The 267,139-nt window shown below is 47.1% G+C and overlaps 1 protein-coding gene across 1 annotated transcript; it reads left to right on the top strand.

The window, feature by feature from the left end:
* The first annotated feature begins 55,607 nt into the window (after positions 1-55,607).
* MYO1D (myosin ID) lies at positions 55,608-264,740 on the top strand. The gene is made up of 22 exons (XM_056863329.1): positions 55,608-55,702; positions 99,288-99,496; positions 100,515-100,608; positions 102,103-102,268; positions 103,662-103,715; positions 107,579-107,674; positions 108,859-108,975; positions 111,072-111,275; positions 112,068-112,213; positions 112,299-112,413; positions 113,856-114,026; positions 124,761-124,831; positions 125,970-126,044; positions 126,191-126,323; positions 130,179-130,345; positions 132,005-132,212; positions 150,701-150,924; positions 152,077-152,221; positions 152,835-152,939; positions 173,908-174,021; positions 185,437-185,591; positions 264,584-264,740. The coding sequence occupies exons 1-22, from the start codon at positions 55,608-55,610 to the stop codon at positions 264,738-264,740; spliced, it is 3,021 nt and encodes a 1,006-aa protein (XP_056719307.1).
* The last annotated feature ends 2,399 nt before the right edge of the window (positions 264,741-267,139 follow it).

Genomic DNA, 267,139 nt, shown 5'->3' with positions numbered 1-267,139 from the left:
GCAAGGAACAAAGGAGGCCTCAAAGAGGTCGTTGAAAAGCAGGAGGAGGGGGGGGAGAAACCCACCTGCGGGGACAGGAAGGGGGGTCAATCACGGCTACTTCCGGCCTCCTCGGCGGCTCCTCAGCGACTGAGGAGCGGCAACGACGGAGAACTTGGGGGGGAGCGCAGTTGGCTCCACCTCCCGCTTTGCCCGCTGTCCAATCAGTCTTCCCCTTCATCCCTGAAACCACGCCTCCTCGGCGAGGCCCCCTCGCGCCTTCTTCGTCCCTCTCCTTCGAGCCGCCAATTAGAGGAGAGTGGGCGGGGCCGGAAAGGTAGCCCGTCCTCTCCCGCCCCCGTTCTCCTGGGATGACTTCATAGATGCAAATCAAAGCTCCTTCCCAGCCAATCCCGCCTCTTTCCCCGCCCCTCCGCTCTTTGTGGTTGGCTCGCAGGGTTCCCGTGGATTCCCTGAAGCGACCCGGGCTGCTTTCCCAGTAGAGAGAGGGGGCGGGGCGAGGGGCGGAGCTGTGACCCGGCTTGGTGTCGGGAGGGTTCTTAAGGGCCGGGTTGCGGGAATGAATGGGGCACAAAGCGAATCCGCAGTCGGCCCAGTGCAATAGTCAGAGTGTGGGACGATCAGGTTGCCAACCTCCAGGTGGTGGCTGGAGATCTCCTGGGATTACAACTGATCTCCAGGCTGCAGAGACAGGGCTGTTTTAACAGCATCATAGGTCCCCTGGGCAAAGCAGTGCACTGGGGCCCCTACCCACACAACCAACCACTCACAGGAATAAAAATGTAAATGGTTGATAAAATTAAAGATATACTGATTGGTGCTTCCATAATGAACAAGTGCTCTCTTACATTATACTTCAGTATTTATACTTAATCCAAACCCAAATTAACATTAATAATGTTCATTATCTTTAGTAAAACATGCTGAATATGCATTTTCCAATAACAAATATTTATAGTTTAGTATAGTATTTATTTATTCATTGACAGCTGTGAGGGTTCCAGACCTCTCTGTGCAAATCCCATAAAATCACTTGTTCAGCCAGGCATATAGAAACAAGGTTCTTTTATTGGAAACTACAGAAGATACTGTCCACACACTGATAAAAGTTGCAAGTAAGCCAGTCTGCTAAACTACAGAATTATATCCCCTACAGAGGAGCAAAAGGTCACACCTATGTTATGGGAAGCTACAAGATAGATGGGCACGGTACAGACATCAATCGTCCCCAGAGAGCTAGTTAGGGTTATCTACTTTCCAAGGCCGGAATTGGCAAGAGGGAGTGAACCAAAGCGCAGCCGGGGAAACACAGCAGGGGAGGCATTCGTGAGACATACCAGCCAGGGCTTGACAGATATGGTGCCTGAGATCAGGGAAGGCCAAATGGTCTGAACTGCTTTTACGAGTTCAGTTGGGAGGGGGGAATTGGGATAACGGCACACAAAGACACACAGACCCTCACAACAGCAAGTCACAACATACATAGATTAGCATGGGGCCCCTATGCTTGTGGGGCCCCTGGGCAACTGCCCTGGCCCTGGACAGAGATCAGTTCACCTGGAGAAAATGGTCACTTTGGAAGGTGGGCTCTTGGCATGGGGAAAACGCAGGGAGAGAGTGAAGTCACATCTAATGGTTGGAAAAGACATGCGTAATGAAAACACAAAACCCCAAAGTAGTCGCAGGGGTGATCACTACGGAACAGCCTGTGCATAAAAGGCCACACACTCTCTGCTTTGACCCTGGCAAGTATTTGGATGGGAGACCTCCTCAAACGTGGCACTAAGAACTGAATCTGGGATGATCACAGTGCAGGCCAGACTTTGGGTCATCACATTTATGTTCCGGTTGAAACTGCAATATCAAAAAAGGGGCTAATAACCCTGATACTAACACATTCATTGACAGCGTCCTGGCTAATGGCACTCGATAAGAAGTTGGGTTATTATGGGCTTTCCTGTCAAGTTCTTCTGACAATGACCTACGAGAAGGCAAAGGAGCTTCTTAAGAATAGTAGCTGAGGTAGAGAGGCAACACGACCTAAATAAGATTCTGAATCCTCTCTTTAGAAAGGATCTGCTGATCAGGAACAGGACCGTGTTATATCTGTCCAATATTACACATCCTGAATATCACAGAGCCTTTATGCTTCTTCGGCATAACGCCCTGCCTTCCAAGTTCATAGATGGGATATATAATAAAAGCCCATTAGAAGCACATAGATGCATATTTACAATCTAATTGATAGTGAACTAAGAAACTATACTTAATTATATAAAATACTATTAGGATTAGAATTTTTATACAAAAGAGTACATAAATTTATAATAAGATGGAGGGGGGTGAAGGGGAAGTTTCAATTTTTATTTAAAGACAAAATGTACTTTCAACAATATTATATTTTCTTTTTTTCGCTTTGTTGATGATTTTTATCAATTGTTGAAATGTTTGAATATAATATTATGGAAAATAAAAACTGTTTAAAAAAAAGAAGCATGTAGGATGCTCTTGAAACCACCAAACACATGCTATTTGAGTATAAATTATATAATCATATCCACACAGGTTCATTGATTCCATTATTAGTGGACTGCCCCAGATCTCTGAGAAAACAACGTCTAGCACTCCTCCTATCAGACACAATAGCTAACATCTGCTAGAATGGCCAGATTTGCTTGGTTAGCAATGAAAATAAAGCAAAGATCGCTTAAGGCTATACAGTAATCAAGGAAATTGAGAATGAGTAGTATTATTTCTGATAGACTTATTTTACCAAACTTTTGCTATTATTAAGCATTCAAATTTTAATAATATACAGCTTTCGTTCTTTGATATTAATTAGCTATGCACCTCTGCGCTTTTTTACATTTTAAGCATTTGAATTTTAATTGTATTTTGTACTTTTTTTACTCTATATTATTCAGTAATGTAAACTCAATTTGTTTGATGGTCTATGACTGCAAATAAAATGATTGATTGATTGATTGATTGACCTCCAAGGAACACCGGGGGCATGATGTGAAGGCAGGCAGTGGCAAACCACCTCTGAACGTCTCTTGCCTTGAAAACCCTATGGGGTCACCATAAGTCAGCTGTGACTTGATGGCCAAAAAAAAAAAGTTGTACGAAAGGTGAGCCTTGGTATGTTCAATGTTCCTAAATAACACTGGGAGAGCCAGCGTGGTATAGAGGTTAAGAGCGGCAGATTCTAATCTGGAGAACCAGGTTCAATTCCCCACTCCTCCACATGAAGCCTGTTAGGTGACCTTGGGCCAGTCACAGTTCTCTCAGAACTCTCTCAGCCCATGCAGAGGCCAGCAATGGCAAACCACCTCTGAACGTCTCCTGCCATGAAAACTCTACGGAGTCGCCACAAGTCATTTGTGATTTGACAGCACTTTCCACCACCAAATAACACTGGACTACTTTGCAGTGCTGTCAACCATAGATCGTCCCCACTAGCAGTCTGAACAATCATCCACATGATAAAGTTTTTTTAAAACATTCCTAGCAACACACTTCCTATGCAGCTTACAGCAGTAATAATTTACAATCAATCATTAAACACATCAAATTATTACAACTATTTATTTCCTATACTTACATCCTGCACTTTCCAGAATCTGCCCAAGGCCAACAGTTGTGGCAATCACTTTCAAACCAGGCACCAGCAGAAAAACAAACCCAAACTTAAATCTGGGTAAATAAAAAAGTCTTCACTGGGCACCTCAAGGTAGTCAAGCCAGGTGACTGGCTGTAAGGAGAAAGTTCTACAGCTGAGGTGCCGTCACTGAAAAGGCCCTGGTGGCCACCAGAGGTTACCACAACCAGCTCTCGCTCTCTCCCCAAATGCAGTGGATTGGGGATTAAATGGAGTGGGGCTCAGTGGCCAAGCACAAGGTTCCCATACAGAAGGTTCAGCCCCTGCAGGGTATCTCCAGCTGAAAGTGTTGGGAAGAACCTTTTCCTGCCTGAGACCCTGAATTAGAGCTGAGCATTGCAACTGCTGCTTCTCCTGCTTCTTCCTCCTTCTCCCTCAATGGATGGGATTCTGTATTGCTTCCTGATTCTGTACTGCTTCTAAGTGACGTCCCTTGCCTTCTTCTAAGTGACAGCCCTTCAAATACTTAGAGAGCCTCCTCTTCTCCAGACTGAACATTCCCAAGTCCCTCAGCCCTTCCTCGTAGGGCTTGGTCTTCAGGCCCCTGATCATCCTCGTCTCTCTCCTCTGCACCCGCTCCATCCTATCCACATCCTTTTTGAAGTGAGGCCTCCAAAATTGTACACAGTACTCTAGGTGCAGGCTGACCAATGCGGTGTACAGCGGGACTATGACATCTTGTGATTTGGATGTTGATACGCCCCAAGACTGCATTAGCTGTATCTCAAAAGGAATAGTGGAACACTGGAAAAGGTGCAGAAAAGGAAGACCACCATGATCAAGGGGTTGGGGCATCTACCCTAAGAGGAAGGGCTAAGAAGTCTTGGGCATTTTGGTTTACAGAAAAGACAAAGGGGGCAAAAAGTAGAGTGAAGCATAAATGTATGCCTAGGGTAGAGAAAGTAAGCTTTCTTTCTCTCCCATCATGCTATAACTCTGTGACACCCAATGAAGTTGACGGTCTGGAGATTCAGAACAGAAAAAAGTAAGTACACACTACTTATGCAGTTAATTTATGGAACTCACTGCTGCAAAAAGTCATGATGGCCAAGGTAGGGGCTGTGACTCAGTGGCAAAGCATCTATTTGACATGCAGAAAATCGCAGGTTCAATCCCCAACATCTCAAGTGGCAGGTAACGTGAAAGACCTCCTGCTGAGACCCTGGAGCATCATCGCCAGTCAGAGTAGATCAGACTAACCTTGACAGACCAATAGCCTGACACTGTAACACAATTTTGTGTGTTCACTAACACACCTGTCAAGGTGTAACTGATTCACAATGACCCCAACCATGGAGCATTCAAGGCAAGAGATGAGGTGGTTTGCCATTCACTCCTTCCATGTAGCAACTCTGGTTTTCCTTGGTGGTCTCCCACCCAAGTATTGACCATGGCTGACCCTGCTTAGCTCCCAAGTCCTGACTAGCTCAGACCGAACTAGCCTGTTTGAGCTGCTTTAAAGGGGGATTAGATAACATCATTACAGGTCTATCAATGGTCTATGAATGGTCATTAGCTGTGATGGCTAAGCAGAACCTCCAAATTCAAAGTTAGTCTACCTGAATACCAAGCAGAGTATCCAAGTGGAATATAATGGATGTCCCAGATACTACAGCTCCAATGTAGTACTTCAAGGACCTGAGCACATTGAACGTTGCTGTTCTGTGAATGGATGACTCATCTCTCACTGGACTCCAGCTATGACAAGAATTTAAAGATTTGGTGCTTAGACTTGCTAAATGTTGCCAGGCGATACAAGCTAGGAATGGTCTTGATTTCCTTCCAAACCGGCACAGTTGTTTCTAATTAACAGGCAATTTCCTTTGCCCTCCAACCAAACTATGCTTGAGAAGGATGCTTTTTGCATACTTAGAAAAATGAGTGAGGAGGAGGGGAATTAGCAACGGATAAAATAACTGGAGGATCCAGTATAAATGCACCAAAATTTACATATATGATGTCAGATAGGGCTTCTGACAGCTCCGTCCTCAAACAAGATGGTTTCCTCGCAAACAAAATGGAGTTCTCCGTGCACTCCTTCCCCCGTTTTGCACACGAGCTCTGGCCAGAGATTTACAATTGTATTGGGACCCGCCCGTGTAAATCTTCGATCTGATATCGGGTCCCGCGCACAAAGCCAAGAGCTCGGCCATCTCCTCCACTGATTGTTCATAATTGTTTCTGTTTCAGTTTTACTTAAGTCGTTACCAGCAGGAAACGACTACATTTTCTCTTTGTTCCTGTAACCCTATTGTATCAGCCCTATAAAAGTATCCTCACTCCCCCTGTCATGTATTCCAGCCTTGCACGTCTCCTTACTGAAATCACTGACTTTCGGAATAAAATCTTGAATCGCTGCTCTGCCTGGATTTGAGTTCTATTGCCTGAAATGCCGTGCATTTGCTGAAGCCTGACATATGAGTCCATATTCTAACACTTAGAACCAATGATGCAGAAGTGTTTAATAATGATTATTATTAATAATAAATACATTATATTTGGTTACTAGAATGTAACGTAAAATGTTAATGATGAATAGAGAAAATTAAGAAAATCCTCCAGATACTCCCACCATACACAAACACATCAAGTTAGAATTTGGCAATGTCTGTCCAGAACTTAGTGGCAGGATACACATAGCAGGTACTGGGTTCCCTGTTCTCTCCACTTTTAAGTCCTGTAAACTCACTGTTGTGAGCCAGCATGGTGTAGTGGTTAAGAACAGCGGACTGTAATCTGGCCCCTCCACATGAAGCCTGCTGGGTGACCTTGGGTCAGTCACAGTTCTCTCAGAACTCTCTCATTCTACATGGAGGCCAGCAATGGCCAGCCACCTCTGAACTTCTCTTGCCTTGAAACCGTATGTGGTCGCCATAAGTCAGCTGTGACTTGACAGCACTTTCCACCACCACCAACTCACTGAGGCATGGGGGGCCAGCATGGTGTAGTGGTTAAGTGTGGTGGTTTGGAGCGGTGGACTCTGATCTGGAGAACCAGGTTTCATTCCCCCCTCTCCACATGAGCGGCAGATACCAATCTGGTCAACTGTATTGATTTCCCCACTCCTTCATATGAAGCCAGCTGGGTGACCTTGGGCTAGTCACACTCTCAGCCCCACCTACCTCACAGGGTGTCTGTTGTGGGAAGGGGAAGGGAAGGTTATTGTAAGCCGGTTTGATTCTTCATTAAGTGGTAGAGAAAGTCAGCATACAAAAGCCAACTCTTCTTCTTCTTCTTCTTCCATCACAGTTAGCTCAGTCTCTGCTAGAGGCCAGACTTGTTGCTGTGTGCATGGGAAGTGCTCGACCTGGGACCATTAAGCATTCCTTCTCAAAACACAGCAACTCAGCATGATGGGTATTTTAACAGGAATTCTGTTGATTCAGGTAACAAGCAGGCAACTTGCAAACAATACAACCACTCAACAGTTACTGAGAAACAGAAGAAAATAAAAGAACTCTGTGTCAAAGGTTGGCTCAAGGATTTGGGGCACCCTAGGCAAGGGTGGGGAAGTCACCCACCCTCCTCGCCCCTCTAGGGTTGCTAGCCTGCAGGTGGGGCCTGGAGAGCTCCCTCTAGTACAGTTGATCGTCAGGCAGTAGAAATCAGTTCCCCTGGAGGAAATGGCTGCTTTGGAGGGTGGGGCTCTACAGCATTGTACCCTACTGAGGCCCCTCCCCAAACCCTGCCCTCCCCAGGCTTCACCCCCCAAATCTCCAGGTATTTCCCAACCTGAAGCTGGCAACCCTACATCCCTCTGTGGGGACGCAGGAGTGCCTGCCCTCCTCATCCCTCTGTGCTCGGGGGAGAAAGCAGAAAGGAGGAAGATGGCCTTCCCCCACAATGGAGGGGTGGAGAAGACTCCTGCCAGAACACCCACTGGGGGCCCAATGCTGGAGGCAGGACAGTGACACCACTGGTAAATGGGGGCCCCTCACCTCTGGCTCCCTAGGTGTTCACCTAAGTCTTCTTAGTGGATGGGCCAGCCCTGCATGCATCACATAATTGTCCAATTGGTTACCCTTTCCAAAGTCTTTGCTACAGGAATATACCTACTTGTGCTGACACATGGGTCTGTGTGAATGAGGCCTTCTATACCAACGGGTCCAGTTTCACTGAGGCAATGTACAAGGAAGAATCATAGAATCGTAGAGTTGGAAGGGACTACCAGGGTCATCTAGTCCAACCCTTTGCACAATGCAGGAAATTCACAACTACCTCCCCCCACCACACCCCCAGTGACCCTACTCCATGCACAGAAGATGGAGGAAAAAACCCTCCAGGATCCCTGGCTAATCTGGCCTGGAGGAAAATTCCTTCCTGATCCTAAAGTGGTGATCAGCATTACCCGGGGCGTGTAAGAAAGGGCCACGAGAGCCGAGCACCGACACAACTTCCTGCTCTCCCTTTCATGATCTGCCTAAGTTCACAGAATCAGCATTGCTGTGAGATGGCCATCTAGCCTCTGCTTAAAAACCTCCAAAGAACCTTCTGTCAACTCCCCAATGCTAAAGGAACTGAGGGTTTAGGTTTTACATCTGGATTGAGGGGAATGAGGGTTTAGGGGAATGACACACACAGACTGAGACAGTAACAAAGGGTTTTGTTTCTAAATATTGTCGAAGGCTTTCACGGTCAGAGTTCATTGGTTCTTGTAGGTTATCCGGGCTGTGTAACCGTGGTCTTGGAATTTTCTTTCCTGACGTTTCGCCAGCAGCTGTGGCGGGCATCTTCAGAGGAGTAACACTACTCTGAAGATGCCTGCCACAGTTGCTGGCGAAACGTCAGGAAAGAAAATTCCAAGACCACGGTTTTGTTTCTGTTTTTTGATAGGCTCCTTGGCAAGTTTGGAAAAAGCACTTGAGACCTGGAACAGGGATATACTGGTTTTTATCCAGGGGAATAACAATGCACAATGCATTCAAGTAATCACAATTAACCAAGTGTACAAAAATAGCACCAGATTCTAAGAAGGCCCACAATAAAATGTTCCTAGTCCTAATTCTCACCCACGCTTGTGCAACCTATATTACTTGGAGTCTCAAGGGCTGACTCCTTAGAGGAGGAATCTCCCCCAGAGACCAGCATGGCCAGATGCCCTGTTCCTAGTGCTTATCTTTCTGGAAAGGTTGCCTGGTACTGGTTTCTGTTGGACGCCAAACTCTCCATCCTTGGTGACTCTTTCTGCCAAGTGTTCCCCACTTCTCACAGATCCAGGAGTAACAGATCTTTGAAGCCTTAAATAGTCTGGGGCAGTCAGGATGTGCATTTGTTCCACAAACATTGGGAGGGAGGGAAGCAGCCCCCTCCCACTGCAGCTCTATTTCTGGTTGTTGTGGGAGTGGCTCTGATGGTCCCACCAAGGTCCCCTAGACCACATGCCACAGGGACACACATTACTTGGGGGAGGTTAATGGCTTAGCACATCTTTAAATCGAAACATTCTTTTCTCTTAATTTGTTCTTTGAGGAGGAACATATTTTAGCCTCCATCAGTTTAATGTTTGTGGGATTGGATGCAAGACATAATTCCAATATTATAGAAGTGTGGTCTGAGGCTCCCATGGAATCCATTTCCCAGTCAAATGCATATAGAGTGGATGACCCTGAAAGGGCTGTAATGTATGTTTGGTAGAAACATAATGGCCTGCATCCTACCACTCTGCTCAGTAAAACTGGAAATGTTCCTCCAGCCTAAAATGACTTCGTCCAACTTCCTCCGAAGGAAGTTCCAATTAAGTTGGAGGAAGCCCCCTTCGGCTGCAGGAAAGTTTCCAGTTTTACTGAGCACAATGGGAGGTAGTGTTGCCAATCTGCAAATGGGGCCTCCCAGAATTACAACTGGTCTCCAGATTGCAGGGATCTAGGGTTATACCTGGAATTTAGGAAATTCCTGGAGATTTTGGGTGTGAGGTTTGTGGAGGGGACGGAGCTCAGCAGGATATAATGCCATAGAGGCTCTACCCTCCATACCTCCAGAAATTTTCCAACCCAGAGTTGGCAACCTCAGCCTCACCTTGGGAACAGGGTACTTGGTACTTTCCTAAAAGGTGAGGTGCTCCGTACTCGCCCAAATCAAGTGAGCCTCTAATAGCACAGGAAAAACACCATTTTGTTTTTCTAGGTAGGGATGCCAGCCTCCAGGTGGGATCCCCAGACAACAGAGTACAGGTCCCCTGGAAAAAATGGATGCTTTGGAGGGTGGACTCTATGGCCTTTTGTGGGGGTTGGAAAAACTTGAGACAGCCTTTTACCCCACTGAGGTCCCTGTCCTCCCCCGGCTTCATCCCTAAACCTGGATTTGGCAACCTTACCCACCCATCTCCTGCTGGTGGCTGGGCGGGGGGGGGGGCTGGCAATCGTACTTCTAGGTGAGGCACCTGCTCCACTCAGAGGCCTCTTCACCAGCTATCCATGGACCTAAAGGGGCACCAGCAGTGGGGCTCTGGGCTAAAAGAAGGAGCTTTACTGCAGCCACAGACCCCAGGTCGAAGTGCACGGCAGTAATGGGTGGGCTTCAGTCACATCAGCGGCCCTAAATAATTTGAATGCAGCAGGGGATGACCCCTGAAGGCACATCTAGATTTCAAACGTTGTCTTATTTCTTCTTCCCCCACCCCAAGTACATGATAGAAGTTTAAGGGTAGATGACTCAGCAGTGTCAAACATGCAGCAGTTGCCCAGATCGGAAACAATTCAAAATATTACTTGTTGGTGATGTAGTTTGCTCGGGGTTGCCATTCTCCAGGTGAGTACAAAAGCTCGTGCCAAATACGTTGAAGAATACACCAAAAAAAATTGCACTAATGGCTAAATGGTAACTGAACAAACTATGCTTATAACAATAATTACGGTATGTAAATATATAACCAAACCACGATTGCGTGTATTAATTTTGTCAAAACATGTAATATATATACTCTCAGAGAATCACAATTGCTATATGGAAGGTTACAACAAATAAGTGTATCAAAATTACACCAACAACCACATGGCAGAATTCTTGCAAATTGCAAATGACATTGACAAAGTCCCAAAGTGTACAAATGGTAACCCAATGGGTTCCAGTGCTGTACAACCCTCCTGAATTAGGAGAAGAAGCACATAGAAAAGATCAGGGTGAGACCAACAAACAAAGAGAAGGGGTTCTGGTAAAAGTCCTTTTTCACCAAGGGTTCTTCGGTCCTGGCCCTAATCTTCTACTCAAAACTAGCATGGGTATACAAACACACCGTATTCCATCATAAAACATAACAACCAACCATACTCATGAAAAATAGGTCCTACCACATCACTGAAGTGAAGAATCCAATAACAGTCACTCTGATCGGACAGCGTAATAGCCTGTCTCAAGGAGTGTAACCTCCAAGTCCACCTTATATCCACTGATTGAATGCAGGTGTGTATTCAGTGGGGGCTCTTATAGATTACTCAGGGGCCCCATGGCGCATAGTGGTAAGCTGCAGTACTGCAGTCCAAGCTCTGCTCATGACCTGAAATCGATCCCGACGGAAGTTAGTACCCAGCTTGCTGTGGATAAAGGGAAGATGACTGGGGAAGGCACTGGCAAACCACCCCGTAAACAAAGTCTGCCTAGTAAACGTCGGGATGTGAAGTCACCCCATGGGTCAGGAATGATCTGGTTCTTGCACAAGGGACCTTTACCTTTAATAGATTACTCAAAGAAAACAAGTTAGATATAAAGTAGAGTTGAGGCCTTTGGGTGCCAGGATATTAAACAAAAATATGAACCCGGCTTCCTGTTGTAACAGGATCTTATCCACATTTTGCTTACAAATTGTCTATGCTGCAACTGCCACACTATGAAGAACTGAAGATCAGAGTTGGAATGTTTCAACTGACTGAAGTGCTGAACCAGTGGGGCTTCCATAACCCCATTCCGGATCCCGCACCAATGTTCACCTATATGATGTTTAACAGGTTGGGAAGTTTTGCCTACATAAAGAAGGTTGTATGAGCAACATATAACATATATTACATTCTTGCTATTACAAGTACTGAGCCGACAGATCTCAAAAGAAAAACCAGACTTCTCACATTTAAATTCTTAAAAGGCATCACCAGAAATTCGAACATTCCAAAGCAACTGGAAAAGGCAGTCAGAAATTTGTCCCCCTCCCGGATTCTGACTCTGTAGTAAGCTTCGACTAAGTCCAATTTAGTGAAAATGTGTCCCTCTTTCAACTGTCCCAAGAGATCAGAAATGAGGGGAATGGGATAAGCATTCGTTTGAGTAACAGCGTTGAGTTTTCAAAAGTCAATACATAAACGCAAATCTCCTGTTTTCTTATGCACAAAGAACTCCGGTGCTGAATAGGGCGCGGTGGAGGGTCAGATAAAACCGCGAGCCAAGTTCTTGTCTAAGAATTCACGGAGCACTGTCCATTCCGCAGGACTCATTGGATAGATTTTACTCTTTGGCAGTTTTTCATCCCCCACCACTTCAATAGCACAGTCCGTTCGCCGGTGGGGGGGGGGGTAATACATCACACTCTTGCACATTAAACACGTCTGCAAAGTCCTGATAGTTGAGTGGCAATTGGGTCAGACGGGAGGTGTCCGAAGCCAGGGGAGGAGTTGTTTTGACTACTGTTTTAACAGCCACTTCATATCGGTGTAATTCACATAATGGGCTATTGAACGTTAAAGTCCCAGCTTCCCAGTCTATGGTGGGACTGTGCCCTTTGAGCCAATTTGCTCCCAACACCACAGCATATCGAACGTTGGGCACAATAGTAAAGTTGATTTGTTCCCAGTGGTGGCCAATTCCCATCGCTACTCCGTCAGTACGATGGTCTACTGGCTCTCCCCTGAAATCACTGCCATCCATTTGAGCAAATTGAACAGGTGCCGGCAAAGGGACTGATTTCACCTGGAGCGCCTTAAAGGTGGTTTCGTTAATTAACGAGCGGGCACATCCAGAGTCTATTAAGGCTTTAACTTGTAACTGAGGACCTTTTCTATAATGTCGTAATATCACATCTACATATACAGTCTCTTCTACGTCACTCACCATGAAAGGAGCCTTGGTTTTCGCAGGAACACCTGCGGAGGTCTGCGGTATCGCTCCTTCTACCGCAGACCCTGTCCATTTTTTGGCTGTTCGCTGGGGGATTCCAAGATAAGGGCTGGGAAGTTCCAGTGGTCGCTTTCCTCTGAAGAAGCGGGGCTACTCTCCCCAGGAGTAGTAATTGTAATCCTGGACCCCGACGGGTCTGCTGGCGAAAAGTCCATTGGCACTTCTCCAGCGTTCAGAGCTGGGGGGGCTTGTTGTCTTGGGGCGATACTTCGCTCGGCTGCGGTGCCTCTCCCCCGAGTGCATCCTCTTCCGCGGGGTGTCCCTTCTGGCTGGGAAGTGGGATTCGGCAGTCCCGGACGTGACGGGCAAGTGGCAGCGAAGTGACCCATGGCGCTGCAAACGAGGCAGGCTCCCCTTTGAAATCGCAACGCTCGTTCCTGCGGTGGTGGAGCCGGCCTCCACGGGGCTGCTGAAGTGGCGGGCTTGGGAGGGTTTCTCTGGGCTCCCCCCTCCTTGGCCTGCCGTCGGGCGAGGGAAATGAATTGACAGCGGCTTTCCACTTCATCCGCCAGTAAAATCCACTCTTCCAAGGTAGCTGGGTCTCGCTGCATGTATGCCCAGTTCAGAATTTCTGGATGTAAAGCTGCTCTGAAGTAATGCACCCGGGTAGCTTCCGTCCAATCCACTATTTTATTGGCGAGCCTTTGGAATTCATCCGCAAACTCTCGAACTGAAGAGGACACTTGGCGAAGTTGTAGGAGGGCCACCTTGGCCTTCTCTCCCTGAAACGGATCCTCAAAACGTTTCCTTAACGCTCACATGAATTCATTAAGCTACCATATGGAGCGGGCCCGGGTATCAAACTGGAGGACCATCCATTCTGCAGCCTTTCCAGCCAAAAGTGAGGAAACAAAACGTACTCAGCTGTCTTCCGTGGGGAAGGTATGCCCCTGTTCTCTCATGTAGCTATCCACTTGGTGTAGAAAACAAGGCAACGCATCCGCGGAGCCATCAAATGTCACTCGCAAACGGGGTTGCTTCCACTGCACGACTGGGACCATGGGGGGGTGCCGGTGGTAGTCCAGGGAGCAGCTGCCCCGGCTGTTGCGGCAGGGCCAGCTGTCCCAGCTGTCCTGGCTGTCCTGGCAGTTGCGGCGGGGCCGGCTTTCCCTGCTGTTGCGGTGGATGCTGACCGGGCGGTTGTTGGCCTGGGGCCGGCGTAGGTGCCACTTGAGCTTGCTGTAGGTGACCGTACTCACGCATCAATAAGTCCATTTGGTCCTGCATCTGGGCCATACGTTCCAACAGTCCTCGGTTTTGAAACAGCAAGGTATGGATTTCTTCCTCGCCCCCCCCCCCCAGTCTATCGGACTTGGCTGACTCAGTAGTTCGTATTCCAGTCGCCCTCATCCGCATACCAGGCCTCCTCCTCCCCATGTTCCTGGACATCAGGAGCAAAGGTGAGCCGCTGTCTGCAAGCTACTTCCCTGGGTAGCCCGGGTTCCGGGGAGCCGAAAGAAAATGAGGGGAGAGACCAATCCAGTCCCCCGCCAACTTTTGACCGCGCTCCAGTTCCCGCTGTTGCTCGCGCCCGAGCAGCAGCCTCATCCGCCAACAGTTGCTCCTTCGCCCGCCTCTGGTCAGCGAGCGCTCGGTCCACCTCGAGTTTGGCGCCCGCTGCTGCCGTCACAATTGGTTCGGCCACTTGTTCCAAGAGCAGTAGGATTTTCTTATGTTGGCCCAACAGCGGTTGGACCTGTGGGGCAAGATCCGCAGAAGAAGGACCAAACTCAGGGTTTAGTACCTTCTCAACATCAGCTGCCGTTGCCATGGTTGGCGGCAAGCCCTTGAGGGCCAGGACCGTCCGGGCGGCAACACTCTGTACATCCCAGCGGCATAAGGTGGGATCCGGAACAGTTTGCAGAACATTTTCCTCCCGAGCCCCCGCCATTCGGGAACGGGACCCAAGCCCCTGGATTGGGGCCACCGACTCTGGTTGTGTCCCACAGAGCGTAAGCTCAGCCAATAACCGAGTTAGCAGAGTAAGATCCTCTTGCACCAACCAGGTCTCCTCCAGTAAAGAATCCAGACCCAAAAGGTCGTCGCGGGCACGTAGATCAGCGTCCTGGGTCCTCCAGGGGGTCGTCTCTGTCAGGCGACGCCACTGATCCGTTACCAGGCTAACCAGCTGGGTGGCCTCCGCGCCGGTTCGCAGCATCTCCTCCAAGATGGCATGCAGCAAATCAGGGTCCTCGGGGAGTTCGTCCTGTGCCCCAAGCTGAGGTGACGAGTGCCCAGGCGAACCCTCCAGGGCTCCAGCCAAGGGCAACAAGTTAGAATAGGCAGGACTAGTGTCCTAATGTAAGCTCCAGCCCTGCAGTAAACCCATAAACAGAATCCAGCAGACGGCAAGTCCACGAAAGCAGTTTTATTGGTTATCCTTGACAGGTTTCAGAAGCCATATTCAGAAGGACACTAGTAAGGGGCTAAGGCAAGGCACATGGCATATATGGAAGAGCAAAAGGAGATAACTGGTAACCAAGGCAACCCCCCTCCCAGAGGCAGGAAAGAGTTCTTGGCGATTCTTGGCGATTCCCACAGAGAGGGAATCTGTGCAAACTAAACACAGGGCATGGACTAGCCTTGAACAGAACAGCACAACAGCACCTGGAAACAACTCAACTGAATCACCACATAGCATCCTGACAGCCGGTCCCGTCCTGCAAATGGACAAGATCAACAACTGCCTGTACACGTGCCTTCTCTGTGGTGGCCCCTGCCCTGTGGAATGGCCTGCCTGAGGAGGTTAGGAAGGATCCCCCACTCCTGGCATTCTGCCAACAATGTAAAACCGAACTGTTCAGGAGAGCATCTTTATGAAGGTAATAGGGCTATGAATGTGGGGTGGCACAGCCTGGTCTTGTCAGATTTCAGAAACTAAGTAGGGTCAGTACGTGGAGGGGGGCCACCAAGGAAGACTCTGCAGAGGAAGGCAATGGCGAGCCACCTCTGCTTCTCACTAGCCTTGAAAGCCATAAGTCGACTGCGACTGGGTTTTACTTATGTATGTATGTATTAGGGCTATACTATAATCGAATGGTTCAGGAAGGAGTTTGTAAAGGGAAAGGGACTTTGAGTTTACAAATTTCACTGTTAAAAATCCCAGCCCCCTGGCTTTGGTGCCTTTAATAATGGGCAGAATTCTTTCACCCCACCTCACCCTCTCTCCTGGAATAGAATAGTTTTTTTAAAAGGTATGTGACTCTGAGCATGTACAGAGTACCTTTCTTTTGTGCAGGGAGCTGTTCTTTCTCTAACTACTGGCTTCTGAGTGTTCCATGAAATCTGGTGCCTTGCCTCACAGTGGCCCCACAGGGGCTGGACTGCTTGCTGGTGGGGCAGGCATGATTCTCAGTGGGAGAGGCCGCCTGAGATCTGCCCTGCCTCAGCCTGGCTGCTCCGTGCAGCAGTGGGCCAGGAGAACCTCCATGGACTGTACCCTGCAGAATAGCACTAGGCACATCGCTGCAGGTTTCTATGTAGTAGCGCAGTGCGTGTGCATTTACATTCCCATGGCATGCACGTAGAAGGTACTACAAAGGCAGCCTCCCCTGCATGACACACTAATGTCAAAAACTGCTGCCTTCGGCATCCCTCAATTTGGGACTACATCGATGTTAGGCTAATTTCTAGCCCCAAAAGCAATCCTTGTCCAATCTCTCTTTCTGAAGGGCTCCCAAGGAAGAGATAAATTAACACATTGCTGCTTTTGATACTTAGGAAGTTCTCCTAAATGTTTGCCTATGGTGTCCAAGTATGGCTTTGCTTCTAGTCCTAACTGTCCTCTCTTATCAGGGCCAGTCCCTGTTTTCTGGTCTCTCCCTGCTAAATCATCCTATATTTTTGTATTGTTAAAAACAAAAATCCTCTAGGTGTGCCCCCTTTGGGCATTTTCTTACTATGTTGCTGGGGTGGCCATTTCTCAGGTTCTTAACCTTCCTGCCCCTCCCTTGGTCTCTACAACAATTCTCTGAAAAGTATTATCATAGTTGCTACTTGTCTGGAGTGCACATGCATATAAATGCATACCCATGACCTGTAAAGCATGACATAGGGCATAGTTTGCTCTTTTGCACACTGTTCCTCCTGAGTTCCTCAGTTGAACAACCTAGGAAATGATGTTATGCTAACATATCTTCAGCCAAAAGTACACACACATTTTGCTTGTAAATTGTTGCCGGGACAGGGTATTGTGGGGAAATCTGTACAGAATACATCAGATGAAGAAGACCCTGAAGTGGTGCATAACAGTATGGGGCGCTCAGCTTAAGCGTTGATCCTTAATCGGAGAGCGGGGGCAAGTCTGTGAGGACTGGCCCTATTTTCATCTGTGAACTGTTGGCGAGCTCTCACTCACTGCAGGGGGAGCAACTGTCCTTTTTTTCTGAGAGAGCCTCTTAAGATCGATCTCTCTCGGCTAAATATACCCGGTTCCTTCAGCCTTTCCTTGTGCAGCCACAAACTCTCTTCTCTGGGCAGTTTGCCGCTGGCTTCTTCGGATCCCCGTGCAACCAGAGCCGAATTGCTGAGATGAGCGGAGCAGCTGAACAGCCCGGCAGATACAGCTGTGCTGTAAACTTTACCGTTCGCAAGTTTCACTTCCCAAATAGCACAAGCATGTGCTAGAAATAGCCTGTATACCGACTCCCCCACAGGAGAAGCACAGTTCCCCTTGCTGGTTCTCAACTGGGAAACGGTTTGGCCTGTTGGGATCCAGAGGCTCCTGAGGAAGCGGTAGCCCTCTTTTGTGGTGCACCTAAAAAACAAAACCTTTGTGGCGGGTGGGGGGAGAGACGATTTTGAGGACTGTCAGCCCTTGACCCAAAGAACCAGAAATCACCACAGAGACAATTAGATTCCAAGCAGATGGCTTTTACTGGTCAAATAGGCAATACAGTGCATTGAGAATAAGATGACAGCTATGAGTTGTCTTGCTCGTTAGTTGGAAATATAAGGCATAGAAACGGCGGGAGATTATAAAGCATAAACAGAGCATTATTTCCCAGGAATGGCGTTCCCAGGCTTTGGTATGTGGAGCCGTCCTTGAAGTCTGGACGGTTCAGCAAAGGAACGAAAGGAAACATCTAAACCGAGATAACAGCCTGACATCCTGCTCCCCTTAAGGCCCCCTCCCATCCGGCAAGGGGGCTGGTCTGTCTGGGTAGGTATTGTGAGAGGCGTTGACGAGTTTGGGGGCGGAGACATCCCGTGCGCGAACCCATTCGTCATAGGCAGGGGGGAAGTGTTTCCAGCGGATCAGGTATTGCAAGGCCCCATGGTGTATGCGGGAATCCAGGATTTTGGAGACTTCGAAATGTTCTTCCCCCCCCCACCATTATGGGCTGTTCAGGAGGCGGCTCCGGGTGCCATTGCGGGGAAGCAACATGGGGTTTTAGAAGGCTGACATGGAAAACGGGGTGCACACGCCTCAGGGTTTTGGGGAGAGACAGTTCCACCGTGACAGGATTTATGATGCGAATGATGGGAAATGGGCCAATGTACTTAGCATTGAGCTTATGGCACGGACGGGTGGAACGTAAGTTCTTGGTGGAAAGGTATACCAGGTTACCCACTTGCAGGTCCCCACCGGGGGAACGATGCTTGTCAGCCTGCGCCTTGTATTTGCGCTTGGCTCGGTCAAGGTTGCTAACCAGCCAGGGCCATGTGGTGCGGAGGGTGTGTGCCCAAGAGGCAATGTCGGCATCCCCCTCCCCCTCCAAACCTTCTATTGGGGTGATAGGACCGAAGTCCTGTCCATACACCGCATAAAACGGGCTGAAACCAGTGGACTGATGTATTATTGTAAGCATATTCCGCAAAAGGCAACAGTTCTACCCAGTCATCTTGGTGGTAATTGACATAACAGCGCAAATAACATTCAAGTACAGCATTAACACGTTCGGTTTGACCATCCGTTTGGGGATGGTATGCACTAGACAATCCCTGCTCCACCCCCACCAATTTGAGAAAAGCTTTCCAAAACTTAGCAACGAAACTACTTCCGCGGTCGCAGATTATCTTGCGCGGAAACGAATGTAGTCTAAAGACATGTGACACGAAGAGGCGGGCCAACTTCTGAGCGGAGGGGATCCCCGCACATGGAACCAAATGTATTTGCTTAGAAAATAAGTCAGTGATAACCCATAATACAGTTTTCCCCCCGCTGAGAGGGAGATCCGTCATAAAATCCATAGCAATCACTTCCCAGGGTTTGCTGGGTATTTCAAGTGGTTGCAGTAGTCCTGGGGGCTTGCCTTGAGATCGTTTGACTGTGGCGCAAACAGGACAGCTGCGAATAAAAGAGTCAATGTCAGAACGCATTCCCCCCCACCAAAATTGTCTGCGCAACAGGTGAAGGGTCTTTAGGAACCCAAAGTGTCCAGCTGTCTTTACTTCATGAGCCAAGTGTAAGACGTCTTTTCGGAGCGCTTTGGGCACATACAATTTCGAGTCTTTGTACCAAGAGCCTCCTTGTTCGATTACACCAGGAGGCAGGGTTTGATCAGAGTGTTCCATAAGGCATTGTTCCCAAAGGGACTTTAAGAAAGATTCGGAGATGGGAACCCCCCCCCCCTTGTTTACAGTGGCAGTAGGAGCAGTTAGGGGGGTTGACGAGGGGGAAGCGCTTACGTGCGGCGGTGCGCAGACTGCAGGCGGCTGGGCGGCCGGTAGGGTTGGAGGAGTTTGCACGCTGGTGACTGTGTGCTTTCGCTGGGGCAGCGTTTGGGATCGAGTTTGTACAGCCAGTACGGGCAGGGTTTCTCTTTGTGCGGGCGTAAATAAAGAGTTTGTTGGCCGATCGAGTTTCGCCGGGTATTGAGGCAACCGGGAGAGAGCATCTGCGAGAACGTTTTGTTTTCCTGGGACATGCTTCAGGACAAAACGAAACTGAGCAAAGAATTCCGCCCAACGCTGTTGTTTCGCGGATAACTTATGGGTTCCTGTGAGGGCGGCTAGATTCTTGTGATCGGTCCAAATTTCGAAGGGGACTTTAGACCCTTCCAGGAATTGTCGCCATAGAGGAAGTGCATGGTGAACAGCTGAGGCTTCTTTCTCCCAAATAGGCCAGTTCAATTGGGAGTGCGCAAATTTCTTAGAGAAGTAAGCGCAGGGGTGAAGGAGACCATCTGGTCCTCTTTGGAGTAGGGCCCCTCCCATAGCTACGTCGGAGGCATCGACTTGTACAATGAACATTCGATTAGGGTCTGGGTGCCGTAGCACAGGTTCCGATGTGAAAAGGCGTTTGAGGGCTACAAAGGCGGTCTGGCATTGATCAGTCCACAGTATCTTAGCGGAGGGCAATGTGGCAGAGTTTTCTTTACCTTTGGTTTTCAGAAGGTCGGTGATGGGCAGTGCTATTTGGGCGAAGTTAGGGATAAATCTGCGGTAGAAATTAGCAAAGCCCAGAAACTGTTGTACTTGCTTGCGGTTGGAGGGAGGTGTCCAATCGAGGACGGAACGGACCTTGGCCGGGTCCATGCTAAGGCCATGGTGGGAGATTATATATCCCAAGAAAGTTATTTTGCTCTGGTGAAATTCGCATTTAGCCAGTTTTGCAAAGAGTTGGTGGTTGCGTAGGCGGTGTAGAACTTCTCGGACCAATGCGACGTGCTCGTCCATGGTTTTTGAATAAATAAGAATGTCATCCAAATAAACTACCACCCCGCGGTACAGTAAATCATGAAGGATTTCGTTGATGAGTTGCATGAAGACCCCCGGGGCCCCTTTTAACCCGAAGGGCATCACAAGGAATTCAAACATTCCAAAACAGCTAGAGAAGGCAGTGAGGGGAAGTTCTGCGCACCGATCCCTTGGTAGCCAAAATCTCTTTTACCGGATCAACAGCTACAGGAAAGATACTGTTGCGCTATGCAGCCGGCACCGTGAAGAGGGTCTCCATGGAACTTGTTCGCCAAAAACACAAGGAGAAAAGCGTCCAAAAACCCCAGCCCAAGGCACCACCCCCCAATCCACGGAAACCTGCACGTCCACCCCCGGATCGCGAAACCCGATTCCAAAGAGGTGCCTGCCTCACTTGTGGGGAACTGGGCCACTTTGCAGCAGTCTGCCCATACCGCCCTGAACCCTTTCGTCCCAGCACGACAGCCCGAGCTAGAGGACGACCGCAACGCAGAGGCACGCGGCCACCCACAGCGCAGCGCCGGGAAGACCCACACCCTCTGCACTTCACGCTGGAGACTCATCCATCCTTCCTACATCGAATGACCCCGCCGGGTCCCGGATTACAAGTGCCCCATTGGGGGACAACTTTCCCTCTTCTGACGAAGAGAACCCATGGAATTCTCCAGCTTTAAACCTGGAATCCCCCCTTGATTTGTCAAAAAACGGCTCCGGTCTGTGGTGAGTGGAGCGTCTCCACAGACCTCTGCAGATTCTCCTGCTAAACCGAAATTTTTGTATGGCGTTGTGGCTGTTTCTCCTGACGGGAAGAAAACAAAGAGACCAGCCCTTGGGGCTATGATTTTAAGGAGCAGAAGAGCCCAAGGGCATAGTTAGTTAATCCTTTCCTCTAGTTCAGTGTTGGCTTCTGTACAACTTTCCGTTCTAGGTGCAAAGGTCTGATCAGATTTAATGTCTGTCTATATACCACCTTCATTCTGGCTCTGGTTTATCATCAGAAAACCTGAGCTGACTGTCTAAAGAGGGGCTGCACCCTGTTCAAAATGTGCCTCCCGGTGAGCTTTAAAAAATTGTCTGCGAGGCAGGGAGAGAAAATGCAACATATATTCATAGATCTTTTATTTTTACTAAGCATCATAGTGGTAATGAAACATTAGCAGGTTTTATCATGCAACATAAACCTATAGTCTAAACCCACAGATGAGAAGTTTAAAAACCCTGAAAAAGCTTCCATTTTCTTTTCTGAGGACAGGTTCTTACTTCCGGCTTGAGGCAAGGCAAACCAAGGCAGGTAGGCTGATCACCCCATACGTACGCACACATGCAATAAGTAAAAGTATTCTTGGACATTGTCAGGCAGTCCAGTTCCAGGCCGAGAACCCAAGCTAATGGTAGAATAGCTCTCTGCCTCTGCAATAGTCCTGCCTTTTCAAAAGGTGGTCTAGGCCAAATGTCTACCCACTCCCTTCCTGTGGAACAGTGGAAGGATTTATCTTTTCCCCCTCGTCCTCTTGTTCCTTAAATCATTAAGGTTTGGAGTCGTGCGGTCTTCAATATTTGGCTGAACAGAGCCATCTAGCGGCCATTTCCCACCACCATGTGAACAAGGTTGACTTGGGCATGGCATAGTCCTAGATTTCACAGAATGCTTAAAAGAGCCCTTAGAGAGACATATGCTAGATATAGATGCAATTCTGAGGCAGTTTTGCTGGCAGACCTGAAAAACTTAAAATCACAATACAAGCTGCTCATTAAACACAAAAAGAGGTCAGCCACCGTCTTAGCCTGGGAACAGATCAGGCAGGCAGCTAAACTTAAAAATTCCACACTATTCTGGCGACTAATCTCAGTAGGTTCAAGGCCCACCTCGCCACCTGATTGCACTATTTTACCAGTCACGTGGGGAAATTATTTTAAGGCCCTATATAAGAATAATGACCACAATGACAATCATGCTGAGAGCATTAGAAATCTTCCAGAATGGCCAGCGGTGGAGACCTCAGAGATAAGGAAGCTCATTGAATCCCTGAAATTAGGGAAAGCCCCAGGTATTGATCAGATCCCCGCAGATTTACTGAAAAGGAATCTGGAATGATGGGCCCCGGTGCTGGCATCCCTCTTCAATGCAATTGACAAAACTGGCAGGATTCCAAACGATTGGGGGGGTGGCAATTATCGTCCCTATTTATAAAAAGGGTAACAGGGAAGACCCTTCCAATTACAGACCAATTATGGTACTTACTTAGTACCATAAGCAAGCTCTACGCCAAGCATCTCCAGTGGAAACTTAGAGATTGTCTGGAACAAGGGAATTACTTAGCACAAGAGCAGGCAGGTTTCAGAGAAGGACGCTCTACGATAGATCATTGCGTGTTGCTAGACCATCTTATTGCGAAGTATGGGGCCAAATCTGCTGTCTCACTGTATGCAGCTTTTATTGATTTGAAATCGGCGTTTGACTCAATCCCAAGATCCATTCTCTGGGAAAAGCTAAGAGCTTCTACGATAGACAGACGGCTTCTGTTCCTGATTCAAGCCCTATATGAAAGAACCACAATACGGGTAAGATGTAGCCATCAAGGGCAGCTTACCGACCCCATTATAACAAGGAAGGGGGTCAAACAGGGCTGCATACTAGCGCCACTATTGTTCAATTTTTACATCAATGATATGGTAGCATGTTTAAACAAGCAAGAGCTGCACCCCCCAAAACTGGCAGACAGGTACATTCTTCTGTTACTATTTGCGGATGATGCCGTTCTTCTTTCTAGAACTCCTATTGGCATCAGGAGGGCATTATGCCTGCTTGCAATCTATTGCACTGATAATCAACTCGAGGTTAATCACTCAAAAACTAAAATAATGGTCTTTGCCAATAAGCCAAAACTTCCCTCCTGGAGTCTGAATGGGATTAAGATAGAGCAGGTACACTGCTATAAATACCTGGGTGTGGTCTTTCAGGCAACAGGTTTAAGGAATTCTCACATAGCCCATGTCTCCGCCAATGCCCAAAAAAGTGCCGCAGCTATATTAAAAAAATTTTGGACTACGGGAGGACGCTCGGTTATAGCTGCTGTTAAGTTATATAAAGCCAAAACCCTTTCCCAAATGTAATATGGGGGGCCGCTTACTAACACAGCAAATTACTCCAGGTTGGAGAAGATCCAATCCAAATTTCTGAGAGCTGTACTACAAGTCCCTCCCAGTGTCTCCAATGCTGCAATTCGAATGGAGACAGGGGAAGTAACGATTGAAGCAAGGATATGGATTGTCTCGATTTCTTATTGGCTCAAAATAGCTTCACTTCCCAAAGGACTTGTTAACCTAATTTTGTATGACACTTTTGTTTCCCCCTGGTTGAGAAATCTGATGAATAAACTAGGCTACTATGGTCTCTCACAACATCTGCTCCTATCAATGGACTATCCACAGGCCAGAGCCCTGATCAGGCAAAGAGTTCTGGATGTGGAAAGACAGCATGACCTAAGTAGAATCAAAAACATGTGCTACAATTGCAGCACCCTTACCAACGTGGTCCCAATGTCTTACCTTTCCCACTTAGATAGTCCAGACTACAGAAGGGCCTTCACCCTGATGCGTTGTAACGCACTCCCTTCAGCCGTTTTGGAAGGGATACAAAAAGATACCATATGCAGGACGATTATGCCCCTGCTCTGATGGGAGTACTGAGACCCTTGAGCACGTAGTGTTCGAATGCAAAATCTATAACAAGATACGAGAAGCCGTTCTTTCTGTATTATCGGGCCTCCCAGGGCGATCCAGAGCTTTTAGTCTTTCTAACATGCTCTCAGACAAGGATATGGAGATAACTTTTAAAGTGGCCAAATTTGGGTGGCAAGCTGTGAGGATTAGGCGTGCATGGGTCAAATTTAATGGTTGAGCGATTTTAGATTTATATTTATGCTAATTCCAATTATGTAATATTTTAAAATTATGCGCTTAACGTCTTTTATGAGTGAGAGATTTTAAGGGATTGTAAGAAGTTATAGGGGCTCGCACTTGATACTCTTTTATATGTGTTATGTTATGTATGTACATCTGGTATGTTTTTATGCTGGTCTTGGACCGTATTAAACTCTTTTCAGTTTCACAGAATGTGAAAAGCAAAAAAGGGAGCGGATGGATGCTGTGTTTTCAGCCCTCCGCCCCCTGAGGCATGGCATCCCGCAGTGCAGCATCCCTGATCATCTCTTGCTTATCCTTATTTTTACAGCACTCTTTCCCCCCTTTGTAACCTGCTTTCTGCATTACGGTATGTCATGCCTTAGACATGGTTTGTTTAGATTTCTGCATAGTTTTCCAGTTCTGTAATCCTAGCCCTATTGCACTAGTTTATTGGATGCCTTGTGCTGTCTGAATCCATTGTTTTTAGATTTTGTAATCTGCCTTGAGTCTTAGTGGCCATTTATGCAGAGGTATTTACTTCGCAGTCCCTGCTGAACTACTTCGAGGCTACCTTTGCATTATTAATGATTTTACCGACGACCTTCAGACATGACTTTGCTGTGGCCTTGTTCTTCCCCGCAGTTCTAGGATCCTGTTTTAGAACGAATTTAAATACTGCTTCGAGGAAAGAGCAACACAAATTCACCCCATTTCCATGCATCTCTCTTAATTTCGGGTTTCTCTCCCCTCAGCCATTTTCACTTATGCCTCCCACGTGTCTATCCTTCCCATCCAATCCCTTCCCTCAAAGCAAAGCTCAAAAGAGGGAGTTAAGCCTTCATGAATTGTGCAGGAATACACCAAAGAGAGGCTGCAAAGGTTGAAGGCAGCTCCCAGCAGGGAGCTGTTCAAGAAAGGTAGGGAGGAATACCCAGCAAAAGCACAGGCAGTCCCTTTAAGAGCTGACCCACCCCCTCCAAGTAAAGTGCAACAAGGCTGTGTTTTCAGGGGGAAGGACTCAGAAGCTCTGTGATATACTGGGGATGTCTAATTAATCACAAGGTATCCCTGGAATTGGGGGAGGGGGAGCTCTCATGCATATGATGTTTGAGAATTCGGAGCAGAATCTCAAGAAATGTTAACTTTGTGACCGTTAAGACCATCACAATTTATAATATACCAAGATCTTTTAAAATGGGAAGAGAATAAATGTGCCCTGAAGGATTTTGATGAGGTTAAAGACCATTTAACATGGCTTCAATATTACCAAGTACAATCTGTATACATCCAAGATATGAAAAAGGAATTTCTTAAAGAAAAATCAATTCTACAACAGACACTTTTGGATAATACTGATCATCTAATCTCTAGGATGTACAAGCTTTTATTGTTGCTACATACAGAACAAGAAAGAATCAAGCCAACCATGATTACATGGGCACAAACAATTGGTCATTCTATTTCCTTGAAAAGTTGGGGAAGACTTTGGTCAAGAGACATTAAAAAGATTCTTTCCCAATCGATAAGGGAAAATATCTATAAAATGATTTACAGATGGTACTTGACACCGAAAAAATTGTCTGCAATGTACAGTACAATGTCACCAAATTGTTGGAAATGTCAGGATAAAGTTGGCTCTTTTCACCATGTTTGGTGGCTTTGTGATAAAGCTAAAAACTTTTGGGATATGATATACAACGAGCTAAGGTTAATTCTACAACAAAATATCCCCAAACCTCAGAGATGATGTTGTTAAGCATTATACCAGACTATATTATAACACAATGAACCTTTTTACTCTATGCCACCACAGCTGCGAGAATGGTCTATGCCACTAAATGGAAAATGACTGAAATACCGGACAAAACTGATTGGATTCATAAAATGTTTGAACTAGCAGAAATGGCAAAATTGACTGAGTTAGTAAATCAAAAAGATGAATTTGTTAAGGAGTGGGAGGCGTGGATTGTTTATTGTAAAAATGAACTTAATGTGCAAAATGTTAAAGGTTATAACTTAGACTAATTCAACTTGTTATAAGTTAATTTTCTTGTTTTTTTCTTTCTTTCCTTTTTTAATAACTGTCGAAGCTCTTATAAAAATTATATAAAGAATTAGAAAATAATTGCTAAGAGGATTACAAAGATAAGTTAGAGATAGAAGAAGGAAGAGGGGAAGTCAAAGTAGGGGAAGATGATTGTTATATATATGTTAAATTTAACTGAGAATTAGAAAAGATTGAAAGGCAATGTTAATTGATTATATAAATTGTATGAAAAAACAATAATTTTTTTTAAAAAAAAGAGAATTCGGAGCAGAAAACTGTGCAGCAAACCAAACACAAATTTCCCCTGCACAAATGACCAGTGAGAAAGGCAAGCTATAAATGAATAAAGGAAAAAAAAACCTTAAAAAATATCCAAAGGAGAAGATGGTACGATATCTCTTCTGGCAACAGTGGCCAGGGCTGAACAGCTGTCATAGCAAAATTCTTCAGAATGTATGGTCTTATTCTTCTGCCAATCCCATCAATGAATGTGATGAACAATTCTCTCTTCACTGTCCAGGATCTTTCAAAAGACTTAGAAACTATCAGCACATGTCTTTTCCTCTATAACTTGAGGGTTCATTCTTAAGCAACAGAAGGTCCTAAAGTAATTCCCAAAGATCCAGCTATGGTTTATAGCCATTCCCCCAGGGCTTATGAAACACTGGGTGGTTCTGGAGTAGAATGCCGACTTCTGTCATTCGGGGGGGGGGGGGCTTAATTGGATAGAGTCATCCCCTTTACTATCCCTTACAGAAGGTACACGCTGTCCTGGATAGTCCCAGGCTAGCCTGATCTCATCAGATCTCAGAAGCAAAGAAGGCCCTGGCTAATATTTGGTTGGGAGACCTCCAAGGAATACCAGGGTTGTGCCGTGGAGCCAGGCAATGGGAAGCCACCTCTGAACGTCTCTTGCCCTATGGGGTCACCAGAAGTCAGCTGTGGCAATTTGCTTCTGGCAGGGGGGCAATTCTGCTCTGGCAAGCAGCTGTTATACAGATTCTAAATCAGGGATCCTCAACCTTTTTGAGCTTGTAAATGTATTAAGAACACCTTTGGAATTAGGGTTGCCAGGTCCAGAGGGGGATCTACTGTGAAACTAATGAAGCTTAAGCTTCAGGGCCCCTAATCCCGGAGGGGCCCCCTGAAGGAACTTTTTTTAATGAGTGAATTTCTCAACAAAATCGATTTGAGTTTTTTAGCGATAGAATCATAAGCCAATGGGTTGAAGTACTTAATATTGACTTTAGAATATGCTCTAATACCCATTTCATGTGGCCTGAAAATGTCCCTGGAAAAGGTCAAATTTCAAAATTTTCTTGGGGGCTTGCAGCGCCCGAACCCCCAGCTGTAAGGGCTCACTGAGCTCGCCAGAATCTATTCACAGCTTACATTTGGGCAGCTGGATCCTCAAATTCTTTGTTGGCACACAACTTAATAGTTCTGTAGTTTTATTTCATCACTGTATGGCCCATTTTCAAGGACTCCACCCCGCCATTTGGGCCCTGAGGTCCTTGCAAGGGCAGCAAGGCCCTTTGGACCTTGTTGGATGTTGCCCTATTGTTGCTGGTTGCGAAGGGGGCCCCATAACAGTTCAAGCTTCAGGGCCCCAAAAATGTAGGTCCACCACTGGCCAGGTCCCTCTCCGCCACTGGCGGGAGGTTTTTGGGGTGGAGCCTGATGAGGGTGGGGTTTGGGGAGGGGACTTCAATACCATAGAGTCCAATTGCCAAAGCGGCCATTTTCTAGTACCTGGAGGTTGGCAACCCTAAGCAGGTTAATTTGGTGGCCTCCCTTTTTACTTAAGGCCCAGCTGGTGAAAGAAGATAGAAGCCGCCAAGGACCCCACATGCTCAGAGATGCACCTTCACCCCAGAGAGCACCAGCCTACTGGAGTCTCACCCTTCCCTAGGGTTGCCAATCTCCAGGTACTAGCTGGAGATAGATCCAGCTGATAGAGATCAGTTCCCCTGCAGAAAATGGCCAGTGGCGAAGAGGGACCTGGCAACCCTATCCTTCCCACCTCAGCATCCTTTGCATGGCCTCCTGGGTAAAGCATCTATGTAGAAAATCATCAGCACCAAAACCTCAGCCCAGCACCAGTGGAGCAACAGAAAGCGGCCACAGACTGACAGGAAGGCGGCTGAGAAAGCTGACCGCCCAGTACAGGGGCTCAGTCCCCACCCCACCTTCAGCCAGGCAGAATATTCTTTAGAAAATGTAATAAGATTGCTGTAAGTGTTGTTACAGGTCCTGTTAATTATTACTATTGCTGCTGTTATTGTTAGAGAGCCAGCGCAGACTAGGATCCGGGAGACCCAAGTTCAAACCTCCACTTGTACCACGGAGTCTCACTGCGAGACCTTGAGCCAGTCACACACCCTCAGCCTACCTCACAGGGCTGCTGTGAGGATAAAAACAGAGGAGAAAGATGGAAGCTGCGTTGGGTCCTCATTGGAGAGAAAGGCGGGGTGTAAATAAAGTAAATAATTATTATTGCTACCATTATTGCCTTTCTACTGTTGCTAAAATTATTGTATAGTTGTTTTGGCTCAGACCCACCCCCCCTTTCTTCTTGGTAGGTTAACCCCTTTGCATCATTTCCCAGCAGCTCCTAGATTAAGGAAATGGCAGGTCAGGTTGGGCCCACGGAGCTCTCCACCTCGGATTGTGTCTCGTTGGGGCAGAGTCGACCTTCAACTGACCAGGAAGGCTCCCATTAGGCAGCTGTGCTTCAGGGCCATTGGCAGAGTGGCACAAGCAGAGCCCAGGTGCCCTTGCGGAGCTGCCTGGCAGCACCACTGGGGCTGTGGCGACTGTCACACTCGGGTGCCCGTCTAGCTGTGGGCCACTCAGACCAAGGGCACCGAGGGTTACATCCGTATTCACCTGGGCCCAGCCGTTGCCTCTCGGTGGCCTGACCTCTCTCCCGGCACTCTGTGGAGGTGTGATGTTGTTTGGGGCTTCACGGAGGCTACTCAGGGCCAGCCCTCATCTTCCTTCCCCATCTGCTCAGTACTACTCAGAAACTCCCCTAATAAGCAGGCCTCGCACCCTACACAGATTGTGGTGATCTTGCCTCACTCCGCCAAGTCTGCCATCAAGAAAGGCACCGGAGAAGAGTATTGGACTCACCCAACAAGTTGGCCTAAGTTTCCAGTAGTTCATGGCCATCTCTCACATTCTCATGGCCTTCCACAAACTATACAAAACAACTGTTAAAGAGGGCTTTTCTGCACAGGTAATAGGGCTGCACTACAAAAATGGTTTTAAATGGGTAGGGACTGTGGTCTACACTGCTGTGTTCAGCTTATTGTAAGTAGGATCGTGTTCATGTAATTTCTGTATCACTTAATGTGTCATGCTATGCTTCACTTCTTTCTGGTGGTTCCAGATTTCTAAAATCCTAATGCATTGGTCACTGAATACCCCATTTTTTGTGATTGTACTGACTCACTCTGTGTAATCTGCCTTGAGTCCCTGTGAGAAAGGTGGACTATAAATAATGTAAATAAAACAAACACTTGAAGTCACTCCATTTGTGGTGTTCAAGAATCATCTTCTCCCAGGGGTATAATGAGGTAATCTTAGACTCTAGGCTTTATAGTCATCCAAGGGCCCGCTTAGTGATTCTAGTGTCTGCTTCAAATGTAAAGTTGCAGCTTACTTTTGGAGAGCCCCTCTTCCCATCTCATGAGCCAGGGCCCTGGACTTTGGTCCCAAGGTGCAGCTCCCTCAGTGCCTGGCCTTCTTAATAATCTCAAATTAATCCCAACAGCCAGCTCATGAAGCTAATATCATAAGTATACCTTTATTACAAAAAAGAAAAAGAAGAATCTGCTTGCATTTACCAAGATTTGAAAGCAGCTTTGCACAGCTGCACTGATTTTTCTTCATGTGACATCTTCTCATTTGTTTAGAGATGTCTTTCCAGTTATGCCTTCTTGCTGGAAAGTCGAGCTTTTGGTGGAAGCAGAGAATGGTATCGTGTTGCCACTGGTTGTCCTGGAAGTCTCAAGATGACATTCTTGAAACAAGGCAGTTTTTGCAGGGAGTGAGCGATTCCTACCCACCAACAACATTTTCTTCCTTTTGGGGTACCTGTCATGAAAGCCCATGAATTAGCAATTATTACAAATAAGCCAGAGGGCAGAACCATTTTTATCAAGTCATCTCTGCATCAACAGGGAACATATGTTACCATTCCCAGTTCTCTTATAACTAGAAAAACAGCTTCCCTTGCTATCCCCACAATGATGTCTATAGTCTTAGCTAGGTGGTCTTTCTGGAAATGAAAATGAAGTATGCAGTTGACTTTGTAGGGGGAAGGATACATGCACAGTGTAAAAAAAAAAAAAACCCTGAGAGGCCCGTCTCTGCGCAAGTGCAGAAAACTCTACCTGTTTAAAGGCATTCTGGTTAGAATACCATGAGTTCATAGTTCCTCATATCATTTCTGTACCCAGAATGTCAAGTAGGTGTCTGCTGTTCCTATTTTTCAGAAAAGCACTGAGGAAAAGGAACACCTTATCTGGGATCTTTAATTAAATTAATGACTGTAACAACAAAGATTCAGATCATACCCAAGAGTTCACCCACAGAAACAGGGCCGGCCCTCCCCGCATCTCTTGACTCATGTTCTCACCATTTTCCATCAGCAAGTTCCAAAGATTACTCTGCTGTGAGGGAAGCCTTTTCAACAGCAACCCTTACTATGGTTCCTGTTGCAGTAATCAGGAGAGCAACTGCTGAAGAACCATTTTCCTGAATGCTCTAAACTTGAGAGCTAAGAAGAACCAGAAGCCGTGGCCATCCATGCCTAGCTCCCAAAAAGACACTTCAGTCTCCAGAACCTACAGGGACCCCAACATTCTGGGCTTCCTTAGATGCCTACAGTCCAGTAATGATGTGTGTGTGTAAAGTGCCATCAAGTCGCAGCCGACTTATGGTGACCCCTTTTGGGGTTTTCATGGCAAGAGACTAACAGAGGTGGTTTGCCAGTGCCTTCCTCTGCACAGCAACCTTGGTATTCCTTGGTGGTCTCCCATCCAAATACTAACCAGGGCTGACCCTGCTTAGCTTCTGAGATCTGACGAGATCAGGCTAGCCTGGGCCATCCGGGTCAGGGCCCAGTAATGATAAGACAACAAAATTCCGCACCTTCTGTTACTAGTAGTTCACAACTGAAATGCATGTTTTTGTTTGTAAAAACAGGTTGTCTAAGGTTCCACTATAGGGTTGCCAGCTTCCAGGTACTAGCTGGGTTCTCTGGCTATTAAAACTGATCTCCATCCAATAGAGATCTCCATCCAATAGAGATCAGTTCCCCTTGAGAAAATGGCCACTTTGGCAATTGGACTCTATGGCATTGAAGTCCCTCCCCTCCCCAAACCCTGCCCTCCTCAGGCTCTGCCCCAAAAACCTCCCACCGATGGCAAAGAGGGACCTGGCAACCCTATTCCACTAGCTGATAGGACGGGGAGGGAAATCCCTTCACAGTCTAAGTACAGTGATCAGATTCATGGACCCACACCAAATATGAACCATCTTAGGTTCCCACAGCTGCAATTCTATGTGCATGTTCTTGCACACTTGCCCTTCCAAAAGCAAGTCACACCGAGTTCAAGTACACGAGCACAGGATCCAGGCACACAGCCAGAAATGTTATGGTAAGGGTCATGAACATACTGTGGAATGTCGGCCTGCCAGGTTCCCCTTTGCCCTAAGCTCCAAGCCCCACTGGGCCATGTGATGTCATATTGAATAGCTGTATCAATAACAGCACTGCCACACACCGCTAGTATAGATAAGGTTGCCAACCTCCCGCCGGTACTAGCTGGAGATCTCCTGCTATTAGAACTGATCGCCAGCCGATAGAGATCAGTTCACCTGGAGAAAATGGCCACTTTGGTGATTGGACTCTATGGCATTGAAGTCCCTCCTCTCCCCAAACCACGCCCCTCCTCAGGCTCCACCCCAAAAACCTCCCGCCGGTGGTGAACAGGGATTTGGCAACCCTAGAAGTATGGCATATTATCAACTATTTCAGGAAAAGTGATTTGCTTTTGATTAGAGTTGCCAACCTGCTAATACAATTGATCTCTAGATGACCAAGATCAGTTCCGGGGGGGGGGGGGAAGCTGCTTTGGAGGGTGGACTGTATAACATTATACCCTTCCGACCCCAAACCCCTCCTTTCTTAGGCTCCACCCCTCAAATCTCCAGGTACTTCCCAACTCATAGCTGGCAACCCTACTTCATACCAGGAGTCCTTTGTTGATTTCAATTAGCATATCTACATTCCTCTCTCAGGAGATGTTGATGTGCATAATACTGTGGGGTAGGATTCAAAACTGCTTTGGGGAAGTTAGGCGAAAATAGCAGTCAGCACATTAACTACCAAAATTGGAGGTTCCTAGATTACACCTGCCTGCAGGTCCCTCCCTCTGACTTAAAAAATATGCAGAGTGTTTGCAGCCTCAATACTGAGAATTATTCTTGCCACAGATTTAGGTGCTCCTAAGTCCTGATTTTTCCTGTAGTGAGAGATAATGGGTATTATACCCCCTCAGCCCTTCCATTTCTGTTTTGAAAGGCTCTTGAGTTGAAACCAGCCAACTCCCTTATTTACAAGAGCTGGGGTCCATTGGGCGATTCTGGCATCTGAAACTTGCCCATCCTGGATCTTTCCTGACCTGGCAGTGGCCCCTCTCCTGAACTGCGTTACCTGGCCACTGAAACAATATGTGTCGCCACCGTTCCAGACATGCAGCAAGCCCCAGACGCTAAGGGAAAGGCTCAGGCACCATCCCGCGAAACAGGCACTAAGGATCCATGGGCAGGACGGCCCCTCCGAGTGAACCAGAGGGAATCCATTTTCCTGCAATCCCGTACCAGTGTCCAGCAGATGCCATTTCGCAAGGAACAACTAGACAAATCGCACCTCAGGCAACTAGGAAGTGACTCACCCCGGACGCAGCTACTCGTGTAGCTCACCCCGGACGCAGCTACTCCCCCGACTTGCTGGTCAAGCCCCAGGAATCCCCACTCCCCCTCTTCCTTACTAGCCGCATGGAACCCCGGACGTCCCCGCTACTGGATCAGGTTCCCTCTTCAAAGGGAAACTGCCACATGGGCAAACGTCTCTGTACTCTTACCTTTATTTCTTAGACACTGACTGTGTGTTGTGTACGTGTTATTGGATTGCTTGTGCACATATCTTAAAGTAAACTTCTTTAAAAAACCCATTGCTTCCGCCTCTTGTTTTGAATCTTGGAACGGACTCCCATAAACAAAGGTTAGATCCTTGCCGGTTATTGATTTGCTAATTTCCCATATAATTATTCATAACCGAGCATTTTGGCTAACACTATACCCCCTCAGCCCTTCCTTTTCTGTTTTGAAAGGCAATTCAATTTTATTAATGTTTTAGTCACAGACCTTAACAATGTTCAGATTAAAACCATACAAAATGTATAACCCACAACACCCAGAGTTACATGAATAAATTTTTTAAAATGTTAGACAGCCACCTATATACATATTGATTACTGAATTGAATGTTATAGTTCTCCTAAATTATTCTTTCTGTGTCAACTTCAGGGTCTAATTTTCAACAAATTTCTTCCTTAGCTTAGAAGCTAACATGATATAAAAGGCCACACTAAGCGTGATCTTTGAATTAACGTCTGCCATTAAAAATCTAACTCTGCCCTCAACTTTGTCTAATACATCTGGGATATGCTGGGTTAATTTAAAACGAATTGAGTTGTAAAATGGGCAACTAAACAAAATATGTGGGAGATCCTCTATTGAACCTGAGGAGCAGGGACATAGCCTTAGGTTATGAGGAATTTTTTTATATCTACCATGGGTGAATGCTGAAGGCATCATTTGAAATCGTGCTGTAGTAAATGCTCTCCTTAACCCTGGGTCCGAGAGTTCCATTAAATAATTTGAAAAGAACTTATTCGATTTGAATAACGGATACCATGGGGAGAACCTGGACTTTTGTATTAGTGTGAGCTCTTGACCCAAAGAACCAGAAATCACCACAGAGACATTTAGAATCCAAGCAGATGGCTTTTACTGGTCAAATAGGCAATACAGTGCACAGAAGATAAAATGACAGCTATGAGTGTCTTGCTAGCTAGTTGGCAATATAAGGCTTGAAAACAGCGGGAGATTACAAAGCATCACCAAAGCCTAAACAGAGCACACTTTCCCAGGCTTTGGTATGTGGAGCTGTCCTTGAGGTCTGGACGGTTCAGCAAAGGAACAGAGGCAACATAGAAACTGAGATAACAGCCTGACATCCTGCTCCCCTTAAGGCCCCCTCCCATTCTGCAAGGGGGCTGGTCTGTCTGGGTAGGCAATGTGAAAGGCGTTGACGAGTTTGGGGGCGGAGACATCCCGTGCGCGAACCCATTCGTCATAGGCAGGGGGGAAGTGTTTCCAGCGGACCAAGTATTGCAAGACTCCATGGTGTATGCGGGAATCCAGGATTTTAGAGACTTCGAAATGTTCTTCCCCCCCCCCACCATTATGGGCTGTTTAGGAGGCGGCTCCGGGTGCCATTGCGGGGAAGCAACATGGGGCTTTAGAAGGCTGATATGGAAAACGGGGTGCACACGCCTCAGGGTTTTGGGGAGAGACAGTTCCACCGTGACAGGATTTATGATGCGAATGATGGGAAATGGGCCAATGTACTTAGCATTGAGCTTATGGCACGGACGGGTGGAACGCAGGTTCTTGGTGGAAAGGTATACCAGGTTACCCACTTGCGGGTCCCCCCTGGGGGAACGATGCTTGTCGGCCTGCGCCTTGTATTTGCGCTTGGCTCGGTCAAGGTTGCTAACCAGCCAGGGCCATGTGGTACGGAGGGTGTGTGCCCAAGAGGCAATGTCGGCATCCCCCTCCCCCTCCAAACCTTCTATCGGGGTGATAGGACCGAAGTCCTGTCCATACACCGCATAAAACGGGCTGAAGCCTGTGGACTGATGTACAGCATTATTGTAAGCATATTCTGCAAAAGGCAACAGTTCCAACCAGTCATCTTGGTGGTAGTTGACATAACAGCGCAAATAACATTCAAGTACAGCATTGACACGTTCGGTTTGACCATCCGTTTGGGGATGGTATGCACTAGACAACCCCTGTTCCACCCCCACCAATTTGAGAAAAGCTTTCCAAAACTTAGCAACAAAACTACTTCCGCGGTCGCAGATTATTTTGCGCGGAAACGAATGTAGTCTAAAGACATGTGACACAAAGAGGCGGGCCAACTTCTGAGCGGAGGGGATCCCCGCACATGGAACCAAATGTATTTGCTTAGAAAATAAGTCAGTGATAACCCATAATACAGTTTTTCCCCCGCTGAGAGGGAGATCCGTCATAAAATCCATAGCAATCACTTCCCAGGGTTTGCTGGGTATTTCAGGTGGTTGCAGTAGGCCTGGGGGCTTGCCTTGAGAACGTTTCACTGTGGCGCAAACAGGACAGCTGCGAATAAAAGAGTCAATGTCAGAACGCATTCCCCCCCACCAAAATTGTCTGCGCAACAGGTGAAGGGTTTTCAGGAACCCAAAGTGTCCAGCTGTCTTTACTCCATGAGCCAAGTGTAAAACGTCTTTTCGGAGCGCTTTGGGCACATACAATTTCGAGTCTTTGTACCAAGAGCCTCCTTGTTCGATTACACCAGGAGGCAGGGTTTGATCTGAGCGTTCCATAAGGCATTGTTCCCGAAGGGACTTTAAGAAGGATTCGGAGATGGGCCCCCCCCCTTGGTCATAGTGGCATCAGGAGCAGTCATGGGGGTTGACGAGGGGGAAGCGCTTACTTGCGGTGGTGTGCAGACTGCAGGCGGCAGGGCGGCTGGTGGAGCTGGAGGAGCGGGAGCGTCGGCCATCATGAGTTTCGGTTGCGGAGGCGGCTGGGCAGCCGGTAGGGCTGGAGGAGCTTGCGCTCCGGTTATTGCGTGCTTCCGTTGCGGCAGCGTCTGGGATCGAGTTTGTACAGCTAGTACAGGCAGGGCTTCTCTTTGTGCGGGTGTAAATAAAGAGTTTGTTGGCCGATCGAGTTTCGCCGGGTATTGAGGTAACCGGGAGAGAGCATCTGCGAGAACGTTTTGTTTCCCAGGGACATGCTTCAGGACACAACGAAACTGAGCAAAGAATTCTGCCCAACGCTGCTGTTTTGCGGACAATTTATGGGACCCCGTGAGGGCAGCTAGATTTTTGTGATCGGTCCAAACTTCAAAGGGGACTTTAGACCCCTCTAGGAATTGTCGCCATAGAGTAAGTGATGGTGAACGGCCGATGCCTCTTTCTCCCAAATGGGCCAGTTCAATTGGGAGTGCGCAAACTTCTTCGAGAAGTAAGCGCAAGGGTGAAGGAGACCATCCGGTCCTTTTTGAAGAAGAGCCCCTCCCATAGCCACGTCGGAGGCATCGACTTGCACAATGAACATTCGATTCGGGTCTGGGTGCCGTAGCACGGGTTCCGAAGTGAAGAGGCGTTTGAGAGCTACAAAAGCGGTTTGGCATTGATCAGTCCACAGTATTTTAACGGAGGGTAAAGTAGCCGAGTTTTCTTTACCCTTGGTTTTCAGCAGGTCGGTAATGGGTAGCGCCACTTGGGCGAAGTTAGGGATGAACCCGCGATAGAAATTAGCAAAACCTAGAAACTGTTGCACTTGTTTGCGGTTGGTAGGAGGGGTCCAATCGAGAACGGATTGGACCTTGGTAGGGTCCATGCTAAGGCCATGGTGGGAGATTATGTATCCTAAGAACGTTATTTTGCTCTGATGAAATTCGCATTTAGCCAACTTTGCAAAGAGTTGGTGATTGCGCAGGCGCTGCAGAACTTCTCGGACCAGAACTACATGCTCATCCATGGTTTTTGAATAAATAAGAATGTCATCCAAATAAACCACCACCCCGCGATACAGCAAATCGTGGAGGATTTCGTTGATGAGTTGCATGAAGACCCCCGGGGCCCCTTTCAACCCGAAAGGCATCACGAGGAATTCAAACATTCCAAAACAGCTAGAGAAGGCAGTGAGGGGCTCGTCTCCTTCGCGGATGCGGACCCGGTAGTAGGCTTCTACTAAGTCCAACTTGGAGAATATACGACCCTCCTGCAACTGCCCCAAAATATCTGATATTAGTGGTATAGGATAGGCGTTGGCTTGAGTAACTGCATTGAGTTTTCTGAAGTCAATGCATAGGCGAAGGTCGCCCTCCTTTTTTCGGACGAAAAATGCAGGGGCTGAGTTTGGGGCAGTCGATGGGCGAATGAACCCTCTGGCAAGGTTTTTGTCCAAAAAGTCTCGTAGTACAGTGCGCTCGGAAGCGCTCATAGGGTAAATTTTACTCTTGGTTAGTGTGCAGTCCTTTACCACTTCAATTGCACAGTCAGTGGCCCGGTGGGGGGGTAAGGCATCACATTCTTTAATGTTGAAGACATCAGCAAAGTCCTGGTATACATCAGGGAGGGATGGCGGTGATGGGACTTCGGAGATTAATGCCGAAGCGGGTGGAGACAGCACCGCAACTTGCTGTCAGTGCTGGTCGCATTTGGGGTTGGCAAAGGAGATCGTGTTCGTGTCCCAGTCTATACTGGGACTATGACCTTTAATCCAGTTAATTCCCAGGACCACTTCAAATCGGATAGGGGCTATGGTAAAGTCTATTTGCTCCCAGTGGGAGCCAATTCCCATCGCCACCCCTATAGTGCGATGAGCAACTGGGCCCCCTTTGAAATGGCTCCCATCCATTTGGGCAAAATGGACGGGGGCTGGTAAAGCCTCGGACTTGACTTTGAGTGCTGCAAATGTGGCTTCATTGATGAGAGTGCGAGCGCAACCGGAGTCAATAAGTGCCTTGACAGGCAGTTGGGGACCCCCTTTATAGTGTTGTAACACTGCGTCCACATACACCGTACTTTCTACTTCTTTCACCTTCGTCGGTTTCGTAGGTTTTACAGGAGAAACTGCGGGGGTCTGCGGGGACGTTCCATTCACCGCAGACTGTGACCGGTTATTAGACAGGTCAAGAGGCGAGTCCAGGTTTAGCACTGGGGTATCCTGGAGATGATCCCTGTCCGAAGATGGAGAATTGTCCCCCACTGGGGCACTTATAATCCGAGACCCGGAGGGGTCTGTAGAAACAGGAAGATCGGGAGAGTCTCTGAACAGAAGTGCAGAGGGTGTGAACCGACCTGGCGTTGTACTGCGGGCGGTCGCAGCGCCTCCGCGTTGAGACCTTCCCCGGTTTTGTGAAAGGTCAGGAAGCGAGTCCAGGGTTAACGCTGGGGTATCCCAGGAAAGATCCCTGTCCGAAGACGAAGAATTGTCCCCCACTGGGGCACTTGTAATCCAGGACCCGGAGGGGTCTGCGGAAGTAGAAAGTGCAGAGGGTGTGGGCCAACCCGGTGCTGTACTGCGGGTGGCCGCGGTGCCTCTGCATTGAGGTCGTCCCCGACCTGGCGTTATACTGCGGACGGCCGCGGCGCCTCCGCGTTGAGACCTTCCCCGGTTTTGCGAGAGGTCAGGAAGCGAGTCCAGGGTTAATGCTAGGGTATCCCAGGAAGGATCCCTGTCCGAAGACGGAGAATTGTCCCCCAATGGGGCACTTGTAATCCAGGACCCGGAGGGGTCTGCAGAAGTAGGAAGTGCAGAGGGTGTGGGTCGTCCCGGTGCTGTACTGCGGGTGGCCGCGGTGCCTCTGCGTTGAGGTCGTCCCCGAGCTCGGGGCAATGCATTCGGTCGAGGGAGTTCCAGGCGTTGAGGACATGCTGAAACAAAGTGGTTCATCGCGCCCCAAATGAGGCAAGCTCCCCTTTGGAATCGGGATTCGCGATCTCGAGGGGGCCGTGCTGATCTCTGCGGGCAGGGAACGGAGACTTCGGGGGGAGGCTTTTGGTCTCCCCTCACCTTGGGTCGCTGACAAGGTAGTATCTCTGCCGAGTCGGCAAAAGAGATCTTCAGTTTGGGTGGTCTCCATGGAACTGGAGGTAGTACGGGTGCTGGTGTAGATCCAAGCAACGGGACCCCTGGACTTCCTGGGGGTGGCAGGACGGGAGCTCTGGGGTCCCCTGGCGCCACAGGCACTGCTAGAGTTACTGGCAACATGGGCGTTCCGCCCAGAGGTGCCGCAGGTTGCTGCGGTTGAGCCTGATCCGGAGACCCTGGTTGTGGAGCTGGGGCCGAGCCATCCGGGTCGGCTTGTATCTGCTGCAAGCAGTCGTTGTCGTGAAGCAAAACGTGCATTTGACCCTGCAAGTGGGCCACCCGGTCTATGTGTTCCCGATTGTGCTGTCGGAGAAAAAACATATCCTTGCCCGCATCACCTAAGCGACGGGGCTGGCTGATTCGGAAGTTTGCAGTCCAGAGAGTTTCCTCATAGTGCAAGTCCTCTTTGGTTCCCTTACGATCCGCTAAAACTTGATCCGTTTCAAGTTTGGTGGTCAGGGTCGTGGTCACTAGTGGCAGAGCTTCCTGCTCCCATGCCGACATAGAGCCGGCTTGATCCGGAAGATCCAGTTGCGGCAGGACCTGAACCGCTAAGGTCGCTGCATTGACACCAAAGACGGGGGTTGACAGCTTAGCAATCCCGGCCATTGAAGCGGTGGTCGAGGTCATTCCGTGGAGGAGCGCAACCATCCGTTTTGCCAGTACTTTTAACCCGGCTCCGCACAACCGGGCCAGTTGAGCATCCTCCACTAGACAATCTGACACTAGGAGGTCGTGGCGGGCGCTGGCCTCCACGCTACGCCCTTACAAGTCCAGTCAGGCGGCTACGTTCCACTTCTGCCCGATGAACGTAGTCTAGGGCTTCCCCAAAGGAAGGTATCAAGGAGGAGACCCTTCCAGAGCTCCTGCTCCGGGGAACAGATCCACCGGGACCGGGCTCACTCGGAGAGCTCTGTCGTAGCTCCCATCCGAGCGGCAGGCGAGCCACACGGGGCTCCAGCCTGACTGATGAAAAGGGTGATGAAGGAGATAGCTGTCATAATATGAGCTCTTGACCCAAAGAACCAGAAATCACCACAGAGACATTTAGAATCCAAGCAGATGGCTTTTACTGGTCAAATAGGCAACACAGTGCACAGAAGATAAAATGACAGCTATGAGTGTCTTGCTAGCTAGTTGGCAATATAAGGCTTGAAAACAGCGGGAGATTACAAAGCATCACCAAAGCCTAAACAGAGCACACTTTCCCAGGCTTTGGTATGTGGAGCTGTCCTTGAGGTCTGGACGGTTCAGCAAAGGAACAGAGGCAACATAGAAACTGAGATAACAGCCTGACAATTAGGCACATATCATTATCAGTTTCTTTGTCAGCAATCAATTTTTTTTTGTTATCTTTTGGGTCCCATGTGTTTAAGATTTCTAGCAAAGGCAAATTATACAATTGTAGGCTGGGTATAAGGACCTTATCCTTTGAAAAGAACACATAGCTATAACATACCAATTTTGAGTTAGTCGATTTTCTCAGTTTTAGGTAGAAAAGTAAGATTCTTACATGGGCTCTCATGGCAACTGGCGGCAAGCCTGCCTCCACTCTAAGGAATGCTGCAGGCACCCCTTGAGGCAAACCCAAGATCTTCCTAATAAAACTATTTTGGATTTTCTCCAAATCGTGCAATATTTTCGGGTTTTGCCCCCAGATCTCAATTCCATATAACAACTGTGGTATTACTTTCCCCACAAAAGCTTTAATTGCTGGGGCAACCATACAGCCTCCTCTGGAATAGTAGAATTTTAAACTGGCACCCATAGTCCGGCATGCTGACAGAATAGCAGATTTACATTTGCCATGACAATGTGGGTTGGAAAATTATGCCTAAGTATTTAAAAAGCTGGTCCTGTTCTACTTTTTGGTTTGCTATTGTCTGTCAGGCCTCAGCAACACGTTGCGTTTCTTGCAAAGGAACTTCACTCCAGACGTTGCAGCGAGTTAAAAGTTTATTTCAGAAAGACAGCGAATTCAGCAGGTCATAGAGACTTAAGGCTAGAATACCCTATATATGTACCGATATTTCCTCATGTCTGTAAATACAATGGGGTTGATTAGGTTTTAGAAACAAAGAAACAATACAGAAGTTAACTACCGGTAAAGACTTAAGACAACGCATACAGGAAATAAACGAGTGCGTTAACTGGCTGATCTTCCCGAGCTCCCGGCATTGTCCTGCGGGACCCGGTATCAGATCAGCGATTACTCGGGCGGGTTTCCATTGAGGTGCAGATCTTGGGCAGGAGACCAGATGCAAACGAGGAGGAATGGAGTGCACAAAAAACTCCATTTTGTCCGTGGGGGGAACCATCTTGTTTCTTATCCAGGGCTGGCAGAGAGCCTATCTGACATCTCGCCTCCTCAAAGACCCCCTCCACGGGTTCCCAGGTTTGTCGGGACAACTCCGGTGGAATTCAGCAATCAGGAAGGGGGCGTTCACGTGCACCACGGAAACCCATTCATCATGGCTAGAGTTCAGGTGCTTCCAGTGTACAAGGTATTCCAGCTGACCCCCGGTAGTCTGGAATCCAGGACCTTAGAAATTTCAAAATGCTGTTCCCCCTGAACCATGATAGGGGTTGCAGCCGGAGGTTTGGGATGCCACTCGGGGGTCGGAAAAAACAGTTTTAAAAGACTGATGTAGAATACCGGGTGTACCCCCTGCAAAGTTTTAGGGAGGTCTAGTTCAGCAGTGACCTCATTAATGACCCGGGATATGGAAAACAGACCCACATATTTCTGGCACAATTTCTTTCACGGGCGCAATGACTTCAAATTCTTTGTGGAGAGGCAGACCTTCTCCCCGACCTTAAGTTCCCATTGGGGCGCCCTGTGCTTGTCTGCCTGAGCCTTGTACCTTTCCTTAGCCTGGTCCAATTGCTTTACTAACCAGGGCCAAGTATTTCTCACAGTGTTAGACCAAGCCGAAACTTCTGGGGGGTCCCCTCCCAGCGGGAGAGGGACCACCCCCAAAGGGTCGAATTCCATACCATAGACGGCTTTGAACGGGCTCAAACCAGTGGCGGAGTGTACAGAATTATTATAGGCATACTCTGCTAATGGTAGTAGGTCGACCCAATTATCCTGATGGTAGTTGGTAAAATGCAAATAACACTCGATCACAGCATTGACCCTTTCCGTCTGTCCATCCGTCTGTGGGTGATAAGCAGATGATAAACCTTGGTCTACTCCCACCAGTCCTAAAAATGCTTTCCAAAATTTGGAAATAAATACCGAGCCCCTGTCACTCACGATCTTCCGGGGCAAGCCGTGTAGGCGGAAGACCTGTTGCACAAACAACGAGTCAATTTGTGGGCGGAGGGCATTCCTTCGCATGGAATGAGGTGAACTTGTTTAGAGAACAGATCAGTGATCACCCACAGTACAGACTTCCCCTGGCTCGGATGGAGGCTAGTGACGAAATCCATGCCGATCACTCGCCAGGGTGCCTCCGGAGTCTCTAGGGGTTTTAACAATCCGGGAGACTTTCCCATCAGGCGTTTATTAGTGGCACACGCTGGGCAGGACCTTATAAAACCATCGATGTCCTGGCACATCCCGGCCACCAGAAACGACGTCTTACTAGATGCAAAGTTTTTACAAAGCCGAAATGCACCCCCGTCCTGGAGCTGTGCCCCCACTCTAGTACCTCTCGGTGCAGTTTCTGGGGAACATAGGTTTTTCCCTCCGGGATACCATTCTCCCCCTCCCCCAGGGGTTTATCCCCTCGCTCCTCCTGAAGAGCTTCCTCCCACCTAGCATGGATGGCCGTGGGAAGATCCCCTGGAATCGCCAGGGAGTGGGAGGTAGAGACTGCCTCCCCTTGTGGGAGGTCCGGGGCAGTAGTTGGAGCCACCACACGGGCTTGGGCTCGGGTCAGAACTCCTGCGCTTGCCCCCTCCGGGTCCAAGCCAAGGTGTTCCGGGGTAAAAAGGGACCCTACCGGCCGCTCGACTCTACAGTCGTCTTGCGGCATGCGGGAGAGGCCATCCGCCAGTCTATTTTCCCTCCCGGGGACATGCTTAATTGTGAAGCAGAACTTTGAGAAGAAGTCCGCCCACCTAAGCTGTTTGGCCGAAAGTTTCCTCTGGCCCAAGATGGCTTTCAGGTTATGGTGGTCTGTCCAGACTTTGAACGGTTCTACGGCCCCCTCCAGGAACTGGCACCATATCGTGAGGGCGTGTTTAATCGCCATGGCCTCTTCCTCACCAATCAGCCAGTTCAGCTCGGGCCCGGAGAATTTTTTAGAAAAGTAAGCGCAGGGCCGGCGCATCCGTGAGCGTCCCTTTGAAGGAGCGCTTCCCCCATGGCCTTATCTGAAGCATCTACCTGGAGGGTGAACGGGCGAGAACAGTCAGGGTGGGCCAGAACGGGTTCTGAGGTGAAGCGGCTTTTCAGTAAGTCAAACGCCGCCTGACAGCGGTCGTCCCACGCCACCTGATAGTTTGCAGCAGTAGCCGCCTGTCCCTTCCCCTTAGTTTTAAGGAGGTCCGTAATGGGGAGGGCTATCTTGGCAAAGTCGGGAACGAAATTACGGTAAAAGTTTGCGAAGCCCAGAAACTGTTGGACTTGCTTGCGAGTCCTGGGGGGTTCCCAATCCCGGACCGCCTGAACCTTCTCGGGGTCCATGATCAACCCCTTGGGGGACACGACATACCCGAGGAAGGACAGTTGGTCCTGATTGAACGCACACTTGGACAACTTTGCATACAAGTGGCGTTCTCACAATCGGCGCAGTACCTCCCTTACCAACTCCCGGTGTTCTTCCGGGTCCCTGGAATAAATTAGGATATCATCGAGATAAACAATTACACCCTTAAACAATAAATCATGCAATATTTCATTGATCAGTTGCATGAAGCACGACGGAGCTCCAGACATCCCGAACGGCATCACCATAAATTCAAACAGTCCATAACAACATGAGAAGGCTGTTTTCGCCTCATCCCCCTCCTTTATCCAGACCTGGTAATAGGCTTCGGCCAGGTCTAGTTTTGAGAACACCCTGCCTTCTTGGAGTTGACTGAGAAGGTCAGGGATGAAGGGAATGGGGTAAGCGTTTGTTTCAGTAACAGCGTTAAGCCCTCTATAGTCCACACACAACCTGAGGTCCGAAGTTCCCTTCTTCTTCACGAAGAAGCAGGGTGACGAAAACGCGGCCTTGGACGATTGTATGAACCCCCGGGCCAAGTTCTTATCAAGGAACTCCCGCAATACAGTCTTTTCTTGGGGGCTCATGGGGTAGACCCGGGCTTTGGAGGGTTTAATGTTTTTGGTCAACTCGATGGCACAGTCCGTAGTGTGGTGAGGGGGTAGTAAATCACAGTCCTTCCCCTCAAAAACATCCGCGAAATCGCTATACTCCGGGGGCAGTGATGTGGGTTCCGCCGCCGCGGCACTCTCCCCCCTCCCTCGGGCATGTCTTCCCTGCAGTGTTGTTCGCATTGGGGGGAATCAAACACCACCTGGCGCTGCATCCAGTCGATGCTCGGATTATGTCCCGTCAGCCACTGGGTAAGTGATCCTAGGAGCTATCATAAGGCTGATCTGTTCCCAGTGATCTCCCACCCCCAACACCACCAGGCAGGAACGCAAATGGAGAGGACCCCCTTGCAGATCACTCCAATCCATTTGATGGAAACGCAGGGGCTGGTCTAACTCTAGAGCCCCCACCTGCAAGCGGTTAAACACCTTCTGGTCTATCAAAGTCTGGGAGCATCCAGAGTCCAGTATTGCTACTACCGCAACGGGATCCCCTCCCCGGGGATTCCGTAACACAACGGGTACTAGGAGAGTGTTTCCCTGGTCACTCATCCAGATTGGAACCAGATTGGTCTTTTTTAAGGTAGCCTTCCGTGCCAGTTCGTTCACAGAAAGCCCTCTTCGTTTTTTGCCGGTGACGAGTCCCTGGAACAGCAGCGATGGTTGCAAGGAGCAGGTGCCGGGTCAGCACGCAGAGCAGTCGTCCCGGGCTGGATGGTCAGCCCCTCCACTTTCCTCTGGACCGGGATCCATGTCGCTCTGCAAGCAGCCGGTTCCGTAGATCCATTGGGACATTTCACTGCAAAGTGTCCCAGTTTTCCGCAGCGCAGGCAGGCTCCGTCCTTGAAGCGGTACGCTCTTTCTTCCGAGAAACTACCCCGGTTCCCTTCGTCGCGGTGGGACTCAGTCACGGCACCCCCCTTAAAAGGACCTCGGGGGTTTCTTTCGTGGGACGATCCTTAGAAAACTGGAGCATCATCTTTCGGGTCTCTACCTGCGCCGCCAGGCGGATCCATTCTTCGATCGTCTCCCGGTCGCCCAGGGTCAAACAGCCATGCAACACTTCCCAACGCAGTCCCTCGTGGAAGTGTTGGACCTTGGTGGCTTCGCTCCACTCTCGTATTTTGCAAGAGAGGGATTGAAACTCTTGGGCATACTCCATTACAGAGTGGGCCCCCCGTTTTAACCTGCGCATGATGATCTTGGCCCTCTCTCCCCAGTGAGGGTCTTCAAAACGGCGTTGCAAGGCTGCCAAAAACGCACTCAGCGAGCGCAGGATCCCGGGTTTGGATTCAGTCGCTGTTACAGCCCACTCTACCGCCTCCTTCTCCAGCAGGCCGATGGCGTACTGGACCCGGGCTTCTTCTGAAGGAAAAGTTTCTCCCTGGTCTTTCATGAAGCCGGACAGCTGGAGCAAGAAGTGGGGCAGCTGGACGCAGGACCCGTCAAAAGAGACCTTCAGGTCCCGGGTCACAGACCGCTTGGGCGGAACCGGTGGGGGTGTCTCCGTGCCGAAGGGCGATTGAAGTCCTCTCACTGCCCCAGCAGCGCCGTCATGTCCCTCTGCAGACTTCTCAGTTGCGCCTGGAGAACCTGGTTTTGAAGGGTCAGGGCGCAGTTCTGCTCCCGCAGCAGGGCTTCCTCCTCTCTGGGGTAGGGAGCAGGGGTGTCTGGAGCGTGGATGGCTGAGGAGCCATCCCACCGGTCCACCGTCCTTGGCTCGGCTCTTCTCCCTCTTCATAAAGGTCAATCAGTGGTCCCCGATGCAGACGGTCGAGGCCGGGGTCCGTTGCTGGCCGCCGGACAACCCTCCTGTCAGTCTCCTCCATACCCCTTAATTCAGCGTGCGTTGGTAGGGAGGTCCATGCCGGCTCTCTGGTAGACACAAGCGGGTGCCGTCTTGGGGCTGCTTCTTCCCGGCTTTCCCCATGGAAAGGGGTCATTACCTGCCGATCTCCCTGGCAGAGCAGCTCGTACGTCCGGCATGGTTTGTCGGATCGAGTAGACATCTTCTTCAGGCACAAACGAAAAAAGATGGATTCTAGCCTACTGTCAGGCCTCAGCAACACGTTGCGTTTCTTGCAAAGGAACTTCACTCCAGACGTTGCAGCTAGTTAAAAGTTTATTTCAGAAAGACAGCGAATTCAGCAGGTCAGAGAGACTTAAGGCTAGAATACAGACATGGGGAGATATCGGTACATATATAGGATAAATACAATGGGGTTGATTAGGTTTTAGAAACAAAGAAACAATACAGAAGTTAACTACCGGTAAAGACTTAAGACAATGCATACAGGAAATAAACGCGTGCGTTAACTGGCTGATCTTCCCAGGCTCCCGGCATTGTCTTGCGGGACCGGGTATCAGATCAGTGATTACTCGGGTGGGTCTGCATTGAGGTGCAGATATGGGCAGGAGACCGGGGGCAAACGGGGAGGAATGGAGTGCACAAAAATCTCCATTTTGTCCGTGGGGGGAACCATCTTGTTTCTTATCAGAGCCTATCTGACATTGTCCAATTGTGACCAATCCTACGATTGCCAAAAACAACTATTTTAGTTTTGTTGTAGTTAATCTTTAGGGATTCCCTGTTGCAGTATTCAACCAGCGTTTCCAGCCTTTCCTTTAGCCCAGTTTTCATGAGGGCCAAAATAGCCATATCATAAGGTTGTTATTTTCCTTCCAGCCAGAATGGGGGAGAAATGTGTTAACTCATTCATCTTTTGTACTATATCATTAATATAAAAATTGAAGAGGAGAGGAGCTAGCAGGCAACCCTGTTTCACTCCTTTCGTTAGGGGAATCGGTTCCATTAAACTTCCAGTTCCTTCCACTCTGACTCTAGCTGTGAGGTCTGTATGCAATTCCCTTATCAATCTAAAAAGCCTCTGGTCAATAGAGGTATCAGCCAACTTCTGCCAAAGCCTATTTCGGTCGATTGAATCGAAAGCTGAGGTCAACAAAGGCTACAAAAAGTTGGCATTTTAATTTGACCGAGTATTTTTCAATCAGAGCTTTAAGAACTAGACAATGATCAGTTGTGCTATGTTCCTTATGGAAACCGGCTTGTTCCTGGTTAAGGTGGTTTACCTGGTCTGCCCAATCTACCAACTTATTTAACAGGTGGCGAGTATATAGCTTAGAAGCAACATCTAAGAGGCTGATAGGTCGATAATTGGCAGGGTCTGAGTTTTCCCCTTTCTTAAAGATAGGGACGATGATGCTTTGTTTCCATCTGGCTGGCATCACGCATAGATTGTTAATTGTTGTAAAAGAGCTGCTAACACTGAAGCCCACCAATGGATATTCAATTTAAATAAATCTGGAGGGATATAATCTTCTCCCGGGGCTTTCCCCCCCCCCCCCAACTAGCCCCTAAAATGGAAAATGGAAATTAAGGCGCATGCCAGCCTCCAGGTAGTGGCTGGAGATCTGCTATTACATCTGATCTCCAGGTGACAGAGATCAGTTCACCTGGAGAAAATGGCTGCTTTGGAAGGTGGACTATGGCATTGTACCTTGCTGAAGTCCATCCCTTCCCCCAACCCCTGCCCTCCCCAGACCCCACCCGCAAGTCTCCAGGTATTTCCCAACCTGGAGCTATCCATCACTCACCATCCTGGTAGAAAGGAAAGGGCCATCTGGGGAAACAATGGGGGACTTGCCTCTTCTGGCCACACAACTGAACAAAACATGCCACTAAGTTCCTCCAGCAAACAAGACAAGGAAACCCTTCTTTGATGCTTACCCACTGAGGATACTGGTGATGTGAGCCAGGTAGCCAACTTTCTTCTTCTTTTTGTGCAATTGGATGCGGCAGCAAATTAGTGAAGAAAGTGGCTTGTGCAGGTGAAGGGGAATGGAGGAAGATTTCATCCTGGCTGTTCAGGGGAGAAAAAGGAAGCTGTTAGCAGGGTGTTGGCAAAGCATAGGTATTTATTCACACACACTTTGTATCCTCCTTTTTCCTGCTATCTAGACTATTTCATCCAGACCATGGGCATGCATTGCCCCTCTGGAGAAAAATAAATTACTTAACTCTCCTCACATGCTTTGTTCCTATTCAAGAGGAAACCACTAACTGCCCCAGAGCAAGCTTAGGGTTGCCATATCTGGGCTCAGAAATACCTGGAGATTCAGGGGTGGAATCTAGGATGGTAGGACAGGATATAATGTCATATAGTCCACCTTCCAAAGCAGCTATTTTCTCCAGAAGTGGAATGAAAGTTTTAAATAAATAAACTATCTCTGTAGTCTGGAGGTCAGCTGTAATTCCAGCCTCCACCTGGCAATTGGCAACACCAAGAAAGCTACATCACCAACACATAATATTTTGAATTGTTTCCAATCTGGGCAGCTGCTGCATTTCATGTTAGACACTGCTGAGTCATCTACCTTAAACGTCTATCATGTACTTGGGGCGGGGGAAGAAGAGATAAAACAACATTTGAAATCTAGATGTGCCTTCAGGACAGACAGCTTTATATTAGCATAAAGTTCCTTTCTCCAGATTTTTCTACCAGCGATATAGACAGAAAACATTTTATTATTCCAGTAGGCCAAAATCAGAATTGCTGGCTCTTCAGGTAGGGTTGCCAGGTCCCTCTTCACCACCGGCAGGAGGTTTTTGGGGCAGAGCCTGAGGAGGGCAGGGACTTAAATGCCATAAAGTCCAATGGCCAAAGAAGCCATTTTTCTCCAGGGTAACTGATCCCTATCGGCTGGAGATCAGTTGGAATAGCGGGAGATCTCCAGCTAGTACCTGGAGGTTGGCAACCCTAACTTCAGGCCATGTGCCTTTAAGTGTTGCATAGCCAGTAGATGCTATAGAAACATTCACCTGCTATGTTTTTTAAAGGAAAGAACAGTTAGAGCTATAGCTTTGGGTTGGGTGGGTCAGTCAACAATCCTCCTGAAGAGGAATGCATCCTTCATCTACCCTTGCAGAATACAACAAACAGTTTGAGAACTGTACATCTATGCTGATAATATCAAAGTAGGGAGGGAGATAGCATTTTATTCCAGGTTGCCTCTGGAATTAGTATTTTAGAGGCTCTATCCCTGTACGTTTAAACAGCAGACCTATAGGAGACCAAGACTTTCCAGGAAAGAAAATATGACCACAAATAAAAGTTCACTTAAACTTCTATCAAGGAGCAAGATCACTAGAAGAAAGCTGCAATCCTAGCATCATAAGTCACTTCACAGCAGTACAGCTTATTTTGGTTCTTTAGCCCAACAGTACCCAGACTTTCCTTAGTGTCCTATTTAATGTGACTTCTCCTTAGAGACCCAAATCAGAATGATCTATGCTATTAAAATCACTCATAGTTTGAGCTCTTTACAACTATAAGGAAACTTGGTACAGCAACCTTCAATAGTTACTATTAAAGAAACAAAACTCACATTCTTAAGACACTTCCATAAGAAGGCAGCTAAAATATAGTCTCCACTCAACTCACAAGGCTGAGAAAACTAGTAATGCCTCTACAGGCCAGGGGAAGAAGCTTATATAGCAGGTGTGTTTCCTTCCAGCTTCATTGGCTGCGGCAGGTGCAAAATCACAGCACTCACCTTCAATGATCGGGTGAAATCAGAAAGAGGCCAGGGGCCTACAGATGGCGGTCCCAATCCTGCTAAAAGTCATATCCCCGTGCCTAATAACCCCTATCACTGAAACTGCCTTTTCCCAGCGCAGTCACATTTATTTGTGTTATTCATAGTCCACCTTTCTCACCCAGTCTCAAGACGGAGCACGTCACACCACAAGCTGACATTTTCATTGGATTATCATGTACTCTAACCTCAGGTCTCTTTCCTGGAGAGTCCTGGATACTTAGGGTTGCCAGGTCCCCCCTGGCCACCGGTGGGGGATGGGAGGGAGGATTGCCAGATCCAGGTTGGGAAACTCCTGGGGGTTTATGGATGGAGCCTGGGGAGAACAGGGACCGCCGTGGGATGCAATGCCATAGAGTTCCCCTCCAGGGAACTGATCTCTGTAGTCTGCAGATAAATTGTAGTTCCTGCCTGGAGTCTGGCATCCCTATGGATGCTGAGGTGAATACCTGATATGACCTGAATGTGCACCTTTCCACACTGACAGTGGAATCCTGTGGCCCCGGTCTACTGATGGGAGAGTTAAAGGATTTCAATGAGTCCCCTACACTGGTACATCTTGGAGACAGACTTGCACTGGGGACTCTGAGCTGGCTTAAAGCCTCGGCTACACCAGTGTAACACTAATGCTGACACACTTCTATTGACAAGGGAGCCCAAACTGGGTAGTGCTGTAATTTGGCATGGGAGGAGCAGGACTTAGCCAAGATCCTAAGCTCTGGCAGACCTCAGCCTCACCACTGACAGCATCCTGCAGGCCGAAAAGGTGGTGCAAATTAAAATACTGGCATTGAACAGAACAGAGAGACACATACACACATTACTGCTTCTGTAACTCTCAAGATGGAGCATAGGATTCTGCCAAGTTATGCAGCCAGCCATGTCTCACTGAGGGTGCATCCTCACACTGCTGGATATTGTGGGATCCTTTGGCTCTTACATCTGCTCACCTCCTGGGGTTGTCTCAAATCCAGTTGTGAATTATCACCAAAGCACGGTGATTGTACAATATTCAATTGTGGGTGGGCACAGTCCACACAGAGCAATGCCACCCACAATCCACCCTTCCTCATCCTTTCTAGAGGTATCCTGCTGATTCTCACCGCTCCACTGGTTTTCTGCTCAGGCCACTAAATATTTTAGTAGCAAGCACACTAATTCCCTGGCCTTGGATATGATGCTTCTGGCATTATCCTATGATTGGCCGATTGCATTCTAAGTCTGCTTGCCCGAGCCTTGGAGAAGGCGACCCGTCACAACTGGGGGCAGGCAGCAGGTGCATGCATGATAAAAAGTCAGCCTGGGACACAGAGATGTGAGTCTGCTTAAAGCAGAGTAGCTTGGCATGTGTCAGCGAGGGCACCCAGTCGGACCCGGGATGAGCAAGCTCTGTGTTCTCCCTCCCCCCGCCCCGTTTCGTGAGAAAGTTCCCTTCAGTTTGGGAGGAGGGGTCGAAGGCTGGAGACAGTAACACTTCCACTTCAAAGCCTTCCTATTGTAAATCAACTATCTGTTCTCAAGGTGTCAATTCTGCCAGAACCCTGGCACCTCTAGAAGCTTGAAAGAAACCTAATGTTTTGCATTTCAAAGATTACGTGTAGCCAATTCTACTGTGTGTTCTCTATATAGTTAGCTTGTATCCTTCCCATCGGCATTCTAACCTTAAGTTTGTATAGAGCTACTGACCCGTTTGCTTTCTTAATAAAACTTTTAAAAAACTCTCTGCAACGTCTGGAGTGGAGTTTACTATTGCTGTAATGCAACGTGGTTCTGAACTCTGACAGCATGTAATCCAGGGAGAGCCCAGTCATGGCTGAGATCCCCTTTGAAAGCATCAGTCGTGACTAGACGTGCATTCGCATTCTATCTGTGCTCCAGTCTTTTAATAAAGGTTTACTTCTAAGGAGCAAATTCCAGTGGATGCAGCACTGTGCATAAACTGGAATATAAAAAAAAGTTGTGCCCTTTTAAGAGAGACTGAATTGGATGTTATTTATTTCCACACCACACACAAAAAAACCTTCAGCTACCCTTTCCCACACTGTAAGCCTCTGTTAAAGGGGCAGGGCATTTCCCTCCAGGCCAGCTGGCAACCCTGCTTAGTCCCTTTTACAACAGCAGCACTGGTGTCTGTCGCTAACAATGTTATCATATTTTTTTGTGTCAGATTTTGGGGGGGTGTCCGGGCCCAGGGTCACAGGGATTGCAAAAAGAGCTCGAGACAGTAAAAGTGAGCCCAACCCTCCTCGAGTACCAGTTCTACAGAGGGGGGTGCAGAAGGGTTGCTCATCTCCAGGTGGTTAGCAAACAAAGAAACAGCTACAAACTGCAAAACAATACAAGTTTGTATTAAACAACAAATAATCATGCACCGTACATATGGTACAACATATGTTGGCCAATGCATAAGCAGCGTTGAGCCCCTGAGGAAGGCTGACATAAGCCGAAACAGAAAGTGAACCGGACTTCTGTAGCATTGACTTATTCCCTTACCTCTTGAAGAGAAAAGTTGCTCTCAAGCCCAGGACTGTAAATATTCCCTGCGGTGGCTTCAATTGTATACAGAATTTACTTGGCTGGACATTGTCCATGTTTGTTGTACCACATGTATGGTGCATGATCATTTGTGGGAAGGGCAGGCATGAAGGAGCTAGAAAAGATTTTGAAGTGTAAGGATGTGACTCTGGCCACCAAGATTAATTAATGAATTAATTAATGAATTAATTAAGATTAATTCATGCCATTGTATTCCCTATTACTATGTATGGGTGTGAAAGCTGGACAGTGAAGAAAGCTGATAGGAAGAAAATAGATTCCTTTGAAATGTGGTGTTGGAGGAGAGTGTTATGGATACCGTGGACTGCCAAAAAGAACAAATCAGTGGGTTATAGATCAAATGAAGCCTGAACTGACCCTAGAAGCTAAAATGACTAAACTGAGGCTGTCGTATTTTGGTCACGTCATGAGACGACAAGAGTCAATGGAAAAGACCGTCATGATAGGAAAAGTTGAAGGCAGCAGGAAAAGAGGGAGACCCAACAAGAGATGGATGGACTCAATAAAGGAAGCCACGGCCTTCAATTTGCAAGATCTGAGCAAGGCTGTCAAAGATAGGACATTTTGGAGGACTTTCATTCATAGGGTCGCCATGAGTCGGAAGCGACTTGACGGCACTTAACACACACACACACACACAAACTTGTATTGTTTTGCAGTTTGAAGCTGTTTCTTTGTTTGCTGACCAACTGACAGCTCGCTCATTTGTGTGTGCCCACACCTCCAGGCGGTGGCTGGAGATCTCTCGGGATTTCAACTGATCTCCAGGTTGCAGAGATCAATGTCCCTGGAGAAAGCGATGGCTTCGGATGTCATTATGCCGCACTGAAGTCCCTCCCCGGGCTCCACACAACCCCCCCCCCCCCAGATCTCCAGGGATTCCCGAACCCAGGCAGGGCTGCCCACTTCCGCTTAGAACGTTCCTGGAGCCCTGGGACCGGGGCGCGGGACAGGGGGCGTTCGCGGAGGGGGCCGAGCTCGGCACGGGTGCGACGCCGCCCATCCCGCGGAGCACCGCGCCGGGCCGCCTCCTGCCGCCCCAGACCCTCCCGGGTCCGCCCGGGTCCGCATCGCCTGCTCGGGCCGGCAGCGGCTCCGCAGGGTCTCGGGCAGGAGGCCTTGTGTGAGCGCCGGCCCTTCCCGGAGAAGCAGCCCTGATCCTCCCGGGGAGCTCCAGGCCCCGCCAGGAGGTTGGCAACCGCGAGCAATGAGCGTCCAACGCAGGCTGCGCCTGTGCGTGGCGCCAGGGGGCGCTGCGGGGCCGGGCGTGGAGGGGCGGGGCGGGGCCCGGCGGTGGGCGTGTCCCTCCCCTCGCGGCCCCGGCCCCTCGTGTCCCTCCCCTCGCGGCCCCGGCCCCTCGCGGGAGGGGAGGGACACGCCCACCGCCGGGCCCCGCCCCGCCCCGGCGTGACGCGCTCCGCCCGCGAGCTGCCTCCCAGGTGAGTGGGCGGGGCCGCGCCTTCGCTGGGGAGGGAGGGACACGCCCACCGCCGGGCCCCGCCCCCGGGCGTGACGCGCTCCGTCCGCGAGTTGCCTCCCAGGCGAGTGGGCGGGACCTGGGCGGGGCGCCTCGCGCTCCCCGCGCCCTCGCAGGGGAGGGAGGGACACGCCCACCTTCGGGCCCCGCCCCCGGGCGTGACGCGCTCCGTCCGCGAGTTGCCTCCCAGGCGAGTGGGCGGGGCCTGGGCGGGGCGCCTCGCGCTCCCCGCGCCCTCGCAGGGGAGGGAGGGACACGCCCACCTTCGGGCCCCGCCCTTCCCGGGCGTGACGCGCTCCGTCCGCAAGCTGCCACCCAGCTGAGTGGGCGGGGCCTGGGCGGGGCGCCTCCGCGCTCCCCGCGCCCTCGCAGGGAAGGGAGGGACACGCCCACCGCCGGGCCCCGCCCTTCCCGGGCGTGACGCGCTCCGTCCGCGAGAGGCCTCCCAGCTGAGTGGGCGGGGCCTGGGCGGGGCGCCTCCGCGCTCCCCGCGCCCTCGCAGGGGAGGGAGGGACACGCCCACCGCCGGGCCCCGCCCTTCCCGGGCGTGACGCGCTCCGTCCGCGAGAGGCCTCCCAGCTGAGTGGGCGGGGCCTGGGCGGGGCGCCTCCGCGCTCCCCGCGCCCTCGCAGGGGAGGGAGGGACACGCCCACCGCCGGGCCCCGCCCTTCCCGGGCGTGACGCGCTCCGTCCGCGAGAGGCCTCCCAGCTGAGTGGGCGGGGCCTGGGCGGGGCGCCTCCGCGCTCCCCGCGCCCTCGCAGGGGAGGGAGGGACACGCCCACCGCCGGGCCCCGCCCTTCCCGGGCGTGACGCGCTCCGTCCGCGAGAGGCCTCCCAGCTGAGTGGGCGGGGCCTGGGCGGGGCGCCTCCGCGCTCCCCGCGCCCTCGCAGGGGAGGGAGGGACACGCCCACCGCCGGGCCCCGCCCTTCCCGGGCGTGACGCGCTCCGTCCGCGAGAGGCCTCCCAGCTGAGTGGGCGGGGCCTGGGCGGGGCGCCTCCGCGCTCCCCGCGCCCTCGCAGGGGAGGGAGGGACACGCCCACCGCCGGGCCCCGCCCTTCCCGGGCGTGACGCGCTCCGTCCGCGAGAGGCCTCCCAGCTGAGTGGGCGGGGCCTGGGCGGGGCGCCTCCGCGCTCCCCGCGCCCTCGCAGGGAGGGAGGGACACGCCCACCGCCGGGCCCCGCCCCGCCCGGGCGTGACGCGCTCCGCCCGCGAGCTGCCTCCCAGGTGAGTGGGCGGGGCGTGGGCGGGGCCTGGGCGGCGGGGCGCCTCCGCGCTCCCCGGCCGCGCTCACTGCGCCCTCGGTACCCGGTCCGCCCGGCCATGGCGGAGCAGGAGAGCCTGGAGTTCGGCAAGGCGGACTTCGTGCTGCTGGACTCCGTCTCCATGCCGGACTTCATGGCCAACCTGAGGCTCAGGTAGCGGGGCGGGGGTCCCCAGCGCCGGCGGGGGGGTAATTCGGGGGGTGGGGGCTCCAGGCCCCTCCTGGAGGTTGGCACCCCAGCGGTGGTGGGGTCTTTTGGGGAGGTGGAATGGGTCCTGGAGGGGAGGGCAGGGACAGGTGCTTCCTCGGCCCGAGGGTGGGGGTGGGCGTGTCTCTTTCTGCCCCTTCTGTTGGGGGAGGGAGTGGTGGGGAAGAGCGCTTTTCTTGGGGGGGGGGTGGGATGCCCGTGCAGCAGCCCCCTCCTCCTTTCCGCAGCTCGGGCGAGATCTGCCAGAAAAGAGCGTGTCGTCTGTGAACTGGTAGACTGTCTCTGAATGTGGAGGCTCCGCTCTTGGTTAGCACCGCTCATTTCCATTCCCCTTGGCCGTTTAAGCAAATAAACTCAGCCGTGCCGTCTGGGAGCACAGTTGCCAAAGGAGGTCTGTGCAGTTTTTTTTGGGGGGGGGGAACGCAAAAGAGAACAAACTGCGGAGTCTTTCCGTGTTCCTGCCGTCAACTTTTCTCAGGATTTTCTGCCCGCTTGGGGTAGGCTTCTAGCCATCAGGGGCTGGGGCTCTGAGGACGAAAGTTTGTGCAGGCGGACCAGGAAAATGCATAGGTGTGTCATTGTGGTCTGCTGTGTATGTGTGTACATTACAATTGTGTACCTCTTTGCCCTTCCAGATTTACTTTCTTGAAAAGATGCTCTGCTTCTCTCCCTCCCTTCCCCTGTTTAGCCAGGATTCGTTCTGTATCAGTCTTCTTTGCGTGTGGTTGCAGTCTGTGTTTTGTTGGTATCTTATTGTCAATGGTGTTACTACCTGGAAAACATGCTGGTTTCTTGGTTCTCGTAGGTTATCCGGGCTGTGTGACCGTGGTCTTGGTATTTTCTTTCCTGACCGTTTCGCCAGCAGCTGTGGCAGGCATCTTCAGAGGAGGAACACTGAAGGACAGGGTCTCTGTGTCGAGTGTGTAGGAAGATATAATCAGAAAGGGGTTGGGTTTGAGCTGAGTACTGTCCTGCACATTACTTCTGCAGGACAGTACTCAGCTCAAACCCAACCCCTTTCTGACTATATCTTCCTACACACTTGACACTGGGAGACCCTGTCCTTCAGTGTTCCTCCTCTGAAGATGCCTGCCACAGCTGCTGGCGAGACGTCAGGAAAGAAAATTCCAAGACCACGGTCACACAGCCCGGATAACCTACAAGAACCAATGAACTCTGACCGTGAAAGCCTTCGACAATATGCTGGTTTCTGTTAAGAAGTAACTTCAATTGTAAATGTTCTGAATTGATTAGGCTGTATTTTTGATTTTGGTTGATTTTACTTTTTAACAGTTGTTTAACAGTTGTTTAACTGAGTGCTTTGGCAGATAGTTGGCATATAACAACAACAACAACAAAAAGATTAAATAAATAGCTGTTAATATGTTTGTCCAGAAGGATTTCTGTTGGTCTTTTATCAAAGCAAACAGGAAGCCCCTGCTGAGTCTTACTAAAGGTCTGCCTAATCCAGCGTATGCTTCCCAGTGGTGGTTGGCCTGGTACGCTTGGAAGCTGGAAGGGCACGCAGGCAAGAGGCAGTTTACCGCTGTAGTTCTCTTTCCCCAACAGCTGGGATCCAGTGATGGATTATCTTGATACTCAAATACAAATCCAACGCCTCTGTGACTGACATAATGCCTTTTTTACTAAGCGACAGGGACCCCAAGGCTACATTGTCAGTGGCAAGATTTGTTTCAGTCCTTATATCCCTCCAACACTAGATATATGCTGCTCAAGATCAATTGATCAAGGAGCTTCTAAGGGATAAAAGGAAAGGAAAGGATACTCAATAACTTAATAAAAAATTGGGCCACTGTGGGCTCTCTCATCAGCTCCTCTTATCAATGACTCATGATGCGGCCAAAGAACTTATTAAGACTAGAGTTTTTGAGGTAGAGAGGCAGCACGATCTGAATAAGATTCAGAATCCCCTCTTTAGAAAGGACCTGCTTATTAGGAACACCACTAGGCCTTATCTGTCAGATATTACAAATCTGGAATATCGTAGGGCTTTTATGCTCCTTTGATATAATGCTCTTCCCTCTTTCTCGAAGGGATATATAATAAAAAGCCAATGGATGCATGAAAATGCATAGGTAACCAGGACGCATTAGAAAACACTGAACACGTCCTATTTGAGTGCACGTTATATGATCATATACGCTCAGGCCCTCTGATTCCCTTGTTAGTGGATTGTCCCAGACCTCTCAGAAAACATCGTCTAGAGCTCCTTTTGTCAGACGCAATACCAAATGTATCTGTTAGTATGGCTAGATTTGCCTGGTTGGCAACTAAAATAAGACAAAATGCACTTCAGGCTCTAGAATAACCAATCTGTGATTAGAATCTCTACTGTTTTATGTATACTTTGGAGGATTTTATCCCTTCATTCCAGTTTTTAATCTCCTCTGCATCTTTATCTTTTGTATTAGCAGTTCATAACTATTTATGTATATGTTTAATTACAATTATTTGGGATATTTGATGGTCTATGACTACAAATAAAGTCTGTTGTTGTTGATCCTCAATAACCTCTGATAGACCTACGCATCAGGAATTTGTCTAAACTTTAAGAGAGCACCTAGGACTTGCTCTGCTGGGTCATGCCAAAGGTCCAGCATTCTTTCCCTACCCCCTGCCTTCCGTACCCAAACACCTGCTTGGAATATGTCAGAGGCATTTCAGGACTTAGGAGCAGCGTTGATGGTTTTCTGATTGTACCATTTCAATGCCTGTCAACTATGAAATTGTTATTGGACACCTTGTATTTAAAGTCTGTTTTGCATTATGTGCAGTTGTGTTGGGTAGAGGGCTTGTTAACTTTATAATTTTTTGCCGTCAAGTCACAGTTGACTTATGGCGAACCCCCGCTGGGGCTTTCAAGGCAAGAGACGTTGGGAGGTCAGGGCAAAAGACTTACAGAGGTGGTTTGCCATTGCCTGCCTCCGCGTCACACCCCTGGTATTCCTTGGAGGTCTCCCATCCAACTACTAGCCAGGATCAGGGCTGGGAGTGTGTGACTGGCCCAAGGTCACCCAGCAAGCTTCCATGGTGTGAGTGGGAATTTGAACCTGGGTTTCCCAGGTCCTCATCCAACACTGTAACCACTACACCATGCTAGCTTTCTGCTTTTTAACTAGTGCTTCCCTTTAAACATGTTTTTCCGGTCCCTTTGCACCCTTTACTTCATGGGTAGCCAATCTTTTCTTTAATGACAGCTATAGATGAGTAATGAAAAATACAGTGCCTCAAGCTACTTCTCCCAATGCTCCCCCCCCCCCCCCCCGGCACATTACCAAGTTTTGTCTTGTCCTAGAATCAGAACGTGGGCTAGGGAGATCACCAAAAGTGAAGCAATCAGCTATGCAGCGCAGAGAAAAAGTTAAAGCCTAGAGCAGATCTTTTTGTGATCTTTACTTGGCTTGGGGATGCCCAAGTGATTCTGCAGCAACCTGTGAGCTAACGGTAGCTCACAGGTTATCTGTTGGAGATCCCTGTTTTACCTTGTACAGAATACTTCACTGAATACCTCTGGATTGTAATAATGTTGGTTGATGTGGCAGCTAAGCAACATTATGGATCCCTAGCCGCGGACCCTTGCGGGCACCACCCACTCATACAGTCCAGACCACAAAATATTTTACAAGTAGAGAGCAGGTATGCTGCACAAATGTGGTAAGATACCTACAGAGCACAAGATGCTGATTAAGGGACCTTAAAAACACCGTCTGCGAGATGATTCCTCCATTCCTTTTTTACAAAACAACTGGCCTGATAAAGAGTTTTGTAAAACTCAGAAACTCGTATGTTGTGTTGTCTATTTTAGTTGGCCTTAATAAAACATGTCTTTTGTTTTGCGGTCCTCTTTGAACCAGTGTTGCTGCCTCTTCTTTTTTGAATGAGACATCCTGTTGTTGCTGACTGGAACAAGTGGACAAAGTCTCAGACTGAAGGAGACAGCAGTAAAACAAAAAAATCAGTTCAGCTGTGCTAAGTAGACGCTTACAAATGCTTTAAGGTTTGTTACAGGGATCGTTCTGCCCCTGAGTCACCCCACTAGGATTGCTCAGCATCTCTCACAGTAAAAGCGAAATAAGAGCTAGGCAGCTCTGTTTAGCTGACCGATTATTTCACCTTTATGGTGCATTGCTATGGCGTCTAAAGCCTGGGAATATCTTTCCATCCTGCAAAGACACATAGTTGAGTGAATCGAACTACCTGGTTTGCCTTGCTTGTCAGCAGTGCGAAAGAGGCGTGATAGCGGCAGGTTCCACTGATCTGAGAAACAGCAGCATCAATCATGATGAGCAACTGCCCCTTTCCTCTATCACTGCCATGCGTTGTTGCAGCCATGGTGTAGTGTTACACCCAGGTGAACTATCCCTTTATAAGGAGCGGAATAGTAACTGAACTTCTTGAAGCAAGTACAGGTGAAATCCTTGTTTTCAGTCTGTCATTCTGTCCCTCAAGTTCACTTTGCTAAAGCATATTATATTTATAAAATGGATCTGCCTGATCCAGAGTATATTTTCTTCAAATGAAGTCCCATTTATTGGGGCAGAGCATGCCTCCAAGGAAGGATGCTGAGGATTGCTAAGTGGGCTCGCAGCTGGTACTTTCTCAAAGAGGAAATCAAGGAATATGGACCGTTTTCTTTTTGTTCTTCATTTTGTATCTGAGTCTGTTGAATTCAGCTGGTCTGTATCCTCTAGGTTTCTGAACCTGTTCCTGGTTCCAAAGCAGAACACCTGGGTCAGTGCCTGTTCTGGTGATGTTTGTTGCAAAATGCAACCCCAGGGGGGATGGGTGGCCTGTGGTGGGAGACAGAATGTGAGTGTCTGTATAGGAACCAGGGGTGCCAGCACACATGAGACTGCCAGTAGGATTTACCTTTGTATTTATATGCAAGCTGAGCCCCTTTCCGTGATCACCTCCGCATAGCTGTTAGATGCTTGACTTGATTGCCGTGCCAAGCATCTTTGCCACCTGTGCAGTAGCTGTTTGTACTGCAGGGTGATGCCCTGATGATGCCTTGGTCAATAAGTTGTACGTGTTACCGCTCTGTTGCAGCTGCTTTTGCAATAGTGTGGTTCCCCATCTAAACATTGTCATAAGAACATAAGAAAAGCCATGCTGGATCAGACCAAGGTCCGTCAAGTCCAGCAGACTGTTCACATAGTGTCCAACCAGGAGATGAACAGTTGGTTTTTATATGCCGACTTTCTCTACCACTTAAGGGAGACTCAAACCGGCTTACAATCACCTTCCCTTCCCCTCCCCACAACAGACATCCTGTGAGGTAGGTGGGGCTGAGAGAGCTCTAAGAGAGCTGAGACTAGCCCAAGGTCACCCAGCTTTATGTGGAGGAGTGGGGAAACAAATCCAGTTCACCAGATTAGCGTCCGCCACTCATGTGGAGGAGTGGGAAATCAAGCCTGGTTCTCCCGATTAGAGTCCACCACTCCAAACCACCGCTCTTACCTACTACACTATGCTGGCTCTCCCAGGTGCCTCTAGGAAGTCCACAGACAAGACGACTGCAGCAGCATTGTCCTGCCTGTGTTCCCCAGCGCCTAATATAATAGGCACGTTCCTCTGATCCTGGAGAGAATTGGTATGCATCATGGCTGGTATTCATTTTGACTAGCAGCCATGGATAGCCCTCTCCTCCATGAACATGTCCATTTCCCTCTTAAAGCCTTCCAAATTGGCAGCCATCACCACATCCTGGGGCAGGGAGTTAATTTAACTATGCATTTTATGAAGAAATACTTCCTTTTATCTGTTTTGAATCTCTCACCCTCCAGCTTCGGCAGATGACCCCACGTTCTAGTATTATGAGAGAGGGAGAAATGCTTCTCCCTGTCCACTCCATATCATGCATAATTTTATAGACCTCTATATCATATCTCCCCTTAACAGTCACCTGGGAAGAGGCGCGTATCTCCCAGAGTCATGGTTGGGATTGTTAAAATGGCCTGTGTGTCAAGGACAGAATCACTTGCAGTTTCCCCTTCTTTGCACCTGCACAGTCCGATGCAACTTTTAAATGACCACAGTTGATACCTTTCCTGCTTTTTGCACCTGTGTAGTGCAAATTACAATAATGAATTACAGTAATTAATAGAGAATTGCAATTATCTCTTGTATTGGCACAGAGCTGATCACAAGATCAGCAAATCGGAGCTCATCTGTGACTGAGAGTCCGTTGAAAACCAGCTTTTTGTGGTCTGCTGGCAATGAAACTACGATTCCCATAAGGCAGTGCAAGAATATGTGCAAGTTGATACGGATCAGGACAATTTAGCAGACATTGATGGTGGCTGAATGATGCCACCATAAGGCACACGAAGACATCCTAATTAGAAAGTATTGTCTCTAAAAAGTTTTATTAACAATGTGCCGTTTCAGAACTGGTGGTGGCAAATGTAATAGGATGGAAGGCAGTTGTAGCAAAGCAATTAAGTGCATATTTGCAGTTATCTTTTTTCTGCAGTTGAACAGTCTAATGTTTGGCCCCACTGATCACTTCCTCTGAGCAGGGCACAAACTACACCAGTGGAGGATTGAGAACCCCTGACTGAAATCTACTGGGCGAATTTGGTTCTCGCTAGGTTTGTGATGCTTATACGTCCTAAGATGTGTATTTGGAAGCAAGCGCTGTTGATATCCGTGCAGCAGACTTGGATGTAAATGTAAGGAGACTTCTATCCTAATTCAGCGAAGGGAATTCTGCTGCCTTGGGTTGAAAGGTGTGAGCGGTTGTGCGGGATCCTTCGGCTCTCTGTTTTCTCTTGCCTCAGAATCTGTGCCTTCTGCCATGCTTGGAACGGGCCTCCCTCTCTTTGCAAAGTGTCCCTGAAAGTCCTTGTATTTCACTAGCCTTCTCAGGGTCACCAGAGTAACCATAAAGGGCCATCTGACACAAAGCGTGTCTGGACTTGGCTGGTGCCTGGATGGGAGTTCATCCAGGAATCGTTTGTGCACTGCTGTGAACTCTTCGGGAGCATCGGATACACGGCCCACTGTCCTCCTGCCCCTTTTATTTGTTGGCTTCATTCCTGTCCTGCCCTTTCTGCCCAGGGGGGACCCAAAGCAATTTACATTCCTCCATTTTCTCTTCACCACAGCAACCCTGTGAAGTGGGTTAGGCTGAGAGAGTGTGACTGGCCCAGCAGGCTTCCAAAGCAGAGTGGAGATTCGAACTGGGAATCCTGGATCCTATTCCGACACTGGAATCACTACACCACACAGGCTTTCAGCATGTCCTTTGTGTAGTGGTTAAGAGCACTGGTTTGGAGTGGTGGAGTCCGATCAGGAGAACCGGGTTGGTTTCCCCACTCCTACACATAAGGCCAGCTGGGTGACCTTGGGCTAGTCACAGCTCTCTTAGAGCTCTCTCAGCCTCACCTACCTCACAGGGTGTCTGTTGTGGGGAGGGGAAGGGAAGGTGATTGTAAGCTGGTTTGAGTCTCCCTTAAGTGGTAGAGAAAGTCGGCATATAAAAACCAACTGTTCATCTCCTGGTTGGACACTATGTGAACAGTCTGCTGGACTTGACGGACCTTGGTCTGATCCAGCATGGCTTTTCTTATGTTCTTATGACAATGTTTAGATGGGGAACCATCTAAACTGTAAGCCGGTTTGATTCTTCCTTAAGTGGTAGAGAAAGTGGGCATATAAAAACAAGCTCTTCATCTTCTTCTCTGCATCCATGTCAGGTCTCCTCTGGCACCATACCTGGCACGGCTTCAGTGCCAAATAAACGTTAAGAAGTAGCATCTGTTTGAAATTCTACTTCCTTGTGTGCTGTTTGTATTGAACTGTGAACTCTGAGCTGTTAGATAAAATGGCCAAGCTTGTTGTGTTCTTTGCTGTTGTATCCTCTTTGCAGCCTGGTGGTGGTGGTGGGTGGTATGCTGGTGGTCAGTGGCTCTCAAAATGTAGAGCACCTGTCTGGAGGTGTGTCTTAAGTTCCAGGCGGGTGTTGGATCCTGAAGCAGTTGGTGTGTTCCTTCCTCACTAGCAGATAAATGTAACACTTAAACATTCTTAATTATTTTTTCCTAATTAAATATTTCAGTTCAAGTATTTGTTGCCGTAGGGATATGAAATTAACATGGGAGTGCTTTTAAGTTTTTTCTATGTAAGATTTGCTTACTATAAGACAAAAGAAATCATGCTATTTTTTGGGCATCAGAAAACGTTTGGATTTATAGTCTTTGGAAAACCAGCTCACTGAATTAAACACATTCATTTGCTTCCATGTTTCATTTGGGGTTACCACACTTGTATTCCCAGCGATGTATTAAGAGTTTGAAAATGTTATAAAAAATACTGTTCGCTCTTTCTATGTATTCCCACCAATGTATTAAGAGTTTGAAAACGTTATAAAAAATACTGTTCGCACTTTGTTTGGCCCCTTTAGCTGTGAAGACGTCTTCCAGCCATTTATAAGCAGTGGTATCCAAAAACCCTTTTAAAGCGATTTTTTTAATAACATTTTCAAACTCTTAATACATCGCTGGGAATACAAAGTGCGGTAACCCCCTTCATTTCCACTGCAAGAGAAGTTTTGCCTGCTTAATTCTGAATCTTGAACTGCTGTTAAAGATATAGGATCTGGGGCTAGTGGGGATGTAGTAACAACTATATCTTGTACTCACCTGCAGTGTTATTGCCAGGGAAGATGGATGGCAGGGGCAATCTGCCCATCAGGGGTGCTGGTCCACTCTTACTGATCTTCTTAGGACCTCTGCTAAGCATACAAAGAAGCCAGAGAGTTAGTTCCCTGGAACAACGCAGTACAACCTCTACGACTCAGAGGCATTTCCTTCTTTGTGGGTATTATGCTTCAGTCTGTGTACTCTTTGTGGATGTGGATTTCTTGAGCTTTCTGTTTCCTTGGAACCTTTTCAAATAGTTCTAACTAAAAAAGGAGTTCTTACTTGGTGGTTCTTGCTACATTTTGACAAGATCTTGCTTTCGTTTCAAGGTAAGATAGGAATGGTGCTTTTGGAATACTGTTCATATGGGTAGTCTTGCTCTTAGCAGTACAACCAGTGTTTGCAAAAGGAGTTAACTTGGTGTCTCATAATGTTGAGTACTTCCTTGTAGGATATTTTGAAGATGTACTCTTTCCGCAGGCGCTGTGATATATTAAATAACGGTATCCTGCTTTTCTCCCCAAAGGGATCCAGAGCAGCTCAAAAAAGGCAATATGCTCACACACACACGCTCCTGCTGAAAAGTTACTGGCTGTGGTTTGGGCTCATCCGTAGGCTTGCCCCCACTCTTGCCCAAGGACTTGTGCCTCTGGCCACGCACAAGCGTTACAGGTACCTGCGACAGGAAGAAGAGAAGAACACAGCTGAAACGGTGGGCAGCTTGCTATAGATGTGCCCCCCCCCCAGCAATTCCCCTTCTTGAGCTGAACAGTGTCTGTACGTTCATGACGTGGAAAGGAGGAAGGCAACTGGCTCATAGTCCCGCAGTGATCTAGCTAGCCCAGTACTTGTCTCATGTAGTTCTCAGGGTAGGGCAGACCTAAGCTCTCAATAAATACCATGAGGCTAAGGCAGCATAAGACCAAATGTTTATGCTGTGTTGAGCAGAGCTGTGTTGTGGCACAAATTCTGAATTCTGTGACCTGTTGGGGCTGCACAGACAGAGGAAACTTGCCCATATTTGCTCATCCCCCTCCCCCTATTCTTTTCCCTGCTTGTCCTGTGGAAGGGACAAAAACTAGGACGGACATACTGTAAATCCTAGTCGAGCCTTTGCTGTCCTCCTGTCGTTGCTTTTGGGATGTTTCCAGGCACTGCCCTGCTTTTGGAAAACATGAAATCTGAACTTCTCAGGGTAGTAAAAGTGGCACAAAATACCAAGTCTTATGCTTTTGCTGTACTTGTGCAAAATTATAGGCTGCATATTCTCTTGGTTTTGAGACCCAAGGGAATGTGTTCGAGAACTGTAACTATAGCTTAAAAGTGCATGCGTAATCAGTGTAGAAATAAAAAATTGGAAATATAAAAGAAAGCGAATGCAGAATGTATAAATTCTTGCATTTGGGATTTGCCTATAAATAGTGACAAAATTACTAAAGAGGTGTGAGTATGCTGGATATAATTAAGAATAAAATGCATAGAACAGGGTTCTTGTTGTTTACTTTAGTGCCAGGGTCCCCAACATGGTGCCTGCTGACACCTTTTCTGGCACCCGCCGTGTTTTTCGGGAGTGGGGGGGGGGCAGGTTCGGCTTTCACCCAGCAAGGCTTCTGATTGACTACTGGAGATCTGATTAGCTGTGCAGATTTTCTTAAATGTTGCTTTGGCGGCAGCTACACCGTGTTACTGAAGTTCAGCTGTGGTCATCATTTTATGGCTGGCTCTGCCTCCTGCAGCAACCATTTTGTGCCCCCCCCATGCTGTTTCAGAATTCCACAGGTGCCCATAGGCTCAAAAACTTTGGGGACCCCTCCCTCAGTGTATCTTACATGAAAATTGTATTCTTTTTCCTCCAAAGTTTCGGAAATATTCTGCTGCTTTTATGACCAGGTAAAGTATTAGAGGAGAAAAATGCATATGCTGCTGATATATTTTTTTAAACTGGTTGTAAGCTTATCCTTGGAACAGTAGCTTATTAAACATCTTCTGAAAACTGCTTTGTACTGATGAGGGAAACGACTTCTGTAGCATGGAGGGAATTTTGCTTTCTTTTTGCCAATGAAAAGCCAAACTCACCACAAGAATGTTCCTGTAACCCCTTGTAATTCAAAACATGTTACTTCCATTTCAAAAGCATGAGCAAATTAGACAGGGAGACTCTCTAAAATCAGCTTACTGGTTAAACAAACAATTTGTGGATGGCATGCTAGAGAAAGAAGCAAGAATGTGAAAACGTCTCCCTATGCAGGGTGAATGGAACACCAACGTTCCCAAGTGTCCTGTGCTTACCTTAGTTTGAGCTGTCTGTAATAACACTTTGGTTGTAATTTAAACAAAAGAGGTTGAGTTGGAGATAGGAGTGCTAAGTGACATTTGGGGTGGTGGTGGTGGTGGAATCAGGGACTGTTCCCACTTAACAGCCTGAGACTTCATTTAACTCAGAAGCAGACAGCCACTTACCAACTAGTAAGAATTACCTGCAGGCAACCAAGCAGAATTTGTAACATCTGCTTTGTAATTTGAAGATGTTGTGTGTACTCAGCCCAGTGAATATCGTGGGTATGTATTTGGAGGCAAGTTGGTAAAAAAATTGTGCCGCTGATGCAGATTTGTGCAAGCCAGTATTGTGTAGTGATTGGAGTGTTGGACTAGGATTTGGGAGACCTGGGTTCGAGTGCCCACTCTGCCACTCGGCAGCTGTCTGAGTGACCTCCGTCTAGCCGCATACTCTCAAGCCTGACCTTGGGGTTGTTGCAAGCGTCGGATGGAGGACAGGAGGATGAAGTAAGCTGCTTTGAGTCCCTTTTGGGGAGAACAGCAGGTACACGGGAAGTATATAAGTCAGTCAGTAATTTGTTTGCAAGGCTGATTTAACGAAAGATGTAGGGGCTATGGATTGTTTAGGGATGCATAAGCTATTGTGGGGCTATTTTTGCTATAAAGTGAAAAGACCAGTTGGTTGAGATACATGTAGCTTTGTCTGGCTAGTTGAGGTTTTAAAAAAAATTAAATTGCATTTCTCAGATTGTTCACTGGCAAGTAGGTTTGCCAAACTCCAGGTGGGGCCTGGAAACCTCCTGGAATTACAAGTGATCTCCAGACTACAGAAATCTTCTTCACTCGCTTCACTTTCCTGCATCTCTCTCCTTTCTGTGTGCGCAAGGAGAGGCAGAAGACGAATGCAGTCTATGTGTGTACATACTAGCAGCATTTCCTTTCAAGAGACAGCAAAAATGGGGGCTCTGTAGGAATTTGAGACCCAACAGATGGAGGTTCAACAGTCCACCAGAAGGACCCCCTTTGGATTAAAGGGACCCACTGAGCTACAAAATAGCGGTTTCCCTTTTGCCTGTAGTTAAGAACTAAAATGGCCTGAAAACCATCACTATTCTTGGGCCACAAAAAACCCTTGTGTTTTCTATGACCTTCCCATTCTGCTGTATTTGTCCCTCACAACTACCTTTTGGGGTGTGGTCATGTATTGCTCCTGTTTTATATGTGGTACGGTAACTAGGTACTACAAAGTTCTGTTGCATTTGAGAAAATTATCATAAAGTAATAAACACTTTGAATTATGGTTCCCTTTCTGTGCATTGGTTTCATAGATAAGGTTTATTGGTGCTAGCTTTGCTTTGATATCAGGGGTTTCTTTGCAGTGCTGATAACTGCTAAAGGCTGTGTTGGTCAGTTCTGGAGGTGTAAAATTTCCAGTATATTTGAAGCTACAGGGAAAACCCCCAATGATTCGCCCCCCATTTTTTGGTGGGAGAAACAGAAATTGTAGGGGGGGGGTTGAAATGCATGCAATGCATTTCCTATCAAACCTACTCTTTATTTACTGATTTAACAACATAAAGTGCATCATTTATCATATGAAAGCATATGAAATTGTACTGTTTGGCATATAGATGACCCAGGAAACTACAGGCCAGTCAGTTTGACTTCTGTCCCAGGGAAGATACTGGAGCAGATATTAAAGAGATCAATCTGTGAGTATCTGAAAGACAACTCGGTGATCCGAGGAAGTCAGCACGGATTTCTCCCAGACAGGTCCTGCCAGACCAACCTCGTTTCCTTTTTTGATTGAGTGACGAGCTTACTGGATTGAGGGAAGGCGGTTGATGTTGTTTACGTGGATTTCAGCAAGGTTTTTGACATGGTTCCCCATGATGTTATGATGGGTACACTAGAGGACTGTAGATTGGACCATAAGATAGTTAAGTGGATAGGGAACTGGTTGTAGAACCACACTCAAAGAGTAGTTGTCAATGGCATTTCCTCTGAATGGAGGGAGGTGTCCAGTGGGGTGCCACAGGGTTCGGTTCTGGGCCTGGTACTTTTCAATATTTTTATAAATTATCTGGATGAGGGTGCGGAGGGACTGCTCATTAAATTTGTAGGACACCAAATTGGGAGGAGCAGCAAACACCCCAGAAGATAGAGATTGAATTCAACGAGATCGGAACACACTGGAGAAGTGGGCGGGTGAGAACAAGATGCAATTCAACAAGGATAAGGGCTAAGTTCTACATCTGGGTAACAAAAATGAGGGACATGGATACTGGATGGGGGATACACTTCTGGGTTGCAGTGTGTATGAACAAGATCTTGGGGTACTAGTGGACTGTAAGTTAAATATGAGCAGCCAGTATGATGCAGCGACAAAAAAAGCTAAAGCGATCTTGGGGTGCATCAGCAGAGGCATAACATCCAAATCGCAAGATGTCATAGTTCTGCTGTACATTGCATTGGTCAGGCTGCACCTGGAGTACTGTGTGCTGTTCTGGAGGCCCCACTTCAAAAAGGATGTGGACAGAATGGAGCAGGTGCAGAGGAGAGCGAAGAGGATGATCAGGGGCCTGGAGACCAAGCCCTGCGAGGAAAGGCTGAGGGAGTTGGGAATGTTTTGTCTGGAGAAGAGGAGGTTGAGGGGGGGGCACATGATTGCTCTGTTTAAGTATTGAAGGGCTGTCACTTAGAGGAGGGCAGGGAGCTGTACCTGTCAGCAAGAGAGGACAGGACTCACAATAATGGGTTTAAATTGTGGGAGGAAAGATACTGGCTGGATATTAGGAAAAAGCTTTTTACAGTAAGAGTTGTTCGACAATGGAATCAGCTACCTAGGGAGGTGGTGAGCTCCCCCTCACTGGCAGTCTTTAAGCAGAAGCCGGACAAGCACTTGTCAGGGATGCTCTAGTCTAGGCAGATCCTGCATTAAGCAGGGAATTGGACTAGATGGCCTGTATGGCCCTTTGCAGCTCTATGATTCTATATTTATGGAATTAAAAATATAAATTTCTTTATTTTCCACAAGAAAATTGCAAATATGCCCAATACTTGAGAAAGAGTTGCAGAGTGCTGTGCCCTATGCCACTAACGGCACGTGTATTTTTAATTTTTGCCATTAGACAGGAAAAATTAAAATTGAAGGTAAAAAACCGATTCTGTAGTAAATAAAAGGAAGTATATTATTTGGACAGTCAAATAGTCACAATAGGTAGGACTTCAGCATGTCTGGATATTAAATTAAGTGTGCATTTAATCTGTCCAGTAGAAAAGCTCTGAAAAGACTTGGAGAAGTCAACAGATAAATATCAGAGGGAACTTTCACCTTTTCTAAAAGAGTAAATATTTCCTAGGAGTTTTTTTCAGTGTTCCCCCAGTGTTCCTGAGCAAAAAAATCAATTCAAAAGAATACTGTATTCCACCCACGGCAACCATCAGTGAAGTGTCGGGGATTTGGGCAATGTGAGCATGCTAATGTGCTAATCTGTCCTTGATCAAAACAACTTGGCTACTTTGGCCTTTCAGTCATCTCTGTGGGTGAGGCATATGAAGAATAATGCATTGCAACAGTTCCCAAGACACATTTCTTCTATTAGTGTCAATGGTTTTCACAAAAGTGTTTTGCAGATGTGCAGGGAGAGCTACAGTTCCTGCGAAGCAGTCAGGAATGCACATGCTCCAGTTGATACAGATCTGGACAGTTCAGCAGGAATGGACAGACCGTGAGTCATGGTGCCATAAGGTACACAGAACCTGGGCAGTAAGCCTTATCTCAAAATACCAGTGCTGTTCCTTAGGAAGCTATTAGATAGATCTACATGTTACCTTAACAAATGTTTTCCTAGCCTCTTCTGAACCTTGTAATATCCTTGAAATCCCTGCAGGGTTGCCATAAGTCAGCTGTGACTTGGCGGTACTTTCCGCCTTCACCAATATTAATGTGGGCAGTTGAAGAAGATGTATTCCAGATAGAAGCAGCAGGGGGTTGCTTAGCTGGTTTTCAAACTATCAATTCTCCCCAGTGTCTTTCCCCCAACAAAGCTTATTTCTGTACTCCCAAGTTGGCTAACAGGAAAATGGAGGCAGGGGCAATGAAAGAAGGTGCAGGACAGAACTGTGGAGAGGCGAAGCACTTTCTTCTCTGTGGTGTGTGTCAACTCCAAGTACTTTCTGCCTCACATTAGTAATGCAAAGTAAACCTGCTTGGAGAATGCTCATTTCCTTGTATGAACAGGCCGAAGTAAACTGGAGAGTGGAATGAGTTAAGAACTAGTGATAGGGTTGGCAGTTAGTGTTGCCAACTGCCTGGAGAGAAAATTCACCTTGAGTCCAAGTGAGAAAGGCGGACTATAAATAACATAACTAAAAACGACCCGTTCCTCTAATGGAGCCTTAATAAGATGTTATTTACATTCATAGCATTAAAAGCTTCAGCTGCTCATTTCTGTGTGTTAAACCTTTATTGAAGGGGCAGGACATCTTGCTGCAGGGGTGTTGGTAACCCAGTAGTAAGTAACTGAAAATACATTTCGCCTTGAAGGAAGAATAAAGCATAGCTGCATGAAATATCTCCCTGGCTAATTACTTAGGAATGTATAACAGCAGACTTATTTCCGGATTTCTGTATCACTGCCTGGCAGGTATTTTGGATGCTGTCTAATATGAGCGCCGTGTATTTAATGCCGTTCCAGTGTACTGTTTACCTTTCTGGCATCAATTGAATTGCAAGTCAAACATTCCAGCCACTAGAACGAGGCATCCACAGTATAGAGGGATCATCAGTCTCTGTAATGCTGACTCAATTATTGTTTTCAAGGGAACCTTGTTCCAGAAGGGGGCTAATTCTGGTTGACATCTCTAGACTGTGCTGTCCTTGGAAGCTGGCAACATTTGGATTCACTTTCTTTGTCTTCGGTATGAATGACACTGAAACAGTTTCTGCTCAGCTTGGTTACTAATGTCTTTCTCCCTGGTTGCTCAACTTGGTTCCTGCCCTTAAGCTCTCGTTCTACGTGAAACGCAGCCCACGCCTGGAAACCGCGTAAAAGAATTAATGAGGTCATCTTATTTGAGGCTCAGGTATCAAGAGATTGATGTCATAGAAAATTCTACTCTTTAAGTATGCTGACTTCATTCAAACGAAGTATTAAACTTTTTTGGTGGTTGGGTATGGGAGATTAGGGGGCAGAATATTATATCGTGCCAGCTGTGTTGCCTGGTTCCTATATAATTTAAGAGCACCTGTAGCACATCTGCTGTGCTAAGAGCTTGGAGAAGGTGGCCCAATAAGAGAAAAGCTCATGGTCCATATCAGGACTCCCCAGCATGGTGCCCATGGGCACTGTGGTGCCAGCCAACACCTTTCCTGGTGCCTGCCAAGTAGGGTTGCCAACCTCGATGTGGCACCTGGAGCTCTCTCGCTATTACAATTGATCTCCAGAGGACCAAGATCAGTTCCCCTGGAGAAGATGGCCGCCTTGGAAGGTGGACTCTATGACATTGTACCCTGCTGAGGTCCCTGCCCTCCCCAAATCTCGCCCTCTCCAGGCTCCACCCCCAGAATATCCAGGTGCTTCCCAACCCAGAGCTGGCCACTGTGCTGCCGAGTGCTTTTGGAAAGTGGGTGGAGCCAGGTGCGGCCTTTGCCCAGAGGGCTTTCTGTATGACCACTGGAGAGCTGATTGGCTGTGTGCATTAAAAAAAATCCTGAATAAAACACTGCTTTGGCTGCAGCCGCACAGCACGAGGATCTTTGCTTGGGTGACTGAAGATAAGCTCTGTGTATGCTGGAAAATATTTTTAAACAATATATTCATTTTAAAAGGCATCTTGTTAAACAGAGCTGCTGCCTGAAATGTTGAAGTGTTACTATTAGAGTTATGCATGAGCTCCCTCCTTGACATTTTGTTGTTGGCTCTGCCTCCTGTTGCAGCCGTTTTGTGGCTGCGCCCACCGCTCTCCCCCAGATTTCCAAAGGTGCCCACAGGCTCAAAAAGGTTGGGGACCCCTGTGTCATCTAGTCCAGCATCCTGTTTCTAACAGTGGGTAGCCAGATACTGCTAGAAGGCTCACAAACTGGAGATGAGGATCCTCCGCCATTATGGTTTTACAGTCTTCCTCTTTCTCTGTCAACAGTACTTAGGTTAGGTTACTGATTCCCATAATTGTAGATGGCCCCAAAGCTGAGATAGGAGGAATTGCCCACGTTTACTAAGCATGTTTCTGACAAACCAAAAATAGAGCCTTTAAGAGATCAGTTGGTAAAAAGCAAATAGTCCTGCAGAATTTTAAGTAAGCCTCCAGAGTACACCAATATCAGAGGGAGTTTGCTGCGCTCTTCTTCCTCAGATCCCATACCGACATATTGTTGCCCATCAGGTGCTTAATACACCCCTTCTTCTCCACTCTCCATTTTGTTTTAAGTATTTGTACCAGGGACTGCAGCAGCCTCCAGGTGGACCCAGGATCTCCTGGAATTACATTCCAGACTGCAGAGATCAGTTTCCCTGGATAAAATGGCTGCTTTGGTGGTGTAAACTCTAGTCCCGTGATAATCCCATAAACAGACTCAGCAGGCAGATGTCCTACAAAAAGTTGATTTATTAGGAAAGTTCAATGGATAACAGAAGCCAGGAATCAAGAGGATACTAGTGAGAATCAATTGTACAGTGCATGGCATAAATAGGTAATCAAAAGAGAGATAGCCCAGGGAACCATGGTAACCCCCCTCCCAAGAGCGACTACCAGAGGTTCCCACGAAGGGAGTCAAAACACTTAGGAAAAGGAATAACACATTGGCCTTGGCTGGCATCAGGCTCACCCACAACATACCATTCTCAGGCGATGCCTGACATTCTGCCCCCCCCCAAAGGCCCCCTTCACCCCCCAGAAGTGGGTTTCTGTGGATAGGCGGCGTGGAATTCTCGAACCAGCCGGGGGGCGGAGACATCGTTAGCACGCACCCATTCATCTTGAGCAGGACTGAAATGTTTCCAACAAACCAAATATTGAAGGGTACCACGGTGGATACAGGAGTCCAGGATTTTGGATACTTCAAAATGCTTCTCCCCCCCCCCCCCACCATTTCAGGCACCTCAGGAGGTGGCTCGGGGTGCCACTGAGGGGAGGGAATGTGTCGTTTAAGGAGACTGATGTGGAACACCGGGTTAACTCTCCTCAGGGATTTGGGCAGGGAGAGTTCCATTGTCACTGCATTGATAACCCTGGAAATGGGAAAGGGCCCCACATATTTGGCACTGAGCTTTCCGCACGGGCAGGTGGACCGTAGGTTCTCGGTGGAGAGATATACCAGATCTCCCACCTTGCAATCCCACCCCGGTGATCGGTGCTTGTCAGCCTGAGCCTTGTATTTAAGTTTGGCTCGTTCCAGATTTTTAATCAGCCATGGCCAGGTTGTTTGAATTGTATGAGACCATTCGGCTACATCAGCTCCACCCTCCTCCCCTGAAACATCAATATAACCAGTGGGACCAAACTCTTTACCATACACAACTTGAAAAGGGCTGAGCCCTGTAGACTGGTGCACAGCATTATTGTAAGCATATTCGGCAAAAGTTAGTAGGTCTACCCAATCATCCTGATGGTAATCCATCCGTTTGGGGATGGTAAGCACTCGATAGTCCCTGCTCCATCCCCACCAATTTCAAAAAGGCTTTCCAAAACTTAGCCACATAGACACTCCCGCGGTCGCTCACCACCTTGCGCGGGAAGGAATGATATTTGAAAACCTGTGACACAAAGAGGCGGGCCAACCGTGGGGCGGAGGAAATACCTGCGCAAGGTATGAGATGGACTTGTTTTGAAAATAGATCAGTGACAACCCAAAGTACAGTCTTCCCCTGCTGAGAGGGAGATCAGTCATGAAATCCATTGCAATTACTTCCCATGGACCTGCAGGGGTTTCCAAGGGCTGCAATAGTCCGGGAGGTTTTCCCTGGGAACGTTTAGCGGAAGCACAAACTGGACAACTACGGATGAAAGAGTCTACGTCTGAACGCATGCCCGACGACCAAAGCTGTCTACGCAATAAATGCAATGTTTTGATAAATCCGAAATGCCTCGCGGTTTTAGCTCCATGAACCAGTTCCAACACCTCCCTGCGTAAACCTTTAGGTACATGCAGTTTAGCATCCTTGTACCAAAATTCCCCGTGCTTGGTTAATTTAGGCGGGAGGGTCTGGGAAGAGAGTTCTGCGTGATAGTTTTGGAGGAGGGCTTCCCTGAAGGACTTTGACAATCCCTCCACTCCCTGCACCTCGGGAGTAGCGCCTGTAGATTTTGCAGGCGCAGGCGGAGGGGGCAGAGCAGGTGGCTCGGCCGGGCGCTGCTCAGCAGGCTTCTCTGGCGCTGACGGAGGGAGCGGAGCAGGCGGCTCGGCTGAACTCTGCCCTTCCTCCCTCGCGGAAGGTGGTTGCTGTAGGGCTTGGGTTTGAGAACAAGTCTGTACAGCAGGGGTGGGGAACCTTTTTCCTGCCAAGGGCCATTTGCACATTTATAACATCATTCGGGGGCCATAACCAGGTGTAGATCTCCCGGCGGGGGGGGGGGAGTCTAGGGTTGCCAGGTCTCCAGCCCCACCTGGAGGTTACTAGGGTAAGAGATTACCTGTGCTGAATCAAGTAGAAGACTAAGATAATTAGCAGCACGTAGGCTCCATGAAATCAGGGATAGAAAGGGCTAGAATAGCAATCAGCTGGTAATTATTGGTGCAGTAAAATAATCAGTAAATGAAAAATCAAAGGTCAAGGAAGCCACCCTGCGTAATATTAAGCACACCAAAGAATCAATTTAAATAGTATATTAGTTGTCATATACAATATTCCAAACAGTATACAAATTGCCACACTGGACACACTAGACACTAAAACTGTTAATGTGTATATTAATAATCATATACAAAAAATCATATACAAAGTAGATGTGCAAATGATATGCAATATGTGAAAAAAAGGCTCAACCAAGGAAAAAAACTGTTAGATTCATAGTATAGCTTAATAATAAATGAAGACTGTTAGCTTCACAGAACAGTGATAAACAAGCTTACAACAAACTATATAAATGTTTCAAGATTTAGCCACCAGAAAGTTTTCAAAAATAAGCTAAGCAGGTACTTGGAAGGGAGACCACCAAGGAAGTCTCTGCAGAGGAAGGCAATGGCAAACCAGCTCTGCTTCTCACTTGCCTTGAAAGCCCCTTGCTGGGGTCACCATAAATCGGTTGTGACTTGACAACACTAACATAAGTATGTACACCGTCAAAGAACTGAGGATCATTATAAGGTTGTAGCTTTTGTGAAGAGGCGGGAGGGCAGCCAGCGGTGGGCCCGAGCAAACGAGGCTCCAGGGGGGCGCAGCCCGCAGTCGATCCACAAGGAAGGAAGGAAAACAGAGAAAGGAAAAGGGAGGGAGGGAGAAAGAGAGAGAAAGGGAGAAAGAAATGGAGGGAGGGGAGAAAGAAAGAAAAGTACGGAGGGAGACAGACAAAGAGACAGAAAAAGAGGGGGAGAGAGGGGAGAGAGGAGAGTGACAGAAAAAGAGGAAGAAAAGAAAGAAAAGCCTTCCCCCCCACACACACACCCTTGCATGCCGGCCCCACGCGACCAGGCCCCAGCCTCCACGCCTCCCCCCACACAAACCCCTGGAGCTCCCGAGGGCCACGGAAAATATCCTCAGGGGCCGCATACGGCCCCTGGGCCTGAGGTTCCCCATCGCTGCTGTACAGCCAGGGTGGGTAGCAGCCCCTGTTGAGCTTGGGTGAACAGGGATTCAGTGGGCTGATCAAGCTTACTTGGGTATTGGGGAAGCCTGGATAGAGCATCCGCCAGTAGGTTTTGCTTTCCAGGAACATGTTTCAGCACAAACCGGAACTTAGAAAAGAAATCCGCCCACCGCACCTGTTTTGCGGAGAGCTTGCAAACTCCGGTTAGAGCTTCCAAGTTTTTGTGATCACTCCAGACCTCAAAGGGGACTTTAGATCCTTCTAGATACTGTCTCCATAGAGTCAAGGCATGTTTAACTGCTGCTGCCTCCTTTTCCCATATTGGCCAATTAAGTTGAGACTGGGTGAACTTCTTGGAGAAGTATGCGCAAGGGTGCAGCCAGCCGTCCTCCCCCCTCTGTAGGGGAGCACTTCCTGAGCTCCAACCCGAGCAAGTGCAGATCCTGGCGAACCCTTCAGGGCTCCAGCCAAGGAAAAGGATAGGATATGAGACTAGTATCCTAATGTAAGCTCTAGTCCCGTGATAATCCCATAAACAGACTCAGCAGGTAGATGTCCTACGAAAAGCTGATTTATTAGGAAAGTTCAACGGATAACAGAAGCCAGGAATCAAGAGGATACTAGTGAGAATCAATTGTACAGTGCATGGCATAAATAGGTAATCAAAAGAGAGATAGCCCAGGGAACCATGGTAACCCCCCTCCCAAGAGCGACTTCCAGAGGTTCCCACGAAGGGAGTCAAAACACTTAGGAAAAGGAATAACACATTGGCCTTGGCTGGCATCAGGCTCACCCACAACATACCATTCTCAGGCGATGCCTGACAGGAGGGTGGACTCTACGGCATTGTACCCCACTGAAGTAGGTCCATGTCCTCTCCAAATCTCCAGGAATTTCCCAACCTGGATCTGGCAGCCCTAGCACCTATACTCCGCTGTTATCCAGCGGGGTGGGGGGAGAACCTGGCAACCCTGATTTGTACCCAGAGCAACTTACAGCAGGGGGGAAAACCCACCTACAGAAATAAACTAGTAAACAGCAAACAAACTGAACAGAACCACTTCCCCCAGTTGCCTGTATAACCCAGGCATCTGTTGTTTGAAGAAGCAAAGCAAGCGAGGGGGGTGAGAATTCTCTCAATCCCTGGGCTTTTTACTTCTTTTAAATCTGTTGTTGGGTTGAAGGGACCAGAGTAGTCAATTCAGTACCTTGCACAAATTTTGAAGGTATCACTTAAAGATCCCAGATGGCTGGATCAGAGCTATAGCCCTGTTTACATTTGTGTATACATTAAAACATATCCTGCCTTTCCTTGTGGTTCTGTCAGGGTTTCAGTACCTCGTAGCATGCTGGCTTATGATAATAGTTAAGAATATTTTCAATGTAAAAGCAAAAATAAAATAACAGACCCTAAATATCTCTCCCCTCCGCGCCCCCCCCCCCCAAGATGCCTGCCGATTCAGACTCTCTCAAAAGCCCTGGCAAGCAGGCAGGCCTTGCAGAGCCTCCTGAGGATATCCAAGGAGGCCCCCCCCCAATATCTTCAGGGGGCCCATTCCACAGAGCTGGAGCCACGATGGGAAAGGCCCAGTTTCTGTTCGATGCTCGACGGGCCACCCTAAGTAGTGGGATGGCCAGCAGATGGCTGCGTGACAACCGGAGGGATATATCCAAGGAGATAGTCCTTCAAAGATGTGGGTCTCAGGTCATGAAAGGCCACTAATCAGTTAATTGAGCTGATGAGTTTAATAATAGCTTTGTCTTGAAAGCGCCGTCCCCTCTGTGCTGAACTGGCCTTTGTCTGAAGGGAAGGAGGCTGCCAACAGGAGGTAGGAGCTCACTTAATAACAGGGCCTGTTTGAAAGGATGATGCTTGTGATCCCTGTTGCCTAATTGACTCATCCCACCCTTTGGCGGTATCTGCCCGTAATGCGGTGGCTTTTCCTTTTGCGAGTGGGCCTTGTTGGTGCGCTGCAGATCACTCATTGCATAACTAGCGTGTGACAGAGCAACCAGTTTCACTGGTACTTTTGAACAGATACTGCTGTAAAGAACAGTCATTAACCTCTGGAAAATTACACACCCTTAAACAGCAATAAATTCTTGTTCACAGGTGCCTTGGTAGGTTTCTGTAGAAGCCTTTCCTCATGTTCAGGGCTTAGTGTGAAGGGTGGAATTTGTTCTTATTGCAAGGAGGTAATAAATATTCTGGGGTGTGTGTAATTCAGATTAAATGCTATCCAGAAAACTTGACTTTGTGAGTTCTTCGTGCTTTACATGTGTCTCCCAACATAAACCAGGTACAGCTGTCTGCTGCGGGAGGTGAAATTCCCTTTGTCACTCAAACAGGCAGAGTCCATCTTAGTTAGGGTTGCCAACCTCCAGGTGGTGGCTGGAGAACTCCTGGGATTACAACTGATCAGGCAACAGAGATCAGTTCACCCGGAGCAAATGGCAGCTTTGGAAGGTGGACTCTATGGCATTCTGCCCCATTCAAGTCCCTCCCCTTCCCTAACCATGCCTTCCTCAGGCTTCACCCCCCCTCCCCGCCCAAAATCCCCAGGTATTTCCCAACCCGGAGGCTGCTGCCCTAACCTTAGTCCTTTATGTAAGGAGGTTAGGCAACAGTCCTAAGGTAGCTGTCCTCATTCTCAATGGTATGTATTTGTTGTTTGCTTGTTGATGACTCACATTACAAACCCCAGGTCAGTGCAACAGAAAGCAGATGCATAAAAGGCTGTACTCACCATCAGAAGGAAATTATGTGAAGGTTTCGTAGAGTTGTCAGGATGTCCAAGTGCATAATTGTGTGGTGTGCTTGCAGTGAGATAAATGCCAGTGACTTAATGCACTTAAGCCAACATTGGCAAGTGGACTTTGCTGTTTCACACAGTAAAGTCCAGCTGCAAAGTGGATTGAAGTGCATTAGTCATCATGTGTAAAAGTGCCCAAGTTGGGAACTTTTCTTTTGAGTTAGGGCAGTGGCTATATACCAGGCGTCCCCAACCTTTTTGAGCCTGTGGGCACCTTTGAAATTCTGACAGGAGATGGTGGGCACAACCACAAAATGGCTGCTGCAGGAGGCAGGGCCAGCAACAAAATGTCCGGGGGTGAAGTTTTGCATAACTTAAACTCTTCAGCATTTCAGGCAGTAGCTCTATTTAACAGGATGTCTTTTAAAACGAGCATATTGTTTTAAAATACTTTTTCACATACACACAGCTTACCTTCAGTCACATAGTGAAGATCCTTGTACTGCTATAGCAGTTTTAAAAAATCTGTACAGCCAATCAGAAGCCCTGCTGTACACAAGCTCCATCTGGCCCCGCCTACTTTCTAAAAACACTTGTTGGGCACCAGGAAAAGTGTCAGCAGGCGCCATGGTGCCCATAGGCACCACGTCGGGGACCCCTGCTATGCACATTTTAAATTGGTCACAGTTATGCCTTTCAGAAGCGTGTGGGTATTCCTCCTGGAATTGTAACTGAAGATCAGCTCTTGTGTTATTTTTCTTAAATTTAACTACTACAACAAAAAATACCCCTTTCCTGGTTTTGGTGTCCACAAGTCACTAGAAGTGGTTGTCTGGGGCGCTCCAAGTCTGCAGTTATTTTTGCTGCCTGCTGTTGGCTGCTCGTTTCCTCCAGAGAGCTACAAAGACAACTTGTTCTTTTCAAGTCCTTCTTTATTATGATTATGGATTGTCCCGTGCCAAGTGTGAAGGAGGAAATACCTAGGAACCCACTGCAGTTCTGAAAATGTGCTGCCTGGGAATGAAGGACATCCAGCAAATGTTTCTTGCCATTTCAGGCTTCGCTATGTGAGGTGACCTTGATTGGACAACTTTAGTTACATATACTTGAGAAAGGCCTTTTCCTCTTTCAGTGACAGGCTCTTCCTTATTAAACTCCTGATATTATCTCCTTTTTATTTAGAAAAAAAATGCTACATTCCAGTGCTTTAATTTGCCACGGATGCCTCCAGAATCATTGGCAAATTAAAAAAAAACCCTGCAGTTTTTAGGAATCCAGATTGGGGGCTTCAAACTGGTGAACAATTGGCATGCATGAGCTATTCACATACCACACTGGCACATGTCTCCTGTTGTAGAAATGATTAATGTGTTGTATTATCTTTTGCAGTCATATTTTGCAGGTCTGATAAAAGCTACCTCTTGGCTCAAGTTCTCCCTTCTGTAGTGTTTAGGGTTGCCATGTTCCCCCTCCCCCCCGGCCACCAGCACGGGATGAGGGGGTAGGGTTGCCAGTTCGGGAAACTCCTGGATATTTTGGGGTGGTACTTGGGGACGACAGGGACCTCAGTGAGGTATAATGCCACAGAGTCCATCCTCCAAAGCATCCATATTCTCCAGGGGAACTGATCTCTGCAGTCTGGAGATGTGTTGTAATTCCAGGAGATCCCAGATCCCACCTGGAAGCTGGCATCCCTAGTAGTATGGTGAAGTAGGTGACCGATTATGCTTTGGGAAATACCTGGAGATTATAAGGCTGTGGTTTTCAGAACAGGGCCCATTTTGTATGAAAAGATGGCTTCCTGCGTCACTTGACAGCTGCAGCATGAGCTTTTGCAGACTCTGATGCCCATAGTATGGAATAGCCTTCAAAGAACCCGTTTCTGAGTTAGACAATTGCAGTACACCTGCCCAAGGCACAGGAGAATAGTTAGTTGAACAGGGAGGGGGTAGAATTCCAGCCACAGGGGAGGATGACATGCCAGCTCTAAAAATGTCTGGGTTTGCAACTACTCAAGTCTTTGGAATGTTTATGAATAAGTCTGTGAATGGATGGGATTCGAAGGCAGAAAGGAAGACCTTTTAAGGCTTTTATAGGTCAATGGAACTCTGCAGACAGAAGTAGAGTGTGGATTTTTACACTGCTATGGTCTATTTAATGAGCTAATGACCTTCCTTTACTTGTTATGCTCAACACACTCTTGACTTCTTGGTCTTTATTAGTGTAGTGTCTGCTTTTGCCATTGTGGCCTGAAAGTAGGGTTGTCATGTCCCACCTGGCCACTGGCAGGGAGAAGAGGGCCTAGAGTTGCCAGATCCAGGTTGGGAAGCTCCTGGAGATTTGGGGACGGAGCCTGGGGAGGACAGGGACCTCAGTGGGGTACAGTGCCACAGAGTCCCCCTTCCAAAGCATCCATTTTCTCCAGGGGAACTGATCTCTGTAGTCTGGAGATGAGTTGTAATTCCGGGGATGCCTCGGTCCCACCTGAAGGCTGGGCATCCCTACTTGCAAGGCTGGTAGGGAAAGCAAATTATTTTGGGATTATAAATTGATCCCTTCAAAATTTACAGCTGTGCCTGTAAAGTGATTTAAAAAAAAAAAAAATTCTAAGCTAGCTTGAGTGGATTCATTTGCACACTGCTACCCCTTAGGTTAGTTGTGACGAGGAAGACATCTGTCACTGCTTGGTTGTTTCAAAGCAGGTTTCAGGGGCAGCCCTTGAAGAATGTTCATCCTGAGGTGAGGAACTCCTATTATTCTTCCATGCTTAGTGATTAAATGCCCCCGTGTGGTGAAGTAGTGGTCCAACCACAGAAGATTACACATTGAAAATAACTTTCCTCATGGTTGAGTCATTTGCCAAGTAAAGGAGGATGTTTTTAAGAATAGCAGGAGGGGAAAAAAGGGACAGCAAGAAATCAGCAAGCGGTACCTTCAGCATATCTTTCCAGCTGCCACCGCAGTGGAAGCTACTGGACTAATACCTTGTCATGCGCACTAATATGTGTGTCTGTACGACACACAATGTGGTTGTGGGGACAGCTGGAGCAGTGTCCAAAGCACTCCTCGCCTAGGGTTGCCAACCTCCAGGTGGCACCTGGAGATCTCCTGCTGTTACGATTGATCTCCAGACAACCAAGGTGAGTTTCCCTGGAGAAAATGGCCGCTTTGGAAGGTGGACTCCATGGCATTATACCCTGCTGACGTCCCTCCCCAAACCCTGCCTTCCTCAGGCTCCACCCCCCAAATCTCCAGGTATTACTGATATACAATGCTGGAGACATATACAACATTTTAAAGTTTTTTGTTAAAATGTAAATAATTTTGGCAATAATCAATATGATATAATGTGTTGAATGATAATACATTATTAAAGAGTTCCAGGTTCAGAAATACCTGGGGATTTGAGGGCGGGGTTTAGGGAGGGGAGGGACCTCAATAGGGCATAATGCCATCCACCCCACCTCCCAAAGCAGCCATTTGCTCCAGGAGAAGTGGAATCAATGTTTTAAATAAATACATAATAAACAAACATAATAAACACACACAAAAACAAATAAATAAATACATAATAAAATAAGTGATTTATGTAGTCTGGAGATCAATTGTAGTTCCGGGAGATCTCCAGCCCCCACCTGGAGGTTGTTATGAAGTTTACCTTAATATCGAAACATGCTCAAAGTCCTACCTGATGTGGCTCTGTGAGAGATAGTCCAAATAATACTTTCTTTGGTTTACTACGGAATTTGTTTTCCGCCTTCACCTTTTATTTTTCCTACCTTTCCTACTTTTCAGATGGCAGAAATTAAAGTTCCATGTGCTGTAGCAACATAGTGTGGAGCCGTCTGCAGCTCTTTCTCAAGTATTTCGGTATACTTGCAATTTTTCTCACGGAAAATGAATACATTTATACTGTTAATTCCATAAACATGCCAAATGGCACAATTTTATACGCTAAGTTACAAGTTATGTTCAATCAGTAAAAAGTTTAGAAAAGTAAGGAGTTGCATACATTTCAATTTCCCCTCAAGTTTCTGTGTGTTTCCCCCCCCCTGAATTTTTTCATGGCTTCAAAATTTCCAGAAGTTTTACATCTTTAGGCCTAAAGCCATTGGAGGGTTATAGCTAAAAGCATACTTAAGCCGTGTCTATGCAGCTGAGAATTAGCCACCTTTCCTGTCTGTCTGATACCTGTAATGTAAAATATTTTCCCCCTTCAGTCACTGGGAGAAACTGCTTCAGGAAGATGTCACCTAGTCCGTTTTTGCACCTGTGTTGGCCACTGTTTCCCCCTTCTTATGCGGCATCTAAAAAGCATGTATTATGGCCAGCATAACTAATCACTTGTTGACAAGAAGCTTTGGCTTGTCAGGACTTGCCTCTGAGTCTTTCCTGCCTCAATTGAATCAGTTTTTTTCCAGAAGGGCATGCTCCATTTTCTTTTTTGTTTTCCACAAGGCTTATTTTTAAAATTTAGATTTATTTATTCAGATATTAATACACTTCTTGGTAAATAAAAGCAATTTACACCATCATTCTCTCTTCCTTCATTTTGTCCTCACAATAACAATCCTGTGGGGTAGGTTAAGCTGAAAGTGTGTGACTGGCCCAGGGTGACCCAGCGGGCTTTCATGATAGATAGGGTTGCCAATCTCCAGGTGGCACCAGGAGGTCTCCTATTACAATTGATCTTCAGACGACCATGGTTGGTTCTCCTGGAGAAAATGGCTGCTTTGGAGGGTGGGCTCTAAGGCATTATACCCTGCTGAGGTCCCTCCCCTCCTCAGGCTCCACCCCCAAAATCGCCAGGTATTTCCCAACCCAGAGCAAGTGGATGCCCTGATGTCCCTGTGGCCGACAGGTCTGCTATATGCCTTTCCTCCCCTTCCAATCATTTCAAAGACTCTGAGGAAGGTTCGCCATCCAGACCCAGATTGGCTGCGACTTACCATTTGGGAAATGAGAGGCAATGGCTCTTAGATTTGGGCTGTGGTCCAAGTGTAGTTGATACCATCTTAGAATCCAGGAAACCGACTACTAGAAGAATCTACAATTCTTCATGGAAGGCCTTCATGTGGTAGTGCGAACGCAAGCAGGTATACCCAATGAAACCTACTATAGGCAAGACATTAGATTTCTTGCAGGATGGAGTGCAACAAAAACTAAAGGCTCCCACCTTACATAGGCAAGTGGTGGCCATTGCAATGGTTTTTCCACACCTAGCGGGTTACGCTCTTATGAAACACCCTCACATCAATTCCTTTCTCAAAGGAGTGATGCAGTTGACACCACCAGCGATTCACAGGTTTCCTACCCGGTGACTTCATGTAGTCCTATCAGCACTCACCAAGCCTCCTTTTGAACCTGTTTGGGCGGTTCCTCTGAACTACCTTCACATGAAGACTCTATTTCTGACTGGTTATTTCAGCTCATAGGGTATTGGAACTGGGATCCCTCTCAGATAGGAAGGGCCTTTGTATTTTTCATAAGGATAAGGCTGTCCTCTGTCCGGGCCCGACATTCATAACGAAAGTTAACTTGAATTTTCATCGGTAACAGGAGATTCACCTTCCTTCCTTTTGTCTGCAAACTCGCCATGTTAGAGACGGAGTGGCATGCCTTAGACGCCCCCTTTGTATCTATCTAAGGCACACTGAGGATATTAGGTGGACAGGTTCCTTGTTTATATACTAAACTGCTCCTAACAAGGGGAAGAAATTGTTGAGGGCGGCAATAAGTTACTCCACTCATCAATGCATTGAACAGGCTTGTAGGGAATGGAGGGAAGGTGTTAGGTTTGGAGATGTGGTCTGAGATCTTGTGGACACAAGCAAATTACTTTGCCACCGTGCACAGGCTTTTGGAGTAGCTCTCTTCCTGGAATGGAATGGAAATAAGGATTTGCATTACATTTTTCATTGTCAAGCATATTATGAAAACCATTCATCTGGGTTGGGGCAGAAGGAGCTACTGTGGCTGAAAGGTCTCTGCCTTTTTCTGTAGGTTTCTGTTCTTAGCATAGCGGTCTTGATGGCTGAAATGCTAAACTTTGGCTGTTGGGAGAAAAGCGTCTTTAGTTTTGCCTGCTGTGGGATTACCTCTTTCACTCCAACTGTCCACTCCTAGGAGAGCTTAGTCCTTCAGTCATTTCTGACTGAACTAGGAAGGCAAAAAAGAGAATAAGCTGGTTAACATATAACCAATTAGTAGCTCGAATGGGAAAAGATTGTATTGAACAAGGGAGAATACAAGAAAGTACTGAATTTGAGACTTTGATAAGTAAAGAAAAGGGTAATCTTTTGGGCAAAATAGAGAGACTTTTTCTTAAGTATGAAATTGAGCAAGTGAAAACATGTATGGTAAAATGGATGCAAACCTGCAGGAAAGAAATCACGATGCAGCAATGGGAATATTTGTGGTCTAAATCAATAAAATTTACTGTCAGCTATAATCTGAGAGAGAACTGGTAGAAACAGTTTTTTAAATGGTATATAACTCCAATGGGTATTAAAAAGATGAACGAAAATGTTGACAGTAGATGTTGGTGTCAAGGAGGTCCGGCCTGCTCTCCAGCAAACCGGTTCCTCCTTGGGTCAAAAGTTGCCAAACTCCCCACTGGGCTTCAGGACTCTCCCTAAAGCACAATGCGGATAGACTCTGCTACCTTGTCAAGGAGACTCTGTCTGCTCTCCAGCAGGCCGATTCCTCTGTAGTTCAAAGTCACCAAATGTTTCCCTAAGGAAACCCAAATTCCTTACTGTGCTCCAGGATTCCCCCTTTGAGCGTAGTACAGGTATTTCGCCACCAGCTCTCAATTCCAAAAGGCTGGCTTTTCCAGGGATGAGCTGAGAGCTACTCTTCCCCAGCCAGTTTCCCAAAAGTCAAAACAAGCGAAAACCGTCCCTGCAGAGTAGAGCTTCTGCCAGGGGAGGCTTATTGCCACAAAACACTAGGGTAGGTGGTTTCTCACACACACACACACTCAGGCACTTGGATTTAGCCCTGAGACCCAAAAAAAGGTTTCTCAGACTTCAAAATAAAGTCTATAAGTTTATTTAATAAAATGTGCTCGTTACAGAAAGGAAATTGTTTGTGATGCAGATAGCATAAAAAACAAGAAATCTTAGCAATCTCTAACTTCACAGTAGTTCTTTAAGTTTCAGGCAAAATAGGCAAAGTTCCCAAGAGAGTAACAAATGCAAGGTTTTAGTTGATTTATAGTTACCAAGAACCAGGTTTTGGTCCTAACACGCAGAGCGTCAGTCCTTCCTGGTTGCCAAAAGATGATGATCGCTTGGAGACATGACCAGCATGTCCCCCTCCCAAGCTTCATGATTTTGATTAGAACAGAGTTCATATTTATCTCTCCCATCTCATTGGGTGATGGCCATTCCTCCCAATGAGATGTTGGGGACGCAATAAACTTGTAAGATATTTGGCATGACACCTCTAGGCCTTTTGAAGTTACAGATGTATTTGCATCTCTGCAGCAATACAAAACATCTGGGCTCCTTCAAGCTTTTGAGATGTCAGGCTTCTAACAGGATTGTCACCAAGAGAACAGATAGCTGATTTACAATAGGAAGGCTTTGAAATGGAGGTGCTTTGAAGTGGAGGTGGCAATGCCTCCGGTCTCCACACCTTTCCCCCCAAAGTGAAGTGGCTTCCCATGGGAAATGGAAATGGTTTCCCACGGGAATGGTTTGTGAGAGAGCTGGTCATCAGCTCCCAGTCTGATATCAAGACATTGAAGACATAGAAGGCCGCAGCCTGAACCAAAGTTTGGTGATCAGAAGAAGAGCAAGGTTGCTTTTCTTTACAGTTGGAAATGTAAAACAATGGATGGGTCTTACTTTCATACCTGGTGGTCATGCAGGAAAGTCAAGAAATTCTGGATAGATATTCATTCAGAAATGCGGAAGATTTTAAAAATAGACTTTCCTCTAGACCCAAATACAATGCTTTTAGGAATATTGCCAACAGCTTTGAACAAAATAACATAGAACTTTTTTAATTATATGATAACGGCAGCCAGAGTAGTCTTAGCATCAATGTGGAAGCAAGAGGAAATCCCAGAGATCGAAAAATGGTGAGAGAAAATGGCGGAATATGCAGTGATGGCCTAGTTGACGCATTTGTTGAACAAAAGACCCCTGGGGGAATTGCAGAGTTGGCCTTGGTTAGTATTTGGATGGGAGACCACCAAGGAAGTCCAGGGTTGCTACACAGAGGGAGGCAATGGCAAACCACCTCTGAACATCAGTTACCTACGGGGTCACCATAAATTGGCTGCAACTTGACAGCAAAAAGAAGAAGCAGCAGCCCTTGCTCTCTGGAAGCGTTCATAATAGGTTTTGTACGCCTTTTTTATCTACGTTAGCTCTGTTTCCTGGGCTTACTGTTTGGCATCTCATTTATAGATGCAAGTTGTCAATTCCAGTAGCAGCATGAATAAACTATGGGTTGGATCTGGACGGAGTTTTCCATCAGTGGAATGAACCTGTCCTGCCTCCTTTCCCCCCTGCAGCTCCCTGATCTCCATGAAGAGCTTCTCCTGCGGGAGAAGGGACCCTGAGGAATGACACGAGGCCGGTCTGCAGCAGGAACTGGTGGAAATGACCAGTTTAGTCTAGATCCAACCCTGTCTGCCCAAACAGCAGCACCCTAGTGGTATATATCATTTGGGCAAGCCTAGAAGGTGGGTAGATACAGAGACTAGGAGAGTATAGTTGTTGTAATCAAAGAATTTCCCCTGTACTTTGTTGATAAATAAAGCAAGAACTGTTACTTGATGTATCTATCACTTGATGTATCTCTGAAAGCTGAACATAGAACTATGTCCTCCTAGCTTTGAGTGTTTGTACTATTCTAAGCTAGGTGCTGGTAGTTCTAGCAAGACTGTGCCATTCTGTTATTATTTGTGGTACTTAACATAATGTACTGTCCTTTGGGAAGTGTCTGTTGGATTCTGCCGTGAGTCTGAACAGGAAAAATGGGCTATAAATAAATAAATAAAATTCATTATGGATGTCAGCGAATAATTCTGGAGTTCTGTTGATCCTTTAGCACAATGGTTTTCAAAGCTAGAATACAGCTCTGAGCATCACAGGTTTTTTTTGGCTTTTTTGGGCCCAAAGATCTGAACAGGATCCCACACAAGTGGAGATCTTGTTTTCATAAACTGTTGTAAGCCTGTATCTGGATTGCACTGCACCAGATGGGTACTGGTGTGGTTGACTGTGGTTTATTTCCCAGCCTACATATAGAATATTAACATGTAGGAGAAAAGTCAAGGCTAGGAACCTCCCTTTGGCGAGCGTCTCCTTTTGTGTGTGTGTGTGGAGGGATATTCTTTGAATGTCAAAGAGCAATGTAGTCATGTCATCCTTCACCTGCAGTGTAAAGTGGTGCAGTCCTGGTGCATCTTTGACACCGCCTGAGATATTTTGAGAGCTAGACCTGTGTGTAACCCAAATCTATAGTATGTATCGATTCCATATTTCAATGCGTTGAAGTTCCTCAGACAAAATCTGATGTGGAAAGGTTTCCTTAAAGGTAAGAAATTAGTAAAATATTGTTGGACAGATTTTCCTGAGGCCTTTTTTAGGGGGTTGTGTGTATTCATCAGGGCCTTGGAATACCGCCGTCCACCAGAGCAGGTTTCCTCCCTGTTCATGGCAAGTAACTGGTGGGTAATTGCAAGACCTCCATTGTCCCAAGACCAGTGCTGATCCTGCTTTGCGCTCTTTGGTGGGATCAGCATTTGGGGGGGCTGGATTCCTTTTTTCTTTTCTTTTTGGCCATTTGTCACTGATTCTGGTTTAGAGCAAAAGCTCCACAATGGTGGGGGGACGGGTACACGGTTCTTCTGTGGGGAGATGCCCAAAGTAATCTGTGCTAATGTGGATACTTCCTATAGCATTACATTAACATGCAAGACTCTCCTGTAGTATTTTTTAAATTTAAAAAAGTGTGCCTTATTTTCTCATTTTCAGGGCTCAAGGGGATTGACAATTTCACAGACAAAGATAGGAAGAAAAATCCCCACTGTCTAAGGACACAATAGATAGTCCCAATCTATCATATCCCCTGACCTGGATAGCCCAGGCTAGAGAAAATCTCTTCACATCTCAGAAGCTAAGCAGGGTCGGTCTTGGTTACTAATTGGATGGGAGACCACCAAGGAAGGCCAGGCTTGCTGTGCAGAGGTAGGCGATGACAAACCACCTCTGTAAGTCTTTTGCCCTGACCTGGGTGGCCCAGGATAGCCCGATGTCATCACATCTCAGAAGCTAAGCAGGGTCGGCCCTGGTTAGTAATTGGATGGGAGACCAGCAAGGAATTGCAGGGTCGCTATGCAGAGGCAGGCAATGGCAAACTGCCATTGATCCAAAGTGGTCAGCGCAATCTTTCCCAGAACGCCAGCCTTGCCAGCCAGCATCACTTCCACCTTATCTGGGTTCAGTTTAAGCTCATTCCTCCTCTGGGCAACTGCCCAGGGTAGAAAGAGAAGCTTTTGGTGGCTTGTTCAAAAAAGTATGGAGTTGTGTATTTCAGCACACTGATGACACACCACTCCCAAAAAGTGGGCTGTCATTGAGTGACTGCATGTTAATATTGAAGAGCATTGGGGTAATACTTATCCTTTGGGTATTCCACATACCAAATCCTATAGTTCCTGTGTTAAGTACAGCTTGGTATAATAGCCTTCAAAATAATGGCAATATTTTCAAGAGAAGCCGAATGTAACAGGAAACATCTTGCAGTCATGGTTGGATTATACATTATTGTGCCTTGCCTTAAATAGGTCAAGGAGTTAATTTTGTACTTTGACTTAGGTTTTAGCCATTAGCTACAATTAGTGGCCTTTTTAAATGGGGGGAGAGAGATAATGCACTGTTGGGTTGTCCTGTATTGGCTTGTCCTGAAGCAAAGGGAGGGGGGAAGGGGCACGTGTGGTCTGGTGGTCTGTGTGTACTTTGCATTTTTCCAGAAAGGCCAGCTGACTTTTTAGGAGCTAAATCTGTGCATTCAAAAACTGAACCTCAGAAAAAATGTTGTATTCAGAAGTTTCCTGTGGTTACAGAGCAGAATGGAGTGGATTCAACAGATGCAGAATATTTATAAGAGAACAGTGAGTCATCTGATGATACATCAGCAGCTATTGGTCAGCAGATTGCAAGAGGCTTGGAACACCTATAGGAAATTGTTGTGTGTGTTTTTTTTGTTAGGGCATTTCTTTGCCTCTTTTCTTCCCCAAAGGGACCCAAAGTAGCTTACAGCGGTTCCAAACCAATCCGTGTAAACATTATAATTTAAATAAGATAAAACAAGGACATCCTGGGTGGGTCCTCATTCACTGGGCTAATTATTGCCAGCTCCAGGCTGTAAGTTGTGGGCTCAAAGCCAAGGCTCATGCCCAAAGGCTCGTGCCTCTTGCCGTGCATCGCTTAAGTACCTGCAAGCAAATTAAAAGAGTGAGGTGGCACTCAGCGGCCGCCAGCAAGCTGGCAGGACCCTTCCAACTTCCTCCTCTGCCAGCATTTGAAGGGTGGGGGCAGAGTGGGCTTCATAGAAAGACTCTGTTCTTTCCTAGGTCTGGTGCACGATTATACTATAGTCTATGAAAAATGCCAGGTGCACTGGTTCCATTTGTGAGATTTTGCCACTAGTAAACGATGAAAACTGTGAGTAAATGTTAAAGCTCCTCGCTAAACACCTTGAAAAATCCATGATTTTGTGTCCGGTAACCTTGGTGGTAGCCACAAGAGATGATATAGTCATACATTTATGACCAATTTCCCCCATTTACCGTCTTGCAGGTGGGTAGTGTGGTGTTAAGAAATATATTCTCGTACAGTGAACAGTAATGCTGACTAAAACACGGGCAAAATATGTGCCCCAGTTTTGAAAACTGCATTAGTAACGAGATTTGCCACTGTTGAAGAAGAAGAGTTGGTTTTTATATGCTGACTTTCTCTACCACTTAAGGGAGACTCAAACCGGCTTATAATCTCCTTCCCTTCCCCTCCCCACAACAGACACCCTGTGAGGAAGGTGGGGCTGAGAGAGTGTGACTGGCCCAAGGTCACCCAGCTGGTTTCATGTGGAGGAGTGGGGAAACCAACCCGGTTCACCAAATTAGCATCCACCGCTTATGTGGAGGAGTGGGGAATCAAACCCGGTTCTCCAGATCAGACTCCACTGCTCCAAACCACTGCTCTTAACCACTACAGCATGCTGGCTGATGTGCTGGACCCGAGGGTGGTGAGTTTGGATGATGGCCGAGTAAGCGGCTGTGGCTCCGAATAGGGTAGGCAGAATATTTCAAAGTCACCAGGGCTAGCACATTTTTTAAAAAAATGGCCTTGATAAAGTTCAGAGTGATGAACCCAGATGATGGCCTGAGAATTTTAAGCAACCTGACAATTTGTGCAGCCGTAGTAACAACATTACCTTGGCATGTATGTCCTGCCGCTCCATTCAAGGACAATAGTGTGTCTGGATTGTAAAGTTCTGAAAGCAACTCAGAACTGGAAGATTGGTACTTAATCCCCAAATCTTAATCTCCTGGTATGCCCCCGAAGAGCATTACGCTCTGCTGATAACAACCTGTTGGTGGTCCCTGGCCTGAGGAGCGTGCGGCTGTCCTTGACCAGGGTCAGGGCCTTTTCAGCCCTGGCTCCGGTCTGGTGGGATGCTCTGCCTGGTAACATCAGGGCCCTGCGGGACCTGAAGGAGTTGTTCCGCCAGGCCTGTGGTTGAGGTCGGCCGCAGGTGAGACCAGGTGAGATCAGTGCTGCCCTCCCTACTCCCTCCCCCCACTTCTTCTTAACTTACAGTGAATGTATTGGGGGTAGCCGACCTGGTTTTAGATATTAATTTATGGTCAGCATTATCTGCGACAGTGGGCACTTTACTTATATGGCAGCCCTCGTTTTATAATTAAGGGAATGGTTTTAATGGTTTTATATATATTATAGTCATATTGTAAGATTTTTAAATGTTGTAACCCACCCTGAGCCCGGCCTTGGCTGGGGGAGGGCGGGCTAAACGTATGATTTAATAATGATAAATAAATAAATATTGTATTTTGTCTCACACTCCCCCCCCCCCCCAGTTCTTTTCATGCTTTCAAAATCCCTGGAAACCTTCCATATCTGGCAGGGTTTGTCTCCTTAAGCATTTCCCCTGTATTACTCTAAACAACTAGGGAGACCTGCGCCCAAAACCCGAATATTTCCGCTGGTCCTTGTTAGTTTCAGTGGATTCAGAATTCCAAGAAACCAGAGTTTTATGCCCCCTGCCGTTGTTTTTTTTTTTTTTTTAAAAACACTATATAAAAAAACAAAAAATACTCTCTTTTTTTGCCATTGGTATAGGTGCTTCAGAAGTTAATCCTGTTTTTCTTTCCCTCTGCTCCCTTGTAGGGTGATTACTTAGAGTAGGCCAGCTGGTTAAGAGTCATGGGGGCAGGTGGTAGAGTTGCCATGTTCCCCGTGGCCACCGGTGGGGGATGGAGGGGTTGCCAGATCCAGGTTGGGAAATTCCTGGAGATTTGGGAGCAGAGCCTGGGGAGGGCAGGGACCTCAGTGGGGTGCAGTGCCGTAGAGTCCACCTTCCAACGCGTCCATTTTCTCCCAGGGGCCTGATCTCCGTAGTCTGCAGATGAGCTGTAATTCCGGGGGGTCCTGTAAGGTCTGAGTTCACCTGTTGAATCCCAATCACCAAACGTCCAGACAGGGTATTCTAAGAGGCTGGTTTATTTGGGAAGCATAAGGTGAGTAGCAGGAACTTACAGGGGAAGGTACGAGGACTCTGCTGGGGGGAATACAGACAGGTTGGAACATATTCAGAAAACCAAAGGCACAGTTGGTTACCAAGCCGAGCCTGGTTCCCATGGTAGATTACAGTTATCACACAAATGGAGAGAAAGCAGTCATAACAAACTTCTGAGAAACAGAACCCAGCTGCCTGGCGGTCACAGGTCCCCAGGCCCCACCTGGAGGCTGGCATCCTTAGGTGGCAAGGGTAGTGTTTTGTTCTTGATTTACTGGCAGAAAGCAGCATAGCTGTGGCCCTTATGTGTTCCAGGAAGCCAATCGGGCCGCTGCCTCTCACTTTCTCCTTCTCCTAGAACATCTGCAGATAAAACAGGCCTCTGAAGCTGGCTTGCCCTCTGCAGCCCTCAAGCATGGGGGAGGAATGGCTCGCTGTTCCCACTGACGCAAACAGAGGCAAAGGCATTTGTACATGCCTGCAGTTAGTGGCTTGGCATTTATTTGCTTCAGTCCAAGGTTCTTGCTTTGTAAGATGCTCAAATTGCAGAGTGTCTTGGTAATAGACATGCTTTTCCAAACCCTGCAACCGTTCTCTGCAATAGCAACCATGCAGCCTTCTTTGCTTCACTGTTCCATGTGACTAGAGAAGTTGAAGCTATTCTGTAGTGTGGTTCTCTTAACTGGCTTCTTAATATTGTTTCTCCTTTTGGTAAAATCTGGGAGGATAACGCTCACCTTTTTATTCAGAATTGTTAACAAAGTTCTGTTCTTCTCCCAACCCTCTAGTCCAGGGGTGTCTAACTCAATTGTTACAAGGGCCGGATATGATATAAATGTCACTTGGTCGTGCCGGGCCATGCCTCACCAGCCCAGATCGAAAGCCTCGGCTGGCTGGCAGGCCGGATAAGAGCTCTCAAGGGGCCGGATCTGGCCCTTGGGCCTTATGTTTGACACCCCTGCTCTAGTCTCCTCTGACTGTTGCCAAAACCTTATTATCATTTCTTCCTCTGTGTTTCTCAAATTTTCTCCTCCACCACTGGATTTACTGCTAAAATCCTTGTATGGGTCTTCTTTAGAGAACAGATTCTTGACCTGTTTGTGTGTTGGCACTGGGCCAGGAGGATGATATTTCAAGCTGGGCCAGAAAATCAGATCTGTTTGTAGCCCTAGAACTAGAGACATTTTATTATGCTTCATTTCCAGCCTTCCTTCAAAGGAGAATTCACCCTGTTTCTTAAGAGCCTGCCTGTGAGCGAATTGCTTATTCTAGCCTTGCCCTCGCAGCTCCATCCCATACAGGAAAGGAGGGGCGGCAAACGCTCACGGAATGGCATTTCCTTGTCTGTGAAATTGGCAGCTCTTTAAACTGAGTTGGAAAGGGTGTAGAGGTCTTTGATTTTCAGTTGAAAATCATTAACTTACTCTGTGCATGTGTGCATATTTCATAGGCAAGGGTAAAGATCAGCATATAAAAGTGCAGTGAAAGGCTTCCAGGGCAGAAAAATTTAATCAAAGACCGAATGGTTTATTTTTGGAAGCAGGTTTATAATCTTGTCCACTAGGTTCAAAGGAATGACTTTGGCTGAGCGTGTTTTTGATGCCTAGTGAGGAACACTTGCTGAAAGTGGTGTTTGTGCTTCTCCTCCCTCATGTGGCTTCTGTTTTCTTAGAGAGCCAAAGAGCTCAGACTGATCAAGAACCATTAAACTGTTCATGGCAAAGCAACAGCTGCTGCCTTGTGAGACTTGCCGTAGAGTGAACTTTGCAATTGACTGAGGATTTCTTTAGGTAAAGGTAAAGGTTTTGCAAACACCGGGTCATTACTGAGCCATGGGGTGACATCCTGACGTTCACTAGGCAGACTTTGTTTTATGGGGTGGTTTGCCAGTGCATATATATATTTATGCAGGTCTACTCTAAAGCCTACTCAAGTCCAGTCAGCGGGGCTTACTCATTGGAAAGTGTCAGTAGGTTTGTCCTGCAGATGTCTAGGATCTTATCCTATTGGCAGCCTAATCATTTTGGCCCAGAGAAACTATGAAGTACACTTTTTTATTGAGAAATTTTACATGCTGCCTGGAACTTGACTTGTATGGCCCAGCCCAGCCTGATCTCATCAGATCGCAAAAGCTAAGCAAGGTCAGCACTGGTTAGTACTTGGATAGGAGACCACCAAGGAATACCAGAGTCGTTATGCAGAGAAAGGCAATGGCAACTCACCTCTGTTCATTTCTTGCCCGAACCAGCAATGCCGTGGATTGAACTTGGAAGGGTCCAGATTGGGGAGGGGCACAGAGTACAAAGAGAGGGATGCTGCACATTTGGTAGTCCATCCTGTACCTGGAACCTTCGGCATGCCAAGCAGATGCTCTGCCACTGAGCCACAGCCCTTGCCAAGCAGATGCTGTACCCCTGAGCCACAGCCCCTCTCAAGCAGATGCTCTACTCCTGAACCACAGCCCCTCTCAAGCAAATGCTCTACCCCTGAACCACAGCCCCTCTCAAGCAGATGCTCTACTCCTGAACCACAGCCCCTCTCAAGCAGATGCTCTACTCCTGAACCACAGCCCCTCTCAAGCAGATGCTCTACTCCTGAACCACAGCCCCTCTCAAGCAAATGCTCTACCCCTGAACCACAGCCCCTCTCAAGCAGATGCTGTACCCCTGAGCCACAGCCCCTCTCAAGCAGATTCTCTACCCCTGAACCACAGCCCCTCTCAAGCAGATGCTCTACTCCTGAACCACAGCCCCTCTCAAGCAGATGCTCTACTCCTGAACCACAGCCCCTCTAAAGCAAATGCTCTACCCCTGAACCACAGCCCCTCTCAAGCAGATGCTCTACTCCTGAACCACAGCCCCTCTCAAACAGATGCTCTACCCCTGAGCCACAGCCCCTCTCAAGTAGATGCTGTACCCCTGAATCACAGCCCCTCTCAAGCAGATGGTCTAACTCTGATCCTCAACCCCTCTCAAGCAGATGCTCTACCCCTGAACCATAGCCCCTGCCAAGCAGATGCTCTAACTCTGATCCACAGCCCCTCTCAAGCAGATGCTCTAACTCTGATCCACAGCCCCTCTCAAGCAGATGCTCTAACTCTGATCCACAGCCCCTCTCAAGCAGATGCTCTAACTCTGATCCTCAGCCCCTCTCAAGCAGATGCTCTACCCCTGAGCCGCAGCCCCCTCAAGCAGATGCTCTACCCCTGATCCACAGCCCCTCTCAAGCAGATGCTCTAACTCTGATCCTCAACCCCTCTCAAGCAGATGGTCTACCCTTGAACCACAGCCCCTGCCAAGCAGATGCTCTTACTCTGATCTTCAACCCCTCTCAAGCAGATGGTCTACCCTTGAGCCACAGCCCCTCTCAAGCAGATGCTCTAACTCTGATCCACAGCCCCTCTCAAGCAGATGCTGTAACTCTGGTCCTCAGCCCCTCTCAAGCAGATGCTCTACCCCTGAACCACAGCTCCTCTCAAGCAGATGCTCTAACTCTGATCCTCAGCCCCACTCAAGCAGATGCTCTACCCCTGAGCCACAGCCCCTCTCAAGCAGATGCTCTACCCCTGAACCACAGCCCCTGCCAAGCAGATGCTCTACCCCTGAGCCACAGCCCCTCTCAAGCAGATGCTCTACCCATGAGCCACAGCCCCTCTCAAGCAAATGCTCTAACTCTGATCCACAGCCCCTCTCAAGTAGATGATCTGCCACTGAGCCGCAAACTCTGAAAAGCAGATGCTCGGCCACTGATCCCCAGTTTGGGCTACCAGCCGGGGGATCAAGTAGGGAGGGGCTGTGCAGGGGCTGTCCTGGCCGTCGTAGGGGAAGTGTGCACGCCAGCCAGCCGGGGGTTCAAGTGGGGAAGGGCCGTGCAGGAGGCTCTTGGCCGCCGTGCGGGAAGCACGCGCCAGCTTAGGGTTCAAGCGGGAAGGGGCCATGCAGGGGGCTCTCGCTGGCTGCGCGGGAAGCGTGCGCACCAGCCAGCTGGGGGTTCAAGTGGGGAGGGGCTGTGCAGGGGGCCCTTGGCCACGCGGGAAGCGTGCACGTCAGCCAGCTGGGGATTGGAGCGGGGAGGGGCCATGCAGGGGGCCCTTGGCGGCCACATGAGAAGCATGTGCGCCAGCCAGCCGGGGGTTGGAGCTGGGAGGGGCAGTGCAGGGGGCCCTCTGCAGGCGGGCCACGGGCCGGATAAAATGACCCCCCTGGGCCGGAGGTTCCCCACCCCTGCTTTACCCCCAGCAAGCTGGGTACTCATTTTACCGACCTCGGAAGGATGGAAGGCTCAATCAACCTTGAGCCGGCTACCTGAAACCGACTTCTGTCGGGATCGAACTCAGGTCGTGAGCAGAGCTTGTACTGCAGCTGTGACCACTTTGCGCCACGGGGCTCCTGTGAGGTTTTCTGTACTAGGTATAAATATCGATCGGAATGTGAAGCAGTAACACACACGTCTGTAAAGTTGCCTTTGGAAGCGTCGAACTCTTGCAGAAGTCTCTGATGTGTGGCTGACAGGGAGCTTTCCTAGGAAACACTGGTAGTTCTGTGAGCAACCTGTGATGATCGTTCCGCATTTGGTTTGCCTTTCCTTTCTCCAATTGAGCAATGGAAAAGACTTGGTCATATCCTGCTGTGTGGTTAAGGGCACGGTGCAGGGTTTGCTGAGTGCCAGGACTGTGGCTAAGTCAACCGGGTCCGGTACTGGAGTGCGCGTTGAGCAGTATATTGGTTCCACCTAGTGGTGAAATGTTCAGCAGGCTGTAAATATTTGGTATGTAAGGTTTGCGGGGAGGTGGAGAGGAGCAAATAATGTTACTATTGGGGAAGTCTTTCACATCCATTCCTCATTATCGTTGCTGGGTCTGGGACCCCCTACCTACAGGACTGCCTCTCCTGTAACAACCCCCCCCCCATGCTTCCTTTGGTCATCCTCTAGGGCAGGGGACCCAACGTGGTGCCCATGGGCACCATGGTGCCTGCCAACCCCTTTCCTGGTGCCCACCAAGTACTTTGGGGAAGTGGGAGGGGCTAGGCAGAGCATTCGCCCCACAGGGCTTCTGATTGGTTGTGCAGATTGGAAGGCATTCTGTGAAACAGCTTCTGCCTGAAATGTTGAATTTTACTATTAGAGTTACTTATAACCTTCCTACCTGACATTTTGTGGTCCTCCTGTGGCAGCCATTTTGGGATTGGGTCTACCGCCTTCTGTCAGCATTGCAACCAAGGTCAGGCTCGAGGTAGCTAACAACCAATGAAATAAGCACAGCTTAAATAAATACATTACACAACGTAAAATCTGAATTTAAAATCATTTTCAACCTAAACGTTAAAATTCCCTACTAATGAAGAGAGAGCAAACAAGAAGAACAAAAGGAGGGAGAGAAAAGGGGACTGGAAAGGAAGCGGGGGAAGGAGGGCCGGGCGGCCAGCCGGAGTGGAATTGTTGCTGTCCTCAGCTGTGGGCCTGGAGGAGCATCTCAGTCTTGCAGGCCCTGCAGAACCGAGCCAGGTCCCGGGCCTCATTTGAGAGAGGGTCCACCAGGCTGGAGCCAGAGCTGAAAAGGCCGGAGTCTTGATGGAGGACAGCCGGATAGTTTTGAGGCCAGGGACCGGCAGTCGGTTGCTACCGGCTGAGCGCAGTGTTCTCTGGGCGGGCATGTTGGGAAAGATGGTCCCGCCGATATGACGGTCCCAGACCGTTTAGGGCTTTAAAGGTCAGCACCAAAACCTTGAATCTGATCCGCTATTCAGCTCAGAGCCAGTGCAGCTGGTGGAGCACTGGTTGAATGCGTGCTCTCCAAGGGATCACCATGAAGAGCTGCGCTTTTGCATTCTGGACCAATTGAAGTTTCTGGAGCAACTTCAAGGGTAGCCCTGTGTAGAGTGAGTTACAGTAGTCCAATCTGAAGGTGACCTTTGCATGGATCACTATGGCTAGACCAGGGCGGGACAGGTAGGGCAACAGCTGTCTGGCCTGGCGAAGGTGGGAAAACGCCATCCTGGCTGTATTCGTGACCTGTGCCTCCAAGGAAGGGGAGGCATCCAGGATCATGCCCAAACTCTTGGTGGTGGACGTTTTTACCAGTAACACCCCCCGCCCCACCCCGAAACATATCAAAAAGATATATTTCGGCATTTTTCCAGTTCGGCTTTAGCTGAAGGCACATCCTTAGTCTGGAGACCAGTTGTAATTCCAGGAGTTCTCTAGCCCCCGCCTGGAGGTTGGCAACCCTGTTTGGCACTAACTTCTGTTTTTCTGACCTTTCTAAACTTCTAACCTTTCTAACCTTGATTTTTTACTTCCTCTGTCTAGATTTGAAAAAGGACGGATCTATACTTTCATCGGGGAAGTGGTGGTTTCTGTAAATCCTTACAAGAACTTAAACATCTATGGGCGTGACATGATCGAGCACTACAAAGGTCGGGAGCTGTATGAGAGGCCCCCTCACCTCTTTGCCATTGCAGACGCTGCATATAAAGCCATGAAAAGACGGTCAAAGGACACGTGCATAGTGATATCGGGTATGTCAGGGGTACCTGCTGTCACCAGCTGAGGAATGTTCTAATGGTCTTTTTGAAACTTGAAGCAAAGCAGGTCAGCAAAGCAACTGCTTCCCTATTAGTTGTGAGGCTTCTTTTCTGAGCTAGCAACAAAATATTTACGCATGATATTCAACTGAATATACATTTTGCTTAATTTTGTTTGTAAAAGTACAGTTACCCTGGCTTCTTCTCACCTCTTCAGACACCCCAAAGATGTAGCAAGCTAGAATAATGAGCTGTCTTACACTGAGTCAACTTAGGTCAGAGATGGATAATATTTTTAAAGAATTAAAAGTAATTCAGATAATATTGTCGAAGGCTTTCACGGTCAGAGTTCATTGGTTCTTGTAGGTTATCCGGGCTGTGTAACCGTGGTCTTGGAATTTTCTTTCCTGACGTTTCGCCAGCAACTGTGGCAGGCATCTTCAGAGTAGTAACACTACTAGTGTTACTACTCTGAAGATGCCTGCCACAGTTGCTGGCGAAACGTCAGGAAAGAAAATTCCAAGACCACGGTTACACAGCCCGGATAACCTACAAGAACCAATAATTCAGATAAGTTTTATGTCCCATGATATATACACATTCAATTTTGCCACTGTAGTTCAGTCAAATGGATTTTGCCAGACAAGTCTTTCCATCTGTGTTCAGTTTGCAAAAAGAAAAATCTCTTGTCTGCCAACCACATCCTATTCAGAATTATCTGCTGTTGTTACCAGAAACTGCTGTTATTGCCAGGATCTCCAAGGTCTTTCCTAGTACTGTCACCTGATGGTCTTTAATCTTAAACACCAGGAATTGATTTGGCCATAGACCTCTAATATACGTGCTTAATGCTAAATTTTGCTTTCCGAAATAAAGAGATGACACAAGATGTGCAAAATGCTGTACTGCCATGTGTAGTGGATAATTGGCATGAGCACATCCTGTTTATAATTGAAGAAGCCTGTTGCTTTTTGCTGCTATTATGATGCCTCTCTGCTGTCTGTGCCCTTAGGAGAGAGCGGGGCAGGCAAAACTGAAGCGAGTAAATACATCATGCAGTACATAGCCGCCATTACCAACCCAAGCCAGAGAGCTGAGGTTGAAAGGTAAGCAGTGTTTGGCCTTGTGGGGAGCGAGAGAAAGACAGCGACAAAATATGTCTGGGATGTATAAGGGTATATGGGGCTGTCCACAGATTAAGTGTATAACCTGTTTCTGGACGGGATGGTTGGAGCGGGGAGACGGGAGACCCCGAGACTGCGTGGCTCTATCCTGGGCAACCAGCTTCCTTATTTGTCGAGGGCAGTTCAAGGTGCTGGTTTTAAAACTGCAGTGCTCCAAATGGCTTGAGCCGCACACAGCTTAGAAATGGCTGCCTTCCTGTGGCCCCATTGCAAATGTTCGATACTGGCCAGGAATGGACCCCCATTTAGGGACCACAGTGGCTACGCATCTCTCAACCCTCAGAAGCACCATCTTTAGTCTTTTATTGGGCAAGAAACAGAGTTAAACTGGCTATTTTGTACATCGTTCCCAAACCTTTTGAATAATGAGAAGGGAAGTGAATAATAAACAAAGAGTGAAAAAGCCAAAAAAAAAAAAAGTTCATTAACGTAGGGAATAAGAAAAACAAAACTGTCCAGTCTGCCAGTTAAGATTGGTCTCCCCAAGCCGGCTCTCTGTGCCCCCTGCCTTCAGAGGCGAGGCATGGGGAGACTAGAGGCAGGGCATTTCCAGTGGTAGCCCCTTGCCTTTGAAATGCCCTCCCCTTGAGGCTCGCGTGGGACCTGCCTTGCTGTCTTTCATGTGCCACGCTAAAATTATGTCCCTTTTTACCCCAGATTTTTTAATCTTGTGTGTGTGTGTGTGTGGGGGGGCTTTTTAATAGTTTGCTTCTAGCCTAAGGACCATTTTGTGGATTTTTTTTTTAGACTGATCAAGGCTTGTTTTTAATTGCTTGTTTTTTTTAACTACAAGCTGCCTTGAGCAGGTCTCTGGAGAGATGGGCTATAAATTCCCTGAATTCCTTCATAGCCAAAGGTAGCATACATTCAGATCACTGGAATGCATCAAATATATATGGTATTTAAATGGTATTTAAGATACAAATCCAAATAAGTGTCTTTGAAAAAGCAGCGTCTCCATGAACTTGTATAACCAAATATACTTAATGTGTGTGTGGGGGGGGGAGGCTTCAGATTTTTCTAGTAAGTTCATGACACAAAGCATGTTTCACTAATGACGTAAACAGCAGGAAGCCCCACATTTTATCTTTTTTAATATGCCAATTCTTTGTCAGGTTGGCACAGAAGCGCCCTTCTGTTTGCGAAGGACTCTTCCATTCACAGGAGTTTATGGATCCAAGCAAAGAATGGGGCGGCCGCAGTAATTGCTGTCTTCATGTTGAGCTGTGTTTCTGGGCTCTGTACTCAAAAAGAATCTCACATAACATCAGCCTGTTTAATCCTGCTGATGTGAGCTGGTAGCTGATGTGGCCATTCTGTTCCTAATATATAAAACACGTTACGCAAGGGTAGGCATACATGATGTCTAGACCCGGTTTCCTGTTCTCTTGCTTGACATCCATGTCTGTTCCAAAGGGTAAAGAACATGCTGCTGAAATCTAACTGCGTCCTGGAGGCCTTTGGCAATGCCAAAACAAACCGCAATGACAACTCCAGCCGGTTTGGAAAGTATATGGATATCAACTTTGATTTCAAAGGAGACCCAATAGGCGGGCACATCAATAATTACTTGCTAGAAAAGGTGAGTTGTTCTTGCGGGGTGGGCTCTGTGATTTTTTGTGGATGACGTTTTGTTTTATAAATGAAGAAAAGGATGACCATACTCTTTGTGCTTGGACCCAAGCAGAGAATGGAGACAAACTCAGAATAATTATTCCCAGGAGGACAAAAACCAGTGCAGGGTTGGCTTTAACATAAGTGAACTTTTCAGTAAATAATTTTGCAGAAGATACCGTGGTTTTAAAACAGATGCTTATATTGTAGTAAAGAAACTTCATATGGCATGTTCAGCAGACCAATAATTTTGAAAGTGAATTAGGTTAGGTTCTCTTTTTTCCCTTTGCTTGATTGTAGTTGCTGTCTGGATTTCATATATAATTCTGTGAAGGCATCTGTTTTCTTTTTTTAAAATCTGTGTTAGTTGCCCTGAAGTCTATTAACAGAATAGATGCTTGTGTATTTTTTTTTGTCTCTGTCGGTCTTCATTAGGAGCCTTTTCCATATTTGATGCTGTATGCTCATTTAGATTAAATGTTAGTTACTGCCTTAACTTTATTTGCAAAGCATTTTAGTGATGTTCCTTTTGAAAAGTACACCTTGCGAGAGTCTGTTGGTTTGCCCAACATGTGATGGTTTTTAGAGTTGGCCCAGTTAATTTGTTTTAGGCTGTGCCTTGTTGGCCTGTATAAATGCTAATGAACATAACTGATTCTTTATTTGGCATCACCTGGACTGTATTCAGCCAGTTCCCTTGTTCTTTGCAAAATCTTGGCAATGCTTGGGCCCTTTGGGCATTCTATCTCATTTTAGCCACAAAACTTTGTATGACTCAGCACATAGACAGTAACACCAATCCCAAAGCATCATTGCTGGTCACATGCACTCTGCGCAGTTAGAATCATAGAATCATAGAGTTGGAAGGGACCACCAGGGCCATCAAGTCCAACCCCCTGCACAACTACCTCCCCCCTCCACACCCCTAGTGACCAGAAGATGGCCAAGATGCCCTCCCTCTTATCCCAAGATGCCCTCTTCCAGTATCAAGTTGCTTGCATTTTTTCAGTACTCTGGGCTGTATTGAGACGTGAACCTCCCCTTCCAGCATGGAAGTCAGTGTGGTGTTTTGGTTAAGAGTGGTGGACTCTTATCGGGAGGACCAGGTTTGTTTCCCCACTCCTCCACATGAGCAGCGGACTCTAATCTGGAGAACCAGGTTGGTTTCCCCACTCCTACACCTGAAGCCAGCTGGGTGACCTTGGGCTAGTCACAGTTCTCTCTGAACACTCTCAGCCCCACGTACCACAAAAGGTGTCTGTTGTGGGGAGAGGAAGGGAAGGAGTTGGTAAGCCGGTTTGAGACTCCTTAAATGTAGAGAAAATCAGGGTATAAAAACCAACTCTTCTTCTTCTCTGCAGTCACGGGTGATTGTGCAGCAGCTGGGAGAGCGAAGCTTTCACTCCTTTTACCAGGTGAGTTCCTGCTTTCTCAGAAGGTATCTGTGAGACAAAGAGACCTGGTGACTGAACTGAGTGAAGACCCCCCTTTGCTTAGCCCAGTGGTTCTCAACCTGAGGGTCGGGACCCCCAAGGGGGTCGCGAAGTGTTTTCTGGGGGGTCGCCGCCACTGTCCTGGGACAGCCCCCATCCCGGGCTGTCCAGGACTAACCCAGACGCCCTGTAACCCTGATCCGTCCGCGAGGGCAGGGAAGACCCCAAGCAGAGAGGTGAGGAACTGGCCGACTGACAGCCAGAAGGAGCCGGGCTGCAGAGACGCGGCGGCATGCTGCCGCACACCAGCTGTAGCCCTGCTGCCCAGCTGAGAGGCGGGCGGGCCAGCCCTGGGCGCGGTCGCACCTGCGCTGGGCGGATGATGCGGCAGGATGTGTGGGAGGCCGAGGAAGCTCCCCTGGCTCGGCCAGTTCAGGTCTCGGAGGAGAAGAGGGCGGTCCCCCTTGAGGCCGCTACAGCCACGTTGTTTTTACTTTTAGTCACGCTTGGGTGGGGCGGGAGCTTCAGCCTGGAATCCAAGTGCGCATGCCTGTAGTGTGGCTTCGCTTTTCTGCCCTGAGTCATCAGTTCCGCTCTGCCCTGGGTCATCAGTTCCGCTCTGGCAAGGCCAAGGGGGAGAGAGTCGAGGTGCATGCGCAGTTCGGGATTTCCCCCTCGAGCGCGCAGGTTTGGTGAGGTGCAGAAGGAGGGGAGAAAAAGGCACGAAAAGTCCGAGCGGGATAAGCTGCCCTCAGCTCTTTCCTGGCCCTTCGCTCTCGTGAGGTGATTAAACGGAGCTCCGCTTTGAGGGATAACTGCAGTTCTGTGCACAAGCAGTGTCCCAGTCACAAGAGAGGGGGTTTCCTCGCGAGAGCCCCGGCCTGCTTGGAAGAGTTTTTGGGGAGAGAGGGGAGGACAAGGAACGCAGTGCATGCTCAGAGGCACTCTTTCCTCCGTGCCAGGAAAGGTTGCCGCGCCACACAGTCACAGCAACTGCGCAACAGGTGGTAGTACCATTTGCTTGTTTGTTTTAAACTTTAAAATTTAAAGTAATTATATATATGGATACCCTGGACTGCCCAAAAAAATGTGTTTTCTTTATCCTATCAAAAATGTCATTTATGCAAATTTATGCAAATTTATGCAAATGTGACAAGGGTCGCAGGTTACTTGGCAATTGTAAAAGGGGGTCACGACTCGAAAAAGGTTGAGAACCACTGGCTTAGCCTGTCCCATATTCCTGATTGCCCTTATAATTCCCTAGAGAGACTGCATCCTGCTTTGTTTCTTGATCCATCCTGTATGTATCCTTTTACCACAGGTATATATATGGGCTTTTACACATTCTAACCTCCTGTTTCTTTGGGGTTTTTTTTTCCAGTTCTGCTCACATTTTGCTCCCTCTAGTGGTCAATTCGGTATAACACCAATTTTTATCAAGCATAAAAAGCTGCTGGGAGAAACACTTCATAGCTGCTTGATGTCGAATCAATCATCAGAGGGAGCGTGCAGAACAACCCCCCCCCAAACAGGAAGTCAGACACTAGGAAACTGAGAATGCATAAAAGCTGTATAAATGGTTGGTCTGTGCTTTGGCGGGTCATTTTGCTTCAGAGGACAACTGGAAGATTATTTCAACTCTTTGATCAAAGACAGGCTGTCCAAGTCTCCCTGAGCCAAATCTAATTTTGTTTTCAAGGAGGAATAGTTGACAAGGTGGCTCTGCAGTACAGATGGAAGTCATTTCCATTTACTTTAATGTTTGACGTTTGGTGCCCCTCAGTGGTTTGGATAACTGCATACCTGTCAGGCTTGTCCTAAGGAGGGTAGCTCTTACCTATTTCTGCCTCTCAAATGAGGACCAATCCAGCTACATTCAGTTGGAAAGGAATCTTGTGGGGACCCCTGTGGTTAGACTGTCTTGTTGCTCAAGCATCCCTGTCCAGCCTTTCATTCAGCATCTCCAAGAGAGAAGATTCCAGAGCTCATTCTGTCAATTGATGTGACGAGCATTTCCTTCCCCCTGACACCGAAGGAAATGCTCTCCCACCCTATCTTTATTCAAGGAGTAGGTTAGCAAAACTACTTCCAGGGACACAGGTGAACCGAGGTATATCTTTACCGGAAGGGGTAGGGCGACTTCAGCGTGGCCAGCCTTTCTAGTTTCGAGAGCAATTTTTCCCAATCATGAACATGTACAAGTGAACCAAAACCCAACACATAGGCTTTCCCCTTCATTGTAGGCGATCTCAGATGTTCTACGGGAGGAAAAGACCCTTTGGGGGACTCCTAAGACAGGGGGAACCTGAGTTCAGTCCCAACGGGAGTCGGTTTCATGTAGCCAGCTCAAGGTTGACTCAGCCTTCCATCCTTCCGAGGTCGGTAAAATGAGTACCCAGCTTTCTGGGGGTAAAGGGAAGATGACTGGGGAAGGCAATGGCAAACCACTCGTAAACAGAGTCTGTCTAGTAAACGTCAGGATGTGACCTTACCCCATGGATCAGGAATGACCCGGTGCTTGCACAGGGGACTACCTTTACCTTTAAGGGGGGGGAGTCTCCATCTTAATTGTGGGGCTATTTGGAAGATCCTATGGGCAGAGGAAATGCCAGTGAGATCATTGAGGGTTGACTCCTGCTCACATAGCCAGGTGTTACACACACAAAATAAAAGAAGCAATTAAACTGGATAATTGACTCTCTTTTATATATATATATATATATATTAAATATTTTTATTATATTTTCAAACAAAATAAAACAAACAACTAAAAAGTATAACAATTTAGAAAACTACATAATAAGAATTATATATATATATAAAATAAAATAAAAACCCAAAATACAGTCATTACATTCTTTTTATATTTATCTTATCCATTTTATTCCCCCCACCCTCCACCAGTGTGCCCTTAATCCCTCCCGCCACCGTGTTGAACTTCTGAAGTGTCTAAACAGTTTATTAATACATTATTTTAGCATTAATTTGAATTATCAAAAATTGAATCTACAACTCGTTCACTATATTAATAAAATTCATTTTTGCCAGCTTATCCCAGTATGCGAAGGCTTTTGACCACATGGTTTTAAATTCTTCCACATTTTCCCATGTAGGAATCTGGTAGTTTAGCCATCCGCATATAAAACCATAATTTTTCTCTCCAGTCCTTAATTAGAGGTCTATTTACTAGCTTCCAGGATTTTGCAATAATAATCCTTGCTGCTGCAAAACTATATTGACATATGACTCTATCATTCCTATTCAAATTATCTCCAGGGATTCCTAATAAACAAAAAGCTGGATCTATATTTATTTTAGTATTAATGAAGTTATTAGTGTCCCTTACTACCTTTCTCCAAAACTTTTTAATTTTTTTACAAACCCGCCAGGCATGGATAAAAGTTCCTTTTTCCATTCCACATTTCCAGCACAAATCAGAATTTCCCCCTTTAAATTTACTAACCATCTCTGGTGTAATATACCATCTATAAAACATCTTATATAAATTCTCTCTCTTATATAAACCAATCTCAAGATTGGAGATTGGTTTATGTATTATAAATTAAAGGATATATTTAATAAAGATAAAGATAAATTAATAGGATTTAATAGAAATAAATCTAAATTGGAATTAATATTAAATATGGGAAACAAAGGTCAGATAGCAAAGATGTATAAATTTATTATTGAAACAAATTTAGAGCAAGAGAGGATAAAACCAGTTATGGTAAAATGGATGAGAGATTTGGGGTATAATATTAATCTTGAGGTTTGGGAAAGATTATGGAAAATAGAATTTAAATTCACAATCACGGATAATTGACTCTTCAACTTTGTTTCCTCAGCTACTCCAAGGAGGTTCTGAGCAGCTTCTGCGGTCTTTACATCTTCACAAGGATTTATCTGCCTATAGCTATATTAGTGCTGGAGCCCAACTGAAGGTGAGGTTGTTACCTGCCACCGTGGTGGTGGGGAGTCTTTCTGTCGCTATATTATTTCATGCCAGAGTATGAAGAGTCAGAGCCCCAGCTATGACAGTGTGCTGGTGCCAACTATGTGTCCCAAACCTGAAAAATTTCCATTCATTTTCAGTCCAGCGGGGGTGGGGTGGTGGTACTGCAGGAACATGTTGCGCTGTATTCCCAAGTACTTCTAGGGAAATGTGCTGTTTAGCGAAGGCCTTAGGAGGCTGCAGTGGAGAGGGAGGAGAGGGAGATTTAGCCCCTTCCCCCACCCCACTGTGGCTTCCTGACTCATTCCACAGGGGTCCCACAACCCTTGAGTATCCTATTCTGGGGTTGGAAGGACTGCTGGAGGGAGGAGAATGCAGGAAAGATCTATAACTTGATTGTTTTACAGTGCAGTCCTAAGAACACTTTCCTGGGAGTAAGCCCCATTGAACACACCTGAGGAGGAGTCTGAATAGACTTGCTTAGGAGTGCTCTCTTAGTCTCCTTTGGAAGTGAGGGTGGGCCAGTATCAGGAGTCAGCTGGGACAGAGGGAGGGAGGTATAAGAGTGTCTGTGGGGAATATGTAGAGGATGCAGGGGCTGCGGTGGGGAGAGGAGAGTATAGAGGTTTGGGGGGAGAAGTGGCAAATGGGTGGGTGGGGGAGCAGACCCCAAGGCAGTGGGAGGGGGAAAGCAGGGGCTGGTGGGAGAGATGACACAGTTGAGAAAGCAGCAGGGGAAGCAGGGCTGGGAGAATGAGGAGCAGGCTCGGCTCGAGAGGGAGTGGAGACAGTGAGGATAGGGGGCAGGGGGTTTCCTCCCCCGGGAGTCTTGTTTCTCCCTGATTGCCGATCCAGAGGTAAAAGAGCAGTATTGGCAAAGGGGCTTGCAGCGAATTAAGGGTGGGAGCTTTGACTGCTGCTCCAGCATGTTTCTTATGGTGGCTTTTGGCAAAACCGTGCTCCTGGTTGATTCTCTTTGGCTCCCTGCATTCCAGTTCTCTGAAAGACCCTGCTGAGATTATTGGGAAACTCCTGTTCCCTGCCTTCTGGGATTAAAAACTACCCTTTTAGTTGGCTAATACAATGCCATCAGTGTCAGCAATAGACATACACTGGTATCGCCTGCAAGGAGGGAGGTTCCCTGTGCGAGTTCTGCTGCTTTTCTTTTTCCAGTGTTCCATCCGTGATAGCTCTGACTTCAAAGCTGTTGCTGATGCCATGAGAGTGATTGGGTTTGAACCGGATGAAGTTCAGACGGTGTACAAAATTCTGGCTGCCATTCTTCATTTGGTGAGTTGGAGGTGGGAGGCAAGGAGTTTGGTCCCATTCGAGGGGCTGTGGAAAACGCTTCCAAACCCCCAGGACTGAAATTGTTCACAAAAGCTGTTAATTTAAGGAGTGATCTGGAGCAAAAACCTTGTGATAACGAATGTAATGACAGAGCAGCAGTGTTGGAAGAGGAAATGGTTGGCTTCTCCACAAATGCTGGATCTTCGCTGCTGTTAGTGCTTAGCCCTAAGCAAATGCAATCATGTTTCTGTTGCTACTGTGTTATGGATTATTATCCTACCCATGGGAGGAGCATTTATTTTAAAACATGCACCTGGAAACTAAGAGTGCCTTTGTCTGTTCTGAAACAACACATAAACCACAGGGCTGTATGGAGATGACCCTTCTCTCTGTTCTAACAGCTGATCTCTTCCAGCTAAACAGCCCTTTGGCCAAAGGGAGGTCAGAAGTTTTATTCCAGGTGTCAAGTGAAAACCTTGTATCCCAGCCAAAAATCACTCAGTGTTATTATTTAAAATCAGTCGAATCATTCTTGAAATTATTAAATATAAAAGAATCACAACGATACAAAAACACTTGTATATGTCAGTGAAATTGAACTAGAAAAGCTTGCATGTCATCCCTTATTCTTCAACCGAAAAGATAAAATACAATTTCTAAGGTTCCCACCACTTTCAGAAAGATAAGAGAGTCTCACTCAATCCACGTCAGAGAGATTAGGGGTGTTTTGGGTGTGGCTATTTTATAATGGCCCAGCTACAAGAAACTCATGTGACTGTATGAAAAGCATATAATTTGTTTCCTCTGAAATGTGATGTAAGCAACTCTAGCATGAATTTTCCAGAGAAATACTTGTTTCAGACCTGTGTTCCACTCATTGTTAGATTTAGTTCTGGGCATGACGCCATTTATTCGTAGTTATCTTTCTCAAGGATGGAACAGAAGGAGCCATGCCGACATAGCAAGAAACACATTTTTGTTTGTAGCAATAGTCAGGCCTTCTGTGTTCAATAATCTGTACCATTAACAGTCAGGGTACATGACAGCTGTTTTCTTCCTGTACTGCTTACCACGTTGACTGTGTCAGATTTGAGCAAATAACCCTTAGGCTTGCAACCCCTTCTCTGGGGTAGGGGGCTCTAACAGCACACATTTCTTGTCTAGCACCCCTAACACTTTAGTCCGCGTTAGAAGCTCAGCAGGTCTCCAGCAACGGCTCCAGTATTTAACCTAGGATACTGGAAGGTTGAAATCTGACCCTGATGCCAGATTGAGATTCACTCTGACGTTAAGGTCAAAGATGGGATCATAGGCTCCTTTCCTTCCTCCTTCTGTTTGACATAATGAAGGCTACCTCCGTGCTCCACTGTCTTGGGCACTTTGAGAGACTGTGCCTGTCCTGAGAGTATAAGGAAGATAGTGTCTCTCTTGTAGAAGCCACAAAGCCTGCTTGCCAGCAACAAGCCCCATGAATCTGCAGCTGATTTCCTCTAGGGTGTCTTTCATGACAAAGACAGAGCCGACCAGAAAATCACACTTGGAAAAGACTAAAAGAACATAGAGTCCAAGCTGTTGTCACTTCAGTCAACCTGTTCAATTTCTAGACCACAAGCAGAGCTTGAGGTACTATAGTCAGATGCTTTCAAACAGCTCCTGATGTCTTAAGAGAGAAGACGCTGTTTGCTAGGCCAGGAAAAATGAAAGCAGCTTAGAAACTAAACAAAATGCTCAGCCACTGTGCTGTTCCTTCCTTGGAGTTTTGGACGACTCAAGCTGGAACCATGGAAGGCAGAAGGGAGGTCATAATTGTGTTTGTGTGCCTTTGAGGGCCAGAGGAGGGTGCTTATTGAGTACGGCCCTCCTTGTAGTTTAAAAGAAGCAGTGTAACTTCCTCAGGTCCAAAAATGCTTCCTGTCCAGATGTTACAGATGTGTGTTACACCTGTTAGCAAAAGTGATGCATTAGTAAAAGGCAGGCTCTTGCATTGGCCTGCATCAATTTGTATTTGCTTGAAATCTGTGACCTTGTCAGAGTAATTTTGCTACCCGTACTGATGGAGAATAAACCAAATCCACCTCTTTTTTTCTTCTCTGCAGGGCAATTTGAAGTTTTCTGTGGATGGTGATGTGCCAGTGATTGAAAACAGCAAGCTGGTGTCTGTCATCGCAGATCTGCTGTCGACCAAAGCTGACATGGTAGAGAAGGCCCTACTTTTTCGAACGGTTGCTACTGGCCGAGATGTCATTGATAAACAGCATACTGAGCAAGAAGCTACCTATGGCAGAAATGCCTTTGCAAAGGTGAATGTGGATCTTCTTTGTACAGCTTTCCAGGTCTTTCAGATGTTTCTCATGTCTGTGGCTTCATAATTTGCTTTGGAAATTCTTTAACTGCTGGCATGGTTGTCTTGTGATCACTGGAGGCAGCCATGAAAATATGTCCACAAGAGGAGTCCACAAGAAGAGTATTGGCAGAAAAATGTTCTAGCCTGTAAGTGAGAGGGGAGGAGAGAAAGCTCTCTTTGAATTTCAATACTTTTCCTGCCTAATTATGTTACAATGATGCTTACTCATCACGTACTGCCAGACCAAGTGGCTATTTGCACGTCTGTTCTGAGCAGTTTGGTGGTACCACTAGTGTTAGTCCGCGATGTTTCAGAATTCTGGGCAATATAACTTGCATATATTTGAAAAGATCATCTGTCAGGTTATGTTACAGCAACTAAATTTTCTCAGTGGGAGTTGTGGGGTGTGTGGGAAACACGTGTAGTTGGATCTCTTGATGCTATAGAAATGTAGTAGTTCAGGCTTCACCATGGAAAATAATCTGGGACCGACATTTGAAAATTAGCTTGTTGTAAACTGGAATTTTATTACACCAGCAAAATTTAAGCAGCCAAAGGAAAGTGCAGCATGCTAATCTGCACTTGGGTTTCCCTGCACCTTGCTGTGATTTTGACACCTGGAAAAGGTTAGACCTCACTCAGTATTCTTCGGGTTTCTACTAGAATGCTGTGGAGATGCCCCTTTGTTATGTATAGTGACTAATTGTGACCTCTATGAGAATGACGTAGTTGTTTTCTCGGTTGGAAGGCAATATATGAACGACTCTTCTGCTGGATTGTAGCACACATTAATGATGTGATTGAAGTGAAAGAGCACAGCAACACAGTTCATGGGAAGAACACAGTCATTGGAGTCCTGGATATTTACGGCTTTGAGATCTTTGACAATAACAGGTAAGCATTCTTTACAAAGAATGCGCTTGTGACTTACATCTGTTTCAAGGTGGTGAATTTAAAGCCGTTCTCTTTTGCATTGCAGTTTTGAGCAGTTCTGCATTAATTACTGCAATGAGAAGTTGCAGCAGCTCTTTATTCAGCTGGTTTTGAAGCAAGAACAGGAAGAGTATCAGCGCGAGGGGATTCCTTGGAAGCATGTGAGTAAACAAGCAGGGCTTGTGAAGAGCTCCAAAAGGATCTCTACAAACTGGAAGAATGGGCATTAAAATGGCAAATTAGAGTCAATGTGAGCAAGTATAAAGTGATGCATATTGGGGCAAAAAATCCCACTTTCACATATACACTGATGGGATCTGTGCTGGCAGCGACAGATCAAGAAAGGGATCTTGGGGTGGTAGTGGATAGCTCGATGAAGATGTCAACCCAGTGTGCGGCTGCTGTAAAAAAAGCAAATTCCATGCTGGCCATAATTAGACGAGGAATTGAGAATAAAACTGCTGATATCATACTGCCATTGTACAAATCTATGGTGAGACCATACTTGGAATACTGTGTATAGTTCTGGACACCACACCTAAAAAAGAATATTACAGAGCTTGAGAAGGTGCAGAAAAGAGCAACCAAAATGATTAAGGGACTAGAGCAACTGTCCTAGGGGGAGCAGTTAAAACACTTAGGGCTGTTTAGCTTGGAAAGAAGGCGGCTAAGGGGAGATATGATAGAGGTCTATAAAATTGTGCATGGTTTGGAAAGAGTGGAAAGGGAGAAGTTTTTCTCCCTCTCCCATAATACTAGAACGCGGAGTCATCTATTGAAGCTGGACGGTGAGAGATTCAAAACAGATAAAAGGAAGTTTTTTTTCTCACAACGCATAGTTAAATTGTGGAACTCCCTGCCCTAAAATGTGGTGATGGCTGCCAACTTGGAAGGCTTTAAGAGGGGAGTGGACATGTTAATGGAGGAAAGGGTATTAATGGCTACTAGTTAAAATGGATACTTGTCATGATGCATACCTATTCTCTCCAGGATCAGAGGAGCATGCCTATTATCTTAGGTGCTGTGGAACACAGGCAGGACAATGCTGCTGCAGTTGACTTGTTTGTAGCTTTCTAGAGGCACCCGGTTGGCCCCTGTGTGAACAGACTGCTGGACTTGATGGGCGTTTGTCTGATCCAGCAGGGCTTTTCTTATGTTCTTATGGCTGTCGAAAATCAGGATGGACTCAAAGGTTGCCAGGAGCCTGAGATTCTGTACCAGTGGGTAGCTATGTCAAGGTCAAAGAGTGTCTAAGTCCTCACCTAACCACTGGGACTCTTTACAAGCCCTTTCCATCTTGTGACTTTTTGGTCTGTGAAACAGCTTTAAATGGGTACGTGTGTAAAGTACTACCAAGTAGCAGCCGACTTATGGCGACCAAATAGGGTTTTTAATAGGTTTGTTCAAATCTGCCTGAAATGCCAGTTGTGATACTGGAACAAATGTCTTGTCAACTTCTGGGGTAAAGATGCATGCTAAGGAACCCACAAGTAACATTTAGTCCTTCACTTCCTGATGTCAATTTCCTTTGTGTGTTTCTTTTTTTTAATGCAGTCTTCCTCACTTCCTGCTGTAAATATCTTGGCTCTGTTATTTTTGCTAGATTGACTATTTCAACAACCAGATCATTGTTGACCTCGTGGAGCAGCAACATAAAGGGATCATTGCCAATCTTGATGATGCTTGCATGAATGTTGGAAAAGTCACCGATGAGATGTTCCTGGAGGCACTTAATAACAAACTGGGGAAACACGCTCACTTCTCCAGTCGGAAGGTACTCCCGGTTCTGCCTGTGAAATTATTTTTCTGCTGACTGAACAGATCAAGCAACTGTGAATATAGCTGATTTAGTTTCATCTGGGTGGTCAAAGAACTATGTGAAACAAACTCCAGTGCATTTTCCAGTCGATACTCTGCATTTTCATGCCTGCATGCAGATGCAAGGGCTAGAAAACTTGCGTTTTAAAGAGTTCAGATTCTCATAATGCAGATTCTGTGCTTGAATAAATGACCTGCCTCTCTCTGCAGATGGGCATTTTTGGTGGTTGACCCCTCAGCTTGAGTGAGTGTGATTAAGAGCCAAACTATATGTTATTTTTCCTGAGTTTGCCATGGGGACTAGCTGCAGGGCCCTGAAGCCACTCATGGGCAAAAAGCACAGACAGGTTTGATTCTGCTCAGGAAATCTCTCCCCCCCACCGCCAGGCTGTGTGCAGTAGCCACAACATCCCAGGGACCGGGCTCCATCAGGAGGCTGAAAATGGCTTGGGGGAGGGTCAGGAATCCCTCCTCTGCCCACTGCCCCAATCCAAATCAGGCCCATCTGTCCTTTTGACACATGAGTTGCCGCAAGGACTTGAAGTCCCAATGGTGACCTTGTGGAAAACATAACACCTGTTTTGGCTCCCAGGGAGTTCATTTTCCAAAGGTCCTACAAAGACACAGGCCTACTTCCTACCAAGGTGTGTCGCTGGAGATTACAGGTGGAGGGGGGATGGAGTGCACCTCCACACAAAAATATTTCCTGGTCCTAGAGGACTAGCATATCAGGAAACTTGTCCTGAACGTGCTGGTCTTATAGGTCTAGGGATTTTTTTTGGGGGGGGGGAGGAGTATTCCATCATGTGAGTCCCCACCTGTAATCCGAAATGGTACAGCCCCCTTAAACAGGCTTATCACCTCAGTGAGAACTTGGCCAGAGTTGTAAATGAGAAATGTATTAGTTTTAGTAAGAGAACAAACAATGCTCAGGGTCCTGTTAGCATCTTCTACACTATACAGTTTTGTGGAGAGGCAGGTAAAAAGCTAAGAACTCGTGGTTATGGCACCTGTTTCAGAGATCAAAATCTTGTACTGGAAGTTTTCCTCCCTTCCTGTGACCTTGTCCCACTTTCTGTTTTCTTCAGAGGTCAATGCAGAGGGGCATCTGGCCCCAAGGGACAAACAGTCATTTCCCCTATGCTGGGAAGGGAAGGGGAGAGGAGGAAGAGGAGGCAACATCAGCTAGCAAAATAAATCTGTGATAACTATCATGGTAGTAGGGGCACTGAATTTGGACCTTGTGGGTTCTAGGATTTTGTGTGTGTGCATGTGTGGTGGTCCTATGCACAACTTCAGGTGGCAGAGGCAGTCCTATCTCTTTGATGGCCCCCCACTTCCTCTCTTCACTGTCACCTTATGTTTATCCCCTCTTTCACTGTGACCTCTTTTTCTCTCCCCCTGCCTTCAGCTCCTCCTGGCTCCACCTTCTCCCCACACCTTATTCCCTCCCCTTGACATTCATGCCCTTTTCTCTCCTAGGCTGCTCATTTAACAGCCCAATTTTGTGGTGGTGTTTAGCAACCTCATAATCCTGACCATGATTTCAGTGGGCATTTTTTAAAGTTATGTGTCCAGATATGCATCTGATAAACTGACCTTTGACTCTCTTATGCCCTGGAATATTTTATTGATCTCTAAGGTGCTTCTGGACTCAAATTGAGCTATGCACATTGTTTCTCTTGGTTCCCCCCCCCCGTCAGTGTCCCCATTGTGTGGATTTTTTGATCCCCACTCTGGAGGCAAGTTCAGTACTAGATGTATGGGAGTAGGGAAGTATCAAATAAAACTGTAGCTGTCTCCATGGATGGGGACCGGCAGAGGTTTTCACTAGATTAGAAGGGTGTGACTGTGACATGCAGGGCAATATAGCTGACTGAATAGTGGATGAAACAGAACAGTTTCCTGTGCGAAGTTAGTTATTCTGATGGCACCCCTCAGAAGAGGGGAGCAGCTGGCACCTGTGCAGGTTGGGGTCAAAGGTGTGCAGGGCCTGCATTTCGGAAATGCACAATCTGCAGAATTGCTTCAGTCTAGTTTGCTGTTCTTTGTAGATAATTTGCCTAATTTTCTCATTGGGAGTCATTGGAGTTGCTCTGATGTCCTGCAGGTGGAGTCACAGCCCTTTTAATGCAACAAGGAAAAACTAGAGCTGGCTAGACGATCATGATGTCACTTACAACCAATAGAGACCCAGTTTACATGCATGTGACCATTTCCTAATCAGCTATTTTTCTGTGGCAGCAACTGCAGATGGTGTTGGCGTTTGATTTCGGTCAAGTGATTGTTGTCCTCGTCAGTGACAAGATGCTGCTGCTTTTACTTCTCCACCCTGAAGCCCTCGAGTCTGATATTTTGTTTTTTTCTGCGACGCACCCTAACGGCTTTCCCCACTGCTTTGAAAACTGGGCGTCCCCCTTGACAGGCACCCAGGGATGCCTTTTGACTTGATGATGAACGGCTCACCCGGGATCCCTTTGCAAAGAAGGCGAAGTGGGGCGGCGGGGAGAGGGGAGGGGAAGAGCTCATCCTATAGGTCAAATAGTCATTTGAACATACACAAATTTTAAAAAAATAGACTTGGGACTGCTTCCAGAGTTAACATGATAGAATTAAAATTTAGACATGTTGTTTTGGCTTGCTGCTGTGAAGTGTAGTACTAAGGGAACGTTCCTGTGGTGGTTTCACACTGGCACATTCGGCTTGGCAGAAAACATTTTGAGCACATCTGCTGAACCAATATTATCCCCACTCCCCACCCCAGCTCGGTTAGCACATTGGCATTGTTATGTTCAACTGGCCCTGTCGTTCTGGGCTTACAGTCAGACATGGATCAGGGGATCAGGGGAAGTCACCTTAAAAAGTGCTTGGTGCTGGAAGGGAGCCCTTTGAGGTGCGTGCAGGGTGGGGGGGGAGCTTCTGGTTTCCCTCCCACCCTGCTTTTGCCAGCAGAAGGGGGAGGCTTTTGCCCCTTTCCTCTGGCTCCGCAGGAGGGAAACAAAAACCACATTCTCCCCCCTCGCAGGGCTCCCTTCCAGTGCTGAATGAACGAGCGCTTTTTAAGATGACGCCCCCCGCTGTATGTCAGACTGTGAGTCCGGTCACGAACCCATGATCCAGCACGTGTCTGTGATATTGATTTGCTTAGCACTTAGCGACGAGGTAGAGTGGTGTTTCTCCAAGAGGTGAGGACCAGCAGTGGTACCAGCCCATGTCTCAGTCCTCCTCTCTGTCTTGTCTTCTTGGGGTATGAGGGCGTCAAGGTTTTTCCCCTAACCCCCCACCAAGATCCCTTCACTGATGTCCAGCCCCGATAGAAGGCTGGGTCAGAAAATGACCGTTTCCTCCCATTAGGCAGGACTTTGCAGTGCTCCTTCGGATTGGCCGCCACCATCTCTGGATGTCTGCCCCCTCCCTTGCAGGGGACTCCCCTTGGCTGCTAGGCAGCCGCTCAGAGTATGGTTGCTCGAGGCTTAACTCAATAGTGTTGGCGAGCAGTCTGGACGTGGATGTAGGAATCAAGGCAAGGTGTTGTAACTAAATCAACTTTGTTTCTATAAGGCACAAAAGGTTAAAGGTAAAGGTCCCCTGTGCAAGCACCAGGTCATTACTGACCCATGGGGTGACGTCCTGACGTTTACTAGGCAGACTATGTTTACGGGGTGGTTTGCCAGTGCCTTCCCCAGTCGTCTTCCCTTTACACCCAGCAAGCTGGGTACTGGTTTTACCGACCTCGGAAGGATGGAAGGCTGAGTCAACCTTGAGCCGGCTACCTGAAACTGACTATTGTTGGGATCAAAGGTCGTGAGCAGAGCTTGGACTGCAGTACTGCAGCTTACCATTCTGCGCCACGGGGCTCATTAAGGCACAATTCAATTCAATTCAAAACCTTTATTGGCATAGCGAGTCATTCAGAACATCTCCATATCAATCAAACACTTGCCCCTCTGACTCTCCTCCGTCACAGAGGGCAAAGGCCAGTTTTGAAGGGAGAGAGAGAAGAGGGGACTGCTTCATTTAAAACGAGGCTTAACTCATTCTTTAACTCAACCGGAAGGTATTTAGTTAGATTAATCAATTAAATTAATACTAGTGTTGCTGCCTTACATTTGTCTACTGGGGCTGTGAAAGTTTGCAAAAGTATCTTTGATGCTATTGTAGGAGCAAATGATTTGACTGGGTTAAATTGGAAAAACCCGTTGTTCTCACTTTATTTCCAGTTTAGCCCCCTCTTCCAAACTAGGTGGGGGTGGGGTCAAGCTGAACATGTAAACAGTAATATGCGGGAGGCACACAGTTTTCTTTCCTAGAGTGGTGGGACCATCATGGAGGAATAGTCATATCGTTTGTGGGGAAGTGGGGGCTGGCTGCTACAAGGAGAGATAAGGGGATGGAATTGCCCCCTTTGTTCAGTGGAGGCGTGTTTGCACATGAATACATGAAGCTGCCTTATACCTAATCAGACCCCTGGTCCATCAAAGTCAGTATTATCTACTCAGACCAGCAGCGGCTCTCCAGGGTCTCAGGCAGGGGTCTTTCACATCGCCTACTTGCCTAGTCCCTTTAACTGGAGATGCTGGGGATTGAACCTGGGACCTTCTGCGTGCCAAGCAGATTCTCTACCACTGAGCCATGGCCCCTCCCCCTGCAGGAGCAGAGTGATTTTGTCCTCCCTCCCTCCAGCCCTCCTGCTATAAGCAACTATTCCTGCGTGTAGGTTCTGTGAGCTGGGATTCAGCAGAATTCAGCAGCTGCAGGAATGGAGAAGAATATATATATTTATTTATTTACTTCACTTATACCCCACTTTTCTCCACAGTGGGGACCCAAGGTGGCTTACACAGATTTCCTCTCTTTCATTTTATCCTCTCAGCACCCTGTGAAAGTGTGTGGCTGACCCCAGGTCACCCAGCAAGCTGCCATGGGGGAGTGGGGTTCACACCTGACACTCTAGCCTGACACTCTAACCACTACCCCCACTTTCTGTGCATGAATGGTTGGGTGAAGGCCGGTTTGCTTGATGAAGATGCTGGCTGGAGAGAGCCCGTGCAGCTGGACTGTCGGGAGAGGCTGGGTTGCAGAGGTAACGTCCAGCAGCCTCTTCCTAGCATCTCTAGACCTTCGTCTGTTTACATTCTGACTTTTGAAAAGCATCGAGCAGTATCGGTAGGTACACAGTTGAAACAATCTGCTCTGGGAGTTCTATTTTTACTGAGTAAAACTGTCACCATGGAGAGAGCTCTGTGGAGAACTTGAGGCATGCCAGATATAGATGTTCAAAATAATTTTTGCCACACGGGTGAGAGCCTCAGAGATTATTATTTGCTGCTGCTTCTTCATAGAGCCCCATGGATGCTGTTGTACACTGAAGCTCTCTTTATACCATAGAAATTAGTCTTCAGAAAACAGGTCATTCAAATCCTTGTACAGCTACCCTGTAAACCAGATAATGCACTTAATGTGGAAATTCTTTAAAGGAGTTACCCTGAAATAAGTAGATAATATTGGCAGAGTCTGACCATGCGCTTCTCAGTTGACTGTTATAACTGCACATCATGTATGCCAGAAGAGTCTTGCTGAATCCGACCAGTGGTCTATCTAGTCCAGCATCCTGTTTCACACAGCAGTCAACCAGTTGCCTTATGAGGCCAACAGACAGGGCACAGAGACTTAGGTCTTTCCCTGATGCAGCTTCCCAGCAATGGTATGGGGGAAGGGCCATGGCTCAGCGGTAGAGCTTCAGCATGCAGAAGGTCCCAGGTTCAATCCCTGGCATCTCCAGTTAAAGGGACTAGGCAAGTAGGTGATGTGAAAGATCTCAGCCTGAGACCCTGGAGAGGCGCTGCCAGTCTGAATAAACCATACTGACATTGATAGACCAAGGGTCGGATTCAGTATAAGGCAGCTTCATGTGTTCATGTGTATTCTGGAGGTATATATGCAAGCCGCTGTGTGAGCCGGTTATATTGTGCCTTGGGCTCTCAAGAAATGGGTGGCCAGTGCACCCTGTGTTTAATCTTCTGACTTCTTTCATTAATGGCACCGGATTGGGGCTTACTGGTCTCCAGCTTCTTAGTGGGTAAAGAGGTGTTGAAGATTGGCAAAACCTGTTTCAGCTGCTGTCCACCTAGGGTTGCCAGCCTCCAGGTAGTGGCTGGAGATCTCCCGGAATTACAACTGGTCTCCAGACAATAGAGATCAGTTCCCCTGGAGATAATTGCTAGTTTGGAAGGTGGACGGTTTGGCATCATACCCTGCTGAGGTCCCTCCCTGAACCCCATCCTCCCCAGGCTCCACCCCCAAAATCTCCAGGTATTTTCCAACCCAGACCTGGCAACCCTGCGTCCACCTGTGATTGATTGTGTGGGAAAGCTTAACGTGTTAAATGTAGTGTTTCCTTGAGCAGAGGATGGCATTGCTAAGATTTCAAATAGTAAGAGAACCAACTTCTCTTACTATTTAGAAGAGAGATTGAGCCTGCTCAACATATAGCGAATTGACTCTGGAAACTTTTGTCTTTGCTTGTACTGTGCTCACTATCTTTAGCCTCTTGTATTCTCCCATTTGAACCCGCGGATTCTCTTCTGTCCTGAACAGTTCTGGAACAAAATGATATTTGCTTGCATGCTGCTTGGGGTGGAGAGGCTGAGGAAGCCTGGAACTGTGCACAAATAACCCTACCCCAAAACTTTGAGGGAGATTAATAGACTGGAAGTTATGGCTATGAAGTACTTTCTCGGCTCTCCCTGGCTCTTTCACAATGCCTTTCTTGATGTCAGGCAGATGGCTAAAAATAAAAATAAATCAGTCTTGGATTTTTCCAGTGTTTTCTCAAATATTGGTGGACGGAAACTTGAGTGTGCCTTTGTGCGCTCAAGTTTGTATCTCTAGATTTCTCTGGGTACCCCAGATCTTGAACACATGAGGCTGCCTTATACAGAACCAGACCCTTGGTCCATCACCATCAGTACTGTCTGTTCTAACTGGCAGCAGCTCTCCAGGGTCTTAGGTGGAGGTCTTTCACATCACCTCCTACCAAATCGTTTCAATTGGGGATTCTGGGGATTGAACCTGGGACCTTCTGTTTGCTATGGCCCCTCCCCATCTTCAAACAGAGAGCATATCCTACATGCCTCTTGGTTTGATCCTGATCGTGAATTTATTTGGAATTTTGCTATTCCAAGCTATAAATTGTAAAGGAAAGCCAGGTTTCTGCCTCCTTATGCCCAAATTATTAATCATGCCCCTCATAGCAAAGCCAAGATGACATCGCGTTTCTCAGGTAGTAAGAGGTATGCCTTGAGGCAGATTTACTGAGAGCAACAGTGGAGGCTGCAGAAGCTAAGATGGATGTTTCTGAAGAGCACCGAGGATTGTGTGCTGATCTGCTATCGGAGTAACGATCTCTCAGTCTCACCATGAATGCTCCACTGCTCCCTGGTGAACGTGCTGGGTTCTACATCAGGGTGGATAAGCTCCGAGGGGCTGCTCTGCCCTACATACTAGTGGCCTAGTTTACGGGCTGGATATCTAGTGGGCTGCTATCCGCTTGCTTTTCTGTTCTGCAAAACCAGCGCAGCATAGGAGAATACTTCCCCTGTGTGCGGAGGAGAAATCTGAATTAATTTACAGCTCTTCTTTCAGTTGGCTGACAGCCAAAGGGTTGTGCAGTCTGCGTGATCCTCATTGTGCCGGACGGCTCATCACTGGATGTTCCCGATCCAATTTGATTGTCTGCCCCTCCCCCCCATCCCCATTTCGTACGTTGAGCACGTCAAGGCCTTTTCACCCATTATGGTTTTCCCGTATAGAATTTCTACATAGGAAATAGAGTTTATGGCAATATTTAGAGTGATCACTAAACATGGGGCCTCAGTTATGATGATCAGGCAATTGATTTATGATATTGTTATGCCCCATGCTGTATAGTCATAAATTATATGGACATCAGTGGATGTGTGAATTTCAAGTGGAGATATGGAAAGGAGGAATGAGCCCTTCTGTCCACCTTCTGCCCTCACCCCCGTCTTGCTCTTTGGGCCATTTTTTCTACTGCCAGGCCAACGTCTTGTCTTAGAACTTGGGGTAGGGAGCGTGTGGAGAGAGGCAGGGCAAAACTGGAAGGAAGGATTGGGGTCAACACCTGCCTCCACTTGAACATGTTTTCCGTACTACCATGTTTTTTTAAAGATATTTTATTAAAAAATTATACATAACAAACTCAGTCATTCCCATACATACAATATAATCAATCTTCCAGGGGATTCGTTGTACATTTATCGATTCATTGCTTACAAAAAAAGAAAAAGAAAAAGCCTAATCAGCTGTCTATCGTTTGATCTATACTTGGCTCATAATCTCCATTTACTGTTCCATATTAAACTATTATGTATATCGTCGAAGGCTTTCACAGTCAGAGTTCATTGGTTCTTGTAAGTTATCCGGGCTGTGTGACCATGGTCTTGGTATTTTTTTTCCTGATGTTTCGCCAGCAGCTGTGGCAGGCTTCTTCAGAGGAGTAACACTGAAGGACAGTGTCTCTCAGTGTCAAGTGTGTAGGAAGAGTAATATATAGTCAGAAAGGGGGGGGGGGTTTGAGCCTGTGTCCTGTTTGTGTCAGTCCATGTTCAGCCATGAAATTCATAAACATCAGCACAACTTTAACAGAAAAGAAGAGAGTTTAAGAATGAATAAGGCTTGGCTTCCTGTCCTGAAAACCTCCAGACTAACAAAGACTACAGTCCACAATAGCCATGCAGATTAGCTTTTGATTTCACACATTAACAGATCACTTCAAGATACAATGGTTCCATATTAACATCCCACACCCTCATTAGCACATTATCTTGATACTTACAGGACAATGATTAGCACATTACCTTTGATACTTTTTGCAGGACAATGATTCAGCTCAAACCCAACCCCTTTCTGACTATATATTACTCTTCCTACACACTTGACACTGAAAGACACTGTCCTTCAGTGTTACTCCTCTGAAGATGCCTGCCACAGCTGCTGGCGAAACGTCAGGAAAGAAAATACCAAGACCACGGTCACACAGCCCGGATAACCTATTATGTATATCCATTAAATTTATTATCTTTACATTCCTATTCTAATGTTCTAGTAAGCGCGAGTATACCTCCACCCCTCTTTATTAAATTATGGTTTCAGTTTTGCATAATCAAAGTAAGGTACCTACTTCTGGAATTCTTCCATCGATTCTTCTGAAATTCTTCCATTAGATAATTACCTTCAGCGTTTTTGATCGGCCAGTTTGTTTCTTGAGACTTTTGACATCTGGACTTCAAAATACTGCTTGGCAAACAAGGTTCAGTTTGGGTGTATCTGAAACCTGTGGGAAAAGATGCTGGCCCACTTTTCTTCCAAAATGACTCATGAACTTGATATAGCAACATAACTGAGAAATCGTCCTAGTCTTTAATTGCAGTCTTTAGTGTACCTTTTTTCAGGGCTGTTTCCTACAAAAGAAGCTCCTTTAAAATAAAGTTTGCATTGAACTGTCTGCTTAATGGTGCCCTGCAGTTTGGCCTTGAGTGCATTCATGACATGGCACAAAGGAATATGGAAAGGAACAGATGACAGAGATAAACCTAAATTCTGATTTCTCAGAGTTTCTATTAATAAACAGGAACAGTATCACTGAGTCTGAAGAAAAGATTGGCTTGGCTGTCTATAAATAAATACCTTCTTGTCTGTTGTCCTGCTGATCATGCATGTTTTTGTATGGAATCATAGAATCATGGTTCATACCAGGTTCAACTATTGGTGAACTCTGATTGCATAAGGTTTTTCTTTTATCTTTGACAGCTAATTAAAACAGTTACTGAAATACTAGATTTATTGCCTTTTAATGGAGATTAAGAGTTAAGTTTGGCCTTCTAATCTTGCTGTAGAAAAGAAAATGTCTTTTTAGATGCACCTGTTCAGCTCATCAGTAGTTAAGAATCAGTTATTTATTTAGATGATAATCACATGTTTAAGTTAAAAGAGATTTAACATAAAATACAAGAGCTATTTTTCTACAAAAATGCATTGATGTGATAAGCAAATCAGATTTATCTAGACAGAAAATGCGAAAGAGAATAGGTGAGATTTCTGTTTGTGTGTGTGTGACTTGGGTTTTCAGAAAATTCTTATAAGCAGTTTCAGACAATAATCTGAAATCTGGTTTTCTTTAACTTTAATGTGGTTGAGAAATGTTAGGAGATCTGATAATTATGGCAGTTATTTTTGCAATAACTCCAGGGGTAATATTCACATGCTTGTATTTTCTAACTTGTTGCCTGATAAAGTGTTTCTTTTTTCTGTAAGATAAATAACTCTTTGAAGGTTTTCTGTCTGGGTTGCTGGTGTTAGTTGAACGAACAGAACTCACAATTAATTAATTTGTACTGTCAGAAAATTAAAGGTTTCAAATAACTTTTAATCTGATAGATCTTGGAGATATCTGGAGCTAACAGTTTTAAAAGACAAATTCTTAGAAAGCTGTTTAGTCCAGATTCTGTGTTTGGGTGCAGGAGTAAAGAACAGTATTATGAAAGAGATTTCACATCCAAACCCAGAAAAGCAGCAGTGGTTTACAGACCATGCCTGAACTTAAAAGCAGCTTTGGAAGGCCTTCCATGCCAGTGTTTTAACACTGACCTCTTAACTATTTGTTTTTAAGCTCTGTGCTATGGACAAAAACTTGGAGTTTGACCGAGACTTTAGGATTAAGCACTACGCTGGAGATGTTATGTAAGTGTGTGGTTCCTGCATTTGCTGTTGATAAACTCATACAATTAGTATACTCTTATACGTTTTTATAACCATGCTGTTTTTCTTATTCTTGTGTCTGTGTTTTCATTACAGTCTAGGATACTCTTCAGTTTTTGGGGAGGGAGGGTGGGGCTTTCTCCAGTCCATGGAGGTGGCTGAAGAAATCTGATCTAAAAATGATTTGGTCTGTGCTGTTTGTAACCTGAGCCATAAGAATCCCATTTCTGTACGCAGAATAAAGGATCTCTCTGTGCTGCACCATTCTCCGTTGCTCTTCTCCCTTCTGTATGGGCAGTGGTCTGTTTAATGGTTCTGGCCAGTTGGACCGCTCAGAGGGAGAGCACACGCTTTGCATGCCTAAGGTCCTTTCCAGGAGAGAGGGCAGCAAGGCAGGAAAGGCTTGAATGTGAGTACTTAATACTGGCTTAGATGGGTATGAGACTGTAGATCACATGAGAACCAGCGTGGTGTGGTAGCTGGTGTGCTGGACCAGGAGCTGGGAGGCCCAGGTTCTAATCCCCGCTCTGCCATGGAAGTGATGACCTAGGGGCTGTCATAAACTCTCAGCCTAACCTATCTCATAGGGTGGTTTTGTGAGGATAAAACAGACGAGAGGAGAATGATGCAAGCTGTTTTGGGTCTCCATTAGGGAGAAAGGCAGGGTATAATTGAAGCAAAATAAAAATACATGAAACAGAGAGGTAAAACGTATCTGTCACACTTTATCTCTTGTTTGTGCAGGCACTTCTGAGTTTTCTTAGGCCTGACTACAATGATGTTATTCTCATTGCTGGAAGAAGTCTTTAAAATTTAGTCATTCAATTTATACCCTGTTTTTGTCTCCAGTGGGGGACCCAAAGAGAATATCTGTGTGGTTACCATATGGGTGCCATATTGTATTGATTTGTTACCCGCCCTGAGCCCAGCTTTGGCCAGGGATTGAGGACGTGAGGCAAGTCCAAACAAATAAATAAATAAATATCCACCTGGCAATATATGTGGGGTCATACCATGCTAGACTAGTGTGATTCTTTGATTCCCTCGTTGACAGTGGCCTACTGTGTTTGTCACCGGCAGAGTTGACTGCATTTGTTGTTTTTCCTCTTTCATTTACCAGCTATTCAGTCACGGGATTTATTGATAAAAACAAGGACACTTTATTTCAAGATTTCAAGCGCCTGATGTATAACAGGTAGGAGCAAAGCTTAATCGCTCACCTGTTCTTGACACATTGACCAAATACTTTGACTGGTCATGGACCGTTTCAATAAACTGACTGACTGACTGACTGACTGGCCAAATACTGGTGACCTTTTAATTTGTCCTCTGGCTTTGTAGCTCCAACCCTGTGTTGAAAAAGATGTGGCCAGAAGGCAAACTGAGCATCACAGAGGTGACCAAGCGGCCGTTGACTGCTGCAACACTGTTCAAGAACTCCATGATTGCTTTAGTGGACAACTTGGCCTCTAAGGTAAGAAGTTCTCAGCTTTAGCTTTGCATTCTCTTTAAGACAGCAGCAGGCCACCGTCATTTGTGCATTGCATTTGGGAAAGCTGAGAAGGAGAGAGAAACTATCCTGGGAACTGAACAGAGGCAAAGTGTTGGCTAGTACCAAGCTTTTCTGGAGAGCACTGTGAAGTGGAAACCTTATTGGTTAATCAGAGATGTTTTGGTATTGGTTGTGGATTCTTCAGTGGGAATTAAATGTACTCTGCACATGTTTGAAGCCATTGCATTCTTTGTTTTTTACAAACTGCTGTAGGTCAGCCCTATAATTGAGACAGATTCCAGGACCAAGCCCTTAAAGAGGATAAAGTTGACAGTTTACAGCGTTGAACAGGAGTGTTTCAGCTGAGCTTGGTGGTTTATGTGTATTGATCTGCTTCATCCAAATGTAGGTCTGCCAGAGCCAATCAGAATTCATCAGTCCAAGAAAGTTTCCATTATTCACCATGCGTTCAAATGATACATCCTTGAAAAAGTATGGATGTCCCAGAGTTACCACTATCTAGTCTCTAATTAAGTGCTGGCCCTACATTTGGCCTTATACTGTGTTCCCCCCCACCCCTTTTTTTGCTGTCATCAAGTCACAGCTGACTTACTCCGACCCTGTAGGGTTTTAAGGCAAGAGACATTCAGAGGTGGTTTGCCATTGCCTGCCTCCGCGTCTCACCCCTGGTATTCCTTGGAGGTCTCCCATCCAAATACTTGTCAGGCAACAGGCTGAGAGTGTGTGACTGGCCCAAGGTTACCCAACGTATTTCCATGGCAGAGTGGGATTCGAACCTGGGGTTTCCATATCCTAGTCTGACACCTTAACCACTTCACCGTGCTGGTTCTCTTGTGTTCCTTTACTACAGTAAGCTGATATTATGCTCTGCTTCCAAGTCACATGCCGATGGTATGAGGCTCAATAACTTTATGTTCACTACATTGGGTTTCTTTTACCAAGTCTAAATAAGATGCTTAGGGGCTACTACCTGGCTATGGAAGTGTATCTATTGTGGTGAAATGTAGGTCAGTTGGTTAAAAGGGGGGGGGGGATTGCAGCATCAGCCTTTGAGATGGTTACATTTAACTGGGATTATGTCACAGGAGCAATTGAATTGAGCAATCTAATGAGAAGGCAGTTTAGATTTAAATAGATGCTCTCAATTCATGATTCTTGGATTTTCCCTGAAGATCCCAAGATTACTAATTTAGCAGGTTTGTGCTCATATAGGACAGTCTCTATCCCTGATGGTCCCCACCGACCATCCTTTGGTGGGCACTGAGTTGTATCCAGCCATGTTGCCAATGGGATAGAAGGAGGGATCTCCATTCCTACTTGTATCTGGTGAAGGAAACTTTGACTCTCAAAAGCTCCCCCCCCCCAAATCTTCTTGGTCTCTTTAAGTTGTTACTGGACTCGAATCCAGCTCGTCTACTTCAGACCAACATGGCTCCTCTCTGAAACTTGACGTCACTGTAAATGGGTTTTTTTCAGTGTCAGCTAATAAACCAGACACCTAAGCTCAATTGTATATTCTTTTGACATGCTGCCTCAGCCAGTACAGTATGCAGCGGTGATTGAACATTAACATAGTAAGTCTCCCAATATTAAAAAAAGAAAAGAAAATTGGAAGCATCCCTGGCATTCTCTATTCTCACGTCTTGATCTTTTTTTGCCTATACATGGCTGTGTTTTCTTTTTCTTTGGTTAGATATCACTGGTAAACATCCATGTGTTCTGTCCCCCCAAAGCCAGATCTGAAGAGCATGGCATATCGCATCAAAAAGCAAAACTGTCCTCTATCAGTTTTGCAAAACAGTGTATCATTCAGCTGCAAGGGAATAAACATGGTGTGAAAATCATATGGGTATAAATCCGTCGCTAGGCAGTGTCATTTTAATCTAAGCAATTATAGATTGCCTTCCTGGAGATTGGAAAGAACATAAACCCTCAAAATAGAGCTAATGTTACGAACAGATTGCAAGATGCCCTTATATGTTCACTAAACCTGTGCCAGCTCTTAGCTTACAGAGGTGTTTTTTTCTTCACAGTTTCCTGTGGGCTGTGTGACAGGTTTTGAATAGAGCTTCTTCTTTTGAAAGACAGTGTAAAAAAAAGGTTGAATGTTCATAATATTTACACAAGTACTTGTGCTCCTTGCCCCAACTGTGCTGCGGAAAGAGGGGTTTGACCAGTAAGCAGAAATGCAGAACAGACATGCTGAGCAAACTGTCTGGAGTTCATAAGAATGCTAAATTTTGTCAAGGCCTGACTGCTCTCTGGAATAAGGAGATGGCCTCGGGTGTTGACACAATTGCCCCTATGCTCTCTCTCCCCTGGACAGAGCCAAGTGGTCTCCCTTGCTTCAGAGGAAGAGTTCAGTCCGCTGTTGCTTCTACCAAAGCAATTGGAAGTCTTAAAGGACAAGAGGGCAGGGGTTTGGGTTGGCATACTAAGTGTCGCATTGATTGGAATTAACCCGCCAGTTCTTCAGCTGCAATCTTCTAGTGGTGTTGGCTGATGTAATTGGGAGGATTCATTCAATTGACCTTTTAAGTAATGATAAGGAGATGATTTCTAAACTGTGATGGTAGATTGTTACCTTTTTAGGATAACCATTACTATGGTAACAGACTGTATAGAAATATCTCATTGAGAACAGTGAGGGGAAGTAACTGCTGTGGATGAGGCTAGAGAAAGGGCTGAGTGAGTTGCTCACGAGCTTTCATCTTGTGGAAAAATACCTCTGTCGACACGATCCCCAAATACATTAACACAGTGTGCCTTCTAAAGGCTTTTTCTAAATGTGAACTCTTTGATGATTCAGTAAATGAATGAAGTGGCATGAGAGGTCAGGGATTTTTCTCTGAAGAAAAAGCCATTCCTCCCTTTGATTTAACAAAATGGTGGGTTTTATACAAACCCACGCAAGATGGAAGGCAAGCTGCATGTGTTGTGTTTTGTAAGTGGTGTGCTTACTTGCTCTGAAGGATTGCCTATTGGCCACAGACCAAAAGAACTGCTCTAACAGGTGGGCCTTCTAAGACAGGACCTGCCCCTTGTCCCCAGATTACTACCTGTGAAATAGGAACTATGAGTGGTGTCTGATCACACTGCTTAGCTGGGCATGGAACCTGCTTCCAGTGCAAAATTCCTTGTACTGGAGCCAGGTTCCCTGCTTATCGCTGAAGACTGATAAGATACAACCCACAAATAACCTACTAAATGTATTAGGAGGGTCAAACAAGATGAAGATCCATAAATAATGTAGCCTTAAGGCTGATCTGATATAATTAGTCTATTTTTACAGTTGGAGCTCTGGCAGTTATCCCATGGTGAAATGAATGTTTTGACAAAAAGCCGGTTCCATGTGGATCTCAGCACAGATTTACTGGATGTGTTACCTCTTCAGGGGAAGAGTAATGCTCCCGGTCCCTTACCCCTGGCTAAAGGTTTTGCAATAGCCTTGCAGAGCATTGCTTTCTTGCTCCCCAACACCTCCCCTCTCTGGCATGAATCTTCTCTCTCCGGTCTTAGCTGTGATTAAAGTTTGTTGATGCCGACCTTTCAGTGTGGTGATACCAGCCAGGTTCATTGTTGCCCAGGTCTTGATGCCAGATTCAAGCCATGAAACCAGCATGACTAGTAACAATAAGGAAAATCCATATTGCAAGTGGGGAGGGGTTGGGAGAAGGAATATGTGTTTCCCTGGCCTGTTCCTTTAACCATTGTGACGTTAACTGTTCATTGTCCCTCAGTTATTTCCTTTCTACCTTGCATCATAGTTTTTGGTTTGTTTTTTAAATCGCTGTGTTCCACACTGCATCCCTGTAGGAACCGTTCTATGTCCGTTGCATCAAGCCCAATGACAAGAAGTCCCCCCAGCTGTTTGATGAGGAGCGTTGCAGGCACCAGGTGGAATACCTCGGGCTCCTGGAGAACGTGCGGGTCCGGCGGGCAGGATTTGCCTATCGCCAAACATATGAGAAGTTCCTTCACAGGTAACAAAAGATGAGCCGTTTCCAGTGTTGGGGGGACAACTAGACACGAAGCCCCAATTGTACTGTGTGACATTAAATATGTATGCACATAACTGAGCAGGAACTTCGCAACAGATCTAAATAAAGAAATTAACACTCCATCAATTGCAAGGTCATTTGCTGTTTTGGGCAACCATGCAGCTTTCTAGTACCATAGAATCACAGAATCATAGAGTTGGAAGGGGCCATCTAGTCCAACCCCCTGCTCAATGCAGGATCAACCTAAAGCATCCTTGACAAGTGTTCATCCAGATACTGCTTGAGGACTGCCAGTGAAGGGGAGCTCACCACCTCCCTGGGCAGCTGATTCCACTCCTGAACTACTTTTATTATATAAAAAATCCTAATATGTAACCAGTACCTATCCACCCGTAATTTGTGCGTCCTACCCGCTGCTGCCCACAGGATCAGCTCCCTGCCCTCCTCTAAGTGACAGCCTTTCAAATACTTAAAGAGAGCAATCCTGTCCCCCCTCAACCGTCTCTCCTCCAGACTGAATTTATGTGTGGCACTTTTCTTGACTTTGCAAAAGCAGCTTCTCCAGAAATTGTATGCTGGGATTGGCTGTTTATTTAGACATCTGTATCCTTCTTCTCTTCCCAGTTGGGATCCGACGCCTCTGACAATGTTGTTCTCTCCCCCCCCCCCCCACTTCGTTTTATCCTGGCCTTATGCTTTCTGTAGCTGGTTCCCAAAAAGTTAAGATGGCAGAGCAGGGCCACCTCTACTTTGCTGGTCCAATATACATCAGAAAAAATGGCAGGATTGCTCCAAGAGTTAGACAAACTCTGTTTGAAAAGTTGGCCAGGATTTTTCTGGCACCAGGCCAGGCCACCTGAATCCATTGCAGGAGTACATGTTTTCCAGCCAAGGCCAGTTGGAAGTTTGCGCTTGACCTGGGTCTCGAGAGTGGAAGACGCTGCTCTGTAGACAAGGCAAGGATGAACAGCCTGGCTTTTAGTGTTTGCACCTGGCCTGTTCTGGAGGCTGCATACGATCTGTCCACCAGAAGTGCCAATGTTGGATGCCTTTTATCCCTGGAGGGGCCTCTGTGCCCAGAGTTGGCTCCTTGTTGGATTCGAATTCAATGCCAGGAGCTCCTGACAAGTTTGAAGAATTCTTCATTTTCCAGCGGAATGCCTGAACCACTCTGGTTCACTAAATGCATCTATTTGGTGTTTTGTTCTGCAGGGTTACAGTATGCTTAAAACCAACAATAGTCCAATATTCTCTCAAAGGCTATGTTTTAAAGCCTTAAGGCTCCATAGAAAAGAAACCAAGGATAAACTCTCTTAACTGGAAGCACCCTGACTCCTGTTTAAATGAATCCTATACAAAGTGCTAATTCCATTAGCTTCTGTAGGAAGCTGTTTTCACAGGAAGGAGTAATAAAAGGAGGGAGTCTCACTGCATTTCTTACAGTTGTAATATATGCCCAGTGTCCCTTAACCCCATGTAAATCTGCACATTCCTTCCCTTTCTCCTCTTAAGGAAATCTGCTTTGGTAGGGTCATATGGGATGCACTAGTACAGTACTGATATACCAATGAGCTCAGGAGAGGGTGGAGATGGCCATAAGAGCAACGTAATGCTTCATAAAAATTATTGGTATGAATGCAGGTACAAGATAATCCCTGAATTCACATGGCCAAATCACAAACTCCCATCAGACAAGGAAGCTGTGAAGAAACTGATCGAGCACTGTGGGTTCCAGCATGACGTGGCTTATGGAAAGACAAAGATTTTCATCCGAACACCTCGGACGCTGTTCACCTTGGAAGAACTGCATGCCAAGATGCTCGTGTGGGTGGTTCTCTTCCTACAGAAGGTGAGGCACAGCAGAGGAAGCTACTTTAAAATATCCCGTCTCTCCCCATTGGAGGAGGCAATATGGTCTCTGGCAGGTTTCCATTGCAGTTTTAGTTTATATGGTGAACCAGTGACACTTTGTGGGTTGTGTCTCCTGGCCCATCCCAAATAGGACTGAACCTTGAATACCAATCTGTTTTCCACAATATAAACAACTGACATCTTGAGCCGTGGCTTTTGCCTACGAGTGGCAAAGGGCTAGAAGTATTTGACCAGTGGCAACAGGGCTCATGTAAAATTCCAAATTCAACACGAGGCAACTGGGATTTCTGAATAAACTTACCCAATCAGGTAGGGTTGCCAACCTCCATGTAGGGAGGGTCTGGTGATCTGGAATTGCAGCTTACCTCCAGACCAAAGAGATCAGTTCCCCTGGAGAAAATGCTTTCTTTGGAAGGTGGTCTATATGGCAGTATATCCAACTGAGGTTCCTCCCATCCCCAAACTCCACCCTCCCCAGGCTTCACCTCCCAAATCTCCAGGAATTTCCCAGCACAGAGCTGGCAAACCTATAATCAAGTATAATCATGAAAGAAAAAGAGAACAGGACATGACAATTACTTTATGTCTATTTGGGATTATGAGTCTCCCACTCTGGAAACTCAAAGTGGTTTATAAAATGAAGTATGAGTAAAAACACAACTTACAAAAACATGTTCACCCCAAAAGCTCCCCCCCCCAATAAAACTTTAAGCAGTAATGAGCCAGAATTACTTCCCAGGCAGGCGCAGTTCTGCCAGCATGGACAGGCCAGGAGCCCTTTGACTCGCACCCAAGCCTCTTGCATCTGCTTTATGTTATTTGTAGAAATGGAGGAACAAATGCTGACCCCATAATGAAGGCGGGGGAGAAAGCAGAGCGAGATGCTCCTCAGCGCCCAGCCCTCTGTCTGGAGGGTTTGCTTCACACGTTTTCTAGCACAGGGCACCAGAGCTGAGGGTTAGAAACTTCTCTTGCTTTGTAAACACAAATCCAGTTCTGCAGACCATGCAAGTAGACTGGCACCCATAGATATTAATAGTGTCAGTCTCAGGCGTTTGCCTCTAGCATCCCTCAAGCATACTCATCCAGACAGGCAGATCTGAAGCAGTAAAACTTTATTAGGAACTAAAAAGCAAATTAAAAGAACTAACTGCTCGCAGGCAGGCGAGGTTAGCAATGGAGAGCAAGTACACGCTACCTGCTTAAAAACATTAGGACAAGAGAGTAAGATAAACATTGCTATGCAACAGCGAGATAGGCATTTCCCATGAATGAAGACACAACACGCCACAGGCACTAAAGAAGTATACACAGGAGCTTCCAAGCCCTGGGAACCAAGGACTTGACTTGTGGCCAGAACTTGGCCTGAACTCATGTCAAGAGCGTGTCAGGATCTTGCGTTCAGTGAAGACACTGACATTCTGCCCCCCTTAAGGCCCCTCCCCTGACGATGAGGCTTTTCAGGATAGGCTTCATGAAACTGGCAGACCAGGCTGGGGGCAGCTATGTGGTGTTCTGCCACCCACTCATCATGACTGGGCCCCAGATGTTTCCAACGTACCAGGTAGTGTAGGGTCTTATTACGCACCCGAGAGTCCAAAATTTTGGAAACCTCGAAATGTTCTTCACCTTGAACCAACATCAGGGAACCTGGGGCAGGTTCGGGATGCCACTCGGGGGCAGCCACATATTTTTTCAATGAACTGATATGGAACACTGGGTGGATACCTTTCAAAGACTTGGGAAGATCGAGTTCCACTGTGACGTCATTAATGAGCCGAGACACCGGGAAGGGCCCCGCATACTTTTCACTGAGCATTTTACATGGGCGAGGGGAGCAAAGGTTTTTTGTGGACAGGTAGACCTTGTCTCCCACCTTGATGTCCCACCCCCGAAAATGGTGTTTGTCCGCTTGAGCCTTGTACCGGCTTTTGGCCTTTTCCAGGTTCTTTTGTAACCAGGGCCAGGTGTTTTGCACTATGCTTACCCACTCACCCATCTCGGTATCGGTCTCCCCACCCGAGAGATTCACGTTTCCCAAAGGACCGAAGTCTTTACCATACATCACCTGAAAAGGGCTAAACCCAGTGGACTGATGAGTAGAGTTATTATAAGCATATTCAGCAAACGGTAAAAGATCCACCCAATCGTCTTGATGGTAGTTTACATAGCAACGTAAGTAACATTCTAGTACAGAGTTGACCCGCTCTGTCTGACCATCAGTCTGGGGGTGATAAGCGCTGGACAAACCTTGTTCCACCCCCATCTTAAGAAAAGCCCTCCAAAACTTTGCCACAAATTGTGGGCCACGGTCGGAGACCACCTTACATGGGAAGGAGTGATATTTAAAGACATGTGACACAAACATACGAGCCAGTTTCTGAGCCGTGGGAAGCCCCATGCAAGGGACCAAATGTTCTTGCTTAGAAAAAAGGTCCATTACCACCCATAGTACAGTTTCCCCCCGGCTGGGAGGATGATCCGTGATGAAATCTGGGAGCCGAAGGTGTCTCTAGAGGCTTTAAAAGTCTGGGCGGTTTTGCCATCACCCGTTTGGTAGAGGCAAAAGTGGGACAGCTGCGAATAAAAGAGTCCAAGTCCTACCTCATTCCCAGCCACAAAAATTGCAAAAGGTGCAAGGTCTTGACGAACCCAAAATGTCCCGCTACTTTCGACCCATGGCCCCGACCCATCACCTCCCTCCAGAGAGTCGCGGGGACATATAATTTGTTTTCCCGAAACCAGCACCCGTCCCTTTGAACCATTTTGTCAGGCAGACTGTTCGTGGCTTCCTCTGCCTGACACACTTGAATTAATGCAGTTCTGAAGGAGTCTGGTACCCCCTCCAAGGGGCATGTTTCCCCCGCCTGTGAATGGGTGAGAACCGCCAGTCCAGGCAAAGTCCCCTGCTGCTCCGGAGTAAAGAGCGAGTCCGTGAGACGGTCCACTTTACTCTGATACTGGGGGAGGCGGGAGAACGCATCTGCCAGGTGGTTCTGCTTGCCGGTTACATGCTTTAAAACAAAACGAAAAGAATTCGGCCCAGCGCACTTGTTTGGCAGTGAGTTTGTGAGTCCCTTTCAGAGCCTCTAGGTTTTTATGGTCTGTCCACACTTCGAATGGAACATCGGCCCCCTCCAGGAAATGCCTCCACACCGTGAGAGCGCATTTTATTGCGGCTGGCTCCTTTTCCAAAATGGGCCAATTCTGTTCCGACTGCGAAAACCTTTTGGAGAAATATGCACACGGTTGGAAGCGCCCCGCTTCCCCCACCTGCAGCAGAGCCCCCCCCCCCATGGCTACATCAGAGGCATCCACCTGAACAATGAAGGGATTCTCACAGTCGGGGTGTTTGAGGACAGGCTCTGAAGTGAAAACCCAAGGCCTCTCTGTGTGTGTTAACCCTTTTATGGCATAACAAAATGTAAAGTATGAAGTGTTGCCATATTTTTTTCAGAATAAAGGATAAAAATTGCTTGTGGTTCTTGAAAACTCTACAAGCATCCATAGAGCCTTAGCATACTAATACTAAGACCAGTTATAACTCTGGTTTATTACTGCCATTTAAGAGTCCATCCCCTGTGTGTTTAACAAAAAGGGAAGTATAACTCTAGAAAAAAACGTTCCCTTTTTGCAGTTTCTTGTGTGTGGGACGGGGCTTTCCCTCCTGTAGTGGAATACCACAAATGCTAAACAGGATTCGCAAATGTAAGGCATTATTGCTGCTTTGCTTGCCACATTTATTCTCGCTAGCAGCAGGAAGTCAAGAATTAATTTTTCAAGCGGTGCTAAAATATTGATTCGGTTGTGTGAGCCCTAAATAAACATAAGAACGGGTTCAGTGACAGTGTGATGGATTTTGTGGTGCCAGTGTTTTCTTTGAACACCCTTGTTTTCTCTTTACTTTTTATTTCTTTAGCAATCTTTGCCTGCCTTGAAAGGTTTGGGGATTCTCATATTGCATTTCTTAAATGTTCCAGTGTATCCTAATCAGCCTCGTTTGTTGTCTTTCGTTTGCATCCTCACAATTGCTACTTATCACCAGAGGGAGCTCTCAGGGGCTGTTGTGATGTGAAAATTAGACTAAACATTCTAGGAAATAATCAAGGCAATCTTTGTGAGTCTTCCTTATTTGCTTTTACTCAGATGATGACAAGTCCTGAAATTCAGGTTATTAACATTCTGGCTTCCTGATAATCTGCCCTTTCTTAGTCTGGAATTCCTGAGTCTGACATCATATAAAGATAGATAAAGGCAGAAGCATGCCGTTCTTTTCCCCATTTTTGTTTCATTGCGTTTAGTGTTGTTCTCTTATCACAATTTCCATTGGCTTCAGTGTAGTCCCTGCCCCACATTTAGTGCTTGTGGAAGCAGATAACCAGCAGCTGGGCAAAAAGAATTTCTCTTTCCCTCCTGGCTCCAAGGGCATGGTTTCCAGTATGTCTAGAGACCACCCCTTAGTTGATTCTGAGAAATGTAGTCCTCTGAGTGTCTGATGCTTTAATCAGACACTCAGGTACCCTGAAGACTGCATTCCCAGTGCGCACCAAGGTGTCATGCTTTGGAAACTTTCTCCAGGGCAGATGGAAAAATTATCCTCCCATTGGCTCTCCAGCTATCTTGCCTGGCTGGCTGCTACCCCCAAAGCAAGCTTGGCCAGCCGGCAGTACATTCTGCTGCCCGCATAGTAAGTGCGGTGAGGGGGGATGGAGGGGCAACAATCTAAATTTCCTGGTTTTCCCCATTTATTGTCATTATGAAGATGAAATATGATGGTTCTGGGGTATGGGGGAAGGTATGGAAGTTAAAACAGAGCCATTTTGAGATGAAGTAGTATGGTTTGGAGCGGTGGTTTGGAGCGGTGGACTCGAATCTGGAGAACTGAGTTTGATTCCCCACTCCTCCACATGAGCGGTTGACGCTAATCTGGTGAACTGCATTGGTTTCTCTACTCCTACACACAATGCCAGCTGGGTGACCTTGGGCTAGTCACAGCTCTCTTGAGAGCTCTCTCAGCCCCACCTAACTCACAAGGTGTCTGTTGTGGGGAGGGGAAGGGAAGGTAATTGTAAGCCGGCTTGATTCTTCCTTAAGTGGTAAAGAAAGTCAGCATATAAAAACCAACTCTTCTTTTTCTTCTCCTTCATGGTAAAACTGCCACTTAAAGAGGTTATGTTTTTCTCGTGAGGGGTGCGCTATCCAAGAGAGTGGCTCTTTTCAGATATAACTTTTGACTGGCTGAGCACAAACCTGGCTCATTGCTGAGCACGCCTATGCTTCTCTCCCCCCTAGCTTGCATGGAACAAATTCAGGTTACCTGTGAGTTATGAATGCAGACACATTAATTAATTGGAGATAGTGGTTCCTCTGCAAACCAGGATGTAGGGGAAAATCGAACTCCAGTTAACCTGAAATCAGGCATAAATACATCTTGAATAACCAAAGTTGCCCTGACCTGGATAGCCCAGGCTAGCCTGATTTTGTCAGCTAAGCAGGGTTGGTCCTGGTTAGTACTTGAATGGGAGACCACCAAGGAAATCCAGGGTTCTCTGTGCAGAGGCGGGCAATGGCAAACCACCTCTGTTAGTGTCTGCCCTGCCCTGGATGGCCCAAGCTTGCCCATTCTTATCAGATCTTAGAAGCTAAGTGGGGTTGGCCCTGGTTAGTATTTTGATGGGATTGTGCAATTCCTGATTTAGTGTTGGTTAAAGGGGGCATCTGAACACTGTCCCCCCCTTAGCGCTATTCCCGTCACTTTCCGGGCAGTGTGCAGCGTTGGTCAACTGAAGCAAGTGACAGGATCAAGCCCCAGCCCAGGTCCCCAGGAGCACATTCTTCGATCAGCTTTTGTGCAACGATTGGGGAGTGAGAAGCCAGAAGGCAAGCCTTGCGTGGCCTTTTCCAGCCGCTTTGGTCACTCTCTAAGTTAGGAGTCTAATAAGTAATTTGCATCGAACAATTGTGTGATGCATCTTTGAAAACCACCCTGAATAGGTCCCACAAACTCATTTTCTTCCATAAGAGAGAATTTTAATTGTTTCTTCTAGAGATAATACTGAACGAACGCTTGCAAATGTGGCTTAGTGCTAAATGGAATGGAGGTTTTAAATCAGACTTCTCATTTTCCCCTTTCCACCCCCCTGGGTTGAGTGTTTCTGTAAAGCACACATTGCCAACCTTGGATGCTGCCAGCTTTGGGTCTCGGAAACTGAGCTGGTCTATTGCCCTGGCTGCTTCCTGTGTTTATGAAGGTGTTAGGTCTGTTGAATTGAGGTGGCTTCCCTAAGGCAGGCTGCTAGACAGGCTGACACTGGGGTAGGGGGAGAGGCTGATTAAGGCTCAGCACGCAGAAACACCCTTTTCAAATTGCTGTCCCTGGTGCTGTTCCCCCACCCCCACTTTTCTCCTTTTCTCCTGGTCGTCTTTCTCTCCCCCACCCCACCGAGAGGCGTTCTGGTTTCCTCCAAATAGCTCTTGGAAGAGTTGTCAGTCAAAACCGAGCAGCCCTTGTTGCTATAGCAACATTCCGGGCCTCTCTGGTAGCCGGGAAGGAAGAGGGCGGAATGGGTTAATGGAGAGATGAGGCAAAAAAACCGAAGCCACGGCTGACGTGTCATAATTCAATATTTTTCTTCTCTGTCCCAACGCGCCCTCAAAAGGGTGCCCGGGAGGAACTGTTAAGCAGAAAAAGAAGCGCTCCGCCCTCACAAAAAGCAGCATTTCCCCGTTAGATTGCAGATCAGCCTCTGCAATTAGAGAAGGGCTTCTGCACAGCGACCCACATCAAGATGCTTGTCTTCTGTTCATGAGGCATCTGCCATTTTGAGCGAAGGGGGTTACCAACCAGGGAGAGGAGTGTATGTTCTGTGTTTGACAGAGTGGCTGAGGTTCTCGCCCATCTGCTGCTTTCCCCCATGTCTTTCATAAATATCCAAAGTTTTCATAAAGAATTGCCGGATTTTGTTGCCAAGGATCATCAAGTCTAGCCCTCAGCCCAGATTGTAGGGCCATCCCCTGGCCTCTCTTGTTGGTATATAAGAAGAGACCTGCTGGATCAGACCAGGGAGGGTCCATGTGGTCCAGCATCCCGTCTCCCACAGTGGCCAACTAGTTCCTCTGGAGGGCCAACAGCAGGGCATAGAGGTCGAGGCCTTCCCCTGATGTTGCCTCCTGGCACTGGGATTCAGAGGTTGACTGCCTCGGAACATGGAAGTTCCCTTCAGTCACTGTGACTAGTAGCCACTGATAGACCATTCTCTATTTATCTAATCCTCTTTTAAAGCTCTCTATGCCTGTGGCCATCCCTACATCCTGTGGCAACGAGTGTGTCAGGCCTGTGTCTCAGTTTAGCTTTTTCACCGACTTGCTCCCAAGGATTGTTTGCATTTTTGGACTCTTTGAAGTAGACAGTACTCCATGGGAACGGAGGCATCTCTAGACTGTTTTGAAATAGTAATCTCTTGAGCCTGTCCTGGGCTGCTGAATGCTGCATGCTTTTTTCTATGCTTTTATATAGTCAAGGGTATCCCAGTACCCTCCATTGCTGTCTTAGTTCCTGTATGCTCTGTTTACCTATGCTTCCAGCAAGCCATCTTCCTTGGACCAGTGTGTCTCTTGCTGTGGTTATTGGTTCGGGCTTGGGCAAGGGCTGACAGAGTGCCACATTTTAATCACTCACTGTGTAAAGACGTATTTCGTTTTGTCTGTCCTGAATCTGTGCCCATCAGGTTCATTGGATGCCCTCAAGTTCTAGCATTTTGGGAGAGGGAGAAAAGCTTGTATTTGTCAATTCTCCCCACCCTGTGCATAATTTTATAAACTTCTATCATGTTCCCCCTTAGTTGTCTCTTTTCTAAACTGTTAAGAGGGCAGTAGCAAGGGAGGAGAGAGCCAGCGTGGTGTAGTGGTTAAGAGCGGTGGACTCTGATGTGGAGAACCAGGTTCCCCACTCCTCCACATGAAGCCAGCTGGGTGACCTTGGGCCAATCACAGTTCTATTAAGAGCTCTCTCAGCCCCACCTACCTCACAGGGTGTCTGTTGTGGGGAGGGGAAGGGAAAGTGATTGCAAACTGGTTTGATTCTCCTTAAAAGGTAGAGAAAGCCAGCATGTAAAAACCAACTCTTCTTCTTCCTCCTCCTCCTTCCCCCCCTCCTGCCCTCCCCAGCCCAAAGGCTTCTTTGGTCATCCAGAGGCCTAACTGCTTCTCTGACTGGTTTCCTGCTCCAGATATATGTAAATGTTTATTAGCACCTTAAAGACTAACAAAAATATTTTTGTTAGTCTTTAAGGTGCTACTGGACTCTTGCCCTTTTTGACTACTGCAAACAAACTAACACAGCTACCCACTATGAATTACGTAAATGTTTATTGTTTATCATGATGCTTTTAGCAATCTGCTTCTCAAATTCTCTTTTTGCAAGCCTTATTGTTGACTTTCCTTTCCTTTCCCTTCTGTTCAGTTCATTGGGGCAGACCTCCCACTATTTAAAAGAAGCCTCTTTGCTTTTTATAGCTTCCTTGACTTGTGTTGTTAACCATTCAGGCATTCTTTTGGACTTGGCAGTGTCTTTCCTAACCTGGGGAATCTGGGCTTCAATTAGTTTTCCAGGCATCCTCTGGGGCAGGGGTGGGGAACCTTTTTTCCTCCAAGGGCCATTTGGATATTTATAACATCATTCGCGGGCCATACAAAATTATCAACTTAAAAATTAGCCAACCTATGATGTTGTAAATTTTGTTTTTGTCTTATGTATGTTGCGCTCAAGATCTTTGGTCGGATGAGCTTGAAATAAAAAGGAAAGGAAAATTAGCCGACTAAGCCCCAAGCAGGCTGCTGCCCCAGATGAACCCCCCACCCCACGCAGGCAAGTAGGCAGGCATCCAACCAGTAGTGCAGTAGCCCACTTGGTGGCATAGGGTGGTCTGTTGCACCAGCCAGGCATAGCAGTCCAGCCGTACGCCAGAGTTGCTCCTGCTCCGCATGGTTGGGGCCAGATTCTACAGCCGGCTCCTGCTTCCTCCGCCTGCAGGGATGAAATGAGGACACACTGGCTAAGAACTTACCCCCCTGCGCATTCTGGCCCTGCCCCCTTTAACCCCTCCATTGTCGCCACTTCTGCCCCCAGCCCTCTTGTAGTACAGAGGGAATATGTTTCTCCACGACCCGGGTGGGAAAGGGTTAACAGTTTCTTGGGCGGTCCTAGCAGCTTCATAGCTAACGACTCTTCTGCAAGGGGGGGGGAAAGGTTCTTTTTCTCTGCAAAACAAACTCACATCCACCTTGAATAGAGCCTATTCCTGTCCGCGGGAGGGGGCGGATCACCAGTCTTAGATCCTTCTAAGCTAGAGATCTGCCAGGACCCACGAAGGGCCAGACCAAATGATTTTGCGGCCTTAAACTGCCCCCAGGCCTGACGATCCCCACCCCTGCTCTAGGGACTTCACTGTCTTGTGCTTCCCTTTTAGTTTTCTTTTAACTATTCCCCTAATTTTTGTAAAGTTTTTCTTTTGAAATCAAATGTTACAATTTTGGACTTTAGGATAACTTTCCATTGACTTGAATGCTGGACTTAATCACATTATGGCCATTCTTCCCTATTGGTACAACAACCTCTTCATCACTTACCGGGTCTTGAGCACCACTCAGAACCAAGACCAAGATCACTACACCTCTGGTTGTCTCTGTGACCAACTGTTCCAGGTCACAGTCATTTATGATGTCTAGGAATCTCATTTCTACAGCTTGACTCGAGCTCATGTTTACCCAGTCAATGTGAGGGTAGTTGAAGTCTCCAAGTATCACAACATTGTCTGCTTTAGTCACCTGTCTTATTTCCTTCTCCATCTCAAGATCAGCCTCAAGGGTTTGATTAGGTGGGCGATAGTGCACCTCCACCGGTAAGTAACCCTTAGGGCCCAGTTTCTCCACCCATATTGCTTCTGTTGGGGAGTTTATTCCCCTAATATTTTTCCTGACTTATTTGATTCTATGCCCCATTTGATGTACAACCCAACATCTCCCCAATCTGTCTATAGAGCTTGTACACAGGGATGAGAGCGTCCCCCCTCTCTTTCATTCATTGTTTGTGAAATTCCAAGATTGCGGAGAACTCCTGATCCCCATGTTCTTGCTAGAAAGCTAAGCTGTATGTTGCAAGATTAAGGTGCCACTGTCCCTCTTTCCGCAGGGCATGTTGCCAGCTTCACCTGAAGGAAAATGCTCCTTTCTGAATATCAGTTGGTTGCTGAGAATGAATCCAAATTTTGTTGGGTGTAACTACTACATGTAGTCTAATTTTGTCACTCCTGATGCTACTGAGAAATGAGGAGGAAGAGGACTACTGTCCTGACCTCATAATTGTGGGACATCTTCATAATACCATCCAACTCTGTCTTCAGCTTATGAGTCTCGTGTGCCCCTCACTTCACTGGGGATTTCCTCCTTAGTAGCCATGATTTGAGTGTCCTTGTCACTCATTTTTAGAGCCGTGTGTGGGCTGAGAGACATCAGATTTTTCTCCTGCGATGCCGACAGCAACATCTGAAGAATAAACCCATCTGAGACATTTCAGAAGCCACACAGCAGAGCTCATGCCTGAGTGGATTTTCTTAGTTATTTCAGTTTTAGTGTTTGAAGGACTGTGTTTTGACAGTGTGAAACGTTGCTTGCCAAACAAGCATGAGGAGGCCGAGGGAGAGGCATGCATCTACACGTGCAAACACACCTGCGGCAAACAAGGAAATATTTTCGTGCAGTCAAAGTGTGCCTTAACAAAAGATGTCTTGGCACTTTTTTAGGAAGCACAATGGCTTATTTTGGAGTGTGTTTGCTGTGCACCCCAGTGCACTGGCTGGAGTTTATGGTGCATGACTTGGGTGTTGTGAGGGATGGGCTGTGAGACATGCTTTTGTCCTTCATTGAACTTGACAGGAATTTCAGGGCTCCAAACATTTCTAGTAACCTGGATAGATGGGTGGGCTTCTGCTCCCCTTTTGCCAGTGCCCCTCAGCTTTGAGGGATAATCAGACAGAATGTGAAATAACCCCTTTGGATTTAGTCTTTCATCACCCCCTACTGTATCTTTTTAGAGTTTGTGCCACCTCTCCATAAGGGTGCACAGTGCTTTAAAACTTTGGTCATTTAGGCTCATAGAATAGAATCATGGAGTTGGAAGGTGCCATAGAGGCCATCTAGTCGGACCCCCTGCTCAATGCATGATCAACCTAAAGCATTCCTGACAAGTGTTCATGCAGCCACTGCTTGAAGACTGCCAGCGAGGGGGAGCTCACCACCTCCCCAGGCAGCCAATTCCACTGCTGGAACTACTCTTACTGTAAAGCCGTCTTTGCGCAGCTGTCTCGTAACAGAACACTTTTCCAGCTGTTGATGAAGAGCATCACAAAAGTTGTAACAAATTTGAAAAGAGTGCCATCTAGTCCATTCCCATTTCCACAGCTTTACGCTTTCACAGGGCCCCCAGGGCCCAGGGCATGGAAGCATTAAAAGGCAGTGAGCTGTAGCTCCTGTTGTTCATGCTGAAAGTTATCACTTATTTGTTTGATTTATATCCCGCCTTTCACCCCAATGGGGACTCACAGTGGCTGACATCATTCTCCTCTCCCTGTGAGGTAGGTCAGGCCGAGAGAGGGTGGCTGGCCCAAGGTCATCCAGCAGGCTTCCGTGGCACAAGTGGAGATTTGATGAACCTGGATTTCCCAGATCCTTGTCTGACCTTTTAACCACCACACTGGCTCTCAGTGCTACAGTACGGCTCTCTGACCCCATGTGTGAATGCTGAAAAGATGTGTTGTGGGTGACTTTCATTTGGCTCACCTGCTCTAGCATTCACATGGAAGCACTCTTAAGAAAGAGCCTCCTTCTTTAGATGTTTTTGACAGACGACTGGCCCTTCTCCTTTTCAAAGGCTTCAGTTAACTGAGATGCCCTTTTCCTAGCCAGCTGCTTTTGTTCTTTTCTTTCTTCCCACTGCCCTTTTTCTTTTTGAAATTCATTCTGAATCTGAATGGTTAAAATACTAACTGATAGTCATCGGTTCAGTGGGTGGGATGAACGCTTCTGCCCGATGCAGTTCCAAGGACATAGAGTGAACTCTTAATAGCTGTAGGTTAGAAGCAGGGTCAAGACGAGTCCTTTAAGCATTGGGACCTGGGCTGTGTTCAAGTCAGTCAGGGAAGATGCAGTGCTGGCTTGGAGGATCTGGAAATGTGGGAGTCTGATGGATCTTGGAGCCTGCAAATCTTTGGTTTCTGCCTGCTGCTCTCTTGTGCTTGTGGGGCTGTTTGTGTTGTGGGAAAGCCTCCCAGCCCCCTTGCTGGGCTCTTCAAGGTTAAGACCCCGGTTTAGCTGAGAATAGGGGATGGTTGGCATTCAGCCAGTTTTAAAAATCAGTTTTTAAAAATGCAATTCTCTTATGGAAAGTGTTTTCAGTAGAACTCATTCTCCTTGTTCCTCCTGCACTACTGTACAATTAGGATGTAGTGCCTTACTCCCAGCTTTCTCCATTCTTCATCCTCCTTCCTCTCTGTTTTACCACCTCCAGAACCATCTTTTGAGAGGCATCTTGCACATTTAAACAGAGTTATGCGCTATATTTGTATATTTAACAGTAAAATTTGTCAGGAGCACAGTTTGGCCTTTGGTGTAGGGAAAACTCAAACTTCAAAATCCTTGCCTCTTAAGGGAAGGGGAAGAAGGTGGGGGAGGGGGTTATAGTTCTGAACAATCAGCTCAGTGGCTTCTGCTACTCCAACCAGAGATCTCTGCTTATTTGGATCAGGCCTCCCAAATGGTTTTTTGATGGATATCCAAATTCTGTGAGCACACACAAAATTATAAGCAGATGATGCATGAGCTGTTAAATGAAAACGACGCTGGTAATTCAGTTGCATTAGCACAGTCTACACTGTTAGTACTATGGGAGGCAGGCCCTACGTCCTAATGGTACAGTAGTGCAGGAGGAACACGAGGAATGGGGCAGATCAGGGAATATAATCTCTAAAGACCTTTCCAGTTGTGTGTGTGGAGAGAGAATCTACTTAGCGCTATGGTAATGCTAACCCTGAGCTAGGTTCAGTGGCGTTTTCTTGCATAATTTGTAAAAATTCTGCTTCATTATAGTCCTTCCTTTCTTACTGAAAGTCCAGGTGGATTACAAAATATAGATGACAATTCAACCAGGCAACGCAAGACATTCAATAAACTGAGTTAGAAATGCAAACAAGAACATAATGCAGTAAAAGCAAGGTGATACATACAATAAACATAGCAATGGTTTACAATCCTGTTCCCTTACGCAAATGTTGTCCTGGACACAACAGCAGGTGTTCAGAAGAAAATGGTGTTCTCAAAGGCCGCTTGGAGAATGCTCTGAATAAAGTGGGTTACAATTATTTCAATTAAATATCTTTCTTTGTAGATGCTGCAAGCATGTGTCTCAGCAGCAGATGGGGTTTAACATGAGCCATTAAGAATAGAAGGAGAGCACTGCTGGTTCAGATCGGTGGGGAAGGTAGTTCCACTGTTTGTTAAAGTGGGGGAGGGATGGACTAACTTTTAGAGTCTACGAATGCATCCCCATATGTAAAGGTATACATAGAATAGATTAACCTCTCTTAATGTATAGATTTTTTCCTTTGGTGAAGCAAAGTGTAGCTTTTGATTTAACAAGCCTGTTTGTCCTGCATTGTGTATTGGGTAATGTTTTCAGCTCTGTTGGACATTATCAGATCACAATTTAGTTTACATCCTTGCAGCACAATTCTGCATTTCATGACTGAATATTCTGACCCCTGTATTCACCTTCAAGCAAAGGAAAGAGGTACAAAATACTCATGTGCATTAACTTGCAGGAACACTGAACTGTTAGAGCAAAAATTTGATTTATTTATATCTTGTCTTGACTTCCATCATAGAAATCAATTCAGCATGCCTGGAATTCTCAGGTAGATTCACCTCTAAGCACTGACCAGACTGAAACATGCTTAGATTTTTCAAGGTGTGTGTGTGTGTGTGTGTGTGTGTGTGTGTGTGTAAAGTGCCATCAAGTCACAGACGATTTACGGCAACCCCTTATGGGGCTTTCAAGGCAAGAGACTGAACAGAGGTGGTTTGCCAGTGCCTTCCTCTGCGTAGCAACCCTGGTATTCCTTGGTGGTCTCCCATCCAAATACTAACCAGGGCTGATCCTGCTTAGCTTCTGAGGTCTGATGAGATCAGGCGAGCCTGGGCCGTGGGCCTCTGTTACCACACCCCTAAAAACATTTAAACATACATTCAGATTAACATGGGGCATTAGTTTGTGTGTTTGTGCAGGGAGCAGAAAACTGGGATCTTTTACCTAGAGAGGTGGCTCTAAGTAGCACGTTTTAGAAGGAAAACCATGAGAAACCTGATTTAAATATTTTAAAAGAAGTATGGAGTTTATTGAGGAATTGGTACAATAGTTTGGGGGGACTTATCTTAAGCAAATACTAGGAAATACTAAATCAAAGCACAAATAAATGGCATATTCCTTAGCCTAACAACAATATAACAGCAACAACCAAAAATCAATCAAAGCTACTCCAATTTGGATCAAGAGTTACTTTTTAAAACCTGTTTTTATTATGTATATTTTAACATGTCAGCCATCTTGGTGGCCCTGGTGAATGCAGAAAGATGGGGTATAAATTTTGTAAATAAATAGTAAAGCACAGGGATTAAGAGGATCCAGAAATCAACTACAAAGGTGACTTTTATGCACCTTAGTTGCATTGAGAAGGGGATAGTGTCTCTACTGTGATGGAATTGGGTTCTGGCTAGAAACTTTGAATCCTGTTCCAAGGTTTGAATTTTAGGGGAGTGGGAAGAAGAAAAACCCCTCTAAATATGGGCATGATTAGCCATATTAAAAAGTAAAGGGGAAATATGGGTAACTGTCAACCTGGGGTGATTTGGTTATCTGCCGAGAATACCAGCTCTGCTTAAGTTTAACAAAGGACTGGGCAGGGCTTGATGGTCTAATTGACAAAGGTGAGGGGATGGCAAATGACTGTAGTGGTCAGGCAGGTTCATAAGGGAGCAGCAGGCATGCTGGTCTAGAGGAAGAAGTGGGACAGAGGCAAGCCCTGCAAGCAACCACTAATTGGTTTGTTTCCTTTTTCCTAACTGGGAAGTGCTGAGCTTGTGCCACCATCCAAACAGCGGTATAAACATCTGTTTTAGTTCTAGAATTCCTGGCCCGTTATTCTCTGGCCTAGAAGCTTAAGGCAATTGAAGAATAGCACAGCCCCCCCCCCCATTCATATTCTTCTAAAAGTGTATATGTACACATCTTGTGTGTGTGTGTGTTATACATGCAATTTCCTGTTTGGTCATACCTAAAAGCATAAAACCTTAAGAGCACGTTACCTAAAAAAGAGCTATTATAGCCCCAGGCATCCCATTGACATCACAATATGTGAAAAATCTTGCTGCATGATTTTTTCATCCTCCAAAAAATCTCAGGAGTCGATTGAGAGTTGCAAAGCAGTAGCAGGCTAGCATGCTCCAAGGCATGAAAGGCTTCACTTCCCAGATACAGAATACCAAGCAGGGCCTCATCTGCCAATGGATGAGGAAGTTTGTAAATTGCTGGAGCAAGCACCCTTTTCAGTCTTTGCTGGCTGGACGTTGCTAAGCACGCTCCTTGTAAGGGCTATTGAACTTTTATGTTCTTTCGTGGCTGCTATTTTCGTGTTTGTGGTTGTTTTGTTCTGGTATTTGCTATTGGTTGTATTGTTAGCTTTTAATGTTAAGAAAAGGCCACAGGAATGAAGAAAAGTTGTTTTTTATATGCCAACTTTCTCTACCACTTAAGGGAGACTCAAACTGGCTTACAATCGCCTTCCCTTCCCCTCCCCACAACAGGCACCCTGTGAGGTAGGTGGGGTTGAGAGAGCTCTAAGAGAGCTGTAACTTGCCCAAGGCCACCCAGCTGGCTCCATGTGTAGGAGTGGTGAAACAAATCCAGTTCACCAGATTAGCCTCCGCCGTTCATGTGGAGGAGTGGGGAATCAAACCCGGTTCTCCAGATCAGAGTCTACCACTCCAAACCACTGCTCTTAACCACTACACCACGCTGGAATGAATTTTTAAATAACTAATTGTGGCAGCACTGTCTAGTATATAGTGGGGGACCTCTCCATTCTGAGCTTTTGCGCATCTGTATTCTAATGGTGAATGCCCTTCTGTTTTTTCCTCCTAGGATGTGTCTTTTAAGTGGTCAAGGGCCCTTAGTGAAGGGAACTCTTACAGCCGTGATGGCTTGGCTCAGGGGGCTTGCCCTTGATTACAGAGGCCCCCTGTGACTCTAGCCCTCAGGCATGCCTGAGCAGGGTAATTGGACTCTGGGGGCTACCGTACACACAGCCTTTTCCATGCTTCTTGCTGTGACCTCATCCTGTGCAGTTGAGCAGCCTCATTTGCTGTTTGGGTAAAATTCTAGGGCTCACCCCCCTGCACTGGTCTTTGGTGTTGAAGTCTGTGGGAGCTTTGGTGGTTCACTGCTACTCTACATGTGCCCGCATGACAATTTGTTTCCAGCAGTTGCTCTAAGTTTACCAAAATTGCTTCCCTGGGAAGTTTGCCCAAGTCATTAACTAGAGCATGTTTTCAGGAGTAATATTGAACACTTGTTTGGATGAAGATTTGGTCACTGGGGTCAGGTGTCTGCCCTTTTTATTGATTCTCTGCCCTCTTTCTTTAACATATTGCTGCTTGACCTGTGTCTCTGCAATATGGTAGGATGTAACCCACATTTATAATGCTTTTAAGCCATAGGGTTATATTCCAGTGACTCATACATGTAGTGCATGTTGTGTAGTGTTGGCTGTTCTGGATGCCTCTTCAAGGAAGAGAGAGGTGGAGGAGACAGAAAAGCATCTGACATATTAAAAAAAAAGGGGGGGGGTCTCGCTTACCTTCCTTGGCTTCAGAATTGCAAGACCTAACTATTTGTTCTTTGTTAGGGCTTGGTAGCAAATGCCATTTCTCATTCTCTTCCCAGCTGCTTGTCTCTCTTCACCTCTCCTGGCTTGACATGAGCTGCAAAGCATGCAGGCGTTAATGCCTCTTTGCATGAGCTTCATGAAACAAATGGCCAGATTGGTAATTGCCTCGGGTAACTAATTAATCCTAGCGCAAATTGAAGTATTGATGTACATCCATGGAACCCCATAAGATGGAAGGGAATGACCCTTTCCTTTTTCTCCGCAAGGAAAAACCAATATTACCCTAATACCATCAGGCATTTTTTTAACCAAGTGCAGTGATCAGAGGTCATTTTGGGGGAGTTCCTTCTCAATATGATCCCTGTGAGGAGAGCCTGATATCTCCTCATGTGGGATGTGGATGGCACTCTAGTTATGCATCTTGTGACATCCAACATTTTGCATGTAAAATAAGAGCACCAGAAGAACTCTGCTTGATCAGATCAGTGGTCCTTTTAGTCCAGCATCCTTTCTGACACAGTGGCCAACCATTTCCTCTGGAGGTCCAACAAGAGGGCATAGAGGCCAAGGCCTTCAGAAGAGCCCTGCTGGATCAGACCAGGGAGGGTCCATTTAGGCCAGCATCCTGTCTCAGGCAGCGGCCAACCAGTAGTTTGGAGAGCCAACAACAGCGCAGAGAGGCAGTTTTTCCCCTGATGTTGCCTCCTGATGCTGAAGGCTGGTAGCTTTTGACAGACCTGTCCTCTATGAATCTGTCTAATCCCCTCTAAAGCTGCCCAGGCCCACCTTTCCCATGTCTTTTGCCTTTATTCTCCTCCCCAACTGAACTCTATATGAACAATAATAAAAAGAGCCTTATTTTTGCTCCTTTGATTTGTCCCTGTTAGCTGCAGCATTTGCCCAACACCTTACTGTTGCATTCTGACATGGGGGGGGGGAGTAGACACCATGAGGCCTTGCAGTAGGAAAATTCTCAAATACTGGCTGGTTCCTGTGCCTTCGTAGCTTTGCTGCTACTGTATTGGGCATGGGAGTTAATGGGATGTGGACAGACAAACTGACTGGGATTTCTAAGGAGCTGCCCTTCAAGTGAGCAAGAGGCGGAATAAATTCAGTTTTGTGTAATTCTTCCAGGTTGGATAAGTCAAGTCTCTTGGTGCAGAATGTAGACTGTCTTTGGTGTGAAATAATGCGGGGCCCTTAACTTCTCTCTGGGACTTTTGTGCATCTTGAAATGAGAGCAGGGCCCAGCATAGGGATGAAAGGTCCTGCACATGTCTTGGAATCCACCTAATGCTGGAGGGAGGGCTTTTGCAGTCAAACTGTGGAGAGCAGTTTACAAAAATGCAGGTCCCTTCATGCAGTTTGCATCTGTTATCTGACAAGAACAGATACTGGGGAGGCCCATGGGTGCTGCTCCCAGTCCTGCCTTGCTCTTGCTATCATTTAAACACCCCCTTTTCCCCTCCTGTAGGTTTGGAGAGGCACGCTGGCACGCCTGCGGTACAAGAGGACCCGAGCTGCCCTCAAGATCATCAAGTGCTATCGTCGATACAAAGTGAAATCTTACATCCGGGAGGTTGCTCGGCGGTTTCATAACGTGAAGTCCATGAAGGGTTACGGCAGGCACGTGAAGTGGCCCAGCCCTCCGAAAGTGCTGTGGAGGTTCGAAGAGGCCTTGCAGTCCATCTACCACAGGTAAGGATCTGCAGCCAGCTGTTCTTAGTGCTGTGAAGCAACATCAGGGCCACGGCACGCAGCTGGCACCTCCGTGGGTTCCAGCCCACCAAAGTTATTTGCATTGGAGGAAGTCACAGAGGAAACTATGAGGAAAGGCTGAAGAGTCTGGGACATTGCAGTTTAAAAGAACCAACTTAAGGGGGGGGAGGACACAACAGAGGTTTATAACATTATGCACAGGGTAGACAGAGTGGACATAAGAGCTCCGTGACACAGAGTGGTCAGCTGCAGTGCTGCAGTCCAAGCTCTGCTCATGACTTGAGTTCGATACCAAAGGAAGTTGGTTTTAGGTAGTCAGCTTAAGGTTGACTCAGCCTTCCATCCTTCCGAGGTCGGTAAAACGAGTACCCAGCTTGATGGGGGTGAAGTGAAGAAGACTGGGGAAGGCACTGGCAAACCACCCCGTAAACACAGTCTGCCTAGTAAACGTCAGGATGTGATGTCACCCCATAAGTCAGTAATGACCCAGTGCTTGCACAGGGGACTACCTTTACCTTTAGACAGAGTGGGCAGAGAGAACGTTTCTCACTCTCTCAAAATACTAGAGTTTGAGGGCATCCAATGAAACTGATGGGCAATAGATTTAGGGTGGACCAAAATTAATACTACTTTATACAACAAGTGATCAAAATATGGAATTTATTGCTATGGGATGTAGTGATGGCAGTAGGCATAGATAGCTTTAGGAAGGGATCAGACAGCCGCTGATAAACCTGTCCTCCATGAATCTATTCAACATGGTGACTAAAGGGAGCCTCCACATTCAGAGGCTTTGGAAGCAGCATCAGGAGAAGGCCTCGGCCTCTGTGCTCTCTTGTTGGATCTCCACAGCAGCTGGTTGGCCAGTGTGTGAGGCAGGATGCTGGACTGGATGGACCCCTGGCCTGATCCAGCAGGGCTCTCCTTATATTCTTATGTCATGTTAATCACAGGACAAAGCCTTTCCACATTTGCATCCAGTCATGGCAACCCAATAGCAAGGCAGTCAGGATGCCTTAAAGATGCAAGAAACACTGTATGAAGATGTGAGCAATTAATCTCATGGAGCAACCAGATGTTGATTTCCCATGCCCTGCTGATGTGTGAATTGTTCCACGCCTTGTTTTTCAGATGGAGGGCGCATGAACTCATCAAGAGTATCCCCCCGAAAGACCTTCCTCAGATCAGGGCAAAGGTGGCTGCAGTGGAGCTGCTGAAGGGGCACCGAGCTGATATTGGGCTCCAGAGAGCCTGGCACGGGGACTACGTGGCAGCAGTAAGCATCGCTAAACTCATAAACATTTTCGCTTAATCAAATCCTGTGAATCCAGACTGATGCAAAAGCCGTAACGTGCAAGTTAGAGATAGTTGTCAAAAGTTGTTAGTTTCTCACAAAGAGCATTCTGTCTCTTTGATCTCTAATCCTTGTTCCACTTTATCTCTGTTTTGAGCCCTAAACCTCTCTTCTCAGTTTGCAATCAAAAGGATTCTTCCAAATCCCACTCCCAGACCAGTGGAATCTTTAGAGAAGGTGGGGGGTCAACTTAAAAATAGGCATCCTCAGTGTATACAGGTCTGTAGAAATGTATTCCACTTAGCGGTTTGGTGTTCTGTGCTAAAAGAACTAGAGACAGGGTTTCAGATCTAGCCCTCCTCTAAGTGACAGCCTTTCAAATACAGAAAGAGGTCCTGTCCCCCGTCAACATCCTTTTCCCCAGACTGAACATTCCCAAGTCCCTCAGCCTTTCCAGACTTTCTAGACTTGCCCCAAGTAACTGTGTTTAGAATTGCAGCCTTGGTTGGTTGTCCTGGCTGGGCTGCACAAGGTGTTGCAGCCCTTCCTTCAGTGATGAAAATAATTTCACTTGTCTTCCCGCTTGCTTCTCTAGAATCCAGATAACCCTCAGGCGGCAGGTGTGTTCGTCCCTGTTGCCAATGAGCTGAAGCGGAAGGACAAATTCATGAATGTTCTCTTCTCCTCTCATGTTCGCAAGGTAAATAACACTAAGCAATGGCAGAGAAATGAAAGTCTCCTCCAGGATGTGCACAAAAGCTTTGCATGGCCAAAGTTTGAGATAAGGGATCTTTAACAGTAATGCCTGCGGATGTCTAGAAACACTTCTGCAGATGTAATGCTTAAAAGCGTGAAAATAGGGGAGTGGAGTAAGGAAATACAAAGCCCTGAGAGCCACAACCAGATTAATATAGCAATTTACTTCTAAATGTATTTATTGCATTTGTACACCCGCTTCTTGACTGGAGTTTCCATGGTGGCACACAACATTTGTAAAATACAACAGATTCAATTTTTTTAAAACCCTTCAAGCAGTCCTTCCAGCTGTACCAAGAGGTCTTCAACTGCCTCACTTTCTTTCTCTCCTTGCATGCATTTGGAGAAGTTCCCTGGGTTCTGCAGGCTAGGCTACCTTAAGTATAATGACTGCTGCCCAGAAAGGCACCTTAAGAAGAGATTTTTTTCCTACTGCCCTATTTGGACCTGATGGTGGGTTGGCACAGCCGTGATGCTGCCTTGTGACGCTCTCCCCTCCCTCCCCTATCTCACCCTTCCCTTGGTTCCTCCCCCATGCAAGTCTCAGAAATGGGAGGCAAGTCAGCTACCCTTCCTCACCCTTCACTGGGCTAGCCACCCCTTGCATGCTGGGAAATGGCCTCACCCTTTGCTTCCTCCTCGACCTGACTGCTGTCCCTTATTTATGTGGACAGACTTCCCCTCCCCTCTGCCCTTGCACCAATCCTGACCGGCTCCCCTCCTTCTTTGCCTGTCGCAGCTGGCCAATCCGAGGATGGGCTGCCCGTGACCCCTCCATTTGCTCCTCCCCTTCACTGTCCTCCTTGTCCCACGAACCCACCTCCTTCTATCAGGACCTGAGCCCACCCCTAAGTGGTTCTCGCCTGCCCCATCTCTGCCCTCCCCCTGAGAACTGCGGTGGTGGGGCGAGCGGCTGGCCTGAAGGGCGAGTCCCTTCTCCCACGGTGCCAGGCCCTGCCGAGGCTCTTACCCCAGGTAAGAGGCCAGCTGTTTCCCTGTCGGCCTGGGTCCACCCAGGGGACGGTGACACCTCACAGCGTTAGGTGGGTGGTCAGTGGCCATGGGCAGCCAAGTATCTGAACCTGAGTAGGAGATGGGGATTGTCCTTGAGGCTTGCATGCCCCTTCCCACCTCTATTCCTTTGTTTGAAGCTAACCATGGTGGGCAGGTGTAATGCTACTCTTAACCCCACCTATAGTGAGCAGACTTAACAGTCCAGTGGGTTTTGTCTGGAGTGACGGTGCGTGGGATTGCACTGAGGCACCCTGGTGGAATTGCAGTGATGGGGTCAGGAGTTCAAGTTGAGCTAGCGGTGGCTAGCTCTGAGAACTGTGTACATCCAGTGCTAATCATAGTTAGCTCCTAATGCAAACCATGGTTTAAGATCCTGATTCAGGAGGGTGGTCAGTCCTTAGCTATGATACAGGTATTCTGATGTAACACTTAATTGTGGTGAAGGAAAACAAACTGTGGATGAGCCAGAGAGTTCTTTCGTCTGCCAGAGAGTACTTTAGAATGTAATTTTGTTACGTAATTTTAATCTCTTAAATCTTTTCTCACATCCTTCCTAATTCAGTTTTCTGAGAAAAGTTCTGACAGCAAATCTTTTTCCTTCAAATTGCAAAGATTTAACTTAGTCTTGTTGAAACGCTAATGGAAGGTCTTTGAGAACCAGCAAGGCTTCTGTGAATGGGCAAATATGTTCTGGTTGACTCTGGATGGGAGTTCAAATGTCTGTACTTGTTTTTGCACTTATAAGATGTACATTCCAATTTTTGCCACATGGAAGCAGAGTGCAGATTTGCAGCTTGCTCTCTTTGTTTGTTCTTCCAGTTTTTTGAACTCTATATTTTAGTTTTTGCAGTCGAGAGCAAATGGGGGGGGGGCAACTAGAATACATAGGCTTAGTAGGGTGGGGGCATAAGAGAGAATTATTATGCTGTGAGGGGTAGAGCAAGCTCCCTTTCCCCCAAAAAGCGAGAGAGAGTAAGTGTTCTGTAAGGTACATTATCAACCAAGAGAGCTAAAAACAAGATTTTTGTTGTTGTTAAAAGAGGAGACATCCGCAATCATCCCTTTTCTGTACCTCATAAACCTTGCTCTTCTGGGCAAAGAAAACTTTATATAATATAATAAATACTACTTCTGTCCCATATAATGCCAATCATATGCTAGGCATTCTTCAAAAGAAAATAGGCAGCAGAGGGCCTGTGGTGTCCCATATCTGGCGAATTTAAGTATTGCTCAGTGTCATCCCTCCACACACCCATGCAGAGAAATGTGTTATGTGCTCTCTCCTGTCAGTCATTTGCCTTAATAAATAGCATTCTTGAATCTTATCGGTGCTGCTAATCTGTGGCCTGCATTCAGGATGTCGTTCTTCATAGTTCACTTATTACCAACATATAGTGTTGTGAAATATATGTTGTTATATTTCCATGCCCATGCTCACAGCTGATGCTGAACTTGGCTATTCTTGCATGGCAGGTGTGGGCTTGGATCCAGCAATAGGTGAGTGGAAAGCAAAATGTACTGAGTGCAGTTCTGCTTGCACAAGCAATAACATGTGGGCTGCAAACTTCAGTGTATTTTTTAACAAAATAACAGCATGAATATGGAGCAATGAAATATGCAACAGACAGCTTGTATGATTTGATCTTATTTGCTTTGGAAATTGTATCAGAAGTGCCACCATGTGCTATGTCTTCCCCTTGTGGACAAAGTGGTAGAGATACTTCCACTTAGCACACAGCGACATATTTGTAGTGTTTCCACTTGTTCAAGGGTTGTTGTGCCTGTGGGATTTTTCCATGGGATTTATTGATTGATTGATTTGATTTTACAACCTTCTAAGCCCATTAACTTCAGTTGTTAATATCAGATATCTCTGTGTCCACCTAGACTAGTAGGTTAGACAAAAGATTTTCTCTCCCAGTAGAGCAATTGAAAGCAGCAAGGATTCGTATTTCAAGAGCAAGTTGTAAACAATTAGAAAATAAGATCTTAAACGAGGATTGGTCCTTAGTGTTTAAGGATGCAAATCATAAATGTTCTCCTCTCTTCTTCCAAAGTTAGGTGAGCTTTCTTATTGGTAAGATGTAATGCCTTAGACTCAGTCGAGGCTCAAGGGAGATACAATAAAATGATTGCAGAAGAACGCAAGTGCCTATTTTGTCCAGAGCAAGTAGACTCCATCGCCCACATTGTTTTAGCTTGTTCACAAAATCATATTGCACAAAATAAATATATCACTCCCTGGGTAAAACTGCTAATAACACTTTCGGAGAAGTGCTGCTTCTCTGCTACCAAGTAGATTGATGAGTTGCATGAGAGATGTGGCAACTTTTCTCATTATAATGTCAAGAAAAAATTAATCTTCATTTCCCCCTTTTTTTAAAGTGTGAAATTGCAGATGAATAGCCAATGGCTAATAAATCTAGGGAAAGGAAACCGTAGAAGGATATAACTCTGTATGATTATTCCTCTAATTTGTCATGCTTGGATCAGTGACTCAGTAGTCCTGTGAACTGTTGACATTTAATAAGATATTTGTGAGGGTCTCTGTGTATGTGTCTCTGCTTCCCATCACCTGCTATCAGTGAACTCGTAAAAGCAGTTCACACCTTCTGGTCTCAGGCGCCAGGCCTGATTGCCCCATGTATCTTCCCCCCGCTGTTCTTCCTGTCAGTACTCCCTCAGGCCGATGCGGCCTTGGAAGTGTGATAGCTTCACCAGACTTCCTGGGACTCGTCTGATGTTTTGTATTATGCCAAGCTGGTAACTTCCCATAACAATAAGTGTGAACCCCAGTGCCCCATGGCCCTGGAGTCAATATATTCTGTAAACCCGATTAGCCCCTCACTTGCAACTTGCTATCTGTGCCTGTCTCATCTCCTGATGTCTTCAATAAATCCTTTGTTTCTTTATCAACGTCTGAACATTTGATTTGGAGAAGTAAACTCAGAGAGAGGGGATCTCTCACATTAAGTTGCAAGTCTTTGCCTCTCGAACTGCTGCTGTACCTTTTGGGACAGAATGTCAGGCGATGAGGAAAACACCCCTACTACCCCCGACGCACCGGACGGACCGGTGGTACCGGAGAAGCCGGATCCCAAGGAGGAGGGTGCCAAGCCAAAGAAGCCTAGGGGTCCCATCCCCGACCAAGGCCGAGGACTTTTTAACAATTGGCTGGACTCCCCCAAGGGTTGGTCTCTCTCCCGAACCGCGGCGAAGGATCGCCGTTTGGCCTTCCCCAGCACGGGACTTGAAGGGGACCCGGCGCGCAAGGAGGCTCTGATGGAAGAGGAACGCAGGCAGTGGCTGGAGGATCGCCAAGCCATGCAGGAACAGATGGAGTCCATGCGGCGGGTGATGGGTGAGATGGCCGCGGCCCTGGACGCGTTAAAAGTTCAACCGCCTGCCGGCAACCCCCCGGACGGAACACCGGCAGCCCCCCCCGCGCCTCCTAGCCTCCCGTCCCGTCGGGACCTGAAAGTTACCTATGACGGTTCAGGAGACCAGTTGACCTTTTTCATGGTCCAAGTGGACATTTTTATGCGAGAACAAGGCCGAACCTTCACTTCCGAGGAGTCCCGGGTGCAGTACGTGGCTTCCCTGCTGCAAGGGGAGGCGGCCGCCTGGATGGTGTTGCAGTATGAACTCCGCTCGCCTGTGCTACGAACCCTGGATGAGTTTATGGTAGCACTCCGAAACCGCTTCGAGGACCCGACTCTGGGTGAGCGGGCTAAAGCCTCCCTGATGCAACTGCGCCAAGGGACTAAGTCGGTGGCGCAGTATGCAAGTGAGTTCCAATCACTGGCCAGTCGAATCCTGGACTGGAGTGAGGCCACTTTGGTACAGTGTTTCAGGGAGGGCCTCAACCCGGACCTCCAGCATTGGGCTTTTATGCAAGGGAACCCCCCGGATGTGGAAGGTTGGGTTCGCCACGCTGCCGACATCGAGAATCGCAAACAACTCCTGACCTTGTCCAAACAACGCGTTGGACGAGACCCGAGACCCCGGAGTGACCGGGGCCGAGACTTCCGACCGGGAGGGAGCGGGGGTCCCTCGGCCGCTGAACGCCGTAAGCGTTTTGAGACCGGCGTCTGCCTGACCTGTGGAGGAAAGGGACACTTTGCGTCGCAATGCCCCTCTCGTACGGGTCGTCCAAACCCCCCTCGCCAAGCCCCGACCGAACCGCAGAAGGCGGCCGCTGAGGACCAGCCCCGCCGCAGGAGCGGGCCACCGGGCCGGCGTTCCGGCGCGCCCTCCGCTCTCCATGCGCGCCCCCAGGATGTGATCTCCACCTCTACAGGCCCAACGGGGTCCCGGATTACAAATACCACTTTTGATTCGGACGGATCCCCGAATGCCACCACTCCATCCCCCTCTTCCAGCGAGGAGGAAGAGTGGGAACGGCCGGCAAAAAACGCCGTCGGTCTGCTGTAGAAGGGGCTCCGCAGCAGACCGCCCCTGTCGTTGTGCAAGGAGCTCCACCGATGGTAAGCGCCCAAGAGGACAATGTGTATGTACGTGTTCACCTGTCCCTACCCAAAGGGGGTCCCAGTTTGGAATTCCCCGCTTTGGTTGACTCGGGGTGTGCCCGCACTATGATTAGTGAGGAAGCCGCCAAGAAACTGGGAGTCCGGCGCAAGCGGCTTCCGGGACCCCTCCGCTTTTCCCAAATGGACGGGAGCGATTTTAAACGGGGCCCAGTGACCCACCGAACTGCAGCCGTGATTATGTCGGTGGGAGAACATTGGGAACGCTTGTATTTTACCATCGCCCCTATTGTAACCCCAGTGGTGTTAGGGATGAACTGGCTACGGGGACATAACCCCTCCATCGACTGGGTTAAACGGGTGCTCTCGTTTCCCGACAGCCCCTGTGGGTTGCATGACAAGGAACGGGTACTCAGGGCTCCGGCCGCCGCATTGGTAGGATCCCCCAACCCGATCTCCAGTCCTCCTCAACTTCCCACAGAATACTCGCAGTTTGCGGATGTCTTTGATGTTAAAGAATGTGACGAACTACCTCCCCACAGAGAGACGGACTGTGCCATTGAAATCGTGGGGGAAGGCAAACTGTCTAAAGGGAAGGTCTACCCCATGAGCCCTAGTGAGAAGGCGGTGTTGCGGGACTATTTGGACGCTAACTTGGCGAGGGGTTTCATACGCCCTTCCAAAGCTCCTTATTCGGCCCCGGCCTTCTTTGTGAAGAAAAAGACGGGAGATCTAAGACTGTGTATTGACTTTCGTAGGCTAAACGCGGTCACCCAGTCTAACGCTTACCCTCTCCCTCTTATTCCCGACCTTTTAGCACAATTAAAGGAGGGCCGAATCTTCACCAAACTGGACTTAGTGGAAGCATACCACCGCATCCGCATTAAAGAAGGAGACGAACCCAAAACGGCCTTTTCCAGCTGTTTTGGAATGTTTGAATACCTAGTCATGCCGTTCGGACTTTCGGGGGTCCCCAGTGTGTTTATGCAATTGATTAATGAGGTTTTACATGATTTGCTGTTTCGGGGGGTGGTGGTATTTCTCGATGACATACTTATTTACTCTGAAACCATGGAAGAACATGTGCGCCTAGTGCGAGAAGTGCTCCAGCGGCTGCGGGAGCACAAACTGTATGCTAAGGTATCCAAATGTGAGTTCCACCAACCTTCCATTACATTTCTTGGGTATGTGATTTCCCACCAAGGTTTAGAAATGGACCCCGCAAAGGTCCAGGCGGTGCGAGATTGGGAACCCCCCACTACCCGCCGCCAGCTTCAGCAATTTTTGGGATTCGCTAACTTTTACCGAAACTTCATTCCCAACTTTGCCCAAGTTGCGCTTCCTCTCACCAATCTGTTGCGTACCAAGGACAAGGGGGCTAGCGCCGCGCTTCCCTCAGCCCGTTTGCAATGGTCCCCCCAGTGCCAGCAGGCTTTTGAGTGTTTAAAACTACTCTTTTCATCCGAACCCGTTTTGGCTCACCCAGATTGCACCAAGCCTTTTGTGGTGCAGGTGGATGCCTCGGATGTGGCCATGGGTGGGGCCCTATTGCAGCGGGATGAAGGGGGGCGGTTGAGACCATGCGCCTATTTCTCCAAAAAGTTTTCCAGTCCGAAATTAACTGGGCTATTTGGGAGAAGGAGGCGGCGGCGGTCAAACACGCCCTCACCATATGGAGGCACTTTTTAGAAGGTGCCGAACTGCCGTTTGAAGTGTGTACCGATCACAAGAATCTCGAGGCTCTCAAGGGAGCTAGAAAGCTCAACGCCAAACAAATTCGGTGGGCCCAATTCTTCGCCAAATTCCGGTTCACTCTCAAACATGTCCCGGGTAAGGACAATGCCCTGGCCGACGCTCTGTCTCGACTCCCCCAGTATCGCAACGATTTCGATCGCCCTGTCGACTCCCTGTTCACGCCTGAGCAGCGTGGGGAGGTCCCCGGCTTAGCCGTCACCACCCGCTCCCAAGCCCATCGACCAGAGACCCCCCCCACGCTCAAGGGTATCCCGGAAGCCTTCCAACAGCGGCTCCGGGACGCTTCCTTACAGGAGGAGGAGCACCATCTCCTCCCTACTGGCCTGGAACGAACCAACACTTGGTGGATGCAGGGGGGGAAACTGTATGTCCCATCCTCCCTTCGCAAGGAGGTATTGGGACTTGTACATGGTGCCAGATTGGCGGGTCATTTTGGCTTCATAAAAACACTTCACCTGGTACGGAGGCAGTTCTGGTGGCCCGGTATGAGAGCCGATGTGGAACTGTATGTGCGCAGCTGCCCCACTTGCGCCACAGCTAAGAAACGGATGGGAAAACCCCCCGGACTTCTCAAACCACTGGAGAACCCCTCCCGCCCCTGGGAGGTCATAGCCATGGATTTTATCACCGACCTACCTCCTAGTCGGGGAAAAACGGTTCTCTGGGTAATCACGGACCTTTTTTCCAAACAGGTCCATTTTGTTCCATGTGCAGGTCTTCCTTCAGCCCAGGGTTTGGCTAAACTATTTGTTACACATGTCCTCAGGCTACACTCGGTACCGAGGAAGGTCCTCTCCGACCGGGGGGTCCAGTTTGTTGCCAAATTCTGGCGAGCATTTCTAAAGCTCATGGGGGTGGAGGAACAGGGTTTGTCTTCCGCCTATCACCCCCAAACGGATGGTCAAACGGAACGAGTAAACGCGGTGGTAGAATGTTATTTGCGTTGCTATGTCAATTTCCACCAGGATGACTGGGTCGACCTGCTGCCATTCGCCGAATATGCGTACAACAATGCGCCTCATTCCTCTACCGGCTTTAGTCCCTTCCAAGTAATATACGGGACGGAATTCGGTCCTTTCGGTTCCGCCCCCGTCACGCCAGAGCTCCAAACCACCCCTGATCTTCAGGAGTGGATCCAGGCAGTTAAATCTACCTGGCCGTGGCTGCTCAAAAATCTTGAGAAGGCGAAAAGCAAGTACAAGGAACAAGCAGACAAACACCGGTCTCCGGGATGGGAGCTAAAGGTGGGGGAGCAAGTGTATCTGTCCACCAAAAACCTCCGCTCTCTTCGTCCCTGCAAAAAACTGAGCGACCGTTATGTGGGACCTTTCCCCATTACCAGAGTGATCAATGAGGTTACCGTGGAACTGAAGCTCCCAAAGACTCTCAAGGGAGTCCACCCGGTTTTTCATATTAGTCTCCTCAAACCGTATGTGGCAGCCCCCCAGTTCCACCCCCCTCCCGACCGTGAGATTCCTACTGTGGTAGGAGGGGATACCCATCTGGAAATATCCAAGGTCTTAGATTCCAAATGGAAGAAGGGGAAACTGTTTTACTTTGTTCGTTGGAAAAACCTTGGGTCCGCTCACGACGAGTGGGTGGCCGCACCCCACATGGCGGCCCCTCGCTTGGTCCGAGAATTCCACCTCGCTTATCCCGATAAGCCTCGCCCTCTCGAGGACCCCGGAGGGGGGCCTTAAGGGGGGCAGAATGTGAGGGTCTCTGTGTATGTGTCTCTGCTTCCCATCACCTGCTATCAGTGAACTCGTAAAAGCAGTTCACACCTTCTGGTCTCAGGCGCCAGGCCTGATTGCCCCATGTATCTTCCCCCCCGCTGTTCTTCCTGTCAGTACTCCCTCAGGCCGATGCGGCCTTGGAAGTGTGATAGCTTCACCAGACTTCCTGGGACTCGTCTGATGTTTTGTATTATGCCAAGCTGGTAACTTCCCATAACAATAAGTGTGAACCCCAGTGCCCCATGGCCCTGGAGTCAATATATTCTGTAAACCCGATTAGCCCCTCACTTGCAACTTGCTATCTGTGCCTGTCTCATCTCCTGATGTCTTCAATAAATCCTTTGTTTCTTTATCAACGTCTGAACATTTGATTTGGAGAAGTAAACTCAGAGAGAGGGGATCTCTCACAATATTCTTGATACAATACCGCTTCTGCATCCTCTCTGTTGCACCCTAGCTCCTACAAACCAGCTGCCAAGAATTAGTATCCTGTGGTTTCAAAAGCATATTTTGCCCTTGTCCTGCCCTTACGGTTGTCAGCTGATCATAACCTTACCTACTTACCCTTGCCTTTCCCTTCCAGCTGATGCAGCTGCTTTTAACATTCCATATTTCTTTTAACAATCTTTCTACCCAAGTAGCAGCCTCGTCCCATATCAAATCTACATGCTGGGCAACTCGGCTTATTTGAGTGTGATTCTTCTCTCTCTTTAAACAGAGGGTTCATTGTCTACTTGTCTAAGGACAGAGACAGACCTCTGGCAGAATTGTTAGAGGGAGTAATATTAGAGAACCAAAGTGGTATTAACCTGCTCTGTATCAAGTTGGCAATCGAACAAGTTGAAAGACTGAATGAAATGAGGTGTGCTCTGGAGAGCCGGGACAATAGGGGAAAGTCAGCTTCCAAATTCCTGAAAGGATGTCATAAAGAAGGTGAAAAATCATCCTTTTATTTATTGTTGAGTGAAGGGGTGAGATAACAGACAAAGGTTGGTTTGTTGCACTACAGAAAGTAAAGAAAATGGCACCTGGAAAAGCCAGCCTTCCCAGTAGTTGGCCTCTTCTATCCTTCCAACATTTTGTGCAGTTCATCAACTCTCAGCTTCGAGTACAGTTCGATTTATAAAGGTTGGGTTGATCTTTGTGGTGGAGGAGCTTGTGTTGTGGTGGGGAGTTAGGAGCCTTTGCATTCCCATGGTTCTCAAATTCTGTAGGTTTGCCTTGATGGGCACAATGGGGCAAAATGCACATTTATTAGGGAGTTCAGTGTATACGATGGAGCTCCATGTGAGCTTGCTCTTCTCTTTTCAGCACTAGGGACAGTTCCTTCTGCTCAAGGAGGGATGCTGAAGAAAATGGTGATGCTATTAATTGCAAGGAGATCCACATGCACAACAAAGTTACAATATGGTGGTGGAAAGTGCTATCAAGTCACAGCTGACTTATGGCAACCCCGAGAGTTTTCAAGGCAAGAGACATTCAGAGGTGGTTTGCCTTTGCCTGCCTCCAAAATTACAGTACTGTGACCATAATATTTGACCTATCTGGTATAATAAAGCAACCCACCATTACACTATAATCACAATTTTAACTTCTCCTAAAGTGACAGCAATCCATTTGAGATTGATAACCTATACTAAGTTGGCTAACTTTAAAGCTGTAAGGACAGAATAGTAGAAAGATCCTGGGGACGAATCTCATGGAATAGTCAGGAATTATAAATAGAGCACAGAAGTGCAAAGTTGCCCTCTTAGCCCCCCAGGAGCTCTTCTCAGATCATGTCTTTTAACCATTGCTTTCTTCAAGTTGCTAAACTTTTTTCTGCATCCAGGAGGGTTAGATCTACTTCTTTAAAATATCTCGTGCTCTGTAAAAAATGGGTAAAATGCTTTACCACAAAACCATTAAGAACCATGTCAATAACAAAGAAAGGCACATCACAAAGTTTTTTTTAGTTTATGCAGCAACCAAGAAAACCTTCTCATATCATAAAAATTAGTTGGAAAAGATGTAGAAACACACATGGATATGTAAAGTGCCATCAAGTCAAAATAAACTTATGGCGACCCCAGCAAGGGGTTTTCAAGGCAAGTGAGAAGCAGAGGTGGTTTGCCATTGCCTTCCTCTGCAGAGTCTTCCTTGGTGATCCCCCTTCCAAGTACTGGCCCTGCTGATCTTCCGAGATCTGACAAGATCAGGCTAGACCTTGCCACCTTCCCTTCCATGTAGAAACATACTAGTTAGATTCAAATCCAGCACTGCAACAGAAAACCTAAAGGTGGCAGCAATAAAGGCGAGAGATGAGGGAGGGAGAAAAATGAAATTAAAAAACGCTGAGGAAAAAGATTGATAAAGTTGGTGGAAAGGCTGGTGGCAGTGGGAAAGGAATTAGAGTCAAGGTGCCACAGCAGGGAAGTCCCTGTCTCTGTATGCCACTCACCTTCAGGTGCATGAAGCAGAGGCTCTTCAAAAGATCTTAACCAACAGGCAGGTTCGTAAGGGAATAAGCAGTCATTTTAAAGAACCTGGTCCCTGACCATTTAGGGGTTTCAGAGGGAAGAACTAGCACTCTGTGCCTGGAAATGATAAGTCAGCCAATGCTTTTCTTTTAAAACTGGGGAGAGAGATTTTCTGCTAAACAACAAGCTCACCGCCACATTTGGAGGTATCCCAGGGACCTCTGCACAGGGCTGCTTTTGAAGACTCTTTCTAAACTGGGTTATGTTCAGGTTGCCAGTTTGCCTCCAAGCACAATTCAGAGTTCAGGACCTTACCTTTTAACCCCTAAACAAGCTTTGGAACAATCTGTTCTTAAATGTACCTGTACAAAAATTAAAAAGCAGTATTGAGCCTGCCTCATTTACTGAAGTGCGGTGGGTGACTAGGATGGCACCATTGGTTGTAGAATTCCCTATCCACCATTCTATAAACGTACTACTTTTAGGTTTTAGGTGCAGGGTGAAAATATGTGTGTTCTGCCTACTTTTGATGAATGAAAGTGCATAAGGTGACTATAAATAAATAAATAAATAAATAAATAAATAAATACAACTATGACTAAACCGTCCAAAAGGTACAAGTATCAAAGTTCATTGTAAGTAGAACTGGAACAATGTCTTCATAGATGAATTCTGAGGGGGACGATCGTTTCATTTCTTCTTCAGCCCCGTTTTCTGCATACAAAATATACGGGGCTGAAGAAGAAATGAAACGATCGTCCCCCTCAGCATTCATCTATGAAGACATTGTTCCAGTTCTACTTACAATGAACTTATTTATAGTCACCTTATGCACTTTAATACACTTTGTTTAATATAGTGGCTGTAGATACGGGGAGGACCTGTTTGCCTGTTGCTGCTCAGCCTGCGGCTGCTCCTCTCTTTCATAGCCTTCGGCTTCAAGGTCTTCATTGTCTGAGGAAGCCCCAGTAGGCTGATCCATGACACTATTGCAGAGGGTTGGGCTCACCACAGAAAAGACCCTTGATCTGTCTTTAGCTTCTTGGACAGTCCTAAGGGAGGCAATCTAAAGAGGGAATCTCCCTGCAGAAGTTAACTGGTGAAGGGGAGTATAAAGGGAGATGCAGTTTAATAACTATAAGGGCGCTAGTTTTGTTTGATTCATTTCCTGCATCTGTAATGTGAATGCCAACAGAATGTATGCTTGATTGGTATTGGTTCATCCCTCCCCACACACACACTTCCCCTCCCCCCCAATAAATAAGTATGCCTGCATTGACAGTATATGATGAATTACCCAAGAGCATATGATGAATTACCCTGTTATGGTGCAGATGGTTAGTATGATCATGGAGGAACCTTCAGCAGTGTGAATTAACAAGTGAAGTGGGAGTTTGTAGGCTGCTGTTGGGGAGGTTGCCGTGCATGAACACACATGAAGCTGCCTTCTACTGAATCAGACCATCAAGGTCAGTATTGTCTACTCTGACAGGCAGCGGCTCTCCAGGGTCTCAGGCAGAGGTCTTTCACATCACCTACTTGCCTAGTTCCTTTAACTGGAGATGCTGGGGATTAAAACCTGGGACCTTCTGCATACCAAGCAGATGCTGTGCCACTGAGCCACGGCCCCTCCCCTGTCCATACACCTTGCATGCCTTTGAAACCAGTAAGTATCTTCGGGTTCTTCCAGCTGGCAACTGCTCACCTTATAACTCCACCGTGCTCACCTGGTAGAGCATGATAGATTGCCTGGGCAAAAGTCGGTCCTTCTTTTGTATGGCCAGAGCACAAGTCCTGGTGTGCCACACCCTTACTGGACCCCCCCCCCCCGTAGGAAGTATTAACATACGTTGCTTAGAAGGTATTCAGATCCAATCTCCTGTCATTGTCAGTGCAGGGACAAGTTAATAGTTCAAGTGCCATATGTAATATTTCAGGTGCTGGTAAAGGTTCTCCCTATGGAGACAGTGGCTGAAGGGGGAAGGCTGAATCCACCTTCCCTGACATACTGAGGCTGCAAGAGCACCAAATTGGCTATTGATTATACACAAAGAAGGAAGGAGTGCTAATTTAAAAGAGACAAAGCTTACCTGTGCCCTTCTGTGTATGGCCATGGGCCTGAGCTAAGTGTTCCATATAAACATCATATGTGGAAAGCAATGAGTTGAAATAATAATAATTGTATAGCCCATGGAGTGCTACACCTGATGGGGACAAGTTTGTTTGGGATATTTGTATGCTGCCATTCTGCTTTGGCAGGCACCTAAGGAGGCTAACAATTCAAAATTTAAGAATGCAAATAATTTAGAATATCATAAGAGCAATCAAAATGATAAAAACAGTAAAAAATACAATCGCTACTCCTTTCGTGAATTTCCCATCTCCATGCTCTTCTTAGCTAGCGGGATCTTCAGAGAAAAGTGTTGATTTTATGTATTGTGATGCTCAAACCTCTTCCCTGATTTTGCTACGCTGGCTGAAATAGGCTAGGACCCCACCAATGTAGGTGCTGCTTTTAAGAGGGTACACAGAGCCACCTCAGGCAGAACTCTGGCAGCACAAAAATCTAAACACAATAAATCTAAACAGAATATAGTGTCAGTTTGAAAGGCTCATATTTATCAAAGGCCGTCTGTGTCTTAGCGACAACTTCTGGGCTCCTCTGCTCAACATACCCTGGCAGCTACAAACAGCCTCTTGGATCCTATGAACGAGCCCGATGTATGCTAGATAGCCTCTGCCATGGGGCGTGCTTTCTATGGTTCTAGCACTTCCGTTTGCGCAAGATGAATGGCTTTTCAATGAGCACTTGCACAGACAGAAGCACTGGAGGAAGAGGAAGCATGCTCATAGGATCCAAGCCAGTGTTTTCAGTGCATCATGTATGATGGCAGTACCAAAAAGGCAAAAAGCATCTGACACATCTCATGTACAGAACTAGAAGAAACAATTGTTTTGTAATGTAAAAGAATCTTTTTTACAGGACTGTTGAGGATTATCATGGTAGAAAATGTCCATGTGGCAAACACTGTTTAATTGCTGTCAAGGAATATACTTGAAAGTCTAAAGAATTAGTAAAGGCCAAGCTAAGTGGTGGATGGCTGATGGACTAAACCCATTTCTACAAATCTTATTTCTATAAATCTTATTTCTACAAACCCATTTCTACAAATCTTAATCAGGAGCCAATATAGAGCTAACTATGTTAAAATAAGAATTGGTTTGTATTTATTGTACATTTGAGTAATTGTCATTTTCTAGGTAATAGATCTCTCTTTTTTTGACGTGCCTTTCTTAATTGAAAACTAAGCATATCTCTCCCTCATGAGTGCCCTCCCCCCCGGTTCTGCATTCCACAATGTCTCCAAACTCACCTTGCTGGGATCTCTAGGGGGTTTGTCTTTTGTTCTTTCACTTCTTCCTTGTCTTGCTGTGTGCAGCCATGTGGAAAATAAAGAAGGAGGGGCCCCATTTAGAAGGAAATGTGCACGGGGCAGGTCTCTTTTAAAACTGCTTCGAAATGCATCGTTTTAATTTCCTTCGCCCACTGGATGTCTGGCAGCAAGTGGGGATGAAACGCCGATCTAATCGTGCACATCTCAGCAGGGGAATCAATGGTGGGTTTATTGAATTCAAGCGACATCTGTAATTAGTTTCAAATTTGGTGCTCTGGATATAATGGCTGCCAAAGGTAGTGTTGTGTTGTTGCTGGCTTTGTTTTTTTGGCTGATGAAAATATTTTGAAGCTCATTTTGGAAATTATTAGCATTTCATTTCTTACAGGGTACCATGGAATTAACTTTAAAGGCCATTTAGAGACAGTGTTTCCCCCTTCTCCCCCTATACAGTATGCCGCTTGGAGTCATGAATCAACCTATCATGACCCACTCTGACCAGTGCAGTAACTTGCACTCGGAGTCCTCAGGGGAAGACCCCAAGGAGCCAAGGCTGGGGGGTCCAAGGAGGACGAGAGGGACCAGAGAGGGCCTGACTCCTGCAGAGGCATCTGCTGATAATGTTCCAGCAGTGCGCGAAGCCACCCTGCCATAGCCTGCATGGGAGACTTTGCCCCCAGCTCCTGAGAGGCCTCTGTGGGGCAGGACGGGAACCCAGACCCATAGCCCCCCTGGACCCGCTCCTTCTCCACAGGAACCCTCGCGGCAGAAGGCCCAGGTAGGGCAACGGAGGCAAAGGGCCAGTCTGACTGTGCGCAGCCCAACCGTGGATCTGGAGCATTGTTCCGAGAGTGCTGCTTCCTCACAAAATCCTGGCCAGAGCACAGCAAGGCCTCGGGCAGGGCAGCTGGGCCGAATCACCACCCAGTCTGCTGAAGCTGAGGCCTGGGAAGACTGCCTTGCTGGATCAGCTGGCTCCCTGGGCCCACGCTTCGTGTCTCCAGCTCCCCCAGCCTCTGAGCCTGACTGGCCCCCGGGCCAAGGGCCCAGTATCCCTGTAAAGGCACCCTGACTGCAGTGGTTCTAGCCCTACAGGTGGAGAACCTGGCTGCTGAAGACGAGGTGTGAAGGGCTCAGGTGAGTCTTTGGAGCCAGCAGGTGGCAGCTCTACCTGCACAGCTCCAGCAGCAGCATACCATCAGGTGCCTCCATCTGCCCCTCCCCCCCCACACACAAAGGAAATGCCATGGCGGGTAGCAGAAAAGTTTGAGGGGAGGCTGGCCTGTTTCCTTCCTTCCTTCCTTGTGCAATGCAAAGTGTACATGGACCTGCGACAGGATGATGTCCTTAACAAGCACACCAATGTCTTTTTTGTGGTCAGCCTCCTTAAAGGAGCTGTGGCCAAGTGGCCAATGTCTGTTACTTCAGAATAGCCCCCTCTTGGGGGCTTTTTAAGGGTTTGTGGCCCACCTACAGAACATCCTTGCTGAGCCCCAGAAGGTCGAAACATCCAACCAGAAGATCCCCCGATTCCGGCGAGCCGATGTGGCAGAATTCATTCTTCTGGCCCAGGACCTTTCCTGGAATGAATCAGCATTGCTGGTATACGAATCAAATTTAATGTTGTAACCGTAAGTCGTAACATAACGTAAACACCAGATATAGACACACAGAAGAACACACCATAAGTAAATAACATTAGAACATATCAAAATACAAGTATAAACTGGGATATAAGTAAAATCTATAACTGGCTCTTTGAGTGTGATGCTATGTGCGATATCAGTCTATGTCAATCAAAATTTTCCACGTGGTTTCCTTCTGTCAAGAAAGTATTTTCTCTCGTTATTTAAGTGATCTTACTAATGCATCTTTAAGGAGTGCATTTACAAAGGTACCTTTCTAAACCATGCCTTCTGCCTCTCTTTTTGGCAGATTTCATAAAATTCCTGTGGAGCAACAGTTTTGTCCCTGCAGTTACAGTCAAGTCAAAGATATTAAGCATTACGTTTTATATCTCTTTATGGAATGATAACCAATTAACTGCTGCATGTTCATTATTAATTTTACAGATTCTGATGAGTGCATTACATTTTTACTGGCAGATGCACATTTCAAATGGCTACTTTTATGTTTTTGTCTATTAAAATTAGGAAGCAGATTTGTCCGACCAGTTAGTTCCAAGAAGGGCTGTCTGAAGAAGTGCTGGATGAGTTTGCCAAAACCAAAATTCTAGTTTTCACCAAAAGCTGGCATCTTTCAAAATGGTCCATCGACAATGTACCAATGTACCAATAGAGCAGGTCAAGACTTTTAAATATTTGGGTCTCACTTTTAACTACAATTTAACTTGGACAAATCACAGAAATAATGTCATCAACTTAGCTAAATATTCAGCATCACAGATTAAACGATTTTTTTACTTAAAAGGGAACCAATACGTACCTGCAGCTATTCATGTTTTTACAGTTAAGATTTTGGCGCAACTACTGTATGGAATAACTGTCTGGATAGAAGCACTGAATAAAAATTTGGAAGCTGTACAGACTTCCTTCCTCCGCCAAATACTAGGACTTCCTAGTTGCGTCCCATTCCAATCTATTCTTAGTGAAACTGGAATGATGACTTTAGAGACCAAAGTTTGGCTCTCAACTTTTAAATACTGGATTAAGATTCATTTTTCTCCAAATGAAAATCGTCTTACTCCCTTTATATTAAAAGAAGCTGCAGATACAGAGTGGTTCACTCTTATCCCACACAAACTGAAAACCTTGGGATTAGATATAGACAATTTATTGATGCTGGATAGCCAAACCATTTTCCGTGTTATTAAGCAAAGACTACTTGACCATGAAAGACAAACAATCCTGCCTGCAACTCCTTTATCTTTTTCTTCATCCAAATTGGGTCTTTCTGCCAATTTTGGACTCCTCCAGGATTACTTCTACTTTCTAAGTGATCCTTCCCTCTGCAGGGCCTTTATGCTAGCTAGACTAAACGCCTTTCCATCGGCAGTTTTATTCGGGAGATTTAATGGTACCCCTTTGGAAAAGAGAATTTGTGGCTGTGGCTTGAATCAGATAGACTCCATTTATCATATTTTATTGGAATGTGAAATGCTAGCGGACCTACGTACTAAATTTTTAATGCCATCGATTTTGGATAGGAACTCTTCCCCCCACTCTTTGTTCAGACTTTTACTGAACGGGTATGATCCAGAAACTACAGAAATAGTAGCCATGTTTTTGAAGCAATCTCTAATGATAAAAATCAAACAAAAAATATAATAGCTGCTATTCCTGTTACTTGTAGACACTAGTTTTCTATATATACCTTATATTCACTGTACTCCGGCATACCTCATTTTATTTATATCGCTACAAATTGCGATATTGATGTTTTATCATTTGCCAAATTCTGGAATACCTTGTACGATTTGTTATGCCAATAAAGGTTTTTGAATTTGGATGAGTTTGCCGGAAGGCAGCCTCTGGAGAGCAATTCCAAACAGTGGGAGCTGGCTGGAATTAGAAACCCTTTCCATTACAAGGAGCATCCTTAAAAAAACAAAACCCAAAAAACAGTGCTGTCTGTCCTTCTGTGTCCTGGCGAGGCGCCGCATTGGCTGGGCAGTCCTCACAACTGACTTCTAGCAGCCTATACAAAACTAGCAGCCTATACAAAAATCACAGTAGTGATAGTTGCAAGACTGAGTATAAACCAATTGAATGTATTTACATTCAATTACATGCTTTTAAAAAAGTGTTGAAAGAATTGTAAAAAACAGTAAATTTCAGACTGTGCTCTACATCAAGAAGAATTTTATTCAAAAAGCTTAACTTAAAAATGGTGAATTTGTACAAAATATTCTTTTGCCCAGCATAGAGCACAGGCATGTTCCCTGAGAGATTACCACCATCTGTTCCCCGCATACGTCCTATGCACACTCTTGCACTGCATCATGGGATGCTCCCCTCTCTTGTCAGAATGGTCTGTGGTTCATCAAGAGATCCTGTATATCTTTGGGTAGGAAAGGCAGGCTGGATACCTGTCATCTTGGGGGCTGTGGGAAGGTTTTGCACAGGGGGAGTGAAACAGATTTGTGACCTGCATCACTCAGGGTCTACAGCACTGACTTGGATAGACTGTTGATCAGAACTAGACAGGGCCCAGAGCTCAGTGGTAAAGTTCATACTCTGTATGCATTAGATCCCAGATCCAGCCCCCGTCCCTCTGGTTAAAAGATCTTTGGTTGCAGGGCTGGGAAAGACAGGGCAGTGAGCTGGACAGAACTCTATAGTCCAGAGTCTGATTCGGTATAAGGCTCAAGCAGCATGTTTCATGATTGAATTTTCCTTGGGCTTTTCAAGGCTTCAAAGCAGCAATGAGGGGCGGATTGAGATGTTGAGGGAGGGGCGGTTAACCCTTTTCACCCCTGCACTGTTTCCTCAGACAAAATCTTCTCTCCTGCCTCACCTTTTCCCTCCTGTAGCTCCCATACAGTTCATCGTTTTCCCCTTTGTGGCTGATTTGAAGGAATTGCCAGACATGGCAGTTTCATAGCTGCTTAGGGAAGAACTCTTTATATCTGTTTGAACAACTGTTGTCTGGACTAAGCACGAGCTATAGTACCTTGCTTGTTCACTACACTTGTGTGCTGACATTTTAAAAAGCAATCATGGCAGTTTACAATACCAAAACTATAAAGCGGCAGGATTCTACTCTTGGTGGCCTCATTAGGAACTGATGGCGTGAGCTCCCCAGCTTGAGGTTCAGCTCTTCTAATTACCAGATTGCAATAATTGCATAAACTTAACTTGTGAACCATGCCGCCAGGGTTCCAGAGACCTTTAGTACCATCCGGGTTACATTCAGACACTCTGGAATTTGTGCACATCAGAACATCAGAGGCATGTAATAAGAGAGGCTGAAGCAGGTCGTGCCTTTGAGTGACTATACTCTTAGGGCGAAAACGCATGGTCGCTTCAGCCTCCTTTATTCCCTGTTTCAGCCAGGATTGAACGCATGTGTTTCGCCGAACGTGCGTTCGATCCTGGCTGAATCTTGGCTGAAACAGGGAATAAAGGAGGCTGAAGCGACCAAGCGTTTTCGCCCTTAGAATGGACCACTTCCTGAGAAGTGATATGTTATCTTATTCCAATGGTTTCCTACTAAGCAGGACTACTAAAGACTTTACCTACTTTTTAAAAGCAAGTCTTTTTATTGATGTACTTCTGGTTTAATATTTCCAGACTTTCTTTCCTTCTTAAAAGTAACTAAAACTTCAGCTATATAGTTTGCAGTTTATATGTGTAATTTTAGTTTGTTGTTTGTATGTGTAGTTTTAGTTTTATAGTGAATAATTCTGCATATGTACAACTCAATATCATAGTTCATGTGCTGTAAGATGTCAGAGACTGTGACAAGGCCTTCTAGCAATCTCTGCCCTGCTGCTACTTGAAGCCCCTTTCTGCCGATCAAAGTCCTGTCTGGAGCATTTTGCAGGACTAGTTGAAGATCTTGCTTGGGCTTGATAACCTTGGCAAGCCAGTAAAGGTGCTTAATTTGCTTTAGCATTGTCATTTTAAGTGACTGTTCTGTTTTATACTAGAGCCAGCATGGTGTAGTGATGTGAGTGTCAGACTAGGATCTGGGAGACTCAAGTTCAAATCCCCGCTCTACCATGCAAGCTCACTAGGTGATTTTCAGCCTTACCCCCTTCACAGAGTTGTTGTGAGGATGAAATAGAGAAGGGGAGAATGTTGTAAGCCACTTTGTGTCCCATTGGGGAGAAAACCAAAGTACATTGTTTGTTTATTGTTGTTAAGGTCGTAGACCAGCATATGAATAAATCGAAGTACATTAAAATTATATAATAACTGTTAACTTTTTGGAACAGTACTTTTAATTCCAGAGCCAGTTAAAGCTTGATCTACAAGTACCTTAGTTCCCTATAGACCTCAGGAAGCAAGTTGCTTATTTCTATTATCACTCATACTCTCATTGTGTGTGGAAGTATGTTTAAGTGAATGACTTTCACCCCCTGTGGGATTTTGTCCTTTGCAGGTAAACCGCTTCAACAAAGTTGAAGATCGAGCAATTTTTATCACAGACAGGCATCTTTACAAGATGGACCCTACAAAGCACTACAAAGTCATGAAGACCATCCCGCTGTACAACGTAAGTCTGAGGTCTAGAGTTCAGTGCTATGGAGTCCTAACCTATAGATGTTCCACTTCTTCTGTTTAAAAGAGCAAGATTCCAGTAGCACCTTAAAGACTAACAGAATTTCTGGCAAGCTCATACCCTGCCAGAAATTTTGTTAATCTTTAAGGCGCTACTGGACTCTTGCTCTTTTCTACCGGTATTGACAGACTAATACAGCTACCCATTGTGATCTTTCTTCTGTTTAATGTAATGACCTCTGGTCCGAATTGGGTGTGTAGTGTATGTTGGTCGTGTAGCTCTGTGAGATTTTGACGGTAGGTTTTCATGTTGAGAGTGATGGCAGTCTGCTTCCCTCCTGCCTTTCCTAAAAGGAGTGGAGTGCGCTATTTTTTTCAAGGTTTGTGCTGGTTCAATTTCCACTTAGAGGGTGGTTGGCTGCATGTCCAGATTGCAGTGCAGTGCTGGCTCATAACCTCTTTCAGCAGGAGAGTTGGAAAGCCAATGGGCCCAGCCCGCCTTGCAATTTTTTCTGCCTTTGTGAGTCAGCCTCACCCTTAATAGGTCTCATTTTTAGAAAGCTGTTAGATGAGACATGAAAGATCTCTGATTGGATCACCGAACATCCTTATTTTTATTTGAAAGCAGCTGCAGCCCCCACCCCCCACCTTGCCCAATCAGTCTGGGGACATGGCATTGACAGTCAGCTTTATTCTTGACTCTTTAATTACCTTGCTTGTTGTTTTCCCAGTCTAAATTTTCCTCCTACCCAAAGCCAGTGTTTGCTTCTGTGGGGAAAACCCCTTAGGTACCCCACATCTAATCTGGTTGCACCTTTTCATACTATTCATCAAGGAAGATTCTCAGCTGGGTGTTCCTGGGTCTTAAGGGCAACAGAACCTCAGCTTGGATTGATCTGCTAGCAGTTGGGCTGATAAAGCTTTACCCATGTACCGTCTTGATTCCTTTTTGCTGGATTGTGGTTGCTGAATCTCTGCAACTTGCTTGTTCTCTTAAAGTCCAGCAGAGTGCTGTTGTCTCCGAAGTTATAACTCCATGCTGGGAACTCTGGGGGATTGTCAGCTTACTGGTGGTGGATGGCTGTGGAAAGAGTAGCTTCTCTAGTGGTTAGAAGTGTTCAGGTGTTGTGTTCTGCCCCCTTCCCCCTAAAATCTGCACTGTGGTTTCAGAGGTCCAAACTTTGGCTGTTTTAGGAACCCCAATAAAATAACCTAGATAGCCCCAGGCTAGCCTGATCTCATCAGATCTCAGAATCTAAGCAGGGTCAACCCTGACAAGTATTTGGATGGGACACCTCCCCAAAATACCAGGGGCGTTGCGCAGGGGCAGGCAATGGCAAACCACCTCTGAGCATCTCTTGCCTTGAAAACCCCACCAGTGGTCGCCACAAGTCAGCTGTGACTTGACGGCAAAAAATATAATAAAATAAGGCTGGCTGTCCCCAAGACTGACAGGGAATCCTTGCTCCCATTCCCCCACCTCCCCAAAATTTTTCTCACATTATGCTCAGTCTAATAATACTGTCCTGTATTCAGTGGCTGCGCAGTGGCCTACTCTTGCCATTGATCATTAGCCAGGAGGTGCTAAACATCCATTGAGCCACGGGCCAGTGGTGAGGTGGTAAATTGCTCCTTGGAAGAGAAGGGAGCCTTTACTAATTTTTTTTATTTGCAAAATTTCTGTCCTGCCTTTCTGCCCTCACAAGGACCACCACGGCAGCTAACAAATGAAACATACATATCACATTTTAAAACCATTAAAATCACCCCCCCAAACACACACACATCATTAAAACAATTGAAAGCAGAGATAATATACATACAAAGACGTAAAAACAACATTTACAACATTGGTCAGGAAGGAGCGGTCACTGAGGGAATTCCAAGCAAAACAAATTCTTCACCCACTGGTGGAAGATGCCAACAGAAGAGGACAGAAGAGTCTTGCTGGGGAGAAAGTTCCAGAGTTTTCAACTATTTTGAAAGAGATGGTACAAAGACCCATGGATTATTCCAGGAATTAGCTGGTTACCAGTCCCTCCCCTCCCTTTGGAGCAAGGTTCTCAAGTGGACAGTGGCCATCTATTCCAAGCATGGTTGAATGAAACTGATTTTGTGGATCCATTCTGACCAGTCTTCAGACTTGGGCTTGCTGTAATGAATGACCAGTGCAGGTAGAGGAGGCTGGGCAGGACTTCCCTGGATCTTTCTGTACAATCCTGTGTTATCCTTCCTGACCATCTCTTGGGTCTGGAGTGGAAGGTTCTTCAGTCTGGTGGTTCTGCCTCTGCTTGGAAGGCAGGTTCCAGCAGGTGGCGTTGGGGGACCTCGGTTCCGCCCTCTGGCAATTGTGTAGTGAGATTCTACAAGGCTCTGTTACGTCTTCTGCAATTTTTACCATCACTGTGAAATGCTGGGCTGAAATCCAGGGATTGGGAGAAAGGTGCCATTTATGTGCTCCTTTATCTTTCCTCTTAAGCTGATTCAGATGGGTAGTAGATGGTAAAGAACAAGATATGTTAGATCTCAGTTTGTTTCCCAGTGCAGTTCAGAATGCTGGCATTCAAATCCTTGCTGATATTAGCCCTGGATATCTGAAGGGCCATTTCCCCCCGGCCGGTAGGCGCAGATCTATTTAAAGCCCCCCCCCAGGGTTTCCAGAGCTATTTAAAGCCCCCCCCCAGCCCTGCCGGGACTCTGCTCAGAGGGTCTTGCCAGCCCCCCGCCAGCCCTGCCGAGAGTCCCAGCAGGGCTGGAGGGGGGTCTGGAAACCCTCTGCGCAGAGGGTCCTGCCAGCCCCCCGCCAGCCCTGCTAGGACTTGACAACCCCCCCACCCCCTTCCCCAGAGTCCCGGCGAACGAGGCGGGGGGTCTGGAAACCCCTGTGCCCAGCCAGCGCGTTGGCTGGGCACAGGGGTTTCCAGACCCCCGCCCCGTCCGCCAGGACTCTGGGGAAGGGGTGGGGGGGGTTGCCAAGCCCCTCTGCCCAGCCAGCGTTGGCTGGGCACAGGGGTTTCCAGACCCCCGCCCCTCCGCCAGGACTCTGGGGAAGGGGGTGGGGGGTTGCCAAGCCCCTCTGCCCAGCCAGCGTTGGCTGGGCACAGGGGTTTCCAGAAGGGGGTGGGGGGTTGCCAAGGATCTAGGGGTCTCCCGTCAGGGCTGGGGGGGGCTTTAAATAGATTTGTGCCTCCCGGCCGGGAGGCACACATCTATTTAAAGGGCGCGCGGCAGGTCCATCCTTCCAAGGTTGGTCAAATGAGTACCCAGCTTGCTGGGGGTAAAGGGAAGATGACTGGGGAAGGCACTGGCAAACCACCCCGTAGGAAACGGGGATGCCTAGGAAACGTTGGGATGTGACGTCACCCCATGGGTCAGGAATGACCCGGTGCTTGCACAGGGGACCTTTACCTTTACCTAATCCTTTATCTCGCCAAGCAGTAAATTACATACAGTTTAATTCATAGATATGTGTGTGTGTTTTGCTTAAGGCTGTTGAAAAAAATAATTTGGTGTAGTTCGGCTTCGGCAAAATTCGGCCCGTTTTTATTCGGGCCGTGCCGAAGTCCGAACTCCCCCGCTTCGGATCCCCGGAAATTTGGGGTGATCCGGAGTTCGGGGGGAAATTCGGCCCCCGCGCGCCTTCAGGGGGATTCCCTGAAGGCGCGCGGGGGGCCCTTTAAACAGATCTGCGCCTCCCAGCTGGGAGGCGCAGATCTGTTTAAAGGGCTCCCCACGCGCCTTCAGGGAAGCCCCCTGAAGGTGCACGGGGGGCCCTTTCAACAAGCCCCTCTGCGCTGTCTGCGCAGGCAGCGAGGGTCTTGCCAGCCCCCCGCCAGCCCTGCCGGGACTCCCGGCAGGGCTGGGGGGGGTCGGAAACCCTCTGCGCTGCCTGCGCAGACAGCGCAGAGGGGCTTGTTGAAAGGGCCCCCCGTGCACCTTCAGGGGGCTTCCCTGAAGGCGCGTGGGGAGCCCTTTAAACAGATCTGCGCCTCCCAGCTGGGAGGCGCAGATCTGTTTAAAGGGCCCCCCGCGCGCCTTCAGGGAATCCCCCTGAAGGCGCGCGGGGGCCGAATTTCCCCCCGAACTCCGGATCACCCCAAATTTCCGGGGATCCGAAGCGGGGGAGTTCGGACTTCGGCACGGCCCGAATAAAAACGGGCCGAATTTTGCCGAAGCCGAACTACACCAAATTATTTTTTTCAACAGCCCTAAGCAAAACACACACACATATCTATGAATTAAACTGTATGTAATTTACTGCTTGGCGAGATAAAGGATTAGGTAAAGGTAAAGGTCCCCTGTGCAAGCACCGGGTCATTCCTGACCCATGGGGTGACGTCACATCCCAACGTTTCCTAGGCATCCCCGTTTCCTACAGGGTGGTTTGCCAGTGCCTTCCCCAGTCATCTTCCCTTTACCCCCAGCAAGCTGGGTACTCATTTGACCAACCTTGGAAGGATGGAATGCTGAGTCAACCTTGAGCCGGCTATCTGAAACCAACTTCCGTTGGGATCGAACTCAGGTCATGAGCAGAGCTTGGGACTGCAGTACTGCAGCTTAACACTACCCCCAGAGATTTTTTCTTCTTTTTTTTCTTCCATGGGCCCTCAGTACTTTCTGCTCTGAAAACAAATCCTCATTATGACTCTAGCAGCTGGGAGAGGATTCTCCCCCATCCCGTCTTTTCAGTGTATTAATTTTGCAAAATTAAAACGATCAGCAGGCTGCCCTGCTGGGTGCCTGATTTCCTCCCCCGCCCCCTTGTTTTTATCAAAACTCCCATGAGCATCTGTTTTTCTAAAAATAAAAAACCTTCTATTTTTAACAAACAAGCTGTTGGGGTCAGCTTCCCCAAACGTGTCAGAATGAATGTGATAGCCCAATCCAGCTGGAATTCCCTCACATCTTCTGTCATGGGCCACTGAGAGGAATGGCTCCAAAATGATTAGTTGAACTGAATGCTTCTGCTGTCCCCTTCCTGCCCCAGCTATGGAAATCAGGTTGTCTTTTATCATGACTGCTTGATATGGAAGTAGAAGATTGGCATTGGGGGGGGAGAGGATCTAGCAGCTGGGGGTCTGTCTTGCTGTGCCAGCATCCTCTGGTTGCTGGTTAACTCTTAACACATAGGTATAGTGGAGAGCCAAGTTGGTTAAATCTCTACTAAGCCATGAGACTTGGTGGGTGACCTTGGGTTAGTCACACACCCAGCCTAGTTATCACAGGGTGGTTGAGGATAAAAGGGAAGGGCGCCCTGTACGCTACCTGGAGCTCTTGGGAGAATGGAGGGTACAATTGTGATGAACTTGCAGGACAAGCCATATGTTTTATGGTTGGTCCTATGGACAAGTGGATCAGCTCCATCCCTGCCCTGACCTTTTGCCTCAAGCAATGTCCATTTCAGTCAGCTTCTGCTTCATTCATTCCATCTGCTCCATACATTCCATTTATATTTGCCTTTTGAACCTCAGTAGAAACTCAATGGTCCCAGTGACCGTGGGTTCCCAGTCTCTTTCACCCTTCTACACATGCACAGTGGCTGCCATTTTATATAAATAAAATACTGGTGCCACGTTTACTTGTCGTGCCCACTTCTTTACCCTTTGTGTGGGCACACATGGTGGCATAAGAGGACTTGGCTGCAGAGACGCTGGTAAGAACTGCCAAGGGGGTTGCAAGCCATCTGGCCTTGCCTCAAGGATCTCTTAACTTAAGGTAGTGTGACCAAAAAAGTCAGAATAGGAGGGAATTTCAGCCAGTTGGTAGGCGGTGCATCTGATCCAGCACTTGGAAAATAAGGTGATTCACTGTGGGCAAGGGACAAAAAGAAGCTCTGTAAATGGCACAGGCAGGGTGGAGTGTTCCCATGCCTGCTTGCAAAGGAAAGGAAGGAAAGAGATTGTCAAGCGACAAGCAGATAATAAGCAAATGCCTTCTAGAGTTTCCAGTGGGTTTGTCCTTCTCTTTGTATTGTACTTTATTCCCCAGAGACTGCTCATGGCAATAAATGTAAGGAGACCAATATGAGGTCCCTGTCCCAGGGAAGATGCTGGAGCAGATTTTAAAGGGGTCAGTCTGCAAGGACCTGAAGGACCACGTGATGATCCAGAAAAGTCACCACGGATTTGTTCCCAACAGGTCCTGCCAGACGATCCTTGTTTCCTTCTATGATTGAGTGACAAGCTTACTAGATTGAGGGAACGCTGCTGATTTTGTTTACCTGGATTTCCGTAAAGCTTTTGACAGGGTTCCCCATGATGTTCTGATGGGTAAACTGGCGCACTGAAGACTAGACTGTAGGATAGTTAGGTGGAGAGAGAACCGGTTGGAGAACCGCACCCAAAGAGTAATTGTCACAGGCAGTCTTCAAGTAGCAGCTGGACGAATATTTGTCACGGATGCTTTAGGCTGATCCTGCATTAAGTGGGGGGTTGGACTAGAGGGCCTGTATGGCCCCTTCCAACTCTATGATTCAGTTATTCTAGAAATGCTTCTTGAATTTAACAGCTACCAGGTTTCTACCCAGGTTGCACAATGAAAACAGAAAGTACCTATTTTCAGCCCCTTAGATGCAAAGTTCAGTACTTCGCTGATGTATATATCTGTGGTGCTCTGTATGAGCGGGGACTTTCCTAAGCGTTGAAGAGAAGAGGAAGCCTCTGTTTATGCAAAGCTTGATGCTTGTGTGCCAAAACTTTAGCATTCTGGAGTGTTCCAAAATTGACATTTTTTTTCCTACCGAGCATTTCTGAGGCTGGTTATTTTGTTGTTCCCATTGGCAAATTTTAGTTTACATGCAATCTGCCCACTCTTTTCAATGTAGAGTATCTCAGCTGATGTGGGAAACTTTAATATTTGTGTATTCAGAAGAGGAGAACCTTAGTATATTGCATAGATCACAGGCTTCCCCATTCGGCCTGCTGGAGACGCTTTGTGGAAGAAAACAGTCCTCGGTTGTTGTTGCTGCTCCAGCGCTCATTTCTTTTCTTGACACGCTGCCTTCAAAAAGATGTGTTCTCTTATCTATAAAATGGATTCGCTTTCAAATGTGTGTGGGAGCTAGCCTTGCCGACGTTCATCTGCTTGCCAGCAGTGTTCACAGTCGCTGTTCCTAAAGCTGCCCTGTCAACGTAGCAACATCCCTAGGGATGGGTTGCCATGGAGATCTCAGGCAGTCATCTGATGTCTGGTCCTCCTTGCCGCTTGTTTTCTGTCTCAAGAATCCATCCTGTCATTTCAAATCTTTTTTAAAAAATCAACAGCAGTTTGAAATGTGAAGGAATTCCCCTCTGTGGGCCCCTGAGTCGTGACAATAGAAGCCCAGCAACTCAATGCCGCTAGTAATTTTTATGCTGGGCACTGTTGGCCATGTTTGGATGTAGCAGGCACTGAAGGAAAGCAGCTAAAAATCATAAGATGCATTTCTGGCTTTTAGGGCAGCAGAGTCAGGCTCAGGAAGCTTCAAACTAATAATGCTTTTTGAAAATTGGAGGAAATTAAGGTGACATTCTTTTGAAGTAGGACTCTATCCATTCCATTTATTTACTAGCTCCTTTGACCAAAGGTCTTGAGCTTAACCATAACAATAATACATAATACAACAACACATAATCAATTTACAACACCCAACGTATACTTAAGGTTAAAACACAGTAGAAACAATTACTAAACATAGCATCACTAATACCGTAACAATATATTCCGCCTGAACCAGTCTCATTGAAATCACAAAATCTGTTTCAACATTCAACTCGTAGTTTACGTGCTTGTGTAGGACTCTATCTTTGGCATAGCATTTGCTACTGCTTCACTGTCTTGTTTTGAGTTGTATTGACTTGGGAACAAGCACCACAATGAAATCTCTACTGAGAGTTTGGTTCCCTGTGGAGTTGGGCACCTGGTGAAGAAGAGGAGGCTTGATTGTCTGCAGGATCAGAGTGGCGGCCCGGTCATCGGCATGTCAGAAAAGGGCCGAGGAGACCAGGATTGAAGTCCCCGCCCAGCCGCAAAGCTCTGTGGGTGACCTTGGGCCAGCCCTGGCTCTCTCTCAGTCTGTCTTCTCACATTGTCAGTGGGAGGAGCAAATGGAGAGGGGAGGCTATTCATGCGCCCCTGAGCTCATTGGACCAAGGGCGGGACTCTTTTTTTAAAAAAGCAATCCATGCAACTGCTTCGCCACTGCAGCCGGCTCACAGGCAATCTATAATTATTTGTGCCGCTTCACAACAGCCAAACAAAGGCTAGACAGCAATGTAGTAAATTTGTATTGATAGCCAGCTACAGCCCCAAGGGCAAGGTAAATAAACCCTTGTGAGAGAAAGGAAGGAAATTTGAAGTGATACAGAATTATTTCCTTCTTTTCTGAGAGTACTGCTCTTTGGTCAAAGCTCCCAGTTTTATGTTCCTCCATGTTTGCTTTGCAGGTTGCTAAACTTGCACTGAAGTTATTCCCTAGACCTATTAATTTGTTGCTAAGTATTTTAATTAGGACTGGCCTTATTGCTTTCTAGGTCAAGTTATCATGAGCCTGGTTTGGCACCTGTTAATTTCACCAGAAGCTCTTTGGTTCTCTGACTGAGATTTTTAAGCTTTTGATTTTTCCTATTGCCTTACTAAGTCATCTGCCTTGTCTCCTGTTTATGAAATCTGACTTAAGAGAGTTACCTAAATCTGTTGAGTCTTCCAACTTGTCCTGCATTTGATTCGTAGATAGTGTCTTTAAATTCTTTTAACGGCTCAGTTTCTACTGGTGGTGGTGGAAATTGTCATCAAGTCACAGTTAACTTATGGCAACCCTGTAAGGTTTTCAAGGACAAAAGATGGACAGAGGTAGTTTGCCATTGCCTGCCTTTGTGTAGCAACCTTGACCATCCTTGGTAGTCCCACATTCAAGTAGTAACCAGGGCTGACCCTGCTTAGCTTCTGAGATCTAACAAGATTGGGCTGACCTGGACTACCCAGGGCAAGACTAGCAGCTGGGCTAAAATCCTTAAATTTTTCTGGCTAGCCCCGACCACAAATCTTCCCCAAGTAGTGCTGTATTTCACCTGGGTGATTATGCGGAGAGTCCCATTGGGCACTGGGCAGTGGAGGCTGGCAGTAGCATCTTTGAACACTCTCTTCTGTAATGTTGGGGGAGAGGCCTCCGGGGCTGAAGCTTGAGTGAGAGCCAAGAGATTGTACGGGGCATGGTTTATTCCATCCTTTTTCATAGAATCATAGAGTTGGAAGGGATCACCAGGATCATCTAGTCCAACCCCCTGCACAATGCAGGAAATTCACAACTACCTCCCCCATACACCCCCAGTGACCCCTACTCCATGCCCAGAAGATGGCCAAGATGCCCTCTCTCTCACTGTCTGCCTAAGGTCATAGAATCAGCACTGCTGACAGATGGCCATCTAGCCTCTGCTTTAAAACCTCCAGGGAAGGAGAGTTCTTCACCTCCCGAGGAAACTTTTGATTTAATTTCAACCCGTTGGTTCTGGTCCGACCTTCTGGGGCAACAGAAAACAACTCAGCACCCTCCTTTATATGACAGCCCTTCAAGTACTTGAAAATGGTTATCATATCACCGCTCAGCCTTCTCCTCTTCAGGCTAAACATACCCAGCTCCTTCAACCTTTCCTCATAGGACTTGGTCTCCAGACCCCTCACCATCTTTGTTGCCCTCCTCTGGACACGTTTCAGCTTGTCTACATCCTTCTTTAATTGCAGCACCCAAAACTGAACACATTCTTCTAGGTGAGGCCTAACCAGACCAGAATAAAGTGATACCATCACTTCACGTGATCTGGACACTATACTTCTGTTGATGCAGCCCAAGATTGCATTTGCCTTTTTAGCTCCCGCATCACACTACTGACTCATGTTCAGTGTTTGGTCTACTAAGACCCCAAGAGCTCATCAAAAATGAAGAGAAGGTCCACTGTGGGTCACTTATTGTAACAGACCATATTTTGTCCTAAGGCCACAAACTCCCTCCAGAGAGCCATCCCTATTTAGGGGTCCCATTTGATTGACAATGGCCTTGGCCCAAGCGGGGAGTCCACTCTAATAGTTTTAGGAATGCTTTCCTCGGCAGCTCAGAAGACCTTGGTTCTGACTACTTTACTTTCTACTGCTACGGTTACTTTGCAGGACTGTTCCAATTCCAGCCAGTCATGCCAGGCTTGGTCAGAATTGGGGGTGGGGGTGGCATCGACCATGGTGGTATAAAGATCAAACTTCCATGTGGGAAAATAGAGGCCGTCTATGTGAGCCTGCAGGTAAGAGTTTTAAACTCTTGATGGTAGCATTTGGTGATCAGCCTCACCTTTTGCTGCTCAGTTTTGCTCAGCCAAACAGCATGTGGTGTCTCTATCTATTTTTAATTGGATCTGGAGACTAATAACTGTCCTTTGTGCTATACTATTTCATTCTCTTCCGCACATTTCCATAATTTCTCCATTCTCATTTTAATATCCCCATTAAACTCATTTGCTTTCTTTAATTGGTTCTTAAACTTTGTTCAGTTTTATTATGTGGCTTTATTCTGTTTTATTATGAGTTTCCACACGTGTTCCAACAAATAGACATTTTTTCTTATTTCCACGCAGTATAAGAGAACTTGTGCCGCTGGCCAGTCACAGTAGTCACCCAGGAGTCTCAGTAGCCCATCCAAACCTTTATGGCCAGCAGCCCCAAGATGCCACACATCTTTCGGTATTGGTAACAACCACTGTACCTCTGTGTGTCTTTACTCAGCAGTGCTTCCCCCACAAAAAAGACCTCTCGTCTTCAAAACTCAGGCAATGCAATGGAAAGGGTGAGGCAAATTTGCTATTCCTGCTCTACTAGAAGGGTATTGGGCTAGATAGCAAATTTGCATCATGCTTTTCACTGCGTTACCCATCGAAAGGGCAGCTTCTGCCTGTGACCTGCCTAATGAACAGGGTAACAACCCACACTGACCAGCCCAATCCAAAATAGCCCACATGAGTGGTAGGCATGAGCTGGTCACCCAACCAAGGTTTAGGTGGAATGGGGGTAGAGAGAGGCCAAACAATAGAGGCAACAGGATATGGCAAATATCTTGGCTTTCCCCCCCAAAGGCCTTCATTGGCCCTGATCCAGCAAATACCATCTGCAAGCAGAATCCAGGCTCAGTAGTGAGGCTAGGCAGCTGATCAGTGACCTGTTTTTTGTTCACAAGATCCTCTGCATTGTGCTTTTCATGGCTTTCACTGGATCTTCTTCGATGTAACAAGCTTTTGTGTATTTTTTTTATACCTAAGTCTAGAAAGATGGGCCATTGCATTACAGAAATGCCTGCAAATGCTTCTAGTTTGTCTCTGTGTCTGCCTGCAAAACTTCCACTAAGTCATAGCAACTGTGTTAGCCTTAACATAAGTTCTCTCATTTTGTGCAGCTGACAGGATTGAGTGTCTCCAATGGAAAGGATCAGCTTGTCGTCTTCCACACAAAAGACAGCAAAGACCTCATCGTCTGCCTCCTCAGCACACATCCAGTCAATGAGAGCAGGATTGGGGAGCTGGTTGGAGTTCTGGCAAACCACTTCAAAAGGTGCGTTTGGTTTTTTTGAATGCTCAGAATCTAGATGTGTGCAGCCAAAAGAGATGGAGGTATGATGGTGGACCCCAAACCTTGATCATGGGACTTCATTTGGGCCTCCTCTTGTATCTTGTAAGTTATATCTAGGCAATGTACTTTGGCATCTTTAACTCTTGCCCAAATAGCTGAATTCTTAGCATCTTGTCTGAAAATATGCTGGTCTGGAAATACATTTGCAGTTCACATATTTTACCACTGGGCATCTTTCTGAAATCTCTCATATTGTCTTAGTCAAACCCATATTTTGTCTGTATAAGTAAGCACCTTTGATTTGGGAAGTAGAAACCAAATCTCTGCTTTTGAAGATCCGTAAATCTTTCCAGATGCACATATCACTTTTGAATTAGTATGTAGGTAACCAGAGTGTTTGATGGTAATTTATCTTGTGATAAAGCAATTTTCTTTATCTTATGAGAAGATAATTTATCTTGTGAAGAAGGTACCGTATATACTCACATATAAGCCGAGTCTTTCAGCCCAAAAAAAGGGCTGAAAAAGCCAGCCTCGGCTTATACGCGGGTCAATACGGTAGAGGAGGGAGGGGGGAACTTACCACCGCCACCGCCATCGCCGCCGGGCGCGCCCGGCTCCCCATGGCCAGGAGCGCCCTGGAAGGGCCTCCTGCGGCCGCGGGAAGGCCGTGCCTCCGCCGCCGCCAGGCGCGCCCAGCTCCCCCCGGCCAGGAGCGCCCTGGGGGGGCCTCCTGGGCTGTGGGGGGGCCCACCGCCACTGCCTTCGCCAGGCCTGGAGCGGCCTAGGAGTGGCCTGCGGGGCCTCCTGGGCCACGGGGGGGCCCCCCGCAGCCGCCGCCTGCCTGCGCACCTGGAAAAGGTAAGCCTGCGGGGGGGGAGGGGTTATAAGCCGACCCTCGGCTTATACGCGGGTGCCTAATTTTTCCCCATTTTGGGGGAGAAATTAGGCACCTCGGCTTATACGCGGGTCAGCTTATACACAGGTATATACAGTAATTTATCTTGTGAGAAGCAGCAATTTTCAACTGGGCCAAGTCTTTTAATTTCTAATAGTCTAAGCTGCATCTTTCATTTTTTTTCCTTCCACACCAGTTAACTTTCTTGTTGCTTTTGAAGTTCAGTCATGCCCAGGAATGTATTTGGCTGGATTAACGGTTGCTGCTAATGGGCCATCCATTTCTTGTCTACCCTTACCTTATTTTTATTTATTTACATTCTGCCTTTCTCACTGAGACTCAGGATGGGTTACAACATTTAAAGACAATGCACTAGGAACTAAGTCGTTTCCCCAGAGTGAGTGCGAATGGCATCTCAGGTGGGCGTCTTATTTTGATTCATCCTCAACGTGGTGGCGGCTAGGAACTAATACATTGTTCTGGAGACTGAAGGAGTGCCAGTGGCCCTATGTTGTCATAGAAATAAAACTGGAGTAACCATTCTTTTAGGAATGTGCTTGTTCCAAAGTGCTTTCTACTCATCACATCTCCAACAGGTATCACTGGTAATCCACCCTTTATTAAAGTATTCTGAAGGAGCCCAGGATCCTCTGTGCAGAATATTTTGCAGCATCAGTCTTAACTGTTTCATTATGGATTCACACTTGTATTGCCGGAGCCTCCTTCTGTTCTGGGAACTGGGAGTTCTTTTTAGTTTCTTAGTTCATTCTCCTTTCACTCTATTCATTCTGTGTTTTTCAAATGCCAATAAATCTTGTGTTAATTAGCAAGGTAAGCTGTTTCCCTCAACAGTTTTTAAATATACATAATGTAGCAGTTTTATCCAGATCTCACAACTCCTTAAGTTCATGGCCAAACTCAATATACTATCAGTTGTGTTTTTTTAAGGGTATAAGTTCATATCTTCACATTTAGGCTTTTAGAACATCCACTGAGATGGGTACCATTATTGACCTGTATTTCTGTTTTTAAAAAATCACTTGCCTAACTATCCAAAGAGCTCCACTATCTGTTGAATTTTAGGACGAAGTTGACAAACATATTAATTATGTGCTAGGCTTTTACAGGAAATAGTCTTTCAAAGTGTTGGCTTTAGGATACATCTTAAACACAAATTGTGAATCAGAATAGTAGCATTTGTTGCAGAAAGGCTTTTTGTTTTGTTTTTTATTTTTTTGCATGATTGGAACGATAAATCAAACCAGGCATAGGTATCTGGATGTGCTGTGTGGGGCAGAAAAGTATGGGACAAAGCATGGGACAGAAGCATAAAGAAATACAGAATGTGCTGCATCTAGAGTAGGCGGTATTGAAGGTCTCTGGGAATTTGTCACTGTCTCCTATCCACTCTCTTTGGCCTTCACCCCCTCTTAACCTTTCCCTTTTCCTTCAGTCCCCTTTCTGTTCTTTGATTTTCTCTTTTCTTACATGAATGGAGGCATGACTGGGAGTATATGTGCATATGTGCTTGAATGTATTTAAAGTTCAGTGGTGAAGGTGAAGCGGGTCGTGCCTTTGAGTGACTATACTCTTAGAATGGACCACTTTCTGAGAAGTGATATGTTATCTTATTCAGGTGGTTACCTACTAAGCAGGACTCAACAACTTTACCTACTTTTAAAAAGCAAGTCTTTTTATTGATGTACTTCTAGTAAATATGTGTAAATGCAAGTTACAAAGTCTTTACACTCCGTTACAATGTATGCAGTAACAATGTATTCAGTTACAATGTATGCAGTAAAGCAAGCAAGTCTTACATACTATTCAGATTTAAAATCCAACTTTTAAAATATAACAGTCAAATAAGTCTGATTTAGTTCAAAGTATCTAATTCACAATATCTAGAATAAAATTCAAAGCCATACATACCAATACCGTCTTTGAGACCCTCTGAGAGAGATCTGAAAATCTAGCCTTTCTGTGCCTGTATTTATACTGTTTCAAGCACCTTGAAAAGGAGTTGTCTTAAAACCTTTCCATGTATTGGAAATGTTTCTTAGAAATGTTATTGTTCAACAGCCTTTCTTTGTGCTGTTCAGTAACCTTTTTCTTATTACCTAATATGGGCTTCCTTTCCTCCAGTCTATTTTACTAAACTATAAACAATCAATTTTGAGCTTTGTGATCACTCTATATACTCAATTTTAGCATCATTCTCATCTCCAGCACAATACGCTTTCATTACATTCATTTATGAATCAATAGTATCATGTTTACATGTTTAAATCATAAAACACAATTATTGCTTATATGGCATAATGTCATCATTAGTTAGCATTAAATAGCCTTGTAGAGTGGAGGGTGGAGAACATCTCTTGTGAAATGGCTGGGGAAGGAAATCAGGAAAAGCTTAACAAGTCAGTCAGCTCTGACCCTGAAACATTTTTCAGAAACATAAGCCTCTGGTTTAATATTTCTAGGCTTTCTTCCCTTCTTAAAAAGTAACTAAAACTTCTGCTATATAGTTTGCAGTTTAGTTTGTTGTTTGTATGTGTAGTTGTAGTTTTATAGTGAATTAATTCTGCATATATACAACTCAATATCATAGTTCATATGCTGTAAGATGTCAGAGACTGTGACAAAGGAACTTTTATGGAAGCTGAAACAGTCCATGCGATATCAAAAGGGAAGGGGAGGGTGTGGTATTAAAATGTATATAATCTTTATCAAAAATTATTGGTTTATGACTTTACGTAAAAATTGAAAGGGATGTTTTGGTTTTACTTGTGGTTCTCATTTGTGCAAAACATCTAGCTCCTGAAATTGAAAGATGTTGAGATAATCTCGGGAGTCTGAGTGTGGTGCCAAAAGTAGCCTGTAGGAGTTGGGCTGAAGAAAGTTGCCTAACCTGAACACTGGACATCATGGAGGTTTGCTTCTCGAGAAGCCATCTTCAGCTTTTCCTGAGCCAGGACCCGCCCACCTTTAATGCCCCTGTGGCCGCATAAGGCCTACTCAGCTGCAGGCACATGACAGGAAGTCACATGACAGCCATGATGGCAGCAGGAGGAGGATACAAAGTCTGTGTACCTGCCTGTGCTAAAAAGGAGTCCTCATTACCGCTGAGCGACCTCGTTTTGCTGACTGCTTCTCTCCGAGTGGAGGAAGACCAGGCAGGAGGCACGACACGCTTGTTATCTCCACGTGCACACGAGCAGCCGGGCACTTCAGAAGCGCAATGAAAGAATAGCTTTGTAGCGGGTTCACAACCCACCTGAGGGTCCCAACGGAAGGGTTGGGAACTGTTGTTCTAGAGCAGTGATGGCGAACCTTTTAGAGACTGAGTGCCCAAACTGCAACCCAAAACCCACTTATTTATTGCAAAGTGCCAGCACGGCAATTTAACCTGAATACTGAGGTTTTATTGGTTCTTGTAGGTTATCCGGGCTGTGTAACCGTGGTCTTGGAATTTTCTTTCCTGACGTTTCGCCAGCAACTGTGGCAGGCATCTTCAGAGTAGTAACACTGAAGGACAGTGTTACTACTCTGAAGATGCCTGCCACAGTTGCTGGCGAAACGTCAGGAAAGAAAATTCCAAGACCACGGTTACACAGCCCGGATAACCTACAAGAACCAATGAACTCTGACCGTGAAAGCCTTCGACAATATACTGAGGTTTTAGTTTAGAAAAAACAACTCACACATTCACATCTTTTGCCTTAAAAGAAAAACACAATAACAGAGCTTTTTTTGCTGTACTCATTTTTGGGTGTTCAAGACTTGGAGTCTACAAAAAGACTGGGCAGTCACCTGCAGGAGTGATATTGCCATTGCTTTAAGAAAAATAACAATCACAGCATGGGTGGAGTCTGAGACGAGTGCTTGGGAGACTCTGCAGAAGGAACTGCGGCTGCCACTTTTGAATTTGATAAGAGGGAGAGATTGAAAGGAGAGTTGCCAGAGAGGTAAGTGCCACTGCTAGCTGAACAGGTCTACAGGGTGCAGCCCTATGGTTGAGCTGCCTGGGCTCTCATCCAGGACACTGACTTGAGGGCAACAGAAAGACGGAGCCAATGTGATGCCTGCCATAAAAAGCCAGGAAAAACTGCTTTAATAAGCTTTTTGCAAGGGTCGTCGGTTGGCGTCCCCCCCCCCCCGTTCCGGCCACACCTACCTGGCGGCCGACCCTTGGGAGGCCAGGACGTGGCAACGGGGAGTGGGGTCGAGGGACGCCGTCGACCCAAGAGGCGCGGCTCACCCTCGCGACCCCCCCTCAGGCGTGGGCGCCGTGGGAGGAGGGACACTCCCTGAAGGTCCTGGTGGAGCCGCGGAGGCCCTGGGCCGCGAGGGGGCTGCCCGCTACTGGGGGCGCTGTCCCCGCCCGGGTCACGGAGGGGCAGGGCGGCGCCAGCCCAGAACAGCTGGTTGGGGGGAGGGCGCGACGGCCAGGACGCCCTGCGCCGCCGAGAGAGCAGCCCCAGGCCAGAGCTGTGCCACTGCTGAGGGCCCCGGCGCCGCCGCCCAGCTGACCGGCGGGCGAGCACAGACGGGACAGTGGCGTGGCCCACGGCCTCAGCGGAGGGGGGTGGAGCGAGCCCCAAGGGCCCTTTATGGGCTTGGGAGGCGGAGACAGGGGAAGAGGGGGGAGGTTAAAAAGGCGGGAGAAGCGGAGGCCGAGGAGGAGAGTTCCGGCAGCAGCAACCCTAAACCCTGTGCGGTGACAGAGGGCAAGCTGGCTGCTACCGACGCAACCGCAGCGAGCCACTTACCTGCGTGTGCCCACACAGAGGGCTCCATGTGCCGGCGTCAGCACGCGTGCCATAGGTTCACCAACACGGTTCTAGAGGAAAGGGAGAGCTGTGCAGTCCTGCAGGGTGAAATGAGGCAGCAATAGTAGAAACTACTGCTCCATCTATTGATTTAAAGGCCTAGGAAACTCCTGGAAAAATGGGGGGGGGGACAGCACCGTTTTCTCTCCAGAAACTTTTTATTTTTCCAGGGGAAAAATTGGTAGCTTTGGGGGCAAGGGAGGAAAATCCTCTTGTGAAATATTTGCTCTTTTAGAACGAAAGGCTTTTCAAAGTAGGTCAAAATATTGATTTGGCTTTCCTTTGTGCCCTCAAAACGATTTCTAATAATGCCGAGAGACATCACAGCAGTAGTTGGTTTACAGTTCTTGTATTATATATTGTAAACACATCCTGGCCTTGAATTCTCTTGCCTGCTTCACATTCCTTTCTCTTCTGTGGCACGTGGAAGAAGCTGCACAACTGTTTGGAAGCGCACCCCCCCAATAAATGTTGAAGCGCAGAGAAGCTTGTTTCAGTCTGTACAAATCTTTGATTAGTCTGAAGTCCTTGCAGATTAAAAGTGAAGTTCTGTAGAAGCCAGTTCAGCTTTAGAAAAAGAAACATGAAAAAAATTATAAGGTATATTCTTTGTGTAAATGTTGCAGCCAATTTCAGCCACGTATACAGTGTTTGATACACAGTTTAAAAAGTTCAGTGGTGGGAAATTTTATTACTCCATATCTGTTGATTGTCCTTAGCATTGTGATTGGATAGTGCCTGAGGTACACACTAGTTTTTGGAGCAGGTAGCAATTCATAAGAAGGGATCTTTCTTTGTAGCATATCCAGTAGTCCCACTGTCATCTTTGGTAAGCAGATGGTGCAGGTTAGTTAGTTTGTTTATTAGGAACATTTATATTCCTCCCTTCATTTGTCAGTTACCAACAGTGTAATCCTATACAGAGTTACTCCATTGAAATGAATGGGCTTATACTGGAGTAACTTTCCTTAGGATTGCACTGTAAGGTTACTAACAAGTTCAGGAATAGTTTGATAAAACAATGCAGGTGGCCATTTTGTGCATTCCAGGGGAAGGCAGCACTTTCTTTGTGTCAAGTGATGACTCTTAACTGACCTAGATCAGTACTGGTTAGCAGTTTATCCTCCAGTCAGTACTCCCAGGGGCAAAGAGTATCTTGCTGTACAAACTTTCTCCCTCACAAGTATTCTGGCTCCATAATACAGGGGATAATCCATCCAGCAACAGCTCTCTAGAGTTTCAGGAGGAGACCGTTCACATCACCTAGTGCCTGGTTAACCCTGGGACCTTCTGTATGCCGAGCAGATGCTCTACCATTGAGCCATGGCCCCTTTGTAATGACAAACCTGCTTCATAGACTTTGCAGAGGTCCCTGGAGGGCTGTTAAGGAAAGGACCCTATTGTGGTCACACATATAACTGAATCCGACCCATATTGCCTGCTCAGACTGGCAGCGACTCTCCAAGGTCTCAGGCTGAGGTCTTTCATATCACTTGCTGCCTGATCCTTTTAACTGGAGATGCCGGGGATTGAACCTGGGGCTTTCTGCATGTTGATTCTCTGCCAACTGAGCCAGGTTCCCTCCCCATCAAGCAGTCGTGGCTTCACAGTTAGCACATATGTAATTGTTATGTTCCTGTGCGCAGAGTATGGTCTTCTGGCTGCCACCTGCTGCCTGTTCTCCCACTGAAGGTGCCCTTCCTGGCATTGACTGGCATCCGGGCCTCGTCCATCATGCCCCACATTCCATGAACAGGCTCCCTGAAGAGGTGAGCAGAGCCCCCCCCCCCCAGTTGGAGCTCTTCATGTGGCTTCTTTGTGTGCCAGGGCTTTTGATGGGGTATGAACATCAGGCATCTTTTAGGGGGCAGGGTTTTTTCATTTTATCTGGGTTTTTTCATTTTATCTGGTTCTAATTTGTAATGTTTCATAAATTATCTCTAACTCGCATTGAGCCAGGAGGAAAGGCATGGTGTAGATATTTTAATTAATGTGTTCAGGCACAGCTGAGGCATGGCACACAAAATCAAAATACCGCTTGAAATTGTGGATGCTTTCTCATAGATTTAGATCATATTTCTTTACAAGCGAAACAGGGCAAACTTCTTGCCACACCTTGATTTAAAGGTCGGTAAGACCACAAAGGGCTGGATCCTGCCCGCAGGCTGCCAGTCAGCTGTCCCTGGTCGAGATGAGTGTGGTGCCCCTTCCCTAAAGTAGGGCTAACCGCAGTCTCCCCTTTCAAAAGAGCTCCCTGAGCTTCTCCTGACCCGAATCTTCAGGCTGCGAATCTCCCCATCAAAGCAAAGCATTGAAATCAAATGTTAAAAAGTGAAATACGATATTCTCAGCTGGTCTTTGTGTCCCTTGGTATTTGTGTCTTTTAAATCCTCCCAATAAAAAGGCTTTGCTGACCCATTTCATGAAAAGAGAGGGGCGCTTTAAGACCCCACCATTAAAATGGCATTAGCTAAGCATTGTCCCGTGACAGGTGAGAAGTGTCACGTTTCATCAGGACGCCTGTGGAGGAGACAGCCATGTCAGGAGTGAGGAAACGGAGGCTCCAACGCATTCGGTTAAAATAACCTCTGCCTTAATGGGTCCCTCTTCTTATGACCTTGTAATTGTGTACTTCACAGCAGTTTGCCACACCTGAGGTCTGTCCCGTCTCTTAGGAGGGGGGAGATTAAGGGAACCGTTTTCACTGCTTCGGCCCTAGAAACACTCCTGCAGGCAGACAATGTTTTCTGTGATTTCTTTAAGGGGTAACCTTGGAATGTCAACTCCCCCTCTCCATTTTAAAAAAGGCTTATGTTGCATAGCAACTCATAACTAGAAATGCTGCTTTCCCTGCATCCTGACTCCTTTCTTTGCAACACTCCTCCCTTCAGACTCGGATATAAGGACTCAGGGATCTCCATTCCTACCTGTATCTGACGAACACACCAAATCTTGTTGGTTTCTAAAGTACTACTGGGCTCGCATCTAGCTGCTTTCTCTTCTATAGTCAGATGTAACATGTTCTTCTGAGAAGGCTCCCGACATTAATTTATGTATTCTTAATTGCTTACTGTTGCCTTCTTTGGGAGTTTAGTGTTGGCGTGCATGAGTAATACACATTTAACACACTTATTATTCATAATCCTGTCCTATTCCAAGGGCTCAAATCGGGTAACAGTGTCCCCAGATCTTTTCCTGCAGGGAGACAAGGGAGGGGAATTGCTGGAGAGGGGGAGAGGGAGAGAGAGCAAATGACATTTGATTAACAGATATGCATGTGATAGTAGGGGAAAGGGCTGGCTGGCTAGATTTCTGTGAGATCAGAGAAACATTGTGCAAATCTGGTCCCAAAAGACCTGTCTAGGCACTTGAGTCATGTCAGTCTTCGTGGCATGCTAGTGGACATGCCAAGATTTTTTTTTGGTTGAGAGCTTCTTTCTTCCCATCAGGGTTGTGCAAACCAATCCGAAAGAGATGTAGTCAGTATCTGTTCCCGCAGAGGTAGGCTGCTATTCATCCTTCAAGAGTATGTCATGAATCTGACACAAAATCATAGGGCTGTAGTTTAGTTTCTATATTGTAGCTGCATATTAAGTAAATGCCTGCATGTTGTTGTCCCCAAATGTGATACCGTATATACCCGTGTATAAGCCGACCCGCGTATAAGCCGAGATGCCTAATTTCTCCCCCAAAATGGGGAAAAATTAGGCACCCGCGTATAAGCCGAGGGTCGGCTTATAACACCTCCCCCCCCCCCGCAGACTTACCTTCTGGGCTCCTGGCGGCGGGAAGCGGCGGATCCGGCGGGGGCGGCCTTCCTGCAGCTGCAGGAGGCCCCCCCAGGCCGCTCCTGGCGGCAGGAAGTGGTGCGGGCCTGGCGGGGGCGGCGGAGCGGCCTCCCCGCGGCTGCAGGGGGCCTCTGGAGGCCACTCCCGGCCTGGAAAAGGTGGCTGTGGTAAGTTCCCCCCTCTCTCCTCCCTCCCCCCTCTACCGTATTGACCCGCGTATAAGCCGAGGCCGGGTTTTTCAGCCCTTTTTTTGGGCTGAAAAACTCGGCTTATACGCGAGTATATACGGTACGTTATAAATGACAGCTTACAGGGATGCATGTCTGTTTTGTGATCATCTCAAAGGAGAATAAATGCAGCTCAAAATCCTGGACCATTGTCTAGAGGAAAAGGAACAAATATGACCTTCTGGTGCTTGCTTGGGTGCTGTGGTGCTTCCAGGGTCTCTTCTGGGCGCTGAGATCCCCAGTGTGTGCCGGGCCATTCCTCTCTCCCACCACCCACGTGTAGAAGAGGATGTTGTTCTCTGTTGCCCCAGAAGGTCGGACCAGAACCAACTGGTTGACAATAAACCAAAAGAGTTTTTGGCTAAATATTAGGAAGAACATCCTGGCAGTTAGAGCAGTTCCTCAATGGAACAGGCTTCCTTGGGTGGTGGTGTGCTCTTCCTTGTTTGGAGGTTTTTAAGCAGAGGCTAGATGGTCGTCTGGCAGCAATGCTGATTGTATGAACTTAGGCAGCTCATGAGACGGAGGGCAGGAAGGGTTACTTCAGTGCTTGACTCTCATGGCCCTTTCTTACATGTCCTGGGAAATGCTGATCACCACTTTGGGGTCAGGAAGGAATTTTCCTCCAGGCCAGATTGGCCAGGGATCCTGGAGGGTTTTTGCCTTCCTCTGGGCATAGAGCAGGAGTCACTGGGGGAATGGGAGGAGGAAGGTAGTTGTGAATTTCCTGCTTTGTGCAGGGGGTTGTACTAGAGGACCCTTGAGGTTCCTTCCAGCACTATATTTCTACCTCTAAGGGTCAGTTTGCAGGATTGTCTTGTAAATAAGTGACACACTGAAGCCTTTGAATGTGTTGTTGCATTGGCTGAGTCAGCTAAAGCTGTCCCAGGCGAGCCAGGTTTGGGGTCACCAAATGGCCAGTTCTCAAGGACTGTGGGTGGAGGTGGCAGCTGACACTGGAAGGGCTGCTGTTGGGGATGCAGAAGACACAACAAAAAGAAATGGGTGAAGCAGCTGAGGAAGTAGGAAGAAGCCGTCATTTCTAAACAAGAGACCTCCTGAGCGGGCAGATGCAGCGTGGCTTTATTTATTGACTTTATTTATAGCCTGCCTTTCTCACAGAGACTCAGGGTGCATTGCACAATGTAAAACAATAGAATCATATACCCTGAGATATCTAGCATGTAGTGCGATGGGACTGATTTTCTACTTTGCCTAGCAGGGCTCTCTCTCACTTAAGAGATGCAGCCGGGGAGTTTAGTTCAAATTTTGCCTCTGCCTTGAACCATCTAAACATGGGATATTAAATGGATGGGGGTGGTAGGCTACTTTTAATAGATAAAGCCTCTTTGTCTGATATAATGCCTTTTTTATTAAGTGATAGTGATCCTATGGCTACACTGGCAGTGGCAAAATTTATCTCAGTCCTTAAATCCCCCAAACAATAGATTTGAAACAATGCTGCTCAATATCAATGGATCAAAGAGCTTAAGGGATAAAGGAAAGAAGAAAGAAAATGAGTGCAGAGATAAGGGGAGTGATCCTTCCCTCTTCTCTGAGTTGCCAAAAGGGAAGCAGGCTGTGGAGAAAAGTGCTTGAAGTAAGGCTGCGGGTGTTCCCTTTTCACCCATACTTTTCCTTCTCCTTATTTATTTCCTTACTTAATTTATATCCTGCCTTTCACCCCAGTGGGGACCCAGATTGGCTTCCATCATTCTCCTCTCCTCTGTTTCATCCTCACAACAACTCTGTGAGGTAGGTTAGGCTGAGATTTGACTGGCCCAAAGTCACCCAGCGAGCTTCCATGGCACAAGTGGGGATTCAAACTCAGGTTTTTTTTGCAGATCCTAGTCCAACACGTTAACCACTACACCACACTGACTGTCCTGTGGCAATGTTTCTTTAAATAAAAGATCCCAAACGTTCTGCTTTACACATGAACAACTCCAAATTTCTGCCCAGCCTAGCTTGGCCCTTAGCGGCCTTGGGCAAGCCGCTGTGTCTCAGCCTCCCAACACCCCCCCCCACCCCCAGTGTAGAATACCAAACTCTCTGGCAGGTTTGTGAGACCGGGCTTGTAGCAGTTAGAGCTCCAAGACCACACTTTTACGCACCTGGGAGTAAGTGTCACTGAACCCAGTGGTGCTGTTCCTTAGTAAACATGTTTGCTTAGCATTATGCAAGCCTGCTGCTTAAATGTTCAGGTTGTGATCTACCTTCACCTCCTCCCTTGTGTCCCAGTGCTGTCTTGCTATCTTCAGGGTCAGTCAACAGCAACCTCTGGAGGGTGCCCGTGACCAGCCAAGCTTAAATGGCAAGCGCACATGAAGATCTATGCTTCATGTGTGGTCTGCAGCTTTTGAGGTTCCTTTGATACCGGCCACTCTGTGTGCTTTAAAATCCGCCTTTAACATTATCCATCTCAAGTCTTTAGGGCAGGGTGGGTTTGAAATCCAGATAACCCATTCTTTGAGCAAGGAGGTTTTCTTGGAAATCTTTCATTTTCCCCTCTTAATCTTGAGTAAACTTTGTTTCCTTGTTCTCCACTAAAGATTGCGCTTAAGAATAAGCAGGAAAACAAATGAGGGCAGCCAAGCAAACAAACAAACAGACGTTCTTTTGTAATCGGTTCAACAAAGGCTTCAGGATTCAAAGTTTTGCCTCCTTGACTGGGGAGGGGAGCAAGTGTGAGAAACCAGATTTGATGGGAAACTTCCAGAAATGCTGCCGAGGAAGACTGTACCAGCCCACAGTTTCTTTGTGGCAGGAAAAAGAAGCATTACAGAAAGGGCTAATAAACCCACGAAGGAAATGGCTTTTTGTTGGAAGTGCGGAAGACCTCCGCTGAGTGGCTGGTATCAAATTAATCTGTCACTTAAGCTTTTGTGTATAGTTGGAAAGCTGTTCCATGCTGACAGGGGGTGTCACTAAAACAGGCAGCCCCGTGCTAGTTAGCTCCTGGGTCTCGCCTGCACCAAGTCTCGCCAGAAGCGTGAGGCAAAGCCATTTGTCAAAAGGACCCCGGTTCTCCCCTTTTGTATACGGTTCACTTTAAATTTCTAAGCTGCTTTATATATTCAGAGCTGCTTACAAATACAGCTCTGCAAATAACCTAATCATGAATAACAATGCTTGGAAAGAAAGAAAAGGGGAAATTAAATAGGGAGTGCTTTTTAAAAAGCTGATGGATCATAGCTTTCTTGTCCTTTCCTTTCATCCAATAAAAGCTCTATGATACATTTATCTTAAGCTGTGAATAGTTGTTATTAATCACTTATCACCCAGTAGACAAAAGGAGTAAAAAAAAAAAATCTTGCAACTGTATCCCTGTCAGTAAGTAGATAGGAGATTGGGTCTCTAAGTATATGTATCAGAATGAACAGGCAAACACGGTGAAATATAACGCTTCCTGAAATTAGCATACAAAGGACACTTCTGAAGAATACGTGCGTGTCGATCTTACCTGAGAAATGAGCAGATTCAGGTAAATGAATAAGGTAAATGAATAAGGTAAATGTATGAACCTTCCCCTCATAACTGCTGAGGAGTGGGTGTTTGGTCTGTCCAGGATGAACGCTCTTAAAATGCTTTGGGAAGTGATCAGATCTTTCTAAATGTTCGTAGGATTGGTTGTTTGGGTCAGGTTGAGAAGTCTGCTCTGGAATATGGCGCCCACAAGCAAGGAGGGGCCCCTTTGGTATCAAGGAGGATTTCCCGGGAGCTTAAAAAGTAGAGCTGTGCATATTCCACAGGCAGCCAGATTTTCAGAATTCTTCCCTTTTGAAAGAAAGACTTTGAAACTGGCAAAGTGCAGCCTTGTTAGCAGCACGTCGTGAGATGCACAAGGAAGTCTCTTGGGGGACCTGCGGTACTAACAGAACTCTTGTGGGGGTCACGCTTCCGAAGGCCAGAGGTCTTGTCAGATGCATGAATGGGGTGCCTCAGGGCCGAGCCAGACGTGTGCTGGGGCCTGTGTAGCAAGAACTCCCAGCGGTTGTTTGAGCTCATCACCTCTCAGGCTTGTGGAACTACTCAATGGGTTTTTATTTTGTATTTATTTAAGCTTGAAGCCACAGCACCCATCTGGTTTGGCCCTGAGAAGTTAGGAGTTGCTTGAGTAGGATGGAGAGTAGAGGGAGGCCTGTGAGGCTAGAGAGGACCACTAAAACAGTGGCTGAACAGGGGGTTTGAATTTGGTTCATTTGTATACCAACCTGGCCCCTCACAGGCTGCTGCTGACCATGCAACTGGCTTCTGTGGAGTCCTTCCCTCCCCCTTTCCTATGCATGCATACAACTTAATTTTTCTGTTTGCCAGGAGGCCCCTGAGGCAAACGGAGAACATTAGATCTCTTACCCCGCTTAGATGTGTCCAGACGCCAACAGGGCCAGCAGATTGTGCTGCCCCTCCATAGGAAAAAAAACTGTATTGCAAAATAGGCACCTGGCCTTAGGGATCTGCAGTTGGCTTGTCTGGCTGCTAGTTTCCTGGGGCTACCTACTGCTGCAGCGGTCTTTGCTCCCTTTTCAGGCAGATGGCCCTGAGTTGGCTGGGAGTTTAAACTCACCAACAAGTCAGCATTATGGAGCTGTCGAAAAATCCATCTACCCCCAGCAGCTGTCCTGGCATTTGCCTGTCTGCTCACTTGGGAAATTGCGTGTTGCCTGGTTCTCAGGCAGACGTACAACTTTTGCTACTACTGCTCTTTGATTGGGAAGGGAACTTGGGACATCTGCCCAATAGCTTTAACGAGGAAGATTTTTTTAAAAGGCCTCGTAGATCTTGTGTGGTAGTTACTCAGCTAACTGTTTCCACAGGTCGTTCTCTATCATCGACAGCTGCTTGGGTCATAGAATTGATTTGTATGTATGTGAGAGAGAAAGAGTGTGTATATCAGTAGCCATCGCTGCACTTATTCTTCGTCTTAAAACACTTAATTAGTTTACCAGCTCTGATTCTTGATTCTGTCAGGTGAACCACAGATTTAAGCGTGACTTTTATAGGATGCCCATTTCTCAGGCTAGGTATGCAGGTTAATCTTTTTCATCTCCCAGAAGAGCCACCTGTGAAAATCTGAAATTTTTTAAACAGATTGTCAAATGATCCCTTCTTTCCTTTTTTAAAACCCCAAAAATCACTTTTCTTTTTAACCCAAAAAAGTCACTTGGTGCTGAAGGACTGCTTTAAGTAAGTATTTGCATACTTTATTTTATTTTTTAAAATTGCCTCTGTGATTTATTTACTGATAATTTAAAATTTTCAATAAAGGCTCTTCAGGCAGTAAGCAAACAGTTTTCTGCATTCCGATATCCTGTCAATTCTTAGTATTAAGTGCAGCGAACAAGCCAGGTTTGAGCTGTGCATGAGGGCCAAACCAGACATCCTGGCATCCCAGCTGAGCTGAACGTGGCCATTTAGAAGTGCTGCCGGGTAACCAGACCAGGTAACCCTGTTTCCTTCCCTCACCTTTTCCAAGTGCCAGAGCAGGGCGGATTCAGCACTCAAAAGGCATGGGAGGGGGCAAAACTGCCTGGTCTCACTGTGCGGCAGGCCCTCCTCGTGGCAATTTTAAATGACTGTTCAGCTATAAAATGGTGCTGACGTCCATGGCTCACTGTAACATAGACTCTGTAGCATCTAGTTTGGAACACAGAATCCAAAATTTGGGCAGCCTGCATTCCGGTGTCACACTGAACGAGAGCTGTGGTTTTATCATGGCAGTTGAATTAAGCCATAGTGTCAGCGAGGGCACGCAATCGAGCCCCGGATAGCAAGCTCCGTGTCCTCCCCCCCCACCTCCTGGTCCCGTGGGAAAGTATCTTCAGTGTGGGAGAAAGGTGCTATGGCCAGAGGCTCCGACGTCTCCATTTCAAAGTAGCCTTCCTATTGTAAATCTGCTCTGATCTCAAGGTGTGATTTTGCCGGAACCCTCTCTCTCTTGAAGTTTGAGAGAACTCTGATGTTTTGCATTTCAAAGCCATTACGTGTAAACAATTCTAGTGTGTGCATCCTATAAAGCTGATCTGTAAAATCCCCGTCGTGATTCTAACCTTAAGTTGTATAGACCACTGAACTCGTTTGCTTTCTTAATAAAACTTTTAAACTCTCAGTAACGTCTGGAGCGAAGTTTATTATTCCTGAGATGCAACGAGGTCCTGGAGTCTGACACATAGTTATGGTTTTAAAATAAACTAAATGCAACTTTTTAAAGAGACAAAATTATTACTAAAAAAGAAAAAAAAGTCACAGCTGTAGTTCATGGGGCAGCAGTGTTTAGAAACTGAATAGGACGGCCAGCGCTCTGGACTGTTCCCCACCCCTCCATAAAGCACAATTTCAGGCCCCAGAACACACCAGAACATCTGGGCCGCTCAAAGTAACTTGAACAAACTCAGAATTGCTCTGAGTAGGTTCTTATTGTACGTCCTCAGATGCTTTTATTAAGCTTCCATTGTGTTTTCAAGCTGTGTTGTGGGGAACAGTAGGTTTTCTTGGAAACTTGTTAGAGGATTTTCAGTAATGATGACAGACCAACTTCCTAGAAAAAACAATCAATCTTTCCCCTGTGCTTTACAAGGAAATGCTGGGAGTGTTCCAGGACTCACTCACCGTTTGTAGAGAGGGCATACCACCTTGACTAGCATTTCCATGTGAACAGAGTGGCTCTTAGAATGGCTCCTCCATCCCCAGAACCCATAAGAGTTCCATAGCTGACATTCAGCAGTTCTGAGACTTGTGTTGAAAGAAGGTTTGGATAGCAATGGTGTATAACTTTATGATCAAGGCTGTGTGTATTCCACACGTAATGGGGTGGTGGCCATGAATAGTTGACTACTGAGGTATAGTAGGCCAAGCCAGTTACCTTTGCATGATGCACGTGACCCTGGGTCTTTGACTGGGTAGAGATTCTGGCCTTGCGTATTGGCCAATGTTTGGAAGGCATTTGAGGTGCTGCTTAAAGTGAAAAAAAGGCAAATGAGGTCTTCATCTTCTCATACAGTGATTTGTACCTTGCCTGGAAACAGCGTCACTCTGGTATGCCAAAAACAAACCTCTATCACCTGTCCCCTCTGCCGAATGTACAGAACAGCACTCCATTCATAAGCTGGCTTTACAATTGTAGACAGTGCCTTGGCTTGCCTTTTTTTTTTTTTGCATTCAAGGAGTTATCCTTTAATGTGAATCACTAGCAAAGCATACACCTTGTTTGTAAAGTAGGTCTGGAGCAGGTATGCTTGGTCCTATCCCAGTTTACTCATAGAAGGAAAGTGAAGGTCAACCTCTTGAGTAAGGATAGAGCGGTTGTGGGAGTGAACTTTTCCATTGGCTTGTTTTGGTTCATCTTTTGGGTTATAATTCACAGTTAACAGTCTTTTATTTGGAAGACTGATTTTTTAAATTCCTTTTATTCTTATTGTTCTAATGGCTTCCTACTGTCATTTTTGTCTTTTATTTTTAAAGTATTTTTAACTTTTTTAAGCAGTAAGTTTAAATCTTGAGAAACCGGATATAAAGCTTGAAAAACTTGATATAAATGAAGATATAATTAAAACTTGCTAAAACCTTCTTTTGATAGATAACACTTTTTCCTCCTTTTATTTCTGCTCCCAAGAGTCAATACTGTGTTCATTTTATGCATTGAAGAAGAGTTGGTTTTTATATGCCGACTTTCTCTACCACTTAAGGGAGACTCAAACTGGCTTACAATCCCTTCCCCTCCCTACAACAGACACCCTGTGAGGTAGGTGGGGCTGAGAGAGTGTGACTAGTCCAAGGTCACCCAGCTGGCTTCATGTGGAGGAGTGGGGAATCAAACCCAGTTCTCCAGATCAGACCCGGCCAGCACTTCCCTGTTTGATTTCAGCCACTTGTATTGCTTTGTTTCGTATAAGTTATGAATGTTGTTGCATATGTGTACTTTACTTAGCTGTTTTGCATCCTCAAGTTTATAAACCCATTGTGCTGTAAATCTTATGACAAAGCCTATGATGCAGTGCTACTGTGACCTACGTTTACATGTACAAAACTGTTATTACATTTACAAAACTTAGTTGTTACATTTTTTGGTGCTCCCACCTCACATACTAGGTGAACATGCTAGTTACAATCCGTTATTCCATGTGATTAGGGCAGTGTGCAAATTCTGGTACTTGCAAATGTGTACTCTCAACAAACATGGGTTTCCATTCATTTGTACTGAAACTGGAAAATATGTGTTGCCCTGTTCACACAAAATGGTGATCGCACATAATGAGCTTTGCTGGTATGCGTTTTAGGAGTGCCAAAACTGTAATACCTAATAAGCTGCTTGTGTTTTCTGCAGTCTTAAGAAGCCTGGGGAATTTTGGGCAGGGAGAAAAAAGTGTGTGTGTGTGTGGGTGTTCTTTTCCTCTTTGCAGGGATGGTGCTGGAAACTGGGTCAGCAGTAACTCACCCTCTTCAGGTCTGTCTTGGATACTCAGATGAGAAATGACAGTAGATATTTGTCAGAGGTGTTCACGGTGGCATTTCAGCTGAATTTCTAGCTGCCTGGGCATTCTTGTCTCCTGCTTGACCTATCAGCAATTTCATGGCCTTCTAGTTAATGTGATGTGGAATAATAACACACGGCATATTAAGTCTCAAGAATAACAGCAGTATTCCAACTGTTCCTTTCTCTCTGTGTTCTGTTTACATGAAAGGTTGTGTGTGTGTGTGTGTGTGTGTGTGTGTGTGTGTGTGTGTGTGAAATATGGTGGATTCTGTTTGCTGGAAAAAGAGTCACTCGGTGAGGTTCATGGCTGTGTTTTCCAGGGTGTTAGGCCAGAACAAGAAGTTGTGTTGCCAAAATGGAAAACATCTCCTTGGCCCATTTTGGATTCTGTAGGTGCTGCTGCTCTGTTGACCGGCTCAGAAAACTGGGGTGGGGACAAACACATGAGAAAGTGGGTGCTTGTTAGTGCTGGGAGTACATGGGATCATGCCACCCCCACCCCGCAAAAATTGTGTGGACAGGTTATCACAGTGTTCTCATTAAGAAAGGGTTTGGATGTTAATCAAAAGCTACAGTATAGTTCAGGAGTGCTTTGACAGTGCAGAAGAGCCCTCAGCAGAGGGACTGGTGTTTTAAACATTGATTTCTGTACAGTTGAACTTTATCCACAGATCTCTTTAAAAAAACCCAAAAAACTTGTATACCTTTCTTGATATCTGAGAAATCCCTTTTCTTCTTCTTATTACATTATTTCAACTGTTTACTTATTCCAAAAAGCAGAAGAACTGTGACTAATGTATGTTCAAAAAGTCTATTTTCTGTGTGTCTGGGAAGTTTAAAGGAGCGAGAAGGAAGCGGCACCCTTGTGACACTGATCTAGAAATCCCCGTTTCCTCACAGCTTTGACTAAACGGTTTGGTATATAATCTTGGTGTCAAAAGCTTGACGTGTCTGGAACCCTCCTGTGATCAGCAGGTTTTAGGACACTCCCAGTCTTGGTGTGCTAGAAGAGCAAGAGACATGACCTGCCTAGGCAGGCCTGCCTCCTCTGGCCTTCCCTTTAGCTGAGAACTGGAAATGCTCGCTTTTCATGTGCTCATCTGGCTGCCAGAAATTTGACTGACTGTTCAAGTGATACCAAGAGAAAGCTCTGGCGAGCTCAAGGGTGGCAGCGGGTAGGGGTGTTCCTCCAACATGCAAAAAAGCAACAACCCACCCCACAATTAGTGTATCAAGAAAGGCTTAATTTCAAACTCAGAATATGTAAAGCACATGCAAATTTCATTATTTTGCAGAGGCAAGCTTCATGCCATGTTTCGCATGTTCAGATGTTTCCCAGTAACCATGAGGGCTAAACAAAACCTTCTAAGCAAGACAGGAGGAGCACCAAGAGTCCAGTCCTTTCAGTTGAACGTGGATTTTACGTAAGGCTGAGCTGAACGTATTCACTGTATTTCAGGAACATTTTGTGCAGCATCAAAGTGCTGTACACTTTTGACAGTTTTTTTTTGCAATAATAGTCAGCTAATCATTTTACAGATGCCCCACCTCTCTCACATGTTTATTTGCCCTTTGCAATAGTCAAGTTGCTGGATCCAGCCCTCTGTATTGTATCATGTCATTTAATTGTTCCATGGTTCCCAAATGGCTTTGATTGCCCAGTAAGAAGAAAGGAGCTGTAGCTGGATGAAAAACTGGCACCGAAGCAGCACATAACAGCAGCAAGTTTTTATTTAAAACGTTTCTCACAATTACCTCCACAATTAAGGGTATTGGCAGGAAATATACCCATAACTCCGAAGCTCTATTTTTTTACCCAAAGAATCAAAATGGGAAGATATTTGGTGCGGATTTTAAAACTCATGGCTGTGTGCCTTTAATGTTTACAGGTTCACAACTGGAGAGGCACTTCTAGTTTTTTCTAAATGGTTGACTCGGGAATGAACTTGATGAAAACTGACGTGCGCATTAAGAGATCCTCTGAGTTTTAACCTCTGCAAGAGCTGGGGTTGCAGCTGTGTTGAGAAGGTTGGGGCCAGCAGAGTCCCTGAGGCTGGGCCTGCCTCACTTGGTGTTTTTCCTCCCCTGTTCCCTTGTGCTGCCCCAGTGAGCCTGGCAGACCCGAGTGCTGAACTCTGGCCCCACAGCGCCACTGCTCCGCATCCGGGCCCTTCAGCTCTGATTGCAGTTGGCCTCAGTGCTCCCAAGCAGTGCGGCTTCAGCAATAGCTGGGCCCTAGATTTCTCTTAATTGGAATGCTCCACCATGTCATTGACAGGGATGATTCCCACCCTTAGACACTATACCTCTTGGACATCCCATCTGTCTCCAAGATGCCTTCCACCTCAGAGTGAGAACAGGACCTTGGTTACTTACTGTGAAGGTTCCTTCTACTCTGAGGCCAGGAGGGAATCTTGCCCCACCCGGGGGCAAGACCTCCAGTCTCTCAAATACACGGCCTATCAGCAGGAGCAAGCGGGTCGCCTCCTTGCAAGCAATTGAAATCGGTCACTGTTACTACTGTTTTGCTATTGCTTAGTACTCAGTTTAACCTTGTTTTTTTTTATTCTATGTACCATTGTACGTTACAGTTGATGTAATATAAAGCTGAGATTTTCCACACCAGCCCCGCAGTTGCGTGCCTCTACTCTCCCTCACGACCTTTCATTATAGCTTCCTGTGTTCTATCTTCCTGGGAAGCCCTAGCTCGAAAAGTCTTGAAACTGGAGTCAGAGGGCGATTCCAGGCAGGAAGTGGAAAATCAGTTAGTTCCTGCCTGACCTTAGCACCGGAAAGGAATCACCCATCTGTCTCCAAGATACCCTCCTGGCCTCAAAGTAGAAGGAACCTTCAAGGTAAGTAACCAAGGTCCCGGTAACACGCTTTCTGTTGCTGTAGAATGGGGGACCCCCTGTGAGAGGTTTTGAGACCCGGCAGTGTGAAAAATGATCTCAGGTCCTTGACTGTCCAAATCATATTGAGGTAGCATTGCCTTTCGAAAAAGAAGAGGTGGAGGAGGAGGAAGAGGAGTTGGTTTTTATAGGCCAATTTTCTCTACCTTTTAGGGAGAATCAAACCGGCTTACAATCACTTTCCCTTCCTCTTCCCACAACAGATACCTTGTGAGATAGGTGGGGCTGAGAGAGTTCAAAGAGAACTGTGACTGGGCCAAGGTCACCCAGCAGGCTTCATGTGCAAGAGTGGGGAAATCAACCCGGTTCACCAGATTAGAGGCTGCCACTCATGTGGAGGACTGGGAAATCAAACCCGGTTTTCCCAGTTAAGAGTCCACTGCTCTTAACCACTATACCCCGCTGGCTCTCTCTTAAGCCGGCATTTTTAATATAAGGTTACTTGCTGGAGTGTTCGTGTCTGTAGTGCTAGTAATGTCTCATAATTTCTCAAATATGTGAAATATTAAAGGCCCAGTTGATTAGTCTAACAGACTAATCAATTGATTGCAGGGAATGGGAGCTTGCGGTCTATATATATGGGAATTCGATGTGGCTGAGGGATAGTCCCTGGGCAGTCCCTTGGCTTGGCTGCTTTAGGCAATTCCTTGCATTTTAGAATAGGGCAGCTGGGCCTTTGTCACAAAACAAGAACAGCGGCTGCCAGATTTCCCTCTAGTAGAAAATCTGGGTTTGCAACTCTGCCAACACAAGAAGCAAACTACAGTGTAAAGCAGAACAGATTTGACTCACATGCAGGATCTAGCTAATTGCCCAGTTTGGAGGGAAGTGTGTGAGAGACTTGGCCAGCGTGGTGTAGTCATTAAGAGCGGGAGTGGTTAATCTGGAGAACTGGGTTTGATTCCACATGGACTCTAATCTGGTGGACTCTAATCTGGTGAACCAGGTTTGTTTCTCTACTCCTACACATGAAGCCAGCTGGGCGACCTTGGGCTGGTCACAGTTCTCTCTGAGTTCTCTCAGCCCCACCTACCTCACAGGGTGTCTGTTGTGGGGACAGGAAGGGAAGGAGATTGTAAGATGGTTTGAGACTCTTTAAAGGTAGAGAAAAGCCGGGTATAAAAACCAACTCTTCTTCTTCTCACTTGCCTGAGTCATTTGGAGCTGCTTGCTCAGAGGAGACCTTTTTGGCAGTTGCTCTGTGTTGGTGGTAGTACATCCACCTTCAGTCTCTGTTGGAAAGGTAGACAAAAGTTGGAAGCAAATAAACAGTGTAGTTTGTCCCTGTTGATGATGGGGGCTGATTGGTAAAATGGTTGTGCCTTTGGGGGCTGGACTTGTGGCCTCTTTGTCCCATCAGGTTCTCTGATTCTAGTTTGGAATAGATATGAGATAGGAGGAGGAGGTGGTGCTCCTGGTTGCATTTGAATGGCCAGACCCCTTTTTAAAATACTGGCAGCTTGCCAAAAGGAATGATTGATAGTGTGGGATCCTAGATGCCGGTTCACTGTGAGACCTGGGCAGGGGCACTTTGTTAACAAGTGATGAAGTCCTTGAGAGTGCCATCACGGGCAACCGAATATAGCTTATGCTTCTTGGCGTTGCGCTTTGCTGATTCATGAGTGGTGGAGATTGGCCCGTGGACTGACTTCCTTCTCTGCCATCCCATTCATGTGGTGAGAATTTGGTTGGGTGGGAAAGTGATGCTTATCACAAAAGAAACTCTCACATCCCATGTGAAATAGTCATGTCTTTCAAGCCACGTTGCCAGAGCGAGTGGCACAACAGGGTTAATTTCACAAGACCCGTGGGAACTGAATCTCTCTGGCAGTTGCTTATTCTCACTGGTGCAACACTACAGTGCTGTAAAAATTGATGTTGTTGTCAAAACCTCAAAACCATCCAGTTTCACATCATAATGCAACGTGACTGAGAAGGCTTCCTGCAAAAATTCCTGCTGGGAAGCGAAGGCCACACGTTCTTCCGTGGATGTAAGCACTTGTCTCCGTAGTACTCCCTAAAGCAACATCCGCAGACAGGTAGTCCTAAAGAGTTGACTTTATTGGAAAACATACAGGTATTCAGAGCTTGCAGAAGTAAAAAGGCAGGAAGGGGGGGGGCAAGGACATACAGCAGAATATATGGAGGAATAGTGGTCATACAATTCATATCAGATAGTACAGGTTGGCACGGCAACCCCAGGCCAACGGGGCCAGGCTCCCTTGGGCATCAAAGGCTAGAGAGGAACGCAACAGTTAGATAAACAATCCTTGAGCAAAGCATCTGTGAGAAGACAAAACACTCCCAAATGCAGAGAGGAGAGGGCAGGCCTGACAGTGGGCTGCCATTTTTAGGCTGGCTCCTCATCCCCACAGGTATCCCACCGTTAGAATTTTAAGCTCCAGCTTCAGGGAGGCTACTTGGCAGAGTAAAGGCATCTATAGAATTCATATACTTCTATAGCCAAGGAGTAACTTCTCCCTGTATTAAAGCCTGTCCTAAAAACTGTTTGTACTGGAGTTTAGGGAAGAGTGTTCATCCTAACAGGGCCAGGCTGCTCTTTTCTGCATTAGTGAAAGATTTAGAACTAACAGCCGAGCTGAGAATAATACCTGAACTTTCTTATTGATGCTGCGTGCCTGGCAGTATCGTCTCAACATTTTAGTACTGCGGAGTGTCCACAAAATCTCAGTTAAATGGTATATAAGAGATATCGCTCTTAGGAGCCTGTCTGCGGAGCCCCTTCCCCTCTCTGTAGTGCCAGACTGAAGCATCCTTTTTAATTTTTGGTAGGTCATTGGAGGGGGGGGGGTGGCACTGTCTTCCAAATTGAAACTTTTTTTCCTCCTGACCAGAAAAACAAAGAAAAAGAACTTAAGAAGAAGATACATAAAGACAAAAATATAATAACAGTGGTAGACATAAGTTTCTATAAGTGGTTTCCAAATATCTAAAAACAAATCCATGCGCAATTGCCGTCTATATGCCATGTGTTCAAATATTGATAGAGTTCTAAGGTCCTCAGTCCATTGATTTACCAGAGGTGGGCTTTTAGCTTTCCATTGTTGTAATATAAATCTTTTAGCTGTAGTAAGGGCACCACGGAGGGTCCATTTTCGTTGACCCTTGGTTAACCTTCACATGACAGGCAAATAGTGTAAAAGTAGTGTAAAGTAGTGTAAAAATAGTGTAAAAAATAGTGTAAGACATCCTAAAAAACCAATGAACATTGTAATACAAAATTTATCTGAGTAATAACTTCTTCCCAGAAAAACCGAATGACTGGATGTGCCCAAAACATATGTTTAAGGGATGCGTCCAGTGATTTACAATGGCAACAGTTAGACACTTTACTCATTCCTTTGCTAAAGAGTCACTGGGGTATCCAGTATATCTTGAATATAATTTTTGCTGAATAAGTTGAAACTGTGTATCTTCCATAGAAACAAAGTGGACCCACACAGAGTTACGGTCAAAGATGATTTTGGCTTCCACAGGAAACAATACTTTCATTGTTCTCTCCTGAACTAATTAACCCACAGGAGTAAAGCTGGCAGAAGCCAGTTGTTAAAAGGGCCTTCTGGCTCTACCCAGAATGGATATCAAGGGCTTGCAAGACCGAAGGCCTACTTGTACCCTTCCAGTAGGTATCCATGGATGAAATGTGTCTGTCTGCACAATTCACAGGCCTTGGTTGGGGTCTGGGATTGCCGCAAGGACTATCAGAAGTGTGCTTGCAATTTCCCTGCTGGGAATTCAGTTCCCAAGTGTGCAGGGCCAGAATCGGATCTTGATGGTACACAGAGAGTCAGGGCTTATACCTTCCAACCTTTTTGCCCTAGAGACTGACAGATGCCCTTCCACCTACTATAAAGGAAAAAGGAATTTCCTTACCATCCACTGGTTCTCTGAGTAGGCAGAAAGACATTCACTCATCGTGATATGACTTGTCCCTTTCACATGGGCTCTTGAAACCCACTGGCTTCTGAAGGCAAACAGATTTTTTAAAGATTTGTTAAAAGTTTTTTAAAGGTTTCACACATCTAAAGGGTAAAGTGCAACCAAAGCAACATCAAAAAGCTGGACGAAAACAGGAAAACCAGGATTAAAGCTTCTTTAACTGGCAACTGGATGTGTCAGTGGCAACCAAGATCAAGTTAATTCATGGCATAGTATTCCTTATTATTATGTATGGGTGTGAAAGTTGGGCAATGAAGAAAGCTTACAGAAAAAAAGTAGATTCCTTTGAAACGTGATCTTGGAGGAGAGTTTTATGGATACTGTGGACTGCCAAAAAAGACAAATCATTGGGTTCTAGATCAAACCAACCCTGAATTGTCCCTAGAGGCTAAAATGACAACCAAACTGAGGCTATCATAATTTGGTTGCATTATGAGAAGACAAGAGTCACTGGAAAAGACAATAATGCTAGGAAAAGTGGAAGGCAGCAGGAAAAGAGGAAGCACCAACATGAGATGGATTGATTCATTCAAGGAAGCCAGGGCCCTGAGTTTGCAAGACCTGAACAAGGTTTTTTAACAATATGACGTTTTGGAGGACATCGATTCATAGGGTCGCCATGAGTCGGAAGCAACTTGACAGCACTTCACACACAACTGCTGGAGGACAGTGTTCTAGCCTTCAGGTGTGTGGAACCAGTTGAAAAAGTTTGCTTTCAGAAGCCAAAGAGCCTGTTTGAAAGGGACCTCTCTCCTCCAGAATGCTTAGTTTGTTTGCTTGTTTGTTTACTTGGCTTCATGTATAGCTTACCTTTCTTGCTGAGACTCAAAGTGGATTACAAAATATAAAAACAGTGCAGCCGGACGGCATACTGAAGGAATCCAGGGAGCAATGTGCTGGCATTAGGGTTACAGTATCAGAAGCCGGTGCACCCAGGAGGGAAGGAGGCCGAGCAGGAGTCTGCTGCTGGCTGCGGCTGTAGAGCCAAATGCAGTTCAGTGGGGAAACCCAGTGTGGCTTTTTCCAAGAGAAAACCAAACCTTTCCGCTCAGGTCTGTTGGAGGGGAAGGAGGGATTCCAGAAGGACCAGTAAGGCAAAGGTTTTCATGGGACTTGAGGGCTTCTTAGAGATAGTTTCTGGCAGAAACATGGTTGGATCCAGCCTGATAGATTTGTAACCTGCCTTTGACATAGTATGGGGAAAAACTTTAATAAGGGATCAGAGTCCATTCCAGTTGAGTGAATTAATCATAGAGTTGGAAGGGTCCATACAGGCCATCTAGTCCAACCCCCTGCTCAAAACAGGATCAGCCTAGAGCATCCCTGACTAGTGATTGTCCAGCCTCTGCTTAAAGACTGCCAGTGAGGGGGAGATCACCACCTCCCTAGGTAGCTGGTTCCACTGTTGAACAACAATGTTACTCAAGAGGAATTGAACTAGAAGCGCAATGAAATGCATTGCCACCACGGTGTTGTTTGGCTTGGCATTATATTGCCCGGATTGGCATTAGCGTGATGTACAGGAGACACATAGGTTGTTTATAAAATGTTCCACGGCCTGAGCAATGGCTGGGTTTAACCCATTGTTGGATTGTGGTTGCAGAAGGACTTCAGCTTCCCAGACTCTGTCATGATTTGTTTAGGCAGCTTGTTCTGCAGACAGTAGCCTATAGCTGGCTGACGGCAGCCAGGGTTTGGCACAGCTACGCCAGGATTGAGGTGCCCGTGGTCGTGGCCATAGCAGTTAGGCCTGCCCTACTGTCTACCTGTTGCTGCTCCTTCTTCCAAAGGCAAGGAAGCTACATGAATGGTGTGGTGGCACAGACAAATACAGTGGGTTCAGTCTGAGCCATGTGTGGCCAAAAAGTTGGCTTTCTTGGAAGCAAAATAAAACGAAAGTCGGGTGGCACTTTAAAGAAGAAGAGTTGGTTTTTATACCTCACTTTCCCCTACCCTAAGGAGTGTTAAAGAGACTTAAAATTGCCTTCCGTTCCCCTCCCCACAATGGGCACCTTGTGAGGTAGGTGGGGCTGTGTTTGGCGAGAACTGTCACTGGTCCAAGGTCACCCGGCAGGCTTCATCTGGAGGAGTGGGGAATCGCACCCTGTTCTCCAGATTAGAGTCCACCGCTCTTAACCACTACACCATGCTGGCTCTCCATTTACTTCCATGTGAGGTTTCATAAGTCACTAGAGCTCGCTTCTTCAGATACGTACGGAAATCAAACTTTAGTTCTTCTTTTGAGAACCCTTCTTTCTTTGCAGCAGCCTATCTGCTATCAGAAAAGAGTGAAGGTGCCATAGCTGGTGAACTCAGCACCCCGGAACAGGGTACTGAGGATAAACTTTTCCATGAGTTACCGTATGTTGCATGCCTATTACTCTTCTGGAGGCAAAGTCATGGGGAGAAATGAACTTCAAGCTTGTTGTTGGTTCCGTTCTTGGATGTTGCTGCTTCCTCATAATAGCATCAAGGGAAAAAATGCTGTTGTGGCATTAAGATGATCCAGTTGAGAGCCTCAGAAGTACTTTTTTTTTTTTAAGGAAAGTTTTTCAGATTAAAATCAGAGCAGGTATTACAGGATGTTAGCATTAAAGACCAGCAGTTAATTTAGAACTAGTTCTTCACTGCAGAGACAACTTTGCTTTTCCTTTAAGCTGGAGTTTTGGTAGCTGCCTATCAAATGAAGTCAATTGTAATATTTGTGCTCATGCATGTGCCAGCTAGTTTATTTACAGTGGGCATAAAACAAAACTTGTGATTTGTTGTAGCAACAAAATGAAATAAGGGTGTGAGGGGGGAGCACAGTGAATTCCAGTACTTGGAATGATGAACATAAGTGTTTTAGGAGTAGGGAGGTTTTGCATGCTAAAAATCAAGCAGTGGAGCCAGCTGCATAAGGCCCTTCCTTGGATCTTTCCAAAGGCACCTTCAGTAGAACCCAGCCAGGGATAGTTTTTCCCTAGCTATGCTCCCTCAGTAGGGTTGCCAACCTCCAGGTGGCACCTGGAAATCTCCTACTATTACAGTTGCTCTCCAAACGCTTAAGATCAGTTCCCCTGGAGAAAATGGCTTCTTTGGAGGGTAGACTCCATGGCATTACTCCCTGCTGAGGTCCCTCCCCTCCCCAAACCCCACCTTCCTCAGGCTCCACCCCCAAAATATCCAGGTATTTCCCAAACCCTAACTAGCAAGCCTGTCCTGCTCAGGAAGAGAGTGCTGCCAGAAGACCTTAGTGATGACTTCCAGGCAAAAGGCTTGCTGGATGCATTCACCCATCACTTTAAAACAGCAGGGCTGACTATTGGCAGGACTGTAGTACAGGAGCCGTCTTTGCTGTTTGCATTCTGTGGTTGTATCCTCAGGGTCAGAGAGATGGATCAGGGTGCTTGCCAGGTCTGAAGAGTCTCAACGGTAAACACAGCACTCTGTGTAGGCCACAAGACCTGCAACGAGGTACGAGAAGCTTCCATTGTGCGCTGTGCTTAATATATTTTTAATAAGGTTTTATTGAATTTTGGGGATTAATTTGAATCGTTATGAAAGGTGAGGGCTGTGCTCAGTTTGGGAGCGATGACTCCAGTCTTCGTCACAGCTCTCTGACCTGAATTTGTGTTATGGCCTTAAGGATCTCATCCGAGTTGTCTTATAATCTTAAGTTAGCTCTGTGCTGGCTCTGCTGATTTCTTTGTAGGTTCCTTGAACTAGAGCTGTAAGACTTGATACTAATATTCTTGCCATTGAGTTGTGCCTACCTCATGATTAATGTGCAATAGGAAATGGATAGCCCTTGCCCCCAAACCATGTTGGAGCTTGGGCGGGAATGGGAATGTGCCATGTTGCAACACAAAGTGGGCACGTTTTGGGAAAGGGAGAGTCTTCAGTGGGGTATAATACCATAAAGCCCGCCTTCCAAAGCGGCCATTTTCTCCAGGTGAACTGATTTCTGTTGCCTGGAGTTCAGTTGTAATAAGGGGAGATCTCCAGCTATCACCTGGAGGTTGGCATCCCTATGCATTACCCTCTGTTCCTACCAAAAGTATAGAGACTTTCCTTTCCCTCGGCCTGCCTGAGCCCTTAAATCTAGACTGTCTTCATCCTTGGCCAATCCTTTCATCACATCTCTGCCGATTCCACCCAGCCAATTAGAATCAGACTTTAGGGTTGCCAAGTGCCCAGTGGTGGTGGGTAAAATCCTGCCAATCCACTGGGCTGCTCACCAGCCAGCTGATGGCCGGTGGGCACACGCACACGCCCACACGCGTCACTTTCAGGTAAACCCGCAAGTGACGCGGACGCTTTGGGAATCGGTGGGCGCATTGCGCGGGGTGCGCGTGCTATAGCCATGGCCCCAGAAAGCTCCCGCCAGTGGAGCTGTGGGGCCTGGCAAGCCTATCAGACTTGCAAGAGTCATGGAGCTGCAGCCAGCACTCTTATTACCCTTTCTTCCTTTAATGTGTGGTGTGATGTCATGGCATTGAGTCATTGAGTCCTTCCCTTCCTCTCCCCACAACAGACATCTTGTGAGGTAGGTGGGGCTGAGAGAGTTTGGAGAGAACTGTGACTAGCCCAAGGTCACTCAGCAGGCTTCATGTGGAGGAGTGGGGAAACCAACCCGGTTCTCCAGATTAGAGTCTACCTCTCTTAACCACTACATTACCAGATACCTTGTTCTGCTCTAAACCTCTCTCTCTGTCCCTTCTTTTGGGTAATTCAAGGCCCTGGGTCCTCCGTGAATTTCTTCCCTGGTTACAGTTGGCTGTGGCTGGAAGATACTTCAGTCTTGTCTGGATTTTGTTTATTGCTTTGTTATTTCGGGCACTGGTTCCGAACATCAGTTTACCCGACGTGATTTCAAGGAGAAGTCAAGGTGGGTGTCATCCACATATTGATCAGGCCACCTTCCAAATTACGACGTGGTCTCAGCCGATGGCTTCATGTTGATATTAAATCCCATGGGAGATAAAAGAAAGCCTTCAGATAATTATCAGAAGGTTTGGTCCACAGTTTTGAAGGATTTAGAAAGGTGGTCAAAATTGAAGCTGTCATGGTTGGGAAGGATAGCAGCTATTAAAATGAATGTTCTACCAAGAATAAACTTCCTATTTCAGATGTTACCTGTTTATATAGAAGACAAGACAATGGATGGATGGCAAAGACAAATTAACAAATTTGTGTGGGGTGGTAAAAAACCTACAATTAAGTTTAAGGTAATGCAAGATGAGAAAGGAAGAGGCGGGTTGGCTTTACCGAACCTAAAGCTCTATTAGCAAGTGATGGGATTCCTTTGGTTAGCTGATTGGATTAAAAATCCAGAACAGAAAATATTTAGACTTGAAAGATGAGAATGGAAACAAGGTCTACATTATTACCTATGGAAGGCCAAAAAGAAAGAAATATTTGAATATTGACATGTGTTAAAAGAAGGAATGATGAAGATTTGGATGCGATTAAAGAATAGATTGAGTCCAACGCCTGTTCTTGTGATGTCGCCATCAGATGCCTATCTAAGTGAAGTGGAGAAAAAGCAAACTGACTTTATAAGATATCAGGATATGATATATGATAACTAAACAAGGCAATTTGAAGTCATGGGAAGAAATCAAGAAACACAAGAAGAAGATCGGGTAGTTAATGTATAACCAATGGATTGTGAAATGCAAGCAAGACTGTTTTCAACAGGTAAATTAAAAGAAGCTACTGAATTTGAGGATCTGGTGCACAAAGAATCGGATCACATCTTAGGTAAAATATATAAACATTTGCTTAAATATGAAACAGAACAAGAACAAGTAAAAACTTGTATGGTCAAGTGGATGCAAAACTTTAAGAAAGAGATCACGATGCATTAATAGGAAAAACTTTGGACTAGTTCAATAAAGTTTACGGCAAGCAACAATTTGAGAGAAAACTGGTATAAACAGTTTTATAGATAGTACACCAGTGGACATTCGAAAAGTAAATAAAGCTTATGACAGTCGATGTTGGAAATGCAAAGGAAAAGATGGGACTTATTTTCATATGTGGTGGACCTGTAAAAAAGTGAAGAAATTTTGGATTCAGATACATCAAGAAATGCAGAAGGTCTTGAAAATCAACTTTCCTCTAGACCCTGCTGTTGGGAATAGTGCCGGAGAAGATTGACAAGGATCATTAGAGACTTGTTCAGCTATATGATTACAGCAGGGAGACTAATATTGGCAGCGACTTGGAAACAAGAAGAAATTCCAGAAATGGAGAAATGGCGGAATATTCAGCGATGGCCAGATTATCCAACTTGGTGAAGGGCAGAACGATTGAAGAATTTCAGAAGAAATGGGCACCCTATTTTGAATATATGAAGTAGAAATTAGAATTTAGTAATACTAGTAAAGAAGGGTAGCGATTAATAATAAATATAAGAACACGTAATATCAAAGTAGCTGAAATATTGTGTTTATGTAATAGTTAAATCTAGAGTAGCAGATGAAGAATAAAAGTGAAGCATAGATTGCAAAAACAAGAACTGTATTAAATATTAAGTATAGCTTTTATAGTCAGCTTGAAAAGTAGAGGAAATATGGATACTGGATTTAAGTAGACTAATGATTAAATAAATGTTCGGTTTGACACAGGTACTAATTCAAAATGAACTCCCGGAAAGACTGTTTATATTGTATATGAATGACTGAGAAGGTATGTGTGTATGTTTGTTTGTAAATAAAAAAGGGGGGGAAGAAAGCCTTCAGTGCCGAGAGCTCCAGTGGGGGAAGTGTCCGTCATAGCAAAACAAAACAGAAGGCACCATAAAGACTAACCATATGTATTCCAGTATGAGCTTTCATGAGGCAGAGAGAGTCACTGCAAGCCCCCAGGCAGAGATTCTCTCTGGGACTCCCATCCTGTCCAGCACAACACACACACACAAGATGCTCGGTCCATTCCCCCTCCATCGGATGGCAAGGCTGGCTTCAGGGAAGGGACATTTATTTGATGCTTATCTGAAGGCAAGTGGTTATTGGGGTCGGTGGTTATCAGGCAGCTGCCAAGTTCTTCCTTCCTCCGTCGATAGGGAGGATGCCTGGGGATCCTTGAAGGGCCGCCCTTGCGGTACGGGGCCCGCTTTCCCCTGAGCAGCTTCTTTGCAACTGGAATAATGTTTAAATAACCCGACTTCCGGGGAAGAGGCTGATCACATGGCTGTCTTTTATCCGACATTCTGGCAGGGTGCCAATTTTGTGGTCAAGACTTGGAAATCAGTCACTGCAGCCGAGTTGCTTAAATGTTACCCTCCTGGGACCAGGGCCAGCTCTAGTTAGTTTGCCACTCCAAGTGATGAGTGTGCAGTACAGGGGAAAAAACCCACCCACCCCTCTCACAGCACAAGGGGGTGCATCTATGCTCTGCCATGGACTCTAGGCAGCAGCAACATGAGCGGGGGGGGGTCTCCCTATTCATGCCCCCAGCTCCTATCGCCCTTAGAGAATATCTACAATCATAATAATAATACTGTTTTCTACTGCTATTGACAGACGAACATGGCTACCCATCGTAATAATAATACGTGTTGGGAGAAGGCTGAGAGGCAGAGCCAGGCTGAAACCACGTCTTCCCCGAGCGACTGCTTGGGTCACTTGGGCAGTGAACTGGCTCTGGTTGGGGCCTACGCAGGATAAACATCTCTCATTTGGCTAGGGTGACATTTTTTTCCAGTGTTTTCCTGATAGAAAACTTCCTCTATGCAGATATCGACATGACAGGGACCGTATATACTCACGTATAAGCCGAGTTTTTCAGCCCCAAAAAAGGGCTGAAAAAGCCGGCCTCGGCTTATACGCGGGTCAATACGGTAGGGGAGGGGAGGGGGGGAGGAGGAGGGAGGGGGGAACTTACCGCCACCGCCATTGCCGCCGGGCCCGCGCAGTTCCCCCGGCCAGGAGCGCCCTGGGGGGGGCCTCCTGCGGCCGCTGCAGGGCCCACCGCCTGGCGTGCGCGGCTCCCCCCGGCCAGGAGAGCCCTGGGGGGGCCTCCTGGGCCGCGGGGGGGGGCCCGCCGCCACCTTTGCCGGGCCTGGAGCAGCCTAGGAGTTGCCTGCGGGGCCTCCTGGGCTGCGGGGGGGGGGGCGCCGCCACCTGCCTGCGCACCAGATAAGCTGCTGGGGGGAGGAGTTATAAGCCGACCCTCTGCTTATACGCGGGTGCCTAATTTTTCCCCATTTTTGGGGAGAAATTAGGCACCTCGGCTTATACGCGGGTCGGCTTATACACAGGTATATACGGTATCTGTTTTGCCTGTGAGATAGAATGGCTTGAGAGTGGGGACGGAGATCTGGAAAAGAGCACAGGAGAAACCGCTAGCCTTCCCCCATGCTGTGGCCCCAATCCAAATCTCTCCCGACAGAAATGCAGTTGATCTTTCCACACTATCTCATCTAGTTTGGCTCTGATAAGGGGCTCTGATAAGGCACTGTTACTTAGCTTTTCCTAATCCTGGCTTAGTTCAAGTCCAGTAGCGCTTTAGAGTTCAACAAGATTTTCAGGGTATACGTTTTCAAGAGTCACAGTCAGGTATTACTCTCGAAAGCTTATATTTTGAAAATCTTGTTGGCGCTTCTGGACTCAAATCTAGCTCTGCTACTGCAGAACGGCAGGGCTGTCCTTTGAAACTAAGGGCTTTTCTGGCCCCATACTGCTTCCCTGGTTTCTACATCCATTTTTGTGCCTTTAAATTTCACATTGGGGAGTTTTGTTTGCATGCTTGTTTTTCTCCCTTTTTTCCAGCTCTTTTAAGACCACTTTTACTCCCATGTTTTTCTGGAAGCTGATTTTGAGTTGGCTTTTTCCTAGTGTGTGATGTTTCTATAGATTTTCTTTTTCCCACCCACCTCCAGCCCACTTTTCAATGATTGGATTGTCATCATCATTAAACGACTCCCTCCCCATCCCAAACAAGTGATTTCATTTTTAAAAGGTCCTAAAATGGTGATATAATGCTGCAGTGTTGCAGTGATGGTTTAAGTAGGTTCTCTGAATTCCCAGGGTTTTTTTTTTTTTTTTTAATCTCTATGCTTTTCCTCACAGAGATAGAAGGAAAAGGGCCGATCTCCACAAGGGAAGGGGCTAGAGAGTTACTTTTAGAAAAAATTAAAGCTGGGAATTCAAAGGCCCCGGGTAAGATATCATTGTTAACACTGCAGCTTTATATCACTATTTTAGGGCTGTTTAAAAAAACATGGGGGGGGGGCTCTGATGCCACAATGACACTGATGACGACAGATCCCTCCCTTGAAAATCCTCATTATTTAAGCCACATGTGGAAGAACATAAACTGACTCCACAACTGTAAAAACGCACAGAGGGGCAGACGAGCAGAAGAACCCTGTGCAAACTGATTCCAGTGCTTGTGAATCAACTTCCAAGAAAATCAGGAGTAATTCCAGTGTGTAGAGAAGGTTTAATTCTTGCTCATGGCTGGGTGTATTGGGGGGGGGGGTGTCTTTAAATCTATTGTAAATGTTCCTTTAAGGTGAAAGAGTTAATTGGGCCACGAAAGAGAAAGGGGAGCTTTGTATTATCATACGCAAACTTGAATTATTCCTTTGATGCCTGGAGGGCAGGAGCCAGAGCTGGTGCAGGAAGAAAGGCCTGGGCAGAGGCTCCAGCCATGGATGCTAGCAGAACCTCCCAAATACAGCCAATTTTTTGTGTGTGTGCAGGATCTGTCACCTCCCTTTAAATAACAACACCCTCATGTGTCAGCCGAATAGTCATGTGTCCACTACAGCTTAAAAAAAACCCTCCTGTAATTACAGTAAAGTAAAATTACAGGGAAGTATGGGATGTGTAACTAGGGTAACAGAGAACACAATTGTTGGCCTAGATTTTAAAACAAAATGGGATCCTTTTTTTTTTTAAGAGAGAAAGATGCAGAACAAATGCTGAAATTAGCGTTGCAAGGAAGTTCTTTCTTCCTGTTCAGTTTGAGGCCTTCCCTGTGCCTGTTCCTGTAGCAGCCACTCTCCTGGACTCTGCCACCCACACTGTGAACCTGCTAGAATGCCACCAAGTCTGCAGCTGTCATCTCTAGATCCGTTGCTGTTCTCGTGTGACTTCCCTGCCCAGGGAGGCTGGACCGCCGGGTGTGATACCTTAAAAGAATCCGTAGAAAATCCTCATTAATAAAAACTTGGCTAAAATATAAACATCTTTTGGAACCTAGAACACCATTATGGATTTCCACGCAAGAGATGTTGGCACTGAGACCAATGAGACCAGCACAATTTCTTACTTACCAAGATTTATTGGTATGGAAGGACAACAAATGTGCCTTAAAAGAATATAGTGAAATGAAGGAACAGATTACCTGGCTTCAATATTATCAGTTACAATCTGTATTTATGCAAGATATGAGGTTAGGTTTTACAAAAGACAAATCGCTTTTTCAACGAATGTTGTTAGATAATAATGAACATTTAATATCTAAAATTTATAAGATATTACTGACTTTGTATACTGAACAAGACCTGGTTAAACCAACAATGATAACCTGGTCACAAACTTTGGGACATGATATACATATGTACAAATGGGAAAGACTTTGGTCGAAGGATATGAAATACATTTATTCACACTCTTTGAGAGAGAATATATATAAAATGATTTACAGATGGTATTTAACACCAAAGAAATTATCCAAAATGTATGGAAATATGTCACCGAATTGCTGGAAATGTCAAAATGAAGTGGGTTCTTGTCATCATATTTGGTGGTTATGTGAGAAGGCTAAGAATTATTGGGATATGATTTATAATGAACTAAGGATGATATTACAACAAAACATTCCCAAGACGCCAGAAATGATGCTGCTGAGCATAATACCAGATACCATAGTGACCCAGAGATCTTTTTTGATGTATGCCACTACTGCTGCCAGAATGGTATACGCTAGGAGATGGAAAATGACTGATATACCAAACAAATCGGAGTGGATTGAAAAAATGATGGAACTTGTTGAAATGGCAAAACTCACAGCGTAAATCAATCAAAAAGATGATAACAAATTCACAAATGAATGGGAGGCATGGACAAACTATTTTAGAAATGAACTTAATTGTGAAATTAAGAAATATATTTTGATCTGATTCAGAGTTGATATAGTAGTTATGGACGTTTTGTCATAATAGAATTAGATAATATAATACAAAGAGAGTAACAATGTTAAATGAAGGGTCAGAGGAGGGGAGAGGGGAAGTTAAAGAAATGTACTTTTTGATAAGAAAAGGAAAAATGTTTATATTATAATTAAACAATGGATATGTGTCATGGAATGTAAAATGATTTTGAAAAATAAAAAAAAATATTAAAAAAAAAAGAATCCGTAGAAAGCACAATGAGGCTTGTTCCCAGTGAGAATATTGAAAACCAGACAGTGCTCCCAGCATTCTGCCCCCAGGCTGGTCATGGGACACTTGACCCTTGAAGCAGCCATAGTAAGCAAGGGTTGCAGCTAGTTTTGGGTTGTGCCTTTATTGAGGTCCCATTTCTGGGTTTCCTTTGTAACTCTAATGCTTGGATTGGGGTTTAAAATCCCGGAGGGTGGAAGCCATGGCATGGCTTCTGGGCATAAGCTCTTCCCCAAGAAAGCCCCCAGAGGTAGATGCTAGGAAAAGGTTGCTTGTCACGTTGCAAAGAGAGAGGTGGGGGAACAGCCCAAACTGTGGTGCAGGTAGATTACTGAAGTATGGTTTTTGGCAAACCAGTGTTTTGTATCTTGCTTTGTAGTGGATCATAAACTATTGTGCAGGTATTCAGGTACAACATGTAATCATGTTGAAGAAAACACATTCTGGTTAAGCATTATACCTGTACAGGGGCTTTTGTTAGGCTGACAGGTGGGAATTTGCTTAGTGGTCTTGAATAAAGGGGTATGGTGCTTTTTTAAAGATAATGCCACCTTTCTGTGAACAAACACTCTCAAGGCAGCTCACAAACAAAGCAAATAAAAGGCGACATAGAAAAATTACCATAAAATTAACAACACGGTTGAGCTCTGAGATTTGATAAGTCAGAGTTAACAGGCTGGGCAGATGAATTAGGCTCCTGCTGATGTGCTGGTCATAGAACAACAAAATACACAAAGTTAACCTGACCTAGAAGGGGTTTATTTGGCTTCTGGTTTAATCAAGCTGTGAGGCAGTCACAGCTCTGGAAATCCTGTAACAGTAGAAATGCTGAACACCTCACGCCCATGTTGGCCAGCTGACCGAGGCCTCCGCAGCTCAAGGGCCATTCCTGCAGACTCTTAGCATGAATGTCATTGCCTCCTGTTTGTGCCTTCTCAGCTTAATGCAGACTAGAAGTTGATTTTCCAATTGAAGATGAGTTGATTTTAACAATCCACAAGGTATACATGGACACATGAGGCTGCCTTACACTGAATCAGACTAACCATCTACCAAAGTCAGTATAGTCTGCTCAGACTGGCAACAGCTCTCCAGGGTCTCAGGTGGAAGTCTTTCACATCACCCTCTGTCTGGTCCTTTCAACTGGAGGTGCCTGGGACCTTCTGCATGCCGAGCAGATGCTCTTCCACTGAGCCACAACCCCTCCCTGTGGGCATGGCAGCCTTGGACTGTCCTCCCCAGGTAATACACATTTCTCAGCATCTCTTCATCTCTTCGGCTACCAGCACATGTGGGTTTAAAACTGCCACTATGGCTGGACATAGCTTCTGTTTGGTGATGGAAAGTGCCTTCAAGTCACAGCCGATTTATGGCAATCAGATAGGGTTTTCAAGGCAAGAAACTAACAGAGGTGGCTGGACATTGCTTGTCTTTGTGTAGCGACCCTGGAAATCCTCAGTGGTCTCCCATCCAAGTACAAACCAAGGCCAGCCTTGCTTAGCTTCCGAGATCTGACAAGATCAGGCCAGCCTGGGCTATCCAGGTTAGGGCAGCTTCTATTTAGGATGCCATAAAACAGTAAGGAGCAAAATTGTTTTATTGTTACCCCTCTAAGTCTGTTGACGTTAGTGTGCTTATAAAGGTGTGACTCTGTTTAAAATTGCACTGTTAGCCAGCTAGGTATGCTTTCCTACCTGGAGAGAAGGTAGGGTTGCCAGTGCTAACTTGGGAATTTGGGAGCAGTATCTAGGGAGGGAACTCAGAGGAGATGTGATTCCATAGGCCTTTTATGCATGGCTGTTTCTCTTGTCGGCGCCCTCCCACAACTTCGGGTTTTTGTGTTGATGATGCGTGCCATTTCCAACTTTCAGAGGTTGCCTCGCTCTCCCCCTGCATTTCCCCACGTTTTGCCTGCAGTTTTAGAGACCTGTATTATCTTGAATTTGAAAATGCGGGGAAACACAGGGGGAGAGTGAGGTGACCCCTGACAATCAGAAATGGAATTCATGATCCAAACAAAGACCTGTTGGAGGGGTGACCGCAAGGGAAGCAGCCATGCATAAAAGGCCATTGAGTCCACTCTCCTAAGTTGCCATTTTCTCCAAGCGAACTAATCTTTGTAGTCTGGAGATCAGTTATAATTCAGTGAGAACTCCAGGACCCGAATGAGTTTGGAAGAAATAGAGGTTCGTTCCATCTTCAAAGCATCCTTTGGAGCAGTAATGCTGAAACAAAGCGTTGAGAGAAGGGATGAGAGCAAAAAGAACCAGCTTTGCTCTCTGTAAGGTTTTCTTTCCCTTTGAGGTGTTTGCCTCAGATACCAAGTTTAGGAAATGTTCATGCTTTAGACCTAGTGCAGACTAATATTTTTATATTGGTAGCTGAATCTTAGTCTTTCAACTGTTCTTTTGAGGATGACTACTTGGCCAATTCTAAACGGGATTGTGTTGGTTTAGGGGGGATGGGGTGGGGCGGCACATCCAGCTGTTTGTCTGGAGCTGTCTCCTTACTCATCAGTTTTAGAGATGTGCACATTTGTGAGATTGTGTATGTAAATGAGGCATTGTGCTGGAGAGTGTAATTGGGGAGCCTCGGCATTCGTCTCCCCAGCTGTCTTTGTCTGGGCTTGCTTGTTAAGTCTCTGCCTGTGCAGTTCAGCAAAGCATTACCTTAGTAAATTTGAATTGCCTTCTCCAAGGAACGAGATTAAATGACGTTTAACCCTTCAATGTGGATTTCTAATAAGCTCATCACATGAACCTAGAAAGGGCTTCACTAATGCTGGCAATGGAGAAGGCAATGGCCAAGAAGGAACGATGCTGGAAATGAGCCAGGAGGGGGGAGAGAATGCAGAGGGTGGGGGGCAGATCAGCGCAAAAGACAGTCACAACACAAGACAAGAGTTTTCTGCCTTTTTTGGGGGGTGGGGGAGTCAGAATAGGAGTGTTTGTAGGTTGGCCAGGCCTTAGGATGATGGAAGACACTGCAGCTTCTTTTAAGTGTGTGTGTGTGTTGGGGGGGGGATATTTTGGGTTTGACAGTAATCCTGGGTCCAGTGCAGAAAGAAGGTCTGAGCCAGAAAGGAGGGTTTCCATGGCAGCAACAGCAGCAGCTGAATTACTTTGTCACACCAAGTTGGTGATTTAATGAGTTCATTATTGAATTCCAGGGGAAAACATAAAAGCCTGAGAGAACCTTTGTCACTGCAGCCCCAGATGCTGCAATTGGGGGAGGGTTGTGGGGGAGGATAAACCGTGTCACAAATGGTATCGGGGCTGAAAGAAAGGTAGCTGTGGAAGGAAAGAGATGGGCCAGCTGTCCTCTCTGCTTGGAATGCTAATCTGAAGTGAATGTGCTCTAGCTTGTGGGATGACGCTGGAGCAGGAAGGTGTCGGCTCTTGAGAGCAGAGTTTTCTTTAATGGACTATTTGAGAGAATGGATTTCTCAGCGCTCCGAAAAGGGAGGTGGGGCCTGGTGTGTGCAGCTGCCGTGAGTAATAGTGCGTGGGGAAGACAGTCTTTAGACTGAAACAAAAATGAGGAAACTGGTTCAATTAAAGGTTGGAGTTACACGCCTTCCCGTGATACACCAGGTCTCTCTTTGGTCCGTGGGCAAGTTTTTGTAGGATCGTGGCCACTGGGGATTCTCCCACGGAGCCTCGCCTCTTTGCCCAAGCAGTTCTTCAAGATTATTCATAGGAGGCTACTAATGTTGAAGCTTTTCAACAAGTCAAGACGTGTTTGGTGGAAGGAAATGACCCAGAGGAGATGGTGGAAGTGCTTTTTTGCGCTTCCTTTATTTTCTAGTTAATTGTTAGACTAAAAAATTGTCCTGTCATACAAACAACACCAGTCGCGTTTGGATAATGTTCTCCCTCCTCCCCCTGCTCTGCCTCTCTCAAAACTAGACAGGTGGGATATTAGGTATCTGCAAGCTTATTTTTCAGGGCCACACGATTTTTAACTAATCCTATGCATTTTTACAGTTGTGAAATTAATTTATTTCCCCCCGCATGTGGCTTAAATTAAATGATGAGGATTTTCAAGGGAGGGTGTTGTCATCATTGGTGGGGGTATCGGTGGCATCAGAGCACCCCCCCTTATTTAAAAAATCACCTAAAATAGTGACGCTGTAGTGTTGCAGTGGTAGTTTAAGCAGGTTATCTGAATTCCAAGCTTTCATTTTTAAAAAGTCTCAAGCTCCTTCCCTCATGGAAATATGCCTTTTTCCTTATATCTCGTGATGGAGAAGGCTGGAGACTTACCTTTTTTTGTTAATGAAAGCTAGGAATTCAGAGAACATGCTTAAACTATCACTGCAATACTACAGCATTATATTGCTATTTTAGGGCTTTGTTGTTTAATTGAAATCACTTGTCTGGGGAGAAAGGGAGTGGTTTAATGGTGATGACAGCCAATCGTTGAAAAGTAGGATGGAGGTGGGTGGAACAAAGTAACCCAACAGAAACATTACACAGGGGGAAAAAGCCTACTCAGAATCAGCTTGCAGAAAACATTGGGGTAAAAGTGGTCTCAAAAGAGCTGGAAAAACCCCAGGGGATGGGGGACAAACAAACTGAAGTAAAAATTAAAGGCACGAAAATGCATGTGGAAATCAGGGAATAAGCCAAAGCAGTAAGGAGCCAGAGCCGACCAAAACACACACGCCGAAAAGCCCTAAGATCAGGTGCCAGCTGAGGAGGGCACCACAAAGACAAGGAGCCACTGCAGAAAAGTGACCCTGTTTGGCAAGTGCCCACCTCACTGAAGAAGGTGGCACACAGAAAAAGGCCTCGGCAGACAGGGTGAGCTGACAGGTGGGCATTTGTGGGAAGATGGGGTCCTTTAGTCTGCATGGCAGAGGAACTTGATTCCCAGGCATGTAGAGGCTGATTTGGATTGGGAGTGTAGGGAGAAAGTGCATAAGCCTTCCCTCCGTGCCATTTTCCCAACCTGAAACAGCAGGGAGGAAGAGGACTATTGATGAAACGTATACACGGCCCCATCAGTGTACATGGTTTCCTAGTGGTGCAAATAAGTGCCTCCACATGGCCATTTCAGGTTAGGAAAATGGTGGAGGGAGTCCTAAGCCTTCTGTTCTTGTACTCTCGATCCAAATCAGCATGCCCAGGAATCAAGCTCCAAGCATGCAATTCGTAGTACACATCTGATCACCGTGATGCAGGCAGGATGTGAGGTATTTACAACCTGTAGTTAGACCTGCAAGATAAGTGACGGTTTACTGAGCCTTCCTCATGCAAGCCACAGAGTTCAGCCAGTACTCCACAAGGGCAAAAACGGATGGCTTGTGCAATAAAAACAGTCAGTGGAGGGAAAGGAAGGAGGACGAGTTTTGAGGGTGGTTGTGAAATCCAAGAGTTGAAAGTGCTCCAGAATAAATCTTGAGATGTCTTTAAGGTCTGCTGAGAAATGCGCCTGCCTCTGTACTGAGAGCTGTAAGCTCTTGACCCATCGAACCAGAAATCACCACAGAGACAATCAGATTCCAAGCAGATGGCTTTACTGGTCAAATAGGCAATACAGTGCTTTGAAGGCAAGATGACAGCTATGAGTTGTCTTGCCCGTTATTTGGAAATATAAGGCAGAGAAACGGCGGGAGATTACAAAGCATAAACAGAGCATTATTTCCCAGGAGTGGCGTTCCCAGGCTTTGGTATGTGAAGCCGTCCTTGAAGTCTGGACGGTTCAGCAGAGAAACGAAAGGAAACATCTAAACCGAGATAACAGCCTGACAAGAGCAGAGGTTGGGGAATTCAGTTGCCTCTTAGCATCTTGTCTGACTCTTCAATCTTATTTCAGGTTTCATTCTGTGGAAACGAGTGGATTGCTGCAGTGCTGTTTACTACAACAGCTCTTGAAACAGACAGTATTTAAAGGCTCTGGTTGGAACACATCAGTAGAAATATTCACCCCTCTGGCCCAACTATGCTAAGGAACAGGGGGGCAGCTGTTCCCAGGGAGATGTGCGTGTGCCAAATACAGCATGCGATGCATTGCTGAGGGACATAGTGGGCGCATGTGCCACAGGAAAGGTGTTTCCATTGGCTTGCACCATAGTAAAGGTTCTGTGGACAGGAATAATCCGGCTCTGGTACCTCTTGCCTTGTGGTTCAGCAAGTAAAGCCGCTTTGGGAGCTGAAGCTTGTCTTCCTTCAACAAGGGGAAAGGGAGTGGCTGTTCAGTAGCTCCGGTGAGGATGGGTTCATTCTGTGTGTGTGTGTATGTTTGAGAAAGTATGGCCTTGACCACTTGGCCTGATAGGCAAATCTTCCTCAGCATTCCACCTCACTTCTTAGTTAGGCCTTCATGCTGGTGCCTTTGCTCCTCATCGCTCGGAAAGCAAAACATCCAACAATTGTACCAGTTTAGGCTTACTCTGCCCTCTCTTCCCAAGCTAGCATTAGCATAAGGGCCCCCGCAGAGCAAAGCAAGGCTTCCTCAGAAGACGGCTCAAGGAAGTATGAGCTCCTGCCTGTCTCCAGCTTCTTTTGTGTATCTGGATTGGGCCAAGACTTCAGGTGCTGGAGACTTCAGCAGAACAGCCCTAAGGGGAAAGGGTTAAGCATTTTGAAGAAATTTATCTTGTCTCCTTTGGACCCAAAGATAGGTTTCCTGGGAGAACTCCAGCTTTGACCTTGCAGATTCGATCCCTAGCCAGAGTGCAGCAGGTCATCAACCTGAGCAAGCTGGAACAGGGAAAAGAAACCACAACACAAGTTCTGACGTTGCAACCCAGGGAAAGCCCCAAACGGGTCACAAAGGAAATTCTGCATTTCCGATTCTCATCGTTCTTTTTTGCTTTGCAAGTTGCAGCTTGTAGTTTGTTGTTCAGACATTCTGGCTGTATCTGAAGAAGTGAGCTGTGGTTCACAAAAGCTCATACTCTGCCAGAAATTTTGTTAGTCTTTAAGATGCTCCTGCTCTTTTCTGCTGTTCAGACAAGACACACAGTTAGGGTTGACAACCTCCAGGTGGCAACTGGAGATCTCCTGCTATTGCAGTGGAACTCCAGCCAACCAAGATGTCAGGCTTCAGCAAAACACAGCTTTTCAGGCAATAGACCTTCAATCCAGGCAGAGCAGCGATTCAAAGATTTATTTCCGTAAGGCAGTGATTTCAGTAAGAGACGCGCAAGGCTGGAATACATGACTGGGGGGGAGTGGATACATTTATAGGGCTGATACAATAGGGTTACAGGACCAAAGAGACAATGTAGTCGTTTCCTGCCGGTAACGACTTAAGTACAACTGAACCAGAAATAATCAAGAGCAATCAGTGGAGGAGATGGCCGAGCTCTCGGCTTTGTGCGCGGGACCCAATATCAGATCGGAGATTTACACGGGCGAGTCCCAATACAATTGTAAATCCCTGGCCGGAGCTCGTGTGCAAAACGGGGGGGAAGGAGTGCACGGAGAGCTCCATTTTGTTTGCGGGGAAGCCATCTTGTTTGAGCACGGAGCTGTCAGAAGCCCTATCTGACACAAGATCAGTTCCCCTGAGAAAATGTCTTCTTTGGAGGGTGGACTGTATGGCATTATACCCTGCAAAGGTTCCTCCCCTCCCCAAACCCACCCTCTTCAGGCTCCATCCCCCAAATCTCCATGTATTTCCCAACCCAGAGATGGCAACCCTACACACAGTGCCGGCTGCACTAAGCAGGCCAGGGTGTCGATATAGGGCCCCCGTCTCTCTGGTCTGCCAGTGCGTGTCCTTTGCTCTATGGTTGAGACATCCATAATTACAAGGTCACAAATATTGGTTGCCTGGTATGCTGAGTCTGTGGCCCTGTTCTTGTTTTTGTGGATGTGATGAACCCTAACTCATTGTGCCTATATTTGTTTGGTGTTTGCAATGGGATAAATTGCATAGGACATAGGCTATAGTTTAATCTGGGCAGGTTTCTCCTACTTAGAAGGATTTAAGAAGGAGAAGGAGAAGAAGAAGATTTGGTTTTTATATGCTGACTTTCTCTACCTTTTAAGGAGAATCAAACCGGTGTACAATCTCCTTCCCTACCTCTCCCCACATCAGACACTTTGTGAGGTAGGTGAGGCTGAGAGAGTTCTGAGAGAACTGTGACTAGCCCAAGGTCACCCAGCTGGCTTCGTGTGGAGGAGCAGGGAATCAAACCCGGTTCTCCATATTAGAGTCCGCTGCTCTTAACCAAAACACCACGCTGGCTCTCTACACCCCTTCCCTTCACTGAGGGCCTGATCTGCCATGACTGAGCAGGGTGTTTTGCAGGGAAGATTTACTTGTGTCTTGGGTTATACCTCCCTGTAGTGCCCAGTCAAGAGCATGATGGGCAGCTGCTTTCTGAACCTGGCATCAATTTCTAGTGGTACGTACTGACATCCCACCCTACTAGAGAGAAGCATCAAGTCTCCGTTCATCAAACAGTGGGCTAAATGTTGGACAGAATCTTTCCAAGGAAGTGTGATTGTATACAAGAGACAGCATGATGAAGTGGTTAAGAGCAGCGGACTCTAATCTGGAGAACCGGGTTCGATTCCCCACTCCTCCACATGAAGCCTGCTGGGTGACCTTGGGCCAGTCACAGTTCTCTCCAAACTCTCTCAGACCATGTGGAGGCTGGCAATGGCCAACCACCTCCGAACGTCTCTTGCCTTGAAAACCCTGCAGGGTCGCCATAAGTCAGTTGTGACTTGATGGCACTTTCCACACCCCACATGATTGTACACAGGAAACCAACTACCAAGTTCCATATCTCAGTGTCAAGGTTCATGCTTCGCATTTAGAAACTCCCTGATGGGATCTCTCAATTAAAGAATCAAGGGGCCAAACTAAATGTTTCTCTTTGTAAAGAGTTAGGTCCAGGGAACCAGGACCCAACTTGTGTTCCATGTAGCCACAAATCAGTTTTGGGGAACGGCTTGTTTTTAAAAAAGGAGAGCCCAAATGGACTTAAATAACACCGCAGGGGGGAGGAAGGGCTCCTGCCTCCCCCCACACACCCATTTTCTTGCACAAAAACCATGCTGGGGGAGAGTGATTTCCCCAATTTTGCTGCTGCCCATGGAATATCTCTGCATGTGGAGCAGCAAAACTGGGGAACTAATTCTCCCCTCACCCTTAGCACAGTTTTTGCATGGGAAAATGGCTGGGGTGGGAGGCAGGGGCCCGCCCCACCCCCGTGGTGCCATTCCAAGCCCGCTTGGGCTCGCTCTCTCTCTCTCTCTCTCTCTCTCTCTCTCTCTCTCTCTCTCTCTCTCTCTCTCTCTCTCTCTCTCTCTTTCTCTCTTTCTCTCTTTCTCTCTCTCTCTCTTCTCTCTCTCTCTCTCTCTCTCTCTCTCTCTCTCTCTTTCTCTCTTTCTCTCTCTCTCTCTCTCTCTCTCTCTCTCTCTCTCTCTCTCTCTCTCTCTCTCTCTCTCTCTCTCTCTCTCTCTCTCTCTTCCTTTCTTTTTAGAAGCCATTCCTTGCAGCTGCTGTGTGGACCTCAGAACAAAAAGGAAGCAGCTCTGGTATCCTGGCACAATTTTTTTTTAAAGTCCTATTATTTCCTATAAATTAAGTATTTCCCTATGGTGGTTTCTTATTACCATGGTGGTGTGTCATTTTGCCAGCCCGAAGTCAAAGAAAATAGTGAAGACTTGAAACGACTACCTGAGCAAGGCTGTTAACGATAGGACATTTTGGACGTCGTTGATTCATAGGGTCGCCATGCATCAGAAGAGACTTGATGGCGCTTCACACGCAAGTCAAAGACATAAATGAATATGTACACTCCGGAGCAAGGCTCGGAAATGGGAAAGAGGAATTCAGACCAATGTTGCTCTTTGAAGCGCACAACTGTTGTACAGCTGTGGGCCAGCAACTGTTGTCATCTCCATCTGTCTTGGGGCACTAAAAAAGGAATGTAGCAACTGGCAAACTTCCCTCTGCCCAGCCCGGAAGATCCTCCCCCCCCCCCCACGCACCCCACTGGGAAACTATGGCTAAACCGGCCTTTTGCCTTGATGGAATCTCTGGGGTGGAAGGTTGATTACCTTGCCTGTGTTGTGGATTGGGCTGGCACAAGTTGTTTTCTCCCCCTTCCCTCCCTTCCTCTGCAGCTCTCATTTTCTTCTCATAGACCGGAAGGCCAGAATTCATTGACTAGATCAAAGCAGTGATCCTTCTGGGTCTACTATTGTTACCCAGAAGTTGTTTTGGGACACGCTGCCTTCAAGATGTCTATCAAAGTTACTAGCCCATGAAAAATGTAACTATCCTGCCAGCTCACATAAACCTAGTTTTAGTCATGTGTGGCCTAAAAGAAATAAACTTTTAAGGGCATTTCTACCTAGTTTCTCAGCAATATTTCTGCCTTGGTGAAGGCAACTAAGCACGTTGGTATTTCAAAAGCTAAGTCTTTCATGGTAACTGAAGATACAGGTTTCTTCATAGGCACACTTTGTTTCCCTCCAAATGGGGAAAAAAACCTGAGATAGTGTCTTTCTCTGATACCTTTCACTTTTAGATCCATATTTGTGTTAACCTTTGCACCTGAGTCCCTAGAACAATTATGCCCTAAAGATACATATTTATATCCTACACTCTGTCATTAGTGGCTTCTACATGTAAAATGAAAAGGATAATGCATAATCAAAAATCAATTAAACAGCCCAGAAACCAGCATCGCCCCATGTCTAAAACTATCAAGTATAGTTGTCAGCAATAAAAGTAATCAATAATAACATAAAAACCCATATCGTGAAAGCAACCACTGTGGGAAACAGACTCACTAAAGCCAGAGGAGGGGGGGGGGGAAGCTATCACGCCTCAATCAAAATCTTTCAACCACAACTGGAAAATAAGATTGGTGCCAGGTAAAAGACTCTTTGGGAAGGAGTTCCCTAATTGGGGTGCCACAGCTAAGGAGAACTTTTCCCTGGTACTGACCCACAGCCCTGAGGCGGATCTTGATGGGCAGGCAGCTCCTCTGGATGAAAGCGACCCATTCGGCCACTTTGGGCTTTGTGAGTCAGAATTGTGCCTGGGAGCAGGCGGGCCAGAAGGTGTAGCTTTTTCAGTACAGGGAAGATGCTCCTCCCTGGGAGCCTGTGGCAGTGAACCCTCTGGCTGCCCTTTCTAACACCACATGTAGCACTGAAGTAATCTCATTGGGTGCAATCAGGACACCGATACCTGTGACCAGATCATTTATTTTTATTATGACATTCCACATTCTTCTGTGTTGGAAGTCGATTACCCAGTCAAAATGAACAACTGTCAATACAGCAAATCAAAACAATAAAAACCAGCTTCTCTAAAAGGCAACAAACAAAAACCTCCTCCAAACAAAACCAGAAGTTCCAGCCCCAACAACAAACACAACCCAAACTGCCACACTCCAAGAATAGAGAATAAAATCCATGCGATTCTTCTCAAAGAAGGATTACGGCGGGCAGCCCCATCCATAGTTGATTAAAACTACTGTGTGCCGCAGAGGAGGCCTGTGGCGCGTTATGCCATCACGGATCTGTCAGAACCCCCCGCCCCCCGTACCGCTAACTTGTTCTTATTCATACATCTAAGTATTGATAAATGCATGTATCGAAAATGGGAGTTTGCTTACATAGACCAGAAAAACTATTTTGGGAGGTTCACTGGTCACATTGGTTAACATTAGCTACTGAGTGTCAGAGCAGCCTGTGATTTCAAGACATGCGTGCTAAAATACGTATAATAGTATTTTATGTAAATTATACGTTCATGGAATATAAAACTTCCATAATATGAGAATGCAACAGAACAGGTTGGAGAACTGAAACTGAGAGGACATAACCGAGCCTAGGGATTGAGCCTAATGGAAGTTTTATATACATAGAAACACAGGGCTGGAAGGGACCTCAGGGGTCATCTAGCCCAACCACACCTACACAATGCAGGACATTCACAACTACCTCCCCCCCACTCCCCCGGTGACCCCTGCTCTATGCCCTGAGGAAGGCAAAATATAGATGTATATTTCACAATCTGGTACCCCCAGCTTTGGGGACACAATCAACTGTGTCAGAGGTCAGATAAGAAATTGAGAGGGAAAGAGTCATGAACTACTCCAGAAAGATCTTACACATTGTGAGGGAGGCTTTTTGGAGAGGAGGTGGAGTTTCCTGTTTATTTTGTATGTGTGTGTGTGTGGGGGGGGGTGTTTAATGCAAATTGTCCATATGTCCACATGCCAGCCATGTAATGAGATCAGTAGTTCATTTGTGGGATTGTAGGCATCTTCCACTGCAGGGGGGGGGGGGGTTCCGCCCCTCAGGGATTACCCTGCAAGCAGCCTGCATCTTATCTTGTTATTGCAGCGGCTCTTCACAAAATAACTTGCCATTTTTAAGGGAATCTCTTGAAATGTTGGGATAGCCTCAGGACCAGTAAATGCTGGTTACGGCATTTACTGGTCAATTCGTGTTCCCAGCCCTTTAGCTTTATTATTTTTTTCTTCAATTTTCAATTTTGGTGTGAACAGAAAAGAGAAAGATTAGGTTCTGTTAAGCTCATTCAAAGCTGATTGAAAAGAGGCAGGCGGGAGGAAGCCAGTTTGGTGCAGAGGCTGCAACAAAATCAACAAATGCAAAAAGTAAGAATAATTAAAAAGACTTCATTTGAAAACTTTTCCTCATTGCCAGCTATTTGGCTGATATCTAAGGTTTCCAGCCTCCAGGTGGAGCCTGGAGATCTCCTGCTATTACAATTGATCAGTTTCCCTGGAGAAAATGGCTGCTTTGGAGGTTGGACTCTATGGCATTGTACCTGCTGAAGTCCCTCCCCTCCCCAAACCCCGCCCTCCTCAGGCTCCACCCCAAAAATCTCCAGGTATTTCCCCACCCAGATATGGCAACCCTGCTGATGTCAGGAAGTCCTCCAAAAATGTCTTAGAACTGTCTTGTTAGTGTTTTATCCTTCTATGATCACCTTTGATTCTAAAACAGAAAGGTTGACGTATTCAATTTGGTTTCCTCTGTTCTGTCAAATGCTTCAAGATTTGTTTAAAATCACCACTCTGTGTGACTCCTGATTATAATGCACGTGCAGGCACAGCTTCATAAAAATATTAACACTCGAGACTCGCAGTGAAGAGTGAGCTGGGTGCTCCGTTCTTCTCCACAGATACCTGCGAGCTGCCTAAGAGCGTCCTGCCCTGGCCAGACCTGCTATATGGTGGTAATGCAGGGTTGGAAGTAACATGCCTCTGTTTGAACATGAACTGTGGCCCACCATGCAAGTATAGCACCCAAGGGGGCTCCTGGTCTGGAAAATGTACCTAGCCCTGTCATGGAGACCAAGCCCTACGAGGAAGGGCTGAGGGACTTGGGGATGTTCAGTCTGGAGAAGAGGAGGTTGAGGGGGGTCGTGATTGCTCTCTTGAAGTATTGGAAGGGCTGTCACTTAGAGGAGGGCAGGGAGCTCTTCCTGTTGGCAGCAGAGGATAGGACTTGCAATAATGGGTTTAAATTATGGGTGGAAAGGTACTAGCTTGGCATTAGGAAAAATTTTTTTTACTGTGAGAGTAGTTCAGCAGTGGAATCAGCTGCCTAGGGAGGTGGTGAGCTCCCCCTCACTGGCAGTGGCTAGACAAACACTTGTTAGGGGTGCTTTAGGCTGATCCTGCATTGAGCAGGAGGTTGGACTAGATGGCCTGTATGGCTCCTTCCAGCCTTGTGATACTATGATTCTATGTGTATGTGCACAGTGGCACATGGTGAAGTGATACAACTGAAAGCCACTCAAAATATTGAGCTAAACAAAAGCCAGCTTGTACCATGTTACATGGACAAAGAAAGTGCATGTTTATGCTTATGCACATGTGCTATGCGCTCATTCATAGCATTACAGAAATGCTTTCATATTTATTTAATAAATAGTAGTTGATATAGGACAAAATCCTTCATAAATGCTTGGATTCCTAAGCCACCTCATTCAGAGGTGAATCCTTGAACCAGCAACCCTAATTTAGTAACCCATGCAATAAAATATTCAAATACTGCTTGTCAAAGCAATCATTTCTTGGTATATCCCATCCTAAGCATTCAGGATCAACCCAAACAAGATGATCTTAACAGGCACTGTTGTTTAGGCAAAAGGATCAAGGGTTTGGAAAACGTTTTCTATGAAGGACCAAGGTCTTTGGGGCTTTTCGGTTTAGGAAATGAATGAGTGTGTGACATAATAGAAGATAAAATAATGTATGGTGTGGAAAATTGGAGAGAACTTCTCTCAGAACATTAGAACTTGGGGGCACCCAAGCTGCAGTCCTAAGCACATTTTCCTGGGAGTAAGCTCCATTGGATAACACAGGACATATTTCTGAGTATACCTGCTAAGGATTGGTCCCCCAACGAAGTGGATGGCCAGTCAATTCAGAACAGAAAGAAGAGAGTACTATTTGATACATCCCATAATACATACAAAGCCTTACACAGTCTGGGACCATCATACCTCTGGGACCGCCTCTCCCGGTATGCCCCCCAAAGAGATCTACGCTCTACCTGTAGTAATCTGCTGGTGGTCCCCAGCCCAAAGAGTGTGCTGCTGTCCTCTACGAGGGCCAGGGCTTTTTCGGCCCTGGCTCCAGTCTGGTGGAATAGTCTCCCAAGTGACATCAGGGCCCTGCGGGACCTGATGGATTTCCGCAAGGCCTGTAAAACGGAGCTATTCCGCCAGGCCTATAATTGAGGGCAGTTTATCCATCAGTGCTGGCCTCCCCATCCTTCCCCTCCCCCTGCTCTTGGTATCTGGGGAGGGGGGGTTGATCTGCCGAAACCCGGTTACATGGTGGTGTCTGAGCAGTTTTTAAGGCCACCTTGTTTACAGTTTAATATTAGGTTTTAATTGATGTTCTGTGGTTTTATACATTTTAGGGGGTGTTACCCGCGTTGAGCCCAGCCTTGGCTAGAAATGAGGGTGGGCTATAAATTTGGAAAATAAATAAATAAATGCTGAGGGATGCAGTGGTAGTAATTAGTTTATGTGGTTTGAAAGGGGATTAGACAGATGCATGAAATGGCCATTAGCCCTAATAGCTAAGAGGGACTGCCCTGTTCGGAGGCACTATGGCTTTGAGCACCAGTTGTTAGGGGGCAGAAAAAAACAGGGTGTTGAAGAAAATGCTGTGACTATATTGAGCATGATTGTTGCAATACTTGCAGAAGAATGTGCAATAACAAGAAATATAGTTCAAAAATTGCAGTGACTGAGGAATGACAGTTCTCATTCAAATACAGCCCCAAGATTACAAGGACTAAGAATAACAAATCAGACACAAAAAAAATTATGATTCTCATTTGTAATTCCTTAGTCCTTGTAATCTTGGGGCTGTATTTTGAATTGAGACTGTACTTTTTTTTTTGTTTTTATCAACACTGTGGTTCCTCCTTATCACTTGTTAGAGGGCAGTAGCAAGGGAGGAGAGTGCCAGCATGGTGCAGTGGTTAAGAGTGGCGGACTCTAATCTGGACACCCAGGTTCAATTCCCCACCCCACATGAAGCCTGCTGGGTGACCTTGGGCCAGTCACAGTTCTCTCAGAACTCCCTCAGATCATGTGGAGGCTGGCAATGGCAAACCACCTTCAAACATCTCTTGCCTTGAAAAGCCTACAGGATCGCCATAAATCAGCTGTGACTTGACGGCATTTTACACACACACACAGCAAAGGAATATCTGGCATCTATGACTTAGTTCCATTGACTTGGCCACAGTGGAGTGCAGAGTGCTGGACTAGACAGACCATTGGTCCGATCCAGCAGGGCTGCTATTGTGTTCTGCTTGTGCTCCACATGCAGAGTGTCTTCCTTTTGCTGTTGAATGAACATGACCAGCCCCAGCAAATCTGGATTGAATATCTTCCAAGGAAGGAGGTGTGGATTCTTGGCTGATTTAATCCCACCTCTTCTCTTTAGAAATGAGACTCCTTGGCCTGGCCAATTGCACCATTCGGTAATCTTGTTAATCCCAAGGAAACCTCTTGGAGTTCATAATGTAGTGGGTTGTGCTTTTTCCTTAAAGTTTCCCTTATATTGTCTCATAAAGTTCCAGAAATAAAAGGGAATATTGCTCCTGATGGAGTTCTGCTGTACGTAAGAATACAGTTCAGGGCTACAAGGATTTCTTTCTTTCTTTCTTTCTTTCTTTCTTTCTTTCTTTCTTTCTTTCTTTCTTTCTTTCTTTCTTTCTTTCTTTCTTTCTTTCTTTCTTTCTTTCTTTCTTTCTTTCTTTCTTTCTTTCTTTCTTTCCAAAGCTGCTAGTTTCTGTGAATTCAGACTTCTCTCTAGGTGAATTTAAAAAAGGAGCAGAAATAGGTCACTGATTTAAAGGAGACAGCTCTCCTGGCAATGAGTTGCCCTTTTCAAGCCTGCTCCAATTGGGCATGGGCAATTGAAGCAGAAAGGGCAGTAGGTCCTGTTCATAGATTGTAGCTTTAAACTAATTCCGTATTACTGATGGTGGGGTCACAGCGTGCCTCATTTCAAAAGCCAACACTTGTTACGCTGCAGTTACAATCACACTGTGTTCTGGATTCCTGAATGTACAGGCCGAAGGGATCTTTCCATCCAGGCGGTGTTCTGCTAAGGATAGGTGGCTGAGGGTGGCGTCCCTCCCCCCTCGGTTTGAAGGGAGAAGTTTTCCAATACCAAGTAAGTGAGGCTGAGCTCCCTGGAGGTGGGGTGCTTGTGGGAGTACCTGGCTGCAAGGCACAGATAAAAGTCTTGCCAAGAACGGTGAATGTATTGTAATGTGAAACTCCAGACGAGCCTGCAGACCGTCTCTATCTCGCCTGGCTGCAATTCAGGCCCATTTCAAGGCATTTGACCTGCCTAATCCGCTCTGTACAGGTTGAACTCTCTGTAAGTGCTTGTGATTACACTTGCCTCCTGGAACACAAAATGTGAATCATAGTGGATCATCTACTCCCTTCCCCTCCTTGGAGGCAGGACCATTCATAGAAACAAAGAGCTGGAACTTAAGGGTCATCTAGTCCAACCCCCTGCACAATGCAGGAAATTCACAACTACCTTCTCCCCCAGTGGCCCCCTGCTCTATGCCCAGAGGAAGCAAAAAACTTTCAGGAACTCTGGCCAATCTGGCCTGGAGGAAAATTTCTTCCTGACCCCAACGTGGTGATCGGCATTACCCTGGGCATGTAAGAAAGGGCCGTGAGAGCCGAGCAGTGGCTCACCCCTTCCTGCCCTCCCTCTCATGATCCGATCCACCAACTTTTCCCTCCACCCAGACACACTCGTTCTCCACAGGTTAATCCACACAAGCCCAGTGTGTTGTCCACAGAGAGCTAGTGCACTGCAGAATGGTGCCTGCAAACCCTACGCCCAGAGTTTCGGGTTGGCGAGTCATCAGTATGCTGATGATACCCAGCTTTATCTATTGATGGACTGCCACCCGGATTCCTCCCCGAACACACTGGCCAGGTGCTTGGATGCTGTGACTGGATGGTTGGGAAAACACCAATTGAAGCTGAATCCAGCGAAGACGGCAGTCATGTGACTAGGCCGGGGCAGCTTGCAGTCAGAGTACTGGCTCCTGGCCCTTGACGTGCAATTAACATCTGCATCTCCTGTCAAGAGTCTGGGTGTGATCTTGGATGCCGCCTTATCTATGGAGCAGCCATGGTTAAGGTGGCTTTTTGCCATCTCCGCCGGGCCTGGCAGCTGGTGCCCTGTCTCTCCTGCCCTGACCTAACCATGGTGATTCATGCAGCGGTCACCTCTAGGATAGACTACTGTAACTCGCTCTATGTAGGGTTGCCCTTGAGACTGACCCGGCGGCTCCAGCTGGTATAGAATGCGGCGGTGAGGCTCCTGACAGGTACCTCACCCCAGGGGCGGATACAGCCAGTGCTCTGCCAACTGCACTGGCTCCAGCTGGAGTATCAGATCAGGTTCAGGGTGCTGGTTTTGACCTTTAAAGCCTTACATGGTCTGGGATCCTCGTATCTTTGGGACCGCCTCTCCTGGTATACCCCCTCCCCCAAATTATCTTCCAGTGATAATTTGCTGGTGGTCCCCAGCCCTACGAGTGTGTGGCTACCCTCGACAAGAGCCAGGGCTTTTTTGGCCCTGGCTTCAGCCAGGTGGGATGCTCTGCCTAGTACCATCAGGGCCCTGTGGGACCTTAAAGAGTTCCACAGGGCCTGTAAGCCAGAGCTTTTCCGCCAGGCCTATAGTTGAGGACAGCTGCGGGTATCATCTTTACTGGTCTCCCTACCTCCCCCCCCTTCCATATGCTAAATTGGTATGGACTCGGAGGGGTGTTTGCCTGTTTATCTCAGTCAGCACAGTGAGAACTGTGTGCCATCTTTCATTCTGATTGTCGATTTTAATGATTTTATGCTGCAGGATTTTATATTGATTGTTCATTGATGTTATTACGAATTGTGGTATGGTTTTAGATGTTGTTACCTGCCCTGAGCCAGCTGCAGCCGGGGAGGGAGGGCTAGAAATTTGAAAAATAAATAAAAATAAATACACTTCCAGAGCCAAGTCATATGGTGCAAAGAGAAACTAACCTCCCCCCTCCAGGGGCATACTGAAAATACTGCCAAATAATTCTCAGGTTCACTTACGTTGGTCATCTGGAAAGCAGTCCCTTCCTGTGAAGGGGTGCTTTTCTCTCCCACCCCCAGTATTTTTGTATTTCCTTGTAAATTTTGCCAGGTTTTGGAGAGATGATGGGTGGGAAAGCATCTGAAGACAAGGCACCTGGAAATATCACATGTGCGCAGGATACCCCAACATGGGGCTGCAAGGACTGTGACTAATCTGAGAGCCACGGAAGGAGCAGAAGACATGTGGCATAAGCAAAGGGGACTGAACAGCAAAATCAGGGTTATTTTTTAAGTGAATCAGAATACTGTTCCAAGAAAAGATCAATTGTGCAAAGTGTGTCTGTGTATGTAAATGGAGCAGATTTGCAAAATTTCATTTTGCACGTCTTTACAGCCTTAAGGCTAGAAACTTGCCTTTTTTTAAAAAAAGGTACTGAAGTCTGATTTCCTGCAAAACTGCAGCACCAGTCCCAAAAAGGTGTGTGTTTTTCACAGTTCAGGAGCTGAAAGTAGGTTTGAGTTAGCTGTCAGACTTGCCACTTAATTTCCCTGCCCCCTCCACCTATGCTGGTTGATGCCCAGACACCTAGACTGTGAACAGCCACTTTGTCTCAATACTGTCTGCCTTACGTTCCCTTTTCAGTTACTGTGAAGTGTTCAAATATAGATTCCCCCCCTTTGTTAATTACTCCTTCAGCACTTTCTGTCAACCTGAAATAATCTCTTTTCCCAACTTCCACCTCCTTGGTGCTGAATTTTCCATCAGTGCTGAGATGGATTGACATCCAGCTGGGTGTCGTGGTTAAGACCGGTGGTTTGGAGTGGTGGGCTCTAATCTGGAGAACCAGGTTCAATTCCCCACTCCTCCACATGAAGCCAGCTGGGTGACCTTGAGCCAGTCACAGTTCTCTTTGAGCTCTCTCAGCCTCCCCTGCCTCACAAGGTGTCTGTTGTGAGGAGAGGAAAGGAAAGTGATTGTAAGCCTGTTTGATTCTTCCTTAAGTGGTAGAGAAAGTCAGCATATAAAAACCAACTCTTCTTCTTCATCATCCCTTCCCTGGATGTATTGGCGCAAACATGTATCTTCCTTTATGCCCAGTTATTCTATTCTTGAAACCTAAAGAGGTAGAAAAGATGGTGTGGTAACAGACTGGGCAGAATCTCCATATGACTTTTGGAGTTAAGCTTTTGGCAGAGAAGCAACCTTTTGAGTTACCCAGAACTCTTTTAGAGGGGCATCTTTTTCATTTGTTTCATTTGCAGCATTTAGACATATAAAGTAAACTGAGGCTATTGTACTTTGGTCACATTATGAGAAGAGTCACTGGAAAAGACAGTAATGCTAGGAAAAGTTGAGGGCAGCAGGAAAAGAGGAAGACCCGACAAGAGATGGATGGACTTTATAAAGGACGTCATGGCCCTCAGCTTGCAAGACCTGAGCAAGGCTGTGAATGATAAGGATGTTTTGGAGGACATGGATTCATAGAGTCTCCATGAGTCGGAAGCGACTTGATGGCACTTAACACACACACACACACACAGTAGGCACAGGCGGAATCCAGTTCCTGAAACCTGTTAACTGGCAGGGTACCAGGCTGTCAGTATAGATAACATGAAAGCAGAAATGCCTCCATTTTCTTCTGGCACTTCCTACTCTGAGCAGGCATAAGGGCAGTCATGCTCAGGGTACAGAGGAGGGCACTTGTGTTCAGTCGGGAAGGAGCAGGCCTTTCTGCACTTATGACAGGGGTGAACTGTCAAGGAATTGGGGTCTCTCAATTCCTTGGGTTTCATAATTTTCCTGGTTCAGGCCTCAAGGCCTATGATTTCTGTAATATTGAGACTTTTGAAGGGCTGGAAGGTAGTTGACCCAGACCCAAAATACAACAGTAAAATAGTTTCACTTTGAAAAGCTGCTTCTGAGCAGGGAGTAAGACAAGGGTGGGGAACCTTTTTCCTGCCAAGGGCCATTTGCACATTTATAACATCGTTCGGGGGCCATACCAGCCATAGATCTCCTGGCGTGGGGGAGGGGGGGAAAGAGGCTAGGGTTGCAAGATCTCCAGCCACCACCTGGAGGTTTGCAAACCTAGGAGAGGCTATGCAGGGCAGGGGAGAGCAGGGCAGGGCAGAAAGAGAGAGAGAGAGAGAGAGAGAGAGAGAGAGAAAGAAAGAAAGAAAGAAAGAAAGAAAGAAAGAAAGAAAGAAAGAAAGAAAGAAAGAAAGAAAGAAAGAAAGAAGGGAAGGAAGGAAGAAGGGAAGGAAGGAAGAAGGGAAGGAAGGAAAGAAAAAAAGGAAGGAAGGAAAGAGAGGGTGGGAGGGAATGGAGCACGGGGAGGACTGGGGGGGGACCCTCCGGCGGCAATTGGAACACGGGCAGGGCTGGGGGGTACCCTCCCGCACCAGCGTGGCAAGCGCGCAGGCTGGGAAATAGAGCATGGGGAGGGCTGGAGGCGTCGGCGGCGCGGGAAGGGAAGGAAAGAAAGAAAGAAAAAAGGAAGGAAGGAAAAAAAGGAAGGAAGGAAGGAAAAAAAGGAAGGAAGGAAAGAGAGGGTGGGAGGCTTCCCACACACACACACACACTCACCAGCGGCCCGGGGATCTCGTGCACACACGCACATACACAAGCGCGCAGGCCAAGGGAATGGAGCCCGGGGAGGGCTGGGGGGGGACCCTCTGGCGGCAATGCAGCAAGCGCGCAGGCCGGGGGAATGGAACACGGGGAGGGCAGGGGTTCAAGCAGAGGGAGAGCTGGGCGGGGACCCTCAGCAAGTGGCACGGCAAGCACGTAGGCGGCGGGGGGGGATGGAGACAGGGGCCTCGGCCACCCCAAGAACTCGAGGCCACGGTGGGGGGGGAATGGAGGCAGGGGCTTCGCCACCCCAAGAACTCGAGGTAAACCACTCATTCGCCTGCAAAAAGCTGGTAGGGCACGGGCGAAGGGGAGGGGGCCAAGGAAACAAAGTTGGGCTGCCGAGAGAGCTGGCCAGGCACATGTTTTCTCTCTCTTGCAAGGAACAGGAAGCAGGGAGACTTGGGGGAAACACCCCCACAATCAACCTTCAGCTTTGTGTGCACGCGCTACGGCTTCCCAGTGAAGCCCGAAGTGCTCAGATGAGGGCCTGGCTAGCGACAGCTAGCTCCATGGAGCTCCCCGGCCTCGGCAGGCGGGCCGGGGCCGGACAAAATGATCTTGCAGACCGTATCCAGCCCGCGGGCTGGAGGTTCCCCACCCTGGAGTAAGATAAAAGCAGCCAGCTGTTTCTTGTTAAGGCCTTCTCTCTCCTTTCGAAATTAAAGGTCATGAGTTACCACAGCAACTAATTGGTCAGCCACAATCTTAATGCTTGTGACGGATGACATTCAGGTGCAAGGTACTGCACCTGGACACGTCAATTATTGGGAGCAAGTCAGCATTCTGACCAAACGATTAATTAACAGCAAATTACTTTTGTTTTCTCACTGGCCACTATGAGCTCATGCCATTGAGAACATGACTATAAAGGCAGACCAGTTCTGAACCAAATAATGCTCGCTTTGGGGTACAGCTGGAGGGCCGTGCCTGCGGCATCAAAAACCGTTTGATTTTGGCCCTCGAGGGGGAACTCTGGTCAGGCTGACCTTTGGAGAAACTTTGGACAACTTTTGGAAATCTTGTATGCTGAAAGACTTTTAAACTTTGCCAAACTCTTGAACCATAGGAACCTGAATGTGTAAGTTAGCTATGCTAAACTGTTTTATTATTTTCTTGCTTAATGCTTCATGAAACCTTTTCTTTCCTGTAACCAGCACAAATCTTATGAATAAATCTTTAGCCTTTATTTGGCTGTGTCTTTTGACTTTGGGATCCCAAGCCAAAATCTGAAGTGCCTTTTGTTTCTGACCACCTACCAGGTGCAAACTATTTTGTGAGTGTAATCTTCCCCTGGCAGGGCCTCCTACCTTGCAGGGAGAGCATTATGCTTTATTTTGGAACTAGCCGGGAAGGGTTACCCTCAGCCCTTGCCTGAAGCTAGCCTCTTGTCTGAGGGCTGGTGGCAGCATAATTCACTGAGTTCGGGAGAGACACTTGAGCGCAGTAGGTTGTTTTGGGAACCTTTTGACCACCTCAAACAAACGAGGACCTAACCTTGCGGAGGCAGGGCCGGGCTCCTCGACATGAACAGCCTAGTGGTCCACCTGCCCATCTCATCTGAGAAAGTTGGCCATTGCCATTGTTCACCATGAGCATTGAAACTAGAGTAGAGCAAGAACTACACCAACCATTTCCTGCTGTGTCCTGGACCCATCCTAGGAGGGTGTGGGATGGGTGATATCTGACTCGTATTGGAAGGCTTTGTTCATAACTAAACTTCTAGACAGGGAGAAGATGTTTATTTATGTTATTTATAGTCCGCTTTTCTCACTTGGACTCCAGACGGATTATGCAGAGTGAGTCAATACAATTGACAGGATGGGACATTCAGTGACCAGTGCAATAGGGTTAGGCATGTAGAACCAACCAGAAATCTAAACACAGAACTGAAGCAAAGCATAAATGTTAACATGATGCATTAAATGATGCAAAATTCCACAGTGAGATCCTAGTTTCAGCAAGCTGTACACAGCAGTAGCAACCACATAGGCCTGGTCACCGAGAGATGTTCAGGCACTCCACACTCGCCAGAGCTTGCTTCTGAGTCCTGTATTTGAGATTCAGCCGTAACACCCCTTTTGTGAGGGCTGAGTCATGTTATGGTTCCTCATTTCACGCATGCCTTAGTTGTATTCTTTTGTGCCGTCTGTGCTGTGATGCTCATGGGATTCATAGCTGTACCCAGTTGGCCTCAGAATGATCTAGAGCCCCAGCCTGCCTCACCTCAAGGGGGGACTGCATATCTACCCCTCCCCCTTTTATTTATTTATTTCGCTTTCTAACCCACCCTCAATTCCTGGCCAAAGCCGGGCTCAGGGTGGGTAACATCTGTCAGATAGGGCTTCTGACAGCTCCATCCTCAATCAAGATGGTTCCCCTGCAAACAAGATGGAGTTCTCCATGCACTCCTCCCCCCCCCCATTTTGCACACGAGCTCCGGCCAGAGATTTACAATTGTATTGGGACCCGCCCGTGTAAATCTTCAATCTGATATCGGGTCCCGCGCACAAAGCCGAGAGCTCGGCCATCTCCTCCACTGATTGTTCATGATTGTTTCTGTTTCAGTTTTGGCAGGAAACGACTACCTTGTCTCTTTGTTCCTGTAACCCTATTGTATCAGCCCTATAAATGTAACCCCACTCCCCCGGTCATGTATTCCAACCTTGCGCGTCTCTTACTGAAATCACTGACTTCTGAAATAAATCTTTGAATCGCTGCTCTGCCTGCATTGAAGGTCTATTGCCTGAAACGCTGTGAATTTGCTGAAGCCTGACAACAACAAGATAAGAGCAATAGAACCATAATACATCTGTGATTAAAACTCTTAAAACTACAATTAAAACTATTAAAACTATTTTCCAGCCATTGCAAGAAAGCCCTGATGAGATTATCTCGTGAATGGCTTTTGATGGATGCTCAGGTGCTGGAAAGGTGCCCTAAGAAAGGAATTCTCAATCTGTGGAGCAGTCATGGAAGACGTGCGCTGAACGTCCTTGAGTGGGTTTAGTTCACAGATGGGAGATGGGCCAAAGATCTGCAGTGAAGTGGGGGCAGAGGGAGGGGTGGCTGGTTTTCAGCCAGACGCAACATCTGAGGTTTCTGATGGAGCCTTAAGTGCCTGCTTTGTGGTTCAATAGACAAAGCAGACCTGTGTTCAAATTCCAGCTTCCATCGTGGAGGGTGTTTGCCAGTGCCAGGTGTACAGAACTGGTGGTCCTGGCTGTGCCCAGCACTCATACTCTGCCCTGGTGCTCTGCCAGTCCCTTTGCTGATAGCTGTTGCTCCAGATGGCTGCAGGCACAGTACGAGTGGCTCAGCAAAACCCAGCAACAGCATCGCCAAGCCTGTGTGCTAGAAGAGGCTTCATGCTTCCTGTTCCATTTCCTGTTGCTACAGGAAACAGCTCTCTGCAGAAAAGAGCTGTTAAGGAGGATGCTCATTCTCATTCTCTCTCTTCTCTCCCCCTCTCCTTCGATCTTGAACATAAATATGTTGTGATAAGAGAACCACACTCTTAAGAGCCTGCATGCATACTTTAAAAAAAAATGGCATTGTATGTTTGTGTGAATGAACAAGAATGTAAAATGCTGTGTGTGCTATAGGCATTACATATGTCTTGATAGCTATGATGAAGTCCATTATTACTTGGGTTGTAAACAACCATCCATAAAAGAGGCAGCAGCCATAACCTTCCCTGGTTTCTCTTTTCATTTTTCGGAAGCCTAGTCAGAGCGCCGCATGTCAGTGGCATCTTCCGGTTGGCTGGCAGCAACGCAGCATCAGATTGAACAGCTAATATTCAGGTTGCTATGGCAACTGGGACCAAAAGGGCTGTAGCTTTGAAAAGCGGTTTTCTCTCTTCCATTTCCATCCCTGCCTCCCCCCTCCCCCCTCCCCATCATGCTTCTGCACACCCTGCTCTGTTATCTCATTCCTTCAAAGGAAATGATGCATATAATATGCTAGGTGCCGTGATCTCTGGCTGCTTCCATTTTAAACCTTTTTTTCTCCATTCTCTGTCCTGCTGTGGGTGCAGCAGAACACACCAGAAAGCGGTACAATTTGTGCACGTAGCGAGCGACTCTGAATGGTTGCTCTGAAGGGTTGGCGCAGTGCCTCCCAAGAGCTGCCAATATGGCTAAGCAAGGAATTCCCAAGTGCATCCTGTCCACACTCACACCCTTCACAAGCATAGTGACGCCACTCCCTGGCTACGTGTGAGAGATCCCCTCTCTCTGAGTTTACTTCTCCAAATCAAATGTTCAGACGTTGATAAAGAAACAAAGGATTTATTGAAGACATCAGGAGATGAGACAGGCACAGGTAGCAAGTTGCAAGTGAGGGGCTAATCGGGTGTACAGAATATATTGACTCCAGGGCACTGGGGCACTGGGGTTCACACTTATTGTTATGGGAAGTTACAAGCTTGGCATAATACAAAACATCAGACGAGTCCCAGGAAGTCTGGTGAAGCTATCACACTTCCAAGGCCGCATCGGCCTGAGGGAGTACTGACAGGAAGAACAGCGGGGGGGAAGATACTTGGGGCAATCAGGCCTGGCACCTGAGACCAGAAGGTGTGAACTGCTTTTACGAGTTCACTGATAAGCAGGTGATGGGAAGCAGAGACACATAGACAGAGACCCTCACATTCTGCCCCCCTTAAGGCCCCCCTCCGGGGTCCTCGAGAGGGCGAGGCTTATCGGGATAAGCGAGGTGGAATTCTCGGACCAAGCGAGGGGCCGCCATGTGGGGTGCGGCCACCCACTCGTCGTGAGCGGACCCAAGGTTTTTCCAACGAACAAAGTAAAACAGTTTCCCTTTCTTCCATTTGGAATCTAAAACCTTGGATATTTCCAGATGGGTATCCCCTCCTACCACAGTAGGAATCTCATGTTCGGGAGGGGGGTGGAACTGGGGAGCTGCCACATAAGGTTTGAGGAGACTTATATGAAAGACGGGATGGACTCCCTTGAGGGTCTTTGGGAGTTCCAGTTCCACGGTAACCTCGTTGATTACTCTGGTAATGGGGAAAGGTCCCACATAACGGTCGCTCAGTTTTTTGCAGGGACGAAGAGAGCGGAGGTTTTTGGTGGACAGATAGACTTGCTCCCCCACCTTTAGTTCCCATCCCGGAGACCGGTGTTTGTCTGCCTGTTCCTTGTACTTGCTTTTTGCCTTCTCAAGATTTTTGAGCAGCCATGGCCAGGTAGATTTAACTACCTGAATCCACTCCTGAAGATCAGGGGTGGCTTGGAGCTCTGGCGTGACGGGGGCGGAACCGAAAGGACCGAATTCCGTCCCGTATATTACTTGGAAGGGACTAAAGCCGGTAGAGGAATGAGGCGCATTGTTGTACGCATATTCGGCGAATGGCAGCAGGTCGACCCAGTCGTCCTGGTGGAAATTTACATAGCAACGCAAATAACATTCTACCACCGCGTTTACTCGTTCCGTTTGACCATCCGTCTGGGGGTGATAGGCGGAAGACAGGCCCTGTTCCTCCACCCCCATGAGCTTTAGGAAGGCTCGCCAGAATTTGGCAACAAACTGGACCCCCCGGTCGGAGAGGACCTTCCTCGGGATCGAGTGTAGCCTGAGGACATGTGTGACAAATAGTTTAGCCAAGCCCTGGGCTGAAGGAAGACCTGCACATGGAACGAAATGGACCTGTTTGGAAAAAAGGTCCGTGATTACCCAGAGAACCGTTTTTCCCCGACTAGGAGGTAGGTCGGTGATAAAATCCATGGCTATGACTTCCCAGGGACGGGAGGGGTTCTCAAGCGGTTTGAGAAGCCCTGGGGGTTTTCCCATCCGTTTCTTAGCTGTGGCGCAAGTGGGGCAGCTGCGCACATACAGCTCCACATCAGCTCTCATACCGGGCCACCAGAACTGCCTCCGTACCAGGTGAAGCGTTTTTATGAAACCAAAATGACCCGCCAACCTGGCACCATGTACAAGTCCCAATACCTCTTTGCGAAGGGAGGATGGGACATATAGTTTTCCCCCTTGCACCCACCAAGTGTTGGTTCGTTCCAAGCCAGTGGGGAGGAGATGGTGCTCCTCCTCCTGTAAGGAAGCGTCCCGGAGCCGCTGTTGGAAGGCTTCCGGGATACCTTTGAGCGTAGGGGGGGTCTCTGGTCGATGGGCTTGGGACCGGGTAGTGACGGCTAAGCTTGGGACCTCCCCACGCTGCTCAGGAGTGAACAGGGAGTCCACAGGGCGATCGAAATCGTTGCGATACTGGGGAAGTCGTGACAAAGCGTCGGCTAGGGCATTTTCCTTGCCAGGGACATGATTGAGAGTGAACCGGAATTTAGCGAAAAATTGGGCCCACCGAATTTGTTTGGCGTTGAGCTTTCTAGCTCCCTTGAGAGCCTCAAGATTCTTGTGATCGGTACACACTTCAAACGGCAGTTCGGCACCTTCTAAGAAGTGTCTCCATATGGTGAGGGCATGTTTGACCGCCGCCGCCTCCTTCTCCCAAATAGCCCAGTTGATTTCGGACTGGGAAAACTTTTTGGAGAAGTAGGCGCATGGTCTCAACCGCCCCCCTTCATCCCTCTGCAATAGGGCCCCGCCCATGGCCACATCCGAGGCATCCACTTGCACCACGAAAGGCTTGGTGCAATCTGGGTGAGCCAAAACGGGTTCGGATGAAAAAAGCAGCTTTAAACGTTCAAAAGCTTGCTGGCACTGGGGGGACCATTGCAAACGGGCTGAGGGTAGCGCGGCGCTAGCCCCCTTGTCCTTGGTACGCAACAGGGCAGTGAGGGGAAGCGCAACCTGGGCAAAGTTAGGAATGAAGTTCCGGTAAAAGTTGGCGAACCCCAAAAACTGCTGAAGCTGGCGGCGAGTAGTGGGGGGTTCCCAATCCCGCACCGCCTGGACCTTTGCGGGGTCCATTTCTAACCCTTGGTGGGAAATCACGTACCCAAGAAAAGTAATGGAAGGTTGGTGGAACTCACATTTGGACACCTTAGCATACAGTTTGTGCTCCCGCAGCCGCTGGAGCACTTCTCGCACTAGGCGCACATGTTCTTCCATGGTTTCAGAGTAAATAAGGATGTCATCGAGAAATACCACCACCCCCCGAAACAGCAAATCATGCAAAACCTCATTAATTAATTGCATAAATACACTGGGAGCCCCCGAAAGTCCGAACGGCATGACTAGGTACTCAAACATTCCAAAACAGCTGGAAAAGGCTGTTTTGAATTCGTCTCCTTCTTTAATGCGAATGCGGTGGTATGCTTCCACTAAGTCCAGTTTGGTGAAGATTCGGCCCTCCTTTAATTGTGCTAGAAGGTCGGGAATAAGAGGGAGAGGGTAAGCGTTAGACTGGGTAACGGCGTTTAGCCTACGAAAGTCAATACACAGTCTTAAATCTCCTGTCTTTTTCTTCAAAAGAAGGCCGGGGCCGAATAAGGAGCCTTGGAAGGGCGTATGAAACCTCTCGCCAAGTTGGCATCCAGATAGTCCCGTAACACCGCCTTTTCACTAGGGCTCATGGGGTAGACCTTCCCCTTAGACAGTTTGCCTTCCCCCACTATTTCGATGGCACAGTCCGTTTCTCTGTGGGGGGGTAACTCGTCACATTCCCTAACATCAAAGACGTCCGCAAACTGCGAGTATTCGGTGGGCAGTTGAGGAGGAACGGTGGCTGGGGGGGGAAACCCTACTACCGCGGCGGCCGGAGTCCGGACAACCCGTTCCTTATCATGTAACCCACAGGGGTTTTCGGGAAACGAGAGCACCCGTTTAACCCAGTCGATGGAAGGGTTGTGTCCCCGTAGCCAGTTCATCCCTAACACCACAGGGGTTACAATAGGGGCAATGGTAAAATACAAGCGTTCCCAATGTTCTCCCACGGACATAATCACGGCTGCAGTTCTGTGGGTCACCGGGCCCCGTTTAAAATCACTCCCGTCCATTTGGGAAAAGCGGAGGGGTCCCGGAAGCCGCTTGCGCCGGACCCCCAGTTTCTTGGCAGTTTCCTCGCTAATCATGGTGCGGGCACACCCCGAGTCAACCAAGGCAGGGAATTCTAAACTGGGACCCCCTTTCGGTAGGGATAGGTGAACACGCACATACACATTGTCCTCTTGGGCGCTTACCATCGGTGGAGCTCCTTGCACAACGACAGGGGCGGTCTGCTGCGGAGCCCCCTCTACAGCAGACCGACGGCGTTTTTTGCCGGCTGTTCCCACTCCTCCTCCTCGCTGGAAGAGGGGGAAGGAGTGGTGGCGGTCGGGGACCCGTCCGAATCAAAAGTAGTATTTGTAATCCGGGACCCCGTTGGGCCTGTAGAAGTGGAGGCCCCGTCCTGGGGGCGCGCATGGAGAGCGGAGGGTGCGCCGGAACGTCGGCCCGGTGGTCCGCTCCTGCGGCGGGGCTGGTCCTCGGCAGCCGCCTTCTGCGGTTCGGTCGGGGCTTGGCGTGGGGGGTTGGGACGGCCCGCACGAGAGGGGCATTGCGACGCAAAGTGTCCCTTACCTCCGCAGGTCAGGCAGACACCGGTCTCAAATCGCTTGCGGCGTTCAGCGGCTGAGGGACCCCCGCTGCCCCCCAGTCGGAAGTCTCGGCCCCGGTCGCTTCGGGGTCTCGGGTCTCGTCCGATGCGTTGTTTGGACAAGGTCAGGAGTTGTTTGCGATTCTCTATGTCGGCAGCGTGACGAACCCAACCTTCCACGTCCGGGGGGTTCCCTTGCATGAAGGCCCAATGTTGGAGGTCTGGGTTGAGGCCCTCCCTGAAACACTGTACCAAAGTGGCTTCACTCCAGTCTAGGATTCGGCTGGCCAGTGACTGGAACTCACTTGCATACTGCGCCACCGACTTGGTCCCTTGGCGCAGTTGCATCAGGGAGGCTTTAGCCCGCTCACCCAGAGTCGGGTCCTCAAAGCGGTTGCGGAGTGCTACCATAAACTCGTCCAGTGTTCGCAGCACCGGCGAGCGGAGTTCATACTGCAACACCATCCAGGCGGCCGCCTCCCCTTGCAGTAAGGAAGCCACGTACTGCACTCGGGACTCCTCGGAAGTGAAGGTTCGGCCCTGTTCTCGCATAAAAATGTCCACTTGGACCATGAAAAAGGTCAACTGGTCCCCTGAACCGTCATACGTGACTTTCAGGTCCCGACGGGACGGGAGGCTAGGAGGCGCGGGAGGGGCTGCCGGTGCTCCGTCCGGGAGATTGCCGGCAGGCGGTTGCACTTTCAGCGCGTCCAGGGCCGCTGCCATCTCACCCATCACACGCTGCATGGTCTCCATCTGCTCCTGCATAGCTTGGCGATCCTCCTGCCACTGCTTGCGTTCCTCTTCCATCAGGGCCTCCTTGCGCGCCGGGTCCGTTTCAAGTCCCGTGCTGGGGAAGGCCAAACGGCGATCCTTCGCCGCGGTTCGGGAGAGAGACCAACCCTTGGGGGAGTCCAGCCAATTGTTAAAAAGTCCTCGGGGACGTCCGTCCCGGCCTTGGTCGGGGATGGGATCCCTAGGCTTCTTTGGCTTGGCACCCTCCTCCTTGGGGTCCGGTTTCTCCGGCACCACCGGTTCGTCCGGTGCGTCAGGGGTAGTAGGGGTGTTTTCCTCGTCGCCTGGCATTCTGTCCCAAAAGGTACAGCAGCAGTTCGAGAGGCAAGGACTTGCAACTTAATGTGAGAGATCCCCTCTCTCTGAGTTTACTTCTCCAAATCAAATGTTCAGACGTTGATAAAGAAACAAAGGATTTATTGAAGACATCAGGAGATGAGACAGGCACAGGTAGCAAGTTGCAAGTGAGGGGCTAATCGGGTGTACAGAATATATTGACTCCAGGGCACTGGGGCACTGGGGTTCACACTTATTGTTATGGGAAGTTACAAGCTTGGCATAATACAAAACATCAGACGAGTCCCAGGAAGTCTGGTGAAGCTATCACACTTCCAAGGCCGCATCGGCCTGAGGGAGTACTGACAGGAAGAACAGCGGGGGGGAAGATACTTGGGGCAATCAGGCCTGGCGCCTGAGACCAGAAGGTGTGAACTGCTTTTACGAGTTCACTGATAAGCAGGTGATGGGAAGCAGAGACACATAGACAGAGACCCTCACACTACGTCTGTTTATCTTGGAGAAAAGGACCCTGGGATAATCGAGTGCTGGGCTGGCTGTCCAGAGCACAGTCTTCCCTCTGGGGGGTGGCTTGGCTCCCTCCCCCAGTCCTGTCAACTGCCACCCTCAGTTCTCCAAACACCGGTTTATGCCTCGGTTTGTTTTGCCGGCTGGTCCTCTTGCATCTTGTTATCACGGTGGGGAGCTGTAAGGTAGCGAGGGGGGTGGCATCCTTCAAATGACAGAATGGGAGTTGGGTTCAGTCGCTTACTTGATATGAGAAGCTGCTAGATGTTGGGGATCAATTGAACATTCCCACTGAGGAAAACAAATGGCCCCAAGTGCAGCTTTCATTCATGGTCAGCCAGAGCTGTTCCCAAGATTGTGCTTGTTCCCTGGGACTCCTGGAATCTTGTGGCTCAGACATGGAAGCAACAGGTTTGCAGATGGTCGACAAGCACTGGCTTTGGGAAGCCATGAAAGGCTAAGACGGTTCCTGTTGCCATGTTCTCTGCGTCATCTGCCCTGCTCCTTGTTGTGCCAAAAGGCAGAAGGGAAACGTCTGGTGCATTTTGCAGTGCGCACACCTAAAGCTGGCTTTGAAAATGCGTAGGCTGTAATCCTGGATGAAAAATTTGGACAGTACAGATGAGAGTCTGTGTATCCTAAACTGACTCCCTAGAGGACGCACGGGACTCCTGCCGCCCGTGTCTGTGTTAACACCTCTCATCGCCACCCTTTCAAAGCCTCCTCTGCTGTTTCTGTTCAGTCTTGAATTTCAGCGCTGAAACATTCTTAGTTACAGCTCAAAGGCCAAAGCAGTGTTTTCATGAGCCAGATTTCATAATCCTTCTGTGGTCACGGATGCTTGCAGCAGCCTCTGCTCTCTTGTGCTTGCTTGCTTACACGACCAAGACCATGCAGCCTGCAGCCCCAAAGATGCACATGGCCCTCTGGTTTATATTAAAACAAATGTAGGGAGAATCTTGTGGCGCAGACCTTTAGCTAGGCCCTCCTCATTGTTTATAGTCCTAAAGAATGGGGGTGGGGACGATTTGGTTCCATTTCCCGTGATGGATGAGAAGAAACAGTTCCTCTTGGACACTAACGTCTAGACGAATAATTTTGGCCCTCTCTCGAGGCCAGAGGTTATCAAACTGGGGTGTGGACATGATTTCCTCTGAAGTTCTGATGAAATCGACAGCATGTTGTTCCTGCTTCTTGTTCAGAGAGGTATATGGTCTCTCCCATACAATTGTGTACCAGGGAAGCCCAGATTCTTAATGGATGTTTTTATCATTTTGCTTTTGTTAAACATTTCTGTGCTAGCCATGAGGGCAGGGCATGGAGCTCTTTACGGGGCTCTTGCCCCGAGATGTTCACTGTTTGCCTCCTGAGATTTCAAACAGCTTACACCTCTCCCCCTTCCAAGCCCATCTTGGTAGCTGTGAGAGCCAAGAATATATGAGAGCCTGGTTTTGTTTTTTGACGGAAAGCCAAGGTTGTGAGGATGCAGATACTGCAGCCAATACAGTCCCTTGCTTTTTCTGTGCTCAGATGACCTGAATAGCCTCAGGTGAGCCTGATCTCCTCATATCTCAGAAGCTAAGCAGAGTCAGCCCCAGTTAATATTTGGATGGCAACCTCCAAGGAATCCAAACCAAAAAGGTTGAGCTAGAAAAGACTTCTATGTATTTCCTACCATGCATTATGATATTATATTGCTAGGATGTATACTAGACTACAATTCTATGTCTGACCACTGAGGAAGGCCTTTTTGAGGCCGAAACGCGTTTGGTCCTTATTTGGTCCTACTTTAGTCGTTGTACGGTTTTACAATCAAATTTATTGATTGTGAATGACTTGCCTATGATATAGGCCTTATGTTTTTAAGTTTACTGTGCACCATATTAAAATTTATATATTTGTAATTTTAGTATTTTCTAGCTCAACCTTTTTGGTTTGGATTCAACATTTTGGTTGAGTTTAATTTGTGTCCCCCCCCCCCTTTTTGTTGTTGTTGAACCACCAAGGAATACCAGGGTCGTGACACATAGGCAGGCAATGGCCAACCACCTCTGAACATCTCTTGCCTTGAAAACCCTATGGGGTTGCCAGAAGTCACCTGTGACTTGATGGCATACACACACACAAATAAGAGTGTGGTGTATACACATAACCCAAAGTGTCTTAGAGTAAAAAAATAAGTTCAGGGGATGAATCTCACACTCGTGTATCCCTCAAGAACACACCACCTGATGCCACCCTGTCCAGGAGAGGAAACTATTTCTGGCACAGTATTGTTTGAGATAGAAGCACTTTCAGGTGGCATTTAATGTCTGCTCATGTATGCAAGCCGTCACTCGATGGCACCCGGGCATACACCTTAGTGTCTTGCCATTCATGGATTCTGAAAAAAGAACATAAAACCAAAAGGGCAGCTGAAGGTCTGTTTCTCTTGATTGGGGTGTGTGTGTATTCTTCAAATCTGTGGCGCTGCAGAGTGGCCAAAAAATTAGAGCTTTTTGCTTTTTCTGTTTGTTTCTTCCTCCCAGAAGGCCAAGTGTACAACTTGACACCAGCATTATTTTACATCTGCACCCAGCTCAGCACACACACTGCTTACAAGAGGAGGCCTTAAGATTGGGGTCAGAGACATAGAAACATGAAGGGACTTCAAGGGTCATCTCATCCAACACCCTGCAAAACAGGAAATTCACAGCTACCTCCCCCCCCTCTCCCCCAATGACCCCCTGTTCTATGACCAGAGAAAGGCAAAAAACCTCCAAGATCCCTGGCCAATCTGGCCTGGAGGAAAATTCCTTCCTGACCCCAAAGTGGCATGATTGCCACGTTGGGTGTGTAAGAAAGGGCCACAAGAGCCAAGCACTGACACAACCCTTCCTGCCCCTCCCTCTCACGATCTGCCTAAATTCACAGAATCAGCCTTACTGTCAGATGGCCATCTAGCCTCTGCTTCAAAACCTCCAAAGAAGGAGATAAAACCACGAGCCAAATTCTTGTCCAGGAACTCACGGAGCACTGTCCTCTCAGTAGGACTCATGGGATAAATTCTGCTTTTTGGCAGTTTGCCACCCCCCACTACCTGAATAGCACAGTCTGAAGGGCGGTGGGGGGGGGTAGCATGTCACATTCCCGTCACGTTAAAGACATTAAAGACATCTGCAAAGTCCCGATACTCAGGGGGTAGTTGGGACGAATTGGGCCTCTCTGATGTTAGAGCTGGGGTTAAAATGGCTACTACTCGACGGTGTAGTTTGCATTGCGGGCTGTTGAAAGCTAAGGTTTTGGCCACCCAGTCTATGGTGGGACTGTGTCCAACTAACCAGTTCGCCCCCAATACAACGGCGTAACGAATCCCAGGGACCATAGTAAAATGAATCTGTTCCCAGTGCTGACCTATACCCATCGCTACCCTACTTGTGCGATGGTTTACTGCCCCCCCCCAAAAAAACCACTGCCATCCATTTGAGCGAACTGGACTGACGCTGGTAACGGTACAGCTTTCACTTTTAGAGCTTTAAAAGTGTCTTCATTGATTAGAGTGCGAGCACACCCCAAGTCTACTAAGGCTTTCACCTGTACCTGGGGGCCACCTCTATACTTTTGCAAAATCACATCCAAATATACAGTCTCTTCTACATCTCTCACCATTAGTGGACCCTTGGGTCGTGGGGGGGGGGGAACTGCAGTGGTCTGTGGTGTTGCTCCGTCTACCGCAGACCCTGTCCATTTTTTGGCTGCTCGAGGGGTGCTACGAGATTAAATGCAGGAGAGTCCCACTGTCCGCCTTCCTCGGATGAAGCGGAGCTGTCCCCACCCAGGGGAGTTGTAATTGTAATCCTGGACCCCGACGGGTCCGCCGGCGAAAGATCCTTGGAGGCCTCCTCGGTGTACATTAAAAGCGCTTGGGGCGCCTTCCGCCCTGGAGCAACGCTACGATCAGCTGCAGAACTCCTCCTCCGAGTATTTCTCCTTCCCCGAGGAGTCCCCTCCACTCGGGGGTGTTGGGTTGGCCGCTCTGGGCACGATGGTCAGGCTGCAGCGAAATGACCCATGGCACCGCAAACGAGGCAGGCTCCCTTCTGGAAGCGCGTCACCCGATCCTGCGAAGTTTGGCTTGCTTCCGCGGCGCAGCTACCAGAGGTTTGGTAGGGAGCTTAGCCCCTTCTTTAGCCCGGCGTCGGGCAAGGGACACAAACTGGCGGTGGCTCTCCACTTCCTCCGCCAGCAGAATCCATTCCTCTGGGGTGGCCGGATCCCGTTGCATGTAAGCCCAATTCAGGATTTCAGGGTGTAAGGCCTCCCGGAAGTAATGTATACGGGTGGCCTCTCTCCAGTCCACAATTTTACTAGCGAGTCTCTGGAATTCACCCGCGAACTCCCTGACTGAGGAGGACCCCTGGCGAAGTTGTAGAATGGCAGTTTTGGCCTTCTCACCTCGAAACGGGTCATCAAAACGTCTTCTTAACGCTCGCATGAACTCATTGAAGGAGCGAACGGATCGGGCCCTGGTATCGAATTGTAAAATCATCCACTCAGCGGCCCTCCCTGTCAATAAAGATGAGACAAATCTCACCCGACTGTCTTCCGTAGGGAAAGTGTGTCCTTGTTCTCTCATGTAACTATCCACTTGATGCAGAAAGCAAGGTAATGCTTCCACAGACCGATCAAAAGCCACTCACAGACAGGGCTGCTGCCATGGCACCGCAGGTGCCACTGGCTGGATTGGGGTGGCCAGCTGAAACGGTGCCGCCGGTTGGAGCGGGACCGCTGGTTGAGCCGGCTGGAGAGGGACCCCCGGCTGAATCGGAGCAGCAGGTTGGAGCGGTGCCACCGGTTGAGACGGCCCCCCTCCAGGAGGTGCCGCCGGCTAAGGCAGTCCTGGGGTCGGCGCGGTTACAGTTTGGGTCTGGTGCAAACGTCCATACTCCCGCACCAGAACGTCCATTTGGTCTTGCATCAGGGCTATCCGCTCCAACAGTTCCCGATTCTGGTACTTCAACGCTTGTATTTCCTCTTCGCCCCCCCCCCGTATGTTGGGGGTGGCTAACGCTGAGGTTAGTATTCCATTTGTCTGAGTCCCCTTCATCCGAATCGCCCTCCTCCATGTAGTTCCGTACATCAGGCGCAAAGGTGCAATGCGAGGTTGCTCCGGCAAGCCGTCGTCTGCGGGCCTCGCTCCGTAACGGATAGATGTCTGGAGAGGATGAGGGGAACGACGGGAGAGAGGGCCAGTCCACACCCCCACTGCCCTTCGGGCGTGCTCCGGCCGCTGCCGCCGCCTGTTCCAGGGAGGCCCTTGCCTGGGCCGCGGCCGTTTCCGCCAACAGTTGCTCCATAGCCCGTTGCCAGGCAGCAAGAGCTTGTGCCACCTGCACCTTGGCCGTCCGGGCCGCCACGACGGCCGCCACCAGCGGCTTGGCCGCTTGCTGTAACAACAACTTCAGTTCACGATAGTCAGTGAGCAACGGCCGGGCTTGCTGGGCAAGTTCCGCGGAGGAAGGACCGTACTCCGGTTCCAGAATTTGCCGGACATCCTCCTCCGTCACCGTCTCTGGTGGCACATCCATGAGACATAGAAGTGTTCTGGCGGCGGCATTTTGAGCGTCCAGGCTGGACTGGTCAAGATCCGGGACATGTACCCCCTGGCCTTCCGCCATGGGAGAAGGATGGGTGGGCACCTGGGCCGGAGCGGCTGCATCCCTCTGCGCCATCTGGGACGCACCGAAGTCGGCCACCAGTCAAGTCAGGAGGGCAGAGTCCTCTTGCGCCAAGCGCATCTCCTCCAGTAAAAAGTCAAGCCACCAAAGTTCGTCCCAGGCACGGAGATCAGCCACCCGTGAGTCCCATGGGGCCGCCGCTTCCAGCTGCTGCCACTGGTCCACCACTAGCCCAACAAGCCAGTGGGACTCGGTGTGAGTCCAGCGCACCTCATCAAGGATTGCACACAGAAGATCCTCGGGGAGCACTTCCTGAGCTCCAACCCAAGCAAGGGCGGATCCTGGCGAACCCTCCAGGGCTCCAGCCAAGGAAAAGGATAGGATAGGAGACTAGTATCCTAATGTAAACTCTAGTCCCGTGATAATCCCATAAACAGACTCAGCAGGCAGATGTCCTACAAAAAGCTGATTTATTAGGAAAGTTCAATGGAAATCAGAAGCCAGGAATCAAAAGGATACTAGTGAGGATCAATTGTACAGTGCATGGCATAAATAGACAATCAAAAGACAGATAGCCCAGGGTACCATGGTAACCCCCCTCCCAAGAGCAACTACCAGAGGTTCCCACGAAGGGAGTCAAAACACTTAAGAAAAGGAATAACACATTGGCCTTGGCTGGCATCAGGCTCACCCACAACATACCATTCTCAGGCGATGCCTGACAGCCCACCACCTCTTGAGGAAACCTGTTCCGTTAAGGAACTGCTCTGACTGCCATGAAGTTCTTCCAAATGTTTAGCAGAAAACTCTTTTGGTTTATTGTCAACCCATTGGTTCTGGTCTGACCTTCTGGGGCAATAGAAAACAAATCTGCTCCATCCTCTCTATATGACAGCCCTTTAAATACTTGAAGACTGTTATCATATCACCTCTCAGTCGTCTCCTCTCCAGGCTAAACATACACTTTCCTCATAGGCCTTGGTCTCTAGACCCTGCACCCCCACATCCTTTCCCCCCCACCCCTCCTTTCCTTTCCTTTAAACATACAGAATTCTGGAGAGCTGAACACCTCGCTCACTGCTGTGTTACTATGCTTGGAGAGCCTGCGTGGTGTAGTGGTTAAGAGCAGTGGTTAGGAGTGGTGGACTCTAATCTGGAGAACCAGGTTTAATTCCCCACACCTCCACATGAGTGGCGGATGCTAATCTGGAGGACCGGGTTGGTTTCCCTACTCCTCCACACAGAGCCAGCTAGCTGGCCTTGGGCTAGTCATAGCTCTGTTAGAGCTCTCTCAGCCCCACCTACCTCACAGGGTGTCTGTTGTGGGGAGGGAAAGGGAAGGTGATTGTAAGCCGGTTTGAGTCTCCTTTAAGTGGTAGAGAAAGTTGGCATATAAAAAACAACACTTCTTCTTTGGTCTTAATGAAAGGTATCATTTGGCTTTTATTTTTGGCTTTTTCTTTGGGCTGTTGCTGAGGGAAGTAAAGGGTGGGCTCATTTGCTTGCAGTGTGGCGATATTTCTTTTAAGCCACTCCACTGAGGCTCAGCAAAGAAGATCTGGTTGTCAGAGTGAAATGTGAGGCATTGATTTTTCTTTGCAGAACTGACATCCGACGTGGGTAGGATAACATTTGAATGGGGGGGGGGGGCAGTAGAGGAAGACCTCTTTGTCTTGAAACAGGATCCAACTGAATGCCCCAGATGGGGCCAGCAAGGCAAGAAGATGGTGGGCTTGTTTGGTGGGCCAGGCAGGTAGGAGTCGAAGGCCGCTGTAGCATCAGTAGGAGGTGGCAGGAACAGCTTAAGTCTCCCACACAGACAAAAGCTGCCTTTGAAGCCACAAGGTGTGTGAGTTAATACACTTAACCAGGTCCAAAGAAGATTAGTGGAGAATCTATTTTACAGCTCTAAATCGAGAAGGAAGTGCTCATACCTTAGACCAGCGGTCCCCAACCTTTTTGAGCCTGCGGGCACCTTTGGGGTGCTGACACAGGGCGGTGGGGCGCAACCACAAAATGCCTGCCATAAAACGGCTGCTGTAGGAGGTGGGAGCCAGTCACAAAATAGCTGCTGGCGCTTACCTTCAACCGCACAGTGGAGATCCTTGTGCTGTGGTGGCAGCTGCTGCCCAAGCAACATTTCCCAGGATCTGCAGAGCCAATCAAATCTCCAGTGGCCAATCAGAAGCCTTGCTGGGCAGAAGCCCCGCCTGGTCCCATCCACTTTCTAAAAACATTTGGTGGGCACCATGGCACCCACAGGCACCACGTTGGGGACCCCTGTTTTAAACCAAGGGTTTTCAGTTTGTGCTCCAGGGAGCCTCGGGGTTCCTCAAAGGTTTCTCAGGAGATATTGTCGAAGTCTTTCACGGTCAGAGTTCAATGGTTCTTGTAGGTTATCCGGGCTGTGTGACCGTGGTCTTGATATTTTCTTTCCTGACGTTTTGCCAGCAGCTGTGGCAGGCATCTTCAGAGGAGTAACACTGAAGGACAGTGTCTCTGAGAGTGTCCTCCACTGTCCTTCAGTGTTACTCCTCTGAAGATGCCGGCCACAGCTGCTGGCGAAACGTCAGGAAAGGAAATACCAAGACCACGGTTTCTCAGGAGAGTTCCTCGATGAGAAGGTCAGTGACGGATGACCTTCCCTGAAAGACCCCTTGCCTGGCATCCCCTTGCTGGGAAAACCGGGCTCAGGGCGGCTAACAACATGTAAAAACCATACAAGTTGAGGTAGGAAGTTTGAATATAGCCTGCCTTGTCCCTGAGGCTCAGGGAGAGTAATGACATTTTTCTTCCATCGTTTATTGTGTTGTTTTACAAGCTGGGAACTGAGGCAGAGGTCGGGGGGGGTCCTTCCAAAGGCTGGCCTTCCGCTACACCAAGAAAAATGAGGGTAGCTGTGCAGGGGCCCCATCTCCGCTTGCGGTCATTAAAACCAGAAGTAAATTACAGGAATGACCTACTGGTAGAATCAAGCTGGTTCCTGGAAAAAGCAGGTTAATTGGGATTGCATGGTGTAATCTTAATTATGCCGTTTCTGGTGATGGAAGAGGTAGAATCAGCGGCCAGTAGGCTTTGTAAAAACTCGCTCAGCAGGTCTCTGCAGCACATAAATTTTCTAAACAAATGATACATTCTTGCCTAGCAATGGTGCATGGCAGTATACCTGAGAGCATAGTGTGCCATATAATCCCCCCCCCCGATGATTCTTATTGAAAGTCCCCACTTACCCCAGCACCTGTGGCCTGCTATGGCTTCCCAGTTTGGTCAGCTGAGTCTGCTAAGGCATGGCAAAAATAGCAAATTAATCAGGGATTGTCCATGTACCTCAGTTTGGCACCAGTAAAGAAGCATTAAATACCTGGGGTAGCAAAAGACTTGCGCCTGCTGTCCTGACGGCACCCGCGTCATGTAGAGCATTTTCTGTCTCATAGGCTTAAGATAAGACATTGGCTAACATCTCCAATACTGAATGTCTGGCAACTGGTCAGAGAGAATCCCAAGTCTGCCCTGCTTCTGTCAGATGTGAAAATTAGCAACAGAAAGGAAGGAAAACTGGAGGAAGCCTAAATGTTTGATGGAAAGCATTGAAAGAAAGTAATCAGTATTGTCGGGTTGGGTTTAAAAAAAACTGGTGATGTGGTGAAACTGCTTTTTGAAAATCTTGTCCTTACTTTTCAGGAAGTAATAATACTTCTTTAAAAAAAAGTTAAGTCTGGTGTCCGTGGATGTCTTTGCCGTGGGATGGATCCCACCAGCTTTATCACTCAATCTCAATCTTGTGGGTTATCCGGGCTGTGTTGTGTGGGTTGAACCTGCCTGGGGCTCTTGGGGTAGAGAAGTCTAAGCTGAGCAGGTAGAGGCATGGGGGGGGGGGGTTTTCATATTCCAGGACGGCCCTATTCCTATGAGCGTAGTTGGGCTGGCTGCTTCCTCCTGATCTCCTTCAGTCATTTATGCAGAGTCATCTCAGGCGCTCATTCCATCCATAAAGAAGAGCGGTTTCAATGTCAATGAAAAAGAGCCAGCGTGGTGTAGTGGTTAAGAGCGCCGGACTCTAATCTGGAGAACTGGGTTCGACTCCCCACTCCTCCACATGAAGCCTGCTGGCTGACCTTGGGCTAGTCACAGTTCTCTCCGAACTCTCTTGGCCCCACCTACCTCACAAGGTTTCTGATGTGGGGAGGGGAAGGGAAGGCGATTGTAAGTCAGTTTGATTCTCCTTCAAAGGTAGAGAAAAGCGGGGTATAAAAACCAACTCTTCTTTTTCTTCTTCTTCATCACTCTGAAATCTGATACTCACTGAATCTGCATTCCAAGTGAGGCTTGTTTTTTTAAGACCAAATCTTAATTTTAAATGAAATTTATTCCTTATTGAATTATTTCATTTATACCTCACTTTTCTCTCCAGTGGGGAACCAGAGTGTCTTCCAACATTATCTCTCCAGTGGGGAACCAGAGTGTCTTCCAACATTATCTCCTTCTCCGTTTCAACCTTACAACATATCACCCAGCAAGTATCCACAGCAGAGGAGGGATCTAAACCCCGAGATCCTAGCCCGACATTCTAACCTCTATACCCTGCTTCCTTTGAAGAGAAGGAAGCACTGAATGAGAGGTGTCTACTATCTGTCTCCTAATGGCGTCCCCTCCCCTGCCATCCATCCCTGCAAAGATGTGTTTCCCAAGGGAAGGGGTCTCCTTGTGCCCTCTGGATTGTCACTCTGCATCAGTCCTCCCAACCATGTGCAAAAGAGCTGTGGAGCTGGGCTGGTTTCTGAATTTTCATGAAAAATTAGTGGTTCACTGGGCGCTATTATGCATTATGTTTCATAGTGCCCTCCTTATGGAATTATAAGAAATAAACTGCTAAGTCATTTCATTATTAATTTTCCAGGTTCTCATGAGGAGTACATTGAATTTTTCCTGGCAGATGCCCTCCCTTCTGCTACTTTTCAAATGGCTACTTTTATGTTTGTGTCTATTAAAATTAGGAAGGAGTTCCTATCCTCTACTTATTAAGGTGTTTTTTTAATCTAAGTTTATTTAAGGTATTTAAGTTTTAAGCTGTGTTGAGTACTGGGCATGTTTTAAACAGTGGTTGCATGGGATTTGTAGTTTATACATGTATTTGGATAGGTTCTAATGATATTTGCTTGTGGTACGTTCTTGTGTCTGTCTGCATCTGACATTTATGTTATGGCCTATGGTTACAGCGTTAAAATCGATTCACTTGGCGCTATAAGCCAGTTCTGAAGCTGCAGCTGGCCCTTATTGTATACAGAACGGACACTTGAGGGTATTTCTCTCCCCCTCCTCTGTCTGATCTGTTCTAATCTGTTGTTAATCATGACCCTCCCAAGCTCCTAGGAGGTTAGCAGAGGTGATCTTTGAAGTTCAAGGCCGTCTGCCGCTTAACCGCACAGCCCAGCCCAGTTCGGCTTGGTGCTCTTCTCGCTTTGCTCCCCCCGCCCCCGCAAGAAAATCCCTTTTAACCTTTCCATCTCTCCCTGCAGTGAGAAGCGCCGCCTGCAAGTGAGCGTCACCAACCCTGTCCAGTGCAGCGTGCATGGTCGGAAATGCACCGTCTCCGTGGAAACCAGAATCAACCAATCAGAGCCAGACTTCACCAAGAATCGTACAGGCTTCATCCTCTGTGTGCCTGGGAATTAGCATCTCTTCTGCGAGGGGGAGGAACGAGAAGACACAGAGAGAGAGACAGAGAGAGACTCCCCTTGCAGTCTGCCTTCCCTTCCTCTTGTGCCTTGAATTGTGTATGGGGGGGGGCGGTTTGCAGTGGAGGCCATGTCTTGTGAGCCATTTTGGACCAAAGCGCCTTTTGTGAATTAGCTTTTATATTCCTCTACTTCTCCTCCCTCCCCTGCCCCCCTCAACCACCCACCCACCCAACAGCTAAGGTTGCTGAATAATCAGTTATGAAGGCTCCATTTGGAGGAACTGAAGTTGTGAATGGAGCGGGAGGCGGGTTAAGAGGGGAACTCGTTTGTGTATTTTTTAAATGGGAGCCGGAGGAGGAGGAGAGAGGGGATCTTTGTAAAGCAGAGGTGTGGGGGTAGCAGCAATCCCTAATTGCCTCTTTCTTTGCAATAAAATTGTGTTTGGGGGGAAGTCACCTTTTCGTCTTGGTGATGTCACTTGACAGGCCTCCCAACCACCCAGAAAAGGGCTGTTTGGATGGCGGGGGGGGGTAGATTTTTGCAGGGTTGGGCACCATGGTGCCACCCAGCACCTTGCTGGGCAGGACCCAGACTGGGCAGGACATCCTGCGTTTTATCCAAGCCACGGGCACCCCTCTGGCTGGCATCCCCTGGCAGCAGGCTTCTTCCAGTTGTGGGGCTTTTTGCCGAGGAGGGTCCCCAGCCGACCTCAACAGGCTTTTTTTTTCTGCTTGTGCCAAAACAAGCATGCCCCTCCCCACAAACTGGCAGGCAATGTTTCTGGCATCTTGTACCTCCAGAGGACAAGTGCTTTTGTGGCGTGGTCAAAAGGCCCACACCGAAATAATGGAGTTAAAACCAAACCCGACACTGCAGGTCAGGTCAGGATTCTTATGTCTGCACAAACCTTACTGGCAGGCAGGGGAGGGCAGGGATAGTTTGGGGGGGGGGCTGAGCGGTGAAATGGGGCCTGGGTGGAGATATCAAACTGCTCCATTCTCATTAAGAACAAGTTTTCCTAAAGCTGGCAGGTATATAAAGTCCTTCCTTTACAGGTTAAGCATCACATCTTGGGACCTCTTAGCCTAGAGCTGGGTGGACTGTGTGGGCCCCCCTTCCCCGAGCTCCTTTCTTGTTGGCTGACCCAGATGTTGTCTTGGTGCCTTTCAGCTGAGAGCCATGTAGTACAGGGGTGACCTGTGTAGCCATATATTGCTTTCGGGAAGCCCATTTTCCGTTCTGATCGATCACCATAGGTAGCCGTGTTAGTCTGTCTGTAGCAGTAGAAAAGAGCAAGAGTCCAGTAGCACCTTAAAGACTAACAACGTTTCTGACAGGGTAGGAGCTTTCATGTGGCACAGCTCGCTTCAAAGTACCTGAAGAAGTGAGCTGTGACTCACGAAAGCTCATACCCTGCCAGAAGCTTTGTTAGTCTTTATGGTGCTACTGGACTCTTGCTCATTTCTACATTTTCTGCTCTGTTGCTCAGCCTTATATGTGTCAGGATGGCAGGCGCTCTTGCGTCACATCCGTGCCAAAAGGTCTTCCAGACAGGCCGGAGCAGTTCCTGCCAAGAAGCCAACTGGCTCTTTGCCCCATCTGCCAGGCTCAAGAGATTGCACACCATTCTCTGCTGCCCAGAGCAAGGGGCTGCTTCTCATCCCTTTCTCTACTTCTCTTTTAATTACCAGAGAGCCCTTCCAGCAGCCAAACTGGCTGCCACTTTTTAATTAGCACTTTTACATGGTGTCCAACCGAATGGCTGGATTTGAATAATGCCCAGAGTCAGTGGATGGGCGTGGTAAGAAAGTCTCTCTAAACCTCTATTGTATGTAGTTTTCTTGATTAAATGAATATATAGTAATTGTGCTTTTTCTGGTTCATACCAGAAAGAAATATATTTTCTTGGTTTTATCTATAAATTAACTATTTCTTAATTGAATGTTTGATTTTTTTTAAAGCCTGGAGCAATAATGGACATATTTTTAAAAGGTAGTTTATTATAGTAACAAGGGTAAGAACCCATGTTATAATTAAAATGTATTTTGTTTACATAATTCATGGTAATAAAAAAAACTCTCCCATATACTGCAATAACACTTCTTTTTTATGTCGGGAGACCACTTTGAGATCTTGGGGTTGCAACACTGTTAGCATTGCTCTGAATTGAGACTTGCTAATGCTTATATACCAAAGCTTGTAGTCCTCAATTGCAAGGGGGGGGAGAGAACTCCTTAAAGGACTTCCCTCCATCAGGGAAAAACCCTTACAATAGTCAGTGTTGCACTTGCATAGTTCCCTGTTGACAATCCCTGGTGAAAACTTTTCTGTGGGAGTTCATGACTCGCCAAGATGATGCACATGCGTCATTCCCATCATGCATGATGCGGGGGG

The sequence above is a fragment of the Euleptes europaea genome, chromosome 18 (genome assembly GCF_029931775.1).
Source record: "Euleptes europaea isolate rEulEur1 chromosome 18, rEulEur1.hap1, whole genome shotgun sequence".
Lineage (NCBI taxonomy): Eukaryota > Metazoa > Chordata > Lepidosauria > Squamata > Sphaerodactylidae > Euleptes > Euleptes europaea.
This window is presented reverse-complemented; position numbering and strand designations above follow the sequence as displayed.

Excerpts from the sequence above, each read along its gene's own strand:
- MYO1D (XM_056863329.1), top strand. The coding sequence starts at position 55,608 with ATGGCGGAGCAGGAGAGCCTGGAGTTCGGCAAGGCGGACTTCGTGCTG. Across the intron at positions 114,027-124,760 it reads CTCACTTCTCCAGTCGGAAG|CTCTGTGCTATGGACAAAAA; the intron begins GTACTCCCGGTT and ends TTTGTTTTTAAG. Across the intron at positions 152,222-152,834 it reads ACGGGGACTACGTGGCAGCA|AATCCAGATAACCCTCAGGC; the intron begins GTAAGCATCGCT and ends TTGCTTCTCTAG.